Here is a 235,494-nt window from a genome sequence, read left to right on the forward strand (position 1 = left end):
TAGCTGGAGCAGTCTGTTGCTAAATGTGCTCCGCTGCCCAGTAACAGTCCCATGAAGTGGATGAGAGGAGTTGTTCATGATGGCTGTGAGCTTGGTCAGCATTCTCCTCTCAGCTACCACCTCCATGGGGTCAAGGCTCATCCCCAGCACAGTGCCAGCCTTCTTGATGAGTTTATTGAGCCTATTTGCATCTTTTGTCATGATGCTGCTGCCCCAGCACACAACAGCGTAGAAGATGGCCGCCGCCACCACTGATTCATAAAAAATGTGTAGCAGTGTTCCACACACACCAAAGGACCTGAGTCTCCTAAGAAAATAGAGTTGGCTCTGACCCTTCTTGTACAGGGCATCAGTGTTACCAGACCACTCCAGCTTATCATCCAGGTGTACCCCTAAGTACTTGTAGGAATGTACGCCCTCTATGTCCTCACCCTGGATGGAAACAGGGTTCAGCGGAGACTTATTCCTTCGAAAGTCAAAGATAATTTCTTTGGTCTTGCTGGTGTTAAGCTGGAGATGGTTAAGATGACACCACTCCACAAAGTTGGTAATCAAGCTCCTATATTCCTCCTCCCTCCCCTCTCTAATACACCCCACAATTGCAGAGTCATCTGAAAACTTCTGCAGATGACATGTCTCAGAGTTGTACCTGAAGTCAGAAGTGTAAAAGGTGAACAGGAATGGAGCAAGGACAGTCCCCTGTGGACCCCCAGTACTGCTAACAACCTGTTCGGACACACAGCTCTGTAGCCGTACATACTGTGGCCTGCAGGTCAGATAGTCTATAATCCAGAACAGCAGGGGAGTGTCCACCTGCGCCGCCCTTAGCTTATCTCTCAGTAAAGGTGGATGGATGGTGTTAAAGGCACTGGAGAAGTCAAAGAACATAACTCTCACAATGCTCCCCGTCTTCTCCAGGTGAGAGTTAGCTCTGTGTAGCAGATAGATGACTGCATCCTCCACTCCCAGGTGTGACCGGTAGGCAAACTGCAGGGGGTCCAGTGCTGTACTCACCAGGGTTCTGAGGTGGTCCAGTACAAGCCTTTCCAGAGTTTTCATTAGGTGTGATGTAAGTGCCACTGGTCTGTAGTCATTCAAGACTTTAGGGTGCCCCTTTTTGGGTACTGGCACCAGGCAAGATGTCTTCCAGAGCACCGAAACCCTTTCTAATCTCAGGCTGAGGTTGAAGATGTACTGCAGCACTGAACCCAGTTGGTCCGCACAGATCTTTAGCACCCTGGAGCTGACACCGTCAGAACCCGCTGTATTCCCTGCATGGAGTCTCCTCAACTCCCTTCTGACCCGGTCAGCTGTGATGGATAGGCCGAGGAGGGCAGGGGAAGATGGAGTAGGAGTAGGAGGGATCACATGATGGGGTGACTGAGGACATGAAGAGGGTGTCTGGGGTGAAGGCCTGTGAGGTGAATGGACAGTGGACCCTGTATCGAATCTGTTGAAGAAAAGATTCATCTCATTGGCCCTCTCCAGGCCTCCCTCACTCTGTTGGCCGCCGGACAACTTGTATCCGGAGATCTTTCTCATGCCATTCCACACTTCTCTCACATTGCTCTCCCTCAGCCTTTCCTCCATTTTCCTCCCATAAGCCACCTTGCTCTCCCTAACTCTCACCTTCAGCTCTTTCTGCGTTCGCTTCAGCTCCTCCTTGTCACCTGCCTGGAAAGCCCTCTTTTTCCTATTTAGGATGGCCTTCAGATCACTGGTGACCCAGGGTTTATTATTGGAGAAGCAGCGCACTTTCCTGGTGGGCACTGCACTGTCAACACAGAAGTTTATGTAGTCAGTGATGCAGTGGGTAAGACCATCAATGTCATGGCTTGTGGGTGACGAGTCTGTAGTCCGGCTGTAACAGTGTGTATGACGTCACACGCTGAGGCTGCGTTGGCAGAGGGCGGGACATACACCAGCACAACAATAACCTGCGTGAACGCCCTAGGTAGGTAATATAGCCGCAGGCTAACTGGTAGTAGCTCAATGTCCGGGGTGTAGAGCTGTTCTTTTACAGTTATATGATTACAGTTACACCATCTGTTACTCACAAACACTGCTAGCCCTCCTCCTCTCTTTTTACCGCTCTCCTTGATTTTCCGATCCGCACGCACTATCTGAAAACCCTCTATTGTAGCGTTAGCGTTGGGAACCAGTTCGTTCAACCAAGTCTCTGTGAAGCACATAATAGAGGACTCACGATATTCCTACTGGCTCCTCGTCAGCGCCGCTAGCTCCTCCATCTTGTTGGCAAGAGATCGTACATTCCCCATTATGATGGAAGGTAAAGAAGGTTTGTACCTCCTTTTTTAGCCCGATACGTTGCTCCGGATCTACAGCCTCTACTTCGTTGAATTAGTTCTCTGGGGATCTCCAATCGCTCACTCGAGAACACTGCCGGCTTCCGTAACATGAAGAGCTGGTCTCTGGTGTAAACAAAGGAGCCCGGTTTGCTCGTAGTACACGCCGATTTAAAAAGTTGCTCAGAGACCGTCATGACTCCGAGAGAAAAAAAAAACACAGAAACTAAAACGAAAGTAAACGATATCCCCACCTAAAACTAATGTAACTACCGGTAGTAACAAAAAAAGGACACACAAATCACAAACTAACCGGAGCTGCTGCAACAGGCTGCCGCACTCACGGCGCCATATTGAATCAAAGGCATCAAAGAGCCTCTGCTTCAATATCCTATTTAAACATTCATAGATTTTAAAAGAAAACTCATGTCAGTAGATTGCAAAAGAGTTTGTACTATATTTATTCAACAAAAGAAACATGAGAAGGGTAAGAAGTAAATTCTTTCCAGTTCTTTGTAACAACATTAATCCATAAGTTGAAAGACTAAGGTAAAATATTATGTGGAAGCTTATGTGGCCTGTTTTCTCATTTATTTTCAATTAAATTCCACCTATTTCTACTAGTCCTGGCCTGCACTACGTTTGAAGCACTCTTGTGCATTAACAGTCCTTTTAAAAATCTGAATACTGTACCTCTATAACCAGAATATTCTAGAATCATAAACATGATTGCCTTTCAAACATTCAGTGAAAAACATGCATTCAATTCTAGGGGATACCCTAGTTTCTATAGCTCAACAACAATATTGTTTGTAGTGTGCTGAACAAAAATGATTTAACAAATTATCGCTGTACAATTTGAAGATGACTTGTATTGATTTCTGCATTCTTCCCTAGGGAAGGAGTCGATAACAGTGCATAACAAAATGCATTAGAATGTCTTATCATAATAAGATTTCAATATGTTTATTCAGAATTGTGAATCTCAGCAAAAAGGATAAAAATATGAGATGTTTTTTGGTCAGTGTTGTTTTTAGAAAGGTTGTTCTATGTGACTGAAAGATCTACCTTAAGATAAATACTGCATAAAATTAAAAAACATCATCCGGAAAATGTATACAGTATTTCTTGATCCTTTAGTTTCCTCCCTTCTGACTTGTGCATTGTGTGATTCTGTGATTTCGCTTGTGGCAACTGTCACAGCAAGAACTGTTCATGTAAGGGATTCTGACAGTAAAATAAAGGGGGTTGCGTGGGGAACTCTATCATTATTCACCAGCAGAGGTCTACAACAACTTACCAAAGACTTCCACATTTCTGAGCATTGCTGCTTTAGCCAATCTCACCCTGCACCCCCATCACATTTCAGAAGATATATTTGTTCTCACTCAGAAGCCACTGTCAACATGCGAAATAACAGTCTTAGCAGAACCAAAAATAAATGTCCACGAGGAACACATTTTCTCAAATAAATCACCAAGGGAGAAACAGTAAAACACATGTGATAGGAAATACGCTAGTGTGGGCTCTCTCTAAGTATGATACACACTCAGCAGAAACTAGTTTTATCAAGGCACCGGGGGAAAGCTAGCAGACATGAAAACAAACTATCCTATACTGGGAATCTGGAGACAGGTAAGTGGCGTGGGAATTTGGCACTACTGCTAGCACTAATCTTTATTTACTGAGTGCAAACAAAGACAAAAGAGAAGATACTAGGACACCTTGGCAGATATAAGTCTTTGGGTTTTTTTTTACATAAGTAAATCAATGTGTTAAAAATGTTTAATAAACTTCAAAATAAGTTTAATAATAATAATTATCACCTTTAGTATATTATATAACTAGAAAATAATTTATCCTGTATAATCGATTGATTAAAATTACTGCTTCACATCTAATTCAACAAATCCAGAGTGCCTTTGCCCACAATGGGGGGAAAGGAGAGTCTACATGATTACAATAAACAATACAAATAATTCCCTGTATTTTAATTAGCACCGTTCATCTCATAGGATCACATTTAGGGACATGGAAGGGAGCTGTGTCATATGCCACTGAAGTGTAGCACCCACCTGAGCAGCCCCACTGCACTCAACATCAGACGGAGATGTGGGCATTTTGATTGACGGGGGACTTTAGGGAGGCTTGATCATGCATGCCCATAGAAGGCCTGAGTAGGGGTCCTCAGGTTTGGGCATCTCACTGATTCATTTCTTTTAATTGTCACAGTATTTTGCTGTCTTTTTTAACTAAGGTGTCTGATCAGCTTAACACCGGATGAGACCAATTCATTGTACACTAATATATCTTACTGTTCTTGAAAAACCTTTAATGTGTACTGTCCAGTAATGTCCAGAGATTTTCACAACCTATTCTGGAAAGACACCTATCACACTATTTACAATGAGGGACTTTACACTGCTACTTTATATTATTACAGTATTACTATTACTTTATATTGCGCCAGCAGCCATATCAGTACCTGGATGGGAGACCTCTTGGGGAAAACTAAGGTTACTACTGGAAGTGGTGTTAGTGGGGCCAGCAAGGGGTGCTCACCCTACGGTTTGTATGGTTCCTAATGCCCCAATATAGTGATGCTTTTCTTGTCAGAAATACCTGTTTTACAAACCCTGTTCAGGGTCTTACATATCACACAGGATGAAACTTTTGGTTCCAGTCTGTCAGTATGAGTAATTTCCTTCTTTAGGTAGACCTCGGATTTCTATACACTTTTCATGAGAATTTAACCTGACATGCCATCATGTTCAGCATGTTTCAAACTCTAATATGTTTCAAGTTTCAAACTCTAAAACCATATCAGTGTCCCTATTTCCACAGACCTTGAGCAGGTTGGACACATTTAGATTTGTCTCAGGCAAGAAATTGATTCCCTAATTATCAATACTGTAAAGCTCCGGGGTTCACGTGGGCACCCTCGCCACTGCCACATCAGGTCAGCCCCCCACCATCAGGGACTCAAACCCAGGCCACCGGCATCACTCAACAGGGACCCAGCCTCTTGAGCCAAAGGGAGATCTCCCGTCAGCCCGGCAGCTGCAGTCCCTGCTATTCACAGGGAAGGGCGGTGACGTCACCGCGCTGGTAAGCCAGCTCTCACAAGCAATGGAGGCCATATGCATTACACTCTCCCCCACTTAATTCACCGTCCTCGGCAAAGGGCTATCCCATTCCACTCTGACACCAATGTAACGCTACGGGGTTCACGTGGGCACCCTCACTGATGCTGTATCAGGTCAGCCCCCCACTGTCAGGGACTCAAACCGAGGCCTCCAGCACCACTCAACAGGGACCCAGCCTCTTGAGCCAAAGGGAGATCTCCTGTCAGCCCGGCGGCTGCGGTCCCTGCTATCCACAGGGAAGGGCAGTGACATCACCACTCTGGTAAGCCAGCTCTCACAAGCAATGGAGGCCGTGTGCATTACAATACTTAATGTATAGACAAGTGGATGAAGGTATATTATGATGGAAATTAATGTGCTCTTGTCTTTCTTTCATAGAGACATCCCAAGTTTAAATCTGATGCCTAGAGCCTTGTGAAATCCATAGTGAATTTGAATAACTCAGTGGTCTCTATCTCTGGTCCTGGAGAGCCCCAGTTCTTCTGATTTTCCTTCTTTTATACAGTATTTCATTAGTCTTTAGTATTAAGGGCAAACATATGGCACTGGGAAGTAAACTAAGTTTCATTACATTTAAGAATTTAAATGTAATGAAAACAATCAGATCGTGTAACTCTTGGTCTGCAACAGCCCCTTCAATAACATTAACTGTTTTCGAGTTCTATAACTTATGCTACATATCAAACAGTTCCTTTGAAATGTTTGCTCAATGTATGGAAAGTCCAAAAAATCAAAAGTTACAGTAACTTAATTAGATGTTTCAAGGAGCTATCCTTCTACAAATTGCACATATTTACTTAAACTGTGCATCAGATAACCAAAATCATGTCAAGTATTATAAAGCTTCTATTTAATGTTCTTGTTTTCCCTTCAAGTTAGAAAACAACCCACAATTATTTTTTATATTTCATTATACAATTTCTTAATTATTCTACAAATAATACATAATGTACCTGTAGTATATTTCAAATTTGTAGCTAAACAACCTTGCAATGACATACTAACAACTTTACAAGACTTAACAGTTTTAATTTAATAGATGGGTGCTGAGTGTATTTATGGAAAGCACTGCCTACACCCTTGTGTATAACAGGAAGTCATGGTTTAAACAGGAAATGACTAGTAGTTCCACGCATTACTCTAGAACTACATCTGTGGCTAATTGATGTCTAAACATAACATTTATTTTTTGTTTTTTTATTGATCCATTCAACTAATAGATCATATCAGTTTTTTATATACTTTGTCAAATAATTTATTTGATTATTTATGTTGATTTAAATGGTGATTTAAATATGAGAAGATTATTTTTTTGTTTGGTCATGTACAGTACAAACAAAACATTAAATGGAACTATTTACTCTGTTTCCTCATATATATTCATATCCTTTAGTCATAAAATTTTGGAAGCCATTTATAGCAAGACATAAAAGTCTTTTTCTCAGTAACTACAGTGTTGAACAGATTTGTCAAGATGCTTGCTTGAATAATTCATAATTTAACACTGCATTCCAGAGACCATCTTCTTATAGCACCATGGGATTCACATAAATAAGCAATTGTATTTGAAATGCATATTAACTATAACATTTTTAAAACGTAGACATTATGAAAATCCCAATAAACTGAAGAATTGTATTTGTCTTAATATTTACTCTGTGAAGTATATGTAAAAGAGGAAATATTATATGTGGAGTAACAACATCAGGTTATATTTGATATCAAATCACAGTATTAAGTATTGCAATATTCAAGAGTGTGAACATTCAAAGCTGTAATCTTAACTAACTATGGAGATTTATATTTAAAAGGAAAAGGATGGAGCATCTTACCCTTGGTTTAGCTTATGGTCAGAACTGAATAATGGCAAGCATGTTTTCTGCATACACATAGCATCGCCCTCCATACTAACATGCAATTCTGAAGAATTTGTTGGAGGATATAAGATGTAAGGAAATAAGAAACTGTATTTCATTTGTTATGTAAGTGTTAGTGGGACCAGTAGGTGTTAGTGGGACCAGTAGGGAGCACTCACACTGTGGTCTGTGTGGGTGCTAATGCCCCAGTATAATGATGGGGACACTAATCCCAGGGCGTTTCTCAAAAAGAGTAGGGGTGTTACCCAAGTGTCCTGGCCACATTTCCCCCTGGCCTTGACCAAATATGACCTCCTAATAATCCCTTTCACTGTAGTTACATCTAGGAGAATTGGGATGCACTCTAATCACCTGCCATCGACAGAGCTGTTTCTGTGCCATGTAAATTTATATTGAGATGACCATTTAGCTATACTACAACAATACATTCTAAAAGTCACATATGTGCTGAAATTATTCAGATCATTCAAAGTCATATTAGTTTTTCAGGCATTGGAAGAACTGCAGTGCTTTTTAAAGCATTTTTAAAAGCTACAGGCAACATGCTAGAGTTCAGGGATTCATTTTTTTATGTTACCAAGGGTCACATGCTAAACAGAACAAAATAATGTTAATGATAATAATGTTTCTTTATTAGCCCTATACAGTTTCTTGCATTAGGAATTCATCTTTTCACATACCCCAGCTTTTTCTCCATGAGACACAGACAGGGAGAGAAGCTTGGGGTCAGAGCATAGGGTCAGCCATTGTACAGCACCCCTGGAGCAGTTAGGGTTAAGGGCCTTGCTCAGGGGCCCAGTGGAGTAGGATTCCTCTGCTGGCCACAAGATTTGAACCAGCAACCTTCCAGCCACAGGCGCAGATCTTTAGCCACAGAGCTACTGCTCCGCCCGAATAATTGGGGACTCACTAATAGGAAATGGGTTTTGTATGTGACAGCGATTCAGCAAAGCTTGCAGAATCTGGAAAGTCATGCACACAGTAGTGAAATACAAAGAGGTGAGAATGTTGTGTCAGACATCGAGCTTATCTGAAACAAATTTTTGAAAGTAATTGCAGAATGAGAAAAAGCAGATATTTTTACAGGACAATTAGGCTTTAGTTAACTATTGATTTCTTTGATTACTCTCATTACAAGAAAAATAGCTGGATCTAGCACTTGCCATAGCAACCCTTTATTCTACAAGGTACTCCTTCCATTATCGAAGATGTACAAGTTCAAGTTTATTGTCATTATACTCATATACATGTATATGGTATAACGAAATGCTATTTAGCTAGCTCTCGGACAATAAGTAGTACAAAGAAAAAAAACAATACAATTGTATAACAAGAGAAAGACAGGGACAACAGGCAGTGTGCAAAACAACAAAAAGGTAACAGGTTATGTGCAAAAACATGCATTAACAGAATGAAATAAAGGGATAGAAATTATGGGGAGTGAGCTTTTGACATGTATGGTACAGGTAGATTTTCAATGTGTGTTTGAGTTTTTGGTAAGAAAGAAGGCACTGTGAGGTTCAGATCATAGATGAGAGGTGAGGTGGGAATGAGAGAGGCTGGGAGTTTAATAGTTTGATAGTGCAGGGGTAAAAACTGTCTCTGAGTCTGGTAGTCCGGGCCCGAATGCTTCGGTACCGTTTTCCAGATGGTAGAGGGTCATACAGTCTGTAGCTGGGGTGTGTGGGGTCTTTGATGATGCTTAGAGCTTTCCTCAAGCACTGTCTGTCATAAATGTCCTGTATAGATGGGAGGGCAACCCCAGTGATGGACTGGGCAGTTTTCACCACCCGCTGTAGGGCTTTGCGGTCAGCAGCACTGCAGTTGCCATACCACACTGTGATGCAGCCTGTCTGTGTGCTTTCTGTAGTGAGGATCTGGGGACATATCTTAGCCTTCTTCAACCGTCTTAGGAAGTACAGGCGCTGTTGCGCTTTCTTAATCAGACAGGTGGCGTTGAGAGACCATGTGACTCGGTCCTCGGTGATATGGACGCTAAGGAATTTAAAGTTACTGACCCTTTCCACTTCAGTCCCGTTGATGTGGATAGGGGCATGTCCATTTTGCAGTTTCCTGAAATCGACAATCAGCTCCTTGGTTTTGCTGATGTTGAGGGTGAGGTTGTTGTCATCACACCACGTTGTAAGGAGATTGACCTCCTCCCTGTAGGCCCTCTCATCATTGATTGTACAGTACAATCAAACCAGAAACATACCACCTATACTCCAATTTTAAGAAATACCTTTTGTTTACATAGTATATGTCACGCCCCACACTCTCCCTCGCAAACGACGTTAAATTCCCGGAACCTCTGCTTCACAATCTCATCCCTGATTGAACCCATCACATTCTCACATGCATCAGATTCCTCAAATTCTCACTCCCTAACCAATCATCCAATCACAGCCCTTTCCTTTCAGTATTTAAACCCCCTTCGCACACCTTCCCACTCGCTATTGAGAAGTCTCTTGTAGTATTCTCCAGTGCACGTTTCCAAGCCTTTTGACTGATCTCCCGTTACGAATCTTCTGCTTCCGCCTCTTGACCTCGCTTTCTGGATTTTGACTTTTGGATTGTTTTTGGATATCTCTCGTTATCGGACCCTCTGCCTCCCGTATCGACCCAGCCTTTGGATTTCGTCTTTTGGATCGTCCCTTTGCTACTCTGCGTCCTGTGGGATTCCGGTCACGCATAAGGATCCTCCTATTCCACATATAGGTTCCTTGACAGTATAGTTGCCTAAAATTCTAAAATATTTTGTATGCCTTTTAAATTCATTTTGTGTGATGTTGAACAGTATTATGAAGTGTTTAGACACAGATTTCATACTGTTATATAAATCTACTACGTACTGTTAAATATTTCAGATGCATAAAACTCAATAGTAATTGGGTGAAACATTTTGCTTGGCTCCATGTTGTAAACAAGGGGCACAAGCTTAAAGACATTTTCATAACACAAGAATAAAACCAGTCAAAGAATTCTTTTTACTTAAAAACAGCTAATTTCTGTAGACAAAGGAGGGTTGGGGTGCTGGGTGTGTGATCTGTTGAACATCCTGTGTGTTTACATTATCATAAATACAGTACAGCCATTAACTCACACATAGATTCTATATAGAACATAGATACAGTATATAGATAGCACATTATAAGTATTTCATTCATGTGATGATTTTCTTGACAGTTAAAGCATATTAATAATGTTTTTTTCTTTTGCAAAATAAGATTTAAGGAACTTAGACCATGCCCAGGCTATAATGAGATATGAAGAACCATTCTCAAACATTCTCTGTAAGGTCCAGTTCAGATCATTCCCAGTGCAGTACAGAATTTTGTTTTAGATTGCTTGCTTGCTGGGATAGGCACTGGTTCCCCTGTGGCCCCCTGTTGGATAAAGCAGTAAGAAATTGTATGGATACCTTAATGTGAACAAAAATACTAAAAAATCCACCAGATTAATGGATAATGCTGAGGCTAAATGTTCCTCTCTGTTTGTTAAAAAAAATAGCGTAGTGGAAATACGAAGATGGATGCTGTTATTTATTGTGTTAACATTACCTGAATTTGTCCCATTATTAACTACTGTATTTTAAAATACAGTAGTATGTAGTCTACTGTATATGCCAATATCAACTGAATATCACGTAAAAAAGCTCAATGTTTATTATTTGTTATGTTGTTTATTATTGTCTATTATTATTACTTTACATTCTGAAATGTTGAAAAACCCAGACAAATTTGACAATATCCTTGGTCAGTGCTTAGGGTTCCAGCCACTACCACACAGCTGTGTTTCCAGCATGCTTGTGGTAACATTAGTCAACCTGCATTTCCAGTGTCACATTTCAACTAGACAAGTCTTTCAAGTATATAGATCCACAACTACACAGTGAATGTAAGATAGAATTATTTGCTTCGCATGCAAGTAAGTTTTACATGATTTTATTCCCATTTATTGAAATATTTTTGCTTGTTTGATTGTTCGGATCATGTTCTGTTTATTATTATTATATGTACACTGCACAGCTGGTTTATCTGTTTAAATATGTGTTTTGTAGTGAATTTGTGTTCAATGGGATTCTTTCATAATGCCTCATATGTTGTTATGAATTGTGTCTTTTGTTGTTGTTATTGAATTATCAACAGTTCCTTGTGGTGAGTATCTTGAAATTGACATATTTACATTAAATTATATTTTCACTAAAGGAATCCTTTGTTTCAAATTCAGATATTTCTATCTGAAAATCTAAAGTTCAGTTTTTTCACAGGATGTTTTAAAATTATTTGTTGCATGTTCATTTTCTTGGATATACTGTGAAGTACATTTGTCTGCGATTCAGTATGTGTCGATCATATATACTGTACATATATTTGCCTGTTTATGATCATTTTTTCATATCTGTGAAGAAAAGGAACTGCTAGGGAAGTATTAGAAGATCGCTGTTAGAACGGTTTTTAAAACAGGTGAAATCATGCATACAAATATATTCTACAGTATTTTTAAACCTTTATACTATTCCATTTGAGAAGAAGCTGGTTTTCATATTCCAAAAACATGTTGTACCCATTTTCTCTTATGGATCAATTGCCCATCAAATTAATTGCCTAACAATATGAGAGTTTGCCTGAAACGTGTGTGCACAGACTATTCTGAGGAAGTTGTGTAGTGGTTAAGGTCCTGGACTAATAAATAAAGATTGTATACAGTATTTAAAATAAGGACAGGGAAAAGCTGCTGTACCTTTCAGGGGGGTGCTATCTCTAATTGCTACAGTTAAATCTTTTTAACAGTTTATAATAATCATTTACTACTTTGATAAGACTGAATTTTAAAACTACTATAATAAAATTAACTCAATACTACCGTAATAATCCCTCAAGATCTTCATTTTTAATATTGCAGACTGTTGAGAATATTGTTCCTTGTGGTGTGGTCTTTTATGAAAGTACTTTGTAGTATGCAAAACTAATGATGTACTTCCATTTTGCTGAGTAATCTGGCTGTGTAAAATTGTTTCTTCAAGTCACTCGCATAGGAGCAGCACTTCAGTGCTTGATGAAGTGGGGTCTTCTACTGTATGTGAAGCGTTTTGTGATTTTGTTAGGATGAAATCACTGTATAAATGCAAGTAATTATTAATTGCAGAGTCAAGAAAAATTTTTTGAATGTTGATCTGTATTCTTGGATATTTTAGACCTAAAATGTCATTTGAGCTTCATGAATGTTTTAGTAAAAGATCGTTTAACCTTATTAACAACAGTAAATATCCTCACATGGCCATCACAGGGTATACACACCCACTCACACCAGGGTCAGTATTTCCCAGACAGCAGTTAACCCAACAGTCTAGTATGTGTTTGGACTGTGGTACGAAAACCAAAGCAAACATGAGGAACACACAACTCACAGACAACCCCCCCAGGAATTGAAGCAGGAGCCCCAGCTCTGCAAGGCAGCAATGCTAACCACTGCACCACCGTGCCCCCTGCAAGAACATAATTCTTTCAAAATCTACATTTTTACAGCAATGATAATGTGGCCAACTCTTTTCTTATTTTCCTATACCACTTGTTTATTTTTTATTTGATCGGTGCTTGTGGGCTTTCTTATTTGAGAGAAAACTGGAAAAAAGTCTCTTCTCCCATTTCGACATCAAATAAGAAGAAAAGTAAAAAGTCTGATTCAAAAGAAGGGCCGAAGATGACTGCTCTATTGGTACAGTGAATGGAAAAGCAAGCACAGCAGAGAGGGCAGTGGTGAATCTGCATTGCTGCAGTCATTGTAATTAGCTGTTGACTTGGCAATGACTGAGAACTGGCTGAAATAGTTTTTATCTCAGGATCAACAACAAGCAAACAAATATATCAAATACTATCAAAGCAACAAAGCTGTAAATTCTTTAAAGCAAAATATTCAAGCTAGAAGATTGTTCCTGATAAAATAATTCTTGCTCTCACTAGGCAGCTGTGACCAGGATTCTCCAAATGGTGGTGCACAATCAGCCGAGGTTAATATTAGTAGGGCAGGATTCTCCTAGCACTCAGCAATCCCTGTGGCTTCCTGGATACTTAAAGACTCGTAGTGCTGTCAGGGATGGATGCATCTCTCCTCCACTCGGCACTGTATCAAGGTGACGAGCTGTGTGGCCCATGATGAGTGGCTTGAAGGTGGATGGATTGCAGGGGCCTGGAAACACTTCCTCATTCTCGCCCCTGTGCTGCCGCAGAGTTTGAGGCCAGAAGCAGAGATATAGAAAATGCACAGTTGGGAAGTCCAGCTCAGATCCATGTCTGGATGCGAGTCAGTGTGTTGACTTTGATTCAGCCTTGTTACATAATGCTTCTATCACTGCTGAATAATTTCAGTTTGGGGAATGCTTTGAACCAGTAATTTAGAGAGGAGTATACTAATGGTCGTGAGGGGTTGGGAGCATATTATAGCCCATGTTAAGTTTGACTAATGTGCTCCTTGCTTGAAGTTTTAAAATCAATTTACCACATTTACAAATAAATTCAATGGTATCTTTTCTGGGATGAAGTCAAGAAATTTTAAAGTTTAAAGCATGCTTCCCAGTTCCATTCAACAGGACTTCCACATCTGTTGGTCAGATGTTAGTTACTTAATTACTACTACTTGAACTAGTTTACTTGACTGGAACTTTTCAAGGCTGTCATTTTATCAAAAGATTTCAGGTTGCTTAAGATAAAAGCTTAGACATGTCCAATGAGAACTGAGATTGGAATCCCTGATCTAAGCAATTATCAATGCAAAACATTTAAATTTTGCATGAAAAAGTCACACACCATCTTGATTTATTAAAATGTGGTTAATGTCAAAGTATAGGGGGTCCCATTGTAATAATTTTAAATTCCACTGTTGTCCATGACAAGACTGGTTTTGATTTTTGTTTTCTATTTATAGTCATCATGATGTAAAACACCCTTTGCCCTCCTTGTAGTTGTTGCTTGATGATGATTAGATGATGATGATGATACAGTTCCTTTTCAAATGTACCCTCTGTTGACAACCTATTTGTGCACCAAAGGACCACTACTAATCTAATTTAATTTATCTTTCTGGCAGGTTAGTGATTTTCTCACATTGGGTTAATATTCTCAGATTATCCGTTATTTCATTTAGAAGCATGCGTTTAATGGTCAAAATTGTTAACAATTAAAAAGTGTTCACATCCATCTCCATTTCACACACAAATTCTGCTTTTTCATACTCTTTAAAATGTGACTCTGGCATTCTCTTGGATATGGAAAACTGCTCTACCTTAATTGTCTCTTTGGAGACCATTGTTGTTTTATGTTTCTGTAATGTTTTTCTGTATTCAGAGAAAATATAAAAGTAGGTCACCACAATATTGTAGAATGAAAGCTGTCTGTAGTGATTCACAGACCACCAGCATGTAAGGAACAGAGGGCAGCTTTATAGCATTCAACTATTTACAGAAGGTCTAAATCCAAACAAATTTGAGAGCATGAACTAAATGTAATTCCGCTCTCAATAGAGTCCTGAGGTTCTGTTCTTTACCAGGCTATTCAAAGCTCCTGAGGCAGAGTCTCAATGTCTGGTTCCTCTTTTCCAGGACAACAGGACAAGCAACCATGGCCAGCCATTCTAGACCCTGCTAAATGCCATGCTGGGGAGAAGTGACTGCTACAATATCTATAAATAATAAACACAATGCGTGTGTGGTTTCACACAGTGTTTGCTCTCAGCTTATCTGTGTTAGATAAGATACCATAATTTATCTATACCATAAAGCTTGTTTGTGTGGTGTATATGAATGTATATTTGATGATATTAACATACCCTACATACCATCTTGTAAATGTAAATACCATCGTAACTTCTATGATCATAAAAAAAATCACAAAATCAAAAATGCGACCAATGTTCAGGTGAACTTTTAGCTGGCTTGTAAAATGCTTGTAACTCATGTTATTAATCCCAAAGAAATCCTTTAAGTGCTAAGAGGCCACTAATCTGTCCCTTTTTTTTTGCTTAATGGTTGAAAATGCACAATGTTCAGCAAAAGTTCAGAAACTGTCATTAGAATTTGGAAAAGAAAAATCCCCATTGAGAAACAAGTCAGAATGCCCGCTGTAGTAATCTATACTGTACCTTCAAACCTGTCTGAAATGTGATGCGGAAGACAATGCTGTTGTTGCCAAAGAAATAAAATTCAAGGACTGTTTTTTGCTGACTAGAGAAGCAGTTGACCTTTGCCTTAAAATGTATTGCATATTCTCAAGTGGATAGCAATTGATTTGTCAACTTTTTGTGAAGAAATGAAGTCACTCATTTCTATGGCTAATGTGAAAGAGATGTGGTTGGGACTATTGAAAACAAATTAAATTAATTACACGATATGTTACTTTCTACAGATGTGCATTGCTGCCATCCAGGAAAAAAAAACTCTCATGTGTTATCTCATAATTACGAGATAGTATATTATGTCATTATTACAAAATTAAAGTATGTTATAATTATGGAAAAGTACATGGCATTCTTTATGTGATAATTACACAAAAGCACCATTGTCATAATACTGTATATAATACGTACATTATTATGAGCTGACTTTTAGTTTTTAGCAGTGGAATCAATTGCATGGTACACTCCTTCAGTTTAAGAATAAGTGTGAGTATCCTCATACTGTAGTTATAATTGTGTTCACAATAGGTACTAATTGTAACATTTCATTATGCATAAACCCTAGTGGACAAAACAGTGTCACGAAACAAACCCTGAAGTTCCAGCTAAACTACTGGTAGCATGGAGCTGCCACTACATGATGTGCATACAGTACACTCAAATGAACATTGCTATCTTGTAATTACGCAAGAATGTGCTATGTCATCATTTCGAGATAATTTCAAGATTATTTTCTCATAATTACAAGATAATACATGAATTGTTTTGCTCTTAATGGCAGCAATGCTCCTCCATACCTTTTCTCCCTTGTTATACAGTATTTGCACTAACTGGATACCTGGTATGGATACCAGACTTCCTTCATATATTCAGTATTCTGATTTTCTTAGCATTAGCTAATTATACAGAGATCTCTATAGTGCACACATCTAGTTGACCTTTCACTAAATTGAAGGTATATTTTTGAGTGCATGAAAGAAATATGCAAATTAGTATATGTAACAGGAACAGGAATTAATAACTTCAGCTTTTGTGGTGTGATTTTAATACAGGTTTTGTTATTTTGATTTCATATGCTGTAGCTCTTAACAATGAGGATTTATGTACTATTTAAAATTCAGTAATTCAGAATGAAGGGAAATTTAATCAAAACAAAACAATACTTAGTACTTTCACAGCTTCTTTTCTAATTGTGGGTGTTTCACTGCAAGCATACAAAATAAAATTCATACTTTGTTGTTATTATAAACAGGTGTTTTTATACAGTGCAGGCTTTGTAATTCTCTCTGGTTGTTTTCACAGGACATATGACAGATGGCCTCTCCATTTACTGAGATGGAAGCTTTGACCATTCTGTTTTCAATATTGGTTTTCAGTCTTATCACAGTAGCTGGAATATACAGAGAAAGACTCAGTGTATCTGAAGGTAAGGTTCCGCTTACAGCACGATCTACTGTGCACAAATACTATGCTTTCATTAGATAGTAAATATGGAATTTCCATTTTCACATGAGTACATTGAATCAAATATACGCAACAGTTATATGAGCCAAAATGAAGTATTTGTGATAAATTGGAATTTGGGGTGGAATACTCTACATGCAGTATTCAAATAAATTACATGTTGAGTTCTTATGTATATTTCTAACATAAATGCAAAATAACTTTAAACCTCTTTTGTACAATGGTATATGTTTTGATTATATTTCAGATATTTAAAACAGAATGTAAATAATCAGAATTATTATTATTTAATACATTCACCTCTGGCCTCTGGGTATACCTTCCACAGTATGAAGTCATACTGTTTAGGTTATTTTACATGATGAGTGTATTCATTAAAAGTTAAATGTGCTAACTGCTGCCTATATTGTTTGTGGGTAAGAAACCTGTATGCCATAGCTGGAGTGCAGTGTCACATGCTCTTTGAATCAAGGTGTTTTGGGAGGCTCTGTGAGATATTATTTTGGTTTTAGATTACAGGTATATCAATTACATCAGCTACTGGACTCTACCTACAAGATGTTGCCTCTGTTGTATAATAGATGAAGCTTCATCCCTTCATCAGAAGATCTTCTTAGTTCATTTTATTCTGACAAGTCATAATTTTAAAATTAGTGGTCTATTGAAACTGAATTATTTTTCATCTAATACTGTTTGATGGCTGATTAATCTTATCTGTATTAAAACAGAAAGTTATGTCATCCAGATTTAAAAAAACAAATTGTGGTTAGTAACTGCCATTGCATAATGAAGTGGTCTTAAGAGGACTGACACATTAGAATAAGTAATTAATGTATTGACTTGTAATAGAACCAAAAAGTAGAATTCCTTAACATTAAGAAAGTTAAAAGTTAAATTATTTTCATATGAACTTTAATCTCACTATAACATGGATTACCCATCTATCATACTGTATATTTAAATAAATACTTTATAACACTTCAGAGGCTACTAGAAATGAATGACAAAATTGCTTTATAACGACTTTTCTCAGCAGCAGAAGAAAAGCAATGTGATTCCTTTGGTGAAGAACCACTGATTGTTTAAAAAGAAGACACTGACTTGGTGAGGGAACAATTCAAAGCAATTTACCACAGTAATAATTTAAAGGTTGCCTGTTAAATATTTTTAATTAGGAAGCCATAACAGCTGTTATAAATGTGCTATGTATATGTATTCTGCCCTACCACAAATTTAGATATTACTATTAATGGTGGGTTAATTAATTAAGTGGGTTCATTCTCCTATAACATGATTAGAACTCCAACAGATCACAGCATCTATTCCATTACTGTGGAGACATGGACAGCAATTGTCCATATGTGCCAACTATCATGATGAAAAGGTTCTGGTCTGCTTCTACTTTATTGTCCCCAGGAATCATGGGACATTCTTGTAATTCGTACAAGATGGATCACTCCCGTATCAAATTCTGTTGTCTAATATTTTGGTAACACAGTGTATATAGCACATATATACACAGTATGCATAAAACTGAAATGCTCCACACATGTTATGTGCTAATATTGTACAGCTGTACAGTGTAGCATAGTGGTTAGATTTTGTTTGTCAAAGCTTATGGGTTGTGGGTTCAAGTCCCTGCTGCATACTCTGTTGTTGTATATTTAGTGAGGTAGAGCAACACATGCTTGATTAAAATAAAAGAAAATTGTATGTATTGAATATATTGAATAATATATAATACAGTATATTGAATGTTACCAAAGAATCAGGTGTCTTCCACTTGTCCCCACTAGAATCCAAAATCTCTGTAGGGACTGGATCTGGAAGGCTTCAGTCCTGCTCAATAAATGTATAAAACTCTGCCCTTCTTTAACGAATGGAAGATACAGTATAATGGTCTACTGAAGTGAAGCCTATCTTAAAAAAAAGTTAGGAAAAAACAACTTTAACCTGCTGGGAGCTCACAACAAAAAAGAACAAAAAAGCTGGGAGCTCAAAAAATAAGATAATGCCAGAAACCAGTGATTAATCAGAGTGGTAATGAAATGTACTTCTTCAAAAGATAAATCACTCTCCTTTCAATATTTTCTGTATATTTGGAAGTGCAATTTATATCTGGTGTTTAATTATTTTAATTAGAGGGTTTTAAAAATACATGTTCAGTAAGCAATTTATGTCTATATTTTTGAATATCATGAATGATAATTCTTTACATTATTATGCAATGACTAAAAAAGGTTGCCTTACACTTGCATAAAATTCAGGTTACATAAAGTCCTAATGTAAGTCGAAGAATGAGTGTATGTCCCTCCTGGCCACAATTAAAATATTTCCCCATCTTTGAATAAACAAAAAACAGATAACTGTAGCCCGCAATCAGAAATTTGAAAGCTACAATGAATCCACTGTCAGGATAATTGAATAACGTATACACTTGTCTCCTTGCAGATTTGCAGCCAAGAGAAATCATAGAGACACCTGCTATCATTTGACAGTGAAGGCTCAATTCCTGCAGAAGAAATTCATGTTTTAAAATGAGACATATTTGAAAACTTTTTTGCAAGGATTGACAGAGGTAAAAACCGACTCTAGAGCGCCATCAATCACTAACCTTTTGTGCGCTATGTCACTTACATTTTCTCGCTGTTAAGAAAAACAACCAAAGCCTTGGTTGCTCTTGAGGCAATGTAACAGCAGCAACTGGAGTATTGATTTGGGTTAGGTCACCAGGGGGAGGTATTGAGCAGCTCTGTTATAGACAGACTCGATAGACGCAAAACCCCAAATTAAATTTAATTCTATGAACCCAAAAAGAAGCTGACAGAATCAGCCAAAATAATTTCAAAAATCACTCTATTAAACTTAAAAGAGTCTATTGAGAAAGAAAAAAAAAGTGAAAATGCACTTATCTGCTCTTGCACACCGCTAACTTGCACAGGTATGTCCTGAAATGCACAGGGAAAGGTGGTACTAATAAGGTGGTACTCAAAACAAGTAAAAAAACTCAGATCAACAGATCACAAAAAGCCTGTAAAAATCCTCTAGATGAAACATTCAAGAAACACCACCAACAAGACATCTGTGGGGTCCTTTCGGTTATGTGTGAAGAACACTGCAGTAACAGCAGTTTTCTTGATGAAACTAGTGTCACCAGCACTGTAGCATTTTCTTCAACCACTGTGTGATTTCAGGTTATGAATGAATTGGCAGTAGAGGACCTGTTTAAAGAGGTGCAAATCATGTATCCACACATATTTGTGGCACATGAGAATTATTTAATCAATGTTATTAAGACACTTTTATGGCAAACCTCAAGAAAGCAGATAGGGACATCACAAGGCAGAAGAAGCTGGCAATAAACAAACTCACAATATTTGTGGATTCAGCTTGAGGGGGGATGTCTTGCCCATGAAGCTAAGAAGAAAGAGCTAAGGATACCTTTTCAGCTTGTTTGGTTGCTAGTATTGTAACTAACTGAAGCAGGATCTGATCCAGCTGTTCATATAAGCCATCAGCAGACCCCCGCAAAACGTTCTGTAGAAAAGTGTCTCCTATCCTCAGTTTTTAATGGATTTCCTGGAATTTTCCACCTGTGTCCTTTGCTTCGTGATTCTCTTTCAGGTGCTTTCAGCCACCTTGCTCTGGAAGCATATGGTGGATTTGATTCAGATCCCAGCCAATCTGAGAAATGTAAACCCTTGTACAGCCTTTGAATCTAGACTAAAAACATATCTGTTTAGTCAGGCCTTTAATTGGTGTTTGCCTTTTCTTCTTTTTCTACTTTTTTATTTTTATTGTTATTTATTTATATCTGTTCAATGTTCTGTTTTTGTTCTGTTTTACCTTATAAAGGGCCCCAAAAACTATTGGTATACATGGGCACTGAAATAAATCCTTGGAAATCCTTGTAATCCTTTCAGCCTCCCGTTGCTTACATTTATCTCTTTGCTCAGTTCTTCCCTGTACTGTATGTCTCCTGTTGTTTTGTACCACCCACCTGTATGACTCCAGGTGCAAAGGTCTGCCACACTTTACACTTTTTCACCATACTGCAAAGCCATGCAACACTCTTCCAGTACTTGGGTGTTCCCTGTAATTAGCTCTCACAACTGCTAAGAGTTCATCTTGGGAGCAATCAAAAGTACAAGGGCCAAATAATTAAGTGATGAACAAACATTGACAAACAGAAAAAAATGATGAACCCACTAACAAGTCTAAAGTGATGAAAACACATCTAGTAAATAACAGTGAAAACCACATCAGTTTTATACAGATAAAACTAATTCTAAAAATACTAAAATAAAGCTGTCACCCATGACATTTGTGTTAATAAAGACTGTTAGGCACTAGTCCTGCAGATCACACCTTTGACCAGACTGTAGCAGTTTTCTGTTTAATTTATAATGTTTGCTATACACGCATCTTAGTTTTTGACACTTGAGATTATTCCCTAACCATACTGCTTGTTTGTGTTTATTTTGATTTTAGTGTCAAAACCATTTCCCAAACCAACACTGACCCCACCTGTCAGCCTTTCTTTGTCTTTTGGGTTGTTCCTGCAGAAACCACTTAAAATATCCATAGGAAGCAAAAACAACTGCTACACATTTTTTGTTCAATAAAAGGGGTTGTGTTGTAACTGTAACTATAAAGAGACTGGGATCGGACATTTTGCCTTTAGTGTTTATATTAATTGTCAATAACAAAGAAAGCCAAATGACGGACTGGCTTGTATTTTTTTATTTAATAGAGTTTAAGCATTAATGCTCAGTTGAGAAGCTACCAAAACTTACCACCCCCACTCACACATCATTAACACTTAATTAAGTCTAACTGTGGTCAGAGTTGTGAATTGCATCAATATCTGAGCTACAAAGGAAGAAGTCAATTCCCCACTGACAAGTAAAAAGAAAGTGGTCACAATATTTTGACTTGAGCCCTTTTCAGGTGTTTTTCACTATTTTTCTATGTTCACCTTCACGAGTTCTGGATTTCCTATACAATAATATGGATACATTATACTGTGTATAGCAAGTGCAGATGGATTTTACACTGTCTCTGTGGCACCACTGAATGACCAGGACTGCACAGGCTAGACAAGCGGCAGACAAATCCATTATACTCAAAAAGGCCGTCGTTCTGGCATTAGAGATTTGTGGCCCCGTGGAGTGATGTCACTGAACCAGTCTCATCTTGCACTATGAGATCAGGTAAACTCTCCTCCGTTAAAGTCTTCCTCCAAGCTCCAAACAAATTTTAGCAACTGTTAGTTTCTAATTTGTAGGCCTTACTCAGATAAGCTCAGTGTTTAATGTTGATACAAACCGAGAACTAGTTAAGAACTAATCCCTTAGCATGTTTATTAAATTCTAATGTGGACAGGATATGAGTCGTGATAGTGATGGAGCAGCATTCAGTGTTTCCCAGGCATGGCTGAGCTCAGTGAAGACAAGCAGTGCACAAAAGGCTGGCCTCTCAGCACGGGTAGCTTGAGCTCTGGGGCGGTGTGGTGGCTCTGTGGCTAAGGATCTGCGCCTGTGGCTGGAAGGTTGCCGGTTCGTATTCTGTGACCGGCAGAGGAATCCTAGTCCTTTGGGCCCCTGAGCAAGGCCCTTAACCCCAACTACTCCAAGGGTTCTGTACAAATAGCTGACCCTGTGCTCGGACCCCAAGCTTCTCTTCCTGTCTGTGTGTCTCATGGAGAGCAAGTTGGGGTATGGGAAAAGCTTACTATTTCCAATCAATGTCCTCGTGTCCTTTGTGGTGAATGGGGGCACTATAAGATTGGGTGATACAGCCAACAGAGAGGGAGCTGCAGCAAGCTGAACAACTGTCAATTTAAGAGTAAAATAGAAAATAATGATGATTTGAAATGAAAACTGTTTCCAGTGGTAATTCGATGCTACAACACAGCAATCTGTGTTCACGACAGTGGAACTATAAGCCTTAGAGTAGATAAAACTAACCTTATTTGTCAAATCACTAGCCACCTCAGAAACCTGGAGCAAATGTTAGCCCTGTTGTTATTCAGTATTATCAAAATATAGATTTAAACAATTTGGTTTTGTCACAAAGGATATAAAATGTATAGGACACCATTGGTTCTTTAATAATCATTACTAATGGCTATGCTTCAAAAGCACCATGCCCTGAATCTACATGTGCTGATGGTCTGCAGCTGTTGAACTTTAAACTACACCCATAAGTGATGTACATAGATATTTGTTCTTGATGCTTTTTATTGGTTCTGGTAAATGTTTAACCATTAATTTATATCACAGATTGCACCAACCCACCTCCATGAACCTTGACTTTAAAAAGCTACCAGCAGGAAGTTTCATAAACACATTTACATAGTGAAGGAGAATGAGAAATAAAAGAAACCTAATCTCGTGGGCTAAATAACATGGTGTTCCTGTCTGAAGGCCAGTTTTTGAATTTGGATATATAGTACTGTAAGGCAATATTTCTTCCACCAACTCTGAAATCGGTATGTATAATGTTTTTTCAACAGTGCATTAGAAATTACTGGTGTATTGAGACCAAGAGGGGTTGAAGGGGCATCTTCCCTATTGTTCTAAGAGGGTAAAAATTACAAGCTGGTTCCTCTTCTGGTAACTTCATAAGTTCAAATATGTGCTGTATTAGCCTTATTATACAGGACATTCATGCTCAATTATTAGTAGCCATGCAGAGTGTGGTTTAAAGTACTGTACTCACTTGAAATGGGAATTATAAATATGTATCCAATAAAACTGTAACATAAAATGTTAATGAAAACAGAACAGATTTTATGAGATACCAGTGAGTTTCTGCATAGCAAATATAAATGGGCAAATATAAGTGGGAACTCCAGTTCTATTATCTTTAAAAACATCTAATTAAGTTTATAAAGCTATGCCAAGGAACATTGATATGGATTTCTTTATCTTTTCAACAGTGTACACACAGCAGGGTGTAAAGTTTGTACAAGGTGCTGAGAGCTGTTAATTAGGAAAAGACTTCTCTTTTTGGCAGCTGTAATATATTCTCATTGCTTACTTAATTAGTAAAAATGTCATTATATTGTAAATCAGTAAATAATGAAAATAAAAACAGCAGAAAAAACATTACACAGATAAAGATGAATAGACAAGATTGTCAAGAAAATGTTATAACGATGTTACAATTTCAACTGTATTACAAAAAAGAATCTACATAAAAAATAAATTCTAAGAGTTATTAAGAGTTATTTGAGAGCTATTAAGAGTTTTTTTAGCAAATATGTCATGAAATAAATAACTGTAGTACATATAATACATTCAGGACACTTTTGATCAAGTTTCTTATCAAGCATCCTCTTCAAACATAAAGCTACAGTACAATAATCCACAGTGATCTTTCCACTGTATAAAAAGTGGTTAAAAAACAGAAAACAAAGCAAGACTGTAGTCACCTCAAACTAGTGTGAGCTCATTAATGGGGGTTTAGTTCGTTATATTTTATATTCCTGACCAAGACTCTTGTATAGTTGGTACACTAGTGATGTTTGCAGGAAATTCCAAAATATGAGGATTACTGTACAAGTTGCAAGGTAATTTGAAAAAAGACTCACATAGAATCCAAAACTGGGCACACACCTATCAGATGACTTTAGTCAGTATGTAAACTCATCAAAATTCACAGATCATACAAAAATATTTGGTGTTGCAAGCAGTTTAACAATTGCACAATGTTAAACTTCTTGTAGGATTGTACTTATAGGACTGTCCAGATACCTGACAATTAAAATTTAACAAGAAAGTAAGAACATAAAATTCAAATATCAAGTGAGTGTATTGATCATATTCAATATAGAGATATAACAATATAGAGAGCAATATAGGAATGTATATGGACTCAGTACTTTCTTCACCTTGGCCAGTGGAGAAGCAATAAAGGTTGCTTGGATGTATCGTTATGAGTATAGTATTTAAGTCAGGGGCAGTCATGTTAAAATTCTGTGTTTATGAGTTAGACCACACTTGGAATGTTGTTTAGTTTGGTCATAACACAACAAGAAAGGAATTGCTGCTCTAGAAGAAGTACAAAGGAAAATAACCTGACTTATTTCTGGCCTGATTAGAAATGTTATATTTGGGCAGACTAAGGAAACTGAAGCTCTTTAGCTTGTGAGACACCACAGGGCATAGCCATTACTTTATGGTATGAAAAAGGAGTGTCCGCAGCACCTGACACGCCCTTCACAGCAGCCTGTTGGAGAGGTTTTTGCTCTTTTTCCCCAAGCCACACTCTCCTCCGGGAATGGTGCTGTGATACGGCCCTCTCGGCAGCACGACTAGAACACTAGGCATATCCACATTACGTTCTTGAGAAAGATTTTGTTACATACTGTAATGATAATGTTTCTTTATTAGCCCTATACAATTTCTTTCGTCAGAGCACAGGGTCAGCCATTGTACAGCTCCCCTGGAGCAGCTGGGGTTAAGGGCCTTGCTCAGGGGCCCGACGGAGTAGGATTCCTCTGCCGGCTGCGGGATTTGAAACAGCAACCTTCCAGTCACAGGCGCAGATCCTTAGCCTCAGAGTCACCGCTCCGCCCCATAACAATGTATTAATATGGAACCAACTTACGGGAAAAGCAAATGAAGTGTTCTCCATGTACTCCTTAAAGAAAGGGATAGATAAAACATTAAACTATTAGCAACTAATGAGCAACAATGACCAAATCATCTCTTCCTGGTTGTAAACCAGAAACATGTTCTGACATTACTACAGGAAAGTGTGTAGGGCCCTTGTATTCCCTGTGCCAGTGGAGGGGCTTTAACATCAGATAAGATATATAACAACTTGAGATTTCTGAATTGACAGGATAAAAAGAAAACGTTTGTCAACAACAATGTTATTTTTTAATGAAAATATTTGTTTTATTTTAATGAGTTTAAAAACCCAGCACTAATATAAGAAATTGATAATATTGATTTGGAACAACAGTGTGATTTCAAACATTCCTATTAAGAAAAGAGATGAACACATATTGTTAATCTTTGTTTGAAATTACACTAAGTTCTTAAAGATATACCGACTCAAATCCTGACAAATGGACTAATATTTGTTGCAGAAGTTTGTATACATATCCTGTTGCCCATAAGTTCATTAGCATTAATTATGGTCGGTTAATGGTGGCCTTAAGGTAATGTTTTTTTACAATAGCTTCAAAGCTTTGTTCTATATTCAAGCAAAAACATTAAAAGAAAGATCGAAAGTTGGCTGTGCTTTGAAACATCATGTAACCCTTCAAATTCAAGCCACAATTCACAATGAAATATTGATCGAGTTACCAGAAAATAATTCTAAAAATAATTTATCAGAACGTAAAGCTTTCATATTCTGAATTAATTTTTAGGACAGCATTACATCTATTGATTAATCCATACAACATCCATTTTCTAACCATGTCATCCAATTTATTGTTTGCTGGGGACCTGGGGTCTGATCAGGATGCCACCAGTCCATCACAGGGAACACACAGACACAAACATGCACACACTCACACCAGGGCCAATATCTCCTAGAAACCAATTAACCCACCAGCATGTCTTTGGACTGTGGGAGGAAACCAGAGCACCCAGAGGAAACCATTACCAATGTGCAATGTGGCGAGAACATACAAAGTCACTGCAGACAGCACTCCAGGTCCAGAATTAAACCCAGGGCCCCAGAACCGCAATGTAGCAATGCTAACCACTGCGCTACTGTTCCTGAAAAATACCCAACAGAAAGTAACAGAAAAGTAATGTGTGCTTTACTACTTTTTACCATTTTATTTCAGTCAAGCAATTCATAAGAATAGGATTTTAAATGGATGTAGCAACTGCTTGACTGAGCTTTGAGATGTGCAATTAGCATTCTGTTCAGAATACATACACAAATAACGTTTAGCAAAATGTGTGACTCTTATTTATCAATAGCTTTCTGCTCAGCTGGAGTCTGTAAATATTTTGCGTTTTTTGTTACTCTTATGAGTAACAGTAATATACATACAATATTAGCTTAGTATACAGTTTTAGTAAGCCTCTTATGCATTTTTATTATCTCCTTTTCCCGGGCAAAAAAAAAATAGCTCTGAAAACATGTTTTTGTAAAATATAGTATCTAAATAAGAATTTAGCCTAACATGAGCAAAAACATGAATTAGCAATGCAGCACTATGTTCCTGACTCCACCAGCCTTCACAAATAACCACCTATCTTCTACTGCTGTTATAATGATGAAAATCAGATACTTCATAATATTGGAAGAATATAATATTATGCTTACTGAGCCATTGAAAATTGAAGCACTTAAGCAAGAATTAGATTTTTCCTCATTAGGACTTGCAAGTACAAAAGCGACATCAGAAGGTAGGAGGAGTGATGGAATGATGGAGTGGAGTGATGGAGCAGCAGGAAGTCACAACCAGGAACACATGAAGTCTGCAGCCATGGCATGGAGTGGGCTACAGCAATTGCAGCAAAGCAGCCAGACTCCAGTAGGCACCCAGAAAGGCAGAAGGCACAGCCAGTCCCAGGACTATATGACTGTACAAGATGTGCGGAGAAGACCAGACCACACTGCCTGGGTACCCAGAGAAGGAAGACCTAGCCAAAGAGAGGAGAGGTGTGGCTTCAGGTGGATGCGTTAAGCACCTGGACATGAGGGGGAGCAGAGACTGGAGCACATGGATACCCGGCAGATCTTTGAACAAATGGCAGCTGTGGTCTTAATGGGACTACCATTTCTTCCTGCTTCAAAAAGCAGAGGGAGTACCCCAGCCACAAGCCTGGTACCAAAGGCAACACAGACGATTAGTGTAGAATTTGGGTGTGGTCCCACATCCTGGATCTGTTTGAGGAATTGTAGATCGGGGAGGGACCTGTAGCAGACTGTTTGTTAGTTGTTAGTTTTGATATGGACATTTCCTCCTCTGTATGAACCACTGCAAGCATTATTAAAGCACAGCCTTTGCAAATTAAAAGTGTCTATTCTATACAGTTCTTTAACCTCTCTAAACTACTAGGCTAATAACAGCAGCTATATCAATTTTAATTATTTCATAGATCATCAAAAACAAATCATTGATCTGCATTTTCAGAAATATTCTTCACCACCTTCATCCCTGGAATTTAATTTCACTTAATGAAATGGAGGAAATAAATCATTTTCTACTAAGTCATCTTTAGGTGCTCATTTGTGAAGAAGGAGTCAAAGATTGAAACCTATGGCAACTTACAAGGACAAAGCCTTAAATATCACAACATTTTGATGATCTATCAGCGACATTTTACAGACTGAATCGTTATCGTTACAATCACTAGATAGGCTACAAGAAGCAGAGATTGTGCAATAATATCAAAGATATATGACAGACCTTTTAAAAATAATTTAATTTTTTTTTAGTTTATTCAATCTGATTGCACTTTTGATGGTAAAAATAAAAAAGGGAGTATGCATTTTATTATTGCAGGGTACTGTATGTGAAAATACAAAATTAAAAAAAATATATTGCACATTGCTAAAAAATTGCCTCAGTGGTATGCTGAGAAGAAAAAAAAACCTTCTAAATATGTCTTTGTAAATGGGTTATTTATCTAGAAGTGAGTGGAAGTCTGCCAAATTTAAAATTTAAATTTGCCTGTATCATACTGTACCTCCTTCTGGCTCTCTTTCACTGAACTATTTAGCTTGGTTATTTACTATGTGGGCACTGCCCTCCTCTAAATAAACACAACAGAGTTTTTAAGGATTTGAACTGAAAGAAGAAATTATACAGTGTTTCTCCTGCCCAGAAAGCATGACTCTCTCTTCAGACCTTAACACCAGCATCAATGTAAGTTTCTTAAGTTATAAGACTACTAAACAGTAAAAGTAAAAACATTTTGACTTCTGTATTTTGTGTCTTCACATTTTGTGCGTATGATTTTTTATTTCATTTTGTATTGTTTATTTGGGTAGAATTCAAGGATTTAAGGCACCTATTCAGGCTGTTGAATAACTTGTATGGAAAAAAACCCTGAAAAGAATTTAGAAATTTCCTGAATCTTTTCAAAATGTCTTATTTAATTAAACTGGGCTTTACTAATACAGTGAAATGCTGTCTTACAAAAGGTGAACAATTGATAAAATTTTTAGGTCAAGGACAATATTCATAAGTCTATTTTTACATTAATGTTAGGTCAACTACACATCTATAGAAAAAGAAATCTTGAATAAAGTCCATTTATGCTATAGTTTTTAGTTTGATCTTTGCCTTGCTGATAAATGCGTTGGTTAAACTATGGTTAAACTATGAATTTATTCGGAAAGAAGTTACTGGTGTCTACAGTATAAAAATATGTATTGTTACTGTATGTACAAAAGTATTTAGGCCTTGCTGTTTTCACATTTAGTTGCTTTTAAAGATGCAGTCATGCCACTTTGATTATAACAAATCAATATTTGTTAAATATACAACATATTCCACACATTTAAAGCAAAAACAGAAACAAGTAAAAAGATAATTAATATGAATGAAAAATTGAAAAGTTATGATTACATAAGTATTCAAACACTTTGCTGTAGCAATTGTAAATTAATTAATTTACCAATTAAAATGTTGCATTTATCAGCAAGGCAAAGCTCAAACTAAAAACTATAGCATAAATTGACATTATTCAAGATTTCTTTTTCTATAGATGTGTGTTTGACCTAACATTGATGTAAAAATAGACTTATGAATTAATTAATTTGCAATTAACAAAATTAACTTAATGAGTTAATTATTTCAGTGGCCTTGGTCTGTGCAATAATAGTGGTTCACCACTATTTCACAATAAATATAACTACTGTATGTCTGTAAGGTCCATCAGACAGGTAGTGATTGTCAAGCAAGGTTCAACTATGAAGGCCAAAGGAGCTTTCACTACAACTTAAAGATAAAGTTGTATAAAGGCACAGAAGAGAACAAGAACATAAAAACATTTCAAAGACACTATATCTCTCCTTGAGCTTGGAGACGTTGATCAGTATTAAGTGAAAGGCACCCAGGTACTGCCTATAATCATCCTACAGTACAGTATGTCTCATCTTCCCTTTTTTTCAAAGATCCTAGAGAAACAAGTCACCATTCAATTACTATCTCATTTGTTCTCAAATGATCTCTGTCAGCAGTTTCAATCTGGTTTTAGACAAGCCACAGTGCAGAAAGTCTTGGTCTCATTTTTAAACGAGACATCTATGATGTGGACTCTCAAGACAGTGAACCATTACATTCTGCTGGATCACTTTAAATCTTGAATAAACAGTGTGTGACTTGCATGGCTTTCAAAAGGTTTGAGTCTTATTTACCAAACTGGGGACAATTTATTGATATTAATAACTGTAAGTCCAAAATTCTTCCACTCTCTCCAGATGTCCCTGAGACTGTCCCTAGGGTCTCTCTCCAGATGTCCCTGAGGCTGTCCCTAGGGTCTATTCTATTTTTAACCTATTACTAGGTACTATTATATATTATACCATTATTAGGTAAGGAAGCCTGTTTTCAAAAAGGCTGTCTATCTACTTTGTTTTTGTGCTGACGACATTCAACTTTACATCTTTATCTTGTCTTATCCTCTCAGTCTCAATTCTGCCATACTGTGTAAGAGAAATTCAGGCCTCGTTGCCCTCAAATTTACTCCATTTAAATATGGAAACACTTGAGGTGATGTGTATCAATCCCAGGGAAGATATACCTCATTTATTACCTTGCACACAGTAGCTTCAAATTACATCCTGCTATGAAACATTGCCCACATTTGGTCTTTTCTTGATAACACTGTTGCCTTCCTCACATCCCAGCAGGATTACTGTGATCCTTTATAGTGGTCTCCATACGTGCTCTGTAAACAAACGTCAGATGGTTCAAAACTCTGCTGCTTGACTTCTAAGGCTCTGTTACCACATCACCCCAATTCTGACACATCTTCAGTGGCTCCCCATTTCCCCGTGAATTCAGTTCCAAATATGACTCTTAACTTTTAATCCCCATCACTCATTACTCCCTGTCAAGCAGGGTTTTGCGTTCTGTTGAGGCACACCTTTTAGAAGCACCTGTTAAAGGTAAAAGCGTCTCAGGGCATGCACTCTCATGCTGCATAACTCTGCATAACTTTGGATCTCGCTCCCTGCCCGTCTGAGAAATGCAAACTTTTTACAGTTTTTAAATTGAAAGTCTTATCTGTTATGTCGGGCTTTTAATTTCTGTTTGCCTTTTCTGCTTTTTCCAGGTGTTTTATCTCTTATCTTCAGTTATTTCTTTTCAATTGTTAGTTTTTTTTCTTTCTCTTGTGTTAGTTTTTTTTCTTTCTCTTGTTTGTTTTACCCTCTAAAGTGCTTCAAACACAGTTGGTGTACATGGGCACTAAAATAAACCCTGATCCTTATCAACAATATCCCAGTCAGTCTACAAAAGGAGATTGTATGGGACTGAAAATAAAATCTCAGAACCCATGTGGGGTTCACAGCAATGTACCTAAGTGATACTGCAAACGTGTGTCAAAGTGTTTTATGGTCCAACAAGACAAAATTGGAACCCTCTGGACTAAATATATAGAGTAACATTTAGATTTTTGCTGACATTTACTTTAACATACCAACATAGTGTATCACTTGATACTATCAAACATGGTGATTCTGCTTCTCATCAGCAGTCTGGGTCGGGGAAGTTTGTCAAGACTTATGGTTACTTTGATTACTTTGAAAATCTCCTTCAGCCCTAAAACTGAGATAAATACAATTATTTCATTGTACAAAGATACAAAGATCCAAAGAAGGGCAAAGATGCATTGTAGTAGCTTAAGAATAAGAGAGGAGATGTTCTTGAATGACCCAATCAAAGACTCGATTTCAACCATATTGAGAATCTGTGGAATAATCATATTGACAACTGCATTCCATAAGCAATCCCCAATCAGACCTATTGAGCTTGAGCAACTCTGCCAAGAAGAATGCACAAAAATGCACCAGGTCAGTGTGCAAAGACACTTCAAAAAGACCTGTGGCGTTTTTCTGCTATAGGAACGTTTATACTGAGGTCATGTGTTTGAATACTTATGCAGTCAACATATTTATTTTTCTCTCTTTAGTTTTTGCTGCCATTTACTGTAACATGGCTTACCCCTGTATATGTCTTCAGTTTGAGCATTCAACTTTTGAATAAAATATTAAGTTAAAAAATGTGCATATATAATTTGTAATTTCACAAAATGGGACACCATAGAAAGGCTCTGAAGACTTTGTTTTCATTAAGAGATGATACTGCACACTCCAGTTAGTATAGGCAATCTCAGCATAACAGAAACAAACAGTAGTGTTAACCATTCAAACCAAAAAATAAAAATTGTATATTAACTTCCTATTAGTTTATTTCCGTGTGAACACCAGTAAAAAATAGCTTTTCAGATTATCTGAAATTTCCTTTTCATCTACTGCAGTATTTATCCTTAGATACTTTATTTATTTCACTGTTCTTTTGTTCTTAAAGTATAGAGAAAATCTTTGCTCTGATGCAACATTTTTTCCATTCCACACAACTTTTCAAAGCTTTTCATCTGGTCCACTAAATTATACTTTTAATACATAAAAAACTGCTTTCTTTTTCCTGACATTTTTCTTATTCTCTACATTATATTGGTCAGGGTTTTGTTAAGTAAACTTTGATTCACTGACATTTGAGGTGTAAGTACTTTATATCTCCAGCAGTATGTTTGTAAATCCCCTTTCATTATCTGCAGCTACTATTTGTTTTACCCTAGATATATACTTCCCTTAATTTCTTTTATTCCTTCACAGTCATACTGTCAGACTTCTTGTACAGTTTTAAAATGTTTCAAAAGATATGCTGTGGTTGTAAATCCGAAGTGGTGCTCACACTTGTCTTTTTCAATCTGCCTAGGATATTTGAAAAGGCCAAGTCAGTACAATTCTCAATCTGAAAAAAAAAATAATTTCAACATTTGTAGCATATTTACTGCTGAGTGAGCATTTGGTATAAAAAACATTTAATATGTATATTTGAGTATATGTGAATGAGTAGAATGGCTACATGCAACTGATGTTATTGCATTTTGGAGTCTTGTTAGTATCTGAGATTGGTTGGCAGTATTATGTTGGTGTTGTATTATGGCATAGACTTGTGATATATAGCTGGAGTTCCCAATCCTGCTCCTGGCGACAAATATACCCTCTTCTGTTTGTTCTTCCTGAACATTCTAATAATAGAACCGTTGATGGACCTAACGGTGGGTTTAATTTGAACTAAATTGTTCAAATGCCCTCAGCTGCATGGAAACTCAACAGGTGTGTGGAATGCCAGAACCAGGATTGAGAACCCTTAAAATACAGAGTCTTAGATATTAGGTATGTAATATGAGTTAACATTCATTTATAGTCCTGCCCAAAAGTCTTATTTTGCTATTGCTTATGTGATAGTCACGGTTCCGCTCGGGGTCATGCCCCCCGCCACCCGTTCCATCCCCCAAACCTGGGGCGCGAACCCAGGTCTCCAGTGTAACGTAACAGGGCACCAACCGCGTGAGCTAAAGGAGACCTCCCTCAGCACAGGCAGCCAAGGTCCCTGCTACGCGCAGTGAGGGTGCTGACGTCACCACACTAGCTCCGCTACACTTAATAAAACATCAAAAACTCTTTTAGCCAAGTTTCAGTGATTCCTATAAAATCACAATTCTAAGCTAATTCAACAGCTCTCGTTTCTAAAATGCTTTTTTGATAAGGTGTTATGATTTTAATGAACTTGGTTTGTATCTCCAGCGTTGTTTCAAAATATATTCCCATCCAATCACATATCACAACCCCTCACTTGGAAGCCAGATTTTTGTTGAATAGTGCGGAAGAGTTGTTAGGGCTCTGGACCTGTTAGGGCTCCACAATAAACAACCAAATAAACCAGCTGCAGTACAGAAGACACTAGTTTGCTTTTCTCCATTTTGAACAACCTACGTACACTTTTTCTTTTTTTCTGTTTTTAAAAGTTGATTAATTTAGCAGTTTAAATAAATAAGCTCTGCATTATTATTGTTGTTGTTGTTTCTTTCAACTGTAAGCCTAGTTGAGATATGTAGTTTTCAGTTCTAGACTGGATTTATTTTAAGTAAAAGATAGAAAATCGATTATTCAGGCAGATAACTTTAGTGATTCAGGACCAAGAAAGTCTGGTGATTTTATTGATCAGGATCAGTTGATCAGTTGCCTCCTCTCCAGGACACAAAGGCCATTGTGTTAAAAAAACTGTAGATTGCTTTGAACCCAGTGTAAAACTGTCTACACTTGATGCAATTGTTCTTCCCTGTGTTCAAGTAAATACACTGGCTGTTATTTTCCTAAAATAATTCTTTGGATTGTGAAAATATATTAAAATAAATTATTAGATCTTCTGTTTTCGGGGTTGGAGAGGAAGCATTTCATCGACATCTCCTGCATGACAAACTTCTCCCACAGTTCTCCCATCAAGAGATGCTGCTCCACTCCCTGCCAAAGATTGTACCCAAATAATATACATCACTTGTCAGGGTAACCAGCTGACAGTGCAATGGTTAATTGCTGTGTGTAGCCAGTAAAATGGAAGAGCAGGTTTTGGTTGGTAATAAAGGTGTGAACATGCTAACACATCTGCTCGCTCCCAAGGCAAAATGCAGTGTGTTGTGCTCTATGGAGGGGAACATTGGCTATCATCTGCTCTCCATGGGTGATTTGTACAATTCCAGAGCGAAGAAGCGGGTAGGAAAGAGTGCTGATGGTTACCACCCAGGTTACTACCTGTGTCATAAACTTCCATCAGGAACACGCTCCAGAGCTATTAAACACAGAACCACGCACTATTTGAACAGCTGCTTTCCTGGGGTTGTCTTTTTGCTTAACCAGAATTCCTAGTGCACTGTCTTAACGATGCCTATTAGTCTTGTTTGTATATGGCTTATTTAGAATGTTTTTTAGCAACACATACGCCAGGGTAAACTCCTTATACATGAAATGTACTTGAAGAATGAAGGTCATTCTGATTCTAAATGAGCTCTGAGAACTTTGTGATGAACAGCTCACAATTCAGAAGGAGTAGAGAACACCATGCATTAAAATATAATGTAATTGAAGGATGCTCACATGGTATCAGGAAGACAAGGAAAATATGGGATAGTTAATGTTCCAGGAAGTATTAAAGATTTCCTGGGACAGCCGCCTCAAAAAAAAGAAAAACAGGTGGCAAATTCCTTGACCACAGGCTCCTATTTTAAATACTCTTCAACTACTATGTACATAACCAAATTCAGTACATGAATGTATTCAGTCCTGTGTGTACCCATTCCCTTTATTCCACAAGATGGTCTGTTATCCTGTAACCTGCAGTGAAGATCTTTTAACAATGTACTCTGTTGCAAAAAGCATTGCTAATTTCCTTTTCTTCCTTTTTACTGTTCGACAGTGTGTGTGTGTGCAAAACACTTGTAAATAACAAAAGAGCAAGAACAGGACATCCTGTCTATGCTCATTTGCATATTCTTGAGCTTAATTCATTAAATTATAATTTAACAAAGAAAAAGAGCCATCAAGGAAGATCAATACTGTGCCCTCTGTTCTCCTTATCTCCTGTGGCAACAGTGAGCCTCACCTTCAGTAAAAGCGCCATGAAAATCCTCTTTAGCCTGACTGCATGCCTTTTCTCATACATTAACTAAATTATGTGTTTGCACTGGAAAAGTGCATGACATTCTTTCTGTGGAGGTATTTGTTTTTCTGGCCTATCTTTCAGTAGATCTGTTCTTGGTGAACTGAAGTCGCTGTCAACTTCTCACTGCGGATTCAGAACAGAACCAGCAGAGCTCTAAAATACACATTGAGGAAATGTTACATTCCCATAATTGTTTGACACTTACAAATGAGATTAAGCTGTATAATCCACTGAGATGAGAATCAAATTAATAGAAAATCACCATTGATCTTGTTTCTTATTATTTTTATATTAACACACATATTTTGACTTACTGTGTTTTTAGAAGCTTACAGAATTGTATATGTATACGATGGAAAACCTTTTTTAAGTCTTGCCAAAACATGGAAGTGCCATACTTTGCAGTTCAAGAATTTTATAACTGTTGGAATATTTTTTTTCTTTTAAACCTAAAGTAGAATTGATTTATTTTGTTGCATTAATGTCCATGTGTTTCTTTGTTTTTCATGTCCACATAACTAAAACTACCCAGTTGATGGAGCTACCTTTCTCCAACCTGGAACTTGTGTTCATTATGACAGCCTTTATAGTGTTTTCTCTGTTCAGCCTGGCTTCAATCTTCAGTCAACCAGAAGACACAGTGGAAGGTAATCCAGTTTCCTTGCAGTGATGTTATATGTACAGAAAAATGTTCCTAACAGCAAAGTCTTTTACCATATTGTACTCTAGAAAACAACGGCTGACGTTTATTTTATTTTAATAAAAAAAATTAATCATCCAGTGTCTTTCTGCCCTCAAGATCTACTGACTATTATATAACTAAGCTTTAAATATTAACACCAATCACACCATTTGTATATTTCTTATTATTTAAAATTTTGCCTGACAATGTGATCAAGCAAAAAAAGATGACACAAGTGATCGGTGTTAATAATTTAACATGAGAAATTGTTATGATGCAAAGCTCAGAACTCTTTAAATTATGCCCTTGGTTTTCTATGTAACATTAGAATTTTCTTTCCATTCCTTTTTGTTTTTTAAAGTGTTAATTCTGTATAATGCATTGTGTTTAGCAAACAAAAGCTAGGAAATAAAACAAGAAAATGTACCAGAAGTATGAAACATGATTAAATTAACTTATTCTGTTGAACAAACAATGTCTTTGAAGAAGCTGTAACACCAAATCTATAAAAAAGTAAGCCAGACAATAATTGTATAACCTACATACTGTACAGGCTACAAGCAGCCAATTATTAATATGACATATAATAATCTCTCTTTCCTCTTAGAAAAAGAGCTCTATCAAGAATACAAGAAGCTTTTGAATAACCCCAAGAAAAAGAGAAATGAAACCTCCAAAATCACAAAAGTTACTGAAGTAGTATAAGAAACAAAACGTCTGGACATTGATTGATAATTGAGAACTGGACCTTTTTCTGATCCAAGGAAATGCAATGGTCATTTGTCTGCTGGAATTCAGACATGGCTGTGTACACTGCACGTAACACATTAATTAAGAGAGTGTTTTTATATATTTGACTGCCATAATATTTATTGTGAGATTTCAAATTAATAACAAAATATTTTTTTAAGTATGTATATTTAGGATCAGTCTATGGTGCATTTACAACCATCTTTTTTGTTTTAGTGCACAGTAGTTAACTACTTCATCATAGTTTGCTGGAAACAAAACCTCTTACAGCCTTGTTAAGATACAGTATATGGTAGATCACCTGTCTAGCAACCATTAGATCACTTTTTCATTTAAATGAAACACACAAGTGGACCACATGGGGCTCTTGTCAATCAGAAAACTTCCCTGGAGTACGCCACAGATCTTTGTAATGAAAGAATAGATGGAGACTGTTTATATTATACAAATAAAATGGGTCGTCAGGCCTGCAGTGAGTGTCTAGTCATGGAAACGAGGCAACACAGGCAGACCTGGCTTTCCAGACAGGCACAGTCACCGCAGCCTTGACAAAGAAACTCAACACAGACAGACCTGGCAGCCCAGACAACACAGGTTGTTCAGGGAGAAGCAGTGACAGAGGTACTGTACACTTTCTGCTGCACAGTGAAAAATACCCTGGGATTTCACAAACCAGACCAGCTTCCAGTCCCGAGGAGTTATATGTACACAGGGTGGTCTCCCGCCTAATAATAATAATAATTTTATTGTTGTGAATGTAAATGTCTAACAATTATAATTTTAGCTGTAGATGTCAATAAATAGTTTGCAATTGTTATTGCTTTGGAAGCATTGCAATTCATTGGTTATGCCAAACTCACTCTGCTCAAGGTGCGTGTCTGCTGTCCACATGAAAATATTAATTTTCCACATAAAAAAATAATATGGTAAAGGACGTCTGGAATAATGAAGATAAGTAGGTGGGTGGGCTTGAATATGTAAAACACTGTAATACAATTGTCTACCATATTGTCTATCATGTACCCATGGAGCATGTCCTCTGTGTCAAACGTTAAAGTTGTGTGGTCTTTTGAAAATCTTGTCTCGGTGTATTGAGTTTAATTTGCTTCTCTGTGCAAAGGGGACAACACCTAGTGAAACTGATCACCAGCTCATGGAGGCATAATGACCCCATATCACATTACAGAAAGAAGTATGGATGGGAGTTCAATAATGGTAGAATGAATGTTAAATATGATTAGTGACTTGGACATCCAAGCACTGCCTCCACATCAGAACATGTTTGCTGCATTTAGGGTCTCATAATCCAACCACAATTGCTACCATTTCCAACATTTCTCTGGGTCCAATGCACAACATGGGGTTTAAGCTAACCGTCAATGGAAAGCTGAGTAACCCCATCTTTTGGATACTGAAGCAACTTTCTATGTTGTTCATTTTATAACACATCATCGAGAGAATCTCTTTGCAGAGTTAGGCTCATCGTCATGCAGAAGTAGTGTGTTTCTTTAGCGCAACACTAGCAAAGAGGAAACATGGAGCAGCTGGCAAAATTAGCACTGATGACACTTGTTATCCTTGTTGCAAAGATGTATAAAAGAACTGTGATCGAAAAGTCCCGCTGAGGGTCTTGGCATTATCTGAGGGTGTTTTGTATCGATTTCCTCTCTTGGTGTGACATTTTGAACAGAGAGCACTACTGTGACCCACTGGATCCTTTGCATGCCTTTGAAACCTTGCTCTGCACTGATGTTGGGTATCTTATTTTTTTTTTGCTTTACTTTAAAAGACAATTTGCAAAAACAACTGGACGCCCATTACTACAACAAGGAAATTACAGGAACAATTTGAGTGTCTTGCTCAAGGATACAGCAGCAGGGTTCCACTCAGGATTTGGGCCCGTTACCCTCTGGGTCAGAGTCCATAGCCCCATGCTCCAAGCACATATGTAAGTGTTTAGGGTATTTCAGGTGGGAGGTGCTAGACCACCCACATCACAGGCCTGACCAGGCACCCAGGGATCACCATCGCTCTCATCCTTAAATAAGCACCTTTCCAGTAGAAAACCAATGGCAAATTGCAAAAGGTAGCTAATCTTGAGCTAGAGAAGTTTGGCACAGATTTTTAATATGCTGAATTGGATGCACTGGTGCCACAGACACAAAGAGATCCGCAGTCTCTGACATCTTTTCTAACTTTTCAAAAACAATGTATTAGACGATGCAACAAAAATACAGGTACATTATAACATTAAAAACAGTATCACACAACCCTTGCGTCTTTGTACACCTGAGAGTAACTATTGTACAATTGTGCAAAAGAGTGAATTAGTTTCCATTTCCTAACACAAGAGGGAGACATTTACTGTTACTAGAAAACCAGATATTCAAGGAAACGTAAACCTAAAGGGAACTGTAAACCTATTTTTAAAAAGTCACCAGGAAGATGAAAAAAGAAATACAGAAGCCATTTCTTAAGATGTTTTAGCTTTCACAGTTTGCTTGTACCTAATATGTACCTGGCATCTCTATGGGAATCATTTCAATAATCAACACAATTTTCAAGAAAGGATGCCCTTTTTCAAGTTAAAAGAACATTTTCATTTAAACTTAGATTTTTTATTTATTTTATGGACCTATTTTTATACAGAACAAAATATATACTAGTATAAAAAGAGAGAGCAAAACAATAACTGGTCAAGGTTCATTAGATCATAATATATTAACTTTGATATATCACTTATTTATTTGCATGCAATCTTTTAATTCAGTCTTATAAATCTGGCTATTGAATCACTATGTGGGGTTGGGTCTGTATTCACTCCTGAGCCCACCTTCAATTTGCTGAAGAGGAAAATGTTCTCTGATCTTGTTTCCGTAGCTGTGAATGTGTATCCTGTCTTCTTAATAAAGATGTTTCTCATTGTCCTGGCCTCGCTTTACACAGCATAATCCCATTAATGAAATAAGTCTTCATTAATGAAGTAAGTTTATCCCTTTTCTCACAATGTTTTGTATGATGTTAAATTTAAGAGATTAAATATTCCATAGCAAAAAAGTAGAATTAATATTCAGTCTAGAATAATATACTGTACTCTATTCTGTGATGTATATTTGTGCTTTTAGATATATGTGTGGAGGAGGTTTTTGTATCAGTTAATGGGAGCACTAGGAGATTTAACTGAAATAAAGCTACTAAAATAATAAATCTAAAACACATTAGTGTATGAAAATGTATCCTCAGATAAGAGAATACAACAGGGAAGATATTTTGCGAGCTTCACTGCAAACCATCTTTCCAATCCTTCCTTGTTAGCAATAACAGCTGCGCATGCTTCACACATTCTGCAGTGCACCTTAATATATCCCTTTCTATTTTTGTAAAACTAATTGTCACCTAGACCACATTTATGCTGGTGTTACAGTGCTTTTCACTGTTCCATCAAAATCATACCTTAACATTTCCACAAGATAAAAGTCAGGAGACTGGGGTAACCAACACATTAATTCCTTAATGTTGCCTAAGGTAAGTAATAAAGTAACCCCATTTAGCCTGGCTCTGTGTATAAATTGAAAAATAGAATTAAGCTCATACTGTGTAAACCAGCCATTTATTTTTCCTATACATTAGTATCTGACTGTGCCCTGCAATGGACTGGCGTCCCATCCAGGGTGTATCCTGCCTTGCTCCCCTTGTTTGCTGGGACAGGCTCCAAATCCCTGGAGCTCAAAAGTCCATTATTTAGTCTTTACACACAATCAGTTCTGGCACTGTTTTATAAGGTTTCGTGTTTTATTTCTTAATCAAGGCATTTTTCTAAGGTTTAAAGTTTAAATCTAAAGAAATCTCTTTCAGATATCCAAAGAAAGTAATTCTGTTACTATTGTGTTTGGTTACACAATTATGGAAGTGGTTATTATTATTAACATTAGTAAAAAAAATTTACTTACAGCCTTAGTGTAATATCTTGTGTTTATTAAAAAAACACAAAAGCTGAATTTCCAGCCATCTTAAAAACTGATGACTTTTACCATATTAATGACTTTTTTGTCTCAATTATTCCTTCAACCTTTTGAGTAACAGGGATATGTGTCATGTCATGAATAGGTGTAATAGTTTTAACACTACAGAGTAGGGAGATGTGTCAGCATGTGAACTCAAAAAGAACAAGAATAATTCCACAGTGAAAAAATTAGAAATATGATAAAAGCACACATTTGAAGAAAGCTCTACAGCTGAAATATTGTACTCTTTCCTTTATTCTTTTCACTGTTAAGTGTGGGATTAAACTACTTGATACTATAGTTCAAACAGTAGCTCTTTTTTAATGTTTCTAAGTCTGCAAAATAACCATTGAGAATAAATAAGCAGTATAACTAGTTAAGTACACACCATATATAAGCCGTATACAGTATACATACCGTATACATTGTATAGGATTGTTCAAAAATCCTGATGACACAGGTTGGCATGCATCTTTGGTTATTTTTCAGAAACTGAAGAAATAGTGGAATGAGCTAAGGGGGTGTAAGAGATTGTGAAGTGAAAAGCAGAGACTGACCATCATAGTTTTCAACCTATGCATGTGCATTTGACTTAAGTAGCATTATTCAATCAAGTAAGTAAGTGAATTGCAAGCATGTATACTTTTAAATCCAGCAGGGAAGCCCGGCCTGCACACTCCACTTGGGTAGTAGATACACCTATGTGCCAGAAGGCCAGGTTCTTTAGGAGATCAGGGGATTGATGTAATACTGTAGTAATCTCATTTCACACTGTAAAACATCTACTCCGGTATTAATTGCTTCTCAGTACAAACTACTGCCACGTAAATAAAATAGGTTTGTTTGTTCTATTTAAATTGAAGCAAACCTGATTTTATTAAAAATATATTTTAGCAGCCTTACAACTTTTTCATGGTTGAATTAGTTGAATAAAATTATTCAACTTCAAACCTCTTCGTAAACTCACTTAATAGATATGTTTATGAAGCTGTGTGTCCAAAATGTGTGGTATTGTCCTGAGATATGCAATTCATTATTTAACTGAATAATACAACACATTTGCTGTATTTGTCAGATTTGGAGTCATTTACAAAAAAAGACACATTTTCAGAATGGGAGGTCAATGCTGCTTCTGCTAATGTGGTTAAGGCAGATATAAGAGGCAGCAATGCTCTTGGGGTGAAGAAAACATTTATACAGTTATAGTACAGCACAATCTTACTAGGGATGCCAGGTAAAAGTAAAAATCATTTCTTGTTTATATTCACTTTGCAGAGCCTATTGAAAGTAAGTTATTATTAAATACATCACTGAAATTGATGGCAGACCCTATTGAACAACATACTGCAGCAATGCAGTAACAGGTTCTGAATCTATTTAAAAGAAGAAGAACAAAAGAAAAGCCACAAGCAAGAAGAGGCTCTTCAGCCTATTTGGTAGTAATTGATCCAAGGATCTCATGAAGCTTTTTTTGAAAGAATCCAAATGTATCGCCTTCAGCAACATGGCTGAGTAGGTTGTTTCACACTCTACGTTTTGGTAAAGAAGTGCTGGTAATTCTTGGTTTTAAATGCACTTCCACATATTTTCCAATCATGCCTTCTTGTTTGTGTCTCACTATTCTTTACTACCGAAAGGCTTATCCTTCTATTTTAATACCAATTGTTTACAAAAATGGCTGGTAGCTGTGCGGTAATCATTGAGCAAAGTCATGAAGACATGTTGATGTAGATAATGTCCCTGTGTAAAGAGTTTGCAGTTGTTGCATTTAGATAAATCTGTAGTATACTCCAATCACATCTTGTGTTAGGAAATTGTTTTGGGCAATACATCACCTCGATTGTTTGCTGTACAAGATAAGCAGTAATGACACTTTTCTGATTAAGGAGGACATTTTTGATGAGGTTGATCTCTCCATTTATTATGACAGATCTTCCTTCAATATATGTCATGTAGCACTGACACACTGAAAACTTCACTGCATTGTACAAAACCCTTGGCTCCCCTGTCTGATAACATACTGTTTTGTCAGATAGTGGGGAAACTGGATTTGCCAGTAAAACGTGACATCTATTCATTGATGCTCTGCTTGATGTGACTGCTGGGGTCATATTAGGTATTAATGGAAATTCATGAACAGCAATACATGCCTAAATATTCCCCAATAGTATCTAGTGCTAGTGAAGCACAATACCAGAAAGTATTTTGCATTTTGATTTGTTTATGTCCACCAGATACAAATGTAGCAATAATTCACACCACATCATCTAATCTGAATTAATTTACAAAAAATAGTAGAAATATATCTTGGATTTGATTTTTTCTGTATCAAATTATATAATATTTTTTGTCTGATCACATAGTTTGTAAACTAAACGTATATGCTTTAACAGATTAGAAATCTGAATATGTTATGGAAGAGAAGATCTAACAAACAAACCTTCAGTATAGAACAACAGTTCTAACGTAATTTTAAATATACAATAAGTCTATAAAATATAAAATGAAAGAAACAGTTAGAGCACTCCTTCCAAGTGCTGTGTAATGTGCGGAAATCATTGGTAAATGTTTTTTTAAATCTGCTGGGTTTTTTTTACATCCGCTGTCCAGACCCAGTTCAAAAGATAATAGATTCTACAATGAGATAAAATGTGTATAAACTGTTACCGGTGTGTTTCGGAAATTCACTGATTGTCTTCACTCGGCTCCACCACCCCTTAAATCCTTGTTGGCTAATGAGAGATTAAGGTCTGCATGAGCAGCTAATCACAGGGAATGAAAAGGCTGAATTCCCTGCATTGCCTTTGTATCCAAGGCTAGGGCAAGGCAACTGGGGGCTCCCAGACAAAGAGAATCCAATATAAAGTCCAAACAGGGTCAGTGATACTGACAACACTGCTGCTTGGGTTCACTGCAGGCCAAGCAGGGCAGAAGTACTGTTTTCATATGTATTTATACAGCTGATCAAGCTTAAAAGCGGCTCTGCAGAAACTCCAGGAAGCAGCTCTTTACTATTTTGAAAGCAAGACGTAAATGAACACAACAATGTATTTTTTTTGCAGTACTCGGTGTTTCATGCCTTGATCATTTTACCAGCTTTTTATTTAAGATGCATATTGATAGAGATTCGATATTCATGAAGACAGGAAGTATTAACTATACTTTTAGCTGTTTGATTTGTTATTGAGGAAAAAGAGCAAGGAATCTTTAACTGACAGAACTGATAGATAAAAAAGACTTAAAAATCCATCATCACATTTTTCAGTTTCATTCATTCAGTTTTTGAAGACACACTAGCATAGCTGACAATTTAAAAATATTAACGAATTGAATTTATTAATATATTACTTATAACTAAATTTATTACATAACAATCATATTTTTAGATGAACCTATGATTTGGACAATTTAAATTGTTCCTTCCACCTGTGACATTTCTTGTGTTCTTAATGAAATATTAAATATATATTGTCGTATTATTCTTTTAGTTTAACACATTTGACTACTTTTACAATATATCAGCAGTTACGAAGGATTTCCTGGGATCACATGTGAATTTGTTCATAATTAAAATGTCACAACCTTTTAACTCTTTGTGCCTTACAGACAAATAGTGTGTAAGTGCAGTGAGCCAAACAAAACAGATCATGTGCTACTATTTTAAACTCCTCAGGACTCCTTGCCCAGGATAGACCGGAGAAAAACGTCTGGAGTCAAACTGTCTGAGGAAGTGTAATTGATGAGCAGCCCTGGCAATGAAGTCTCAAGGAAATGAGACAAATCATTCCAGAAATGAAGATAAAGCACAGCACTGACCTAGTGTCAGAGACTTTTCACTTCCTTGAAGATAAAAGTATCAACAATTAAACAGAAATTTCAGGAGACTGTTTAAAGTACTTTAATCAAGAGTTTATGCGTGAATCTATTAATTAGTTAGTTTATTTCCTGAAGAGGTTTTAAAATCTGTGAGATTTAAATAGGCACGTTGAGTGCGGGTGGGTGAGATGTGAACTTACAAACAACTGGATTCCCAGCACCTCCATGGCCTGGCTGGTTTCCAAACACTTCTAAAGTAGACATCCTTACACAGCCATTTGCTAAGGTACAAAGGGTCTTTGGGACCTCTAGCTCAGGGGACACATACAGCCATACACTAAGAACAATGGGCAATGTCTTTTGGTCACACATACTCATCCTTTGTGCTCTTCCCAACACTGACAAATAGCAGATACCAGTATTTTAAAAAGCATCCAAATATTTTAATTAAACTGTTTTCTTAACAATAGAGATGTCATTGGTGTATAGTATTACTGCAATTATATTTGTATCATCAATTTTTGTTTTTTTTCTGGGGGGGGAGTGATGCAGTATTTAGAATTAGCCAATAACAGCTTTAAAGACTCTTTTTATGTCTTGATCTATCTTGCTAAAAGCCTACGTTCACCAAAACGATTTGCCATTAGCCCTTTATGTAGTAGAAAAGAATAGATTTGTGATTCTGCAAAACTTTTTCACAATGATATTGAGTACAGATGCCCCCCAACCCCCACCCCCAATTAGATTCAGCTGTGATGGATTAGTTGGTGTGAGGTGAGGAACTAAAATGCTTCCATTCCTGATTTAGTGACTCTGATTGCTCATCTGTTCTGTAATGTGACAGGAGGCTATGTGGTCCTAAAAACAAGAATTGTGATGGTATTAAACCTCTGGAAGGTAAAAGGTGTTTATTTTCTCCCGTAGTCACATGTTAACACCAGTGCATCAAAAGGGCTTTCTATATCGCAGGGGGAAAAAAACTATTTAGATTACTTTTTAGTTCAAGTATCTACCAAGGCTTAAATCCTGTAAATGTATTCCAAAGTCTGAACAACTAATCCGATAAAGTCCTCATTATGGACATTGTTACAGACACAGTAAACTAATTGAAAACTACCATGACATTATGCTGTCTTCCATATGGGCTGGCAAACCACAGACAGAATGCTGTTTTCACAGCTTTTTTATTTTGATATTACATTAGCCTTAAAAGGGACTGTAATATTTTTTAAATGTTCAATGTACTCATTAGGTGTCAAGAAATCCTGGTATTACTTTCTTGAATTTTAAGAGACTATGGTCATGAAACAGTATTGAGTCACATTCAGTGTGTATGTGTATGTGGAATTACTGCTCTCTTACACTTAATAACTTCTACTAAAGAATCAAACTAAATCCAGGCAATTTAATGTGGATTACTCCTAGACAAAACCGTACAAGTGTCAGATAAAAAATGCAATTAAAAGTAATATATCTACATATACACACTCATTTTGTCTATCTAAACGTTCACAACATTTAAAATAAAGATATTCTGTGTTAATAATTACATTATTTCCTAGAATTAAAGCTACAGTCATTATTCTCTCTCTATCGTTGTGTTCTGTATAATTTTAAAAAAATCTATTATAACTGGACATGCACATGACTATACATTAGTGTATTTCAACATAAATTAAATTTACTCATGTATATTTAAACTAGTATAAATATAGATCTATGTATTTTACTCAACAAAAGATACTGTAAATTATTTGTAATATCTGGCAGAAATTAAGAGAATTTATTTAATAATGCCAAGACACTGTGATGCTTAAAACTCATGCTATAGAATACAACTATTATTATGCAGATGTTAATAATGATAAGTACTTGTGTGCCTACATTTAACATACCAATTGTTTTATGGACGAGAGGTCTGAAAAAAACCCTTGTTTATATGTGTGAACTGGTGAAAGGTTCCCAGCTTGACCCTCCTCTACGTAATAAAACCCTGTTGTGAGAAAGTGTTAGATTTGAATAGGTAAGTGATTGAAAAGAATGCACACCCGGATGATTAAGGTATGGATCTACTTTGTTCATTTACTTACATTTATTACCGAAGGGAGAGGACAAAAAACAAAATCTGGATCATCACTTCCAACATGGCAAAATATTAGTAATAGAGGAAAGCATTTTGATATTTGGAGTAGTCATTACTCTTACATAGTGCAGATGTGTACAGTAGTTAATGAAATGCATGTAGAAAGCTACTGAGACATCTTCTCCATGAATAGCCTATAGGTGGGTTTCCCTGCCCCCAAAGGATTTGTGCTCTCTCCACTCCCAAACATAAATATAAAGGTCCTTCCATCATCATGTTTACAGTGTGTGTCCCTTTTCTTATTCTGTCTTCATCTATCTAACATCTGCAATTAATTGGTCTCCACATACATTTCCTGCCTAGCATATTTAATACAGGTCTGCCACTCAACTATGCTTGTAAATATGAATAAAATTAGATGTTTCGTCCACCTGGTATTTTAATGAGGCTTTTTTTAATCATCACATTACTCTTTCCAAGGATACATAAGTTTCTAATCTATATTAAAGTCCCCGATTTCTAATTAGCTTTTTGCAGGTAGTTTGATGTGTTGATTAAATTTCATATTTATTCTCTTTTTATTTGATCTTTTTTTTATCATAGTAATCACATACATGGTTTCTTATCATTCCTATGTGCTATCACACATATCTGCAAATATACAGTATCTCTTCATAATGAAATGTGTTTGCTTTTCATATTGTGGACATTTTGGTGTGAATTACTGGAAAAGTACAATGTCAAAATGATTGTCATTAACCTTATTTTTCAATCATTTTTGCCTTCTAAAATATGAATGTTCAGTACTTTAAATTCATTTTAATCTCATTGCTGGTTAAAAGAGAGAGACAGAATGTTTGGTCTAACTGGCAATCTGTAGGCATGATCAGTTTACAGAATATCTCTCAGAAGATATATCCTGAACAGAGTGCAAGAACCAAAACATTAATCAGTACTATTCAGTCTTGTTTTAAATACAGTACACACATTAGTACTTAATTTCTGTGAAGTAACAACACAATGGCACCACCACCAAAGAGTTTTTCTTTTTTTCTTGTGGGTGTTTTCTTTGAAGACAGCAATAAAAAGAGTGTCACAATATGTGGTGGTTTCTAGCAATGAAAGAACAGGAAAAAACTTGAATGCAACTTGTTCAAAGTTATTATGTTCACAGTAGACAAAACCTACACTTATGGAATGGTTATGCAAAGCCAAACCAGTATCAACAATCATACTATAGCGATAAGTCTGGAATTATTATCCTTTATTCTGTGAAAGGCTTCAGTCACTTGGGTCTTGTCATGTGCCAGAAAAAAATGTTTAAAGCCCAGCATAAAAACATTCCAAAATGTATTTTATACTAATATATTGATGGCGTTTGCTGTTTCAGTATTAATTATTTCACTATGAACCTGACTAAATGAATTGCTGCTCACTGCTGTAAACGTTGATCTTTGCTAATCTTTTGTGTTTGTGATTTCTCATCAGTTTCTATAGCATCACCATCCTTGTAAACACTACAGACACTTTGGTTTGCAATGAAAGGATATGTTCAAACACACAGAATTATCACACAAGACCTATATTACTTTTTTACGCAAATTACAGTAATTAATTTTGCCCTTGAAATTGCCTTTGAAAAGATCTCCTCGCAATAAAACACATATTTTTATTATCAGCAGCTGTACAGAAAAATGTGTTTGACTTTTGTATATGTAGAAGACAATGGTTTTCTCCCAATTTAAGCTTAACTATAGTTTAATCAATATTCCATTACTTTAATGAGGATCAACACCAAAATATAGGGAATTTCTGAAGTGTAAGGCCTTGAACTACCTTTACTGAATTACTAAATAAAAAAATCTAATATACATTTCCCTTAGGCTTCTTCAGGCAAACCAGCAATTTGTGATCTGACACTGGTTTTAATAATGTAAAGCTACTGACTCATTTTGAAGTTATAAGTATAAGGAAAAAAAGTATGTGGTATAGTCTGCAGTAAAGTCAGATAAAACCTGTGACAAATAATAAACTGTGCCCTAAAACTCAGCTGGTTGTCCTGCACATCAGTCTGTAGGTGGTCTATTTCCTCTCCAAATAGCTTATCAGCTCATTGCCTCCATCTGACATGTGATTGCTCCTAGGTGAAATTGTTTTTTTTCCACTGAAGTGAAAGTGGTCTCCAAATTAGGAAAATGTACTCACCTTTAGCTCAATAATCTGAAAAATATTCAGTTCAGCAATCAGATATTAGTAATGTTATTGAAATATTAAAATATACTCGTTTTTATCAAACCTCAGGAAACACTTTTAGAATGGTGTAAATGTACACTACAAATTCTAAAATGCCATGCTCAATATATAAGACAACATTAATTATGTATATTTTCAACCTGCAGGTTTCCATGTGCATCATTCAGTTTGTCAGCTTGTCAACTTGTCAGATGCACACAAGCTACAAAAACAAGAATTACTTAATTATATAGTATTAAATGAGGATTTGTTTTAACTATTGAAATTGGTAGCTTTAAGATTCAAATTTGGAAAAAAAACTGGATCTGCCCTTTCACTGTTGTTAATCATGCAGATTTGAACTGTATTGAGTTCCATTTATCATCTATTGTAGGCATGTGCTCCTTCATCTGTGCAATTCTGAGCAGTTCTGGAGAAAGCTCCAAATCTAACCTAGACTGAATAAAGACAGAAATGTCTCTGTTAGGGATCTTATTGTTAAAAAAACATCTCTTGACATTAATCTTAGATTAGAAAGAATCTCATTTTCTAATTTGAATGTTGTCGTATTCATTATTTTATTAACAATAATCGTCAGAACATGGAAACATCTGTCATCATTTGAGATTGTTTTTCTTGGTTTGCTTTTTCTGTGGGAAAAGAAGCACAGCGCCTATCTAGTTTAAGTGTGGATGAAAGTTTCTAAATCCAGTTGTTTACACAAGAAAAGGCCATCAGGAAAGAAAACCTATCTTGTTGCTTGCAAAATAACTTAAAACATATCTGCTTTTCAACTGCCAGATGTTCAAGTGGCTGAAGAACTCAAATGCACTGCACCTGCTCAGCAGTTAATTTAATTTTTACATACCCCTAATGGCAAACTCCATGTGATCTGGGGAGGGTGAGATTGAATATATTTATAGCACCTTGTTCTTTCTCATTTATAAAAAAAATCTCAGATTCCTGTTTCCACACATCCACAAACATTTTATGAACTTTTTTTTAAATTTACTGATTTTTTAATATTTTAATAGGACATATTTGAGCTGTGAATGCACCAAAAATTATATATGCCTATTAAGAGTTTTCATGCACTAAAGTGTCAAACCAGAAGTGCCACTTGTCATTAATCTATTATACATGAACATAAAATAAATAGTAAAAAATAGTAAAAATTTAGCTGGGTAGATGCGTCAGCATGCATAGGCTGCAAAGGAAAAAGTAATAGGTTTGTTCCATGTTGAAAAGAGAAGAAAGGAAACACAATGTTTCAGCTGTGGAGCCTTCTTCGGGTGTAATTTAGTGAAAATTTTGCTCTTCTGCTAGGATGAGCATTGCAATGGAATTGTCTCAACATATCTCATTTGTATTTCAAACATATTTATTACAATATCACTTCAAAGTTACATTTTTAGGTATAAACTGAAAGAAAAAGATAAAAAGGATAAAGATTTGTGTATAAATTTAAGAAATTTTAGAAACCTTTTGCAAACCATGATTGACATGAATAGGACACCTATAAAGACTGACATGCCTTCATTTGTACATACTCCAATTATTAATAAAATGCTTTTGCAAAACTTTGTTTTTATCTTCCTGGTTCATCTGGTTCAGTACATTGAGAAGTACACCGATCAACCTAATTGGTTAATCTCAGTAATGTTTCACAATCTCTTCAAAAAACAAACAGAAAAGTATACAGTACCATCCTAATCTCACACCTGTGAAAGATTTCAGGTGGGTAGCTGTGTCAGCATGCGTAGGCTGCAAAGGAAAAAGTAAAGGTTTATTCCATGCTGAAAAGAGAAGTAAGGAAACCCAATGTTTTGGCTGGCGAGCCTTCTTCACACCCAAAGAAGGCTCCACAGCTGAAATGTTGTGTTTTCTCTCTTCTGTTTTTAGCATGGAATAAACCTTTTACTTGTTCCTGTGAAAGATACTGTATATACTGGTGGTCAAAAGTACAGGGGTAAGTCTAAAACTTACTTAAATCCCACTAAGTAAGAAGACAAACACAAACCAATTATAATTAAAAAAAATATAGCACAACACACAATTTTCAAGTATTTTGTGTTTTTCAGAACCTGAACCTGAACTGCGTAAATTGAAGTAAACATTTTTCTTTTATATTCTGTTTAAAAGAGCAGCATTTCTACAGAGAAATGGAATATATGATTACTAGATTGTATGGAAAATTAATGGAAAAAGTAAATAAAAAGTAGTATGGTCAAAATCCATTTTCATAATCCTGTCTAAGAGAAAAAACAGCTGTTCCGCAAGAAATCCATAAAAAAGGTACTGTATGTCCTGAAACATGAGCAAAAAACATCACGATTGCCATACACAATATGTATAGACTATTCCTCACAGACATTATGTTCAGAAGAAGGAAAAGAAAAAGGTTACAGAGAGGGTCTAAAGATCAATAAAATGGGATTGTGACAGTTTTACTGATAACCAAGGCAAACTAAGAGTTTAGTACATTCTACATCTTTAAAGGTTCAGGCAGTGCCATGAGGAATGCTTGTTTCCAGTACCAACATTTTTGCAAACACTGTAAAGTAATAAAGTTTACAAAAGAATACAAACACAAAAGCCAAGATGAAATTGCAGGAGACCCTAACTAGCATGATAGTAACAAGTAGCCACAAATAATAAAGGTACCAAATGCTCAGCAATTTTTTAATAGGCAGCCCATTAACACCATGCTGTGTTTTAATCCTAATTGACTTGTAAAAAAGCCATCAGATCTTAATGGATATCTTTGGTACAAGGACTCAATGTAAGAGCTGAATATTTACAAACCTTCAGCAAGACGCTGCATGGCAACAGGTTGGTCAAACAGCAACAGCCTCATAAAGCCGAAATTTACTGCACACTTTTTTTTACACATGGTAACTTTGAACTTTTGTCAGTTTAATCGTTCAAAAAAGACATTCCTGTGTAAAATTCAAATTCTAATCTTTGTGATTGTGATGGCAAAATGGAACTTTATGCAAACACGCATGTTTTAGCTCTAATTGACAAACAATGCGGCTGTGCATGATTCTACTCACCGAATAATCTTTTTCTTTAAAATTAGGAGCTACAGTACATCTGGATGGCACAGGTTATTTGCAAAAATTCTGTATTTGAAGATCTCTTGGTAATAATTGCTTTAAACTCTAAAACTTAATTTTAAATTTTATAGACTTGTAAAGTATTATACTATTTTTGAAATAATACTGTTATTGCATTGTATCCTTGTCATATATGTTACTATATATGTTATGAGATCTTGAGGTGTGAGACAGATTCCCTAGGGGCAATAAAGGTCAATCTTAATCAATTCAAATAAGGACTGAAAGGACAATGGATAGAAATATATTGCTGACGTGAAATATTAAAACGTAAGTCGTAGGATTGGAAACGGGGGGAGACCCTTTGTTCCAGTTTCTTATTTAGTAGCTAATTGATATGAGGATCTCACCCAGCCATTTATCTATTTATTAAAAGAAACCAGGATTTAAGCTTTAACAACATGACTGATAGTTTGTTCCATTCTCCCACAGACCTTTGTGTAAAGAAGAGCTTCCCTTCACAGATTGAAATGCTTCCACATGGTGTCCACCGGCCTCAGGTTCGTGCTTCACTGCTTACACTGGAAACGTTCTGAAATTTGAATAATGATTTTAAAGATTTTGAATGTGAATCACGTTCCTACATACTCATCTCTGTATGAGAATGAAGGGGCTCAGTTCCTTCTGTTTGCTTGTCTCTGGAAGTACTAGTGCATTCTACATAAAATCCCTTTATTAAAATTGTACTCCACAAAAAATCTAACTATATATACTGTAGATTCTAACATTGTGTTTCTCTTTTTCCACATTATCTAATAGATGTAAATAATATACCAACATTAACACCTAGCTCTTTTTTTCTTAATTCTTTTAGTGCATTTTAATGTATGGTATGAAGCACCATCTAAACCATCATCATATTCCACCCAATGGGCACCTATTACAATAAATGTATTCTAATGAATGACTTACTGTAAAAGGAAGGTTTCTACAATTTTCTTTAGGCTTCTGTTCATCAAAAACATCCACAAAGACTGATTCTGCCGGTGATTTTAAAATTGCTGGATAACTATTCTTAATTGTCAAAGCTTCTGAAAGCACTTGGAGCTTCGTGAAGATACAAATGCATTGGAATTGGTGACACATTATATGCATGGGATAAATTTAAATATATGGGGGCAGTATTGTGGGAGAAATGTTTGAAACAGTCAGATACTTTCTCCAGTCATAAAAATAAAGCAAGGCAAACAAAGCACCAAGTTATAAGTGATGTAGAGTCTTTCTTTAACGGACTGATTATAAAATATGTAGTCTGCTTTTGCTCAATGGAACCCTAAGAAACAAAAGCAAACTGGCCTGTTGTGTATCCTTATTTTCAAATAAATATCTCTTTCCTGGAAAATAACAAGCCACTTAAACTCAGTTCATGAATGTGCAAACACACGGGGTTTGGCCTATAAACAAATTCCCCACGACAGCAGATCCTAACCACGCATTAAATAATGAAACAAACTAAGAAACAGACATAACTGTAAAAAAAAAATAATAAAACACTGTGTTATAACACCCACACGTTGTACCCATTACAACCAACAACAGGCTGCAAGACCTGGATGTTCACTTCACTGAGGTATATATTGTGACACAAAAGCAGCTCATTAAGATAAAGAGCCTATACTTTTCACTGAAATGGTGGGCACATTGCAGTAAGTTTGTGTGCTATTCATCTAAATAGCTGCAAGTAGCCACCCAATGCTTCTGGCTCTCTAAAGTATGCGCAAAAAGGGCAGTGGAGGGGGATGGTGGGAGTTTCCTGTCACTTCTTTTACCTTATACACGTGGGGGCAATATGTGCAATGCAAAGTCTAACTAACAATTGCAAATAGGGGAGTAATCCCTCCCAGTTCTCTCAGTTTTACATATTCCCCCCTCCCTCCATATAAAAAGAAGGACAGCTGCTGCATTGTTCACAATCTTGGTCTTGTTGGTCGTCCACAGTAGGACAATTTCTCTTAAGATGCTTAGAATTTTTTAGGTTTGTCTTTGGAAAGAAAAGGCCTGGGAGTTTAAAGACATACAAGACAGCAGTTCTGAAAGAGAGAGTGAAGAGAGAGAGGGGGTACCTGCTATAGCCAGTCACCTTGCCTGATGTGATCATTAACCTTTTTGACAAATACAGAAAAAAGGGCAGTTCACTCATGAGACTCCAGTCTTTGCTTTGAACTGTGGCACAGGAGCTTTGGCAGTTGAGACACATTAGGGGAATTTCTGTATCTATTGGACCTCACTGAAGAAATCTGCTGCGCATCGACCTGACCAAAATGAGATTACAGAACCTTTTGTACATCTTTTTTCTTGTAGTGATGAGTCTTTTGTTAATCAGTGGACAACGACCAGGTACGTGTATCGAATGCCTGTGCCAATCTATTATTACATGTAACAAATGAAGAGTCTGGTTTTGGCTAATAGATGAGCATTTTATCACCTAGGTTATTAATTAGGTTTAAGATCTCTTTATTATGGACTCAAGAAACATGTATTAATAAAATACAGAAGAGAAACAATTAGTGACTACAGCGGAAATATTTACAGTAGGTCATATTTACAATGGATCCTATGGAACTGGCTACCAGATAGGATAACTCTTAACAAACATGAAAATAATGTTAATACATAACAAATTTAAAAAAAGATACATGCATATAGATAATAATAATTAATTATTGTTTACACTTATATAGCTCTTTTCTGGACACTCCACTCAAAGCGCTTTACAGGTAATGGGGACTTCCCTCCACCACCACCAATGTGAACCATCAACCTGGATGTATATAATAATACATTCAATAAATGTGTATAAATAATAATTATTTATAATGTATTTCTACATTATTTAATTTAAGTGATATTCTAAGGAGAAATTAAGAGATTTGTTCTCAACACTTTAAGACAATGAAAATTACAGATGGATGCATTATTACTCAATTACATTTACATACATTTGTCCTTAGACAGAAAAGAATTTAACACATTGCGTCAGGAAATTTTAATCAGTACAAAACTAAAAATAGGACAAATTAGTTTAAAATGAATTGTTATATATTGCCAAATAGTGTATAATGATAATAGTCTTAAACCTTTTTTTTAATTTAAAACAAACATTAGTTCTATTCATGATATACAGTTCAACTAATAGAAAAAAAATCTTAGTTGTCCTGCATGTTTTTTGAGAATTGTTCAAGGGGAGCTTATCTATCAAAGAGATTTGTAAAGAGGAATTTTATCTCAAAATAAGAGTATATTTTTTAATTTCTTTACATTTATATTTTTTGCATTCCTATAATAGTATGCACTTTCTATGTTTAAATTGTGAAACTGGGAAAAAAAAAGTTTGTTTATACCAGTGTTTTATGCAAGTTATATTTGTTGCTTCATTTCCTTCAAATCATATAATTTGACTAAATGAGGGTTTAATTGACCATGACGGTGCCAGTCTAGGTTTCTTCAGCTGAACTCTTAGTTTCAGAATGCAAATCAGAAAGAACCACTGGCTGCATTCCCAGCTCCATCCCTTATTGTTAGTCATGATCTTCAATCAAATGCTAACAGGGTCTGAGATGCTGAGGACTGATTTCCAACCTACCATGAAAGTACTATTAACAGAGGAATAGCTCACACACTTTCAAATGATTTTCAAACTGAGTCATTAGTCTTAGCTAAAAAAAAAATCTTTGCAAGTAGTTCAGGCTCAGTTTACAGTAACAAAAATAAATTAAAAGGTTTGTAAATCCTAACATCTATTTGCTCTTGGATCTAACTTTTTACTGTGATACTTAAGGAAAGGAAAAGCATTTCTTTGTGATTTATGGACAAAGGCTGTTTCACTGGCATCCTCTGAACACCTAAGTGCTCTGTTGGTCAATTGGTTATATTGGTTATCCTGCAGATAAGGATCAGTAATTTTAAGGCTCCATTTCACCAACAATTTATTGCACCCAGGACATTTCTGAAAGACTTCCGCATGTGGCACATATGTGACATTAATGGCTTGTAATTACTTCTTTACACTTCCAAGTACACTTTTAAGGGTTTGAAGTTGTAATATAGGAGGGAAATATCATCGCTGAATAAAGTTTTAGGTAATGATCCATTTTATGAATTAAGGACCTTACTCACTACTTTAAGTTGTACAATCTTTCACTGTGTTTTGGTATCTGCATGTTGTGATGATGATGGTATTCAAGTAATCTTAACAAGATGTCTTAAGATGGTTGTTTTTTTTAAAGTTTCAATCATTTGATAGTAAATCATATTTTAATATTAATAATCAATGCATGTCATCCATTTGGAAATATTAGCTTCACATTGCATTGAAACATCAGATGACGGTTGTTATATGTATTGCATCAACAAAATTGCAAACATTTATTTGAATGCATTTTTCCCAAAACAAGTGAATTTAGCACTGATTGTATATTGCAAAGGAATGGACAGAGGTTGATTTCAAGCTAAATGGTAAAGAAAAGAAACACTATGTTTTGATTGTGGAGCCTTCTTGATCGTATGTTGTTGTTTCTCTCTATTTCAGAACATTTCAATCGACGCAAATATCACAGGCACCATTGTCCACACAGAAGATGTATGCCTCTTCATGCAAGAGTTCCCTTCCCTTAAGGTACATAGAGACTATGATCTACATTTGTTATGGCTCACAACTGTGTTAGACAATTTGATGCCTCAGACTCATTCATATTCATATTCGATATTATTAATAATTTCACCAAATTATCAGACATTGTCCACATTTTGGCGTATGTCGTCTATTTTGAATCAAATTCAATTGTTTCAGTTGTACACCAGAAAGTATGGATTCCTCTTAGAACCCATAAGGACAAGAGGTCCTCTTGGGATTTCCTTTTGAGACTAAAAATAAAATATAACAATCGGCATTAAATGTAGTTTTCACTACCAACTGCATTTGCTACACTACATTATTAGCATTTGTAGTAACCTATACAGAAAATGTTATTTATCTTTCAAGTTGGTATCCTAAATATATACTAACAAAAGTGCTACAGGACTAACATATTGAATATTAAAAGAAAATCCACCCTTTTTCTGCTAGAAGATACTTCACATCAATCTGCTATTGATATTAAACATTGATTATAATATATGTTGAATAATACTAATTAATATAAAATTAATATGAAAATATATGTGCATTTATTGGGCATTCATAATAATTTGCCATGTTTCTAATCTCATAGAACCGAATGTAAAATAAGGAGGTTAAAGAGCTTTGGATTTCATGGTGCTTAACCTAATATGCCAAACTTGATTTATCTTGTATTACAAAACAAGGATCAATGAAGCATTTTGCATTATATATAAAACTCATTCATAATTATCCTGTTAATGTGCTACAGTAACTGTAGCAACGAACTAATGTAAATAAGGGCCAAAGACACCAGTTTTGACACATCTGAAACAATGAATTGGCAAAATTAGTGACTTCGTTTAAAAAGTCAATTGTTTTTAATTTTATTATTTCCTTTTATTTTATTTGTATATTTTCACACTTGTTGACATTATTTTACTTTCCTTATCAAACTTTCCTGCATGGGAGTTACAAACATGCGGCATCAACAATATACAACAATAATTTGCTACAGAGGATTGCTTTTTTTAATTGATAATTAAACCTTCAGGATTTTAGCTGCATCCTTTGAAATCATTCAATAGTTTCAAAGGATGTGGTTTTTTTGTAGTTTGGAAGAACTTAAAACATGCTACTTCCTAACTGCTGAGAGATACCCTCGAGATTTTCATACACTTCCTTTTTAATCAACATAAAAGCTGTCATAACAGTTATCATAGGTTTAATTTCCCAAAAGAGACTTTTTAAAGTTGATGTCTACCTATCTATGAAATGTGGAATATCAATAGGTTTTCCTTTCAACTTCTTCCTCTTTTTTGCTACGACTATTATAATTTATAAAGGATGCCTGAAAATGAATGACAGGTTCAAAGGAGTTTAGGAAAGCAGACAAAACTGTAACAAGAAGGCAGGAATGAGGCCGTTGCTTCTGTTTTTATGTCTTGTATAGCTGAACCGCTATCTTCATAATTATCATACTTATTACAACTAAGTCTAATGTGAAAATAAAATTGTCTGTTGCTTTCCCTTCTATTGTGATACAGAGTAGTTACAGCATAAAATGTTTTACTTCAGAATTCTAATTTTTCTAATATCCTCTTTTCCTTTTTCAACACAAAAGTTCCTTACTGTAGTTTTCTTCACGGTACTCACAGCTGTGAGATTTGGATATCGGCATGTTCCAGGCTTTCTAAATTTACTTTGCTCTGCCTGTCTCATAAACAATACATTAAATACTTTCACTAACTCCGAGGCAACTTGTGGAAATAGACCATGAAAGCTTGCTGTTGGATTCCACAACTAATTAACAGGAGGTTTGTTAAACTGCCATCATTTTAGTATGCCAAACAACTCTTCTCAGTGTTTTCCTCACTATACCATTATTATCCCTGCAGGTGGGCAAATAAGTTCAATCACCAGAGCTGTATTTTACCAGCTGCCTTTTGATTGAATCCTCAAAACATTCTGTGTACCAATTTGGTAAACTGAAGCAACTCTAAAGATGTATTAGAAAAACTAATTTAAATATTTTCTTGGAGCCACTTTGCCTCTATTAGGGGTTTGCATTTTTAAATTTAATTATATTCCCCTGCTGCTTGACACAAAATATATCAAGAGGGTCTTGGCAGGGATAGTTTTCCAACCACTACTTCACATGCCAAGTTTGCAGCTTAAAACCTAAATACACAGACTTCGCCAAAAGACGACCAATACTGAGTGTGAAAGTGGCTTCTCATACACCTTTATGGATATACCCTCCATTTTACTAAAGGTTTCAAGACATCTAGATATGTTCCAGGTTTTTTACATATATTCACTAAATTGCAATTTGGATGATTGGCAAGAGTAAGCTGTGGAATTTGCTCCGTCATCATGTGAAGGTGTAGTGTTGTAAATTGCTTTAGTCACAACCATTGGTTAATAGTGACTTAGGTCATTCTTTACAGTTTATAAGACCAGCAGGAAGATCTGAAAGTATTATTCCTCAGCTGTTCTCTGTGAAAATAACTTAACACATTGACCCTCCAAATAGCCCCCTTTACAGACTTTTATTTTAACAGAAATGACCTTAAATTCTGCAGAATTACTAACTTAATCTACAAGAAAAGACATAAGTGCTTCAGTTCTTCTTGAAGTGAAAAGTACATTTTAAAGGCTAAAGACCAAAGGCCTATATAAAACTGCCCATTAACAAATGTTTCAGACTTTTCAGAATGGAACGTCTCAATTTATTAAGTATACTGTACCACACATTTACATCTTTTATACTACACTCATCTATTGGGAATTTAATAGGGCGGTGTGCAATAAATGGCATTTTAAACCTGATAAAGTTGTCAACAGAGAGGACATTCAGTCCATCTAGTTTATTTACACTGTAGAATATTTTAACTTAATGTTTGCTTTATCACTATTAGTCAGAAATGTATTCTCTGGAGTGTGGCTGAAATAACACTAGTATTTGTATACCAAGAAAGGTTTAGCTTTAGCAAGATATTTGCAAACTGCAAACTGGTTCTGTAAGGATTAATTAGAAAGTCACCTCCTAGCTTTAAAATAAATCACACTAACGATGTATCTTAGACATCAAACGAGCAGTATTCTAGGAGACCTTGCTTTTAAACATTCAGCTGTTGTTATTCAAAACCTGGGTCAGCCATGTAACCTTAGCCCACTCATACTGACCTCATTTGTACATATTTCTGTGCCACTGAGAATGTTAATGATCACATACTCAAATCAAACTGAAGGCTAGCTGAGTCAATTCTGCCAACAATGAGTTACAGTAGCTTATCTGGAGCTGCCTCAGTTCAGCAAGAAATGAAAATGAACAGAATCAAACTGCAATAATTTGCATGAGCTGAGTTCACCCTAACAATGAAAGCCAAAAGCGGAAACATGGCGCAAAATGAAAAAAAAATAATTTAACCAGTCAAACAAAAGTTAAAAGAGCAGCAAGGCACTTCAAGGATTATTTGCTAGTGACACAGACCAAACAGTTAGGGGAAGCTGAGACAACTAAAGAGAGGCCCATTTGCAGTTCAAGTAAACATACCTCACAGGCAACCACACTGACTAGTATTGACTTTTCTTATCAGGTTATTCCTGATTATGTACTTCCATGAAAAAGTCAAGTGTACAGTTGCTTGCTCATATCAGTGTTATTAGGATATGTTATCAAGCCATAGAATTTCTTCATTAAGCATAAAAAAAAACAATGTATGCATGTTTTTAGAAAAATAAAGTGCACAGATTTTAAATTGACTAATTGTTTAAAACCAAATGTTGAAAGAGGAGATTACCATCATTTTTACATTTTTTTAAGGTTTTGTTTCCTCTTTTTAAAGAACCGGAAGATTGTGCGTTTGCTGCTACCAGGCTAAAACAATGAAGTATTAGATTTGTTTAGAGGATCTGTCTCCACAATTGCACTCAACTGAGTCTGTAAATTGTGTCTTTCAGCTACAAACTGTCCAGCAAAAAGGAAAATGGAAAAACTGAAGCCAAAAGATGGTGACTGGTCATGGTGGCAGCTTTTTATGTCCTGAAAAACCTTTTTCCTGAAAGTTCCTCTTCGGATGCAGTCTACTAAAGAAGGAATTTCAAGACTCAAGGCCACCACCTGTTGGAACACAACAGTTGTGAACCTCAGAATTTTAGGAGAAAAATGTCTTAAGACAAGAGAGTTTGGCACTTGGCCATGCCAAAAAGAAAGTATTTTTCTGTGCTTCAAAGGATTTTAACAGTAGGATAATTCAAGTGTTTCTGGTTTGCTTGTGAAGGTATTATTTATGATATGTAACTATTCAGAATAATACATACTGGCAATCATGTTATTTTCCTATTACACAGATTTTAAGCATGCAGGTTTATGTAAATACAGATGCTCTGGCAGTCTCTTTGCCTGTCTCTCTAAGCTCCCTATGTACAGTAGACATAAATTGTTGATACTCTGGATGATTTCACGAGATAAAACCTTAATACATTATTGAAAACAATCTAAAATTGATACAGACACATTAAGTACATATTACATTTCATTAATTCACAGCAACTAAAGAGAACATATTTTAAAATAATGTAGCAAGTAGGTAGCAGAACCCAAAGGCAAAAACCTGGAGATGGCTTTCATTAGGTGCATATACAAAATGCAAAAAACTGTTCTGGCACTCATAAGAAAAGCAGACTGTTGTCTCTTTCAGTGTGATTTTGCAGCGATACACCTCTTAATAAAATGGTATACTCCCACATTAAACTTAAAGTTATGGCTAAAAAAGTGGAAATAAGATTCTGCACACCACTGTGTGACCCCATGTATATATCATAGTTTCTGCATACTGTAGTGTTTATATGTAAGCAATGCACTTCAAATATTTTATTAATCTCTTTAAATAAAATGTGTATGCATGTTTTTTTAATCTTTTCTTTCTTTTTACCATTGTTGAATTTACATAGTTTTAATAATTTTCAGAGAACAAGCATTCAAAAGTTCAAATTCCACATACAGTATCAGCTGATGAAATAAAAAATCTGCATTTGTACCAAATCGGTTATGTCAAGGTCTGTTGCTTCCAAGTTAAATTTCTTATAGTTTTAAATGTTAATTTAATATTAAATATAATTTTGAATTTCATTTTAATAATGAACTTAACAGTCCAAAATTGGAAGTGTAATAATAATGTATAAAGCTACACATCAAAAGAAGAAAACAGATACTATAATTTACAAGCATTTTATTTAGCATTTATCAACTCAACAGAATGATGTTTTTTTCCTTGCAAAAGGACATACTAAGCTATTTGATGGAAATGTTTGCCAAATTTACATCTGGTTAATGTGCCTATTTTATATAAGTAAAGAAAATACCATTTACCACCGTGCTATAAGGCTACACATGTAAAACAATGCCAAAAAACAAACTAAAATGCAGGCACAAAAATCAAACACCATGAAATGGTATATACAAATACAAACAACATAGAAAAAGATTTAGACACAATTTGAAAAACACAAATCTCAAATTCATAATCTAAAATAAATAAATTTACAATCTTTAATCAAATTACAAAGATAGTAATAAATTTTATATTGCACCTTTAAAGGTGGCTTCTCATATCGCTTTACAGAATGACAACAACAATAAATAAAAGGAATACACAAGATAAAACACAATTACAATACACAGAGGGGACCGTGGATGGTGGTACTTAGTATAGTAGGACCAGAGGGGTAAAGAATGGAACCAGTTAAGTCAAGGCTCTTCTAAAGAAGAAGTCTGGATTTGAAGGAGTTTAGAAAAGGTAACTGTCTGATATCCTTAGGGAGAGAGTTTCAGAGCTTGGGGGCATAACAGGAGAAGGCCCCGTCACCCATACAATGTAGACGGGCTTGGGGGACAGTTAGGAGACCAGAATTAGAAGAGCGAAGGTTGCGAGGTGGGGAGTAGGGTGATAAAAGTTCAGACAGGTACTGAGGTGCCCAGCCATGCAGAGCCTTATAGGTGAGCATGAGGATTTTAGTCCACACGGAATTTGACAGGAACCCAGTGCAAGGATTACAGGATAAGGAGTAATGTGATCACTTGCAGTAGACCTGGTCAAGATTCTGGCTGCTGAATTTTGGACATATTGGAGTTTGTTCAATGTAGATTTAGATACCCCAGCGAGTAGAGCATTACAGTACTCAATTCGGGAGAACACAAATGTGTTGATCAGCTTTTCAATTAGTGATAACATAAGGCAAAGTCTAGCGATATTTCTGAGGTGAAAAAAAGATGTTTTGACAATATGCTGCACATGTGGGTCGAATGTTAAGCTAGAATCGCATATCACCCCAGGGTTTTTCAATTTAGACTGAAGCTCAAGTACAGAACCTTCTACAGATACAGTTATAGGATTGGCATTACAAAGTTGATGGGGGGGTGCCAATAAGCATGACTTCAGTCTTGTCACAGTTAAGGTTTTATGTCAGAGATGCAAATTAGATAGAATAGAGACAGCCACATTAGTGTAAGGTTTGGTATGAATGTATATTTGAGTATCATCAGCATAGAAAAGATAGCTGAGACCATGTGATCCTAAAAGCTGACCAAGTGGAAACATGTAAAAGCTGAACAGCAAGGGGCCCAGTATTGAGCCCTGAGGAACACCAGACTTGACAAGACCAATTTCAGACCTATACCCATTAAGAGAGACAAAGTGACAGCGATCAGTGAGGTAAGACTTGGAACCATTTGAGAGCAGTGTCAGAAACTCGAAACACAGTATCAAGAAGAGAAAGTAAGATGTCATGGAGAACAGTGTTAAAAGATAGTCTTTTAACTGTGTTTTTAATAAACATTACATGCGGAATTTTTAAAGTTAAAGTTAAAAGCGGAATTCTTAATAAGCTGAAAACAAAACTTTATACCCATATATACAACAGAAAAAAACTAACGTACATTGGAACATAAAAGTAATAAAACAAATAATGTCCAGTCGATAGCTTATATAAAATCATATTTCCAGTGTCTAACAGCTACCTGAAAACAATTACAAAAAATAAAAAATAGACTTGGCTCTCAGAACATTCTTTTCACTCTTCAACTCTTCAAGTTAAATATTATCGGAGCCCATCTATCTTAAGAACTGCCTTGATTTTATTAATACAGTTTTTTAAAAAGATTGTTTTCATTCTCAGAATGATGATTTCTTAACTACCAGATCTCAGATATTGGTAGAACAATTCTTACAGAACAAAACTAGCATCCTATATTAAAGTTCAAATACAAGCATCATCACCCCTAATTCTGTAGTAATTACATACAGTACATTAAAATAATTTAGAAATCCCACAGTAAAACAATGAGCATTTAGTTCCCCTTCATTAAACTCTCAATAAATGTCAATAAACATCTTCTGGGGGGCTCCTGACTGGATTAAATCATATGGCACTGTGGATCGTGAAGCATTTCAGAAGACAACTGTTTCTTGAGTGTTCATCGTGACAGCAGATCTTCATTCTCCCTGTAAAGTATGGAAGCTGTAGCCATAAAACTGGGTTGATAAACTAGTCATTTTCACAATTTTAATAAACTTTCATGTATAAACTTACGTATTTACATATAATTATTCAACACATTATATTGAGAATTATTTCCTATTTTTGTTTCTTTCCCGTTTTTATAGTAATATTGATACAGTACATCACGGATATGGCTATCATGAAACACTGCGTCTACTCTGGGCATTCCACGCAAGAATAAGCAATAGATAGATGTTACTCAACCATTAAGCACACCATGAGACGTGGAAACCCACAGATGTTTTTATAACATTTTTACATTTTTATTTTACAATTTGCATTAACAATGCTCATGCACACCACATACCCATGTATAATGCACATTATGTGTAGTGTGCTTAAATTCACTTTCAAAATACAAAAGACTGAACATAAATTAACTATTTCCAGTAAGTATAAACAAGGTTCTCTTGATTATACAAGAGAAAAAGAAAGCACCACCCATTACCATTATTTTAATTGCTTCAGTCCCGGTGCTGCTGTGATGTTAAAGACAGAATACGTTTACTAAGCAATGAATTGCGTTGCTTCAGGTACTCAATCAGATCTGCTTGCTTCTCCACAACTTCTTCCAAACTTGAACAGTCCCTTGAAAGAAAGCAGAGGATCACACTATAAATTTCCAGGACTGAAACTGCTGTAATGCTAGAACGAAACTTAGTGGAATTTATTTCTGGGGTGGGGAGAGCAAGTGGATATTTTTCGATACATATAAAACATTACTTAAATCTGCATACTAAGCTAAACATACAATTTACTTTTTCTCGGTACATTGTGCAATAAATGCATACATTTTCTACCATAAATGCTCTTGAGCTTACATCAATTATGGTGTACATACAAATTCATACCAGATCACACTATACATACACACATACATTTTTTGTCTTAGAATATACAGAAAGTTCAACTATCTGTTTTACAAGACACTAAACTGTCTGCTGCTGCCAAAACATAATTAAGCAAGACAAACGCTCAGTTTGAAAGCCGGACATGTCCAGTTCCTACATGGGAAAGTAGACCCACATGAGAAAACTGAATGCTCTGCCTTGAGTGCATCTGCACATTTCAAGATGTTATCCTTCAAATAGTCTCATCTTCTTTGTAGATTGTAATCATACCCTGGCAGGTAACAAAGAAGAGGGCTGATACTGACCCCCGATTCCTTTACAGAATCAGCACAGTGCTACTTTAGAGGAGAGCAAATAACATTAACAGCACAAACAAAAGGAAGATCAAATGTACTGTATGCAAAACGTTAACTGATATATTTTCAGCACATAATGTAAATTTACTGATGAAAAGGATATTCGACACCTATTGTTTCTAACATTACAATAAATTAATGAATTGCAGTTACTTCCATAAATTACAGATAAACCAGTAGTGACTTTATTTTTATGGAAATAATGGAGACACTTTTATCCTGTTAGGAGCTTGTATTTTCTGTAGTTTAAAATGGGTGGAAATGAACATGATGTAAACATTTTATAAATATGAACCCCTGTCTTGTATGTTCAAACACATTTTACCAAGAGCAACGTGGCTTGATTACGTTTATATTATATGACATTCTAAATGAATGTCTGATATATTCATATGCACATGTGTGAGAGACACCACTAAATTATTTTTTAAAAAAGAAGCTTAATTATCGCTAACATTTGCTGACTGTATTGATAAGTGTTAAATAACATCAGCCACTTAGGTTTTTGCTTTGTGGTTACTGAAACTTTCTGTTTTTATTAGCCCCATTTATATAATAGGTAAAACAGTAACTATTCTTATGGTTCACAGTAAATATGTATATATATTATATTAACACCCCAGTAAAGCAATAGTAAATAACGAAGATAAGCATATAAGATCTGTTTTTCAAAAAGCTTTAACAAATTCTGCAACAAACTGTGTTAAAATTTAGAAGTCAACAAAAATTATAAGATTATTACTCAATGAGATTTCACATCTTGGTGATACAGGGTCATAGACTAGCAAAATAATATATTTTTCATATAAAACACCAAAATAATAAATGCAAAATCCATTCAATACCTGAACCCAGTCTCTGTGTTAATCAGACTTCTTCTGCTTGGATATGCATTTGAACGTTCCTCCTGACTGATATCAGGACCTGGCTTTTCTTTGTTGAAGTTTATAACTTTCACTGAAAAAATACAGGATACGCAGATAGAACAGTAAATATTCATATGTACAAACGGAGATAAACATTTTACATCAGTTACACTCAAGGATACATTTAAGAAAGAAAATATATGCTCATGCACAATGCTAAACAACTATTATTGTAAGTTTTTATAGTGGGGTCATTCGACATTCAATCTATCATATTCTTTGCCGTTTTCAATAAGTGAAAGAATATGACCTAGTGTTTATGTTTGTGCTTCCCAAACTATGAACCAAAGAGTAATGAGTATTGAAATGAAGTACTGGAATCAAGACCTCTGTGTGGGTCCTTTTTGGCACAGTCAAATATCTTTCATTAAAGCAATAATGTACATGTCCTTTAGCAATAGTTCAGGTTCTAACGTTGTTTTCTTTTTTCTCTTTTCAGCATGGAATAAATAATCACTTGTTCCTTTTCTTTAGCAAGACATGTTATTTCTAGCAATACTAGTAGTGATTATTTTTTAAATCGTTTAGAGTGTGGTGAGAAATTTACAACAATAAAAGTGTGCTGCAAACTAAAAAGGTTTGTGAAGCACAGACCTAGGATGAAAACAAACCAAACCATGTGGATGTATTGTAAATTTTAACTTTCAGGTAAGCAATCTCTGTAATTCAAAACAATCTTCTAAAATACTACTACTTCAAAAATTAACTACACAACTGCATAGAAATCAGTAGCTTATACTCTCTGCCAGGACAAATATTACAATATATTTACTGCAGTAATACTCTTTCAAAGGAATTGGGCGTAAATAAAGCCATTCTAATAAGCTTTAATTGTATACCTCTCTGTACCATCAAAACGTTGTTACCAATATAAGAAGAAATCTTACTGTAAAGCACTCTGAGAAGCTATTCTTGAAAGATGCAGCATAAAATGAAGCTTGTTATTTGCACTTAACGCAGGAAAAAAATAACTGAACTCAGCAGTACTGAACCATAGTGTTAAAGCAATGTTGTTCATGTTCATTAGAAGAGTGAAAGGTGCAAATTAAGGGGTCTAACAACAAGGGCAGGCAAAGTCTTCAAATTATCACTGCAACCTTAAAGGCAACTTGCTTTCCCAATGGTGCCTGCCTCCAATTGTTTCCGCCACAAGACCATCTGCCTCAGTAGAGTACTTTTGCATGGCTGAGTAAAGAGAGGCTGTTACAAGGCTCTGACATTGCATGGCTACCATGACACAATAGGCTGTAAACTAATCAGAGGACCACCTCGGTATCTAAACGGGGTGGCCTTCTCCACCCTTCCTCTCAAACATTATTCTTCAGAACAAAGGCAGCAGCACAGTGTACTGTACTCAAATAAATCAAAGCTCAACACTGTTCCTTTCAAGCTCACCCAACAAGCATCACCACAGGTTCCATGTTCTGAAATACAAGCACAGTTGCTAATTATTTCTGTTACCATAATGTCTTATTCCCGACAAGAAGCAAGGGCTTACAGAGTCAACTCCTCTAACTGCTCCAAACACCTCAGAAAAGGGAAGGGCTCAGAAGTGCTTCAGCCAGCAAAAGGCACTTGTTTAGAGTGATAAACTGAGCCATCCAGTTCAAAAATCACTGCTTCAGGTCGGAGCTGCTTAGTTATACAGTCGTGACTGGGATTCCTCAAGCAACAGTACACAATTGCAACCCCCATGCTTAACAGACAGCTGTGAATTTGCAGCATTACCAGCAGCAAAGTATGCCTTTCTACGGGTGCTGAACCTCATGTAGGCACTGTGGGTGAGCATTATCAAAGATGTATTAAAATCCATGAAAGTCATCAAAATACAGTTTATGTGTAATACTAATTTTTAGCAGCAATCAGGGGAGTTGTTAAATATGATTCCAAAGAATTGGTTTAAATAACACAAAATGTCAATGTACATGGAAGGGCTCAGATTATGCATCACCCATTACAGATATTCATCCATCCATTTTCAAACCACTGCTTCCAATTCAGGATCACAGGGGAATTGGAGTCTATCCCAAGCAAAGGGTGCAAGGCAGGGTACACCCTGGACAGGATGCCAGCCCATTGCAGCGCTTCAGATGCGGCAACCATCCAATACATATTTTTTTATGAAACTTATAATGCACGTTCAGAGGTGGAAAAGCTCCACAATCCACCAATTATCAGTGAAACTGCATTATAATATAATAACAATACTCTCTCTGCAATTACTCTATTTGGGTTTGTTTGGATCTCCTAAATTTTAGGGGCATGTTTTTGAAACAAATAAATTGAAAAATCATTTATGTTCAACAATTATATGTCATCTGCTGAGGCAGTTAGAGTGCTTTCTTTGTTATTTTCAATATGAAAGGATACTTGAAAACTAAGTAGTTAAAAAACAGTCATTTTGTGTTAATAATTAAGATCTTGTTTGGTTTAAGATCTTGTCAAATCTTAATTATTCAGTTGCTACCAGAAGGAGCCATTCCTTGGAGAATGTTGAAATATTTTGGTCACCATGAGCTGGGCTTGAGTCTTTTAACATGTTCCATTACAAAAAAAGTTACACTGATGAGGAATATATTATAGGGCTAGGTGTTTAGGGATGTCTTCAACCATTGTTAAAGTTAATAGCTGCACCTCAGGGGAGTTAAAAATATTCTGTTCTATTGATTACTAACTGTATCTGACGGCAGTTCTCAGAGAGGTAATCACTGGCACCAGTTAAATTAGCCCTTGGCCACATCGGACTAGTCTTTCTCTGCAGGAGCCCAGGGGGAAGCTGCCAGATTAAGCATAACTTTACAAAGAAAAAGTATTAAAAAATTACATCCCTGAAGGCATTCATAATCTATAGGCTAATAAAAGAAATCACAGCAGAGGCTTTGCCGCCTTAGTCATTATATACTTGATTTAGAGACTTAAGGATTAACACAATCAATGATGCTCTTAATTATGTAATAAATTGTGACTTTAAACAGTTTTCTGTCAGATATCTATCTGTTAGAGTTTAAGAGTAATTAAATAGTCATTGACTATGTAATTAACTAGCAATTAAGTAGGTTATGTTATTTTAACATGTTTTCCAAAATACATTTGTTCTACACATGCATTTACAATGACTAAATTAGCATGTGTAGAACAAATTCCCATTTTTCACTCATATTATGCTCTGGGAATTTAATTCCTTCATAAATATACACATAGTTATTATACAGAGCAAAACAACTCATCTCCAAGTATGGAAATAAGTACTAAAAGTTGTATTCAAAATATATATTTATTTAATAACTGTATATCCTGAAATAAACCATATCAAATTTAATCACACACCCGAAGAAGGCTCCACATCCGAAACGTTGTGGTTTCTTTCTTCTCTTTTTAGCGTGGAATAAACCTATTACTTGTTCAATTTACATTTATGGCATTGGACACAAAATATTTACCACAACTCTCATTTTTTTTTATATATCCATGTATTTTCAAATACATGGATATATAAAATTTGATACTACAACTGATCTACAACTGTTTTTTTTTACATTTCTCAGCTTCTTACAGCTTTAAAAAGTATGAGTAACAGAACATTTATGATAGAAAACAAAATATTTCCTTCTGCTAAGTCACTTTCTGATTTTTACCCCCCAAAAAAGTCATAAATATCAAAATACAGAAAAAAATGCTACAGATCCAGTAAAATGCATGTGATTGAAGGCAGTATTTTTGTTGAAGGATCTACATCTAACTCACAAAACGTAGATAAGAAGAACTGAAAACAAATGCAGCCGTTTAACATACCTGGAAAGGAATTACCTAAAACAAAGAGGATGTATAATTTACAAGCTACAAATCCTAGCATTGTCACTTAAGTCCTGCATTTAGATTTTCTTTGATCTGGTACCATGAAGTCAAGCAATGGGACTAGAACCTGGCGAAAGAATGAACAGATCTTTAGGAACTCGGTGAAGCTGGCTAAGGTTTAGGATCCATCTTAAGAAATAATTACGAGGTATGTAAGGAAGCACAGAAGCTGTTATATCCTGCACTTAGACCTTCTGCTTTTAACACTTACAATCTATTGACACCTTCTGTCCCATTCAGAGGGCAATTTCTGCAGCTGTCTTGCTAAGACCTCTTTACATACAACAGTGAATTTTTAAAGACTATATAAAGGTTCAATAAAAGATAAGGCTAGTGTTTCTAACCTGTTGCAATAAAGATTATAATGTCATATGATTTAAGGCCTTTCTGTAGAAAGTGAGCCCTATCTAAAAGCTTTAAAAAACAAAACTACTGAATCCAAAAAACTAGAAAAACAATTTTAGTTTATAAAACAATTTTATAAGTACCTTATAAAAAGCATAGAACAAATTTCACTACTCTTAGCTCTGATATTTCACAAAATACAGGTGGTGGTTAGTTGTCATTTAAATGTCAAAATCACAGACTCAGAATAATTAACTTTAACAGCCCCTAGCACTTGAACAGAGTGCAAATAAATTAAAACTTTACAGTTTTGTACTAACTCTTATTTTCAAAGTGAAGTAACACCTTTAATTTATAGAGCCTCTTTCATGGCAAGCACAACAGTACAGTACAATTAATAAGCAAATAATTATAAACTAACAGTAATCAAGATTTAGTCAAAAGTAGATTTTAAGTGCATTTTGAAAATTTCACGGTCATGACAGTCCTGGGTGTCAATACTCGGTATCAGTTCTGTATAAGAATCAGAAATATCACAATTCAAATTGCTAAATTACCTCATTATTTCCAAACAAGAAAACACTAATGGTAATTTACAGAAAAGTAAGAAATTTCCTATTTTTAGTGTGACAGATAATGAATGACAATAAGTGCATAAGGATAAAACAACACACCAAAGTTTCATTGTGAATTTGAGATGTCAAATATCACACCCAGGTTTTGGATGTTGATATTCGATTTAATATCAGTGTTATCAAGTAACAACTCAAAATCAAGTGCGTTTACTTAACCAATGTAGAAAGCACCCTTCCATCCATCCATTTTCTAAACACTTTATCCAATACAGGATCACAGGGGAGTCGGAGCCTATCCCAGCAAGCAGTGGGCGCAAGGCAGGATACACCCTGGACAGGACAGCATCATTTTCTACTTTTATATTTTTAAATGTATAAAAGATGAAAGTCCACAGGCAGTTAAATACATAGTACACAGTCTACAGTTGTGCCTACATAGCATTGAAGAATACTGGCATAAAATGAAACCCAGTGCCACGCTGTTGAATGTTGAGTGCCACTGGTAAGAAAGAGACATCTAAAACGAGCCACTGCTGGACATGATTTAAGACAGTTCTTTTACAGCTCTCAATGTAAAATACATGGTTCTCCAGCTAAAAAGGTACTGTACTATACTTCAGTTAAAGATGCAAGACTGTGAGTAGCCCTATAGCAACCTACAATGTCTTGATTCAATCTAGCTTCCTTCAGGGACCAACAACAAATAATTTATAAAAATAAAAACAACTTGAAAGAGCCAATAAATGTTTGTTGTTCAGCTTTATACCATACTAAAAAAAACACAGATCTACTGTATCCTTCTTACAGCCAGTCAACATACTGTTGAGTACTGAGCAGTCACAGTGAGGTTGCAAATGCTGGTCTCGCCATGGACAATTCACAAGAATTGTGACGTGATGCAGCCCTTCCTGCTCACTAGTCACTGTAATAACTAATGTAATGCGATGTACAAATGAATAAGCACAGGTTGTGCAGCAGATATTTCACCGCAGAAATGTTCCATCTGTGATCTGCATGAAGAGTTAACAAGTAATGCTTGTCGGCAAAACTATCTAAAAGTCGAGAGAAATACTTCTATTGGATTAAAGACGTATCGCAAGGCTGCTTGTTTATAATGTAATAGAGCCACTTCACCTCACCAGTTCTGTTGTCTCGTTCTGCGTCGCAGAACATGGTGCTGCACATACCTGGAAATGTACTCTTTTTAGTAATGAGAATTGGAGGTTTTACATTCTACTGTGTACATTTTACTTTCATTGTGGTTTGAAATGCATTCATCAATGCTGATTCTTTCAAACCCCGAAATATAAAAATAGCATTGCAGCTTCCTTTTAACTGAATGTACACACCAGCAAAATTGAGCAAATTCTTGTGGTTTGTCAACTCTGAAATGCAACACATTTAACTCCACACAAAAATGCAAATATCTTTATTGCTGTGAGCATCTAGAACAAATTGTTAACAATGTCTCCCTTCCTCCAATCTTGCATTTTCTGATGATTTGCTGGGAAATAAGCCAGAGATTTAAACAACAAGGCAAACCATCACCTGATACAATGAGTCCCCTTTAATCAATCATTGACCAAACGCAAATATCCTGCTCCAAAAAGCTCCTATTAAAGCTCTGGCATTCTTGCAGTCAAGTGTTTATGTGTTTGCGTACCTGTGTCAGTACTGCCTCTTAGTCTCTCAATCTGTCAATACCCAAGCAACAGCTAACAGATTAAACCTTATGCTGTGGTGCCATTTTTCTGTTTTGTTTCCAAAGGTTCCGAGGCAAGATTAACCCAGAAATGTTAAAAAACACTTCACAATTGAGCTTTCAAAATTTTGTACGACTGAGAAACTGAAATTTTTCGATGTATGCATAGTTAACTTTCAGAAGCTAAAGGAATCACTAAAACTTTATGTAGCTCTTTAAAAATAACCTCATTAGTAGTTTTCTAGCATTAAAAATAGTGATGATTCTGAATGTCAAGGAGTGAGTTCTGAGAAAGTGGGATTGTCTGCTCAAATAGAAAGCAAAAGGTTTTTATTTCAAAAGTTAACTCCTTGAAGAATAAAAGTAAAATACTTTGATGTCAGAAATCTTAATGTTGCCCAACACAATAGTGTGTATTCAGTTTTAAATGAAGAGAAAACTGAAATTTCCATCTCTTAGCTTCTCCAGTTAAACTCATGCATCTTCAAAAGAAATTCAAAGACAGGGGTGAGCTGCCTCCTTTCCAAATGTTTCCTTACCACTAGGAAAATAAAAAGGACACTCTGGCTATCAATGGCTTTATAATTTTACTTTAAAAAAAATTAAGTACAACCTAAGAGATTACAAAGTGGCGAGAATTTTAGAGTAAATCGGTAAAGGTCATTAAATCATTAAAGGTCATTTCATACAAAAGAAAAGGAATAGTTCAATTATCACATTATACCATAATATACTGAAGTGCCATTAACTAACGGTACTTTTTAAAGAATGCCATTTCTCTTTAAAGTCATACATATTTGTCTAATTTGCTTAAATTCAACATTTTTATTCTACTGACAAGATTTAAGTAATACATTTAACCTTGTATCTGTTTACTGGTAAAGAGGATTTCTGTTGTTCTACGCAAAACTGACTTGATAACAAGTCTCTTGTATTATAAATGAGATCTTTAGGTCCGTGAAATAAAGTCTGTATTGTACTGTAAAATGATGTAATGAAAGTGATGTTAAATCACTTCAAATGTTTGAGGCAACCTGTTTCTATTTTTACACTTTATCAACCTCTCAGAATAATCAATTTTTAACTATAGCATTGAACACCTCTTTTCCCCTCCCTTTCCAAAATATCTTTGCTTTGGATTAGGCTACGCGAGTACACCAGTTCCGTACATTATCGATATGTCTGTCTTTCTGGCAAGTTACCGATTAGTGTGGCACGCACCTGATTAAAGTTACCAGCCTTCGAGCAATGTGTTTTTCCCAGCTGCCAAAGAGCTCCGCTCTGAGCACAAGATGAGCTTTATAACCATTTGATTAGCTAATATTGTCCAGATTCAAAGCTCCAAAGGAGCTGTGCACATCTAAATAACGGACGATGTGCAGCTCGCAATGCAACAGTGACCTCTGTAGATGTGCACTTCCAGTGTTATAAGCAACAGCTATGCTGATGGCAAAAAAAGCATATCACCCGACAGGTCAGAGGGTGCAGATATGTTATATTCATCTTTCCCCATGTTTTGACAAGAACTGGAGTGCTGTGCAAAGCTGATCACAAGTCATGAAACTGACTTCAATGAATAAAAAAGAAAGGTATTTTCACCACAAGGTTAAACCTCAATCTAGCCTGTGGATTTAAATGTTTAGGGATTTACAATGAGGTGGTACACTTTGGACTTCAATAAAGTTAAAAGAGATACAGCACTGTCTGCCAAACTGTCAACAATTCTTTTATCTTTTTCTGTTTTTAGTTTTTGTCTTTAACTGTAAGGATTTTATTCTTTAAAGAAAGTCTTCTTTCAAAACAACATGATGTTTAGTATTATACATAGTAAAGCATCAATACAAATCTGACTGAAGGTACAGATTAATTAAAAATATGAAGAAAGGCACAGTATTTTGCATTTACATTCCTGAAACACTCACAATCTTACATACTGCAGCTCAACTTAAAGTAAATGTAATCTTGGGATATGCAAGTGGATTTTTTTTAACTGAGGAGGATGAATGGTGGATTCTAATCAAAGACACGAACTCGGTCTATAACAGTTACAGTAAACAATGAAACAATTCAGAGGTGTTTCTGGGTGGAGTGAATGCAAAGTCTGCCTTTGGCAAGAATGAGGCTAAGACCTTCTGACCCAAAACAAGAGCCTGCTAATTCCTAAGGCTCCCACCCTTATTTGTTTACTTGTATAGTTTCCAACATAATTAAGTTTAATTTACTCTGTTTATTAGATAAGGATGTTTAGGTGAATATGTAAATGTTGTTTTTTTTAATTCATCCATAAAAAATGTAAACTAAAAATGCCAACTGCCCAGACTCCTGCCTGTAAAATTAATAGAATAAAATAAATTTTCAAACTGAATCTAATAACCATCCTACATAATGAAGGATAAAAAAAGCTATTTATATTTGCCAATAACTCTTGTCATTGACGAAGAGAAATAGTAAATTATTAAGGCCAATGCACTGACTCAATTTCTGTATGGACACAAAAACAAATGTATATGTTCTAAATTAATTCTAAATTAAAACCAAGTTATACTAACACAGAAATAAATACAAATCAGACCAGGATTGCAGTCTTTATCTGAATTATTCTTAATGTGTGATTAAGGAACCACAGTAGATTTCCAAAATATCTATCACGGGTTATCTAACTTGAATGCTCCATTTAACTGTCCTGAAACTGCAAGGTAAATGTTGAACTGAATCAGCAACATTATTAACACTGTAAATCAAAGACAGGATGATGTCCTATGCTGTAGAGTAGGGTTATTCTCACCTGTGTAAATTATAAGGCAGGGAATGGAGAAACAGAGCTCCAGCCCCAGAAGTCCAAGGATGATATACGTGTATAGGTGATTGTCAGTCGGAAATGACAGTTTCATAGACAGGACAAGTAGCAGTCCTGCATTCCCTAAAATAAAAAAGTCATTGCAAATTTAATAAGGTAATGTTAATGGTACAATAATAAACAAACACTTAATGGTCAGCTCAAAGCTGGTGGCATGTATTTGTTGCTGTACACTTACATTCCTGATTATTTCACATGTACTATAGAGACAAGAATAACTGTATTCCGGTGAGATAGATATATACAGTATATTATGTTGGCCTGTACATACAATTAAGCTTTTAGGTGGTACCAGAACTAACAGAAGACAAAAAAGTAAATTTGTTAACCTCCTCAGTAACATGTAAGCAACAGGGAATATCAACATAAAAGACAACTTCTGAAAAACATCTAATCTTATTTAAAAGAAAAACAGTTTAAGGTCCTAGACATAATTTCCTATTATTTTTCAGTACTACCTTTCCAGTGGACAAAGAATATAAATGGTGTGTGTTTATCACAAGTATCCATTTTCTCCAAATGAAAAGTTTCAGCTGAAATAAAACCTTTTCTGAGTAAAGGGTGCCTCCAAGTGGCTAACACCGGAATCACATTTGTAACATGCTTGTAAGCATCCTATCAATTTCAATTCAAAGGCAAAAGGAGGGAATTTAATGAACAGTATTATAAATTATTTATAAAAAACAGTATAATAAATGATTTGGAAGTACACCAGAACTGAACAGCAATTTAACAGTTTTTTTTTATTCTTCAGTAAATTATTCTTGTTGCATGTAGCTGCAGTGATATTGTACTGATCTCGCCACAACTCCAAAGCTAAGCAGAACTGGGCTAGAAAGACTTCCAAGGAAGACCAGGTTGCTGCTTTTGCAGTGCTGTTGTACCAATAGCCGGCACCTTTAACTTTGGATCAGAATTTCCAGAATAATGTCCCACTGTGGTGACTGGGGACACTGGGCTGTAGGAGGTGCTGTTCTTTAGATGAGACATTAAACTGTGTTTATTGATTTCCAGGTCATTAAAGATCCAGTGGCACTGTTCAGAATCATAAAGGCAAGACCTTGGTGTCCTGTCTGAATTCCACTCTGGGCTTGAACAGACTCCCTAAATATTCATCTTAAATAAACTGGTGAAACAATTTCTCACTTCTCCACCAGAGTGGGTTTGGTGGCATAAATATCAGGCAGGTTCTGTAATTCTGTGATGGATGAAGTGGGTACTCTGCTGCACATGAAGTGCTTTGGGAATGGGGTTTAATTCCACATGTTGAAATACATTTCTTAAACAGGTATTCGCCAGCTTGAAAAAATAAATATAATAATAATTATTATAATAATTGTTTACACTTATATAGCACTTTTCTGGACATTCCACTCAAAGCCCTTTACAGGTAATGGGGACTTCCCTCCACCACCACCAATGTGCAGCATCCACCTGGATGCTACACTCCAACACCTTATCAGTCTCTTTCGTGAGATAAGAAACCTAAAGAAAATTAACACTGTTGCTGTAGACTAGCATCTTCTGTTCAACAGTAGATGGAGGTCAGTTCTAAAATGCTTGCTATACATAAGTGAAGCAGCTGAGATGACTGCCGGGCTAACTCACCTGCAGAATGTATGAACAGGGGCAGATGCTTCAAGTTCCTTGTGGATCGATAGAACTGCAAGTATCCTCTGTTCCGGGTCCTGCTGTGATGGTGCTGTACAAACTGCTCAAAAACGGCATGTAGAAGCCACAGGGCGACTTTGCTAATGACGATTACAGTCTTAGTCTTAAAGTCCTGTAAATAACGCTTACACTCCTCTGTGTTGTCCTCTCTGATGGAACAGAAAACAGCTAGCACAATGGAGAGGATGACAAAGGCAACCTAGGAAACAAAGAAACAACACTGTATTTATCTTTCTGAGAACCACATTTCTCCACCAAAACCCTACATTCAGTGCCAGAAAAGCACAATAAACTACCAGCTTTTGCACATGAATATTATATGTTCATCTTCAGTTTAAAATTAAGTGGTTCTAAAACAGCAACTATTAACTTTAAGCATTAATGCTTCTCCTTAGTAATGCACACAAAACAATTGCCCTTGCCTACTATGCAGTGAAACACTTGTCTATGCTACGTTCACCACCATGCTTGTCTTTTCAGTATCTTTACAGAGTCTGTGCACACAAAAATACATTTATTTTTGCTCCTGTAGCATTACTTAGCTTTGTGCGTGAACAAGGTGCAGTGTAAAATAAAGATTATTACCATAAATGTTACTTTTCCACAATTAATTTGTTTCTGGAGATCAAAAAAGAATCAAAATTATGCAACTTTTTTGTATTTTTTTTACTTAAAACGATTAAAAATAAAAAAGTGGATATGAAGATGTAAAACACCAAAAACAACTTGTAATCGTGTACTACTCACATGAAAGAATGAAAGGAGAAATGCAAACCACCAAGTAGGCAATTTCTGAAACTCTGATTTAATATCAGAATCCAGGACATGTGGTGAAATGAGAGGTCCTTCAACTAGTGGGTCTTCTTCCATACTTTGAGTTACATCGTTGAAAGAAGTATTCTGTGAAAAACCAAGAACATGACACAGGTGAATATTATTGGCATTGGTGCTTACTTTTCTGCCACTAGGTTAAGTCTAAAGTAACTTTTGTGCTGGTAAATAATAACCCCTTAAGGATTCTAAAGCATCTTACACACAGGAGTATGCCAGGATATCAAGGTTAAATCCCTTCCTGTTTTATTAAGTTGCATGTAAACCTTAATGGCCAAGCAGTAAGGATGGTGTCTCCTACATAAGCAAATAGAATTGCTGGTCACCATACTGGAGTTTGTAAATTATGATCCAAAGAGAAGAGCACCACCTATTGGTCCACCAACACCCCTTGCAACTGCAACAGTTTTCTAATGGAGTCTCCTATCCTGGTTATGACCAGAGGCAGCCTTTGTTTGAAAATGGAAAAAATGAAGGCAATCTTGCTGAATATCAACTAAGAAAAGCAAATACCATGGAGTCATCAAATGTGTCAAGGATTGTTTTCCTAGCACTAGATACCAGGATAAGCTCTAATCTGATTAGTCAATAGGACTGAGCAAGGACTTGCTACTTGTTCCATATCAGCAAACAACATGCTGTCAACTTCAAATGCATATCAAATCTCAGGGTATTCTTCAAGATTGGACGAGAGGAGCACACAAGGTTTTGTTGAGGTGAATTTAACAAAAGCAGATAATTGGCATGAAACCACAAATAAGAATAAAAGTAAATGTCAAAGAAGGGCAAGGAGAGATAAAACATGTTGGACTTGCAACTTGAAAAGGGCAACATATTTAACAAGAAAAACAAGATGAGAGACTGTCCACATGATGTGCAGTACCTCCAAAAACCTCCATGGAGATGTGAAAGGTTGTGGTGGGTTTGTCAGTGGACAGACAGGAGATATAGGTAAGTAAAGCAATAGTATAAGCCAGCAAGAAGGGTACTTGTTAGTGAAACCTTTAGACTACACAGACATAATGAAACGGCAATACACTGCTAAAACTGTTAGACAGAATGTCTGAATCGCCCATTATGTGTAGCTGAATGCAAATAAGTGAGATTTCTATTACAAACCCACTGATTCACACTGCTATCTCCTGTAAAGCTCATTTCACCCCAAACACACTAAAACTTTCTCCCCTTTTCACAGTTCTTTCAGCTATGATGATTTTGCAGCGACGACATCAATTTCTAGAACCAAGCCCTCAAAATGTACTCCATTTTCATCAACAGAGGATACCCAAGCAGTGTTATTAACTCAATTAACTCGGACTCAATCAGGAACTCCCGCCATAACAACCGCATTCCTTTGGTGCTTCCCTACCACCCCAACACACTTTCTATCCCCAGGACTATTAACGACAACTTTTCCATCCTACAGATGATCCCTCTATTGGGGCCCTCTTTTCTGAATGCCCCATCATCTCATATCGCCGACCACCTAATCTGCGTAACCTTCTTGTTCACAGCTCCCTTGACCGCCCTCAGCAATCATCCACACCAGGTACTTTCCCTTGCAACAGAGCTCGCTGTATCACCTGCAACTACACATCTAACACCACACTCATTCAAGGCCCCTCTGGACAATTCCGGATCACCCAGATGGCATCTTGTACCTCCAGCAATCTTATTTACTGTATCTCTTGCAGTAAATGCCCAGCCATCTACATTGGAGAAACAAGAAGGAGACTTGGAGACCGCTTCAGAGAACATGTTAGGGCTGTGAAGATTAAAGATCTCTCCGAGCCCATTGTTTCTCATTTCACCTCCGACGGCCATGATCACACTAATCTCTCCGTCTGTGTTCTCAAAGACTGTTTTCTGAACTCATACATCAGAAAGACTACAAAAAACTAAAATTATCCTGCAGCTAGGATCACACCTTCAGTCTTCTCTTAACGACAGACTACTTTTCTTCTAAATTCTCTCTATTCATTGTAGGTTTCATTTCACACCTCTCTTCACCTATCCTGACTTCACACTACCTGATTGGCCACTCTCTCCTCCTCTCTCCCAGCTTTTGTTCTCCTATACTACATTACCTTTGCTTACTGTCCTGTCTTTCTCACACCTGAAGGCTCCACAGCCGAAACGTGGTATTTTCTTTCTTCTCTTTTCAGCATGGAATAAACCTATTACTTGTTCCTAAGTGAGATTTCTGTGAATTGTTTGTAATAAAACATAGTTGTGTGTTAGTTTGCAATGTTTAATAAATGTTTCTGCAAATCAATAATTAACGACTGTTCTTCATTTATGATTTTTTAGCGAGTTTGTTCATGTGTCATAATAATTTTACCTGACAATGTCAGTAACACAAGCAGGTAAAATGTATCTCGCAGATGATCAACAGAGATATTGCATATATGGTCTTTGTAACAACAAGAATATCATGTTTACACCATGAATGCCACTCTAATTTAAATTTGACAGCACAAGAGTGCTGTAAATTCTTGACCGCACAACAACACTTTCAAACATTTTCTACAGAATTTAAAAGTACCTTTGCACTATTCCATCTTTAAATTTCCAAAACAAAAGCAATTAGTATGCTACAAGGCTGTGTATAAAGAGATTAGTCTTACATAGATAACACAAGGTGAGGAAGCAACTATTAAAACATATGAACGTCAGTAACTCAGAGTTCTTGAAAAACGTTAAAAATGAGAGGCTGTTCTAGCAGGTTTGTTTATTCAGTCATTTCTAGATAGTGATACAAGAACCATTTTCTTCAGGACTCTTCCTGAATTGACTGTGAAGAAAGGACTGTCTCATGACTCTGAAATTAGGGGCTACTAGTATGCATTTATGATCGCTACTTCTGTTCTCAGCATATAGCTTGAAGTAATGGTTTGGATTCACTTCTAAAATGATGTTCATTTTAGAACTTTGAATTTTGGCAGCAGGGGTCTAGAGATGCAATTATTGTGCCACTGTGGTTATCCTCACCACAGTGAAACCACAAAGGAAATTATTCTCTCTGAGTGTATTACTTAAGTCTTAATGATGCAGTCCAATAATATGACTTTTTCAGGAATGCCAACTGATGTATTCAGAATTGTCAGAACTTTGCTACAAGTCTTATACAGTATATTGTTCCAAAGGAACTTGATCCCCAAGAGCGATGCACAAACAGACCTCTGTGGTCATGAGATGAAACTATGAAAATAAGTTGGTTCCTCTTTTCTATTTGAAGCTACATTAACCGACATTGCTAAGAAAAGAAACTGTGCTCACGACATTTTAATACATGTAGAAAACAAACTGGGGTATATAACATAGAAGTACTTTTGCCTTTCAGTAGATATTAGGTATTAATATAGTACGTGTTCATCATTCATAACTGCCAATTTCAATTAAGCAGCTCATAAAATAATACTCCAAGGTATTTGTACCAACAAACTTAAAAGAACAGCGTAGTCTGCACAACGCACTACAATTTTTCTAAACGAACCCATTCTAAAGAAAAGCTTTTCTTTAACTGAGTAGATGCAACACCGAAACATAACTTTACTATTCCTCAGAGACACTGTTAATCAGTTAGAATTAAAACTGACGAAGTGTGAACCGAACGCATTTGACATTTCATATTAACGATTCAGAACCTACAAGTAAAAACAAAACTCTTCACAAGAGATCCTTTCCAATTCACATTATGCTAGCGTCTCTCTTCTATGAAATACCAATGGGCCTAAACATTGTGAAGTTCATTATAACATTATGTTATAATAATATCACCGATTTTATTGTAGAGTCTTAGAAAGCAAATAATTCAATTTGCTAAACAATGAGAACTTTCCGTTTTAGTTTTGCAGTTTTTAATAATAAAGATCTTTAAAACTTAACGTTTCGCTTGCAATGGCATAGCACGTGGTATCACATTTATCATTTTTAAAGCCTTGTATTTATACAGCGCTTTTTATCCCAAAGCAAATTTCGGACAGGAGTGGACACACTTCATTCACTAGTGACTGTGGAAGCACAAATTCTGCGCAAGGAACCCCACAACAAAGTAGAACTGATAGACAAAATTCACTAATTGAATTATTTCAAAAGTGCAAAGAAGAGCGTATTTTCTTGCATGCGGTTGTAATAGAACATAAGTAATTTAAACATTTTTTGCAATGACCACAACAGAAAGGCGTGGGACGCTGAACTCGGCGACACGTAAAGAAGTGTTTTTGATTTGTTCAAATAAAATATGAAAATATCATTACTGTACACTCAGATATTACAATAGTGTCACATTCGTCCAGGATAACATAAGTAAAAACCTAAATAAGAAACAACCCTGACCCACAAAAATAGCTTATCAAGTGTCACATGCAAACATCACCTGACAACAACTCCACTACCAGTAAAACTACATGCGATACCGCACCACATTGTAAGAAACTGGGGTTCGCCAGCCCAGTTCACACCAATACGTACTATTTTTGACGCTCTTCCTTCTGAATCCATTCTACCGCCAGTTAATTCGTCGGGCACTAAACGAAAAACAAACAGAAAGAACACAGCAATGACACTACAGTTGCACACAGACCCACATCTTCAGCGCTGTTGTTTAACTCTGTTAGCACTGATGCCGAAGTCCCGCACTTCCGGGTTCCTCTCCGCTAGGTCTAGCGTCATTGGTTCCTCCGCGGACACACACCGACTCATCCGAGCGGAGAGCCTTCGGGTCACGTGCTTCTCACACTTCGCAACATAGAGTCAACTAGGGTTACAGAGGTGCAGGTCGAAGTGACCTTGACATCGGCAAATACCGTACTTAAATTAAAATTTAACCAATTAAACTCAGTGTATAAACGTGTTGTTTGCATATGTAAATGGAAACCGGGATCAGGACTTTTTTAAGTGCCCTTCATTTTTTTTTTAATTTAAATGTTCTTTCAGTTGTTTTTGTTTAGTGCTAAGTATTTTCCATCCAGCCATTTTCTAACCTCTTTCTTTGATTCGGGGTCGCGGGGGAGCGGTAGCCTATCCTGGGTTCAAAGCAGGGTGCAACACAGACGCATAAAAACACTCGCATCGGGCCACTGTTAGCAGAAGCCAGGTAACGTATCAGTGTGTCTTCGGGCTGCGGGCGGAATCCGGAGCGCAAGGAGAAAACCCACGCGAATACAGGGAGAGCATTCAAACTCCACGCCGTGTTCAGTATTTTTCATTAATTTATTTTGTCTCTTATATTTGTCGTTGTAATCAGCGTCAACATTTTCATTTTGGTAAGCAGCTGGGAGTTTGTTAAGAGATTTTACTTGGAAAAATGGAATACTAACCAGGACCTCATTACTAAAGGGTTTGTTATTAAATTATTTAAGCCTTTATTTAACCGGATAGATAAATTCTCACTGGGAATGACGACCTCGCATTTACCACTGCTTTTTCAAACAATGAACGTGGGGTCTTTAATGACCAAATGGTCAGGTCCCAAGTTTAATATTTCATCTGAAGGACAATGTTGCAGGTGTGAGCAATCCTGGTGCTAAAGTGATGTATTTGTTTCTGATTTTCATTCTGTGTGAGGCATTAATCACTTAATGATTGAACCAGTTAAGCCGATAAGAAATCGAATAAGCAGTTTCTCCAGGTCTTCCTGAAACGTTTTTAACGTTGCCTTTAAAACCTGCCAGACCACAGAACACGAGGAGCACAGTCGCAGGATAACCACCTGAAGCAGCACCATGACATGAACTCTATTAAACTAAAGCAAGAGGAATCTGGACATACTGTAAGAAAATGGAATCAACTGCCATTTTCCTGCAAACATCCGAAAACCACTCGATGCCAGAAATACATTTAATGCCATAGAGAACTGTAGATTCTGAATTGGTGCATAACCCTACAGAAAAATAACAATTACCCAGAACAATGCTATCAAAAAATTAAACAAAGGGGTTCACGAGAAGACAAAAGTGGGAAAACTTGCCCGTTCTTCCTGGTATATTGTTAAATATGTTGATAGTACATCAGCGAAAACAGAAAATTATTCTTAAATGCTTTAAGAATAGGTGCAAATCTGCTTGGTATTGGGTTGTGGTGGTGGCGGGGAGTCACCATTACCTGGAAAGCGCTTTGAGTGGAGTGTCCAGAAAAGTGCTATATAAGTGTAAACAATTAATTATTATTCATTATTTGATCCCAAAGGAACAGTTTTGTTCTGTTACTATGCGTTTGGGTACAAATTACATAAAGACCAAGACACTTAAAACTAATGTCAATTTTCTTTCTAATAAAGTTAAATGGACTGTGGAAAAGGTTATGAGGCATCCAGTGGACTGTATTCCTTAAAGAATGGATTGGCAAATTGTTTTAACTCTCATAATTGTGGCATTACTTTAACATTGGGAAAGTTTCTGGACAAGACTGTTTTACTTTTAATTGGAGATGGTTTACTTCCACTTAGTTGGTGTGGAGTTGTTTTAACAAAGAAGCTAGAGAACTGTGTTAAATGATGAATGGTCTCATTACATAATTTATAGCAATAAGAGGAATCATCCTATTTAGACATTATTAGTCCCCATGGAAAGCTTGTAACTTCACTTAGAGGCTCCTGTCCTGAGAATTTCATTAAAAGCACCATTATACTAGCTAGATTATTGTAATGCACTTTTCTCTGGTACATCTAATCATATTTTTCTGGACTACAACATATATAGCTAGCAGCCATATCACCCTGCAGCTCTCAACTGGCTACCCACTGAAACTCAGCAGGGTTGAACCTGGTCAGTACCAAGATGGGAGACCTCCTGGGAAGCAATGGTTGCTGCTGGAAGAGGAGTTAGTGGGACCAGTGGGGTGGGGGCACCCACCCTGTGGTCTGTGTGGGTCCTAATGCCCCGATATAGTGGCAGGGACACTATACTGTAGTGGGCGCCGTCTTTCGGATGAGACTTTAAACCGAGGTCCTGACTCTCAGTGGTCATTTCTCTCAGTGGTCAGACTCTCAGTGGTCAGTAGGGAGTTATCCTGGTGTCCAGGCCAGATTTCCCCCCTCGGCCTTTACTGTGGCCCCCAAATTGTCCTCATGTATGATTGGCTTGCACTTGCCCTGCAATGGACTGGCGTCCTGTCCAGGGTGTACCCTGCCCTGCACTCCTTGCTTGCCGGGTAGGCTCCGGTTTCCTGTGACACCATATGGTATATGGTATAAAGCGGTTTGGCAAATGACATGACGACATATATAAAATACTGAGCCAGGCATTTATAAAGTACCAAGAAATTTGAATATATTACACAACACTCTTGGCTTCCTGTTTGATTTGGGACTGATTTTATAATCATGCTTTTGGCTTATAAAGCTCAACAAAACTGTGGACCTATTGTATATGCAGAGTCTTGCAAAGGCATTCCCCCACTGCCAGTAATATCACATTTTGATTAAATACAAGCAATGTATAGAAATGCATTAAAATGAACCTTTTTTATTTAAAACTGTAAAGATCTAATTAAACACCCTAACGTTTAATTTCAGCAAAACCTGCAATGAACATATGCAAAGTGAAAATGAGTGATTGCATCATTATTCATCCCCTTAGGTCAGTGGAAGCACCTTTGGTAGCAATTACTGCTGTCTGTATTTGTAGATGTGTATCAAGCAGCTATACACAGTGGGATGCTGTAGCTGTGCCCATTCTTTCTGGCAAAATTGCTCCAGATCTGTCAAGCTATTTGGAACTAGTTAACTTCACTGTACTCAAAATGATAAGTAACCTGCTCCTGATCTTTGTCTCTCTATAAATTCAGCACTGATTTGTTTTGAAATCTTCTTGGTCTTCATGGTCAATTTGTTGAACCACAATATCAAGACTTCAAAATCAATATCTTCTGTACCTAAAAGTACTTATAGAGACAGATGCATTTACACTGAAGTCAGCTTCCACTTTGATTCCACACACAGAGAGACCATTATACTAATTTTGTGGGATTTCAAACTATCCTTTTGCTCCCAAATTGATTTAAGGCTATTGTAGCAAAGAGGAGGAACACTTTTGCAATTGAAATTTAATTTCTTTGAGCACCTAATTTATGTACAAACTGTCAGCATTGTTAGCTCTGTCAGTTTAGAACTGATTATATAGATTTTTTTTTCAGTTTTCCAGATATGGAACTATGGAGCCAAGACATTCATCAGAAGACAAAGGTTGGGAAATTTGCCCATTCATCCTGGTAGATTTGCTCAAGCTCTTAAAAGTGCTTGAGCATTTAGCTTACAAATAGCATTTTTCGAGTCTTTCCACAGATTTTCAACAGGTTTCAAGCCAAGACTTTGATTGGGTCACTTCTTTTATTCTTAGGCCACTATAGTGTGCTTTGGTCTTGTGTTTTGGGGTTGTTCTGCTGAAAAGCGAATTTTCATCCTCGTTTTAGGTCTTCAGAAGACTGAAGCATGTTTTCTTTCACTCCACCCTGTTTCAACCAGTTTTTCTTCATCATTCCCTGCTGAAGAGAAGCAGACCCATAACATAATGTTGTTACAGTACCAAAAAGCTTAACAGCAGGGATGGTGTTGACTGGGGTTGCACTACATGTAACATTTGCTTGTAGACCAAAATGATGCAATGTTGTCTTGTTTAGCCACAAAACATGTTTTGCCACTTGTTTACAGTATCACTTAAGTGTTTTGTTGCAAACTAGGTGAAGGAGTTGAAATGTTCTTTTTGCAAGAATGGCTTCCTTCTTTCCGATGTGCCATACAAGCCAGTTTTGTTTCGTGGACTCCCATCTCCATGAACTCTGTAGCTTTTTCCGTCAGTCTTGGCCTGACAGTGGCATACCTAACTAGTTCCCTCCTTGCCCGACTGCTCAGTTCTGACCTAGACAGTCGTCGACTTCACTGTGCTCAAAGGGATATGTAGTCTCTTTGATATTTTTCTATATTTCTATAGAAATAAATAGAAAATATAGAATATGATATTATTCTATATTTCTATATTTTCATCTCTTGTTCTGCGCCTCTCTACAACCGTATCCCTGAGTTGTTTTGAAAGGTTCTTTGTCTTCACAGTTGAAAATGTACGTAAAATTCACTACCTGACCTGACAGGTTTTTATTCTGAAACCATATAAATCACTATATTCCCCACAGATAGTGGCCTATCAATTGCTGCTTTAAAGTGACACGACAGCAAGTTTTCAAGACATGAATTGTGATCACTAATTGTCTGAGTACTATTGGCACTCTATGTACAGTTCTGTGAGATTCAGAGCCCTGTCGTCTACAGGCATACAGAATTCTGCCCCTATAATCTTAACACACAAAACAATTTTAAAAAAAGAGAAAACCTGCATCCTAACAAATTCAGGATTAAATCTTCCTCTCTTAATTTGTGCTCACAAATAATGGAACGGGCATAAATGGAATCAGAATTTCCAAATAAATATGTCAGCAAACTCTCTTGTATAATAATGCTCAGATTCATGTACTCTTTCAGCATTCAGATTACCTGGACAGAATCTGGTTTCAAGTGGGTTTGGGGAAAGGCACTCTCTCACGGCACAAGCTTCTGTAATGATGTCTGTCCTTTCCTCTTTCTGTTTCTCAAACCTGTTTCATGGAGGCTGTCTCAATGACCTTATTGATGGTTCCAGCTTCTTGAATATCTCTGTTTTAATATAGCTGTTTAAAATGATCTAACAGTGATTTGGTTTAACCTCAGTTAATTACTAGGTCTCATTTTTCGTGATCCATACCTTTTGCCCTGTTTACATGTCTCAAGGCCAGTCGCCAGCTTTTTAAATACAGGATTACAATATCCATTGTTCCAAACCTTCAAAATAAGGCAATCAAGATGAGAACTGTAAACAAGCTAATTTGAAAGTGTAACTCAGCAACCACCATTACTGCAACAATGTGGTAGATTTAAATTTTCAGAAAGCTTTAAAGTTCCCCATAAAACTATAATTCTTAACTTGTAGTTGGCATCTAACTGATAGAAAGCATACAGCTCAGACAGTTGTCAGTTAGTGGTAGTTAGTGGTAGATGCTGAAAAATATTGCGATATAATCAGTCATACCACAAGAATCTATATTCATTGACCACTGTTCTTGATATTTTACATCAAAATCATTAACATTCAAAATAAGAGAGCTTAATCTTTTTTTATTGAACGACGAAGATTGTGAGGGAAACTGATTCAAATATTCATGTCGTCAAAGGCATTGACAAAAAAAAACCTCTTGCACCTCTTCAGAATTTGACAGTGAAACACGAATAATAGAACAGAAATGGAAGCTATGGGAAGGTACATTTAAAATCTCACAGAGGGAACGTTTTTATATGAACAGCAGCAGGTGTCTGTAGTCAGAGATGTTAGTCGTGCTGGAGAAGCATGTACCCTAGCTTCCTTGAAAATATGGTTGGAAAAGATTATTGGATTGCTTAGCTTCTAGAAACTAATTGAAGTAAAGACAATAACAAATTGTTTGAACAGCCCTCAATGCTCATTGGAATGTAACCCACAGTTACCACAATGTCCCACTTCAATTTATTATAATAATAATCATATAGAACTTATATAGAGCCTATAATGCTAAGGGGGACTCCACTCCACCACCACCAATATGTATCACACACCTGACTGTAAGTGATTTTGGTGCTGGAATCTTGACTTTCCTGCTAACGTTAGAATCTGTTGGATAATATCTTCCATGTGGTCTATCTTCTTGGACAACAAGTAGACTTTAAACAGTACCATCGTGAAAACCCCTTGAGATTATTATCATTACCCATATGCTGCTGTCGTGTCTAGACAGCCGCTGATAAACACCTATTTTGGTGTGTTGTCTTTAGAGCTGGTGTTCACTTATTAATACTAAACATTGAATGTTTGGCAATATAAGCCACATAAGCACACAGTACTACAAACAGCTGCAATACTTACATAATCAAAGATTAGTAGCATAAGTTACTTAAATACATCAATCATGGGGGACTGTGTGCAGTCTGTCCTCAACTTCTTTATTAAGAGCTTACACATTTATTTGTGCCTGAACAACTTTTAATAGGTGATCAATTCACAGACACAGACGTGAATGACAATGAATCAAACACTAAGGTAAGATTTTTTTTCCCTTTTCTCAGAGGTCCAGCCAATCACAGTTCATCTAACACACCGGAGTAAGAGAAAAGAGTTTGTAACACCAACTACAATCCTAATCACCTTCTTAAGAGAGAAAGAAAACTTTTAAACACGACTCAGATGGAAAACAGAAATTAAATGGCTTGTGGAACTGGGGACAAAACCAGAAAACACCTGAGCTCCTGAACGAGGTGCGGGAGGAAATGGATTAAGTAGTGTAGTGCTGTTTAAAAAAAGTTTAAACATCTTGTCCGTTTTTCCATGTTGGTAGTCTTCCACCAGCAGGGGGAGCTACTGTTTTTTCTCAACAAGTCTGTCTGAAGACGGTCTTTGCTATATCCTTGTTTGTGTATTTTAATCATTGAAGGAAATAACAGGTAGTTCACTGTGCTGCCCGTAGCATCTGTACCTTGGTTTTGGGTTCTTCAATATGATCGGTGACTTGGATGGTATCCCTTCGCTCTGTCTGCCGTGATTTTCTCGCTGCAGTGCTTTAGCGAGCGGAATAGGAAACTGCTTCCAGCTGAACACTTTGGAATATCGGCAGACTGAATGACACGCGATTTATCGCCCGACAGAATGAGTGAGAATTAGGAGGACTCTGTCGAGATGGATTGGAACCCCTTCCACCGGCACAAAATATAAGTGATCGGTGCATTTCTTTATTTTAAAAAAAGACCCGGTTCTGCGATGGAATGGTGCAAGCCGCCGCGTTCACTCCCCGTGTTCTGAAGAGAGACAACACAATGGAGATACATCCAATGTAAGCGTGTGGTGTTAAACGTCCATCGTTTCACCGGCGAAGCTCGGAAAACAGGTTAAAGATAGTGGCACAGGCTGAATACAGAATAATATAAGCGTAAAGATAACCAGGCGGGTCTGTGCTATAACCGTTTTGTTGACGAGTCCTCGAATAAGAGCGGTGTCTGTATAAATACAGCGATGTAACAGTGTGGGGTGGTATTGTTCCCCGGGAGACCGGAAGGCACTGACCGCTCCATCAGGCTATGTGCATCGTATAGAAACAATATAGGTGTATCTGTTTTGCGCTTAGAATCCCGTCAAACGAGAGAAATAAGGAAATAATGCTGTTTTATGTTGTAAACATTCTAGTTCTTCCATCTTGGTCAATAGTGTTTTATTTGATGAAATCTAAAGTAGTCGGGTTTCTTTTTTTTTGCAAGAAAAATAATACATTAATGAATTTTGTTCTCCATTATTTTGATTGTCTTGAGTATGAATCCAAGCGTTAAAAACTGTTTTTAAAGAAACTAATTTGATTTTGTTTCATCTGCGTCTGACTAGCCCTTATAGGCTACATCTATGTTCACGTCGCAGACTAAATTAAAGATTAGAAATATGGTGCAGTGTTTTTAAAATGATTTTTTTCCTAGCTAAATCTAATAATCTAGTAACTAGCAAAACGTCATCAATTCAGTTTAGTGATGCCTGCACTGATGATAATGGCTTTTAACAACATGACAGAAACCTATGTATTTGTAATGTTTTTTTCTATTGTATATGAGGGGTCGTGAACTATGGCTGTATTAACCGAGAATGAGGTGAAGTACACCCCATTATCTTAGTTAAAATGCTTGATTGGCATCTCATTGTAAGAGAAAACGCAAAAAACAAAAGGTAAAGAAATAGCAAAATTGTTTCTTGTAAATGACAAGATGTGTTTTTCTTAACGGTTACTAAATCATTTGCTGGTTTTTAAATACGTGATATCTGCATTATAGAATGGCGGTGTTTAAAAAAGAACATATTTTAAGGTACTTTAAAACCAGATTCACTAACAGAACCGTGTTTCTTACCATTTAGTACAAATGTGTTATGAAACGGCTTTGAAAGTGGGTGTTCATTTTTTTTAAAATAATGCAATGGCATAATGTGGTTCAACAGACTTCTTGTCATCTTTAGTAATTATATTTCAGAACAATAAGTCGACAATGACGATCTCTCACGAGAATTCAGTCATCACATTACAGACCGCAGTGTCTATTTACAATTATTTAGAGCATGGTCACACTTTATCTGTAAAATCACTTATAGTTTGCTAGGAGTTTCTGTTGACAAAGTCTGTCTACATATAGTATTTAATTTATTCTCCTTGTAATGATGTTTCTGTTTGTTCTGAACATGAATAAAGCAAAGGGTAATTATAGAAAATTGTTTAATTTATGGTAGCAAAAGCTTATGTTTGCCTGCTGCATGTCTGCCAACACTGTCTCATATAAAGCTGTTCTTAGACTGTTATCTGTTTGACTTGCAAGACAGACTTTATTTTTTGAAATACCAGACTTAAAAATTTTAGTTTACAAACCAGGCATGTTGAAAATGGTTTAACTTCTGTTTTCAGGGTTACAGTAGGAAGCAGACAATACTGTACTGAGGCTTAGTATTTCAATGGGAGTTTTATATTTCCTTTTACTCAGCACTGTTATCATGACACAGATCCCTTAATTTGGCACACATGACTGACCAACCAGACTAGACATTGAAAAGACCATGGATTGATTGTATTGTGTTCATTGAATTCACATTTCTTTAAACCATCATACCATAGCTACACAGAGGTGCCAAGAACATTTTTGTGTTTTGTTTTTTCCCATATCCGTTTTGAAGTCTTATTTTACCACCCCTTGTCCCTGACATTTTGAAGTGAAGTGAAAGTCCCTGGAACCTTTCAAGCTCTGTAACTTGGCAACTGAACTTAGGAAAACCAGATAATTACAATACATAAGAAATTTGTGGCATGAAAGCCTTGCATCTCATGCTCTGTGCCATTTGATAACTGCTGCTCGCAGAACAGTTTTGATGTTCTGTGTTGTAGTCTCTCTGCTGCAATAATGCTACATAACTTAATATAATATGAAATTAATAAATAGAAAACGCAGTTAAAAAAACGTTTCAGTAACAGTATCTGAGACTGTAACATAAACTGTATTCTGCGTTTATCTTTATTGTCTGTGTAACGAATACACCCCTGTGTATAACAGGGATCTCAGCCACCCAGTCTGAGGGAGGTCTCCTTTAGCTCAGCTGGCAAGTTCCCTGTTGCGTGATGCCAGAGACCCGGGTTCGCGCCCAGGCAGTGAGGGACGAACGGGCAGGGCAGGAGCAGCAAGGGCAGAAACCCCAAGAACCTGTCTTTCATTCTTTATGAAAGAAATCATTGTAGAAGTGTTGGTTGCTCACAGTTTGCCTATAGTAAATATAGTATGTTGTCCTAGTATGTTATGTAAGCCATATAGTTGTTCTTGAACATTTGCTCTGATTTAGGAATAGAAATTGTCCCTTGGACAATTGGGCGGTGCTGTGGCTCTGTGGTTAAAGATCTGCGCCTGTGGCTGGAAGGTTGCCGATTCGTATCCCCTGGCCGGCAGAGGAATCCTACTCCATTGGGCCCCTGAGCAAGGCCCTTAACCCCAACTGCTCCAGGGGCGCCATATAAATGACTGACCCTGCACTCTGACCCCCAACTTCCCTCCCTGTGTGTCTCACGGAGAGCAAGTTGGGGTATGCGAAAAGACAAATTCATAATACAAGAAATTGTTTATGGCCAATAAAGTGATCTTCTTCTTTAATGTATAATTCTATTAATATAAATGATTAATAATAATGTTTTTGTTTACACATATTTCCTTATCATTAGATTTTGCCTTTATGATATGATGTCTTTGTCCTTAAATATAACACATGACTAGGATTTGCTTCTTTAAGCAGTATTTTTTACTCCTAGAGCAATAGAACATTAGTCAACAGTTCAGGCAGGCTGGACTTATTGGTAGAATGTTTTTTTAATGATAGTTATTGAGGAAGGAGATGGATTTGTCTGGATGCTTATGTACCTGTATTCCATGTGCAAACACCAAATAATTTATCAAGCTAAATTATAAAGATGTTTTAATAAAATGTGAAGTATTCCATGAACCTTGATATGTAAGTAGACTGGTTACTTATTGTTTCTAAACTACATTTAAAGTGTGCTCAGAACATTTCATCATGATGTACTGAACTTTCCTGAATTTGATTTAGTTTTATTAGTATTACTCAGAAGACTCTTCTTAAGGGGGACGTATGGTGTTTACAAAGTTATTCATTAAGTGTAGCTACAAAGTAAACTAAATATAAATAAAAAGCACGTATATTTAAAAAATGCACTAGACACATAAGGTGTCTATATATTAAAATATTTAGACATATTTGACCTTCATCTCATCCTCACCTATTCCTAATAGTAGATAAAACCAACCTCATTTGACAAATAGCACACAAGTTCTACTTTGATTATTTTTAAAAAGTCAGCAAGAATTCAATATCTTTGTGTGAATAGTACACCCTTTGATTCAGTAACCCGTGGTGCACTCTATTGCAGCAATAACTTGAATTTAATTTTCCTGTAAGAGATGGTTTCTCTCATCGCCTGGGAGGAATTCTGGCCCACTCTTCCTTATCGAGTTGAAGCAGTTCTGTGAGGTTTGAAGACTTTCAGATCTCTTTAGGTCACACTGCCACATCTCTGGGGGATGTAGGTCTGGACTTTGACTTGAACATTCCAAAGTCACAAATGTCTTGTTTTTAAACCATTCTGTTGTAGACTTGCTTGTGTGTTTTGGCTCATTGTCCTATTGCGTGATCCAGTTCCAGTTCAGCTTTGAAGGAACCGAATACTCTGAAATAGTATGGAATTCTTTGTAGACTCAAGGATATTAAGGCATCCAGGTCCTAGACAGCAAAGCAAGTCCAAACCATCACCCCCCACCACTGCGGTGCTTTATGAGGTCAAAGACGGTGTTTGGTTTTTACCAAACTTGGCATTTTGCATTCTGGTCTAACACCTCCACTTTTGGCATGTCTGTCCAGAGCACGTTGTTCCATAAGTCATTTTTCATTCAAGTGCTGTTTTGGAAACTTAAGCGTCTTGGAAAGCAGGGGTTTCTTCTTGGCCATCCTTCCATGGAAGCCATTATTTTCCTGATGGTGAACTGAACATGTACTCTGACATTGACCATAACGAGACAACCTGTAAGTCCAAAGGGTTCTTTGAGACTTCTAGGAGCATCAGGCGGACCGATTTTGGAGCGAGTTTGGTAGGGAGCCACCACTGGTTAGGTTGGCAGTGATGTTCAGTTTTCTCCATTTGTAGATCCTTTCTTACGATGGAATGATGGACTAGTTTGAAAATACTTTGTAACCCTTCCCAGACTAATAAGCAGCAACAATTTTGTACAGATTCCTTATAATGTGTTACCATAAACGTCAGTGCCAAAGTAGAATTTTTTGTGTGCCGTTTGTTAAATGAAACTAGTTGTATCTACTGTCAGGACTTGGTGGGGGTGAAGGTCAAATATGTCTAAATATGTCAAACCATATAAGGGTTTACTTACTTTTTCACCACACTGTACTTGTAGTTTGTGCTTGTATTTCTCTGCAAGGTTGAAAACACCTGTTTATACAACCCTTTTGGTTTGTCTGGTTGTTATCAAGTGGAATTACAGTAGCCACACCTGCGTCTTTAGCACTGTCAAACTGTACTGCAAATAACTTTGAAGTGCAGCAAGTGGTTTAAACCAGCAGCCTCATTTAGTCTGTCTCCTTGTCATCATCATTGCCTTGGAGTTCACTTATATGATTCAAAGTTATAAATGCTGTGGCAAAAAAAAGCAATAATGATGAAAAATGGATTTTATAGTAGTATATTCCATTATATATTAAAAATATATTAAGCAGAATATGGGTGAATATTCTGGGGGGTGTAATGGAGATTAGAGCATGTGTCGGTGATCACAGATGGCCATTGAAACTACAGCATGCTGTATTTTTAACACTAGAATTACAGTTCCTGGACTGTTACAGTTGCTATCAGTAGTTGTTAATTTTGCATGAGACATATTAGGGACTTTTGACAGCAAAATGTCTTTGAGATATTATGACAATTATGTCTGAGGTTTCATGGCATTAATAGATTTGATCTTTGTAGCACTAGTATTCATAAAGATTATACTGGGCTGCCCTTCATTCTAGTCTTCCATTTCGTAACATAAAGATTACAATTACAGATGTGTGGAGGCCACCTGACCCATCTGACTCGTCTGGTGCTCCAATAGTTTCTTGAAAGAAGCCATGGCCCCTGCTCCAGCAACATGGCTGAGTAGCTTGTTGCTTCATACTCCCACAACCCTTTGTGTAAAGACGTCCTTCCTATTCTTGGTTTTAAATGCACCTCCACATAGTTTCCATTAGTGCCCTCAGATTTGTGTTTTGCTGTTCATTTACTAAGTTCTGGTAGCTGATTAAAGATTGTCATCTGGGGAGCAAGGAAAATAGAACTATAGTACTATTGTCCTAGACAGAATGTTCATTTCCACTTAATTGTTTTTGCCAAGTTGATTATTCTTTTTGCTCTTGCAAATAATTAAATAGGAAATAGTTGTTGTTGATCATATTTAAACATAGGAAAAATGGCATCTTTCACAGTTGGCATCTTTCTCCAGTCAGTGAGCTGGGATATTATTTTTAATTTAATAAAAAAGATGCAATGGTGGCCTTCTGATCAAATTATATCATTGCTTCCTTTACATACAGTAGCATTATGTCTTCTTATTGAACCCAGCATTGTACACTGGAGACTCAGGGGGTCAAGGAGTTGCTTAAAAATACACTGCATTGTTGCATGATATCTCTAAATTCTCAAACACAGGAAAGAAAACTTCAGTGATTTATTAAAGGAAACAAGGATTTACTTTTTTATGGCCTGATAAGATTTACCTGTCTTATTCCACTACAGATAAACCCTGTAAAAAATGCTGTAATTTTAAAAAATGTATAATATGGTCGTTTCTTCTCACTTTGTGGAAATCTGTCAAAATCCACAGAATTCAGGTAACACTTAAGGACATGGAGAGCTCTCACTGACAAAACCTCTATATGTTGGTCAGTGATAGAGGAACTGTTTTGCATGACAGAAGATTCTCTCCTTGCTGTTCATTTATTTTAACATTCATTTCTTAAGACACTTGTAACTCAATAGCCACGCATGTTGTATTTCATTATTATCATGTCAGTATGGTAATGTTTTTATCACATTAAAAAGTATGCCTTGCTTAACCTCACTGCTTGTTAACGATTATTCTTTAGAATAGCGTTAAATTCATGGCTGTTATGAAACACATGATATAGATCCTTATTTTGGAAACACAAGTAAGGCTATGAACAAGATGGCAAAGTGTTCTGTTGTTAGTAACCTTATGCTCTGATGAGAGGAGGCAAAAAGTAAATTGGAGCAGTTTCTTGAAAGAAGCCATGATATTAATCTTGACAATATGACTGGGTTGTTTGACTCCCACAGCACTTTGTACTGTACATACAGTTTGTACAAGAACACCCTGCCATTGTGGCTAGATGTGTGGTGTTCAGTGAACAGGGGAAGTGTAATCTACAATCTTTGTACTTCAGAGTAGCACAATAAAACAAAACTATTGGTTTGCAACAAAAAACATCACTGAGATAAAAGGTTATTAGAGTAGAAAAGATATAATTTTATAGGCTGACTCTAAATGAACCACGTTGTGGCTAAAGTGATTCTCACAAGCTCCGTTGTTGGCCACCCTCAAAACTTACTGGAGTACAGTATCATAGGCTTTTATTTGTTAATGGTTTGTTAATATCGGTTGGAAATATTCTGCTTTAGGAGCCACATTTGTTTTTAATTTCCTTTCCAATTTGTGAACATTTGCCCAATTCTGTCAGAATAATAATTAAGGGCTTAGTCTCTTTATTGTGCTTTAAACTACAAATCATGTAAAAGACTGAAATGCACCACCTTAAAAGGAAAGCTAATTTTGCTTTTTAATTGTAGTTGTGTCTGGTGGAAGCTACCAAGACCAAAAGAATGTTTAGATGTCTGATAATGGAATTGTAAAGAAATTACTTGGACACGAACCTGTTAATTTTATATTGCAAGTACTAATTCGTGTTTCTACTGTATAACTAAAAGTGTATGAACAGAAAATGGAATTGAAATCAGTGTTAATCAGCTCTATCAGGCCTGGCTATAGTAACTCTGAAACTTGGCAGGGCTGACTGTTTTTGCAGTGGAGGCTTCATTTTTCAGAACAGTTTCCATAGCAATCTGGTATAGAACAAATGGATTACATCTCTAAAGAGCAGCCTTTTTTATTTGGATATCTTTGCAGTGCTTAATTTACGGTTTAATGCCATAGTATCTATTGGAAGATGTCTCTTGCTTTTACAACCCCTTGTTTACCGAGTCCTAACATGTACGATGGCACGGAGACAGAAGGCTAAGTGTTTATGGTAGCTCAGATTCAGCATTGTGATAGTCTGCTCCGTTCCAATAGAAAGAGAACTAGTGTCATTTAAGAATATACGGAAGCTTACAATTGAGGGAGGGCAACTTGGACTTTTTATTTTGTTTGGTTTCTAGTAGCTAATTGCTACATTTCATCCAGCTGTTTTTTTTTAAGGGAATCATCTTTGATGACATGGCTGTGTAGCTTGTCTTAGACTCAGACTCCCAGAACCCAAGAAAGTTGAAAAATGTCCCATTGTCAGTTTATCTTGTGCTTTCCCCTACTTTCCACATGTGTGCTTGGGCTGATGTTCTGTGGTTGATATCAAAGAACTTAATTCTTGAATCGGGTTCCTTTGTAGTTTTCACAGTTCACGTCTATTCAGTTATTTCAGCCTGCTCAGTGCTCCGTCTGAGCATGGGAGTGTATCTGGTTGCTCTTCCTTGGACTGATTACAGAGCCATCTTTTTTTTTTGTAACATGGTGACCAGAATTGTACACAATCTAGAGGAGGTATTACTAATTTATTTTATCATTTCAACATGGTGTCATTTGACTGAAAGTTAAATTTATACTTGTAACATTTTTAAAAAACTATTTGTAAATATTTTCTGTATTAAAACCATTTAGCTTTTTTCTCTCTCACTTTGTCATGAGCAAATCACAAGTACATTCGTCATGCTCAGCAGTTTTCCGTCTTATAGTATGATCCTGCTACATACATGTAACAGTTTCCAGGCATCCACTAGGTGTTCACACGGACATGAATTTTGTCTAAATATTTTAGTTTTTCCTTTGTATCTTCTACAGTTGTTGCTAATTCTGTGTTTGTGTTTTCTACAAACGTGACTGAACTACTTATTACACTAGACCCTTGATCACTGACCCCCAGGGGCCTCGATGGCCGGAAAAGGGACCTACCTACCTTGATCACTGACCTAAATTAGAAAAAGCTGTGTTCTTGATTTAAATCTGTGGTCCTCCCATAGTCATCACCCCAGATTCATTTAACCAATCCTGATATATGTATTATCTTGGACAGCCTTCAGTCAAAAAAGGCTCATTAAAAATCTAAGTTACCAAAAGCCTTCTTAAAATCCGAATTTACAATGTTCTCTTTGTACCGCTTACTGACGTTACTTGTCGGAAGAACATTTACTTGTCAGTAAAGCAAAATCTACCTGCTTTAATTATGTTGACATGTTTTTAGTAGGATTCTAGGAGTTCCCCCTGTTCCTTTTGGCAGTTAGTAGATAATTGATCTGAGAATCTCGCCCAGCCTTTTTTTTAAGACAAGCCAGGGATTTGGCTTCAATAACATGGCTGGGGTAGATTGTTCTGTACTCCCACGACCCTTTATGTAAAGAAGCCCCTGCTGTTCTCTGAAGTAAATGCAATTCTGTGTAGTTTCCGCCTGTGAAAAATAAGTTCCTTGAGCTTGTCAGTGTAGAATATTCCCTTAAGCCCTGGAAGGTATCTGGGTTCTCTTTTCTCGACTGATTTCATCAACTGAGTGCCTCTGTCTTTTTTTTTTTGTGGTTATTAAAATTGTACACAGTATTCTAAATTAGTGTAAGTCTTATTAGTAGTACAATTTTAGCAATATCACTTGCTTTAAATTCTACATTTTTAACTATATAGCATTATTTTTGATTGGCTTTGTTTTAGTTTTTGCTACCTAAAAGTAATACTGTGCACTTGTTCACATTAAATTTTATCTGTCAGGTGTCCCCCTAGTGCTGAGTTTAACATCTTTTTAAATTTCATTTGCTGCTTCTACAGTGTTTGCCAGTGCTCATATTTTGTATTGTCTGAAAGTTGCGTAGGTTCCTAGCTGCACCAGAGTCATAACTAAGATCCCTGTGGTACTCCACTTATTGCATCACCACAGTTTGCACATTCACCCTTTTTCTGACCATTAACCAACTCTCAGTCCAGACACTCATTTTCCTGAATGTCTACAGAATTCAAGTCAAGAATTACATTAACTATTACTGTAGTTCTGATACTGAGTTATGATTAACATTATAGCATTCCATCTTAAAAACATCAGGTAAAACCAAGTTAAAGCAAGGCCTAGTTCACAAATCAAAGTCACAGTCAACAAGGGCTATAACGGTTGATCTCCTGGCTGAAGTGTACATTTAGTCAGTTTGCTATCTAGCATATACAGCAGTAAAGCTCATACTGTAGTAGAGCTTGTTGGACCACGTACATCTGGAGGAATGCTTCTTTTTATATAAGAGGGTAAACCTGTCTTTTAAGGTTGTGAAAAAGAGGCTTGTCCCCATTTTTTTGTTAGCTTTAGATTTAAAATCCACTTGTGTCCGAGACGCCACATCTTGTCACCAGACTCTTGTAGGAAGGGCTTGAGTCTTTTGAAATGCAATTTGTAATTTGTGATGCATACTGCTTTTTGTCTTTGATGTGTTAAATGCCTGTCCGTGTGTGAATGCAGAAGTGCCACAGAACAGCTTCAGACCGTTTCACATCTGTTGTGTAAACAAGGTTATTTTACCATTCATATTGTTGAGTGAAATGCACCAAGCTTTGCCTTTTTCATCTGACCTTGTAATTCTGAGACCACAACGTAAAAAGTCACAAGCTTTATGAAAATAAGTTGTAGTTCCAATACTGTTAGGTTGGCATTTTATGGTGCAAACAGCAAAAATAAGGTATTTGTTTCTCTCATTATTTCCCTTTAGTATTAACTGGTTGCTCTGCTTTCCACATTTTTTTATAAATGTTAAAAGCATCATGTTAATCACAGTATTTTATGGTTCTACTTAAAAGCTGCTCTTCAAATTGTTCCTTTGTCTCTACAGAGGCCCTGATAGTTATGCCACTCACCCAACCGGATTTCACTATATTGTCCAGGAAGTATGTGAGTTCGTAATCTAAAGATATTAAGAATTCATATACGTCCTAGACAATTCAGCTGGCAGAGTAGCACATTTGCTATGAAAGGATACCTGAAGTGCAGTACAATACCTCTTATCAGAGAGGGCCTGAGATCAACAATTTGTGGAAGAAGTTAAAAAACAAGACTGTGCTCTTCTGTGGTTTATCTTTAATTGCGTACTTGTCTTGTTCCTACTTCCTTCTGGAACCTGCAACACAAATGCCTGTAACGAAAAGCTTATATGATGTTCATAGTAGCTGGATACAATTTCTTATTTTTCATTTTAGATATTGAAAGTATTACTGATACCTTTCTTTTTGTCACTTATCCAATTCATTACATTATAAATCAGTTTTATTTTAAGACTTGTTGGGTAAGGAGATCATTGCATCAATTAGGACCAAAAAAAGATAGCTACCCAACACAGTGGACTGGTGTCCTGTCTAGAGTGTACCCTGCCTTGTGCCTGTTGCTTGCTGGGATAGGCTCTGACTCCACCACAACCCTACTAATGTGTTTTTTTATTAAAATAAGAGCATAGGATAAATATTTCTATGTGTAACATTAAAAATTGTTATTTGCATTGCAGGGAGCACTTCATGCTGTTTGATAATGATGATTAACATTACTGATTGACACAGTGTTCTCTTTGCACAACAGTCTGTAACACGCATATAGTCAAATGATAATTTAAGATTGAATGTGTTGTCCCTCTTGTCCAGATTGGATTATATACATTTTAAATTGTATATGGATGTTTAGCATACAAGCACACAGACATGTTTATATAAACCCAAATATGTGTTAATAAACAGAGAGATTCAACTTCTTACTTTTTTTTTTGCAGTGCTGTAAATTCAGTTTTTCATTCCCTTTAAGATTCCCAGAACGTGTCAAAATTGCTTCCAAAGTGTATACAGAAAATAGGTACTTTCACAAATACTCCTACAATTTATTCGATATAAAGTGTCCTACAGGGACAACCATATTTTAGATTAAAAGACAATGCAGGACTCTCTTGTCAGATAAAGAAAATATTCACAGGTTTTATGGCACAGTTTAAGCTGAACTTTAAGACAGTCTTAAATTATTTTGCTTGTGTGCCTAGTTATTAGGTCCTGTTAGCACAGAGGTACATGCAAGTGTAGTATAATAGGCCATTGTATTTAACCTCAAAAATATTTTTATACATTTATGACCTTGACCCTGATGCTTAAAGGTTGTGTTATATGCATCTTTAATAAACATGAGAAATAACACACACAGTGATTGAACTCTTGTGTAATACTTAAGGTCATATTCGATTTCCTACGTAAAACCTTACAAACAGTTCTGCGTTTGCAGTGAAAGCTTAATTTCTAATTAAATGTAAATTAAATTCTAATTGATTTACTTTCTAATTAAAGCGAACACCTTCTAAGTGAAAGAGAGACAGCAAGGTGGTTTCTTCCAATTGCTCTCGTTTCCTGCTACAGTCCAAAAACATGCTGGTGGGTTAATGGGCTTCTGGCGTCCTGCTCACGGTGTACCCCGCCTTTCGCCCGTTTACTTGCTGGCATAGGCTCTGGCTCCTCCATGACCCTGACCGGGATGAAGAGGGTTGAAAATGGATGGATTACAGCATATATTGATAATCCGCGAGCTGTTGATCTTTTCTTGTGACCAAAGAAGTACAGAATCGTGCTTGACCCTATACAGCCAACAGCCATATCACTCTGCAACTCACAACTGGCAGCCCACTGAAGGTAAGCAGGTGTGAGCCTGGTCAGTACCTGGATGGGAGACCTCCTGGGAAAGCTAAGGTTGCTGCTGGAAGAGGTGTTAGTGGGGCCAGCAGGGGGCACTCACCCTGCAGTCCATGTGGGTCCTAATGCCCCAGTATAGTGAAGGGGACACTATACTGTAAACAGGCGCCGTCCTTCGGATGAGACGTAAAACCGAGGTCCTCTGTGGTCATTAAAAATCCCAGAGTAGGGGTGTAACCCCGGCGTCCTGGCCAAATTTCCCATTGGTCCTTGACATTCATGGCTTCCTAATAATCCCCATCTATGAATTGGCTTCATTACTCTGCTCTCCTCCCCACTGATAGCTGGTGTGTGGTGAGTGTTCTGGCGCACTATGGCTGTCATCGCATCATACAGGTGGTGGTGGAGGGGAGTCACCATTACCTGTAAAGTGCTTTGAGGGGAGTGTCCAGAAAAGCACTATATAAGTGTAAGCAATTATTATAATTATTATTATATAGCAGAAGTTACTCCTATAACGTTCAGCCGTGTTCTCAAAGTGGACACCCTGGCTTTTCGAAAGTGACTGGATGTGGTGCTTGTATGACCTTTGGTGTCCAGTCGAGCTAGATGTCACTGCGTGGCCTTCTCTGATTTGTAACCGTTCTTATTTTCTTCTGTCTCTAACTTAGCCATAGTTAAAATCATTCTAAAATTTATAACACCTTCATAACATTCCATTACTGGAAGAACAAAGCGTTTGCAAAACTTGAGAGTGGAAGCCGATTGTTTGCAAGCAATTCTAGGAGGTGCACACACAAGAAAATACAAATAGGTTAATGCAATCCTATTGTAACAGACTCAGGTTCTTGGGCTTGTGCCCTTGCTGCTCGCACCCCTGTTTGTCCCTCACGGCATGGGCTCGAACCCGTGTCTCTGGCGTCGCTCGACAGGGGTCTTGCTGGCTGAGCTAAAGAAGACCTTCCTCAGCCCAGGCGGCCGAGATCCCTGTTATGCGCAGGGGCGTATTCATTATTCTCTCCACCACTTAATTCGCTGTCCTTGGCGAAGGGCTATCCCATCCCGCTCCTGACACTAATGTAATGGATTCGGGTTCTTGGGCTTGTGCCCTCGTTACTCCCACCCCAGTTTGTCCCTCACCACACCTCACCCCGGGTCTCTGGCGTCACTTGACAGGGGTCTTGCCGGCTGAGCTAAAGAAGACCTTCCTCAGCCCCGGCGGCCAAGATCCCTGTAACGCACAGTGGTGTATTTGTTACGCTATTAACAGGTAAAGTAGTTTTTTTTTCTGAAGATCAATACAACAGCTTTCAAATTTTACTACCTGATCCATTTATTAGGTAAAATGTGAAATTTGACCTTTAACCATACCATTATGCAACCTGATTCATGTAATTACCAAAAGTAGAATATTTTGACAAAAGATCAAGAGCCTATAACTTTTGTAATTTTAATCCATTAATATTGAAAATGGGATTTTTATGAACTGAATTTACTTATATAGGTTTACTGATCATATCTTGGAAAAAATACGAGTTTTGTACACTAATATTGAAACAGAAATATGAATTTAGGTATTAAAGGATATCCTTGTCCAAAACACTGAAACAGAGTATTGTGAATGTTTAGGCTTTGAGATAAAAGTTTGGTGTAGGGAGAAAATCTTATGGTACTGCATGTGGTTTTACTCTCCATTGAAAACTTAGGTAGAAAAGGTAGAAAAAACTGACAATTCTGTCTTTGGCTTGCATGGTATTTTAAAACTACTAAGTTTAAGAATGTGATTTGATCCAGCCCTAACCCATGCTGTCTAAACATTAAACTTTTCCTTTAGTAAGAGAAATGTTCCTGATAGCGTGCACATTATGTCATAAAGTTCTTGCTGTGCTGGGTGTTTTCAAAGACATGTATAATCAAGCATAATCCTACAAAAATAATACTAATAATACAAAAAATACTTTCTTAGGAATTATTATAATAAATGCCATCCTATGTACTAACTCCAAATGCCAAAATTATGATACAATACACACTTGAGTTACAAAATTATAAATCACAATTATGTTGAGAATTATAGTTTTACATAAACAGACAAATGTTTTAAGTGTTTAAAAAGTATTAACTTTGGTTGTATGAGTTTTTATTGACTCGATCTTCAGTTTTTAAGAAGTAAAAAGTGAATGAAAAAGGACTTTTTTGTGAAGAATGGAATATGCAAGGTAAGGCCTGGACAGTTTTGGGATGGGAGAGCCCCAAGGGAAACTAGTTTGCTGTTAGAAGTGATGCTGGTGGACCAGTGCGAGGGCCTCTTCCCTTTGGATCAAGATTTCCACGCCAATGTCCCAGTATGGGGACCGGGACACTGTGCTGCAGGAGGTGCTATTCTTTAGCGTTGTTACACTAAGGTTCTTGCTAGTTGGTCATTAAAGATCCCAAGGCACAGTTTATAAGATTAGGGAGGCCCACTCTGACCTTGTACAATCTGGCCATCCTAAAGAATCCTGGCCTTAATTTAGCAGATAAAACACTTGCTCGCTTCTTCACTTCACCTACTAAGCAGGTTGGCTGAAAGGCGGCTTAGTAGTGAAAGTTCTTTCAGGTCATTTGGGATGGTTGCTTAATATTATTGGAAAGTTTCCATTAATTTTCATTAAGAAGAATAACTTTTTTTCTTTTAAAAAATTTGCTCTTCAGACAAGTGGCTACTTTCTCAGTATATGTATTTATTGATTATCATGTTGTGACTGAGTATTACTAAAAACACTCAGGGGGGAAAAAGGACAGTTGTCTTTTTTTGTTAATGATTTTATTTACATTTTATGCTTGAGCTTTTATACTTTTTAGCTCTTATTTTCTAAAGTGGCCTGCCATTCCTGAGAGACTGTAAGAATTGCCTCCATAACTTGTGTAGCTGCTGTCCTGATAAATTATGTCAACCTTCTTATCTGTTTACAGATGCACAAAGCTTTGCCAACATAAGCCCCATGATCTGAAAGACGATGTATCTGAGAAGCAGTGTCCAGTCACCGTGAATTCTCGCCATATGAAAAAGGCTTTTAAAGTCATGAATGAGTTACGCAGGTACGTTATGGCAGTTTCCTTCTCTTGATAGTAATTGCTAAAGCCTCCAGATTTGGAAGGAAACCAAAATGTAATATACTTATAGATTACATTTTGTGTTTTTCCATCATCATTTTGTATTCATGTTTATGCATGACAGGTGTCTTTAACCTTCTGTCACTTGGACCTGTAACATTTCAGTTTACATTGTGATACCTGTAAAGGGTCAACCATGTATTGTTCTACTGAAATTACACTATTACAGTGGATATAATTTTGAAATTATTTTTCAGCTAAAAATATTTAATAGAGAGCATCATGATGGTTTAGTAGTTATAACTGCATGTGTGGATTGTCTCTGGGTGCTCCTGTTTACTCCACAATCCAAAGAAATTTTGGTATATTAATTGGCTTCTGAGATAATTGGTCCTGGTGTGACAGTGCATTTGTGTCTGCCCTGTGATGGACTGGCGTCCCATTCAGGGTGTATCATTCCTTGTGCCTGATGTTTGCCGAGATAGGCTCCACCCCCCGTGACCCTGCAGTTAGAAAATGGATATTTAAAAGTAGCTAAATCTTTGCCTGGGTCATGGGATCAATGACAACTTTAAAGTGAGGAAATATAGTTGTTAATTGATTATTTTCTTGAAAATAAATGCTGAGTTTTGTTTATTATGCTGATAATATTGCTCAGATATATATTTGAAAAACATTTTCTGATCCTTTTTAGTTCAGAACAAGTACACAGGGAAAACAAGCGTGTGGAAATACCTGACATCTCTGGGTATTTCTAAAAACAGTTTACATTTCTCCCCAGTGTATGTCATGTTATCCATATGTAGTTAAAAACAAGGAGAAGCAGAACTGTTCACTCCTTTAAATACCCATTGAAAGAGACACTCTGTGTTTCTGTTAGTTGAGTACCAGAACTGGAGGAACCCCTGTGCAACAATCCTTCTGAAATATCACATTTCATACACATTGGTTGAGATAGTATGTACTGTATCATCAGCCTCTTCTCTTAGAGCAGCTGTCATAACAGCAAGGCTATTAAGTCTATCGGGAACTAAACTTAGTTCATTGTGGCAGCAGATGGTGTTTTAAGTCCTTCCACTTTGAAGCTGCATTACAAATTGTTCTTTTTAGATGTTTTCTTAGCCCATTTGGTACCCCTGTTACTCTTCCTACTATTGAAGAACTTAATTGGCCCCTTAATTTTCCAGGTCAAACTTCTCATTTTTGCACATTATGGTATCAAACAGCTTTAGTATTTCAGTTTTTATCACTGAGCCTGGAGATGGTTACAGACGAGCAGTAACTGGTCTTGACTATGTGCTTTTATTAAAAACATGCATTATGTTTGGCTTACTATACCTAAATATAACTTTTCTTTCCTGTTTAGCCAAAATCTTTTGTGTGATGTGACAATTGTTGCTGAAGATGTAGAGATTGCGGCCCACAGAGTAGTACTGGCAGCCTGCAGTCCTTATTTCCATGCAATGTTTACAGGTATGTATTCTGTTATAACAGTTCAGGTGGGTAGCTGCGTCAACATGCGTAGGCTGCAAAGGAACAAGTAATAGGTTTATTCCATGCTGAAAAAAAGAAGAAAGAAAACACAACGTTTTGGCCGTGGAGCCTTCTTCAGGTTGTGTTTTCTTTCTTCTTTTTTCAGCATGGAATAAACCTATTACTTATTCTGTTATAACATTCATTTTCTGATCCTGATTTACCTCATTAAAATAGTAATATACTTTATTTGGAATTTGACATGGTACTCATGTCAGGAATGTTTTTGGGACTAGAAAATATAACAATAAATAGAAAATGTCCAAATCTTATGTAAAAGTAAACAAGATTATTACATTACTATTAGTCTGCATATACTCGGACAGTCAGATCTCAATTTTTTTACATTTGCAGTGTCTTTATTAATGCTTTATTTTATAAAGGCAGATTACAACGAATGTAATGTCATTAAATAACAGGTGCATACAGTATACAGCCTAAAACAATTTAAGTGTTTTAATGGAAGAATTGCAAAAATTTAATAAAATAATAAACCTGCTTTATTTATGTGAGTTAGAAAGCTGAAGAATTATTGGATGGTTCAAACTTCTTTTAATTAAAGAATCCATATAGTTTGGCCTCTGTATTTCTGAGGTTGGACTGAAAAGGCAACTTATTTCCTAAAATTAGGTTTCACATTACTTTTGAAACTATTATACAGGTTATTGTACTATTAAGTAGTTTGTTAATAGTACCTTGTGTGGCACGGTCGTGCTGTGATTAGCATTGCTGCCCTGCCCTGCAGAGCGGGGGCCCCAAGTTCAATTCCTGGGGTACTGTCTGTGTGGAGTTCGTATGTTCTCCCATGTTCAAATGGGTTTCCTATGGGTGCAGTGGTTTCCTCCCACTATCCAAAGACGTGGGTTAATTGGCTTCTGGGAAAAGTGACCCTAGTGTGAATGCATGTGTTTGTGTACTTGTCTGTGTGTGCTCTGTGATGAACTGGAGTCCCATCCAGGGTGTACCCTGCCTTTTGCCTGTTGCTTGCCAGAATAAGCTCTAGCTTCTCCGCAACCTTGAATGGGATGAAGAGGTTAGAAAATAGGATGTTAATTATAAACATTTATCACTAAGATGTAGGTAAGACATCAGGTCTTGTTGATCTTGTAAGTCTAGATTTTTATCTTAAATTATTGTAAATTCAATAGCAAGTCTTAAATTTCTCCCCTCTTATTTACTGTGTTGCAGGTGAGATGAGTGAGAGCCGAGCCAAGCGAGTAAGGATAAAGGAAATGGATGGGTGGACTTTGGGGATGCTCATTGACTATGTTTACACGGCAGAAATTCAGGTCACTGAAGATAACGTACAGGTACTAACTGTTTGTACTGCACTGCAGCTCTTTAGACATTCCAGTTCTTCTTGCCTTTGTGGCATACATTTGGAAAACTATTTTAGGAATACCCCGGTGTTCAGACACAGACAACAGATAAAAACATCTAAGTATATTTCAGATCTAGATGGCATGAAGTCCATCTTTATACAGGCCACAGAAATATAATAATATTATAATTATGGTGTTATAGTTATTATATAATTTACAGGGCAACATATACAAATGAAATAAGTACAGTTACTACGAGGAACATTCATTTGCCTGAAACAAGATTTATTAATAAAATAACAACATTAGTTTCATGTCCTGGAAGGGCAGTCCACACACTGTGCTAGGTAAAACACAAATATTACTGAGTAATCTCAATATTTTTCTCTGCCACTTTGAAATATGGAAAAATGTATGTCCTGTAAGTTCAGACCATTATATCCAGTCTGTTTGATGTAGTGATGAATGCAAAAGCCTCGTGTTTAATATTATCTTGAAAAATGTGAGGCATATTTCTGCTTGTGTCTTTAGGAGTTCTCTGCATGCCCCTTGTTAAGTTCTTCAGAGAGTAACTAATGACTGGCTTTATGGCTTACTTCAATGCCTGTGTTTAATGGGGCTCAACAAACTATTTGGTTACTTTAAAATATTTGACACACAAGTACAAAGGAGTAGATCAAGAATTTAGTAGTTCAGAAGTAGTCCAGATGTAGCAATGACTTCCTGAGGGAACCCCCCATGTTTTTCAATCCGTGAAGGTGTTCACTTAAAATACAGCAAAGTCAAAATACAAAGTACATGTGCCCTGTAGTGGGGATGTCACCAATGTGAGTGTGAGCTGTGGTTTCTAACAGACAGTGACACTTCCAGCAGCAGCTTGGTTGGATTTCAGTGGCTCTAACTGTCCTGGGTTGTGGCAGCTCCTGAGGCTTGCCAGCTGTGCTTAATTTGTGCCTGAGATCCCCAGAGATAAGCTCCGGTGCATCTCGATTTGTCTGTGCCTGTAGGCACCTGCAAGCAGCGCTCCAACACCTCTTGACGTGAAGTTCACAGTTTGACACTAATTTTAAAGGCAGACACTCTTTCATGTTGTTCACTCCTCGATTACAGTTCTGTGAAAAAAAAAGTGTTCTCTCTCTATAAATATCTTAAAAATAGACTTCATGCACATCAGAAAATGGGGTGGGACACGGGCTCTTACTTTGTTACACTGCTGACGTGTGGTGCACCCTGCCAGGTGTTGTAATGGGATGGCTTTTACATTCCAGTGCTGCGTGCTCAAGCATTCAGACACGAGGAGGAAATTGTGAAAAAATGAGAAAATAGTGCAGCACACTGCAAAAATCTGGCTAATGCTAGTCGAGGCTACTAGTTTTAACAAAAAGTGCCTTCATCAGGCTGCATACCTGCCAAACGTTTACGGTTTTCGATACATGTTTTTTTTAAAGTCATGAAAGACTAGAGTTTTATCCCTAAAATAATATAATATCAATATAGTTACCACTGGGCTATACACAGTATAGACCATCATATATCATATTCTAAATAATATCTAACAAATCATATATATGATATATAATGAATAATATATAATTATCTGAAACCTTACATCCCCAGTGACCGATTAAGGTTTTTGAAATTGCTAATTTAAGTTTCCCTGTTGGCATGTTGACAGTGGTGGTGTGTAAAAACCGTGACAGAGCATTACATCGATGTTCAGCATTATGTGACAGCTAAGTGCTCCTCTGTTGCCTCTCATACATCTGCTTTCTCCCATTCACATTGAGCACCGGCACCTTGTGACCCACAAATTAAGCACTGCTTGAGAGCGAGGTCAGATGACTTGTCCAGTCACTGCTAACTCCCCTGTCCGATACTGCAGGTTAGCTTGCAATTGGCATCTCCAAATTGAGATAACCATTCAGGCCTTATTAATCCTAAATGCTAGTTGTTTTGTTTAAAATATTGGAAAGCAAAGTGGAATTTCACGATTAATGGCATTTGTTGAAAACTCCAAATATTGGAAAGGCACTTGTTTGAGCCTCTGTGATGAGGAGATGTGGAGCCTTTTGTTTAGGGGGCTTTCACTTTGTATTGGATATTGATGGAAGGATGATGAGATTTTATTTTTAGCTTTTCAAAGCAACTTAATCGTCTTTCCCTAGATCGGTTACCAGTTTTGGGACTAGAAGGCTGTGATCAGAATTCTTCTGGACTTTCTGCTGTGTAATGTGACCTCTTTAGCAACATAGAGTACTCCAGTATTGTACTTATCAGGATTGACAATGTTAATAGTATATTATACTATGTAGCATATTCACTGTGGCTAGTTTCCCTCAATTAAGATAAATTTGTAATTGTCCTGAAAAATATTAAATTAGTAGTTGCAAAACCCTGCATTTTGAATTTTTACAAGGTTATTGTAATAGTTTACCATGTCTGTTTTGCTACATGCATTGTGTTGCATGCAGCTGGACCCAGAAGAAGGTTAGGAGCCTTCTTTCAGCTCCCATCTTTTGCCTCCTGTGATTGCTTTGTCTTCTGTTTCCGTAGCAACCACAATAGGAGGTCTTTTATCAATTGTAATGACAAATATTGGACCTTAGTTGGAAATTCAGTATACCTAGGTTTAAAAAATGCTATTTTTGTTATCATTGTTCATTGCTCTTTATATAATGGATACAAAATTAATTGTATTGATACAATATTGGAATAGCTCATCTGGACTTAAAGGTGTTTCTTTCTCCATTTGTGTTGGCAAATGATTTAGATGAATGCAGAATGCAGTTCCTATGATATTGATATTACGCTACTGCAAAATTTCTAAAGTGATCAGGTGTGAAAGGAACACTAAAACTGGAACTGAAATCCAGGAACTTTTAATGTTTCTGATACCACATAATATTTTTCTTTTTCTGTGATGTACATAGTTTCTATTGTCTATGTCCTGTAAATTGGTTGCTGGAAAATGTGCAGTTTTTCAAGAAATGTGATAAAACATCATTAGCCATTTTAGTTCATGCAATAAAAATAACAGCCATTCGTACTTTAAGGAGGTCGTGGTTATAAATTGTTTCTGACGTTTGCTATAGTGTGAGAGCAGATGTCAGAAACCATTTATATACCATTTTGTTAGATGGTGATCTAATTGAAATTTGATGTCTAAATAGTTTTTGTTAATTGGTTTTATGTCTAGAGATGTGATGTCTCTGGCTCTTTTAGACATTAATTAAAGTTAAGTATAACTTAAGGTGTGTAGATTGCAGATCTTGAAATGCACTTTTATTTCCCTGTCATCAGCATAAAACATTTGTGAATACACAGCTGGACTCTTCTGAATCTACAGGGAAGCTAATACAGTAGGAGTTATACAGGTCCTACATTTGCAGTTTGTTTTTTTCCACAAGTACTGTACTTGACATAAGCACAGTAAAGATGTCTTCATTCCTGAAGTGTGCTAGCTTCAGTCTGAAACCACAGTCCTGAAGTTTAACCATGAGGCCACCCACTTCCCTTTATGCATTTGTGGAACAGATGGATGTAAATTTTTCTAGATTTCAGTGGGATGTGTGTTAGGGTTAACTTTGATTTGTACTGCAAACGGTGTGATGACTGACAAAATTTATATGAGGAGTCTTTTGTGGTTAGGGCTATATGTAAGATCAGAAAGGCATTATTGTTAGAATTAAAAGCTCTTAACTTGGACTGTGGTTTCAAAATGTTTAAGGTTTCCTGGACGTTATGTGCTGTATGAGAACTTTTTTGCAGTTTGAAGATGGTGGCCATGTTTGATGAAATATTATATTTCTGTACAATCAGTTCTGTTTTCATTATTAATGTGAACTGTAATGCTGCAACAGTCAATACTGCCAACTCTCTAGCTTTGAAACTGTCAGATTGGGAGGGGGAAGTAGCTACAATCTGGGCATTATTTTGTTTGCTAGTGTGAAAACCAATGCTGAGAATTGCAAGAGCTGAATGTGACAAAATAGTGTCAAAGTACGATCTTCTGCCCTTTATAATCAGTGTACTCTTTTCACTCTTTATATTTTCTCTGCTTCTGTTAGCTGCTTCTTGACTGCAGGTTCACTAGCTTCCAAATCAAAGTAGAATAAGCCTCTGGAGTGGCCAGTTTCTTCATCAGCAAAAAAATCCCAGTAGTCATTTTATACTGTACTTGATTGGTGTAAGATGGTGAACTTTTTAAAAATACTTCTGTAAAAATACTTTAAATACTTAAAATACTTTAGTGACTTTGCACATTTTCCTTTGGTTTTATGAATGTAAAGAGTCTTATTTTTTGTGGCTAGTTACAAAATGACTCCATTTTCAGCATTTTAAAAGAAAGTGCTGAAATGTTTGAGTTGGCGGATTTGATCTTTTATTCTGCATCTGTATTGGGCAAGAAAACAACTGGAATAAAATCCTAAAATTGAAACCTAAAATGTATGGATATGTTTTCTGTTGTCACAATCTTCTGTGGTCTGAAATGTGTGGTTTTTGGTTAAAATGTCAAAAAAGAAATAAGGCTTTTAACACCTTCTTGATATTTTATAATGTTTCTGGTTATTGAGGCTGTTAGGGGTGTGCCCTAGTTGAAGGGTATGTGTTGTAGTGCAGGTTTCAGCTATTTCTGATCCCCTGCCCCAGATATGGTGTCTACAGAAAAATGTAATTCTAGTTACACCTTATGTATCTGTTTGAGTGTCTGTGAGCACGTGGCTAACGAAGTCTGTGTGCAAAGTGCTGTGTACATAACAGTGAGGGAGTATATTAGATAAGAGCATGTTTTATTTCATTATTAAAATATGCCAGTAGTAATGCAATTTTTAACCTTCCTAGAACAACTGAAGCTAATTATGACATTTAAACCCTCTTAAATAATGTGACTAAAATGTTTTTCAGCTGGCTGCTTAGCTAAATGTAATTGATACACTCGTGCACAATATTCAGAAATTATCAATTTCTATGTAGTTTTATTTTCAACAGGTTTCACTTTCCACATTAACAGTAATATAATGCATATGAGAAGACACTGAAGATTATTGATAAACTCTGCTGTTTTTCCACGCCATGAAAGGCTGTTACGATCTTGTGCCCTTTTCTGATTCGTAAATAGTTTTCTAGGAAGACAGTTTCATTACCTTACCTGAAGGCAATATTATCAAAATGCCTGTATTTATTTTTGTAGAGTGATTCATAAAGAATTGACTGTAATTAGCTTTTTACGAAAATATGAAAAATACCATACACTCAGCTGTAACCAAATGGGTTTTTCAAAGGGAAAACTTTTAATTTTCATTCCACTCTCACATTTGTATTTTGTATGGATATTTCATGGATATATGTATCACTGTCTTAGCAAAGTAATGAAGTGAAAACTGGAACTGAAAGTTAAAAACAAGTATCAAGTTGACTGAGATCGTTGAAGTTGCTGTGAGGAGATGGAGATTCGCCAAATCTTTCAACTCAGTTTTGTTGGCCTGTACTGCTAAATTCCAAATGAGAAATGCAGAAATGATCATCAGGAAATGAAGACTTCAGTGTATTAGGAAAAAACACCAACTTGAATTATTTTTCAAAAGCTGAAGAGAAACAAGCATGAGACCTCGAGGAATTGTGCAACTCCGGTGTTTGCAAAATTGCCCCCTTTTTGTGTTAATCATTGCAGTAGTGCGAGTATTACATTTTGATATGAGCCTGTTATCAATGTTTACATAAGACTTTACACATCTGTTGCTTTGAGTGATAGCTTTGCATTGATGTTATTGATATTTATTTTTTTCGTGTTTTTTTACCTAGTTTGTAGTGTAGTTTTCATTTAAGTTACAAAGGTGGTCTCAAAGCTAAGCTAAGCTGTATGGGTGTACAATATCCTCTTCTTAATGTGGGTCTAATTTAAAGCTGAAAGCCTTCCTGAAACGAGTGCTGTTTGTCTGTGGAATTCTTATGAGTTAATTTTTTCCAACGTTTTTGTGCAATTGAAAACAGTGTATGGATTTAAAAAAAATTGGGCACATGTTTTTTTTTTAAACAGTGAGTTGAGAGAATCTGGAATAAGCTACCCAGCCGTGTTGTCAAAAATGGCTTCTTCCCTGGCTTCATCCAAGAAATGGCTGGGTGATGTCTTTGGATCACTTAGCAAATACTAACCGGATGGGTTAGACAAGCTGAATGGCAACACTTATGTTCTTGCATTCTGATTGAATGTTTGTGGTAAATTCCTGTGACTTTTCTTTCCATGACAAAAATAAAGCTGCGTCTGTTTCAGAAATATACAGTACCAATTCCATTTTTAGTATAACGCCATAATGGTATAATTAGAAAAACACCTCTGCTTCTTAATTTCCATACGATCGTGATTGGGGTGTACCACTACATTACTGTAATCTGCTGTGAACTACAGTATATATTAACACCTTCTTTTCCTTGTACATGCTATAAAAAGATAAAAGTATTTTCTGTCTCATCCTACAGCAAGAATAATTATGGAGCCTTGATATTAGTATCGATTTTAAATTACATGAAAATGGTCAGTTTGGCAGCATTTATTGTGCAAAATGTGTTTTCCTTACATACACTTCAGATAATTTATGGGTATTTCCTCTTTTAGAATAAATTGTTGAGAGTTGAATTGTGCCTAGCTTTGCCTTCCTGTCTTGAATTTGAATTTCACAAGCTCTAGTCATTAGCACAGCAGTCAAACGTCTACACTTATCTGCATACTGATTTTATTGGTTAATACTCTTTTCCTGATAATTTTTCTTCACTTTTTTTCACATTTGTTTCATTGATCCCCAATAATGTATAATGGCGGTTCTATGAATGAAGTACAATCCGGTCATTTTATTTTAATAGAGCAAAATGGATATACCGTCTCACTAATCTTCATTGTCTACAACCTCCTGTACAGTCTGTATTGAGCATTTCAGAGTCTACCCTTTTAATCGTAAATATGAATATAAAGCTGTCAGACACATGGGAAAAGGAAAAAGTCTAGGATCTGTTCTTCGTAACATGTAATGGAGTCAAATGCCTTGCTGTACAGTAGTGTGCAAAGCCAGCCTCATTATCATTCTAGAGATGTCCATGTGGTACTGTAGGTTTAGAATGTTAAAACAAATGTCCTTTTCAGTGAAATAGAGGTCTAATTTTCATGTCTCACATACTACCAAATTATACAGAACTATGCAATACAACCCAACAAGTCGATGATACTCGGAACAAAAGCAAAATGAGTTTATTTTACCATAGATTAATATTTTATATTTGATTTAAGTTTTAGTTAAGCCAAGAAGGCCTTAAAGCTCTGCCTTTCAGTACTTTAACTTTCACATGTGTAGTAGCAATTAAAATATTAATTGCACATCCTCTGGTACAAGATCATGGGCTCACACAGGAACAAGTTGCTGCCTTGCTAGATGGTCCAGGCCTTTTAGTAATGTGGTCATAAACTTAACTGCACAAAATCTAAACTGGGAACTTGGCTTGGACTTTCCACTTCCTAAGAAGAGTTAGTGAATCGCCTTGCATCAACGAGAAACTTTTTATTATTTATTATACTTCTTCTTATTCTTTACTGCCAATCTTTCAGAATTTACCACATAATTATTAGGGAGGACAGCATGTACATTTGTAAAAGGTGGCGGCAATCACACATGATATTGTGACAAGAAATATTCATGTTGAGTCTCCTTGTCTCCAATGAAGTATTTTTCGGGCGTTCCATTTTTCCATGACAAGAAGATCCTGTAATGCAGGTCTGTAATGCAAGATGGTACTGTGTTATGCTAGTCATGGATGGGGTGTTCAGATGCTGTCAAGACTATAAGAACACTCATTAATGGTGTAAGTGAACCATGTAATACTGGCAGGCTTCCTGCACTTGAAGACTTCTACAATGCACAAACTACAAAACCCGGTCAGAATATCAGTGATTTATTTTTAATGTCTGAAGGATGTGGTCTTAGGGTTAATGGTCGTCTGTGCACTTATGTACGATCTCTGGACGGAGCATGAGAGGGACATTCCCTTGTGCTTTTTGCCTGTTGAACATGCTCATACAACACACATGTGGCAGGATAGTCTTCCAGTCTCGCATCTTAACAGTTCAGCACTTGGTGATCTTGTTGCTCTTTTTTCTGCCGGTCTTGTCTCCTCTTCACCATATTCAGAATTCACAAAGTGGCAAGATTGCTGCTTTATAGCTTCACTAACGCTACATGAACTACAGGTGTACATGGTGGAATTGTAATGACAAATGGAAAGTGCTTGTCTGTAACTGGGAACTTTGCATTTGGAGTGTAAAAATTAAAAAATGTAGAGGGATTAAAAATTATTTAGATTATGCTCTAAGATAAATGGGTGCAGAGTTTAGGATGTGCTCTTTAAACCTAATCATTAGATTTGTCTAAATGTATATTATGTATATATGAAAAGTAGTTATGAAATGATGACTATAATCTTAGTCACATGTTAGTCTTAGGCTAGTGTTGCCATTGATGACAGTACAACATTCTGCATACTTTCTTAATGTTAATTGATATAAGTACAGAAATAAATAGAAGAAAGAGATTTACTGTAATCCTGCGTCACAGTTGGCACCAGTGTAGGTAATAATGGCCAACTTGAATTTTCTTACTTATTATTTATATTGATTCGAGCAGGCAGTTTTGGTCATTGTTTATTATTCCGTTGTGACCTTGGTTCTTGTTGTCCCACTGTTTGCACTGAATACATTCCCCATTTCTTTGCTATTTATTCCCAAAGGTGTTACTGCCAGCAGCTGGCCTGCTGCAGCTCCAGGATGTGAAGAAAGCTTGTTGTGAATTCTTAAGCTCCCAGCTGCATCCCACTAACTGCTTGGGTATCAGAGCCTTCGCAGACATGCATGCATGTACAGAACTGCTGAATCAAGCCAATACCTTTGCAGGTAAGTACCACTGCAGTCTTGTTAAAAAGTGTTCATTAAAATAATTGTGTGTCATTAGAAAAAGAGAGAGTCATCAAAAATTAAGTGTTACCATGAATGCACATGATGTACAATTGAATATTTTGTGCATCTTAGTTGTGAATTGTAAGTCTTTAAGTCATTCCTTTTTATTGTCTTATTTTAGACCTCATTCTAGATAATGTCACGGACTAGTTCATACTTTATAATACATAAAATTTCAAAAGAAATCCCTCACAAGATTTCACAAAGAAATAAGTAATTGAACACAAGTAGTGCTTTAGTTCCATGCCAGATTGAAACAAAATAAACAATGGAATTATTTGGTCCTTAAGTAGTATGTATACTGCAAACATCAAATTCAAAAACATCACTTACAATGTGGTCTTATATATTGACATTAGAAACGTCTAAGGAATAAAAGTGGTTATCAACAGAGATTTTATTTTTCTGTGTATAGTTTGGAGAAGAACCAATAAGGATAGCAGTAACTTAAACTGAAGTGGTACACAAGGGTAACAAATGTTTTCTTAATCAGTTTGTTGGTCTACCTACGAGAGTGTTAAGACAGTAAGTATAACAAAGGTGAGACCATTAGAGTTCTGTACTGATAGTATGTTGTGACAGGCAAAAAATCTGGCAGATTTCCAGATTTAGTGTAGCCAAGTTCAGAGGGATATGTCCAGGTAACAACAATATGAGCAGAAGATGGGAAATGCTAAGCTGCAAGGAGATACGTGTGAAAATATCTGAGTTATGTTGGCATATCATTTGCATATTCTAGATATTTGGAGAAGCAAGAAAAAGCAAACAGACACAGTTTTAGGATACATAGTTAAAAGCGTGGGATGTAAATCAGGATATGCTAAAATTGTACAATAAATCCGTAAGGCCTCATTTAGGCTTTGTCATCCCCACATAAAAAAAAAGATTTTGCTGCTCTGGAATCAGTCTGGAGAACTGCAGTCACATGTGTTCCTGAGCTTTAAGGAATGTCATACATTGAGAGAAATAATGGGAATGTTTTTAATCTTAAACTGAGAACACTATAATGAGACCTAATTTCACGCATTCAAAATCCTTGAAGTTGATAACAGATCATCAATGAAATGCAAACCGGGGAACACAAATGGAAACTGAGCAAGTACTGTATGTATAAAATGGAGAATAGATGGCACTGTTTCACACAGTGTTATACGTTTCCGGGTCAAGCTACCCACCACTGTATTGAGGATGATACCCTGAGATATTTAAAAAAACTGCATGAATGATCTCCTCTCATTTGTCAGCTTTATGTCCCTTCTATGTGGTACAGTATGTGTGCAGATATTTTGACACCTTGTGCTACTTGCCTACATCAATTAAAGTCTGCCAAATTTTAAGAAATTGGTCTAGCTACTAATGCATTCTCAAAAACATGGGTTTTAAACCTACATTTTGTGTTTTAAAGAGACAGTTTGTAAGAGCAGCTTTGCAAGTTCTTGTACTGATTAATCTCCGTTCTTCTGGAGATGTAATCTTAAACTCTATTTCTGTGACCAGCAGCCAAGACTAGGTGTGATAATAAACAGAAGCTGCTAATCATGATCAAGTTAAAAGGGAATTTAACACTGAATTTAATCAAGTGCAGATGAATCCATATTGTACCATATTGTTCACTTTAGTCAGAATGCAGTAAAATGTGTAGATTGCACTGAGAAAATGAAATTGCAGCACATTATATGCTGACTCTAAACCTGAATTTTATTTTACGCCAAATTCTAAACAATACAAACAGATTTAAAGGTGGCATTTGCACTTCTTTTAGAGATGCTCTGTAAAATATTTTATGACGAAACACATTATTGTAGACCTCACCTCCCATACTAATTGATTAAATCGAATATCTAATTTTGTCAAAACATTATTTTAATGCATAACAAGCTTATTATAAAAGCTATGAATGTTGTAAGATCATTATCTTGGAGGACCAATGAATTACATATCGTATATTCCATAAAGAACACACATTCTGTTGGGCTCCTGTCACACATTAAATAACAGGCTATTTTAATAAATGTGGATTATCAGTGTACCAAAATAAATTGGGACACGGTGTTCTTTTGTAAGCTAACTTACAGGCTCTGAAAAGCAGTTATCTGTTCTAGAGACACAAACTTCTTGCTTTAAATGTTTTTCAAGTCTTCACATACCAAGATGCCTTTACCAAGCGCTGTTTGTCTACAGGTTTCCCTAGCAACAGGCTCTCCCTGCAGACATGGCTGCTTAGAATGTACCGGTTCTTCTAGCGATGGCTCTTTATTGCTTTCCTACTCGTCTTTCCACTTGAAATGGAGGGATTGAACACGAGAAGTGCTGTTATTCTAAACCCTATCAGTACAGGAATAAAGGGTGACATTCTGTACTTTTGCCTCATATTCATCTTTTCATCTCAAATCCGAACAGCTTGAGTATACAGCAAAAATAGCAATTTTGACTTCAGTGTTTCAGTACAAATGGAGGGCACTTTGTTAGATAGTCCTGTAGAACATCTCCGAGATTTTGTATTCACATTAGATGGCTGAACTAACTACCGTTTGACATAAAAAATGTTTGAAAGCCGAAGAAAAATCCTGAACCATGCTGATAACCATTTAAAAAAATTTGTTTTTGATTAATAATACTAATAAATGAAACCTAAATAAAGCTCTTCCTCATTTAATTTGACTTATATTTTTAAAACACACAGGTAAACTATTTTGTACCACAGTGTTGACATTAATCAGATTCCATGTGTCCCAGTCTTCTTCTTTTAATTTGACTTAGATTTATTCCCAAACCTTGAGAAACAGTTGTAGTATTCTAAAATATAACATTCACCTTGCAAACATTTGTGAACAGATTTTATGCTTTAAGATCATTATTCTTCTTACACGTCTGTGTCTTTGGGAACAGACTGATCTTATTCTGTCACTAACAGATTATGATGGGCGACGGGAGCCTGGTATCAGCTAACTTGCTTGCAGTTAAATAATACCGTAATATAATTACTGTTATTACTGTTAGAAACAGTGTTGGGAGTTCACGTCTGTTCACAAGGCAGTTTCTGTTGCTTTACGTTGTTGCAACACCACAACCCACAATAACGGCTCACACCAGTTTGGTTTATTCAAATATGAATTTGGTTTTAGAAGAAAATATTCACAGTGTTGCTGAGGTATCTTTTTTCCACCTGCATGATATTGCTCATTCATTCTTGTCTTATCCAGCAGAGATAAGAGAAGCTTAAACAAGCCTTTTCTTTCTTGCATAAAAGTGTAATGCCTTACTTGCTGGCGTTTCTAAAACTCTTCTTTAAATGAAATCCACATGTTTACATCTGAGCAGATCAAATTCTACCTGTAATTACAGTTGCAAGCATAGCCTTTGGACTGGAGGAGAAGCATGTATGAGGGGTTAAAAAAGAACAAGTAGAGGTTGATTCCAGGCTGAAAAGAGAAGAAAGGAAACGCAACGTTTCGGCTGTGGAGCCTTCTTCGGGCGCTCACACCCGAAGCCGAAACGTTGTGTTTCCTTTTCAGAATGGAATCCACCTCTACTTGTTCCTTTGCAGCCTACGCATGCTCACACAGTTTGCAGCATTTCTGAGAACCCTGGACACACAATCCTATCATTCACCTGTGTAGCACTCTGCCGATTTTGGACCACTGCTTGGGGAATCCCAGTCACGGTGGTGACATGACCTGTGCTCGAACCCCTGATCACAAAGTCCAACCTGCACTCAAGCAAGTGCCTTTCTTGGCTGCGCCACTCTGAAGGCCCCACAGTTACCTCTATTTAATTGAAAATTGAAAACAAAGCTTTATACCTTGGCTTTTATTGTCTGACTTCTTATTATGTATACAATAGCTTTTCTGTAGTTGCAACTTTTTTACCCCTTTGTGAAAAGGGAAAATAGGTAAGATTAAAGATTTTCTCTTTGGTCAATACAGTTTTAACAATGAGAAATTGATAATGTCCGATTCAAACAAAGAGTATTGATTTTTGTACACATAGTGCTTTGTTACAAAACGAAATACAAAGATCTATTGTTTATTTTTTAATTTACTTGTTCCTATTTCAGAGCAGCACTTTTCAGAGGTGGTACAGAGTGAAGAGTTTGTGAACCTGGGAATTGAGCAGGTGTGCAGCCTGATAGCCAGCGATAAGCTTACTATCCCTTCAGAGGAGAAGGTAAAAGCACTGATCTTGTCACATTTTAGTTGACTAACAATTTTCAATTTATTAATCCTGTCAAAGATGGACACTAGTGATTGTCTACAGTTATAAAATTGTCCAGTTCAGATGTGCATTTGTTGTTCCCTTGAAGCAGGCTGTGGCTTCTGCTGCAGTTTTTGTTAATAGCCCGGCTTGATACCATACCACAAGTGACTTTTGGACCTTCTGGTCATAAATGGTTTACAAGCAATTTAATGATGTCAGGATGATCAGAGGTAATAACATATTCCTTGTGGGTTTTTGTGGACTATACAGGTACAACATGACTTGTACAAACTGCATTGTATTTGGTTTTTAGAGGTTTTTTTGGACTGTGGTGGGGGGGAACCAGTTCACCCAGAGACAGGGGGAGACCATATGACATTTAGCCTATGGAAATAAATTGTTTAACCTCAATTTTTTGTTCGTTTTGTCACATGAAACATTCTGTCATTGACACTAACACTTCACATTTTTCATAGAACAAAAAATCCTACAGTAACTGAGAATGTGGCACTTTTTAATAACAGTAACAAACAATTGTGGGTGTCTGGCATAAACCATGCCGCTAAAACTGACCTCTTTCAAGAAATGATAAGATTCATGGATCAGTATGCTACTAGAAACTAAATGAGCTACGTGGGTGAAATGGCCTCCTGTTATTAATAACCTTTCATGTGTCCATAAGTTAAAAATCAATAAGAAACTTCATAGTAAGACTTCTGTTTGACCTTTAAAGCTGGCTTTCAAAATGCTTCCAACAGGAGTGCTCTTTTATGAAAGCTAAAAGTTTTTAATTGTAATACGTAGAATATCATGATAGAGGATGCACTCACATTCTCATGCTCATGCAGGAAAGCTCTTAAAGAAGTATTTTGATGAATTACAGGTTTTTGAAGCTGTCATTTCCTGGGTTAACCATGACAAAGATGTCCGACAGGAACACATGGCCCACCTTATGGAACATGTACGGCTGCCTCTACTCTCCAGGGAGTATCTAGTCCAGGTACAGTTTTATATATATATCCCTCATGTCCCTCAGAACACACTTGGAAGAAAGAATAGTGATGGTCTTACTTAGAGGAGCAACCAAATTGTTTTTTGCAGAAATTTATTATACATTTTAAAATGCATGTAACATTAATCATTAATCTCATTAAATTTTTAGCAAAGCAATGGGATCAATATTATGTTGCAAGTTAGAATGCTGTGAATAGGCTTTTAGAACCTGTCCAAAAGAGATTAGAGCCTTATGATGATTCTGAACAACCAGCTGATTAGGTTGGCAAGCAACATGTTGTAAATTGGATTCCCAGTTCGTCAGATTGTGCAACCAAAGGCACATGCACAGTTTTTTGCAAGCATCTACATGAATGTGTTTGAGCTGGGTAATACAGGGAAATATTTTTTGTAGAAGTGCTGGATAAAAGGATGTAGTAGGTTCATGAAAAAGATTACGTGGAGCTTCGGGGCTGCTCATTGCCAACAGTTTCACAGAGCTGCTCAACTGGCCTTTTCAGTCCACTCTAGTTCAGTACTTTGATACAAACAGGGCCTTTTTTGCTTTGTCAGCTCCTGCTAGTTATCAACGAAAGCTCATTGTAGAGATCTGCTACAATGAAGTGGATTGGAACAGCCCCAGATCGAGTTGCCCTGGCATATATTCAGTTTAAAAAGGGAAATATTTTTCATTTATTCACATAATCTGAATATATAATACTAAGTCCAAAAATGCTTTAGTAGGATAATTAACTAGTGTGGCTAGCCTTTTTTTAATGAGCTGTTGCTGAATAATTTCTGCAATGCATGGAGCTAGTTGAGAAAATGCATTCAGCCAACAGTTTCACTTGAGCTACAGTTTTGATATTTTTTACCAACTGCAGAGAGTGGAAGAGGAGTCCCTTGTTAAAAACAGTAGTGCATGTAAAGATTATCTCATTGAGGCCATGAAGTACCATCTGCTTCCCGCTGATCAGCGCTCCATGATGAAAACTATCAGGACTAGAATGAGAACACCAGTCAGCCTTCCTAAGGTACAAAACTTTGTTTTTTGCCAGCGTCCTGTTGAACTCAAAGAAAATAATTAAGGATATTGTTACAAGTCCTTGTTATTTTAATATGCTACCTTTGCTATAGAAAAGCATTGTACAGTTTAGTGTTTTTTTTTATGTTTTTGCATTAAGGCTCCTTTGATATTGTGAAAGACAGTGGATTCAAACCCTGGTCCTGGAGGAGCCCTGTGCCTTCTTGCCTTCTGTTCCAACTCGGTTGTCAATTTCTGAATTGAACTTTCCTGAACTAACTTCACTTCCAAATCTTTAGGAGCTGAAAACAGTTGAAAAGGCCTAAATGATCTAACTGTGAGCTGACTTACTGGTTTAGTTAAGAAACTGAGTAGTTAGAAGTTAGCTAGAAAACCCAAAGAGAGGGGTCATTCAGGGTCAGTGTTAGAACAACTTGTACAGGACAATTCATGTTGATTTAGATGGCAGTAGCGAAGCAAATACTGCTATCTCTCTTCCTGCTATGCAAGAAAGGGTCGCTGGATTGTTTTGTTATTTTTGAAAAGTAACACGTCTATTTCACAAGATATGTTAATAATTCAGTAAAATTGGTTTTCAGTATGATTTCAGTAAACAGCGATTGGACTTAAATTTTTGGTACCCCTTTTTTGATACAGGTAATGGTTGTGGTAGGAGGCCAAGCCCCTAAAGCCATTCGCAGTGTGGAGTGTTACGATTTCAAAGAGGAGCGCTGGTGCCAGGTCGCTGAACTTCCCTCCAGAAGGTGCAGAGCAGGTGCGTCTGCAATACTCTGCTGTTGTTCGTTTAACACCGCCTGGTCACTTGTTGAGAATGTCCTCCTTTCAGTACTCCGAATTGAATTTTAATTTCTTTTAACTGAGAAGAGAAGAGTGGCGTGAGTTGCTTGAGACTGTGATTGCACGACCAAGAATAAATCAAGCGAGAACAGAGTGCAGTAAAGACGTATAAAAAATCTTGCTGAGATTTTGCCATGTTTTTGCTGTACCTGAGTGTGCTTTTGGGAAATCGGCACTTGCCAAGCAATAGGCAAACTGTACCAGTGAAGCTGCTTTGAATTGAATCTTTGAGGCTTTTGACAGATCAGTGGTTTAGTGGTTAGAACATGTAACACCTGAGGGATACTTTGTTACTCGTCTTGAGTCATGGGGTGAACTGTGCTGTGTTTTTAAGGTGTTGTGTACATGGGGGGCCTCATCTATGCTGTTGGAGGATTTAATGGCTCATTAAGAGTGCGCACGGTCGACTCGTATGACCCAGTCAAGGACCAGTGGACATGTGTTGCCAGCATGCAAGATCGGCGAAGTACTTTAGGAGCTGCTGTCTTAAATGGTCTTCTTTATGCTGTTGGAGGCTTTGATGGGAGCACAGGTATTTTTCTCTGCTTTCTATATGTTCATGTCTTTGTTTTATTCTGTCATATCCATATAAAAACTGTTAGATATGGAGTAATCATCAAAAATGTGTTCCACAAAAGGAGCTGCGAAATTCTCCTTGCTGTTACCAGGAAGGGAAGAGGTGCACTCTAAAATGTAACATCGCATTGTAGACAACAGTGCTATACCTGCTATAGGCATATTTTCAGGGTCCAATGCTGTCAAAGCATTTACCAAAGATATCAAAATGCTGTGACAAACTAGGTAAGGGATGAACAATACTTTTATATACGTCTGGCACATCCCTATATAAAATAATTTTAATTATGGGTATTGATCATATAAATATTTTCAGTTTCGGGGTATTCATCTTAGAGGTACTGTTAAAGTATGGAATTACTGAGTGCATACCCTTCCATGGGCAACAAGGTGGGACTAGTATTTGGAGACTAGTATTAGACTAGTAATAGTATTAAGACTGGGATCTACATGGGCGATTAAAAAAAAAAGTTTCCTTTTTTTTAAGGAGTTCTAAAGGAGCAGAAGAGCTGCAGCCTGTGACCTATAGTGATTACACATTTAAGTTTACTTTTACGGCTTAAAAGTATAAGCTTGGTTAAACCCTCATTATTTTTGTCATTTCCATTTATATTTACATACCAAAGCTGAACATCTGGAGTGGTTCAGAACTAGCCTGCCATTGCTGGTGCATTGTGGACATGGGAAAGTACAGGGAGGAGGATTTGCAAAGGAGGAATGTGTATCACAGTGACATTCTGTGACAGTGACCCACAGATGGTTGTTAAAAATATCAGTGTTTATTTGGAACTGAAAACAAAAACATTCTGCTCAGATATGTAAATTTAGGTTAACAATTTACTTGATCACGGCAGGCCTGGCAACTGTCGAAGCATACAACAGCAAGACAAACGAATGGTTTCACATTGTGCCGATGAACACCCGGAGGAGCAGTGTGGGAGTGGGTGTTGTGGGAGGTTAGTGACTAAGTTTTGTGTTCTGATGCTCTGTACAGACCATGTTCACTGAAACATGCTAGTCAGGACTTGCAAGGAACAAATGGCTGCTTCACCACTCAGCTATTTTAGATACAAAATACCTAGAAACTATTTTAAAATGCAGAGTTAGATCATTCTGAGGACATTCACTTGATCACAGTTAACATCTGGATATTATTTTGCAGTCATCATGTTAGGTTTCTCACAAGTTTGTTTTTAATGTGCTTTGGGGAGAGACATTTACACATAGAACATTTTGGTACTCTGAAATTGTTGAACTGCAATGAACCATTTAATTGAGACTTTACTAAAAAAAACCTGACAAATCATCTATGTGTGTTCCTTTTTCTCCCAGGGTTGCTGTATGCAGTTGGAGGTTATGATGGAGCATCACGGCAGTGTCTTAGCTCCGTAGAGGCGTACAATCCAAACACTAACGAATGGAGCTACGTCGCTGAGATGAGCACTCGGCGGAGTGGAGCAGGTCAGCCTTAGCTGAGATGTAGCTGTCTGTCATCCTACCTGTCCAGCTAGGTTTTGTTTGACACTTTCCATTTACAAGGAAGGAGACCAGTGAAGGCTGACAAAAATCAACAATCACATTTGAAGGTCTTCAGCTTTGATCTTGGTGGATGTTGTGCATCTTTCCCAGTTTCTGATATTTCAGTAGCGAGGCTGGCCAACAAGGATTGTTAACTCCAATGCAATTAAGAAAAATTGTATGTTTGGTTTTTTTTCTCAGATATATTGGTTTGTCCATTATATCTTTATTATACATTTGTAGAGGGGTAGAAAACCAATCAGCAGGACTCAAGTCCGGAAGGTGTTTTGACATGAGATTGTAATGCTGTACTAATTTGTCACTAAAATGTCAATTATTTCTTCTAGGTCTTCTCTTTGTCGCCATCTGCAGGCTAGAATGCAATATTACCGTCAGTGCTGCATAAGCACTCCAACTTAGTTTTAGATTATTGAACGGGGACGGCGCACACCTCTTTAACTCTACCCGAGTTAACTAATAAGCTAATTTACATCTGTAGTCACTGAGCAGAACACAAACAACAAAATACAAGATACTGACACAAAAAAAAATCTCAAGGCATGTCATATCAAAAATACGAAGATATATAATAATAATTAATAATAATTGCTTACACTTATATAGCGCTTTTCTGGACACTCCACTGAAAGCGCTTTACAGGTAATGGGGACTCCCCTCCACCACCACCAATGTGCAGCCCCACCTTGATGATGCGACAGCAGCCATAGTGCGCCAGAACGCTCACCACACCTCAGCTATCAGTGGGGAGGAGAGCAGTGTAATGAAGCCAATTCATAGATGGGGATTATTAGGAGGCCATGATTGGTGAGGCCCCATGGGAAATTTGGCCAGGACGCCGGGGAGAACCGCCCTGGGATTTTCAATGACCACAGAGAGTCAGGACCTCAGTTTTACGTCTCATCCGAAGGACGGCACCAGTTTACAGTATAGTGTCCCCGTCACTATACTGGGGCATTAGGACTCACATAGATCGCAGGGTGAGCGCCTCCTGCTGGCCCCACTAACACCACCTTTGAAATATATATTTCAAATGGTTAAGAACACAAAAATGGCATTAATAAATTTATCTAAAGTTGCAAAATTCCCATTAGTGGACAGTCACTTATCAAGATCAAAGACTTGATCTTTTTCATGAAATGAGACATCAGAAGGTGAATGATTATAAGATCGATTTGCTTTAAGACATGGTTTCAGTGCAGTTTTAAACGTTGGTATTGTATCCCAAAAGCCAAATCATATCTGGATTTGACTCGTTCAGTTAACCCAAATTGCATGGGATGGACCGATGTTTTAACATTGTTGTACAATCAAGGGAAATAAAAGGGTAATGAAAAACATTAAGTCTTTGAAGCTCTCATGAACGAAGACGTTAAGATTTCATAGAACACACGCATCCACCTATGTGTAATAAATACCTATAAAAATCTAGCTGTTTAATTGGATATTTGACATTGTTGCATTTTAGGTATTTGCTGTGGTGGTCTGTGGTTTCCATAAGTGACCCTTTTTCACCAGTTGAGGTGTTCGTGCTCGGGGCTCTGAGTGACCCCGTCTTTGTGCTCCGTTCCACAGGTGTCGGGGTGTTGAAAGGATTGCTGTATGCTGTTGGAGGACATGATGGACCCTTAGTGAGGAAGAGTTGTGAAGTCTATGATCCTGCCACAAACACATGGAAGCAGGTTGCAGACATGAACATGTGCAGACGAAATGCCGGTAGGGCAGGAAATATTTTTGAGGTTATTTTTGCGAGTTGTTCTCGTGTAAGGAATCTTCTAAAACAGTAACATGGAACAGAAGTCACATCTGTGTGTAATAAGCAATAATAAAGTAAAATGTTTACGGAGTGACAGTGGCCAATATTTTGTATACATGAGAACAGCAGTACATAATTCAAATGGGTCAATTCTTTCTGGACTTTTTTTTTACATAAAATATTTACCTGAAAACATGTGCATAAGGTGTATACTGTATGTAAATGTCCATTTTTACCGAGCACTTAGTGGTTGATTTTCTTATCTTCTAAGTCTTTCTTCTGTTAGTTTAGGCAAAACTGTCTCAGTCGTCACACAGGCCTTGTGTTCATGATTTACTAAACCCTCCTCTGAAAAGCCTGCACCCCCAGTGGAACACAGACTGGTGAAAAAGCACCTCTGTAATCCATGGAAGTAACTGAATCCTCATGTACTCTAAGGCTAAATTAATAGATAATACTGGTGAATTTCATTGTCAGGCTCACAATAGGGATGTGTCTTATTTTTTTTAAATACAGTACTCACAGTACATTTTTCACATCTCCAAACATCAGAGATTGTGGTTTAGCCTTTTGCTGTTCATTGGAGTGTGAAGTAAAATATGTCCACTATTAACTAGAAAGTCTAGAAAGAGGAGAAGTTTCAGTTAGTAGCTTCAAATTCAAACGTGCAGTATTTTGGCTCCCAGGTTCTGTATGTTCGACGTTTTAAATTCAATCCCGAGATGACCGCTGCAAGGTCTTAGTGTGGAATGAAGGCAACATTGTCATCTAACTAAATTTAATTTCTTGATTTCTCTTTCTTTAGGTGTGTGTGCTGTAAGTAATTTGTTGTATGTAATTGGTGGAGATGATGGGTCCTGTAACCTGGCGTCTGTGGAGTATTACAACCCAAGCACTGACAAATGGACCCTTTTGCCTTCTTGCATGAGCACAGGCAGGAGTTATGCAGGTAAAAGGGGAAGAGCAGTACAATTCAAAGAGGCTCACTGGGCATTGTGAAGGACACACAGATGATTTTGTGAGAACTTCACATCAAGGGATTGTTGTTAGTTTACATTTACGGCACTTTCATTGTGTTTTCTTTTCCATTTTATACCAAATTAACAGTTGTCAAGTTAACTTTAGTGCTGTGACCTTTGTAACGGCAGAGGAGGGATGAGAGCCACATTGCCTACTGAAACACGCCCTGCCTCTTTCACACACTGAGACTACACCACTGATAGAGAATGGAGCACTACAGCAGCTCTCGCTGATGAACACTGTAAGCTCACTGTAAGCCGAGCAACTGAGCACCATTACATAGCAAGTCCCAGTTGTCATGTGTGATTCAAGCCTGCCATACCCTGGTAGTGCCTGATCACTTGTGCACTGCCTCTTGGGGAATTCCTGTCAAAGTTGCCTGACGGCATGCAAGATGTAAAGTGAATGTCTGCACTATAGGCATCAATCAGTACTCCAGAAAAGAGCCACTCGTGAACCTGCAGTTTAAGGTTTTACCTATGTAAATATATGGTATATGGTTTCTAATTAAAAACAGGCTAAGCAGCTTTTTTTACATTTCTAGAAATGCTTATCTTTAATCTGGAAAATGATGCCATCTACTGAGCAAAATAAAAGGACTACTGTAATATTTACAGCTGATTTGGAGCTGCAAAGGAATAAGTAGAGGTTTATTCCATGCTGAAAAGAAATATGTATGCTTTATACATTTCATCATGGAATGAGTCTCTACATATAAGATGTCCTTGCAGACTTACTTTGGGAAGGGAATTTAAATGCTGACCTTTAAAATTAATTTTAGCCTATTCTGAGGTACTCAACAGAGTAATATTGCCTGTTTTTTGCTACGTGATATGCTGACTGCCACCAGGGGATAAACCTGAAATTAGTTGTTCAGGGCCTTCTCCGTTTTTCGGTAAACAGTAACTCTGGCACCTTGGTGTCAAAAACTGTCAACAACATGACTACCACTCTCTGCAGTCCTGTGGAGTTTGCTGGAGACCCATGTCTTTAAACTATTAGTGATTCCAAATTGGATGGTTAATTAAGAAATAATTGTATTATGTCTGTGTGTATGAATCAGGCCTGTTACTTTTACTCATTTGGTTATTTGATGTTCTCTTCAGACTTGTAAGTTGTTTTAATTTCTTTACAGGTGTTACAGTAATTGACAAGCCTTTATGACTAGGTGGGAATTTACTGTCCTGAATCTGAAAAAGGCGGGCTTTTGCTGAACCAATCTGGAGGCTAAAGCTTCTTCATGGAACTGCTTCGTCCTGAAGCAGCGTGAAGCAGACTGTCGAAACTCTAACGAGGAGTGGAGTAAAGATATTGCACTTAATGAGAGCACTATATGGGATCAACCTTTACACCCACATTCTCACCTGTGAGAACAGAATTCTCTAAGTAAAGGTGCATTTTGATTGCAAATAAAATGTAACTAATACTAAGCTATGTTGTTAGAGGACCAAGGTGAATCCTTTAGAAGAAAGTTTAACATTTGAGAGAAGTTGATAAAACATGGATCATATACATTGAAATGATGTTGTGCAACATTATTTAATAAATTTAAATGAGCTAACAAGTGTCAGTCAGTATTCACAATAATGGAGGCCAGTTTATACAAGAGCAGGTATATTTCTGGTTTAATGAGTATAATTTTGCCTTTTTAAGTTGCTGTACCTTGCAACATTTCTGGACTCAAGTATGAACTGTAGTAATGGCACAGTACTAAAAACAATGTCAACTATAACATATTCAAGAAAATAATGTATTTGTAGATATTTAGTTTTGCCTGACACTAAAAGTGACTTGTGAAGGGGAATGAAGAAAATAATAGCACATTTTAAAAGATTTCAGATGCCAAATTTGTCCAAAAAAGGCAACTAAATATTTGCGTATTGTTACGTTTACTTTTTTCAAATCCTGGCCATGTTTTTGATGCATTTCCTTTCTTTTTATCTAATGCGAATGTTATGGCATGCATTCAAAATGCAGTTTTATGTTGGATGCCTGGATTTGAAAAACAATCTGCATGTTGTCATAAACTTAATTTAATTTTAGCTGCTGTTTTTACTACTGCTGTACGTGAGTGAATACTGAATGTGATGTTCGAACTCACAGATTTGGATGTCTTCTGAAAATTACGATTTTTTCTTTCTTTCTAAACTATTATTCTTTTACTAAACCTCGTCTCATTCTAATATTGTAAAAGTGTCAGGAATGTTGTGCAATGCTTTATGAACCAATGTTTCATAACTGTTTTTTAATAATTATAATAAATATGCTTCTTGTATTTACGTTTGAAGTTTGCTTATTGCCACCACAATTACAGTAATCTGCAAAACCGCATGTGATGTTAGCTATTTGCTTTGATAGATCAGTACGGCCGGCTACTATAACATTTGAACGAAACTACAGGTGCTGTGAAGACGCAATCCTGAAGAAAACCGCTTTCTTAAGCAGCGTCTAACGTATCTCTGAAAATCTTGTGCACTTCATTGCTTAAGCTATCCATCTCAGAATTAATACTTAACGGCAGAGAAAAAGTCTTGGGAAAATGCTTTAACGTGTGGGATCTTCATAATATAGTCGGTGATGTGACCTACTTCATCTCTCCCACATAATTCATTTTATTAGTTAAATAACTTTTTAATTGTGCTCTTGTCTTGAGAGAAAGAAGCCATAGCCGTTTAAAAAATATTGATGTTTTCTAGGCTATCATTAAGTTCTCTTACATGTATATCGAAGGAAGAAACACATTGTAGGGGGGAAATTACATAAGAGTACACTTTGTAGAACACACCTCTAGGTCTTTTCTGATTGAAACAATGAGAGATCATGCCTTTCCATCAGAGGGTTTCTCCGCCAGTTATTCTCTGCGCTCTAATTGGCCAGCGGCGGAGAGTCTCACGGTCTTGCTATCATCACTCCATCCGTTTCGCCAATCAGGACCCGCGCTGTGCGCGGTCCGCCCTGTCGTCAGGATCCTCACATTCTCCAGCCAATCGCTGCAGCTACACTGCCTAACACTTCAGCTGCGGCTGCTGCAAGTTCAGGTAGACGCTGGCTGCGGTTTCTTAAGGTGAGTAGTGTGCAATGCTGGGTGAGTGTCGCATAGTCAGGTGTCTTTTCTTTGAATGAACAGTGAAATATTTCATTACTGGTATCTTGGCTTTGATATATTGGTTATGTACAGTACAGATACCTATGCGTGCTCCAATTAATTATGGTTAGCGAGATTTCCAGACGTGTGTTCCAAAAAGTCTTTCTACAATTGACGGTTCTAGTTCTCCATGCATTGATTCAGATAATAAAGAATTCTGCTGTTGCTTGATCTTCATAAAGCCTTGTTAAACGAAATTTAGTACGGTTAATGTGATTAATTATAAAATGCGATAAAATATGTGTGTCTAATGAGCTTTTGATTCCAACATGACTTGTATATTTTGTGACGATGGTTGAATATCACTCGTATATGCTGTAACAATTTTCGCTTTCTAAAATTTCTGTTGAAATGAGACTGATGGGATCATCGAAATCGACATTTATGGAATGTTCGCGTTGAGTATTTTATTAAAATAAGGATTCAATGTATGCTCACCAGACACCCAAGTTATGCTTTTTGGAGAGCTATAATATTTTATTTCCCTCAGTTTTATCTGCATACATTAAATGATAAACTGTCCACAAAGATATTCACTCCCTAGAAGTTGCAACAAATTATGCTGTTAACTTTTATTCCATTTACTTGCACTTTTTTCTTATTATAAATAATTTGCCCAGTTTATTGAAGTGACTGTACTTCAAGTTACTGTTAATGTGAAATACAAGTGAAATAAAAACGCAATTTTTTTTTCCAAAGTATAAGTGTACAGTGGGTGGCCAGTAGTTAGCACTGCTGCCTCGCAGCGCTGTGACCCTAGGTTTCAGTTACTGGGGTGCTATCTGTGTTCGTATGCTCTCCCCGTGTTTCTGTGGGTTTCCTCAAGGGGTCCATTTTTCTTCCACGGTCCAAAGACATACTGGTTAATTGACTTCTGGGAAAATAGCCCTGGTGTGTGTGTTTGTGTCCGTGTGTGCCCTGGTATAGACAGGTGTCCCATCCTGTTTCCTCACAACTCTGTATTGGATAAAGCATTTAGAAAAGTACCAATACCAGCTACCTCTTTTAGAGACAATATTACCATCAAGTTAATTGTTAATTCATTAAAGCTGTGCCCACTAACCTGCAATAACCTCAGTTTCAAAATTACGAGGCAGGGATCCTTAATTGTTTAAGTGATAAATAGCAGGATCAACAGAGTAATCACGAGCTAGTTGTATTAAAGAATTGCAGTGTGGTTATGTATTGACAGAATCCTTACCGCCAGTACCTGGGGTGTGTGAGCTTTTAAAGTGGGAAATTAGAGGTTTGGGTCATATGTTGATTTTTTGTCATTTGTATTATTGTGCTTATTCTATCCTCTGTTAGGTGTTATCTCTTGTGACTCAATAATTAGCTGGTACACAAATCAAAATCAAAATTGTAACCAGCTCTAACTGTAAGCGAAACATTTCTTTCACTTTTTCACATTATATTGTTAGGAAATAGTGAAAGTGCTCAGTAACAATGCATTAGAAAGTAGAAACAGCCAGGGATCAGCCTTTTCAAGCCCAGCATTGGATTTTAAAAAGAAAGCCGAGAAATCGCTGCATCTTTTTACCCACAAGAACAATTCTTTTCAGTCACAAAGTTAACATGATTGTTCACAGAACACATCAGATAACATGTTTTTCACAACTGGTGGAATAAAATGCTCCTTCCACCTGTCTAGCTGGAGTTAATAAAGCAGTGTTTTGAAGGAAAGCACCTGAAACCATAGGTAACAGGTGGGGAACTGGATGATTGATCAGTCTGGTTGAACCACATCTTCCAGATTCTAAGCAGCTTGTAGCTCTTGAGCTGTGACAGGACTGCAGGCTGGATGATATTCCAGAGAGACAGGGTTGTATGCCTGGAGCCGGATGGCACTTCAAGAAAAAACTGAGATGTTCCTGAAGCTGCTGTCTGAACATGCTGCGATGGTAGGCTAGATTATTGAAGAGGGTAAATGTGGAAGATTGGGTACATAATACATAGGCCAAAGTATGGCTCCTCTTGTGATTATTGTAAAGACAAGTCAAGCTCCCCACGTATATGTGGATTTCTCATTTGATTCTCAAGATGAACATTCCCAGCTGCAGAAGTACCTGCTCTTTATAAAAATCAAACCTCTTACGTTGTGCTGAGTGGAAGAGCCATCTGAAACCAGTATGTCTTCCCATTCAGTGGGCTCTTTTCATTAAACATGTTTTGCTCTAAACTAACGAGGCCTACTTCAGTACTATACAGTAGAGTCTCGACATTCGCAAGGGTTCAGAGCAGAGGACCTTCTTGAATAGCCAGATTTGCTTATAACCAAGTCCACCCCATATACCGTCGCATAATGTACTACAGTATGTACTGTAGTATGTATGGTTATAAGACATAAGCAACCTTCCCTTGTATGATTGTTAAGGTGCTGTACTAATGTATTGGCTTTAAGTTAATTAAAATAAAATTGATCACCTTAAACAAACAACAGTGATCACAAACTTATAATAATCAGCTAAAATAAACAACATGAATCCCTCCTATGAGTCCAGTGGATGCCAGCACTTTCTCTTTCTGCCTTCATGATCAACATGCCCCACTGTAATTTAATTCATTTTCACCGCCGAGCTAGGTTTGTCTCAAAATCCAGGTGTGTTGCACGGCTAACTTGAAAGCTGAGCTTATCAGCCTTCAGCTCAGTTTCATCCCACTCTGCTCTTTTTCCATCCAGGACTCCCTCAGCCAGATCAAACGGTGAAAGTCCGAATTTGAAAATGTTAATGTGGTACATGTCGAGACCCTACTGTACAAACACACAGAGGGTTTAAGTACAGTACATCTTATTTTTGACACTTCTTGTACGGTAAAAAAGTATCAAAAGAAAAAATCAGAGGCTGGTTCCTCAACATGATGTTGTACTTTGGCTGTGCTTGAGGAGGTTTGAATGGGGAGCTGCCTCAGTGTGCAGGTTGCAAAGGAACAAGGAGAAGCTGATTCCACACTGAAAAAGTATTTCTCTCTGTGTGCGCTTGTACATGAATTTTCATATTGAAAACTTTACAGACTACATCATAGTTTATAGTAGTCGGCCTTCTGTTGGCCTCTTAATAAGTCGATTCATTGAAATGGTGTTTTTTTCTCTACAGAGACAAGAGCTTGTGAGCTTGTGAAGAGCTTGACAGACAGACAGCACAGCAATGGCAGTGAATGCCAGTGCCAGCATCCTGAGCTCAGCTTACCTTGCTGTGGAGTATGTGGATTCGATGTTGCCTGAAAATCCCCTTCAGGAGCCACTGAAAAATGCCTGGAACTACATGCTTGACAATTACACCAAATTTCAGATTGCCACGTGGGGCTCCCTCATAGTCCATGAGTTTATTTACTTCCTGTTCTGTCTGCCCGGGTTCATCTTTCAATTTATACCCTTCATGCAGAAGTACAAAATACAGCAGGTAGGAATTTTATACCTTACATTTTGGATACTTTATAATGAATGAGTATCAAAAATATGCTTTGTAATGTTAAGCAAGTGTGTTCTGAGATGAGATTCTCCCAAACACTGCTTTTGTCATGCCATAACATTCAACCTGATTATACTGTGTTGTGGGTGTTCTCTTCCTTGACTGTTCTTTATTTATCCCTCTTTCCATTCGTTCAAAGCAGAAAGGTAGCAGTGTGAAGTAGGGTTTGGGGCGCTGTGCTTGTAACTGGTTGTGGTCAGAGACCCTGGATAGAAACACTGCTGTTATACACCCACTATTATGGGGACCCCCCCCCAGTTGCTCCACTAAAATAAATGTCCAGCTGTATTAATCGGGACAGGTGTTTTTTCGATGAAAACAACTGGCAAAGAAACAAAGAATGTCACAATAATAACATTCTGCAATCCATTATCCATCCTTAATCCAATTCAGGATCATAGCCAGAGTCTATTCTATTACCAATATTATTTCTTCTTCAGAAGGGATCATTAGTTATATTCTTGAACTGGGCTTGGAATACCTCCCAGTCATTTGATTTATCCTCTTTATCTGCATTAGTTGGGAGAAATCCAGAAAAATTGTTTCCATCATATATGCTGTCAGAATGTATTTTTCCCTTTAAAATTGCAAAAAAAAATAGAATAACTGATAACACTTTTAAAGCATATAAAATCATTTTAGGATTTATTTTTTGGTATGATTGTTTTCCACTTCTTTGGTAATAACAAGCCCTTAATAGGGGTATGTTGACTTATAACACATGACATATAACACAAGTCAAAGCATGAAAAGTTCTATGAAATATGATAATGTAAATTATTTTACTTAATAAAGTGACAATACAAGAATGTGTTTTGTCCAATGATTCTCAAGTGAATGTTTATTTCACAGGATAAACCAGAAACGTGGGAAAAGCAATGGAAATGCTTCAAAACGTTGCTGTTCAATCATTTCTGCATTCAGCTCCCCATGATCTGTGGAACGTACCACTTCACAGAGTTCTTCGGCATTCCTTATGACTGGGATTCAATGCCAAGATGGTAACTGCTTTTGAAAGTTATATGAAGTATATGTTTTTGCCAGAAAGGTTGTACTGTCATTTGTGAGCTCAGGCTCATCAAAGCTTATAAAAATATCTTAGCCTTTTCTTGTGGATATAGGCAACCCACCAGATGTAAACATGAAACTGCTTTACCAAATCTTTAAAGAATATTTCGTTTTTAGCTGCGTGTATCATTTGAAAAAACATGGCTTGAGGAAGATACCAGCTTCTAGTAATGTTACCACGAGCCTGTTCACACATTATTCACACGAACAGTCATTTATTTAACGTTTAGGAGGATTTCCTGCATTATTAACAAGTAGTTAATACACAAAGTTAACCTAAGTCTTCTTTACTGAAGACACTAAACAAACTTAGACATGGACTGTCTGTTGTAACTCGTGGTTTACTCACATTCCTCTACACTAGCCAGGCTGATACTGTGGCTCCTTGGTCTGCTACCTTTGGTCTGACTCAAATACTGTACATGCACTCTCCTCACAGTGTAAAACTTACTCCAGTGAGACAAAGACAATATTTTTTAACACAAATCCAAACCCATGTGCACATTCAATCATACAGTTGTGACGTTTTTTGCAAGTACTATATAAAATTAACAAGTCTTTTAGGCAGCGTTCGTGATGGGATCTAGTGACAATCGGGTTGTCCTTAAAGCCTTCTAAAGGATGTCTGTTACACTTTCATAGGCAATACATACTGGTCATAACAGCGAATAAACATTTGTCCTTGTAAAAACAAACTTGATAAGAAAATAAATTGGTTTCAAAACTTGCCATGACCCCTAGAGTAAATCTACTAAATATTTCCGGACAAGATTGTGTGCAATCCAGGTTTTGAAGTGCTTGTAAATATCTCAACCATGACTGACCACCATTTAAGTAATTTAGAATATTTTAAGGATTACAAAATAGGTGTTCTTTATACACAACATTTTTCATTCTCATATTTAGTTGTTAAAATAATAAAATAAATTTGTATGCTTTATTAGATTTAGTATTTTCATAAACTGGTTATTTAATAAATTAAACATAAAAATGGTACCCAAGAGAGCAGGCCTCTTGGCCTATCTAGCCTGTTTGATTGCTAATAGCTAATTGATTCAAGGATCTCATCAAGTTGTAGCAGGAAAGAAACTAGGCTATTAGTTTCAACAGAATGGATGGATTGCTTGTTCCAGACCTTTACGACCTTTTGTGTAAGCAAGACAATTGCTTGTTACACTACAATCCTAGAATATGGAAATGGAAAACTGAAAAGTGTTACTGACAGAAACCAGAACGTATCCTTTATATTCTACTATTTGAACATTTCCCACTTGCAGTGTGAAAACTAGGCTCTTCAAGGTTTTCAGTAGAATATTTATGCAGATACCTTGACTTTGTAAAGCTGCATCTGGGAAACTAACATAGACAAAAGGTAAAGGTTCCTTTAAGCCTCTATTTTAAATACTCCAGATTGATTCTAGATCTAATTTGATTCGAAAAGTACACTTGATTTTGGGAAAGGCAAGTCGTAAATAATAATGCTACACGCTAGCTTGTTCTGTGTGTTGTCTAACCACTGTTAATGTGTCTCTCTGATGCATGTTGCTTTATTTCAAGGCCCTACCTTTTAGCACAGTGCTTTGGTTGTGCTGTAATTGAAGACACTTGGCACTATTTCTTGCACAGACTGCTTCATCACAAAAGAATCTACAAGTACATCCACAAGGTTCATCATGAATTCACAGTAAGTACATGCATAGGTTATTAAAAATGAGTAAATAAAAATAAAGCTTCTGTCTGAGTACTGTAGTTTTCAAGTACACCTTGAAAGTACACAAATAAAATTAACAAGTACAATAATAACGCCTTGAATTTTTACAGCACTTTTTATCCCAAAGGATCTCAAAATGTTTTAGGTATAGGAGAGAATCCACTTGAGCCACCAGCACAAACCTGAGTGACGTCTTGCAGTCATTATGCACCAGCTATCCCACTACACAGCAGATAGAGAGATACAGTGGAATTCAGAAAAAAAAACACATGAAAACTGCCTATAGGAGGCCCAGTGTGTTAGTTATCTTTCCCATAGACATGCTGTTTATATGCTGTACATATTATGTTTTGAATGTAGTCTGTATACATACTTTAAAGAGCATATACAGTATTTTTATTGATTCATAAAGGTGCAGAATATCAAAAATTGGTATTGATTTGCAACTGTATTAAACTAAAAACCAGAGTAATCATTGGTAGTATTTGTACAGTATAGAAAATGTCTGAAATGATACAGTAGTTCATGGTTATCTACACTGTACCAAATTTCTACTTCTATACTTACTAAAGCTGCTGTTCTTTTTCAGGCTCCATTTGGAATGCAGGCAGAATATGCACATCCTTTGGAAACAATTATTTTGGGAGCAGGATTCTTCATTGGGATCATGATCTTTTGTAACCATGTCACTCTTCTCTGGGCTTGGGTAACATTCCGCTTACTGGAAACTATTGATGTACACAGGTATGGCTTCCTCGTGCGCTATGTCCATGTATTTTGCTTAGATTGCTGCATTTTTTTGTTTTCATATGTTCAATTACTTAATGGAGATGCATAAAATATTAATCTTAATTTTCTTTATTTAAATAGCAACCAGGAATGTCACAGGTAGACTTGAACAATTAGAAATATTATATATACTGTCAAATTCAGCTCTACTACCATTTACCCTTTTAATGAGATTATGTGTCCTTCTGGCATACCTGGTTTTAATGTAAGACACAACAGATTTACACACTGGCATAACTGGTCTGAAATTATAAAGGTTTTTGGAACAAAACCAGGATAATTCAATTACAGTATACAGTACTGTACTGAATATACATCATGTGAACTCATAGTGCACTAAAAAGAGATGATGATTTCTAAGCAGTTATATTTTGTGCATTCATATAGTACTTTTAATCTCCAAGCACTTTATGTAGAGGATGGAGCCAAACACCACTGAAGTACAGCACCCACCTGGGTCACAGTGGGGCACTGCACAGCAGACAGCAGGAAGGACACATTGTGGGAGTCCAGAATGTGATTTAGACAGGGCATCAGAATTAACAACCCACTCTTGTGAACAGTGTCAAAGGAAGTGGGTTCTTTAATCACCAAGCAGTCAGGGCCTCAGTTTAAACTGTCATCCAGTTTTGAAATTCTGGTCCATGTGAAGTAGTGACACCTGCCGGTCCAATAAAAATCACTTACAGCACCAACCAGAACTCCCATACCAGTACTGACCAATGGAGTCTTGTTTAACATTTTATAAGTCTGACAAGATCAGGCTACAGGATACATTTTTCTTCAAGGAACAAGTGGTGACCCATCATACCCACAAGGTGGCATAAGAACCTTTCTTGCAGGCGACCAGCAGTGCCAAGCAGCAGGCAGTATTCCTAACACATACACTGTTGCTCTGAAATATACATTTATTTCAGTGGAAAAAAATTGATTATAGTGAGAATTGGCACGTAACCTCTTATAAGGTTTTGAAGTATGATTCACTACCTGGGCTTCAAAATAATTATAAATCTTCTTGTTTGCATTGATCATTTTTTGGAAGAAACACCCATATGGGATATGCAGTATATTTCCACCCATTTGCTGTTCTGCAGAGTTTAATAAATGTTTGTTGAAATAATTATCTGCTGAAGTAAGAAAGCTGTTTGATGTAACTTTCTGAACTCTTTCCTCACAAAAACTACAATATTTCAGCAATTAATAAATAATAAAAGTACAGGATCTTAGGCATTTTTTAACCCATGAGTAGTTAATATCAATTAATTTTAAAGTCAGACTTTTTTCAAATATATTTTGGAAATGCTGGTCAATGATCAGTAGTCTTGTATACAGTAAGTAATATAAAGAGTTGTTGGTGATTTTATGTGTGTACTCCAAAAGGTCAAATCTCGATACAGTACAAAGAGACTTACTTACCCAGCCTGCATCGCAGAACCTGGCCCAAGTTTACAATCGGCAAGAACGAGCACACGCAGGGGAAGAGCTCTTTACTCCCCCTAATAACAGTGGCAGCTTAGCACGGAAAGAGCTGGGAAAGGTGATTTGGTCTCACAGCTTTTAGAAGATTTGTTCTGTCATGAAGAAGCAGAAAAAAAGTGATGATTTCTTTCTCGTTTTGTGCTTTCAGTGGTTATGACATTCCCTTGAACCCGCTGCATCTCATCCCCTTTTATGCTGGCGCGCGCTTCCATGATTTCCACCATATGAACTTCATCGGGAACTACTCTTCTACCTTCACCTGGTGGGACAAACTCTTCAACACAGATTCCCAATACAACAGCTTCCGGCACAAACCAGAAAAGAAGAAAACCCAGTGAACGAATTTGCTACAACTTCTACAGTTTTGCAGTCATTTTTTTTTCCATGTCCTGGAGTAATGCTGAACTCGGAGAAGGCCTGCAAGCGGAACAGTCGCATTCAGATGACGTGTCAGTGAAATATCACTTGGCCTTATTCTGCCTGGCTTTTGCAGGCGTGTTTAAATTGGCAGTTAAATGTTTCAGGCTATTAAATAATTTGTAACTTTTGCAGTAACTTTTCAAAATGCCTCCTCGGTTGTTAATACTAATGTGTTTAGATAACAAGGGAAATTTTACAGGTGCAATATGGAAGGTCAGTTCCAGTGAATAGAACGTATAATATTTGTTTTCTGTATTGTCTTCAGTAGACATTTCTGAATCCTTTAGATTGTATTGCTTGAACACGCGTGAAGAAAAGTCCCATTTTGAATCAGGAGCCTATACTAAAGTTTAATGGTTTTGCAGAACATTCCCCTGCACTTAAAATTATTCAACAATTTTTAAACAACAATTACCTCTTAGTGCTTAAAAAAAGTACCACAAGTATATCAATACCTACATTTGTGTTGTTTTTTGCGGAAAGATTTTAGAGTGCCTTTCATTTGGAAATAAAACCGCAAATCTCAATTTGCCATTTTCCTGAAGTTATTGGTTCCACAGTGTTTTTAAGGTTTGTTCCATTATTAGAATATGGACTAGACTAAAAAAAGATTAGGATCACATTGGCTGTAATCAGGAATGGAATGTGTTAAGTGGAATTTACACAATGACATTATCTTAAAATAACAGTGAGCATTATTTGCGGAGGATCACGAGTGGCATTTTCAGAAGTAATTTTAATAAGACAAATGCTTGTCCTCTTGATGTAATCACTGGTGGCTTTGCATGCTGTTTACAGAGCTTACACAATTGCAGTTGTCGGATGGGTTCCCAATTAATAAAACCAATTTCCATCTATGGATTTTTCTTTTACTCTTCTAGATTGAAATCCCTTAGAAGGTTTAAATAAAATTGCATTGGTTAACTGGCAAACAGTTTTTCTTAAAGAAGAATAATATTTTTATATATTTCATATTAAATGACATTTAATAGTGTTGTCTATTGCATATCCCGAAAGCCCAGTTATAGGTGATGATGAACACATCTAATCTGCGATGGGGATACTATATACTGTGTTAATGTCACTGTGCTGTTAAGAAGAAGAGTATACAAATACCAGTTTCATTGTCTTCTTGTGCAGTGTGTAGCAGCAGTTGTCAAAATGTCATGGTAATAGTAAAAGATGTACATAAGAAGGCTTCAAGAATGAGTTGTGATATATTCTTTTGCTTATGTGTTGGGTGAAAAATGCGACAGACATGCTTTAATATTGCACAGAAATATGTGCAGAAAAATTACTTATGTAAAGACTTGATTATTGATTGTACATGTACAAATATTCTTAATTTATATATCAAATTGTTTGCAATCAGCCTGTTTTGTATGTCAAACATTGTGTGTTTAACAGGGAGAGTAAGTATAACAATTCAGACATTGAAAAATGAAATTAATGCTTTATTTGGAGCAATTATTGCATGCTTGATTCCGATTATTAGAATTAAAATATTGTATTTTATTATTTTAGTTTTTTGGTTTTCATCATGTAATTCAATATGACATCTTGAAACACATCTTTGTCCTAAAATAGCAGATCATAGAGCTGGACTACTGTATGTGTGACATTCAGTCCTGACAACAGTCTGAGCTTCACTGTGCTTGTATGTCTGTTATTGACAGATAATAGTTGTCAATTTATTCAAACTATTGCCTTAATACTAGTTATGTGATGCACTGTGTGATACCTTTATCCATTGCAAGAACATACTGTATGATGCTTATTTTACAACTTATATACACTGCAAAAAGACAATTAAAGCTCCTGTGAATTATATAGTGCAGCACCTAGCAAGCGCATAACCAGAAGAAGTATGGTTTGCCTTTTGTACAATATGGTATTAGTTTATTAGGAACAAGTAAAGGTTTATTCCCTGCTGAAAAGAGAAGAAAAGAAACACAACATTTTGGGTGTGGAGCCTTCTTTGGGTGTGTGGGATGTGATGAGGTTAGTTATAAAGTGAAGATGATGTGGAGCTGTTAGCCGTAAAAATTCCTTAGCTTCTTTGTTCTTGTCAGAAAGGGTAATCTGTTGTTTAAGAAAGAAAATAGTACAAAGCATTAGTTTCCGCAAAAATTATTGTAGAAGTCTCCAAGTGTTACTCTGGGTGGTGTCAGAATCAAAAGATAAAGTGTTACATTTCAGATGAAATCCTTTAGGAATGATACTTTAACGACGTCTGTAAAGGAAGAGGAGGTGGTTAGAAAGCCTGGTCTTGGAACAGATGGCTGTGAAGAGACGGAAAGCTGGTTTGGTGAGAGAAGGGGGCATGTAACCCAGGGAGAAGGAGAAGGAATGATTAAGAGATGTAGAAAAAGGTTTAGGGGAAGGCATAGTGGGTCGTAGCAGAAGTAGGCTGAAGTAGTTCAAGTAGGGAGCTGCGTCAGCATGCGTAGGCTGCAAAGGAACAAGTAAAGTTTATTCCATGCTGAAAAGAAGAAAAGAAACACAATGGCTTCTTCTGGAGCCTTCTTCTGGTGTGTGTGTGTGTGTGTTAGTTTATTTGGTAGAATTTACAAGACTGGGGAAAAGAACAATGTTGTTTTTCCTTTACTGTAACCAATGATGTGCTGTATTTATATCCCTGAACAAAAAAGTGTCTCCTGCATGTGATCACAGCCCAGTGAATCCTCCTTTTTTCTAGGAAAGCTGTGCATTAGCCTACGTATGTTACTCCCAAGTTACTGGCACAGTGAATGTGTCAGTTGCTCTTAACATTACTTTGAATTATTGTTGACTTTTACAAATAATATAGAAGAATCAGAGACAATATTAGTCATTTTATTTCTCCCTGATGCCTGGATTGCTAACATCTGTACATCTGAACAGCTTCTGATTAAATGTGAAGTTGTTTCATTAAGAGTGGTAACAGGCAAAATATTCACTATTACAGAAAGATGTGTTAGGATACATATTTTAACTGCCGTTTAAAATGTGGGAAGTCTATACTTTAAAATAGGTTCTGCAACAAGACAAATGTACCTCCTCAGAAAAATCATTATAAGCTGGTTTATCAGGCATCATCTCAGGAGAAATGTCTGTCGTATTTCAGAAAAAAGACACGTCCAGCTTTAAAAAAAATATTTATCCTGGGAATCTTCTATAATAATAATAAAAAACTTTTATATATATATAGCGCCTTTAAAGGTGGCTTCTCAAAGTGCTTTACAGATTGACAAAAACAATAAATAAGAATACACAAGATAAAACACAATTACAATACACAGAGGAGACCGTGGATGGTGGTACTAAGTATAGTAGGAGCAGAGGGGTAAAGAATGGAACCAGGTAGTTTTCTATGATAAAGACAAATAACCTATTATTTTCCCCTTAAGCCTTTATATGTTAATAATAAACTGATTTGAATTTTAGTAAGGTACATTCTGTTCCATAACTGTTGAATTTACTGTACATTTAAGATCTTTGGTGATGGTAAATGGGGAGTTTTTATTTGTCCACTAGGGGGATATTGGAGATATTACCATTTTGGTGAGAAATACACAAACCTGTTCAACAAGCATATGAGTAAGAATTACAACGAAGTTTTAGACGTTCAAAATTGGGCCATTTCATATTAAGTTTCTCTTAGTCTATACAATAGCGTGCCCTTTTTTGTGGGCTATTTATACATTCTGTACATCTATTTTTCTGAGAGAAATGTTGTTATACTCTTCAGAATAAGTTATTCTGCTGTTTTCCATTTGTTTTTCTTTGTTTTCCTTATACATTTTAAACTATGCTGAACTCTCCAAAATAATTAGGAAATTTTTTACATTTGCTAGGGTTAACTCCTTATATTTTAAATTTGGGCCATTTATTAAACCAGCTGTTATACAGTTCAACCTGTGAACTGTCCTAGTATGTAAAGCTGAGAGTAAAAGTAGGAGTTACTTCCAGTCCACGAAACAATTGATAAAAATTAATCTTGATTTTTTTTATTAAATCATGCTCATTATTTACATTTACATTGTTGATTTCACAATACCTGTACTTTCTACAAGTAAGATACAGTTTTATGCTTCTTGGCTAAAGTTATTTTTTCTGCTTTGGAGAATATAATAAATGTCAGGGAAATGTCTGGACACAGGCCCCATTTACAGTTATTAGGGAAAATTAGACATAGATGTAATCTAAAACAGCATCATAACTACTTTTAGACATTAAGATGAGAACCAGTATATCTTGGGGCTGTGAGAGGAGACCTGAGCTCCTTAAGGAAAGACACACAGATAGTACCTTAGGAATAGAACTCTGGGTCCCAGTACTGCAAGGCAGCAATGCTGCCCACTAGGGCAACATGCCACCCGACAGTCACCATATTTTAGATATTTTTCTTAGCGGTTTCTGCTGATATTTCACTTCTTTCACTCATAAATATTGTAACGCAACGGGGGCTCAGGCAGGCGCCCTTGCCGCATCAGGTCGGCCCCGCACCGTCGGGGGTTCGAACCCGGGACTCCCGCGTCACTCAACAGGGACCCAGCCCGGTGAGCTAAAGAAAGATCCGTTGCGTTACAATATATTCAGTTTTACCATTGCAGTTTAAAATAATGTTCCTTCCTCACACCTGAAGAAGGCTCCACGGCCGAAACGTTGTGTTCTCTTTCTTCTTTTTTTCAGCATGGAATAAACCTATTACTTGTTCCTTTGCAGCCTACGCATGCTGACGCAGCTACCCACCTGAACTACTAATGTTCAGTTTGACCATTATAGTTTAAAATACTCATTAAAAAGTATGTGTAATTCACAAAATGTATGTGAGATCATTGGAAAGGAGGGCATACTTTTGATAGACACTGTACAGTACGTCTGCAAAAAAACACTTGCTTATATCAAACCCAATCAACAATAACAGCCAGAATACACACGCTTATTTTGTACAGTGCTCTTCGTAACAAAATATCTCAAGGTGCTTTGGTTGAAACAAGGAAGGAAGAGCCTGCACCAAACTTTGACAGATTTTTCCAATTAGAATTTTTCAAATAATTACAGCATTTACAACTAATTTGATCAACTTGATCATTTCTCTGCAACAGTTTAAATGCTGCCCGTTTAAAGCATTAAAATAGGTACTGGGGCATTGCAGGACAGTAAAAAAAACAACGCAATTAACAATCCCGCCATAGGTAAGATGCTAAATTGTTGTAGCTAAAGCTTATTTTCAAGTTTCGCGAATATAAGGATGTGTGCAGGGAGGAAGGGGTTTGTGTGTTTTATTGTTTCCACCGTTTCGTGTGCACAGATACCGGAACATTATTCCTTTTTTAATAAGCGGAGTTACGTTGAAAGTGTAAATAATGGCAGGCATTTTATTCTGGATATGTTCTGAATGTAGTGTAGGTACAGGAACCTTGAGAAACCCCCCTCGGCGTTCACGTGACGTGTTAGAATTTTAGCTTTATGTCTCTGGACCGTCTTGAGGAGGATCGCGGAATAAACCTAGTGTATGAGAGCTTGTGAGAATTGCTTTCAGTGCTAGTTCAATACTACACTGAAGAAAAGTAAGAGGTTTATCACACCATGTATACTTTTTTTCTTTCAATACTTTTTTTCCCGTAAAATTCCAATCCATACATGTATCACATACGCAGATTAATAATATATTGTACTCCACAGAGTACATCAGTATTAGTGATCTTCTACGAAGCTCAGCCACGCCTCTGAGGGTGGTCCCAACCTTCACACAGCCTATGCGTCCACACTCTGCGGAATGCTGCTGTAGTCTGTGGAGATCAGGTACGACTGCACATCCACCCTTGGCGGTGCTGAAATAGAAAGGCTTTGTGGATGCTAGGAAAGAACTGAAACCTATTAATAAATACGAAAGGCACGGTAAAGTAAAAGAAAATGAAGTCGTATCTACTATTGGCGGTATGCGGAACGCTGGTCGTTCTGGCATCCGGCGAAGAAAAGAGTGGAAATGTCGATAAAAGGTTTACTGAAAAAGAGGACATTTCTTTCGAGTATCACCGCTACGAGGAGCTGAGGAAATCGCTGGTGTCGGTGTGGTTGCAGTGCCAGTCCATTAGCAGGATCTACACCATCGGCCAAAGCTTTGAAGGGAGGGAGCTGCTGGTGTTAGAATTATCTGACAACCCAGGCATTCATGAGCCTGGTAAGAAAACCTTTCATTTTCTAATAGAAGGAATGACTGCTGATTGCGGGGACACCTTTTGTGCAAAACTTCAATTACAACCCGCTAATGCCGATGAAGATTATAATAATAACTGAACCGTTATTTTATTTTTTTAAAATGATTATTATTGTATTATTACCAGTTTGAAAATTAGACTATCAAGACAAATGTAGTCTCTGTGCTTTTTTTGTGTGTATTTCTTTGTGATTATTGGTTAATAAGGTGGCACAGTATCTAGCTGGAAGACAATTATACAGTTATAAAAATAAAATAGATACCCTTTAAATACTGGGAGTAAAAGACACTTAAAACAGGTATTTTTCTAAAAATATTTAAAATATATTAAGTTTATTCTTTGTATGTTTTGTTTATCATTTAAATTATAATTTAAATGCATGCATATCTTTCAAAAGGATTAAGACGTCAAGATACAACCATTTTGCGGACGCATTTTAACCAATCCTGATGTGTGTACACAGTTCCCCTGGGTAAACTTGCTTGATGATGCGTTTCTGTCTCCTGTGGCCTTTAAAGAAAAGTCTTTTACTACCTGAAGGATTTCTGTAACGGGAGGTTACAAAGGAGGACAGGATTATCAAAGTGTGCTTCGGTACATTTGGCACAGTCTTAACGGAAAGCCATCTAGTTGATAACCCAATCAGTATAATTAAAACGATGTTTATTTTTAATTTACATAAGAGTGACAATGTAAATTCACGGATTGTATTTTAGATGTCATTTACTTTTCTTAGGACCAGAGAAAATAAAGTTGTTTTTTTCATTGTTAATTTTTATTGTTCCATATTGGTCAGTTTTATAGTAATTTATTGTAGTAATGTATTTATAATGGAACAAGTAATAGATTCATTCCATGCTGAAAAGAGAAGAAAGGAAACGCAACGTTTCGTCTGTGGAGCCTTCCTCGGGATGTATTTATAATAATAATGCCACAAACATGACCAACTAAACGAAGGTTGTAGTAGCACAATATTAAGTTGTATTCTGTATTAATAGGAAGAAAAATACTCTACGCAGCAACTTTAATTGTGCTTATTTTTTATTTTCATACTACTAAGTCTGAATGCAGCTTAATCACAGAATAATTGATCTGTCGTACGTCAGCTGTTTAAATACAGTTGAGGGTCTTAATTATGTTTTCTTGGCAATACTGACTCTTTATTGTTGTTGTCTCTTAAGCGCTTTGAGAAGCCACCTTTAAAGGTGCTATATAAAATAAAGTTTATTATTATTATTATTACAACTGCTCTGTGTGAATATACAAGTGTTAGTTTCAAAATCTTTCCCTGTTTGATTATGATTATAATTATGATATGATTCTCATAGGAGCTGAGAGCAGTGTAAATAATGAAATTATTGATATTTTGGCATAGATAATTTTACTTGAAATAAGGTCTGATTAAATACCGCATGACCTGACTATTTAATAATAACTAATATTTTTATTTACTTAAAAAGTCTACCTCTAGCTATTCTATACTGTTCACTCTTAAATAGACTTCTAATAAGGAATAGTCATTCCTAATGTACTGTGTTTATTCCTGAAAGATATATTATATTTACTAAATTGTATTTTTAAACTACTGTCATCCTTTTTTATGGTTAACAGTCCTTAATTTACAGAACTTCATATAGTACATTTATTCATAGTACAATATTTGCGTGTTTTATTGGTTTCAAAGAGCATACTGTATATATTTTGAGGTTGGTGTAATTGCTGATATGTGTATTTCTGAATACTTAATTAGCTGTGGTATATAAGATTTCTCAAATCTGTGTTTTAAAAGGATTTTAGGATAGCTCAATAGAAATGTAACTGGTTAGAATTATTTTGTCCCCAAGTGTGAAAAATATTTTTAAACACAATTTAATGAAAGAATAATAATAAACATCCTAGTTTAATTGTCGGCAGCAGATCAACTGCTTTTTACAGTTGACTTATATACCTTAGTGGTTAAAGACCTAGAGCCAGTGGTAATATGGACCACTTAAGTATTCAATTGATTCAAATAAAAGGAAAAGTATATATGATAAACTGGAGGTAATCCAGAGGTCACAATCCTAGAGGTAATTTACAGAGGATGGGAATTATGTTCTGATTCAGGGTCATTTAAGTTATCACATTCTAGACATACTGGAGCCTGTGTAGTACGTTAACTATAACCCATTAAATAAGGCATTACAGTAGAACAGTCTTGGAGAAATGAACACAAGTAACGAGATTTCATTGTTAGACAGGCAGAACAGGGGTCTTAACTGAGTGATGTCAGACAGGTGGATGAATGGTGCCCTTGTGACATTCCTGACATGCACATGAGGTCATAAGTAACATCATGGTTACCGTTTTCGAGTGACCATTCTTTCACCGATGGTTAAGCACCATTAATGACGCTGAAGTTACCAAATTGTGTGAAGCTAATGTTGGGAGCCAAGAGCATAACCACAGTCTTGTCACAGCATATCTTAAGAAATTCTGTTGCAATTATATCTTACTATAAGACAGTCACCTGCAGTGAGTTCAGAAAAGTTCAGAAATCACAATAACAGTGTTTGCTAGAAAATCTCAATTTCATCGGCATAGCATAGAAAGCAAAAGGTCCATGATGGGGAATAATCTGAGCTCAGAGGTAGCATGTACTGTACGTGCCGAATAGTAAAGGCCCCAGCACAGAACCCCATGGAACATCCTTCACAAGTGGGAAGTCATCAGATTTAAAACTGGTAAATTTTAAAGATTGAATGTTAGTAGCCAAATAGTAGCCAAAATAGCAAAGGGCTACCAGTGATACCAGTGATATTCCTTGTAAAAAATTAGAATGTCTAAAGCTGTCTGTAAATCCAAAAGGAGAACAATCTTAAGTGACTCAGAGTTAGAAGCCCCAGATCATTAACTACGGTACGTTAATAAGAACTGTTTTAGTACCATGCCTGTTCAATACGTTTTGAGAGAAAATGCTAATTAGTAGCTGGGTATCAAAGCCAGATTTTTGTAAAACAAGGTATAATATCAGTAGACTCCAAGATTTCGGGGACTTATTGATGATGATAATGATAAATGAACAAAGGACAGAGAAATTAGCTCTTTAATAGTACGATACAAATAGCATTCAAGTTGCCAATAGGCGGTCTCATTTTAGAGGCCAGGGTAGATATATATCATATATGCAATATCAATGCAGCAAAATGAGAGAAAATGGTGTCATATTTGTAGTTGTCATGACTACTGGAGGTGAGGTTTAAGAATTGGTAATCAATATTCTCTTTTGTTGTAAAGGAGGTTAATTTTTTGTTGTTGATATTGTTCACAAGTCTACATGAATAGTTACCCTCCTCTTTCTTCACAAATGCTCTAGACATTATTTTGCTGTTGCCTTCATACAGTGCACTTAATTTGTGTACAAGGGGAAAAAATGAATAAAGGAAATAAGATGTTTTAATAGGTGGTAAACAATCAATAACCTGTTTGTATGTCATTGTACAGGTACATTGTAAATATATTGTTATAAAGAACATTTTGCAATAGAGACTTATGAAATGTACAAGGCACATATGTAATAATAGATTTAAAGTTTACAATTTTGTAGTTGAAAGTTCAGAAATGGATTCAAAATATATTCTTACATAAATATCGGGGGGTTTAATATCTGACACCTCAATAATAGTTAAAGTATTTAATTTTTCACACGATTACGTTTCCTGCTACTTCTTGTTAAAGATGTTAAATTATCGTGTCATTTAGGTCATAAAACTGAACGCACAATGTTCATTAGAAGTGGTGGAGAGCAGCTGTTGTACTATACACTCTCATTGTGAAGCCCAGTCCATGTTAGTATGCTTTCGTATTTACCATGTTTCGTAATTCAACCTATCAGTCTTTTCTCATGAGTGAATACAGATAAACATACAGATAAACAGATGAACACTATAATAAATAGGTTAATTTTTATCCCTTCTGACTCATTCTGACAGAGCCTTCCTGTTTGCTGCCACGTGAATTTCCACAGTGATGTGGACACTAGTTGCTTAGCAACTGGTACAGTAACTGACCTAGTGGTGGCAGATATTTGCAGTGAAAGGCCTGTAAAGGTGTGTGCTGTTTACTAGCTTTGAAATTAAAGGTCCATCAAAAATAGATGTTGCTATGGAGACCGATAGGATTATCACAGTGAGCCATGTTCCATGTGGGCTTGCTAACAGGCTCAGTTGTTTGCTTGAGACGCATTAGTGTATTGCCTTCTGCCACGTTATTTGATGAGGCCATCTGGTAGTTCTAGTGTGGCAAAAACATTCGTCGCTGACAAAATCAGTCAGAATTTCAAATAGACATTGTACAATCCCAAATTAAGGTTGTTGAAAATGTGCGACGTAGCTGCTGTTCCTAAAGTATTAATGACTCGGAGTACAATTTCGGCTTTAAATACAGCTCAGGCATTTGTCATGGCTCTTTTCTTCTCTGATTCTCACCCATATGACAAAATCCCACTGCGATATGATCTTTCTTTTGATATATTGTAAGAAAAGATAAAGATTCTCATCACTATATGGAAAGGTTTTCTATACAATGTGGAGTTTTAATGCTTCTAACTTGTTTTATCATTTTTATATATGTTTTTTGCTAATGCATTCATTATGTTTTGGGTACGACTCTTTTTACAAAAGCAATGCTTTTGTAAGAATACACAAAAGGGAAGAATAGATAAGAATATTAAAAAATATTATACAATATATATATCTAAGAATATTAAAGTTACCAGGAGAATATCAGTTGAATTTTGTAATGGACAGATAGTTGCTTACAAAAATTAGAGTTATGTTGTGCTATAACCTGGTTTGGTCAAAAGTCTTCTGGAAGCTTCCCGTTGGAGACCTTTGGTCTAGTGAATGTTAGGCAGAAGTCCCATTTTCTCATTTGCCTCAGTAGATACGTTAAGAATTGTTTAGAGATTCATTTCTGGACTGAAGAGGATTTCAAGGATGGAATGTTACAATTTTCAAGAAAGGGGACAAATCCCACTGTGGAAATTACAGAGGATTTTCTCAGCTGTCCCTTACTTTTCACTTGCGAGTCTCCATCTCGCTCACGCCACTGTCCTGTATGGCCTATATATTAGACATTCATGAGGCAGGCTACTTTTACCCTACCAATGGTGTTGTTGCAATAGTAATCCAGCAAAATCTACAAAAGGAACCACAGGTTCAGACATTCGGTGTCTGGGCCTGGCTGAGGATCCAATGGTGCAAAGCTACCATCTGCCATCTGCCTCTAAGTCAGAATCCACCCGTTTGTTGTTCTCAGTTCTTCATGACTAGAATTGAATTAATATAAAATAGTAACAACCAAAAGAGATTTTCAAGAGAGATGTTCTGTTTTCTGTGTATAAAATATGAATCTCTGCGAGGCCAAGCTTTACCATTATCCTTAGTTGTATACTCTGCGTGCCCTTTGAATTTCAATCTGATAGCCCTCCCTGCACTTTGGCAGCAGCCATGTCAGAAATCCGACCAGTCTGATCGATCAGTTGCTTGCAGAGTCACACTGCAGCTTGCAGGCTGTTGACTCTTGAGCCCAGCTTCAGTACAGATTTAGTACAGTATGTGAGTCAGAATCAGCCTTAAAGGCCAAAACTGTGTCTTTTGTGGTCCATGATGTGAGATGTGTCTGCAGAATGAGGGTGTCCACCAGAAAGTCTGGCACAGGTAGTTGAATCAAAATGGCGCTACTGAACTGCTCCACGGAGAAGACTGACGAGTCTTTGAGCTTGTTCTTTACAGGAGAAAATCCTTCTCCTTTGACTTCTGGTATCATCAGGAACTCCCGGGTTCCTTGAAAAATGATAGACTGTAATAGAAGATGTAAGCAGATTAAATCTGTGGAGGCTAGACATAAGCACACATCCCTGCAAACAGGTCACGGGGTCTCTTACAAATATTCAGATTTTTTAAAGAGGCAACATCTAGCGCTTCAGGAATATTTTGTAATATCTTGACTATAAGGTAATCGAAAACATTTAGCTTAAGAAAATATTTATTTAAAAGGACCTCATTAGGTTACTTGATTTGCTTGTTTATTATCATATCATGGCTAGGTAAACAGGTGATAAATTGAACATTTGCATTGTGTTAAATAACATCAAATTTAATACATCAAAAGAAGATTTAAAAGTAATTTTAAAAGTTTTACTAGTGTGCCAGTATTGTATTTTGTGGAAATTTTCTCTTTCTGTAGCTGAGCAGTGGTACAGTATCAGTTCAAGATTCAATGCTTGCTGTATGTTTTTAAATCAGTCATTTTAAGTGTGTATTTTAAAGCTTGTCCCATCTTAATGTCTTCTTCAATTATAAATACAGTTAGCAGACTGGAAAACGGCAATAATGAATTCAGGAGTTGTGACATTTGAAACAGAATAAAGTATTGTTTATGTGTGACATTTGCAGAACTGAGAAAAGAACCCGTTTACATTAACATACCATGGGTTAACGATAAGTTATGTTGTTGAATATAATGTTTGGTATCTTTGGAGAAATTGGAATACGTAGATCATATCATGGTAGCATGCTGTCATAGGCCAGGCAGCTGGTTCTTGTCTTGGACCTGTTCACTATTACATTCAAGTTCATGGATCTTAACTTTATGATATGCAAAACATTATCAGCTCCTTGCTCAATGGATCTTTCATAATGTCAGCAATAGAACACAAAGGAAAACAGACTGTTTCCAGTTATAATGCAGCAAACTATTTTTTCTGTCGATCACAGATCTTCCACTTTCAGTTAATAATAATAATAATAATAATAATAATAATAATGAAAGTACAAATTATGCATGTTGATGACACAATGTTTTGAGTCCAAAAAACATCCTGGTTGTAATGTAACTTTAGTATTTTAAGATATTATTTCAGTTCCTGTCTTACAAACTGAAGGATGAACAAGGAGTGCAGTGCAACAATATTGCAGTGCAATTGTTTAGACAGTTTTGCCTTTTGAATGTCTGGTGGTCTTGCTGCGAAGTTCAAGTTCTTCAAAGTTCATGCTGCTAACTTTTGTTCACATTAAGGGGAATTCTCAGTAATTCCAGTCAAAATAACCCTACTGTTAAAAAACACATTTTTCACTGTTCCCAACAACACTGTAGCTCTGCAAATAGCAGTACCACACACAAGCAACCAAGAGCATTACTTGCCTGCATATGTTACCAGTATTCAAATATACTGGTATACCATATGGTATCAGATACCATATTTATCTTGAAAGAAAAACAATAATACATGTATTTCTATAACATGATATAACTGTGTGACTAACAAATGCCAAACATATTATAGCTCTTAAGCTGAAAGGTGCTACATCTTTTTGACTTCTGTATTGCTATAGAACAGTTAAGATCCATTCTTCACAGATGGAAATAAGACAGCATTGCCTCGCAATGCAGGGGCTCTGGGTTCAGTATTGGGGGCGTCTGTATGTTCTCCCTATGCTTCCTCCAGGTACTCTGGTTTCCTCCCGCAGTACAAAAGACATACTGTACCTGCAGGTTAATTGGCTTTTTGGATAACCGGCCCTAGTGTGAGTGTGTGTGTCTATGATGGACTGGTGTCCTGTCCAGGGTGTATCCTGCCTTGCGTCCTTTACTTGCTGGGATAGGCTTAAGCCCTCCTACAACTTTTTGGTATAATACCTGAATGTTTCTGTCAAATGTTAATCTTAAATTAAAAAAAATATTAACTACATCTGATATGTACTGAATATTAGCCTACTTATTTTATATTCAATATTTTCATATCATATGACTGTGTAACATACTGGTGCAAAGTGGTTAAATTTTTTTTTTTTCTCACCTAACTTCCCCTTCCAAAAAACAAATAGGATATACTGTAGAGTCCCACAATATAAATAACCTGAGGCAGTATTTTTTTATTTAAATAAAAGGATATATTTATACGTTTTATAAGATAAAATGGAAAAAAAATGCATATCTAGGTGAGGCCTTCAAAGACTAATCTATAAGGGACTTCAAAGGCTAAGTGCTAAAGCATTTTTAGGAGCCTTTTGTTAAAGAAAACAACATTTACACAAAGCAGTCCTTATAGTTCAGGAATAGCTTCTTTCAGCTGCAAAACACAGTTTTACAGTAAATTCTTCTCTTAACAAAAGCTGTCTTCAGTAATCCAACTCTGAATTGTTATTCACAACTTTTGTGTTTCTAGAGATTGTCATGCTAGAAACCTTGTACCCGATTCCAAAGGATGTCAGGGTCTCAGTCGCATTGGTTGCCTTTTCAATTTAGCCTGAAACCATACTTCTTTAGAAATACTTTTTGTTATTTGTTTATCTTTTGTATTTGCGTTGTTTTATTTTGGGTGTATGTGCCTGACCCCTGTTGCTTGCCAGCAATGGCTTTGATTCCCCTGCAACCATGTAGTGAATAAAGCAGTTAGAAAATGGATGGATAGGTAATGAGAAATAACTGGATATACTGAATGACTTTTAAAAATAATCTGACCCTCAAAAGAAATATATTGCTTATAACTTAAACAAACTGAAAAAGTATTAATTAGGAAAATAGGAAAATCATAACATCCCCACAAGCTGTATGACCTACTGTATATAAAACCTTGATTCAGTGCTTGAGATTTGGCACAATTGCCGATGAGTCCACCTGAGTTGTTGATCCAACATGCTAATGGTACAAAGGGTTTGTTTTGCTGATAAGTGGAGTATACTGTACCTAGCCTGTACTGTACTGTAGGTTTAAAACTCTGGATAAAATGTTTATTCAAATTGTGTCATTCTAATTTGTTATAGTGCATATATATATAAAAAAACTGTTGTTTGTTTACAGTCTTAATGGATTCAGGCATGTCTTTGGTTTGTGCTTACAATTTGTGCATGTTTTACCAGACTTGGCTTGGAATAGAATGTGTACTACAATAGTTTTAAAGCATGGCCTAAAGCATTGCAAACCATCATGGAGGAAGTGACTGAAAAATAAAGACCATAATGAAATGTTATGCAGTTTTTGGCATTGAGAGTTTAGAGTACTATTACTGCAGTGACTATTCTACATAATTTCTCCTTTAACGATGCCTAAATATGCAAAATGATGTAATATTCTGAAGGACAAACAAGAGAAAAAAACAGTCCAGTAAGTCAATGGTACAGTAAGTCTAAATCTATATTAAATATTAAATTAAATATTAAATCTAGGATGAGAGTTATTGATTTGTTTGAAGCCAGACATTTTGTGTTTTATGTGGTCTTGCATTCCAGTTATTATAGAGACTTTGTTTCATTTTTTGTGAACACACGCCCAATAAAACCACTATATCAGGCTATCGACACTGACATGGAGTTTTCTTACTTGCTTCGAATGGCTGAGATTTGTAGAGTATATACAGTAGTTTCACTAGCAACTATAAAGTAATGAAAAGCTGACAAAACTAAACAATATAAAAAAGCAGTTAAGAATTTACCACAGGTAAGCTTTCCTGACTCATAAAGAACTTTTATCATAGTATCTCACCCTAATAAAATAAAGACCTGACTGTGAACAAGCTTTACTTTGAAGGTGTGTTTTATAAGTATAATAAAAATCATGTTAAAATCACTGGAAGAACAAAGATGCAGATCTTGCCAAAAGTGGATTTTTTTTTACCTTTCACATGATTCTGTGGTGCCCAGTGAAAAAACTGCTACACATTTTGCTAAGGGTTCCATTTCTACAGCAGGAGAGTTTCTTGTAAAATGTTGGCTTCAGAGTCCCAGGGAAGAATTGGTTTGCATTGTAGCTCACATACAGTACTAACATTTTATTTAGTCATAACACTTTTGAATTCTATGCACACTGCTCAGTATCGGTAGACAGTCTGACTTTGAGCTTAACTATCTTGAGACATGATATTTGTAAGAGCTTAAGATTACAAATGAAAGGAGGTAAATTTAACTCATCTACCTTCTTTGATTGCTTGTAGCTAATTGATGCAAAGATCTCTCAGACATATTTTGAAAGAAGCCAGGGTATCAGCTTTGACAACAAGGCTTGTTCCAGACTCCCACAACCCCTTTGATCTTGTCTTTTTCCTTTTGATACATCTAATTCTTATTTTAGAAACCAAATGTTGATACAGTATGTTGTTGTTGGATTCTTGCTTATGTACCTGTAAATACAGGGTACAGAAAAATTAATTCTTTCTAAAGAAGGCACAGGTGGTATTTGCCATGTAGTAATTTTCTGTAATTTAAGTCATTTACTGGTATGTGTGTATTCTTTTAAGCAGCATTTATAAATCTTCATGCTTTTTTAATTAAGTTAGCTTTTTTCAGGATATTTGCAGAAATATTATGAATGAAGGAGAGTCGTAATAGGGTGGCATGGTGGTGCAGTGGTGAGCATTAGCACCACCAGGTGCTGGGGCCCTGAGTTCAATTCCGGTACTGGGGTGCTATCTGTGTGGAGTTTGCATGTTCTCCCAGAGTTTGCATGGGTTTCCTCTGGGTGATCTGGTTTCCTCCCACAGTCTAAAGACATGCTGGTACCTGTAGGTTAATTGGCGTCTGGGAAAACTGGCCTGGTGTGACCTGTGATACATTGGTGTCCCATCCAGGGTGCATTCTCTGCTGAAATAGACTCTGGCCCCTCCTCACCCCTGAAATGAAGTGGTTAGAAAATGGATGGGTAGTCATAACAGTTCTTTAAATATGAGCTAAGGACATCTTTTTTGATATACTTTCTTTTTCATGTATTCTATGTGACACTGCACCACTAACCACTTACTTCTTCTTTATAAAGACTTTTTGGTTTGTTTTATCTGCTGTATTTGCTTTCTATTCAGCTTTGTCATTTTGATTTTTAATTGTGATAAGTGCTTTTTACGTATTTTAAAGCACGGTGATTATTTTTAAAGGTAACTATATATTATAACGATAATTTATAATGCTTGAGTTGTTTGTTTTTAAAGCAATTACATTTAAAGTGTACGCAACATGAAGTTGATTAATGTTGTAATGTGTGGAATGATTTGTGATTTCACACTGCTTTCAAGAAGATTTTGCTTTTTATGAGCAGGTTTGCCCCTATGAGCATTAGTGACAGCAGCTACAAGTAAGTCTGACAGCTTCTGACAGGAAGGTAGAAACATTCTTGGTAGCAAGTGTCTATTGCTGTTTTTAATTCTGAGATGCCGCAATGAACAGTGCAGAAGCCTATTAGCGCCACAGATAAAAAAATATTGCGTTTAAATGAGGTAATATTGCATTGAAATGGGACACTGCTGAGATAATTGTTTTTGGTTTTGTCTTGCATTCCCATATTTAATTACATTCATGCCTGTGCAAACCGACACAGAAATACTGTCTGTCTCTTCTCCCTTCAAATGACATGTTTCCTGCTGTTTGCTGTGTAATTCCAGAGCTGAAAGCTTTTGGGGTTTTTATGCTCATATATTCAACAATCAAACAACAGTAACAGGACACCAACTGTAAGTGTAAGACTCTTTAGTCTTCGTAAAAGTATTTTGTTAGATATTTGAAGATCAGGCAACAACCTGTCTGCCTGTTTCTGCAGTTTCACATCAAGAATTAAATATGTTTATACCCTGTAAAGTCGTGTCTTTTCTGATTTTCACAAAAATGGGGGAAATGACATGTTTAACCCAGGGAAGCTGTACAAATGTTGTACACACAAACACGATCAGGTTCAACTAGGGTATTTGTCCTGTAATGTTAAAGTTTGTTAGTGGCTCTGGTTAATAAGGCAAGAAGCATTTTGCCTGCAAGTTTGTTTTCTCCCTGATGTCATTTCCATCCTTTGCTGTTCTAAAGAGCATGTTCACTTGTGTTCCTGAACGACGGCAGTCATTTTCTGATGCTGCAACTAAAGACAATTAGATGTTGTAGCTCAAGTACAGCATAGACGATACTGTAGATTCTACAGCTGATAGCTGATTAATTAAGATTTAGAAATGTATCTTCCGCTACCTTATTTATTGTACATTGTATTAAGTTGTTTCAAGGATACTTAAGGAATCTCTCAGTGGTTATTCAAAATCCACAAAACAAGCTCCTCAATATCGAATGAAGATATAACCTAGAAGGGTACAATATGTTTACCTGTATATTTAATAAGTTAATAATATATATTTAATTTAGGTTTATAAGTCTAGAAAGATAAATATAAATTAGGTCACATTAAAGAATATTTAATTAAAAATAGTGAAGGATATTTTTTCTTCATATTGCCTTACAGATAACATTGTGTCTCTGCACACAGTTAAAAATAATTTTATGTTAAACAAGAAGAGCAAATGAGAGGATACTTGATAGGACTGTGGAACACAGCCAGTCTGCAGTTCACCATTTTTTCTGAAAATTATGTGATTGACGTTTCAGCATTAGTTATATAAAGAGCATTATTCTAGAGCCCATTTTCAAGTAATGGAAGATCAGGTCACTTCATCTTTTGTCAATCTTAGTGTAGATCCACTGAAAACTGTACAAGAAACTATACAAATATAGATAGGCCTTTACAGATAAACTTCAAGATTACTCTGATTAATGTTGTACTATTAATATTTAATATGACTCCTATAAAAAGGTTTTTCCTTAATGTTATTGTAACCATCTTGGGACTTATCTTGTAGCTGGCTGGTACCTGTAGCTATTTACATGCATTAAACAGGCAGGTTGTACTTGAATAAAGGATGTCTTTGTGTTATATTTTACATCGGTAAATTAAGGGCCTTCTTTCATCTGAGTCTTTCTGTTTGGTGTTACGCCACCCATCTGTTCCACAGCAGTATTATAATGGCAGAAACAATTATCCCTGTCCCTTTAGTTAGAAGCCTGTCTGCCTCTCAGTCTCAGCACATAAGTGAATCTAGAAGTTCTAATTGCCTCACAGCATAAGATTAATGGTCTCTTAGCTAAATGCCGCAAACATTAATATTTGTGATCTTTCAGCTAAATATCCTGAAAGATCATTGTAGTTTTCCCTTGGGCAAATGCATTCTGTTGGCTCTATCTGGAATTATAGTGATTTTTAAATCCTGATTATCCATTTCATACACTATATCCAACACTGTTTTGGTGATTTCAAACCCACTGATCTAATTTGTAGACTAGAGTATTGCACCACAGAATTAGGGAAGGTTTTCATTTGACCTTGTGGAACAGGATGATTTCTGAAAGACTGGAAAAGCCAGCAGCTCCAAACAACACACAGGGGATGACTGCAGTAAAATGCTGACAATGTATTATGTATGAAGACACGCACAGCTCTGAAAATGGTGTGCTTTTTATTCTGAGATGAAGGTCTAGCCATGACCTTCAATTGATTTTTGAAGCCAAGCCTTTTCAGTCCTGGTTTTATGTCTTTCTTGGAAATATCAAAAATATCTCCTGTCATAACTGGTGTGATACACTGGTTATCACGGTATATACAACTATGGTACTGCCCTTGGTTTCTCCTGTCATATCTAAATGGCAAAGCGCTGGACCTCTTAACCCAACTGAACTTGTCTTGAGCAGGATGAGGAACCCCTTGCACATTGTCTAACAATTTCTAGAGAGAGTATGAGAACCTTTTTTCAAAATAGTCCATATAAAATAGATCTATATAAAATAAAACAGACTGAAGGGCAGAAATGTTTGGTGAAACAAAATAATATTTGAACACTGAACATAAGCTCATTTGAGCTTCATAAGGAAGTTACAAATTTCACCTGATGCAAAGTCTGTCGTACAGCATGTGATGCAGATGCAAGCCTGACTTGTATTTTTACATACGTGGTTGATATTTTCAACCAAATGAGTTGGATGGGATGACTCATTCACTGTTGGTTTGTAACCATTTTTATGCTGTTTCAGATGTCCTAATTTGGTGAATGCATCTGTGCAAGATAAGGCTGTTAATATCTTCTTTGTAACAAAGCAAATACATTGTTCAGAATCCCGACGCTTGGGCCTTTTCACTAGCAAATTAAAATTCCAGTGCATTTCCTGTAATGTCTGTCTAGGATCTAAACAGTGTCATCTAAAACTGTTATCTCCTTGCCAGCAGCTTCCGGCCAAGGGCTAAAAAAGCATTTATAAATGTTAACACTCATAATTATTTTTTACGTCAGGGAACTTTATATTTAAACACTTTGCTGCCTTTATTGAAAACAAGTATACGTTTTTGCCTACTTACAATTCCCAGGGCGTTTTTTTTTTTTAAGGTACAGATAAATTAGGGTGGAATACAAAATACCATTCTTAACTGTCAGATTGTTTTTCCAGAGGATTAACTTTCCTGTGTTTGATTAGCTTTATTTTAAATTATATTCTAAAGGGACAGCATTAGACCATTTGGCAGTCATATACTGTATACCATAATTTTTTTCTTAGCTCTATTAGAATTACATTTAACATTTAATCCAGTATGCATGTTTGCACACAAACACTTAACACTTAAACCTCCTGATCTTAAATTTAGACTTAAATTTAAATTATACAATAAAAGACAAATATTTATATTTGAAAATCCAGGATGACAGGCATTTCATATTTATAAATTTTAAAAATGAAGATATGCAAAAAGCATTGAAATAAAAACATTTCTTATTAATAGATAAAATGTGAAATATTTAGAGGATCTTTGTGCTTGATGTCTTCACTTTTTAAAATCTCCAGATAAGAGCAATCTAATGTTCTAAAACTATATTTAAAAGCTTCCCCCCCACATATCTTTAATATTTTTTTTAGAAAGCGAGAATAGTTTGCTGCAGAGTAAGAAATGTTTATCAACCACCATGTTATGTTTATGACCATGAGTAAAAGATTAGTTCTGGGTGGATGCGAAAGCAAAAATAAACATGTGTCCAGTAGTTGCTTGTGCTAAGTTAAAGAAAGGTGTTAGCCAGGGATGTGGCTTGCACCTTCCTGGCTTTCTACAATGAATGCTGTCTGAAATGTATCTGGACACGAGTCGTGTTATTTTCGCTGAGGACAGGGTGTTAAGAATGTTTTTCTGCCTCTGCAAGCTTGATTATAGTAACCTCATATTATATACAGTAGGTAGTAATTATGTTTCTGTGGCAGGACCTTGAGCTTGCTAATTGAAATAAAAATGCAATGGAAAGCATATTTTAAGTAGTACATTGCCTCATGTTGTAGTCCGTTGCCTTCACAGCACTTACTGTTTGCCACAAACTCCACGATCTGTTAAACCCACCTGATGGAGCAATGGTGTGTAATAGAGGCTGCATCCTCTCATTAATGGAAGAGTGCCCACTGAGGACTGCGTTTGTATTATGCAGGTGGCAGGTGGGTTAAATTGACTATAGTCTAAGCTTTACAGATAGAAGAATGATCTGCTTATTAAGGGTAAACCATTTCCACCCTTAAAAATGTTTGGCCTTTGTATTGTTTCATACAGTAAATTTAAAAGCTCTTCAGGTCAGATTATTTTCCGACCATAGAAACAATTGAGGGAAAAGTTAGGTGCTACCAGATAAGATGTGGAGTTGCTCTTATGTTTGTAAACATCATGACCTTTTCACTTCCCGGTGTTCAAATTCATCATTTAGATTTTAATGCATGGAGTTTATGGATTGGAAAGAATAATGACTGCGCATTATTCTTAGTCACAGCAATTCAGCAAACAAATCCTGAAAAAATGACATTCATTGCATGTTCATCAAAACAAGACAAATGAGAAGGTTTGTTATCAGGATCTGTTATAATAACCTGGAACTGAGTAGTGCAGGAAAAACATAAACCTTAGCTCACCTAGAGCATTGACTGAATATAAAGAAACCCAGCAGCTACTCTGCTTACTAACATAAAAACAAACTTCTCTAACTCAGTTCAGTCGAATATTAGTTTTTTCCTGGCTCTTTTTTCTCTCTGGTGCCGTGCTTAATAGAGGATCCGTTTTCTTATTAAGACAGCAGTTTGTGGAGCCCCAGAAGCATCTGCTTCCTCGTTTAATTCCTCATCTGGCGAATCATCTTCGCCTGACTTGTCACGTGACCTAGGATGGCAGGTTCTACCCTATAGCCTTCTGGGAAATATAATTCAAACAACTCCTGCAAATGGGAGGTTTTGTAGGACAGACCAGCATGCCTTCTCCATCCTTTCCTTGCTCTGTACCAGGGTGTCCTGGCAACTCCTCTTCTTCAATCTTTGTTATGGGTTTCTATAGCAACTCTGTAGCTGAATCATCTCCTGGCAAAATGATTCCAGGATTAAGCCATGGTGGAAGTGTACAGTCTTCCCCATCTTGTCCTCCCTTGTTATGAGATTGTTTTGCTTTTATTCTGGCCATGGAGTGAGCCTGTTTCCTGTTTGGGAGTCTTTGGTCATGATGCCAAAGGCATTTCATTTTCATTTACCACAGAGTACTCTTGAAATGTCTTCTCTATCAACTCTCTGGCCAAGAATTCCAGTCTGCACTCTTTTTGGGGACTCGTGTTCCTCTATGGTGAGGCTCCAGTCCTCAGGTATTTGAATATCTTGTGGTCTTATTCCATGCAATTTGGACACAATGTGACACCCTCAACAGCAGGTTGTAGTTGTTCCTACTCTCAGGCCCTCATGTGCATCTCCCAGACCACCTCCTCCATGGCCTGGAGGCAGTGGAGTTAGGCAAAACAATATTTATCTGAAAATCCTCATTTGCCTGCAGGATCAGTTTTGCATAGCCCTGAGGAAGGTGTTTCCTGCCCCCTGTCTCCCTGTCAACCATAGTGTCCTTGAATTTTTCATGTTTCTTATTTTGTTTTTGTTTTTTAAGAAAAACACTGGCACTGTCTGCCATTAGGGTGTGCTGTTCCAACGACTGAAACCTCCGGCCATGTTGTCCATGCTGTCTGACGACGGCAGAGTGGTGTGGTCATAGAATGTTTTAAAATAGGTGGATCCTGGGAAAACAGGCGCACACAAAGGTGAAGTGGTACAAAAAATATGATTTTTATTTTTACGGCAAGGAAAAAAACAGAACAGAAAACAAACCTTTAACTCACCTAGGGGCTTCACTCCCTATCTATAAACATATACCTGGGTAGTTACTCTGCTTCGCAGTGTGAGGACAAACCTCTCCAACAGTTTATTTGTTCCCTCTAGCTTTTCTCTCTGGTGCAGCACATAACCGTTGATCTTCTTTCTAATTGAGACAGCAAATTAGGAGCTCCAGAAGCCACCACTTCCTGGATTTTAACCCATCACCTGATCAGTTGTCTTCCACTGATTGGTCAGCTACTCAACAGCCTTCTGGAAAATGTATTTTATATAAGATTCACCATCTTGTCTGAATCTTCTGCCATCCTTTAGGAGTCCATTCAAGAAAGCTTCCTTATACAGAAATTAGTTCTTAGAGTTGTTAGAAATAATATAACAATTATCAGTGTTCCTCAAACATCAGTCATCCTTTGCTCATTAAAAGAAGTTTAGATGTCCACTTGGTGTTTCTCAGGTAAGACGTAAAGCTTGTAGATCATTTCAAAATTCAATTTATCATTCATCATTTTCCCCAAAATAGGATAGACAGTATGGCTGGCAAAATTTAGCGGGGCCTAATGAATTGAAAGGTAACAAAATGGATGTAATAAAAGACTGATTTCTTGATAATGTTTGGATTATAAAAAAAATTGTATTGTTTGCTTAAAGTGAATTATTATTACTAATGGTAGATACTGTTTGGTAACTCAGATAAATAAAGAAGATACAATCTATTTAGGTATTAACTGATTCCAGGAAAATTACATTAACATCAGGTAACATTTGCATATCAGTGAATGAGCTACAGTACAGTATGTACTATTCTATACCAAAAACACTCGCCTGACATGATAAAGGCAAAATTCAAAACTTCTGAGTAGTTGAGTAGTACTTGGTGAGTTACGGTTCAATGCTTAATGACTCTTTAGAAAATTCTATTATAATATTAGAACCGTAAATTCACAGATACAAAAAGTAGTGTACTAAGCATGTACACTAATTGCCTTTAATTGTCAATGTAGTTATGCTTGAAAAGGGCCACCAAGCCCACTGGACTAAGCACGTTCTGACAGAGCAGCATGCCGAGTGGTAACAGCATGTGTAGCGCCCCCAGAATGTGCCTTGCTGTGGTCTGTGCAGTAATTAGCACATGGCTGAATGTGTAATGTGATCCTGGCACACAGGATCATGAGCACCAGCTAACACACCTTTCAGCAAGATATTGTAGTGATGTCAGTCCAGAATATAAAAGAGATTATATCTGGAGAAGGGAATAGTCATTATTTCCAGGAAATGGAAAAATTTATTTCTGTTTCACATGCAATCGCGAATCATTTCAGACTAAATGAACCATATCTGCTTACATTTTAATCAAGGCTTATTGGTCTGTAATGTAGAGTACAGTGAACTTTAATTTCTGTGTTTGTGTCCTGGTAATCCTTTTTATAGACTCGCCAGTTATCTCGGTGTCACTGTTTGGTGTTATTTCTTTTTTTTTGTGTAAATTCACTATTTCTTTCTTGTCAATGAATAAAGTAGCCATCATAATTATATGCGCCGAGGACAGCATAAGAACCAAGATAAGACAGTGTCTTAAAATATTAGCTATTTTTTCTCGGTGTCTCTTTTTTAAAAATATGTTTACAATTAAATTGGATTTTATTCATTTAACTGCTAGGCTGATTATGACAGCAAGGCAACCCAACCTGTACCAGAACAGGATGCATGGGAACTACATCCCGGATGTTACCAGTCCATCATCGAGAGTGCACACACATGTAGAATTTACTGTATTACTGTATTTTATACCAATTAAGATAAGATCACTTTATTAGCCATATACAATGTCTTGCATTAAGAATTTGTCTTTTCACATACCCCAGCTTGCTCTCCATGAGACACACAGACAGGGAGAGAAGCTTGGGGTCAGAGCACAGGGTTAGCTATTTGTACAGCACCCCTGGAGCAGTTGGGGTTAAGGGCCTTGCTCAGGGGCCCAATGGAGTAGGATTCCTCTGTGTGCCGCGTGATTTGAACTGGCAACCTTCCAGCTACAGGCGCCCATCCTTAGCCACAGTGCCACCGCTCTGCCCAGAGGCATGTGTAGACATGCGTAGGCAGCATCTCTTCGGATGGTGTTAGGAAACTGGAGCACCTGAAGATCACCCACAGACACAAAATAGGAACATGAAAACTCCATTCAGATTTGGGATTGAAGCAGTAGCCCTCACTGCCATCCATCCGTCCTTCTGCCCATTTAAGAAAAACACGTCCTCCAGTACAAGGTAGTGGAGGAGCCAGAGCCCATCCTGGCACGCAAGAAGCACCAGGCGGGGTGCACCCAGGACAGGAAGCCAGTCCGTCTCAGGGCACACAGACACACACACACCAGGACCGGTTCTCCCTGAATCCCGTTAACCTACCAGCGTGTCTTTGGATGGTGGGGAGAACACAGGGAGGCACATACAGACTCCACACAGATACCATCCCAGGAGCTGAACCCAGCGCTGTGAGGCAGCAAAATTAACCACTGCACCACCATGCCCCCGTACGGTTATACACCTTTACAGCACTCTGATTTTGGAATTTGAGTGAGCAAAACGAGTTATTCTTACTGTAAAATAACTACAAGATCTCTCTGTTGCCTCACATTTCCAAGTTCCTGTGCTCAGTTTTGGCCTCAGACATCTGTCTGGGTGGAGTTTGCATATTGTCACGACCGCCAACCTGCCCAGACCAGCCCACAAGAGAGCTAACCAGTGCCAGCAGGGGGGCGATAATTACAAGCGCAGCTGCACGTGTTAACTCAGCACCACACGCCCTACCGTGCGGCAGGCAGCAGTATTTTAATTATTCAGACCCGCTTCATGCTGCTCGGTATTGAGTCTACTCTTTGAGAGCTCTACCTGGCGTTTATTCTGAACCTCACATTCTTCTGGATACTGGACTCCCCTTTTGCCTCTCGACTTTGGACCTCGCCTTGCGATTCGGATTGTTTGCCTCTATTTGTACTTCCTGGATTTCGAACCACCTTCCTCCTTTTCGACCACGATCTCACCTGACGTTTCCAGATTGTTCGCCTGCCTCGACACCTACCTACTCCTGCTTCTGCACAGGATCCACATATCTCTTCATTGGGGATTCCTTACACATATTCTATCTGTGTTTGTGTGAGTTTGCATATGAATACTTACCTGTATCATGGGCTGTACAGTATGTATTACCAGCCTAGGCTATGGAAAATATGTAAAAATATACACATAAATACAAATACATTTGGATATAAGAAATATCCGAATTTGTTGTTAGTAATTAAATTTGTTTTCCTGTAAGCATGAGTGTAATGTTTTTACTCACTAAAAGTTTAGTATTAGAATGGCACCTGATCTGTAATCATTGCTAAGTGGTTGATTGTGTTTAACCAAATATTATAAAAATCTAAATAAAACTAAAGATTTGGGATGTTTTGTAAAAAAAAGTAGCAACCTAGAAGGATCTCAATTGAGATTTATTCTGTTTTTTCATTTTATGACTTGCTATGTGATACAAAATTAGTGAATATTGAATATTGCTTATTTCAACAATGCTCTAAGAGCATCTGGCACCCTTCAAAATTTCAATCCATCCACCAATTCTAGTCACACACCAGTACTTCTGGCTTGATTGTTCTCTTGTAGAAGTCTGCAATCAAGACATGGAAGTTAAAAACTGAAGTTCTGGAGAGATAAAAATGACAAATCAATCACACACAGATGTACCTAATCACTATCATTACGTAAATTTGCTATATATATCGAACACAAACATCTCCCTTTGCATTCGTCTGAAACATCACTCCTCCACCTGGCAGCTGCCCTTGGTTCACTCCTTTCTGAATGGGGTTCGAGTCTCCTCGTCCTGTGGCCAGGTGGGTTAAATCAAACCTCAATAGGTATCCCAAGCATTCACAAAGCATTCAGTTCATGGTTGTCGCTGTCCCTAGTGAATTATATTTGATGGTGTCTTCTGATAGCTTGGTGTCTTGATCAAGATGGTGGCTTAGTCCCATCTCCTATTCAGCTCATTTTTTAAATTATTGAAATTCAGTTTCGGCTTAGAGCAGTCTTCATGGCTACATCCTTTCCATGAGTACCAATAGCATGAAGATAGGGTGCATTAGCTATAGAAATGGGCACTTTGTTCTCCCAGATCAAGGCCAGGAAGCGGCTTCTACAAGCTGAAACTTCAGATGCTGTTCTTTCCTGTGACCTACTGTAGCTCTCTGATGCACTGCTTTGTTTGCTGAGGGATTTGATTTCAAGTTACCACACAGGCTCTCGGATATCCGATCTCTTTGCTGATCTTGATGCTGTCTGAGCCCCTCCGGAGAGATTCCAGTCTCACCGTCTGTAGCTGGGGAAGAGATTCTTCTGACAGCAGAAAAAAAGCATAAAAATGTTCTGCTTATTGCCTACTGTATCTCACAGACCTTTGCACATTATAAGTCTTTATAAGTCTTTGCACACCTCTACCTTTGCACATTATAAGTCTGTCACTGGCTAATGATGACCCTATTAACATTTTAGGAACATATCAACCTAAATGGCTGCTCTTGTTCACCACTACTAAGTTAGTTGACGTTATGAGGTCACATACAGTACATCTATGACTTTTCTGGTTTACAGAGGCCCTATGCAGCCATACTAGCTGCAACACTTCAACTAGGCATGCTGGAATGTTCTCTCCGGTTATTCTCAGATTATTCTGCTCACTGTAGAGCACATAAAAAAATAAATCACTTTGCCAGCTTGGAATCAGGAGTTTCCTGCTTTATGCAGCCAAGCTGAAGATCAGCCACGATAGCCAGCCGAGACTGTTTGACACTTGAAGTGGAAAGATTTGTCTCAGTGCTGTAGAAAAAAACAAAACAATTTCAGCAGCCTGGTCTTGTTACTTTATTGTCAGGCACTGGAGCTGGATTTTTTTTCTTCTGTCTGCTCTTTCCCTTGTGGATAATACTGCTTTTGGTGGGAGTTTTTGGATTTCTTTGCATCAAATATGTTTTGATTCAGTGAAATAGAAAACATATGTGAGCTGTTCTGGAGCCAAGGAGGATAATATTCTTCTTTACTGTGCCTGTTGCTCTGGGTGATTTAGATGAGTATTTAGTACCGTACATTGCAACAGTGATGCTACAGAACTGTCTGTCACAGACAGTTTTTGAACTTGTGGGAGTGAATTAATATCTTGGTTCGAAACCATGGAAGATTGACTTATGTTTCTGTCAATAAGCATTGTTGTGAGTTGCTATTTCAGTCCCTTTTGGGGAAGTAATTTTGTTTTGTCCATTACTTTTTAGATTGAATTTTTACTTAGTGATTGATCATCACTTTTATTATTTTCAACCTTCAATCCATTTTCTAACAGCTTGTTCCAATTCAGGGCCACGAGGAAGCTGGAGCCTATCCTAGCAAGCAACAGGCGCAAGGCAGGGTACACCCTGGACAGGACGCCTGTCCATCACATACAGATACAAACACACTCACACCAGGGCCAGTTTTCCCAGAAGCCAGTTAACCTGCCAGCATGTATTTGGACTGTGAGAGGAAACCGGAGCATCCAGAGGAAACCCTCACAAACATGGGGAGAACATACACACTCCGCACAGACAGCACCCCAGGTCCGAAATTGAACCCAGGGCCCCAGTGATGAGAGGCAGCAAAGCTGACCACTGCGCCACTGTGCTGCCTTTATGTTATTGTGGATTGATTTTAATACATTTTGTTCCATTTTTTGGAATAATAACTGACAAACCTGCTTACTTCTTCTTCTGCAGGTTATTTATGCTACTGTACATGTACATACGTTGAGACCCAAAGGAGTGGGATGTCCTTCACTGCCGTGTTTATACACCAGAAAATATTTTACACACTTTTGTACTTTGTGGCATTTGATAGATCACACAACTCTTTACTCTTTACTTTTTTTGATACATTTTTAAAATATCTTCTGAAGTTCAGAGCAGTTGGTGAAGAGAGTGCATTAAAGAAGTATGAATGCTGCTTAAAATATGCCCCCCCACCAAAAAATACAATAACACAATTGTCATGTAGGGATTTGCAGACAGCCTTCATTATGTGAAGTACAGTACCGTATGACCACAACTTCTTCCAAGACCTTGCTAAAATACTGTAGTATTTGTAATTGCTGGTATGGGTCCATATAAAAATCGGAAAAAATAGAATTTGCTGAGCTGTCAGTTTCATGTTGCAGCACGTCCACATTTATAGAAAATATACTTCTGATTCCTGCACAGGTAATGCTTACTTGGACTTTCCCCACTCCCTGAAACAGGAGAACATCTGGGATCACCCCCAGTCACACACTATCACAAATCAAAGGAACTACAGCTATAAATTCCTAATGGGATGTGACAACAGGAACAAGTTCAAAGGAAATCATTCAACTGGTTACTCACTGCCTGGGCTTTGAGCATGACCCCATCCTAATTAAGCCCTCCAGAGCCAAGACTTGTCCAGTGCCTTGCCACAGGGGACCCCCGGTTATTACAATGCAATATTGTCAGTAAATTGTATATATAAATGACTCTAAACTCTGATCATAGGGGACCTTATATCTGCTGAGGTTCGTTCCAGCTGAATTAATTATCGCAGGTGCTAACTGATGCCTTTAATTGAACTGGTTGCTTGTTTAGCCTTTTGTTCTGCACCCAGGCCTTGGTTTCAAAAATAGCACACTTCAGGCAACATACTGTTGCTAGCATTGTCACCATACCAAAACATTGTGCAATCTCATCACAGTTTATTAAGAGCTTACTGGGTGAGCAGTTCATGACCAGGAGACACAGGGGGGAATGTTCTAAACATTCTTTTTACTTCTGTAAATGAGTGGTGCACTGAAACTTAGTACATGTTGTAGGACTGATATTAAATACAAATACAATCCAACATTTTAAGAGCAGAAGCAGAATTTAATTATTTGCTTCAGATAGAAAATTAAATTCAGCGAGCCCACAACTAAGAACCTGGCTGCATCAGAAAACAGAAGCCACAGGACTTCCCAAGGACCAGAGATGGGAACTCTGGGTTATAAGCTAAATAAGTAAATTTAAATATATCTGAAATACTTACTTGACACAGCACTCTCTTGACACTCTCTCCTTCAAACCAGAAGAGAAGGCTCAGCTGCCAGTACATTGTGCTGCTACATTTTGGGATGGAATTAGCCTTTACTTGTTCCTTATCTGGATACAGTGATCATTAACATTTTTTCATTAGAGAATTGTGTAAAATCCATTCCCTCTGTTTCTTAAAGTTAATTATAATGCTAGCAGTTGCTAAAATGGCATAAAAGTAGGCAAATTGCTATATTGCTGGACTTCAGACCTTATCGAATATTTTAAAACACATTTTTATACATGCTAATTATTTCCTTTGTAGGACTGAATTTACAATCTATTATTTTTTGGTCATTTCTCATTTATTGAAATAGTTGTCTTACTGTAATTGGCTATATCACACTGCTTGAAACTGCTTTTATTATCTAATCAAATCTTTGAATATTATTGTGCTTACTAAAACATTCCAAGAAAAAAAAAGGTCTGTGGTGGTTGTGTATCGACTTTAAATCTCATGATAGCTTATTCTGTTATATCATATGTAGATGAATTCATCCTCCAGAATAGCTCAATCTTTTTTCTGCTTTAGAACACACATCTTCCGAAAATCTCTAAATTTCAAGTCTGTTGATGTTCATATATTTCACAATTGACACTATTAAGTTATTTCTTATTCTTACCCACTCCATAAGACAAACTGTTTATACTAGTTGATAGGAAGGTAAATTTTACTGCCTCATAGGTTTGGGGTCGTGGGTTCAATACTGGACCTGGGGTGCTGTGTGGATGGAGTTCTTGACATCAAATCAGAAGAACAGCTTATATAACCAGTGTTTTTTACATGTATTTTTATTACATTTTCCACCATGAAAAAATACGTTATGCATAATATACATTACAGAAATGTCACACAATGTGTAGATTGTTGATACCAGGGCTTTTAATCCACGGTTTGTGACTTATATACACTCTTAATTTCGTACAGTTTCTATATTCTTAAATTTAATATCATGCTTGGGTTCTGTACTTATTTCTCTTAGTTCAAGGAATTTCTCATGTTGAACGCATGCTGAAAGTGAACTTTTTCTTGCTTGATTATGACACCTTTTATAAAGAGTTTTTTTTTATAGATTTATAGTTCTGTGATTAATTCTAATGGTTAATAAATGCAGTATTCAGGGCTCTTGTGTGGATTTTGCATTTGATATACGGGGATAGTGTAAGCAACAGATTTCTCCTTTAGAGCCAAAAATTCTGTGAAAGTTGAAGCGGAACAAATATGTAAAATCCTGGAGAGTATTGTCAGATACATTGAATAGCAAATTTAAAAACCTGACCAGTGTTGGCATCGAATTCCTAATACACAAGACAAACCGTATTCATACAAACATGCTGAACATCTACAGTATGTACTGTAGATTACATGAATTAAGTCTAAAATGAAATTAAATTTTAGCTTCTGATTGAGGTGATCGAGATGATGCTGTACACTGTAATCCTCAGCAGTTCTGAACAGATGTTTTAGATTTGTAGAGTTGTATTAACACTTCTTATCCTTAGCTGTAACACATTTGGTAAAGATCAAGTACTGTAATTCTTAAACTCCAGAAAATGCCTCAGCAGTCCTAAACTGGCTTAATGTCTATATCCTTATATGATCTTGCGGGAGTTAAAAGAAATTTCCAAGTCAGTGTAGAAGGAGGGAATGTCATGGTTTAGGTGGCAGTGCTACCTGAAGTCTGTTGACAGTGTGGCATAAAGAGCAACTATTCAGTAATAGATGCTGCAGATTTGGCCTTGAAAACTGGCTCTTCTGATACAGATGAAATCAGTCTGCTGCAGGTTAGTTTTTTCTTAATGCTTTAGATCCTTAACACTGTTAAACTCAAGATGTTTTGGAGAGCCAAAGGTGATATAAAAATGTTAATATAATTTTATTATAATTTTAATATTTTTGCTGATATGAAAATCATTATTATCTCCAAGCTCTTTGGAAGTAAAAAACTGCGTTTCATAAAATTAGATGTCCAGATCTCAAAGGCACATCTGTATTAAGCACAATGATCATTTTATACAGTATTGTTCACCTTCAGACATTACCCTAATATCACAGCATTAGCTTTTTTCCCCAAACTAATTTACATCGATGCCAGTGGGGAACTGTAAGTTTTACATGTCTGCCAAAGGTTTCACAAAATTATTATTACATTATTAGAGCTTCAGTCGACCGTTCACATATTGGATCATGCAGTGTGACTCTGCTTGTCACATAATGCATGAGAAAAAATGGTTAATCCTTGTTCTAGCTGAATGATACTGCTGCTTTAAGATGTGAATAAAACATATGTATTCCATCCCTATTTCTCATGGCCTCTTTACACTTTTTTACCTCTAAATCCAGAATTGAAAAAAATACATCAACAAAACATAGGCAAATGTTTCTTACTCACCTTCTTCTTACTGTAGTGCAAAATAAATGCTTAGATATGCAAATTATTATTTTGCATTCATAACATGGTCTTCAGCCTCATACTGCATATTACAGTACCTCAATTGAAGCTGTGGCATTTTCGGATTGGCATATGATTTAAGATATACTCTCAGAAACTGCTTGGATGTAGGTTGTGTGTCAATGTCTTCCTTTTATTTTATTTTTATCAGTGCGGAGCCGCAGAGATGTTTTTCCAGCTCATACAATTTTAATACTCTCATCACTTCTCTTTGTTCCGTAGTGTGTGCCTGACATTTTCCACCCACACAGTTCTCCAGAGATGCGTCATGCGTTTCCCAGAAGCTAGACCTTATAAGTAGGACGTCAGCCTCACTGCTGTGACACTACAGTATTCGCGTCGCTAATGGAAGCACATCACAGAGTTAATGCTATCACACTGCGCAATCTGGATTACCTGCCGGGAGTGGGGGAGGGGAACAGTTCTGTGTTTTACCAGGTTTATTGTTTATCAGGGATTAAAGAATCTGCAGAAAGCAGCTCAGGACATGTGGTACTCACTAGCCTACACCAATTTTAACCAAAACTTTTTTTGTAACAATAACAGTAAATGATTTTCTTAATATGGTACACGTAAATGATCTGTCTTTAAACTCAAACCAGACTACTTACAAGTTATAGTCCTGCTATTGGGAAGGGTTATTGTGTGGAACAAGCGTTCTCATTATTTTGGTTCAGGCCATAGTTTTTGGCTTGACATATACCATGTGTGTGTGTGACAGGTCAGCCACAGTAGGGTGACAACACCTCCCAGAGAAACCAGAAGTCACCATAAAAAAGAAGAGCCATAAAAAATGTGTGCTGAATTCCAAGTGAAAACTTATCCCACTTGAAAGGTTTGTGCGGAATTAACCGCACAGGTGCTTTAGGGATCAGCCTTTGTATTTTAACAGCTGCTCAGGGAGGGAACCGCAGCTTCAATACTCCAAAAGGTTCTGACAGTAAATGCCCGATACTGTCCTACAGAATTGTAAAGAGACAGCTTTAGGTAGAGTGCTAAAAAGTTCCTCAGTCAGACAAACCAATACACAATATAATCTTCTAATTCCTTGATTAGGAAGTAAAAAGAGTCAGCAGACTTGAGAGGTTGGGCATGGTGAGAGTCTCTTTATGGTTTCTAAAAGACTGCATCCAGGGACATATGAGACATTTCCTTTGCCTACCTGCAGCCAAGTCCCAGCTTTGGCACAGGACACTGAGCTACCCACACCACTACTGTCAAGAGCCTATGGGATAGGGGGTTGACTGTTAGTGTAGAGAGGATGGGTCCAAACTCTGTTTAAAACTAGAGTATTGCAAAATATGTAGTATGTATTCAATTGCAATGCATGCATCTCAAAAACGGGCATTACACATTGTAATGTCATGTAAGAAATAAAACTGAAAATAATTACCAAAACATTTTTCACTATTCAAACAGTTAAAATGGTACTTTAAGAGGGTACAGGACTTTCCAAAATTCCAATAAATTAATTACTGAATTGATCCTTTAATCTCTCGATTAACCCAGTTTCTGAAGATCGCCGAATTGATCATTTAGATTTAGCTGGAAGAAAGATTTGTGAAGGAAAGGGAATTTTATGGTTGGTTCAGATTCCCCCCATCTTTAGGTTAATTCACCAGTATTTATTGCCATTACATTTTTCTTCCTGTACAACTGAAAAACATTTGCATACTGTATATTTGCATACCGTTTTTCAAAAGATGCTAAATTGCTTCACATAGGAAAGGAATGCTGTTTATACAGCACTGCAATGCAGCACTCAGCCAGATGACATGGGACAGGCATTATGCATCAGCAGACCCAATACACACCTGATCAGAGTGAGACGTGAATTCAACCGTCTGATTTGAAGGGAACATTAGAGAGTCCAGATTATGCAGTCCCATAGTGGAATTTATCCAAGACACCAGGGTTAACACCACTACTCTTAGAAACATTGCCGTGGGATCTTTAATGGCCAATAGTACTTTTGCTAGTTTGTTTATTTATATTTGAAAGTCAGATGGGCTAGACATGGACTATTTAATAGCCCATGTATATATTACAAAGAGAAAGATTTATTTCAGAAAAGCAGAGGTGCAGTCAGAGATTCAATGTGTCTTATTTTATTGAAGAAGTTTGATTACAATCAAATAAGTACACACGTGTAATTGTAAGACTACATTTACCGTTGCTTTGACTTGAAGCCATCTTTGTCATTTTTGTTATGGCATTGCATATAGTATCTTTATGTTTATTATTAGCATTTCTGAAACATGCAAAAGCTTTAAATAGTCAGCTGTAAAATATTCATAAATATTTTACATTATGAATTCAGAAGGAAATGTGTTGCTTAACACATTGCAGATTTGTTTTAATTTACCTTTAAAATTACTTACAGGTGCTTGTAAATTCCTGCTTCAAAATAATTATGAACTGCTGCTTTGTACATGCTATAGAGCATTTTAATGTGCCAGTTGTAATCAGCTTTCAAAGCAACATGTGCCAATTTGAGTAATATATATCAAAGGGACAATATATATCAAATACACAATATATTTCTTTCCTCCATACCTGTATTTTATTAGACTCCAAAGTGTCCCCAGTGTTGCACCATCAATCATTTGTCAAGGTCCTTAGACACTCTGAGATTATCCAATTTCCTGCTGGCTAGACTTGTTTTTTTTGCCACCTAACATCTGCAGAGTGAGTTGACCACAATTTATTTTTGTGAAATTGAACTTCAAAGTATGAATGTGAGGCTAGCGTCTTACGGAATTAACATAAGACACACAGTGTGGCCCATCTAACATTATAGTTTAAAAGTAAGATAGCTGAGGCCTTAAAGTTATTTCCTGCATCAGAACTGAACAAGAAAATAAAGAAAATTGTACAGGTAGATAATAAGGGAAATGCATTCATTTGTAATGAGCTTTAGCCTTATTATGAACAAGCTTACTTTCATTCTTGATAGTTTTACCTCTTACATATAGGAGGGGACCCACTCATCCAGCACGGAAGAGCAGCACCAACCTGGTTGACACATGGAAGCCATTATGCTCCAGCAGCCCCAGTAAAATGCAGATCCAATGGAAAGCTGGCTTTTGCCAATTACATTAAAGGAGAACTTTAGGCAGGCTAGATAGTGGGGCAAGGACACTAAGGCTGATGTCCACTGTCACTAATAGCTAATCAATTTATTTTTATTTACAATAGAATCATCTTTTTTGCCTTTCTATCAATTATAAGCAATACTATTTGTTGTGAAAAAATGAATGTTTTGCGAAATGTGCCAGAGAAATTATTTTTTTTTTAATTTCATAATGAAATTCCAATATGATTCCCTTCTCCCAGTTGCTAGTTACTAGTTGCTGTTTGTTGTCTGTATTGCCTAATCCAAATTCAGGAATGTATAAATCATGTTGATCTGCTTATGGCAAATACACTGTGAAATATAAAGCAGCCAGAGTAATTATTGCCATATACAGTATACATACTGGGCTTATACTGTAAGTGAAGCTAGCACATTCACATTGCAGTTAAAATTGCAATTTGTAAATAACTACACTTTTGTGCTTTTTCTCTGTTTTCAAAGAAAAATAGATAAAGCAGTGACCATGTACAAACTTTTATTTACTTTTTCATATTAATGCTGTGAGAGAAACATTTACGACAAGAGCTTATCCTATGTGCAAAGAGCTGCTATATCATTGCAGTGATAGAGTACCCTTTAGAATTCAAAGATTTACAGGAATGCTTTGCATCTGCATCAATACATGCAGTTTGATACATGTTTGACGGACACTGAATGATCAGGTTAGATTCTCTGCTAGAACTTATTTTTTAACATTTTGAGAGGACTATTTCAAGTCCTCTACTTAACAGCCAAGGAAAAATTCTATCAATAAGAAAATAGTATAATATTATGAATAATAATAGTATAGGTAATATAATCCTCAAGAACAAAAAAACTGCAAAGGAGAATGTTATTAAGGATTTAAGGTATTATGGTTGTAATTGGATTGCTTACAATTTGCATCATGTGCACTGTGTTTAACATCTAGGGAACTGGCTCCTTATGTATGTAAAAATGCACAAAGATGATTTGGGACAACTAATGTGCATATAATGAATATTCACAAGTCTGTTTATTTGAATAAATAAGCTTTTTAAAGCAGCAGTGAAAAGCAGATTAATACAAAGGTTAAAGTTAAAGTAGTAAGAAATTAAAGAAATATAAAAAATCATCTTTATCAAAAATTGTCTTCCAATCATTTGTGATTCTATAGTAAAACATAAATTGTACAGTGTCAAAATTAAGATGTAGATAAGAATATTTTAGACATAGAAAATGCCCAGGAGCATACAGTGTATTAGTTTTACTTAGGGAAAAATGTTTAGATTTTGTCCATTTTTTATTTGCTCATCTGTCTTGTGCAGTGTACCAGCAGAATCCTTTCTGAGTCTTGGAGTCTTAGAGTCGTAGTCTTCTATTTTGGTTTAGTGACCATGTGTTGTAAAAAAATCAAATGTTAATTTGAATGTATGGATATGCTCCTGTTAATGCATACACAGTATGGATTTGAAAGTCCATTACTTACTGTATCTTCACTATTAATATGTAGTCACTTTTCCTGAGCTGAAGCCTAACCCAGAAACGTAGGGTCTGAGATGGACTGAGAGCACATGACTGCTGTACAGGGACAAATAAATAACTTAGCACTACAGTATACTGTAGGCAAGAAATGTTGTCTTTTTTTGTCATAGATGTGTAAAACCCATGTGCGTAACCGTTGGTATTCCTGTATTGTAGTGTAAATCTATATTCTGTTAATTCTCCTACCGTATGGCATTAATCAAACCTGCTACTGTTGAAAGAATTTCTGAAAACAAAATAAATCTCAAATATCCAAAGAAATTTTGCTGAGACTGAACATCTGTTGTTTTTTTGATAGAGGATAGAAATGTGTTAACATTTTTTTTCAGATTCCTTGGGTAAATCGTTGTATCATTGTCTAAAAATTAAAAGAGAAATTGGAGCAGGTATCTCAAATTAAATCCCTTATGGTATAAAATAATTATCTGACATTATCACTGTAATATCAGAATATCTTTTAAATTACTTGAAACACAATATTGCTCCCAATCTCTATCCATCTGCGTCACCTATATCACTTAGGATACATTTTTAAAGTTCTGTGGTGCAAAGCTTACATTGTTCCAGTGAAGGTATACAGTAGGTTACAACTCTGCTTTTTCAGAATCTCTGCTTTTCGAGAAAAAGAGTAAAAAATCCATGGATACGCTGTCTGGCAAGGAAATTAGATACTGGCCTAGAGTGGAGAGGTCCACATTTTGTCACATATTATACCATTAAACATGTCAAGATAACATTACATCCTGTTTGTAACCACTGATCAAGTTCACATAGAGCTGCCTGCTGTAGGCAGGCTAATGCATGTCCTCTGAAGCTCAGGAGGTTCACGGTAATCTGATATAAATTCTACATTCTGTAAATCAGTCACTTGCAATATAGGACAAATGGTCATATGTTGTTGTTGCCTTAATATATACTGTCCCCATCGATGTACATAATGTAGTTTAGTTATCAATTTATTGTATCTTCTGTCCTGCAGCAATTTTAGAGGAAAGCAACATCAGATAAACATGCTCCAAAATAAATAATAATCCTTAAACTTACTGTATATATACACTGTAAATGCCAGCAGCTATATCACCCTACAGCTCCCAACTGGCAACTGTTACGGGAGCCGGGTGGGTCTCGCGTGGAGGGTGGTGAGACCCTATGTGAGGCGGCGAATCCGGAAACAGGACCACAGACAGCGTTCAGGGAAGACACACAGGATTTACTGTGAAGGCAGTGAGGGGTTACAGTTCGTGATCCGGTGTGCAGGGGAAAGCAGCCTTAGGCATCCAATTCCAGGCAGGTCCAGGCAGGTCCAGGCGGGTAGTCAGGGGGTAGTTCAAGATCCGAAAGAGTAGGTAATCCGTCCAGGACAGACACAGGATAAAATCCCAGAAAGAGGGGAAGCAGGACACAGACACGTTGGCACGGAACAGAAATGGGATTGGGGACGCCGAGTCCCGGACTCAGTGGTCAGGACGCTGTGTTGAAAGGCGAGCTTCCGGCCGTCCGTCTTCCAAGTGCGGAGCCCTGAAACACCCGAGGTGCAGTGTTTAAATAACAGCACGAAAACAAGACAAACCAGATAATAAAGTCCAAAGGCCAGCCAATTAGAGCACTCACTAGGGGAGGGATACCGACCATGACAGCAACACACTGAAGCTCAGCAGGTGTGAGCCTGGTCAGTACCTGGATGGGAGACCTCCTGGGAAAAAGCTAAGGTTGCTGCTGGAAGAGGTGCTAGTGGGGCCAGCAGGGGGCGCTCACCCTGCGGTCTATGTCCATGTGGGTCCTAATGCCGCAGTATAGTGATGGGGACACTATATTGTAAACAGACGCCGTCCTTTGGATGAGATGTAAATCTGAGGTCCTGACTCACTGTAGTCATTAAAAATCCCAGAGCATTTCTCAAAAAGAACAGGGGTATAACCCTGGCGTCCTGGTAAAATTTCCCATTGGCCTTTACCAACCATGGGCTCCTAATAATCCCCATCTATGAATTGGCTTCATCACTCTGCTCTCCTCCCCACTGAGAGCTGATGTGTGGTGAGCGTTCTGGTGCACTGTGGCTGCCGTCGCATCATCCAGGTGGATGCTGCATATTGGTGGTGCTGGAGGGGAGTCACCATTACCTGTAAAGAGCTTTGAGTGGAGTGTCCAGAAAAGCACTACATAAGTGTAAGGAATTATTATTATTATTATATAGTGCTTTTCTGGACACTCCACTCAAAGCTCTTTATAGGTAATGGGGACTCTCCTCCACCACCACCAGTGTGCAGCCCCCACCTGGATGATGCGCCAGTCTGATCACCACACAACAGCTATCAGCGGAGAGGAGAACAGAGTGATGAAGCCAATTCAGAGATGGGGATTATCAGGAGGCCATGATTGGTAAAGACCAGGGGGACATTTAACAGAGCTCTATCCCCATCTGTTAGAGCACATGATAATTGGATTTCAATGCTTTATGAGTAATTCAATACTTGATTCTTACCACTTTTAACAAATAAGATGAAGTACGATTAATTAGACAACCTCCTTCTATTGATCAATTTATTCATTTTCTATTCTGTAACCACAGGCAGTAGGGCAGATGAAATTTTATTTATCTCTTAGATGCCATGATATGCTGTGTGTGTCTGTGTGCTTTATCTGCCCTGACCAGGTCATAAAAAGAGGGTCTCTGTCTGCTGTGGTGACGGTTTTTCTACAAATGGTACCATCTTGAAAACAACAGGAAGGCTTTCTTTATAATATACAGTATGTTAGTCATTGCAATCCATCACCTGAAAATCAGGCACCTATAGACACCTATAATTTACCTCATTTGTTTTTCTGCAATTTTTCATGAAAAGTTGCTTCCAGCTGTGGCACTACAGCAGCCCCACTTTTATTTCTGTAAGTTGTAGATGTTTCTGTTTTTATTTACAGTCTCATTTACTGTACTTTTCAACAGATAACTGTCAATTTCAAAGGGAACAATATAGTTAACATTGTGATTCTGTTGTTTTCTGACTGATAAATGACCTGTTTTATGTAGCTTTTATTCTACTTTGTATCATTGCCAGATGTAATGTATATCTGCCTAAAAATATAAAACGAGGGCCTCTGAGATGCCCCTTCTGCAACAGTACTTGTTTCGAGTATAGCTTCGGTCCTAGAGATCTCAGACAGTAGTGGAACAAGTCTCCAGGATCCTCCAACTGCAGAGCCCAGCTGGCTAAGAGCTGTTGACATTGTTGTCCTTGCAGTGTACAGTACAGAGCACAATTACTCTTTGCCAGAGCACGATTCTATGTGAAGTGTATCTAGAGGGCAGTAGTTTTAGAAAAGCTAAGCTGATAAAGAAGAAGTGACCACAGATGAGGTGATTTAACAAATACATGGCTACTCTTTTTTAAGCAGTTGTTCCATGTTTGTGTGAGTACAATTCTGTACGTTTAAATTAACTCTTTAAGTAAAGTGTTCTGGTCATTTACAGTTAATAGTATATGAAATTTGATTACGTATAGCAGAAGCAGGTGTAACATTGTGTGTGTTTTCCTGTTTTGCAGGTGAACCCGAGTTTAAATACATTGGGAACATGCATGGCAACGAGGCTGTGAGCCGGGAGCTGATCATCTTTCTTGCACGGTACCTTTGCAATGAGTACCAGAAAGGCAATGAAACCATCATCGATCTGATCCATAACACACGCATTCATCTCATGCCCTCAATGAACCCAGATGGCTTTGAAAAGGCAGCCTCCCAGGTACTGATAATGCTCTGAACATTGGTATATTATTATTATTGTAATTCTTGTTGTTGTTGCATGTTGGGAAAACTGTATCTGTATTCAGATTTCACTTGGTTTCAAGGGAAACTAGTTCTAATCAAAACCTGAATTGTTTCAAAAAGTATTTACTCTGAGCCAGGACACTAAAGATTTACCCTGATGGGCTGTTTTCTGGCAATGTTTTGTTTCAGTTGTACTCAGAAGGAAATATCCTTCTGTTTGTCTTTAGTAACAGCGTGTTTGATAATAGAAATGTGTAGTGTCTCATTTTTTTGACAGGGTGACTTCATTAAAAACAGAGATATGCATTGAAATTTAAACATCTTGTTTTATCCTGAATCACATGTGCCTGCTAGCGCTGATACTGTAAGTAAATGCAGTAAATGTCTTTCAGTTAAAAAGATTAGGCTGCAGCCATATCACTCTGTAGCTCACAACTGGCAGCCCACTGAAGCTAAGTAGCTGTGAGCCTGGTCAGTACCTGGATGGGAGACCTCCTGGGAAAGCTAAGGTTGCAGCTGGAAGCAGTGTTAGTGGAGCCAGCAGGGGGTGCTCACCCTGCAGTCTATGTGGGTCCTAATGCCCCAATATAGTGATGGGGACACTGTACTGTAAACAGGCGCCGTCCTTCGGATGAGATGTAAAACCAAGGTCCTGACTCTCTGTGGTCATTAAAAATCCTAGGGCATTTCTCGAAAAGAGTAGGGGTGTAACCCTGGCTTCCTGGCCAAATTTCACATTGGTCCTTATCAATCATGGCCTCCTAATAATCTGTGAACTGGCTTCATTACTCTGCTCTCCTCCCCACTGATAGTTGATGTGTGGTGAGCGTTCTGATGCACTATGGCTGCTGTTGCATCATCCAGGCTGCCCCTTGGATGCTGCACATTGGTGGTGGTGGAGGGGAGTCCCCATTACCTGTAAAGCAATTTGAGTGGAGTGTCCAGAAAAGCGCTATATAAGTGTATTATTATTATTAATTCAAAAATACACTGCCACCTGAGACATTTCAAGGGATAATTCATCAATTTCACATGGCAAAATAAAATATTCTTCGCTCAAAAATATGTAATTAAGATGTTAATGGATTAAAATAAACATTAAACATATATTGGGTTAAATGCCTTTTTGCAAGAGATTAGGAGGTTTGGATGAAAACACTGTAAAGCATTTGAAATATTGAAATAGCCAGATAGTCCTGCTTTTTGTGGTTTGTCAGAGGTTCTGCAGATAATTTTCCTGAACCTGGTCCCAGTAGCAATCTGTTAGTTTTCTGCTTGGATTTGAACGTAAAGTATTGGCTTTTAAAAAGAAAACCCTTACAAGAACCTTTACAATTTGATGTCTGAAGTAAACCACTTTATAATAGCTACCCCCTGATTCTGAATGAGAAAATCTTTACTCAGTGACAGGAGTATCAGCTATCATGATTATCCCATCTTGTCTAATTTAAAAAAAAACAAACACATGCAGAGTAGGAAAACTGCGTAGCTGCCATTTAGTCATGACAGTAATGAGACTTCAATGTGAACTCAAGGAGTTTTAAACAAACGTTTTAAAGGAAGTAAAACTCTTGTGACCACAAACTTCTTATTCATTGTTTTTAGGAAAAGGGATTATTATTCTATTCTTTCTGAGCAGTTAATTCGGGTTTGGCTTAGCTTCCTCTACTTCATATTTCACAGTTAATTCCGTATGGTCTGTGGTTGACTTTTTATTGCCTTTGAGGATTTTGAATACTATTTGAATTCTGAAACTCCCCTTGTTTTCTCTATTCAAGACTTAAAAGGTTCAGTTCTTCTTGCCTGCCGTCTGAAGATATCTCTTTCAACATGGGAATGTTTTTTTTTCACTCTCCGATGAATTGGTTTTTTATCCAATAAAGCAATATTTTCTGTAATGTGATAAAGTCATTTGTACACAGTGTTCTGAATGACATCTTACTAGCGCTTAGTAGAATTCAAAATCTGTTTTAGCAATACTGATATGGGATTACTCACTTGAAGCAATGTTTACTACTGTACAGTATGTGTTTTAGCAACATTAGCGTAATAATGTAGGCTGTTTGTGAGAACCCTGAACAGAACTATTCCTTCTGTAATATGAATTGAAAAGATTATAGAATAACACTTTCCCAATGTGAGGAAGCATGACAAAAGTTAAAATATTGAGTTCTTTCAAGCACCACAGTTATTAACAGGCATACAATAAGGAAAGCTCAGCTAAAAAGTTAACAACTTGAAGCATGTTGAATCTGTGGTTTCTCGTGGAATGAATCTTTTCCATTAATTTCTTCTTGCAGCCTGGTGATCTCAAAGACTGGCTTGTGGGCCGCAGCAATGCTCAAGGCATAGACCTCAATAGGAACTTCCCAGACCTGGACAGAATAGCGTACATCAATGAAAAGGAAGGAGGGCCAAATAATCACCTTTTGAAGAACATGAAGAAAGCTGTGGATCAGAATAACAAGGTATAAATGCAGAAGCGGTGGTCTAATAAAATAAAACTCAATTAATTCACTTTACTTACTCAATTGAATTTTAGTTTCTAAAATTACTTCATGTGAAATTAGTGAACTATTCATTTTCAAGGTTATGGTTCTTATAGACATTATTATCCTTCTTTTCAGTATTTATGCCTAAAATTAGCTGCTAAAATATTGGTATTTTAAAGGATTGGTATCTAAGGTTTGCCTCTTTAAAATGAATGAAAACCTCAGATGTTGCTTTTTCAGTAAAAATGAATTATAATTTCTATTATTCTATGAATATTTTTTGTGACTCGAAATTTGGAAAATCAGATACATCACAATGGATTAAAAGATCATTTTATGACGTTAGATTAGATGAGTATTCAGTACTTATAGACATGAATACAGCAAATAAAATGGATTGAACATCTCCAGTGAGGTTAACAATAACTTCATCAAGTCTTATCAGAGGTATAGTTAGAAAACCAGGAACACATCTCTGGAACCATACTGTCTTGAAACACAAACGTAAAACACCATCTAATCCATTTTAAACTTGCTCATGAACCATAAACAACACAATGCCTGTCCAGGTGTAGATTGCTCCCCAATCTTCCTTACCTTACCGGTGCTTCTCTACATTTCTTCTATGATTGTCCTGTAGGAGAATGCTTTTGGGTGTATTTGACTAATACGTTTTCAGATTTCACTGGTGTAACCGTGTCTTTAATCCCCTTGCTGCTCCTTCTTGGTAAGTTCTCTAGTTATTGTCTTTAGGCATGGCATCTTTTCTTTGTGAGTCTAACTTCAGCCAAAAACTCTCTCTTAAAAGATTTGATGGAGACCTAATAAACCATACTTATTTCTTTTGACTTGCAGAAAATGGTTGTATGCACAGAACAGCCAAGTTATATTTTATTGGTGTAAAAATCACAAGACTGGTCTCAAAGGCCTCTTACCTCCGTAACTTACTACACAAGTCCTCTTTTTTTCAAATTTGTCAGATTTATTTTTTTGTGAAGTTTACCCAATTTCACAAAATCAGTTGTGTATTTATTGTGCTTCAGCTCAAAGCTACAAATCCCGCAACTGCACACAGAGGAAAGCAGAAGGCAGACTTCTCTGACAAATTCACCATTGAGCCTTTAACATTTCTCAGACACCAAGGCCCTGTGTAGAAGGTTTAGCACTGACTGATAGCAAAACATGCCTGCGAGTGGCTGGGTGACCAAGAGCACTGGCCAGCTAATCCCATCCTCCTCTCTGCGGCCCTCAGCTAATTTTGTGACTGCCTGATTTACTTGCCATGTCCCAAAATGCAGAGCGGAGCGGTGGCTAAGGATGTGCACCTGTGGCTGGAAGGTAGCCGGTTCAAACCCCGCAGCTGGCAGAGGAATCCTACTCTGTTGGGCCCCTGAGCAAGGCCCTTAACCCCAACTGCTCTAGGGGCACTGTACAATGGCTGACCCCAGGCTCTCTCCCTGCCTGTGTCTCATGGAGAGCAAGCTGGGGTATGTGAAAAGATAATTCCTAATGCAAGAAATTGTAAAGGGTTAATAAAGTGATATTATTATTATTATTAAAAGTCACGCTAAGCCATAATCCCTTCTTCCAGGACTGCACTGTAGGGATGTTAAACAGGTGTGGGCTTAAGGTGCACAGGCAGTCAAGGTCAAACTGTTATAAAAAGGCTCTTGGGACACTTTCGCATGACATCACTCAGTGGTAAAGGCTCATGGTCTAAAAAGGTAAACTTGGCAATATTCTCTTTGTTAATTCTTTGTTAATTCCAAGCATGTTCTATTAAATACTTCCTTCCACATACAAAATACTCTGTAGCTAAATGGATATTCATCAGTCAAAATGGGGTAGTCAGTTAACGAAATAATATGTCAACACTTCATACCTAGAATACATAGATTAGACTGAATGTAAAGTATTCTAAATCATTTTTTAACAAAAAAAAATGTTTTGAGTTTTAAAACTAAAAAAGCTAAATTTTACTTACACTTTAATATTTTCTTCTCCACTTTAGTAGGTTAGAACGTGAAATGTCCCAATTTCTAAAGGAATCTTGGATAATGCCCTTCAGCGAAGTCTGGTCTGATATAGACATACTGTACAAGAAGGGTACATGAAGGGCTCACTGTGGGGGTGCTCTTGAGCTCCCCTATGAAAATCAAATAAGAAGTGGGACACCTTAAACCAGTGGTTCTCAAACTGTGGTACTGTGGAGCGCCGCCAGCTGGTACGCCACATGACCCTGGAACTTTGTTGTGTGCGCTGAAAAATCGGGACGGGTTTTCATATTTTCTATTTTAATATGTGTCAAATACGCAGCCTACGTACTACGATATAGTGCGCGCTAATACTTCAGTGGACACAAGAGATACTCTGTAATGCTATACCACTCTATAAGAATGCGTGCTACGGACGCAAGTGACCAATTGTATTTAAAACAAAAGCTATCTCCAGAAAATAGGGAGGTAGGAGAATGTGCGTGATTTTGGAACAATGCCAATTTTGTAAACACAGGAATGCATAGAAATTCGTGCTACGAATGCTGGCGATCTTGTGAGCACAGGAAAGCGTGATAGATAACAGAAAAATATTTAAGAACGGTTCTAAGTTAATTTGAGAAAAATACATAGAGCGTCTCTGTGTTTCGCTCCCATGCGCATGAAATAAAAACATAAAATAAATATGGAAATAAAAACGGAAACGCGTAAAAATGCAAGCTTGCAGCTTACTAAAGCAGGTAAGCCCCACACCATTATGTGTGGAGAAAAAGCTGCTAAATAGCTCGACCTGCTGCCCCCCCCCGAAAGACACGGTCACTCATAGAATTATTGATATGGCGGGTGATATTAAAAGTACATTGATAGAGCACGTTAAGATGAGCAGATGTTTTTCACTGCAATTAGATGAGTCTGTAGTCGATTTGGCCAATTTGCTCGTTTACGTTAGATACGAGTTTGAGGGTACGTCCCATGAGGACTTTCTGTTCTGTAAGCCTCTACCAGCAGGAACTACAGGAAAGCACATATTTCAGCTTCTGAATGAATTTATCGAAGAGAATGGCATCGACTGGATAAAATGCGTCAGAGTTTGTACAGACGGTACTAAAGCAATGACAAGCCGATATAGCGGTGTAGTTGCACTAATTAGAGAGGTTGCTCCAGAAATTAATGGACGCATTGCAACATTCACTGCGAGACCTTTGCCGTCAAGAAAATGCCTGACTATTTAAAATCTGTTAGACTCTGTTGTGAATTGTATCAAGGCTCGAAAAATTAATTCACGTCTGCTTTGCTCGACTAAATAGGCTCACCCCTCTCACTGAAATGGTGCTTTTTTATTATTTTTATTTGTTGTTGTTACTGTTTTTTTCTGTAAAACGCTTTGAGAAGCCACCTTTAAAGGCGCTATATCAAATAAAATTTATTATTATAATATTTATTATATGTATGTGTGAGTGTGTGTGCACGCGCGCTCATGTTGGTCATTGAGAATTTCTGGGGTTCCTACGAGATGATGACTTGTAGGTGGTACTTGGATGCTTTGGTTGGATTAGGGGTGGTACTTGGTCCAAAAAGTTTGAGAACCACTGCCTTAAACCATTGCAGACCCTCACAGGGACATGCATATGAAGGCCATAAAATCGCAAGTTGTTGTTTTTTCTCTTTTGTCAGACCATTTTTTTTTTGGTTCTTATATTTGTTGTGTTTTGTTCTACGAGTAGCAGCATAAAGAGGTATGATGTATCTCTATATGGCAAGTGTTGTTTTTTCCACAGCTGGCCCCAGAGACCAAGGCTGTGATTCACTGGATCATGGACATCCCGTTCGTCCTTTCAGCTAATTTACACGGAGGAGACGTAGTGGCCAACTACCCATACGATGAGACACGTAGTGGTGAGCTGGACTTGAAGTGCTTATTGTAACTTTGTGATTAACTCCTTAGAATAATGACGGAGCTGACTAAGGCTCAGGATTAAACATTCTAGTTCTTTTGTTCCTGTGATTTCAGGCTCCACTTAAGAGGTGAATAAGCATTATCTTTAGGTTACACTGGAGTTCAGTCAAAATGTTAAATATTTCAGAACCTGCTTTGTTCAGCACCTTGAGTTCATGGAAATCCTGGTAATTTATATAAAATGTAAAAACAACATTGATGGACAGAATGTAGTTTAGAAACATTTTAGTAGTTCGGGTGGGTAGCTGCGTCAGCATGTGTAGTCTTCAAAGGAACAAGTGCATAGTTTTATCCCAGGCTGAAAAGAGAAGAAAGAAAACACAACGTTTCGGCTGTGGAGCCTTCTTCAAGTGTAATGTGTTTTCTTTCTTCTCTTTTCAGCATGGAAAACAACTATTTCTTATTCCTTAGAAACATTTTATACTTGTATAAAATAATTGTTCCATATAATTGTAGCATCAGGCAGAAAGGAATGTGAAGCACTTTGTATTCGGCAGGGATTTTTTGCTTTGCACTGTTCTGCAAAAATCTTTGATAGGTTAACAGTTCATCCTCAATCAGAATGTAGGAAATACCAAACATCATTCTAGTGTAGATTAGTCAGGATTAGTCGAGAGAAAGATTATTATTGTTTTCCTTTTGAGTACTTGTACTCAGTACATTTTTTACTTGTGGATCTCAGAATGCATCAATATCAAAGAAATTATTTCACAGAAGAAAAATAAAAATAAATAATTTCAGCAATTGCATACTTTTAAATCATGGCTCTATGTAGGTAAATGATCTGATGATCTCTTTTGGCCATTTCTTGAAAGAAAGCAGAATATCAGCTTCAACAACATTGCTGGGTGGCTTGTTCTAGATTCTGACAAACGCTTATGTAAAAGGTACCTTTTGTTATTTACTTTAAAAACGCTTCCCAGTAGCTTTCCATCTATATCGTCTGGCACACGTTGTGGATATGAGTAAATGCTTCTTTGTCCAGGACTAAAAAGATTCAGTTCTTTTAGTGTGTCAAAGTAGGACATTCCTCTGAATCTGGTAATAGTTTCAGATGTTTTTCTCTGGATAGATTCTAGAGCAGTTTCTTTCTTCTGTGGTAACCATAAATGAACACAGTATGCTAAATGACGTCTTGCTAGAATATTGTACAATCTTAACTTAATATCCCTTGATTCAAATCATACACATTTAACCATGTACCCTAAAACTGTTTCCTGATGTAATTTTCATTGTTCTGTAAAACAACGTGAAACTGTGCAGTTACAGTACATTTTCCTTTTTCATAGAACTGTTCCAGAATATTCAGTGGTGACTGGGCCATTCCGGCTGTCCATGTGGAATATATAGATTCTTATTCCATCATAAAATCCAAATATATTGGGCACTGGGCAATGTGCAGTATACCGAATGCGGTTCAGTCGGAAAGGGAACGAGACAGGCACAGTGCTGCTGAGTTTAGGAGTTCGTGATAAGCAGGACTGTCCTTCTCTGTGTGTTGACAGGCTCTGTTCATGAGTACAGCGCCAGCCCAGATGACGCCACATTCAAGAGTTTAGCCCGTGCCTACTCCAGCTACAACCCCCTCATGTCGGACCCGAACAGACCACCCTGCCGCAAGAACGATGATGACAGCAGCTTTGTCGACGGCATTACCAATGGAGCTGCTTGGTACAGCGTCCCAGGAGGTGCATATTAACGCTTTTCTTCATAAAGACACATGGTGACCCTTCATTTGTGCCATATACACGGGTTTAAATAAGACTTAAACAAGAGTGTTACATGGTGTGTAACCGTACTACAAAGCAGATAAAAAGTCTGGCTGCTTTCCACAAATTACGTCTGATCATTATTAGCCTTTCTTGTGCATAGACTTTAAACTGTACATCTGTGGTCTGAACAGTGCTTTTCGGTGTAAATTTGGACAGCGCTAATATAGTTTTCTTTCCCTGTTTAGGCATGCAGGACTTCAATTACCTGAGCAGCAACTGCTTCGAGATAACAGTAGAACTGAGCTGTGATAAATTTCCACCCGAGGACACCCTCAAGATGTACTGGGATCAGAATAAAAATTCTCTGGTTAACTACATTCAGCAGGTGTGTGCAGTACCTTTGCATATGAACCATTCAATGTAAGGAATGTTGTCTGCAAGTGTCTAACACACTGAAATTACATTACGAAATACAACAGTCTTATAATAAATGTTATTATACACATTTTATCATTTTAGAACAATTCACTTTCAAAACCGTAGTATTACACATACAAATATACACAAGTTACCTATAAACATCTTCAGTATATTTGATTAAGGCTTGTAGAAGATGGGAGCATTCCATTAAAAACAGGCAAGAAGAGTGTATAAAAGAGATAGACACCAAGATACAGTGGGTTTGAAATTTACAACTAGCAATTAACGAGATAGACACCAAGATACAGTGGGTTTGAAATTTACAACTAGCAATTAACTCTGTACTGTATTTTGATTTAGTCTGGGCCCTAGACAGTACTTTGAGACAAGCGCTTTGAGAAGCCACCTTTAAAGACTCTATATAAAATAAAGTTTATTATTATATTATTACTTGATGCAGTGGCAGTAGATAATGTGGTTTTGAGCACCCTGCTTTTACAATGAGATTTGACCTGTTTACCTACTGTAGTTTAAAATTGGATAGTCCAGGATCAGCAAGATTTGCAGTTTTCTGTGGCCTTTGGTCCTCCTTTTCCTGATCCACCATGTTATGTAATGTACTGTCAGGACAAGGTTTTCTTTTCATACTATCAAGATGTACGTTTTTAAAAATGTCCCACAGTTATGCAATGTGTTTCTATTGACTGGTTTGTTTTACATAGGCTCACCGTGGTGTGAAAGGGTTTGTGCGTGACCTGCAGGGGAACCCCATCTCTAATGCCTCAATATCTGTAGAAGGGATAAGCCACGACATCACCTCTGGTAACAACCCCACTACACTTGTCACATATGTGTACAAAACGCTTTGCCTAGACATTGCTGTTTATTACAAAAAGGGTTATTTCATTTCCTAATGGAAGTGTAAACCTTTATTTTAGTTTTTATCATGACTTCTGTTATTTTCATCCTAATTTTGATTCTTGTTAAAATAACAAGGACAGTAGAAAACCTCCAATCAGCCTCCAGTTTGTTTTAAGTTTTGTCAAAATATCATGAGGCTGTATTATGGTGCCACCTAGTGGGCCACACTTTTAAAAACATCAATCCAAGAGTTTTTTTCACACAGTTTTTCTTCAGTGGCTATCCAATGTTCTTTTATATATGTAGTAATCAAATTGATATAATCTCTGCCATGCATTTATAGAGACACAGATACTGAACTTTGTATTTTATCTAACATTTATACAAATGGCAGCACGTAACATCCAGTTCTTTCTCTTGGTACAATGGCTCATTTTAAATACGTAGGTCACATTTTACCTTCTTTTAAAACTAATTGCTTCCATGTGCTATATATATTTTTTCAGCGAAGGATGGTGATTACTGGCGTCTTCTTGCCCCTGGTAACTACAAAGTATCTGCCTCTGCCCCAGGCTACCTCACTGTGATTAAAAAGGTGGCTGTTCCCTATAGCCCAGCAACAAAGGTAAGCAGCGATGCTAAGATTTATACGGAAAATTATTTTTTTCTTTCTTAGAAAAGACAGGAACATTGCCTTTGTGGCCAGAGGCTTCATTAAAGACAAAAACAATAAGGAAGTGGTGTTCCTTTTTTATTGACTTTTATCCACTTTCTGTTCTGTCTGTCCCCAAGTATGAACTATATTGTAATAAATTTATGAAACTGTAAAACAAGAAACAGCATAATAATATGATGATGTGGATGATGGTGGTGGACTAATATGATGGTGATACAGTAGGTGGCACTATTTCAGCTGGATCATAATTTCCAAACGAACTCTACAGTACTCTGGTAATCCTCTCCTGGGAGGGGTAGCCCATGAGTGAAGTATAATTACTATTTCATTTTCTACTAAATGATTTTAATACACTGCATTGCTCAGTTTAGGTACGTAGATAAGTCTCATTGAAGACATTTTGGGAGAAGTAAAAATTTATGAAACGTTTCATAGCAGAAAAGGTTAAAGGTTAAAACCACAGTACAGCATTGTCACCCAGCCCCCAGAATTCCTGATATATTTTCCAGAAAAATATTAGGTAGCGTGACATTTATTAATTGTTCTGTCACAGACCAGCTCTTTTGAGTTAACAGCTGTGCCCCACATTTTTTAAACAATTTGATCTGAGCAAAGTTTTATGTTAAATATCACCCTGATCGTACACCCTCTTCAGGAGGATATACACACATATTTTAGCTTTGAATTTAAATACAAAGCATTTTACAGAGCACAGACTCATGTGCTGCACAGTGAATGTTGGAAGTATTGTGGAAGAGATATGGGAGGTGTTAACACTGCCAAAATATAGTGAAATTTCCTCAGTCTGGAATACAGTCCCTTTTTTTTGTGGTAGACAAGAGGAACCATTCCATAATTCAGTAGTGTTTACAATTAATAGAACATTGCAGATTACATTTTAATTTTTAATTTAATATTTACTTCAGTTTTGAAATACAGCACTAATATCTTGTACCAGTTGTCTTTCCTTTTGTATGGTTTTGCACCTTGTGCTTTGTAACGAATGTATTGCTCAAATCCACTCTCTGCAATTAATGATCTGTATAAACTGGATGTTGGGAGCAGAAAATCCTTTTCCATAGTCTATTTCTCATTCCTTACATGCTTGAATTTGTAAACATTTTTTGTAAAAATATGTAGCAGACAGCACTGGGCCACAATGATTAGCATTACAGCCTCGCATTGTTGGGGCTCTGGGTTCAGTTCCTGTGTGGAGTCTGTATGTTCTCCCCTTGTCTGCCTGGGATTTCCTCAAGGTGCTCTGGTTTCCTCCCACAGTCCAAAGACATGAAGGTTAATTGGCTTCTGGGAAAATGGCGTGAGTGTGTGTGTCTGTCTGTATGCCCTGCAATGGACTGGCGTCCCATCCAGGGTGTATCCTGCCTTACACCCATTGCTTGCAGGGATAGGCTCCTTCTCCCCTTGGAACCTGTAATGGATAAAACAATTAGAAAATGGATGGATGGAGAGTATACTTACTGAAACTATACTTTGTGTATTCCTCTTTTTATACAGTGTGCATTCATTAATTTACAAATCTAAAAATAGTCCACTGAGAATGAAAGTTTTAGAGAATGCAGATAATTGAAAGTATTGCAAGTTCATAGAAGTTCCAAGCGCCCATTGTTTCTCATCTTGTCTTCGAAGGTGGATTTTGAGCTGGAATCTTTGATTGAGAGGAAGGAAGAGGAGAAAGAAGAATTGATGGATTGGTGGAAGATGATGTCAGAAACACTGAACTTTTGAACGGATATCATACTCTTGACATGTTGGTGTAAAAGTGTTTAGCAAGTGTTTTAGTCACATTAAAATTAAATTTGTTTCCGTTTTTTAAACGTATAATGATACTGCAATGCGATATAATGGACTGCTTGGTTTTCCAGTGGCAAAATTTAATTCCTTTGCCATAGCACAGACCCTTACCCTAAAGTATACTATACCTTGGTAAATGAACGATAGCCTTTTTGTCCTTTTACCATGATTTTTCATGTCTATGCTTTGCTACACTGAATACTAGGAAAAGTATAGTAATAGTGAAGGAATATTGAATCCATAGAAAAGCACAGAAAATGCATGGTAAAACCACAGGAAACAAAAAAATTAATAAAATTGCTGAATTCCAAAAGTAAAATTACCAAGGTAAATACTCATTAGGGGTATTTCAGGGAATAATGCAAACAGTCCATACTGAAGAAAGGATTTTATTATTATTTATTATTCCTGTGATGTGGTGTTCTTTATCATATATGTTAAGTACTTTGGTAATCATGAACCCAAACTAAACTCTGTGACCAAATAGTTGTACACTATGTCGTTAGAAATGTGAGTTAATTATTTAAATTCAGAGACTGATAACTATGGTCCAAACTATAAACCTGTAGGAACGATGTCTTTTAATGTATTTTAAAGTCATCTTCATGTTGCTTTATGACACGTGTCATGTATTTACACTATATAATAGTATAAGTTAAGTTCTATATTTTAATCTTCAGAAGAAGTGTAAATTAATTTGTTATGAAAAAATACTATTACCTACCTTGTGTGAAGAAAGTGTCTTTTGTTTTCCTCCCAAAAGGGTTACATTAATGTTTGACATCACAACACATCTTACAGCACAACCTTGAGCTCTGATCCTTTGTTTTAGAGTTTACAGTATGTAAGCACAACTGGTTAACCACACACTAGGTTAATAGTGCAAGATGTTATAAATGTGCTCCTTACTGATAAATTATATGATTTTGTCTCTACAAACATAAAAGTGTTCTACTTCTTCCAGCTGTGAGTATAACATCCATGGCATTTTACATCTGAAAACCTCATACAAAAGAAGTCTCTAGCCATGTAGTTTATAAGTTTGTAAATAAAGTATGCAATGGTGAACAGATTGTGTTGAAATAAGATACTACAAATTCTGAAAGAAAATTCAGAAAGTGAAACCATTATAGTCAAATAACTGCATATTTCTGGCAACTTTATTTTGCAAATCTCTCTTTTACAGCTGCATAAATTATGATCCAAAATTAAGATTTTTTTCCAAAATCTGCATTGAAATTAGGGGCTTCAGATTATAGAAATTAAACAAGAGTAAACCAATTTAATTGCATTCTCCAGCTTGTGAAGTTGTTCTAAATGCAAGGTTTTCAGAAACTGAAAGGATTGTAGTAACAAAAAATAATAAAATAATGATTTTTATTGATAACTGTACAATAAAGAGAATATACAAATAACATTGTCAGATCTATAGATTATGTTCAATTCTTGGAACCTTTCCTAAACGTAAAACCTTTTCTTCATATTTTGGTATATGACAGAGATTTTATATAAGAATGTGCCAGTGTAAATGTAGAGAACAAAGGAAAATCTTTTTTTGAGATTTTAATAGCACAGCAATGTCATGATTGGATATGCTAAAATTGCCAATAAACCTTTTTAAAATGATTTTTTTTGTAATACTTTCAGCCTAGTAAACACAAATTGGATATACAGTGTTTACTATACCTATTCCCTGGCTAACAACAGCCAAGCTCTTCTCTTTAGTACACAAGGAAAGGGCAGCATTATATGAGGCCCTTTTCCTGTTTCAGTCAGGGAGGTCCTTGGATCAGTTACTAAAAATCATATAAACTTGGCATGTCAGATGGCGTCTTGTTTGCGATTTTCTTAACGAACTGATAAGTAAAGAACCCCAATTAGAATAAGGTATGCTTATGGCGTTTCAAAGTGTTTCCCCTTCGATGTAACTGATGACTTTGCATATAATTGTACCACCTTGTAATTTACATCATTTAGATCGTTGTGTACAACTGACTTGTTTTGATTGTGCATTGCTGACAGCCTGGTTACAAAATGGTGGTCCAAGAATGTTGCCCACAGCTAATACTTGCTAACTACAAATGAAACAGTGCTCTGTTGAAGTACTGTATAAGAGAATGGAGTTCAGAAACGGTTTTTATAATCCTTCAGCTTTTCATTTCTCAGCATTACTTTAGTTATTGGTATATATATGGCTTTTCACTCAAAAGGTGCTTCCAAATGCTGAAACTGCTTAACTGCTAAATGGATATTGTATTGTCTGCTACTAATATTGTAAAAGAGATCTCTTGGGAACAAAGAATCTAGCACAACCCAAGTAAATCCTTGTCTATAGAAGATAAGACAATGGAATGTGCTATTTGTAAGCCCAATGTTTAAACATATTGAAATAACTGACAAGTGGGTACAATTTAAACTTGGTACCGTATGTATAGTGCATTGAGTGGTACATAGTTGAGTTTTTAAAGTTGTTTTGGTCCTGTATAACCTGAGTTATAAAAATCTTTAAATATCCGAATAAGCAGGGAAAGAGCCCATAAGCTTAGTCCTTACATCTAGTCATTTTGTTCTAGAAATGTTATATGTACTGAATGTGGGGAACTTTTAAAATGACTGCTCAGAGGAAAAAAACAATGGTGGTGAGCATTTAAATGAGTAGTGTCAAAGAGGAACTTACACCAACTGAAAAAACATGAGTGTTCGAAAAGGGAACCATATGTGCCAGTAAATGTGAGTGAAGATTTCAAATGTTACAGGTGCACATCGAAGCACATACACTTCACACTTCCATTCCACTGCATGTCTTTTCTCTAGCTACTATTTAAGTGCAGATTTTTCTTTAATGAAACCTTTAAGTCCATTTAAACTTTGTAATACATTTAAATCTCACATGCTTCTGTTACAGCTAACACCGAAGGAAGGTGTCACTGTTAAAAAATAAATCACTGTGCTTTGTTGTTTCTCAGTTGTTTCTCAATTGTTTCTCAGTAATAGTGGTGAAAATTGATCTTTACAAAAATAATTACATTCTTGTGTTTCAAATGGATATTTTAACAACTTGTCTGGTGTAGAGAGCCGCTGGCAGGTACAACATCTGGAATATACACCAAAGGCATTGATGTAGTTTGTCCTGTCCTTTCTCTTTAAAGTAACTTAGGTTTATCTAAGTTAAAAAGATCAAATAAATGAGGAAACAAAAATACAAAGGAATTGTGTTTCGAGTTAAAGGTTTATTTATAAAAAAAAAGTTCTTACAGAAATCAATGGTGCTAAATTTGCAGATCAATAGAAGAACAATACTATTATTCGTATTATTCTTATTAGCATTTGTAGATCAATAATATTGAACGGACCTTGAAGAAGGAGTCTGGCAAGGTCAGGCAGAGGGCATGTAATGACACGGCAGATTTCTATTCTAACAATGCCTTAAAATCCCATTTAGCCAGAAAGTACACACTGTTCTTATAACATTTAAATAATGTATCATCAGCAGCTGTGAAAGTAAAGTGTCATTCTGAAAGTGTTGCTGTCATTGGAAATGTGTGACACAGAAATGTAATGTGGATGAAACTTCGCTGCACAGCTCTCTCACACATTGGGAAGAAGATGGCAGAGGGCTGTGAAGCTTCAGAAAAATGTTGATGGTTTTTTCTAGTATATTAGCGTGGATGAAGAAATTTAAAGACAATGTGTCTTGGAAGAGCCTCTAAGTGAACCAAGCTAACTGGAAAGCACTGATTCAAGTGTATTGGTTTGCACAGTACAGTATGTGATACTTTACCACATCATTATAAAGTGTCTGCTTTGTAGAACTCAGTCTACTTTCAAGGATTTCATACTTCATGTTTGGTGATACAGTTTCCCCTAATATAATATACAGTTATATTATATATACTGTATATATTAAAATATATTATATATTATATACAGGACTGTATATAATATAATAATATAATGTTTTTTACTTCTGTATTAGCAAAAGTACAGGGTGTATGGGTCAAATGACAATAGAATCTTGCTTCACGGTCTTTTGTATCGTTTTTCGTTTTCTCTTCTGATGACACGACGATTGGGTTGGCGAGTGGCTCTCTGCATTAGCATGCCCTGAGAAACTCTCAGAACAGCTTTCCTCTGGATTGATTGACTGTGAACCAATGACGGAGGCAACTCCCGAGTCCTTCGACACAGTTCTTGGGAGAGTGGTGCTCCTCTTCACTTCCTTTTCTTTGTCATCCAGCCTGTTTATTTCAAACCCCTCAGGGAAAGCTTTGGACACCTGGTATTTGCTGGAATCGGAGTAGAACCGAGAATGCTTGGCTCTTCTAATGGAAGAAGACATCGATCTGTTAAAACACTCACACGTACTGCTGCGCTTGGAGCAGGTGCAGGGGAAGAAATAAGGGGTATCGTACACTCCGTCCCCATCCAAGCCGCCCTTTTGGTCAAAGTCTTCAAGAGAAGCTCTGCACGACTTCATATCCACGTAAGGAGACCACAACGCATCGCCTGAAGAAAGGTCAATGCCTGTCCAAGAATCATCTGTTTCCCCTTGCGAGGCTACTGCAGGTCTGATGCTCTGTCCTTCGATTTGTGGCAGAGGGTCCTCGTAATCAGGAGGGGAGTAGTGCTTGAACATAGAGTCCGTGTGCTTAATCTTGCGTCCGCTGGAGATCTGAGAAGATCGGAATGCCTGACTGATCGGAAGTGTGACGGAAGACTGCCTCGTAGGCGCCCTGCTGCTGGTGGCTTGGTCAGCTTTCTCAGGGAGCTTTTCGGAAATCACTTCTGTCACAGACTGTAGAGCTTTATCATTCACTTGTTCATAGATGGTATCTTTTTCTGACAGCTTCTTCCATATCTTAAGAAATAAAAAGTTTAAGTTAACAATCCTCTAATACAGTACATTGCCCAATGCTCAATATACTGTAGATTACACTTTGGAACTACTGTAGCTTTGTGCGGATGACATGCAGTAACCAGTGCACTGCGCTCCTGAATGTTCTTAGTGTATTTATTTGTTATTATTAGCAGAATGAGATCATTAACTCATTCTTTAATTTTTATTTTCTTGAATTTGAACGGTATGTACTGTAATTTGAGAGCATAGTTGTGACATGCCCCAACAGGATCAATTACTGGTCATTCACGAGCTCCGAGCTCGCACACAGGCGCTCCCAAGACAACAGATAACTCTGCCACACCAAGAGAGCAGGTCCTCTGCCACAGCAGAGTTATACACTGTTCAGGTTTCAGATGGGGGCGACGACACTTCTCTGAGCTCCCCCACTCAGTGCCCCAAGTCCTGTTATACAATGGGTACATGTTGTCTTGGGTATTCTGTTACTGTATGTCTTTTACCTGCCTGCTAAGCAAATTTCCTATCTAGGCCAAGAAAAGGAAGCACTTTAGTTGTACGTAAGTACAGAAGTTTTTCTTTTGGTTTTACTGGGTAAAACAGTACTCTATGGCATATTAACTCCAGTAGGTTAATAGTCAAAAGCCACTGGATTATATGTTTTGAAAGTATTTTTTATACTTCCTACATCTACAGACTTCAATCAATGTCACATATTTGGTATAAATCAGTGGTATCTATCAGAAATTAAACAATAAATGATATGTAATTGAGTATGGAGTTATGTATTTGGAATTTAAGCTTTACTTAAATCAGCTTTCAGCCATTTAAGTTAATATTACGTATAAATTGGAAAAATAAAACAAATATATTTCATGTACAAAATTGTTGACATACCTTTTCGAATTTCATTAAAAGGATGAACACACCAATTATTATTGCAATGCAGAGAAGTAAAACACCAGCTAGCAATGTCAGCAAAATCACATTAATGGAAGCAACATTCAGATCTTGAGTCTGACCTTGCACAGGTACCTGAAACAGTACAAGAAAAAACACACTTAAATTGTTAGAAGCAGCCCAGGTACATTTTTTTTGCTTCTTCAGTACAGTAATCTTTTCCAGACTGTCAAGATTATTTATTTTAATTGGGCAGCATGGTGATGGAGTTATTAGAATTGCTCCACTTACAGTAGAGGTGTTCTTACAGAGGTGATGGCTTGTGATGGTTTTACTTTAATTTACCTTGGTCTTCAGTTTGTTTTGGTTAACAACACTTCCCATGTGTGTAGCTTTACAGACGTATGTGCACACCTGTTACAAATCTAGCTTTTGCCATTTTTTGCCTAGCTTTTGCTTTATATTCAATACAACACTTAGAAGGTCCCATAGTTATTTTGCATATAAAACGTATTGTATTTGCTTACACAAAGATCATAAGTCAATACATTTTTTTTCTGACAGGCTGTATATTCAAAAAGTAATTTGCATCCTTGCGTACATTTTCCTAAATCATTTTATAGTTAGAAATCAGGTAAATGTAATACATACAAACATTTAAACAAAGAGCTCTAAACAATTAGCTTTTTTGACTAGTAGTATACAACAACTATTTAACTTTCAACTTTTTTTCAGAAACTAATGAAGTTATACTGTACAAAGGAAAAATAATTACATTTTCAGAATGTTTTTATCATTCTTTACTTTGTGTTTCTGTCTTGCTTTTAGTCTTATTCACAAAATAAAAAAAATTCAAATACATCAATGGAATGGCTCTAAGTGGACGTTATTAAAGCATTTAAATGGCTTTGTTCCATGTACAGGAGATGTCTATATCAATTCACCTCTATCTTTGAAAACTTTAATGTGTTTTGGTTAGATTTAACTGTTTTTATGAGTGGTATATAACTGTGAAAACATAAAATTATTTTCAATCTTTATTAAATCAAAATATTGCTGTATCAGACTGTTCACAGATCACCTAAATATAGAATCTGTCATTTACTGTTGCCTTTGACCTGTTAAAAATTGATTTCAGACAATTAAATTATTTCAGCAACATTGCAGCATTTAAGCTTATACAACTATAAGGCTTTTATTATTTTTAGCTATTATTTTTTTTATATTTTACCTGAAATTCATGTGCCATACAATGCCAATAATGCCAACATAAATTAATGAACCTATGAAATGGTTCTGTAACTATAGCTACAGAAAGTAAAAATACATTGAAAAGAAAAAAAGAGCAAATAAAGGATTTCCTGCTAATAAAGCAGGAGAGATACAATGTACACCTACTATGAGCCCAGGGGACAGCAGTTATTCAAGCCACAAACCAATTCAAACAACAAATTAAGTAACCATTTCACTTCAAATTTAATTCAAATTAACATTACTATTTCAAATTGGTGAGAATATTTTTGTACAGTACTTGCTTAAATTAAAAACATTGATCTTGAACTAGTTCAGACACTTCACACACAGTTCTATTTACATTTTGTTATGTTTTCCTGTGAAGTCTGTAAATGCAAAAATCTTTCATTACATGCACTGTAGAAAGTCTCAAAGTAACACTAAAACTAAGCAAATATGCTTTTTCTAGTCATATAATTAGCATTATTACAAGGTACACACTTTGTCATAAATAACTTGTCAGTTTTCTTTAAATTGACCAAAAAGTATAACTCTTACCAGTAGGTACATGCAAGTAAGGTATAAAAGTATTGTTCTTCTCATTATTTTGCAGGTTTGTAAAGAGACAGTTCTGTTCCAGATAATGACTACATTCATTGGGGAAATTCATTTTTTATGTCTGTGAAAAGAGGAACTTATTTCTGGTAACTTTTTTTTTGGCCTAACAACGATGTCATATTTTAAAGGTGCAGCCTTCAATGATAGGGGGAAATACTCAACACAGTTTTTGATGCCCACTGTCTGGTGTGAATGGAGCTGGCTTTAGAGAACACTATTAGGATTTTTCAACACTTCACAAAGATGACAACACTGTAACAAGAGGTGACAGAAAATAAAAAGTCAGAATTCTCCTACAAGAAAAAACACTTCGTTTTTTTAATTGGCTATGGAGTTGCAAGAATTCCAATAATGGAGTTTGTGATTTTAGTTGTTAGGGTTAAGCATTCTTTTTTGCAGTACAGTTGTGAGAAAGAGTTTGTGAACCCTTTTCGAATTATCTGGATTTCTGCATGAATGGGTCCTAAAATGTGATCTGATATTCATCTAAGTCATATTAATAAATAAAGACAGTCTTATTTAAAAAATAACACACACAACATTTTACATTGTCATATCTTTATTGAACAAATGGTTTAAACAATCAATTTCTTTGATGGAAAAAGTATGTGAACCTCTAGCATAGAGACATCTTGAAAAGAGGGTAATTGGAGTCAGGTATTCCAATCAATGAGTCAGGTGTTCCAATCAACTGGGGTGTGGGCTTGACCTGCACTGCCATATAAAAAAAATCACACAATTTTGGTTACCTGCTCTTCACAACAGAATTTTGTTGAAGTGCAATATGTTCCGATCAAAAGAGATTTCAGAGAACCTCAGAAGAAGAGTTGTTGAAGCTCATAAGACTGGAAAGGGTTAGAAAAGGATTTCTAAAGACTTGACCCTCCCTCAGTCCACAGTCAGGCAGATACTGTAGTTTACAAATGGAAGAAATTCAGCACCATTGCTACTCTCCCTAGCACTACTGGAACAGTGTTCTGTGGACAGATGAGACAAAAGTTGAACTTTTTGGTAAATGTACTGTATATAGCGTTATGTTTGGAGAACACAAAACACTGCATACCAACACCTAAACCTCATCCCAACTGGTGGAGGCAGTATAATGGTGTGGAGTCACTGCCTCATGACTGGGAGCTAGGCCCTCAGGGGTAGAGAAGGAAGAGGAAGACTCCCCTGACTCCTCGAGAGTCACATTGCGAGGTGCTGCCTCACGACCAGGCTATGTCCTCGGGTGATAGAAAGGAGGAGATTGAATCGCTGAGAGTCGCATGAGAGGCGCTGCCTCGCGACTGGGAACGGATCCCAAAGGGGGAAGACAAAGAACCCCTGACTGGAGGAATCACTTTGAGGGGCGCTGCACGAGGGGTTGAGAATGAAGAGAAAGCTGCTTGAGAAGGAGGGGAAAGGAGTCCCCTGACTCGCTGAGAGTCCCTTTGAGGCGCTGCCTGGCAACTCAGGGGACTGAGAGCAGGAGAATTAGTAGGTAGCTGTTGGGAACTATGTGGCCGGGGGTCCGCTCTGGCTCATGCTATGAGAACCTGCCCAGAAGGGGTCAAGGTGGAGCTACCATCCTGAGTTTGGGGAAGTGAGCTTCACTTACCCCCCCCCCCCCCCAGGGAATCTGGACACAAAGGGAACATGAAAGAAAGAGGAAGACGAGGGAGGAGGAGGGAATTCAAAACTCTAGACGTGTGTGTTATCATGGTTGGGGTTTAAATAGGAAAGAGAAAATTGACTGATAGAAGGGATGGAGCACCCCCTGCTTCTCCCCTCAAACCTTCACCTGTTGGTTTGGGATGGTTTTGCATTGGGCTGTTAGCTATGTTTTAGTCATTTGAAGAACTTTTAGAATAATTTAGGACTTGACCCGAGCTTGGCAAAGAGTGACACTTAAAAAATCAACAACATTTTAATTCAATTTTTACAAATTCAATCTTCCATTCAAGTTGCATTTGCATTGGATTAAGTTAATCCAAATTCTTTCTTCGGAAAACCAATACTTTAAAAATAAATATATAAATGTCCATGTTACATTTTTGTAAGAACTGTGTGCTTCAGGGAAGTTGTATACAGGCTTCCTCTGTTTCTGTTACCTGATTTTCACCAGGCCTGACACGAAACAGTTCAAATTGCCTCATCATCTGTGCCATACCAGCTCTCACTAATGAAGTGATATACTGCCTATACAATAGTTAAAGTCATGTGAGAGAATGACTGTCAGTCATTCATGAATGCTAATGAAACGAAATGATGCCAAATACATTCGATCATTATCCAAGATCTGTAATTGTTCTTCTGAAAACATACCTACAGTAATACGATTTTTCTGCAGTTAACATTATGGGAGGAAGCTGTTTGGAATTCTTTTCTTTTGTAAGTTATACTGAAACTTCCCATTTTAAAAACAATATGTTCCCCAGAAACTGCACTGCCTTTACTTTTGGAGAACAACAAAGTGGTGACTGTTTCGAATTATCCAGACACATCAATGCAATAACTTTGGGATCAGTTTCAAAATACTGTACACCTCAATTTAACTCAGTGTAAGAAAATATGAATATATTATAGTGTAACGTCAATGTCGGGTACCCTGTACAATCTTCCTAATTACATACATATCTACTGGTACATCATCTGACTGCACAAATGGAGTTTGGGTCCCCACATGGACAGCCCCCACCAACCCCAGTTACCCCTACTAATACTGGGAAGGGGTGATGTCTTCTCAGGAATCCTCACTCTGTCTCGTACAGTAACTGTAGAAAGTGTACGAGAGAAACCGTGAAAGGTGACATGGGGAGTGGACAGAGGAACTCCATTCTTTTAGTGGTGGTAGCATAATTGAAGGAGGTCAATTAATTACCAGCTTCAGGAGTGTGCCTGTTGTTGACAATGGTAAACTCGTTACACAGAATTATTGACATCACATGTGGCTTGCATTTCACATGTTGTTACAGCAACATTGCAGCCAGAAAATGAGCCATCCGCCTCATTCAGTGTGGCTGTGCTCCTCACCATATGGAAGGCTTTCTTCTTCAGTCTGGGATCATATAGCTCATTGTATCACTGGATCTGTATCCCAATTAATTTGTGAAAAGCAGAATGGGCATGTAATACTTCAATATCACCTACCACTGCAGAACTGGAAACTGTTTTAAACATTCAACAGAATCTTTAAATGTCACTGGAATGTTTCCTAGTCTGCACCATTTCATGGTATAGGCGGACACAGCAAGTACAGATCATTAACAGAACAGTGCCAGATTCGATGACCTATTTCACGTGACTTTTGAGACTTTGTCAACAACATTTTTTGCCAATGGTGTAATGATCTGATAGTCAAAATTACAAACCTAAGACTTAACTCATTTCGCTTGAATTAATGTGTAATACAAATCAAGGATCTAAGTACTTGTGTATGACTCCAGTATTATTTTTTCACTGGAAGCAGATAAAAGCAGCTTTGTGAATCGGTAGTAAGGGGTCTAGATTTCCAACCAGAGGATCACCATTTCAGTCCTGAGTGGGAAGATACTGTTGGATCTTTGAGGGAGGTGCTACACCCTGATTGCTCCATTAAAATGCCCTGCTTTAAAAAAGGGTACTCTCCATGTCATCATTGTGAATGACAATTTATTATCAATTTTCTTAAGAGTGTAAAAAATATTTACTGTACTTAAAAAGCTCTAAATCTGGTACAAGCACAATATTTTAAAGTGTAAAAAAAAGCCAACACTGCACACACTCTTTTGCTGTATTTTAACGACTCTCAGTGTATTTTGATACCATGCAAAAAAGGAATTTTGACATTACATCTCCATAAAATAGATTCTTATTATTTCAGTTTTGAAAAAAATAACATGCTTAACCATTTATGGCCCATATTGGTGAAGTAAAGTATGGAAGATAATATCATCCTTCGAAACAATTCTGCTAAGTATTTTCTTAAAACAGCCTTGTGCTATGACATGAGTCCTCAGTGGAACAAGTAATAGGTTTATTCCATGCTGAAAAAAAGAAGAAAGAAAACGCAACGTTTTGGCCGTGGAGTTAGTTTCTGTACTCTGATCAGCCCTAAACACTGATTAAACGGTTTCAAACAAGGATAGACTTTAAATGAGTAACCAGTACAGATGCTTTCCAATAGTTTTGCCAAAAATGGTAGCTCTGGAATAGATCTAAAATTGAAGAATTCGACTTGTTTAAGGCAAGTTTATTATAGTGGAGATGATTGAAGATAGTAGTAAGAAACACTTCATAAGTACTTGTGGAGGATCTGCATCTAGTGAACAGTTGGCAAAATGCATTATCAGAGCTAAATGAGTCAGAGTAGGGGAAGACAAACTGAAAGTCTGAAAGAACTGTTACCGAGCAGCACTGGAAATCATACGAATTTGCATGGCTATCGATTACATTTGAAATAGTCTACCTGATAGTGTTGATCTTACCCTGAATCAAGGAATCTGTTACACATCTCGACAGAGGAAGTGAAGAAGGGGTTCTGATTATATTTAGAAGTTGGCTTTCTGTCCTAAATAGTTGTCAGGGATTTTTACAGTTACAATAATACTGAATTAGCAAGCTTCATTGTCTGACACAAGTGCCTTATTGTGTTAACTCAATAAATGGCATTTATAAGCCTCAAGGTGAACAGTTTCCTCCTCAAACGCTCAATTCTTCGACCATGTGTTTTCATCATTTATTAGCTCATCAGTAAACTGAGCTGATTACCAGGTATTTGAGATCAGTCAAGTTTTAAAAGATGCAAGAGAGCTCATAGAATTGAGAGAAATATTAGTAAAACCTTCAAATAGCTCATTTAAAAAAAGACTGGCTTTCTGACTAAGACAGAACGTTTATAATGAGAGTGGAGAATGCCAGAGGAGAAACTTGCTTCACATTCCAGAAGGTGACAAGATGCTTATGATTTTGAGACTGTGAGAACAGTATGTCAAACAGCACTGCCAGAAGTCAAAAATGCCTATGTCAGGTCTGTCACATCTAGATTTCTAGTAAAGACTAAATCTAAAGTGTGACCTTTTTTATGAGAGGGTACAGTACATGTACAGTACGTGCGGAGGTGCACCAAAACAGACTAAAGACTTTGGAAACGCTTTACGAAAGCAGAGTTACTTAGTCCACATGAATATTAAGCACACCTACAGTAAGATCAGGACTTGATCCATTGAACGGCAGACCAGTGACAAGTTTGGAGATTTCAGTGATAAAATGTGCATTAGATTTCAGAGGACAATAAACAAGTAAGGCAGTAACAGCCTGAGGAAATTTAATTTTAAACACAAAATGTTTGAAGGAGTTAATAGGAGGAGTAGGCAGTTAGGCACAGATCAAAGCTGGAGAGGTAGAAAATAGCCAAGCAATCACCAGAGGCTGTATTTAAACCTTCTCCTTAATAACAAGCATAGGCTGGAGACATTAATTCATTAAAAATACAGCAGCGTCCATCATTTAGCAAAGTTATACTAATAAAGAGCTTGTCTAGGTTATTTTCAGAAATGAAATCATTAGGAAGCAGCACCTCTCTGTGCATTTACTAGAGAGATCTTCATTGGGTCAGGAGTTCAGATAACATGGAGACCAGAATATTCTGTGAGAAGATTTTGGTCTGTTCAGGATTTCATGAGCCCAAATAATATTATGTAGAGCACTGTCCATTTTAAAATTCCTCAGGTCATGAAGCTGATTGGGAGTACAGGTGGCCATTGTAAAAAAAACTAAAGCTACAAATCTATGGAAAGAAAAAAAAGACCTGACCAAATGCCATGGTGATCAGAATCCATGTAGGTCAGAAAATAGAGGGAAAAAAAGAACAACAGAGAAAAATGTAAAAATTTACCAAAGGGGGAAGCAACAGCCAATTTGTGCTTTTGTCCTCTCCGTCGTCCACCGAAACACCTTTTATAAATAAAACCATACAGTATACGTCCTCAAGTGGCCTAGTCAGAGCCCTGACCTCAGTCCAAATCTATGGAATGACTTGATGGATTGTTGCAGCAATCTGAGTGTGAACAGTTCTGGAAGGAGGAATGGCATATGCTGCCAACTCTAGATGCCGTGGTACAGGTATGTGAGTACAGACCTATCCAAACAGAATTATGGCTGTAATTCAAGCATAAGTGCTTCCACTAATAACCAACTCGGGATGTGAACACTGACACCACACATTTTCAAGGTTTTCATTGGTGATTACGTTTCAGAATGTTTGAACATTTCTTTTTCGCTTGGAGTAACACGTGTGTTACTTTGGGAAGGGTGTAAAGAATTTCTGTAATGGTAAAAACCAGGGATAATAACATATTTGGAGAGTTGGGGAAAAGCTATGTTGAATGAAAAAAAATATTGATTGCAGTTCAAAACTGATACATGGTTAAACTATAGGGAACTGTTTAGTTCAGTATTTTTTAGTGAAATCTGATAATTAAGTAGAAATTGTCCCTGGAACATTAATAGACCATACCATTATAAAACCTGTATAGACTGGCTCACTAGAACAGTAGTAGAGATGACTGAAAATTGACTTCTTAAATAATATGTTACACAACTTCACAAGAGTCATAGTTGACAAGCTTTTTGGTTCATTATGGAAATTACTTAAATTTACACTATGAAGAGCCTCAGTTTCTCACAGTAAATAGCAAGCTTAAAAATTGAAAAAAAAATATAATTGTTGAGAACCTTACCAAAGATTTCGAAACAATTTGACTGAACGTTCTGCATTGTATATTGTCAGTTTGAGGAAAGGGTGAAGGAGAGCTTTGGAAAGAAATGGATGGAAGAAGGTGAGGAGAACCGTTATCGGTTTAGTTTTTGAACACTCAGCAGGGGTTGGTTGTTATGGGTAAGAAGGTTGTAACAGTTTTTCCCAAAAACTATATTAACTCAGACCTGTAGACAGCAGTAATCAACTGCTAGCAGTAGCAGAATTTGTTTAAGTGAGGCAAAGTCGTCAAAGAATAATTTGATATGAATTTAAGTCACCAGGAAATGATTGGTTTAACACTCAAATTCTACAGAACAACTGGGAGTTGGGAGGCATGGTGGGATAAAGGTTAGCATTGCAGTCACACAGCCCTGGGTACAGTTCCTGGGGTGCTATCCTTGTTTTTTTAAACTTTCTATTTGAGGGTGCTATCTGTGTGCAGTTTCTACCTTCTGTTCCCGTGTGGGTTCTCTCTGGGACCTCCAGTTTCCTGAAAAAAATGGCCCTGGTGTGATTATTCACGTGTTAGTCATATTTAACTAGATTCATACTGTGGCGCCCTCGCCTGGCGTTGCGGCCGACGAGCGCCCGGCTGAAGTGCGCGGCGAAGGGCAGGATGGGAGGAGGAGCCAAAGGGGGGGCTGAGGGCTACTGGCCAGCGAGGGTTGGCCATCTGGTGCGGTTGCACATTGTTGAGGGCTGTTGGGTTGTCATGTACAGTAAATAGTTATCCCCGGTTTACACCCTTTTATATCTGTACCCACTTAACCACCTTATACATATGTACCTGTACTCCAAGTGACCCTAGTGTGTTACAACCGAGTAATGCTGTTTTTGTTTCCAGTTGGCTTTTCTGCTGTGTCGCCAATAAAGAGCAGTTTCCATTCTAAAAAGACCCTGAATTCCTGTCTGCATCCCCACCGACCCCGTCTCGCTACAGTACTGCATGTATACTGGGTACGAAGTTTTTACATAAAGCTTATGTTCCGTCACCTAATTTCAACTGATGAATGTTCGTTAACCTGCGGTCTATTTAGTAGTACACGTATTTAATAATAGTACAAAGCTTTGCGGTATTGCCAAGTTAACCTTATTTACTTTACTTTGAATGAGCGCGAATGAACGTGTTACAGTATATTCCTCGCACTGTCACTATTGTATTGGGACAGACGAGATTACATCTATTTAGTAGCACAGAGCTTTGAATAAATAGGGAGCGGTACTGCCTAAGTGTTCCTCAGTTTACTTCGCCCGTTTTGACTCGAGCCTGCTTAGCATGAATGAACACAATGTGCCACTACTTTTGTGCAGGGATAGACGAGATGACATTCAATTTCATCGAACTGCGAACGGAGAATGAAAAAATTTGCGCTTGGCCACTGGACAAGAAACACCGGTAGAAGGCAGGTTGACGCTGAGCCGTGTAACAACCGAGTGCCGTCACGCCAGGGTGTCCCTTTGAATACTCGCGCACACACTTGCCACACTTGCGCGACATCACAGAAGTTGTAGGACATTTTAAAAAGACTATTTCTTAAGTATATACATAATATATACATTACATACATACGTATATACATTATAATTAGTGCATCATTATCATAATAATAATCATAATAAATAATAATTTAGCGCATTTAAATGTAGCTTCTAAAAATTGCTTTAGTTAAGAAAAAAAAGTAGAGGACATTACAGAATTAGTATAATTAAAAACAAAGGTTTTCAATGTATCTCCTTTTCCTGCTCTGCATTTGGAACAGCGACGCGTGACCGTGGAGGGCTGCAATGATTGCAGCGACTTTGTGGACTGCAGCGCAGACGGTACATCTCTGTCACAGGGGCTTGGCATCTTCGCAGATGTTGATCGACAGTGTCAAATCAGTGCACTTATAACGCTCTATAAAGGAAAGCAATGAGAACACCAGTTTTCAATGCGTGTTGTGTTCCGGCTCCTCATTCCTTTCCGTTGTTTTTGTTAACTGCATGCTAGCTGGGCACACTGGGGAGGGGGGAAGGTTATGGCAGTCCCTTGGCTCGTTAGTGTGGCACCAGGTGTAAATTATTGCCAGGAAGGCTTCATCCCTGCTATGAGCGGCAGCTGGCTGCCGTGCGGGAGGTGTGGCCTCTGTGGTCAGTTCCGGTGACGCAATGAGGAGGTTGTAGGGCTTCATTGCATTGTTATCGTACTGGTCCCCTGAACAATACCGTTACTCCGGGTTTCCTCACGGATTAGCGCTGAGGTTAATCTTTGAGCAAGTCAGGATGTTGGAGCATCTCGCAGATTTTCAAACTCAACTCACAGCGGTCATGGAGGCTGTCATCAGAACGGCTGTGGGTGAAGTTTCAGATGTTCTTCAAAACAAGCGGTCAGATTTCGAGCTGGAGGACAGACTCCATTCCCTGACAGATATTCTAGTGAAATCATCGGTGTTTCAGATCACTGAACTCGTGCAAGACAGTGTTGCCCGTTTGCAGAGCGAAATAGGTCGGGTGAAGCAGGAAACCGAAACCCTGCGGCTGAGATTGAGGTCCAGGGAGAAGGAGTCGTGCGGGGGGCTGGGAGCCCCGGTCTGTCCCGAGATCACTGGAGGGGATCCCGGGGGAACAGAGGCTGGTAAGTAATAAGAGCTGGCATCGTGTGGGTTGGATTTCAGTTGGCAAAACTGCTGTATTCGACAACTCCCCTAGATCATATCGTCTTGCCTGAGCTAAATATCCCTCAGTATTGTTTTCTTAGTCAGCAAAGGTGGACCCACTCCGGTAACACTACAGTGTTCCAGTTTAATAGGAAAGGACATTTCAACAGCAGATTCGCATTAAGCGTCTCTGTGTGCTTTATTGTCGTCTCATAATGCTTCGATAATACTGTAGAATTACGAAATGACCTTGGTTGTTAAAAAGCGGGGTAGCCGTACCGGGTCCCCCGCCTTGACAGCCAGCGTGTGTCCCGGGGTTCGCGGTGAAGGTCAGTGCGAGACTGTGGAGAGACTGCAGGCGGGTCGGGGGAGTGCGGAGGCATCCAGGTACCGACACTGCAGAGGACAGAGGCTGCTGCTGCTCTACAGTACTGTGAACTTCAGTTGCTTTCTGCACGGTTGTTATAGCTTTGTACTTCTGTTAAGCTCCGTGACACTGTTCACGTAACATGCTACACAAAATTATAAACATACAGTATATTTCGCGTCCTGTTTTAGGAAATCATTTACCTACGGATCATTCGAACGGTAGTTTGCAGGACTTTTTTATACCAAAAAGACTAGCCTTTGATAGAGCACACAGTACATAGCGACTATGGGTTATATAATTTGCATCAGATGTTTAATTATGAGGTATCTCTCAAACTTATTTCTTGTTTGTGGCAATTTTTAAAATATTTTCAGTTAAATAATGCAAGCGGATTTTAACTGTATTTCATTTATGAAGTATGCCGAAGATGAAGAAGTTTAATACATTGGATACATTCATGTTAATTTAGTTCAAGGTAATAAAATATATATCCACTTTTTAAAATTTCACACCAATCATTAAACTCACAGATTACATAAACAATTCATAGTTGGTCTGAGAAATTCTCCTCCACCTTATTTCAGTAAAGTCAAGATACCCCTTGGGGTCAAATGCAATAGCATCACCTCTGGTGAAATTAAAAATGCGATTTTAGATTAATTCTGAAACTGTGTGTGTTTAATCATCCTTGTGAGTCACCTACTGTAATTCACTAATAGGTTGTTGTAATACAGATAATCTATAAACAGTTTTAATGTATGTTATTGTATAAGAAATAGCCATGTGGCAATAGAATGCATCTAGAGAAGTAATGGAGATACAGTCTTTTGGCTTTAATGTGACTGTGCTGGCTAGTTATTTTTCTGTCTCATCTCTGGAGTCACCCTGGATTCTAGGTGGGTTCTGTGGGGTGGTGGCATATCTAGTGAGGTGGGTTTGGACAGCTGAGGCAACTCTGTGATCTAACCAGTTGAACCAAACGCAAATGAGTAAAAATCTTGAGTTGTTGTTTTGTCTTTCCCTAGTGTGGAGCTGTCACTGTGGTCGTACTGTACTAAGAATACATTTGACCATTTCCAGCCCTCTGCTGTGCAGATAGGAGATAAGCAACAGTGCGCACAGAGCTTCTAGACGTCTTCATATTCAGCGCTGAAATATGAAACTGTGGTATGTGGAAGTGTTAGATAGGCTGTAAGGCTGAGCTAACTTCTGTGGGGAGTGTAGTCAAAGATAAGACCAGACTTCTTGAAGGAATTGAAAGTCCTGCTCTGATGAACATGATGGGCAGTGCTTTGTTTGTTTACCATGTGGTGCCGGAAACCAATAAGATCGTATGAGGGACTAAAGTGTTATCCGAGTGCACAACCTTGATGCGTTGATAACGTAAATAGGATACATTTTCCAATCCAGCTCTGTTGATAACATGATAAGAAGGCAATGGGGTTTCTTTAGGCAGTGGGGCCTGCTCTTGTTTTTGAAGCATTTCCCCTCTGATGGACCTGTTGTGGAGTCCATAGGGTTTCAGAATCTGATTGCGTGACTTCCCCACTAGCCTTTACTGCATACCCAACAGGACAGGACTCAGTGCAATTAACATGATGCAGAACCGATGCTACCCCCTGGACAGGGTAGAATGCTGTTGGGCCTGATGTTGTGGTGCAGGAGGATTCGCCACTGTCTAAGCAGTGGTGCTGTGTCTGCAGTGATCTTGCCAGCAAGTGTGATTGAATCCAGGTGTCATATCCAGTCCACTATCCCCTTCTGAAATGCGCCAATGTGTCATTATTTCAGGGACACGTCCTTTTTCTCATCCTCTGCTTGTAAAGTGATTTATATGCAGCACATGTGCATCTTTCGCCTGTTCCCTTGTCTTGTGGAAAGAAAACCTAAGCTTTCATGTGTTGCCGGTACGTTTTTTTTCTTCATGACTCGAATCCCTAGCAAAACATTTTAATACACAGAGAAACCAATATAATCGCACACAAACAACAGGCTCCTTTTTCTGTCATGATCAGTAAGCAAAGGCACAAACATGCAGAAGCTGCCACTATCCTTGGGTATCGTGGAAAGTTTTTGGAGTGCAAGCACATTATGAAGGAGTAATGGTGAATTAGATACGACACCGGTGTCGGAAGAGCTACACGTTTGATATACAGCACATGGGTAACCATGTTGACAAAAAAATCTATGCTTGTATTACGTTTTTATTAAATTCTCATTTCAATTACATTACATTATTTCATAAAATGTGTTTATGTATCATTAGTCAGATTTCAATTGGCTGTGGTGGATATTTCGTCAGGTTGTTCCTTGTTGATGGTCTGCACTAGAGTGTCCCCCTTAGCTTTCATCACAATACTAGATGTAGCTAAATCAGACTGAGCATGTTCCACAACTTTTTCCTCATTGCCCTTTGCTTTTTATTTACATCTGGAGCAGAGGAGGTCATCGGGCCCGATACCCACACTTGAGCCAGTTCCGAGTCCAGCATTTTCTCTGGATTCAGGAAATTGCCTTTCGACTTTGTGCATCCAAGACTTATTTTTTCCCTGTCTTTAGCATTGGATGTTTGGTTTGAAAATTCAGGTTATTCATTAGACCAAATAGTGAGGTCAATAGTGAGCCAGGCTTTAAGCTAGCTTGCCATGGTGCAGTTGCAACTACACAACTTGTACAACTCACTCCTGCCTGTAGCTCGGAGCTTTCTTTGTTCCTGGTTTGATGTAATACTGTTTCAGATTCAATCAAGGCTGTTCTAGTAATTTTACTGAATCGAGACAAGATCTAACCTGGACTGTGAACACTGACTCTATCATGAAGAAGGCTCAGCAGCGCCTTTATTTCTTGAGGTGCCTCAAGCGATGGGGGATATCAATACATGTGTTGGTGAACTTCTACCACTGCACCATCGAGAGCATCCTCACCAATGGGATCACCGTGTGGTACGGCAACACCTCTTCGCGAGAAAGAAAGGCACTGCAGAGAATGGTCAATATGGCCCAGAAGATCATCGGCTGTGGTCTCGCCAAGATTAAACAGCTCTATGAGGACCGCTGCCGTGGTAGAATTCTGGCCATCACAGAGGACAGTCACCACCCCGGGCATGAGCTCTTCACCCCACTGCCCTCAGGCAAGAGATATAAGAGCATACGGACACTTACCACTAGATTCTTCAATAGCTTCTATCCACAAGCAGTGAGACTGGCGAACACATTTAGCCATCCCCCTCGGACCACACCTACACCATCACCATCTACCTTTTTATGATTTCTTATCTATTGCACATCTCCAGTCATTGTTTACACGTCTGTATTGTTTACATTCAAACTGTCTATATGTTTACTTGTACATTGTCTACTGTTTGTTTGTATATTGTCTTGATGCACTGTTTGCACTTTGTTTTGTTTTTTACACTTTCTGTAAGTAAGAATTCCATTGTACCAGTACCGGTTACATATGGCAATAAAGTTCAAGTTCAAGTTCTCCCTTTTGAAGTGTTTTTAACGCCTGTCTGACATCTGTCACACACTCGTCTTGCACCATGTCAGCAGTGCAGCAAAATACAGTAGGCTGCATGTCCTGTTCCCTTTAATTTTCTGCTTCAAGTCTATTTGAGAGGTATTTTTAGCTGCATCTTAAATTTTACATGTCCTGGAACTAGGACAGTCAAAATGTGAGCGGTTAAAATTAAGCAAAAATAATGGGTTTATTTCCAACATGAAGGGATGTATTTTTGAGATTTTGGCCGTTTAGAAAATCCCTAGAAAGCCTAAATTCCTATATGGTAATCAAAACTAAACATTTATTACTGTTAGCTTTAAATGTATCAAATATAAGATAGAATAGTTGTATTTTTATGTGCTGCACACCTTAGACATTATACAGGGGCAACAATGTACTGGTGTACATTTCCTTTGCCTATTTAAGAACATGAGAGGCAGCCTGTTGATCCATCTAGCCTGCTTGGTAGTTAGTAGATTATAAAAGGATCTCCCCCTGACATTACCTATAACTTTTTTTAATACATTTTAGCATTAACTCTGTACAGTACATTACGCCCTATTCCAAAAGTGTCACATGTCGTTCAATTATAAATGATGAATAAACATTTTTAAAGTGATTTTTTTAAATCGGAACTTGCATGCTCAAACTGGAATCTTTTATGATGGAAAAAAAGTTAAGTTTACAAAAACCACAAAGAAAACTGCAAAAATGAAGTGTGTTGATTGAAGATTCACCCACCAAGTCAGAACATGGTAGAAAATCCTTTGGTTGAAATTAAAGCATTGAGCCATTTTGAGTCCCTCCAGACAGCGCTCAATGAAATTGCTTTTTTTAAAAGTAAAAGGCTGAATGGCTCGCCAGTAGTTGAACTCCATGGTGACGGGTTTTGGAGCCTGGGTCCTGTCAACAGTTAAGGGGATCCCCTAAGAGGCAGCACAGATTTGGCTCCGCACTACCAAGGGAGGGGTGGGATTAGTTATCTGGGGCTCTCGGTGACATTACAACCCCTGCATCCTGTGCTGTGTCCTATTCATTCCTAGTTCTCCATATATTACTTAGGATTCTTATTGATTTTAATGTAGGAAACAGCACTTTACATCAAGTGTTTTTGGCAGTCTAAATGAATCGTGTTCTAGTGTTGCATCAAACGAAAGCTACCTTTTCTAAGTCCATGTTGGCTGTTTCTTAAAATACATTTGCTTTATAAATACTATTCTGATTAAGCTCTACGTATGTAGCAGAAAGTCTCATTACTGATTGAATTACATACTAAGAAAAAATAATCTTACCCAACAATGCTAGTACAGCTTAGCTCCTGTGTGTTAAGCCTTACCAATGAGTTTGAGATGAGGCTCTCTGATAGGAGGATGATCACAGATTGGATCAATCTGGACACCTCCAGTGATGGAGAGCTCAACACTCAGTACCTCTTTGTCTGCAACCTCAAGGGTGGGGGACTCGTATGGAGTGGGGACCTAGCTGAAGATCACCTGTCAGTCCACTAAAGATGACCAACCAATGAGGAGCTGGAGGATTGGAGAAGAACATGACACCTGATGACATTGCAACCAGTCACCAGCTGTGATCATGGGACTAAAAAGGTATTGCGCAGCAAGGAACGCTTGCTCACTCTGTCTGCTCTTGAAACCTTACAACCTGATGAGCGCATCAATCACGTGACTGCGCCTAGCTTCAAGAAACATCAGGCTGAGACAGTGAGTTCATCTGTAAACAGAAGGCTTTCTCTGCAACAAGTGAACTTTTCCATCTAAGCAACAAAATACAGTTGTGCTTTTGTCAACAAGCATGAATATAATCATATGCACAAAAGTAGCAGCTTGACCATGAGCACTCCTGAAATTTACTGTTCTGATTTCTAAGTGTTCCAGTAAAATCAACCATCGCATCACTATAGCTGTTTGTTCCATAAAGTTACGAGTAACAGAAATAATACAGATTGGTCTGTTGTTTCCTGGTTTAATTCATTCTCCCATTCTAGGAGTTAGTGTAGGAGGAGAACCTACAATTTTCCACTCAGGATGCTATTTCCATTCTGTGTGTGAGCTGAAAGGGTTTCTAGTTTGGGGTCTATAAATAACATCCCTCCCTCAAGTTCAAATTATTCTCCGTAGAGTTCCGAAGATTATCCAAGTTTCTTCTGTGCCTTTACAGGTGACCAGAAACGGGTTCCAGTAGCAAAGCTGACAAACTTTGTTTCAACAAAGAAGTTTAAACAGTGATGAACAAATACTTCAACAATTTACATCATTTCTCTGCTGTACCAAGCATGACATTAGGGGGTTTTAATCTCTTATTTCTGAGTCACAAATTTTTTGTGTTGTATCTTCCAAACACAAAGACTTCAGTTTCCATAGATCCGTCCTGAGATACAAGGAATGTTTCAGGATATTTAATTAGATCTCAATGTATTAAAAAAAATATAAAGTAGAAAAAACAAGAGGGATTAAAAGAAAAGTAGTAGACTGCAACATTGGGGGGGGAGGGATCAAATTTCACAATTTTATCATTACTTGCTTTTATATAAATGATGAAAAAATCTCTTGAAATATTAGTTTATATACAGTTATATATAATGAAATCGGATATGTACAAAGGAAATGGCTATCACTGGAGATTTACATTTTCTTAACTCTTCAATAGCAGACTAGAAGAGGACATAATTCCAATATTATGAATGGTCAAAGACCTTGTAAAGCTTGACCACAAAGACTTCTTCAGAATCAACACGGAAACAAATCCAGAGAGGACAAAGTGAAATTAAAGGCAGTTCTGCATTTAGAACTGAGAAGAACAGATACTTCTTTACAGAAAGGGTTGTCGGAGTATGGAGAAAGCTACCCAGCCTCGTTGTTGAAACCTTTGCTTTTTTGAGAAATGACATAATGAGATAAGATCTTTAGCTTGCTCACAGTGCCTAGAGAAAAGTTTAACACCTTTTCAAAAGTAAGAGTTTGTGGCCTAAAAGTCTAAAGTCAAGATCCATTGAATCAGAACTTGTCGTATTTTACCTGTATTTACCCATTGTAACACAATTACCAAGTGAAAAACAAATGCTCAAACATTCTTAAAAGTAATTACAAATAAAAACCTTGAAAAATAGGTTGGATATTTAAACATGTACTGTGACACACCCAGGTAGTAAAGTGCTGTAACCTGTGATATTTTAAAGATGCGGGTCTAGGTAAATGCACACAAACGTAGTCTTAAGGCCCATGTCCAATCATTTAATTCACCCTCAGCTGAGATCGTACACTGGAGAATTTGCCTGGCATCTCCTCCATCCCTATACCTGGAATGTGTAGACTATTTGTGTGCAAGGGTCTTCTAAGGGACAAGGGGTTGTGATTTTAAAACTAGTAGGAGCTTTGTGGAAACATTTTATGTGCCTCCGTCACTTTTTGGATAGTGCTTTATCATGCAGTATAACAATGACCCAAAACATATGGGCAAGTCCAACAACTTAGGTCATCAGTAGAAAAGGGTGGCAGATCTTTGACTGGTCTCGTCCATTTCCACATTTAAATCAATCCAGCTTAATTTTACTCATTTTACAGCTTCACTCCTAACACAAACCAGGATATCACAGATTGGATCAATCTGAACACCTCCAGTAATGGAGAGCTCAACACTCAGTACCTCTTTGTCTGCAACCTCAAGGGTGGGGGACTCGTATGGAGGGGGGACCTAGCTGAAGATCACCTGTCAGTCCACTGAAGATGACCAACCAATGAGGAGCTGGAGGATTGGAGAAGAACATGACACTTGATGACATCGCAACCAGTCACCAGCTGTGATCATGGGACTAAAAAGGTATTGCGCAGCAAGGAACGCTTGCTCACTCTGTCTGCTCTTGAAACCTTACAACCTGATGAGCGCATCAATCACGTGACTGCGCCTACTGTAGCATCAAGAAACACCAGGCTGAGACAGTGAGTTCATCTGTAAACAGAAGGCTTTCTCTGCAACAAGTGAACTTTTCCGTCTAAGCAACAAGATACGTTTGTGCTTTTGTCAACAAGCATGAATATAATCATATCCACAAAAGTAGCAGCTTGACCATGAGCACTCCTGCAATTTACTGTACTGATTTCTAAGTGTTCCAGTTAAATCAACTAGTAGGAACTTTGTGGAAACATTTTATGTGCCTCCATCACTTTTTGGGTAGTGCTTTATCATGCAGCATAACAATGACCCAAAACATATGGACAAAGTAGGTCATCAGTAGAAAAGGGTGGCAGATCTTTTACTGGTCTCGTCCATTTCCACATTTAAATCAATCCAGCTTCATTTTGCATGCCAAAGAAAAATTGGAACACACAAAGAATAGGCCAGAACTCAGAGAGTCTACATTATCCCCAAGGGCCAATGTGGATGGAGCAAAGTTTCTCAAATGATTATGGTGAATGCAGTGGGTCACACATCTCATGCAGTTATTGCCTTAAGAGGATGTGCAACCAAATACTCCATTTTACATTGAATACAATTGAATGTATACCAATATGTATAGTAACTTGAAATTTCTGGGATGGAAAATATTTTTTTTTTTGGAATTTGATCAAATGTATGCATAGGTACCTAAAAATAAAACCTACTGTTATGGCTGTTGAGATGTCATAAGTCAACATTTGCCGTTCTCTAGACCTAAAAGCAATGAGTAGAAACCAAGGGGTTTACTGAACTGTGGGTGTTATGAAAGACAGTAATGAACTAGAGTAATTTATTATGATCAAGGGGATTTTCTGGGAAGAGTACATGTTCAACACCCAGGAAGACACAAGATAGAGAAGAGACGGAAGGAAGCAAGGAGGAAGACACAACCCCGCAAGGCGAGTGGACCTTGTTGTGATCAATGTGAAAGACCACGTTTAAAAGAAAGTATTTAAATCTTGTTTAAAAGAGCTAACTGTTCTTTATTTTGGGAAACTCCAATCATGTTTTGATTTCCTTTATGAGGAATCCACAGGTTAAAGATGTTCTCTCCAGGTTAGTCTTGCATTTTTAAAATGGGGAGATTCCCATTCAATTTGAGGCATCATTTGATAGGAAATGAGACTTAGCTCTGTCATGTTTTATTTATGATGCAGGTTTCTCTTGATTTTTATTTTGGCCTGTTAGGTATCATATAGAGTGTCTGCATTAGACTGCTAACTCTGTACGTTTTAGTGGATGTCAGAAAGTAGGCCACAAAGATCCTTTGTAAGTATTGTTATGTTTTACCTATGTAACATTGTGCTATCTAGTTATCATTAATAAATATGTTTATCCTAGTTTGCCTCCGTTTCATTACTCTTTCACCAGAGTTGTGCCAGAGAATGGCTATAGGTTACAGGTGCCTAAAAATTGTACAAACCACTTGGGTGTATTCATGGCATATTTTTTATATAACTAACAATTGGGGGTTATAATTATTCATCAACATTTTATAACCACTTACTCCTGGTGACGGTCGCTGTGGTAACAGTCTGAGCAGGGCAGACCAGACCTCCTTTTCCCCAGCATCATCTCCAGCTCCTCCTGGGGGATTTCCAGGTGCTCCCAAGCCCAGAAGATAATCCCTTCACCATGTCCTGGGTCTGACCCGGGCTCTCTTCAATGTGGGCCATGCCCAACACATGATACTATCAGGTTTCGTGTTGACTCCAAAATGCTTATGTCACCCATTAGACTGAACTATCTACGGAAGAGAGTTCGTAACCTAAGAGTGATTGGATGAGTTAGTTGCAAGAGTTGTGCATGAGAGAAGAGACTATGGAAGGCCTGAAGGTGGAAAGAGTTTATTCCAAGCCTCAGGAATGTTGGATATATCATTAAAGAAGCCAAAATGTACTCCAACTCAGTGTGTAGAGCAACTATACTTGTTTTGTTGTAGTCCAGTACTATGTCTGTGTTGGGTAAAAACTTTTTGTAATGTTTAGCTATTTTAGAGATACATTTGTTTTTTCAGTTAAATGCAGAGTTTGATTAAAAATGAGTGCTTGCCTGAACTTAGTGCACACCAGAGAGAGGAGTTATTTCAAAGACCCTGTATAAGTTAAGTCTGCGCTAAGCTCCAGTAGAAGGACAGTCTATGCCTTTGCTGGATTAAATCAATCTAATGCTTTTTTGGCTGCTTTATGCTGTTGTCCCCTTTTCACTGGCTGTCTCTAAAAGTTTTTTCAACAGGAGAAGCTTTCAACTGGAGAAATATATAAACTTTATTTAAAAAATAGAAAGTGTATAAACTAGCCTTCCTGGACTGTGCTTTTTCCCATTAACCTAACCATTGTGTTATTCAAACTGCATAAAGAATTACAGCCCCTTGGGTATGCCATAACAGGTTTTTTTTAAATATAAAAATAAACAATTCAGAGCACTCTAGTTTCTCCTCCAAGACTCTTCTCAGTCCTCTCTGAGACTTCCAGAAGCACTCTTCCATAATTCTCAAATGCAAAACTTACAGTTTATTTGTCAGTTACTTCCTACTCCCAGTTGAATGTGTATTGCAAAGGATCTGCTCTATATCTCCAAACAGCAAACTGGCCAACACAGAAAGCCTCTGCTTCCTGGTTTTTAAACAATTGTCTTTGAGCATCTGGTCAGGTGACTGAGAGTGGCAGCTCATTCCCCCAGAGGTTTCTGGGGAATTTGATCTAGACAGGGCTGCATTCTCACAAAAGGTAAAAGTAAATTTTTTCTCACTCCAATTTAAAATACCTAGTAACACACAAGTTGTAGTTAGGAAGGGGCACTGACCAGTCATATAACCCAGTTCCCTTGTTTTCCAAAATGGAACTTAAAAGGCTAGCAAATATTTATTTACAATCCTAACAAATGAACAAACTATTATTTACAAAGACAGAGTTCCTAAGCTCAAGCCTGCTTAAATCTGTCCTCAATCAGCCCCTCAATTACAGACCAGCCTTACTGCACACTAACAGAAACCCAGTAACATAGGTAGGTAATGTTATTTACAGTGTCTTTACAGAAAAATGACCTTCCATAGGACAGTATACTCTCTTAAACTGCTGCGAAAGCTTGAGAACTATTTTTCATACCCATACTGCCTGGCAGGTACTGAAAGGAAATAATCATTCCTCAGATATAAAAGATTGAGGTCCTTGCCCTTGAATGTAATTCTGGTCACTTTCAAGTTCAGAAATATCCAATGCCATCTACAAAGAGCCAGCCAAAATGCTATGGATTTGATGACAGGGCTTCTTTCGTTTTTTAGAATGAAAAAAAGACCGATCTAGCAGTTAATTGAGGCTAATCCTACTTTTGATATATTAAGCAGGTCTTCAGAACCAGTCGTTCACCAATTAGCTCAATTGATTTGTTACCTTGTCTGGGCATCTTCAAAATTGTGCCTGCCCTCTATGGAGCAAAGATCCAACATATGTAGCTAGGGATGGCTGGCACAGATTTCCCTGTTTGTATCTTAACACAACTGACCTCTTAACTCATCCCAAGCTCAGGACTGCCTTACCAACAAATCCCCTAGTCTTGTTGGTAGGTACAGTAGATGCAGAGGATATTCTACACAATCCCCAAACCTGACACGGTGCTCTATAAACTGCATAGATCTCCAGACAGTGGTGCCAATAAGCAGGTGGTCTAAGTAAGTCATCTGTGTGTCCTCATTGCTGACTGCCCTGAAATAGCTAAATGATACTGAATGTTCAATGTATATTTTTATTCCTTTTTGGTAATAATTGGTGTAATAATTACATCATAGGATATCAATACCATATACAGTGTACTGGACAGTCATTGTTACATTTTGTCCCTTTCTCTCTTATAAGATAAGATCACTTGATTAGCCCAATACAATTTCTTGCATTAGGAATTTGTCTTTTCACATACCTCAGCTTGCTCTCCATGAGACACACAGACAGGGAGAGAGAGAGAAGCTTGTGGTCAAAGCACAGGGTCAGCCATTGTACAGCACCCCTGGAGCAGCTGGGGTTAAGGGCCTTGCTCAGGGGCCCAACAGAGTAGGATTCCTCTGCCGGCCATGGGATTTGAACCAGCAACCTTCCAGCCACAGGCGCAGATTCTTAGCCACATAGCCACTGCTCTGCCCAACCACTCTTATGTGTTGGGGTGTGGGGGGAGGGGGATATGAACTTTTGTTTAAGAACTTTTCTGTTTAGTTATTTCTTTGCAGCTATTAATACTTTTCTCTTGCTCTTTTCTTTAGGAGCAGTAGATAATAGTGCTGTCTTTTGCACTTTAAAGAGGCGTAAGAAACTGCAACACTCTGAAGAGGAATGGAGTTCCAGTGTGAGACAGGAGATGAAGCTCAGTGCTCCAGCATGTGAAGAGAAACTCTCCGAACGTAGGAGTCTACAAAGTGTGAAGAAGCTCAATGGACTGGAATCTGTCCCCACAACAGAGCCAGGGCCTGGGTGTATTTCAGTCAAATCTCAAGAATGGCATCAGAATACAGAAAGGTTCAATAACTTAGAAAATTACAACATCACAGAAGATCTAGATGAACCAGAGTCTGTAATTGCACAAGGACTCAAAAAAGAGGAACTGAATGAACTGGACGACGTTGATATTATAGAACACAACATTGAGTCACCATTGTTTCATCCTGAAGAGCAGCTCCCAGAGCCAAACTGCATTAACGTTAAAGAGGAGGGTGCTTGTGATCTGCATGAGCTCTCTGTTGATTCTCTGTGCGTGAAATCAGAAGCTGACGAATTTGATTGTGTTTATGTTAAGGAGGAGACTGAGTCTGACACTGCCCACAATGAACAGGAAATAGCAGAGTCGCATCATACCCTGCAGGCAGAGTATAAGGAGGACATGCGAAAAGATGAACAGCAGCGATGCCAGAGGATCCATCAGGAGTTAATAATTTTAAAGCCATGTTCAGTGAGAGTGGAAAGACTGTCATTAGAGCATAGACAGCAGGATTGTGGACACCCCACCAGTATAAGTCCACTCTCTTTGAATGAGAACACAACAAAATTCAGTGGAGACCACAGTGGTGACTTTCACACACAGTTTGGACAGAGTGATATTCACTCACTCAGTTTTACAGCACACCAGCACACCCAGACAGGGGAAACACTGCACTCCTACTCTCAGTGTGAGAAGAATTTTAATCAGTCATCTGTGCTCACAGTGCGTGAACATGTTAATACAGAAGAGAAACCATTTATCTGCAGTCAGTGTGGAAAGAGTTTTAATTTGTTAAATTACTTGAAAAAGCACCTGCGTGTTCACACAGGAGAAAGACCATTCAATTGTAGTCAGTGTGGGAAGAATTTTAGCCGTTTAAGTGCATTAAAAGACCACCAGCGTGTTCACACAGGAGACCGACCATTCAGCTGTAATCAGTGTGGGAAAAGTTTTAGTCACTTAAACAACTTAAAAAAACACCAGCGCATCCACACAGGAGAGAGACCCTTCACCTGCAGTCATTGCGGAAAGAGTTTTAGTCAATCAAGCCAACTGAAAACACACCAGCGCATTCACACAGGAGAGAAACCATTCAGCTGCAATCAGTGTGGAAAGAGTTTTAATTGGTTGAGTTACCTGAAAAAGCATCAGCGTATCCACACAGGGGAGAGGCCATTTACCTGTAGTCAGTGTGGGAAGAGTTTTAGCCGGTTTAGCATCTTAAAAAAACACCAGTACATTCACACAGGAGAGAGACCATTCAGTTGCAGTGAGTGTGAAAAGAGTTTTAGTCACCCATGTGAGCTAAAAATACACCAGCGCATTCACACAGGAGAGAGGCCGTTCAGCTGCAGTCAGTGTGGAAAGAGTTTTCGCCAGATAAGCGCCTTAAAATATCATGAGCCCATTCACACAGGAGAGAGACCTTTCAGCTGCAGTCAGTGTGGAAAGAGTTTTAGTCACCTAAACAGCTTAAAAAAGCATCAGCGTATTCATACAGGGGTGAGACCATTCAGCTGCAGTCGGTGTGGGAAGAGTTTTAATTGGTCAAGCAACTTAAAATGCCACCAACGCATTCACACTGGAGAGACACCATTCAATCCAAACTATACAGAGAACACGGAATCCCCACATTAATTCCATGTCACAATTTTTTCAAACATTCCTAAATCCACTTTATATGGAGTTTGAAAGTCTATAACATAGCGTGCCACTGTCGTTAGACTGAGAGTTTGTAAGAGTTTCAACTGTAAAGGCTTTTGAAATCATAGTTACTCCAAGATTAATTTCCTGTGCTTTTACTTTATTAATAATGTAAAATGTTTTTTGCCTGTTATGATTTTTTTTGTTTCCTGAACATATTAATGCCATTTATGTTATATTCAACTCCATTACTGTTAACTCCATTTTAGTGATCCCTTTGATATCAATATTACCTACCCAATATTATCTAGTAGGTTTCACTACTGTATATGTAATTTTATTCCAAGCAAGTTTGAAATTACAGTATGCATTTCAGAATTGAGTTTATTGGATGTTTCTTGTTTTAATGTATACTGTATATTTAAAATAATTCACAAAGTTCACAAGGTCCTATGTAGATTAGTTCATTTCCATTATAGGAACAGTTTAATATTGTTTTTAAAATAGTTTTACAGTTGAAGTGGATCTGAATTATAAAGTACTTTATTACTTGAATACAAACTCCATGAATGTACACTGAGCATCAACAGAATCAGGACTTGATAGCCTAAAATACCTTTTTATGGCAGGTACACTCTCATTTTATGGAATAAACATACCCTGGGCAAATTCATTATACTGATTAACATTTGTCATCAGTGCAGCAGTTAACAGCGGGGTCTGCTGTGAAAATCATAAGCTAGTAGCTTGTAGCCATCATTGAAAGAAATACCACTGTACATTTGCAAATCAGCTTTGCACCAGGTTATAGATGCCTTGCTGTGGGAACCGATCAAGCATGTGTCTGTTCAGCTGTCCCTGAGACCTTCATGCCACACCCAGCTCTGCTTATGCCACAATTGTTCAGCCAGGAAGTAGAGCATCCATTGTTACGTCTGGGCCACCCAGTGCTCACAGCCCTCGGTCTCCTCGGCAACCAGCTATGTCCACATGCAGAGTCAAACTCTCAGTGCCAGGAGAACTAGATCGGGGATTTGAGCTGTGTAGGGGTATTATGGAGTAACTATATAATCCTGAAGAGGCCATTACTTGGACCTCTTCATTATTCTTGGCATATTGTTGTAGCTCTATCCACTTTTTCTTATAACTAGAATGAGGGCTTATGTAGCACTAAAATGGAGAAAATCCCTTGGTTCTATCACAATATGTTATGAATAATCCATTCTGAATAAATAACATTTAACCAATATCCGGAATCCATATTCTCTGTTTTCTCAAATGCATTCGTATACACCAAGTTTCTTTTGAGGCTCAGTATGTACTTATGTATTAATCATGTTGTAGAGGGTCTCTGTTTTTGGTTTCATGTTGTGATGCCATGAGGGTCATAGTCCTCATGGGATGGTACTTTCACCAAACCATGGTGATTCAAGGCACGCGCCCTTAATGATGGGTCTCTTCTGAGACCAGGCCAGGCGTGCGCTGTCAGCACGGTCTCCCAGGTATCTCTCTGACGGAGGAGCCTGGTGCAATCAGGACATCTGCAAGGATGGGAGGCAAGGACCTGTCCTTATGTCCGTCTCGGCTCTCGAATACCTGAGTCAGCACAGCCACCAGGAGTGGTCCCAGTCAGAGCCCAGAAACAAAGATCCTCAGGGAGACCAGGCTAACAGGGGAATGCTCTCCTGACAGAGAGGAGTGGCCCGGGAAGGAACAGTGTCTCTGCTGAGACACGGAGAGGAGACTGGAAAAACAGGGAGAACAGGACAGAGCAGAACCCAAACAGCCTGAGAAGCAGATTTGAGCAGTCTCGGTTACAGATCAGGATCCCATACCGGGCTTCCAGAGAAGAACAGGACTATTGACTTTGAAGCAGTATCCTGGCACCAAGTACCATAGACAGGAATGCAGATGGGCTTGGGGATCCAGAGTAAGACGACCACCCGGAGAGGCTGCTGAAGCTACTACTGCAAGGGAAAAACAAGTGCAGATGCGGGACAGGAGTGAAAAGATAATGACGGAGCCCCATTGATGCGGGGCTCTGGCTTTAAATAGAAAGTTACAGAGAAAATGCAGATCACCTGTAGTAAATCTGAATTATGCAGTGAGGCCTGGAAAACTGTAAGCCCTCATGAAAATGAGATGGTTTCCAGGGCAACCGCTAGGTGAAAGATGCTGTGCAGGACGTGATCGTAACAGAAGCAACATTATTTAGTTTTTAGTTTTGTTTATGTCTTTTTTTATTAATGAATTAAAGGATACGATTTTACTCTATCAGTGAGTGTCAAGGTGTGTCTGATTATCAGGATCCACCTATTTAATTTACGTGACTTGAGGTGACCATGCCCTTGTGGCATCACAGTCTGTACCATAGATGGCATTTCAAAGGAAATTTTAATTTGAGGTATTTTTAACATATTTTCATGTTTACATCTTTGCAATTGTCATTCATTCTGGTTTTGTCTTGATCTTGTTAATATTTCAGTTTCTAACAATTTTTTAGTTTTAGTTTTTAGTCCACCCCAATTAATAGACATCTAATAGTGTCAGAGGTATTTATGGAACTGTTTATGTTTTGTAACTTGAAAGGAATTGTGTAGGTATATAGTTACAGTGTTTGAATTATTTTTATATTTAACTCTTAAGTTTTAAACAGTAGCATTGTTCTTGCTCTCCTTTAGAAGTGTAGGTGTGTGCGTATTTACGTATTTAATAATATTGCACTGGTCAAAATGTTTGTAAAAGCATTCTGCTTCTAAGTACTGTTTATCCAATTGTATTGCGTATTAATTGGATAAAGTATGAGTAGTATTACATTGTCTGGGCTTTTTTAATCAGTTACATGATATTTAAAACTGACCTCCCTCTCAGAACACAGCTGGTGACAATTCTGCACTGTACCAAAGCCCACGAAATTAATATTAATACTTCAGAAGAGAGACGTCTGCTAGGTTTCTTACAAACTGTTTATGTGCAAGCAGGAGCAGCTGGTTAGATTAGGCATAACACACACAGGCACAAGCACAAAATCCCTGAAAACCCTTGCAGTACGTACATTTGTTAACTTAAGACATTATGGTAAAATACAGTTAATTCACCAGAGTATATCTCCAGAAAATCCCCCTTGGTCAACTGAGTTTACTGTACCTGTCTGTAAGCTCACCTGCAGCTAGGAAAACACCTCAAATGAAACCCAGTGTTCCCACATGCTTTATTTAGATCTTGAGTTTTGCATGAATTGAATTGCAAACATTATAGATTTTATGTCCCCATCCTGCTATAACATCATTTATGTTGTGACAGAGCAGCAGAAAAAAAGTTACAGTTCCATTTAAACCCATCTAAGCCCTCATCAAAGTTCAAAAAGATAATAGTTCTCTAGGAGGCTCTGCATGAGGAACTGAAACAAGAAAAACCATGCATGGGAATTCTAGTGACACATGCTTTATGGGGTAGGGACAATATAAAAGTGTAGCTCTTAAGGGGGAAATGCAATGATATTTTTATATGTTGGGGTTAGAAAGAATTGGCATTGATGAGTGCATTTCAAACCACAATGAAAGTAAAATGTACACAGTAATGTGTAAAACCTCCAATTTACATCACAAAATGGACTAAACTTTCAGGTATTTGCAGGGCCATAATCTGTGATTAAGAATGAGGCTGAACTTCTGGTGCCATGACGTTGTAAACAAGCAGGCCTGTGAATACATCTCTTATAATCCGATAGAAATATTGTTCTCAATTTCGAGACGGTTTTACATGACAACACTACTTGTTAACTCTGCAGGCAGATCACGTTGGCACATTTTTGCAGTGAGATATCTGCTGCACAACCTGTACTTATTTACTCGTACATCACATTACATTTGCCTTTATGGTGACTAGTGAGCAGGAAGGGGCACTTCATGTTGCAATTCTTGCAAACTCTTGCTCTCGCCCTCGTGGCGAGACCAGGAGTTTGTGACACAATGGATACCATACAATACTTTCACAAAGTTCACGATTTTGTGCTTCTTTCAGAATTTGTAGAAATTTACAATACTGTTAATTTATTTTGTTACAGAGGTTTAATAATTAGTCTGAGACAGTGGAACTGTAGTTCCCCTTTACTGACCCATGAATTCCAATCAATCAGTGATAGAAAGGAATGTAATTAAGAAACTTGTCCCTTAAGGCTCCCTTGTCCTTACTAAAGGAGACACGTTGCCAAAATCACTACCTTGGTAAGGGCAAACATGCCACAATATTTATTTTCAATCAATAATTTGTTTATTATGTTACATGCAGAATAAAGTATTTAATAAAATATAATAGGAACAAACTGGAGTTTCAAACTGAATAACAATTAAAAAATAAACCACCTAATATGATCCTGATTTCTTATCCATATTTCTATATTACCATCTCATCATCTCAAAAGATGTATAGTACATGACACATCACTTACAAATTCTTCACCTAGATTGTATACAGTATATCTGAGCCTCTCTGGGCATCGGATTTTGACATGTTCCCCAAACCTAAAAGTATGAGGGGGAAAAAATCAAGCTCCAAGCTCTTGCAATGAAATGAGATTCAATAATGCTTGGTGACAACTCTTGGTCCCACCGTCTCAGTTTCGGGATACAACTACCGCGCGGTGCACCACGCCACCCAGGCCCCAGAGTTTCTGAAAAAAAAACATTTCAGATAGGACTACAAAACCACCCATCCTAAAACTGACTTGGGACACCAAATCCAGCCCTGAGCTTAAAAATTGGCAAAGTAGTGTGTGAATGCAAACCCTAACCCTACCTGGGGTGTCAACTGAACATTTTTGCGGTCTGAGCATCAGATTTTGATCGGTTCCCAAAACCTAAAGGTATGAGGGGGAAACAATCAAGACTGTTGATCCAAGCTCCTGCAATGAAATGAGATTTAATAATGCTTGGTGACAACTCCAGATCCCACCGGCTCCTTTTTGGGATACAACTACCGTGCAGTTCCCCGCGCATCCCAGGCCCCAGAGAGTTTCTGAAAAAAAAAATTCAGACAGGACTACAGTACAAAACCACCCGTCCTAAACCTGTCTTGGGCACCAATATCCAGAGCTGAGCTTAAAAATTGTCCAATTAGTATGTGAATGCTAACCCTAACCCTACCTGGGGTATCAACTGAGCATTTCCATGATCAATATCTGAGCCTCTCTGGGCATCGGATTTTGACATGTTCCCCAAACTAAAAGGTACTTTATATAAAAAGGGATCAAGCAATGTTCCTGGAAGAAACTTATTGTTATTAATGGATAATAACTTTTAAACACTGATAAATGAAGATCACTGGAGAGAATATCAGGAAGATATACTGTACAGCACTATGTGTGTCTACTGGAAGTTCTGGCACAGTGAAAGTCACACAGACAGATTTCTTTGCTTAGCCTCCATATTAGATTAGCTGAAAAACACTTGAAGGATTTCTTGAAAATCTCTGGGTGATGGACAGAGACCTCTATTATGTTGGGTATCACACTGAAAAGAACCATGCTGCACCGTATCATTATGGAGTTGCAGAATGAGCACAGCTTTTCTTGTTTGGGCTTCTTATCAGAGAGGCCCCTTTTAGCTGCATTCCTAGCATTTGACACAGAGGCCTAAGGTGCTTTGTCAAAGATTATTACAAATCTTTAATACCACTTACTTATTTACTGTAATTATATGTCTTATTGCTACATATAGAAGCCTCTGAAAGTTTCTTATGTCTCTTGGGAACACAGAGAACAACAAACAGGCCTGAGTGAACCCTATGGGGTTCCCAATACTTCTTGACTCTTACCCCTTCCCCTGTTACTGCCTCTCAAGTGCACCAGACTACAATTTGTCCTCAAGACCACAGCTTTGGGGGTCACACACTATTTTGGGGTGCTGCATGGAACCCTTCCTCATTCCTCACTGCCAGCAGCCATATCACTCTGCAACTCACAACTGACAACCCACTGAAGTTAAGCAGGTGTGAGCCTGGTCAGTACATGGTTGGAAACCTCCTGGGAAAAACTAAGGTTGCTGCTGGAAGAGGTGTTAATGGGGCCAAATTTCCCATTGGCCCTTACCAATCACGGCTTCCTAATAATCACCATCTATGAATTGGCTTCATTACTCTGCTCTCCTCCCCACTGATAGCTGGTGTGTGGTGAGTGTGTGTTCTGGCACGCTATGGCTGCCTTCGCATCATCCAGGTGGGGCTGCACATTGGTGGTGGTGGAGGGGAGTCCCCATTACCTGTAAAGCACTTTGAGTGGAGTGTCCAGAAAAGCGCTATAAAAGTGTAAGGAATTATTATTATTATTATTCCTGCTGTGACAGTGGGAAGGGATTTCCCCCTGTTCACCACTAGAGGGCCCCTAACACCACCAAGGCAGCCCTAAACTGTTCTTTCTCTCCTAACTATGCGTGAGAATGTACAGTATATCAGCACCACTTGGGTTCCTAATTCTAATAATTAGAAACCCTAAATTACATTCTTATGCAATTCCCTATGTTGATCCAAGAACCAAGCCATCGGCTGCAAAGCTACGAAAAACTCTATTTCAAACTCTTTAGAGAAAATTATATAATCGTTTGAAACACTGCTGCTCGTCCTAGCTTCCGGAAGTGAAGGGCCCTATAGTGAATGACTACACACCAGCTCTCCACCTCTTCTCGATGTATCAACCCTCCAGCCCGTGAAAAGGCAGCTCGGAAAACCCACACTGTTACACTGCAGTCGTAGCAGATGGACCATCTCAGGGTGTCCACGTTCAGTTCATCAAGCCTGATTCTGATATTAGCTGTGCATCTCTGTATTCTCATGACTCTCTGCCCTCTGTCTCAGTCACCCATTCCACCAACTCAGAGCCAGTCAGCACTGCCAGTTCCTGTTCTTCTTCCAGGTCAATGCATTTTAACCCAGGCTGCTCTTTCTAGAGTACTGCTGCATCTTCTATAGACCACAGGAGTCCAGTCTTGATCAATTTAGAGTTTACTGACACTGCTACCATCTCGTCACTGATTTATTTTCTATCTCCTGGCTCACACATTCCACTCTACGCAACACATTGGCAAAAGGTGTTTCTCCAAAAAACCTTGCATTTCTGATCTGAATATACTGTACAGTATATCTCTTTTTGGGGGGCTTTTGTCACTTCCTCAACCAGGCAAGTTAAGGAGAAACGTTAAAGTGATACTGTAAGTCTGCTAGCAATTCTCATTTGCGTTTCACCTTTGCTAGAAATTTCACTGAATTACTGAAATTGAGTTGTTAAGCAGAAAGAGGTCAAATTGTAATATTTCTTGTCCAACTCTTGGACACAAAATCTGTCTCCTTCTGAACACCTTGTTCTCACATCTTTCCTTGCACCCATCTTCACTCCTGCTGCTGAGGTTTGGACAGATTTGACCTCGTGGTCAATGCTATTTGATTCTCATTGTCGTTTTTTTTATGTGTGTATTTTTTATAGTATTAACAAGGGCTAAATCATTTTAGGGAAGCTTTAATTCCCCCCCATATTGCTCTCCATATTATTTTAACTTTACTTTTAGTAAATAGGGGGCTTTCTGAGAAATTACAAAAGGAAAGTGAAAGTCTTAAGGGGAATTGTGGACCCCTGATTTAAACCACCCACATGGAGAAAAACACTGGATCAAAACAGTCTTCTGCGAAGCAGATAATTTCCAAATAGGAGCTCTCGTATAACTTCTGGCAAATATATTATTAATATATTATTAATGTAATAAAACTGGACAGCACAATGTAGGCATTTAGCATTGCTCCCTCACAGCAATGGGGTCCTGGTTCAATTACTGGGGTGCTCTCTCTGTGTGAAGTTTGCATGCTCTCCCAGTGTTTGGGGGTGTCTCTCTAGATGCTCCGTAGTTCAAAGAAATACTGGTTAATTGGCTTCTGGCAACATTGGCCCTGGTGTGAGTGTGTGTGTCTGTGTGTGCAAGGGTGTATTCTGCCTTGTGACTGTTGCTTGTCCTGTATGTGAAAAGCATAGGTCATATTTATATAATTGTACATAAAGAAATTGCACATACTGTATAACGTACTGGGTGGCACAGTTGTACGGTGGTTATCATTGCTGCCTCTCAATGCTGAGGCCCTAGGTTGAATTCCAGGACCTGGAGTGCTGTCTGCGTGGAGTTTATATTTGTTTTCCTGTGTTCGCGAGGGAATACACCAGATGCTCCTTTTCTTCCCACAGTTCAAAGACATACTGGTAGGTCAACTGGTTTCTGATATGTTTTACCCTGGTGTCAGTGTGTGCACTACGATGGACTAGCATCTCATCCATAGCGGATTCCACCTTGCATTCACTGCTTGCTGAAGTAGGCTTTCCTGCAGCCCTGAATTGGATAAAGCAATTAGAAAATGGATAGATGCATGGATGTAATGTAGTTCTGATACCAAGATTCTGGAACATCCCCTTTACCAGACATCTTCTTGCCAAGATTATTTTCCATTCCATGAGCAGCAGTCCTGTCACACATCATTGTGACATGACCTCTGGTGAGACTTTTCCTTCTATTCAGATTCATTTCCATCATTGGCAGTATTATTAATATTGTTCATTTCTTGGAACTGTGATTTGATTGTATTTGTGCTCTACAGGGTTTTTCTGGTCTCCTGCCTGTTTCACCATTTTGTGTCGGGTTGCAGACCCTGACTCACCTCAGGTATAAATAGGGTCTGACCTGCCTATTCAGAGGCGTTTGGGGTGGAGCTCAGGGTGTTTAACCTGGCCCTCATGATGCTGTCAGTTAGTCTTGTCTTAGTCTGTGTTGAATTTATTCTTGCCTGTGTACTATTGCACAACTTTATGGTAGGCCACACCTGAAGAAGGCTTTACAGCTGAAACGTTGTGTTTTCTCTCTTCTCTTTTCAGCATGGAATAAACCTATTACTTGTTCCTTTGCAGACTACGCAATCTGACGCACCTACCCAGCTGAACTTTATGGTGGGCTGACCTCTGTATAACTGTTAGTAGGGACTTCCCTGTATGAACTGCAATTTATTATTGTTGAATTTGTTTTTCCTTCTGCAAATATTTTTGTGCACAAGAGCACTTGAAGAAATAGTTCAAATACAGTCTATTTACTTCATTTGGTATACAGTTTCACAAATCAGCTTTAACAACACGTCTGAACAGCTTGTTCCATATTCCCACAAAGGTTTAAGTAAAGTGCTTCATGTTCTGACTTTTAAATGAACTTCCATATAGTTACCAGTTGTGCCCTCTGGTTCATGTTTCACTGCTCATTCTGAAGATCTCCACAGGGTTGACTCGGTGCCTTTGAAAATTTGATTACATGTAGCAGTTCACCACATAATCTCTGCTCGTGACTAAAAAATCATTTCACCAGCTTGTCAAGGAAGAGCACTCAATTAATCTCCAGAATGTATCTGGTTGCTTTTTTTAGGACTGTTTACACAACAGCAGTATCTTTTCCAATAAAAACATCCAGAACTGTATATATCCTTTATTTAATAGGACCCAATGCTGTGGTTAGATGAAACACAAATGAGATTTTTGAATATGAAGCTTGTTGAAAAAGTCATCCCTTCCATGAAGATTAAAAATGGACTGGATCTGCTTTAGGGCTTTTTTACATCACACGGTCCAGGTGTCCTAGTAAGAGCTGAGAGGTGGATTGTTTCCAGGAGTAAGCTCAAGTCTGGTCACAAATGGTCTTTCCAGCAGGATAACAACCCTAAACACTCCTCCTGATCTACTTCCAAAGGGACAACATGGTATATAACCAACTCTTCAACTGGCCATTAGAATCCAGACCTCAATCTAATAGAGCGTTGTGGTCTAAACTAAGAAAGACCTACGAGTGCCGTGTGTGATATGAAGGAGATGCAAATGT

The 235,494-nt window shown here is 37.3% G+C and overlaps 7 protein-coding genes and 1 long non-coding RNA gene across 12 annotated transcripts; 6 read left to right on the top strand and 2 right to left on the bottom strand.

The window, feature by feature from the left end:
- The first annotated feature begins 23,331 nt into the window (after positions 1 to 23,331).
- Positions 23,332 to 38,185, top strand: LOC148841330 (uncharacterized). Its single transcript, XR_016091451.1, has 3 exons — positions 23,332 to 23,455; positions 36,216 to 36,330; positions 36,973 to 38,185. It is a non-coding gene; the product is annotated as an uncharacterized LOC148841330 (long non-coding RNA).
- Positions 38,186 to 54,496: 16,311 nt separating this feature from the next.
- apela (apelin receptor early endogenous ligand) lies at positions 54,497 to 61,877 on the top strand. Its single transcript, XM_088923886.1, has 3 exons — positions 54,497 to 54,706; positions 56,898 to 56,984; positions 60,933 to 61,877. Exons 1-2 carry the CDS (start codon positions 54,631 to 54,633, stop codon positions 56,981 to 56,983), a joined length of 162 nt encoding a protein of 53 aa, XP_088780012.1. The 5' UTR covers positions 54,497 to 54,630; the 3' UTR covers position 56,984; positions 60,933 to 61,877.
- A 314-nt stretch (positions 61,878 to 62,191) lies between these two features.
- On the bottom strand, positions 62,192 to 83,139 carry tmem192 (transmembrane protein 192). The gene is made up of 7 exons (XM_088923875.1): positions 82,975 to 83,139; positions 78,418 to 78,570; positions 77,608 to 77,869; positions 75,928 to 76,062; positions 66,585 to 66,696; positions 64,981 to 65,120; positions 62,192 to 64,474 (listed from the first exon to the last, which is right to left on the bottom strand). The coding sequence occupies exons 1-6, from the start codon at positions 83,002 to 83,004 to the stop codon at positions 64,997 to 64,999; spliced, it is 816 nt and encodes a 271-aa protein (XP_088780001.1). The 5' UTR covers positions 83,005 to 83,139; the 3' UTR covers positions 62,192 to 64,474; positions 64,981 to 64,996.
- Positions 83,140 to 89,984: 6,845 nt separating this feature from the next.
- klhl2 (kelch-like family member 2) lies at positions 89,985 to 131,768 on the top strand. Of its 5 annotated transcripts, XM_088911998.1 has the most exons (15): positions 89,985 to 90,387; positions 105,545 to 105,670; positions 107,052 to 107,158; positions 108,407 to 108,528; positions 117,310 to 117,472; positions 121,593 to 121,702; positions 122,616 to 122,732; positions 123,610 to 123,759; positions 124,407 to 124,524; positions 124,942 to 125,139; positions 126,038 to 126,139; positions 126,516 to 126,644; positions 128,295 to 128,435; positions 129,281 to 129,424; positions 130,631 to 131,768. In XM_088911998.1, the coding sequence occupies exons 1-15, from the start codon at positions 90,320 to 90,322 to the stop codon at positions 130,657 to 130,659; spliced, it is 1,824 nt and encodes a 607-aa protein (XP_088768124.1). In that variant the 5' UTR covers positions 89,985 to 90,319; the 3' UTR covers positions 130,660 to 131,768. The 5 variants fall into 5 exon arrangements, with proteins under 5 accessions (XP_088768124.1, XP_088768141.1, XP_088768114.1 ...); XM_088912015.1 differs by lacking the exon at positions 129,281 to 129,424; XM_088911988.1 differs by lacking the exon at positions 130,631 to 131,768 and having other exon boundaries at positions 129,281 to 129,990.
- Positions 131,769 to 132,495: 727 nt separating this feature from the next.
- Positions 132,496 to 143,533, top strand: msmo1 (methylsterol monooxygenase 1). The gene is made up of 6 exons (XM_088912037.1): positions 132,496 to 132,559; positions 135,736 to 136,041; positions 136,963 to 137,111; positions 138,736 to 138,862; positions 139,479 to 139,633; positions 141,306 to 143,533. The coding sequence occupies exons 2-6, from the start codon at positions 135,787 to 135,789 to the stop codon at positions 141,493 to 141,495; spliced, it is 876 nt and encodes a 291-aa protein (XP_088768163.1). The 5' UTR covers positions 132,496 to 132,559; positions 135,736 to 135,786; the 3' UTR covers positions 141,496 to 143,533.
- Positions 143,534 to 147,061: 3,528 nt separating this feature from the next.
- cpe (carboxypeptidase E) lies at positions 147,062 to 195,437 on the top strand. Its single transcript, XM_088912048.1, has 9 exons — positions 147,062 to 147,746; positions 182,568 to 182,764; positions 185,091 to 185,258; positions 189,055 to 189,172; positions 190,739 to 190,921; positions 191,191 to 191,330; positions 192,088 to 192,187; positions 192,733 to 192,851; positions 194,550 to 195,437. Exons 1-9 carry the CDS (start codon positions 147,479 to 147,481, stop codon positions 194,646 to 194,648), a joined length of 1,392 nt encoding a protein of 463 aa, XP_088768174.1. The 5' UTR covers positions 147,062 to 147,478; the 3' UTR covers positions 194,649 to 195,437.
- Positions 195,438 to 197,935: 2,498 nt separating this feature from the next.
- On the bottom strand, positions 197,936 to 202,321 carry LOC148841336 (uncharacterized). Its single transcript, XM_088912060.1, has 3 exons — positions 202,261 to 202,321; positions 200,467 to 200,604; positions 197,936 to 199,572 (listed from the first exon to the last, which is right to left on the bottom strand). Exons 1-3 carry the CDS (start codon positions 202,303 to 202,305, stop codon positions 198,712 to 198,714), a joined length of 1,044 nt encoding a protein of 347 aa, XP_088768186.1. The 5' UTR covers positions 202,306 to 202,321; the 3' UTR covers positions 197,936 to 198,711.
- Positions 202,322 to 211,252: 8,931 nt separating this feature from the next.
- LOC148841337 (uncharacterized) lies at positions 211,253 to 225,655 on the top strand. Its single transcript, XM_088918107.1, has 2 exons — positions 211,253 to 211,655; positions 223,752 to 225,655. The coding sequence occupies exons 1-2, from the start codon at positions 211,304 to 211,306 to the stop codon at positions 225,599 to 225,601; spliced, it is 2,202 nt and encodes a 733-aa protein (XP_088774233.1). The 5' UTR covers positions 211,253 to 211,303; the 3' UTR covers positions 225,602 to 225,655.
- The last annotated feature ends 9,839 nt before the right edge of the window (positions 225,656 to 235,494 follow it).

This window comes from Atractosteus spatula, chromosome 1 (assembly GCF_055471065.1).
Source record: "Atractosteus spatula isolate fAtrSpa1 chromosome 1, fAtrSpa1.hap1, whole genome shotgun sequence".
Taxonomy (NCBI): domain Eukaryota; kingdom Metazoa; phylum Chordata; class Actinopteri; order Semionotiformes; family Lepisosteidae; genus Atractosteus; species Atractosteus spatula.

What these genes read in the sequence shown, in the direction of transcription:
- klhl2 (XM_088911988.1), top strand. Translation starts at nt 90,320, where the DNA reads ATGGTGCAAGCCGCCGCGTTCACTCCCCGTGTTCTGAAGAGAGACAAC. An exon ending in TTTCCATGCAATGTTTACAG is followed by an intron (nt 107,159 to 108,406) that starts GTATGTATTCTG and finishes ACTGTGTTGCAG; the next exon opens with GTGAGATGAGTGAGAGCCGA. An exon ending in CACCAGTCAGCCTTCCTAAG is followed by an intron (nt 123,760 to 124,406) that starts GTACAAAACTTT and finishes TTTTTGATACAG; the next exon opens with GTAATGGTTGTGGTAGGAGG.
- cpe (XM_088912048.1), top strand. Translation starts at nt 147,479, where the DNA reads ATGAAGTCGTATCTACTATTGGCGGTATGCGGAACGCTGGTCGTTCTG. An exon ending in AAGCCACGACATCACCTCTG is followed by an intron (nt 192,188 to 192,732) that starts GTAACAACCCCA and finishes ATATTTTTTCAG; the next exon opens with CGAAGGATGGTGATTACTGG. An exon ending in CCTATAGCCCAGCAACAAAG is followed by an intron (nt 192,852 to 194,549) that starts GTAAGCAGCGAT and finishes TTGTCTTCGAAG; the next exon opens with GTGGATTTTGAGCTGGAATC.
- LOC148841337 (XM_088918107.1), top strand. Translation starts at nt 211,304, where the DNA reads ATGTTGGAGCATCTCGCAGATTTTCAAACTCAACTCACAGCGGTCATG. An exon ending in TCCCGGGGGAACAGAGGCTG is followed by an intron (nt 211,656 to 223,751) that starts GTAAGTAATAAG and finishes TCTTTTCTTTAG; the next exon opens with GAGCAGTAGATAATAGTGCT.
- apela (XM_088923886.1), top strand. Translation starts at nt 54,631, where the DNA reads ATGAGATTACAGAACCTTTTGTACATCTTTTTTCTTGTAGTGATGAGT. An exon ending in AATCAGTGGACAACGACCAG is followed by an intron (nt 54,707 to 56,897) that starts GTACGTGTATCG and finishes TCTCTATTTCAG; the next exon opens with AACATTTCAATCGACGCAAA.
- tmem192 (XM_088923875.1), bottom strand. Translation starts at nt 83,004, where the DNA reads ATGGATTCAGAAGGAAGAGCGTCAAAAATA. An exon ending in AAGGAAGAGCGTCAAAAATA is followed by an intron (nt 78,571 to 82,974) that starts GTACGTATTGGT and finishes GGTTTTTCACAG; the next exon opens with AATACTTCTTTCAACGATGT. An exon ending in TTCTCCTTTCATTCTTTCAT is followed by an intron (nt 77,870 to 78,417) that starts GTGAGTAGTACA and finishes TTTGTTTCCTAG; the next exon opens with GTTGCCTTTGTCATCCTCTC.
- msmo1 (XM_088912037.1), top strand. Translation starts at nt 135,787, where the DNA reads ATGGCAGTGAATGCCAGTGCCAGCATCCTGAGCTCAGCTTACCTTGCT. An exon ending in AGAAGTACAAAATACAGCAG is followed by an intron (nt 136,042 to 136,962) that starts GTAGGAATTTTA and finishes TTTATTTCACAG; the next exon opens with GATAAACCAGAAACGTGGGA. An exon ending in GAAACTATTGATGTACACAG is followed by an intron (nt 139,634 to 141,305) that starts GTATGGCTTCCT and finishes TTGTGCTTTCAG; the next exon opens with TGGTTATGACATTCCCTTGA.
- LOC148841336 (XM_088912060.1), bottom strand. Translation starts at nt 202,305, where the DNA reads ATGAGAAGAACAATACTTTTATACCTTACTTGCATGTACCTACTG. An exon ending in TTACTTGCATGTACCTACTG is followed by an intron (nt 200,605 to 202,260) that starts GTAAGAGTTATA and finishes GTACTGTTTCAG; the next exon opens with GTACCTGTGCAAGGTCAGAC. An exon ending in TTTTAATGAAATTCGAAAAG is followed by an intron (nt 199,573 to 200,466) that starts GTATGTCAACAA and finishes TTATTTCTTAAG; the next exon opens with ATATGGAAGAAGCTGTCAGA.